A 288,358-nucleotide genomic window follows, 5' to 3' on the forward strand; every position below is an offset into this window, starting at 1 on the left:
GTTACTCTCTTTGTTGATAAATCAGGATGAAAAATCCATAAGTTCAGAAAATTTATCTCTCAACAAAGTACTATTTTCAAATTATCCTGTTATAATACTTTTAATATATTTTATGTAAGGATTTACAAAAAGCATCATCCAATACGTATTTGCAATTTGGAGTTTTCTTTTGAAATTGAACTCCTGGCTATTAAATTTGCATGTAAAATGTTAGGTACTGGGAAATTTAAAGCTGGGCTAAAGTTGTCTTAGAAACTCAGAATTTCTTGAGGAATCTTTTCAACTATCTTTCCTTCCATTCTTCTTTGACATTTACTTCAATCACCACTTTCTAAAAATTACTTGCTGAGATCTGCTTGACATCATGCTTTTTTTTATAATAGTTTTTCTGTACTCAAATGTTTCGGATAAAAACACATTTAGTTTGACCCTGTTCTTTTACATGCCCATATCCCAAACTATTTCAAGCATCTAAAGGGCTGGAAATCTTAATTAAATCATGTGAACATGGCAGTTTTTCTTCTGTAACAGTTCCATTATATTTAACTTCCTTTTCCTTGTCTTCAGAATATTAAATCATTATTTTACTTGCCATTGGGAAGGCCTTCAGAGTGTGGAGGCACTTGGGCTCTAGTTTCAGTGCCAAGAGGCCCAGGGAAATTTTATCACCAGGCTGAGGCTACAAGAACACAAGGGTCTGACTCTCAACATGTTAAGAATTAATTCAGCAATAATTTAACTCACATTTATAAGGCACTTATTATTAACTCTTTATTCTCATAAAAATATATTGGACCCCCTACTATGTGGCAGGTACTGTGTTAGGTGCTAAAATTTGCAAGACAATATACTAAAGGCATTACAGCTGGGCTAGGTGGCTCACACCTACAATCCCAGTATTTTGGGAGGCCAAGGCAGGAGGATTGGTTGAGGCCAGGAGTTCAAAATCAGCCAAACAAATGAGATCCCGTCTTTACCAAAAACCAAAATCAAAGGCACTGTACTAAAGAAGACATATATCTGGCCCTCAAGGCATCTAAAATCTAGACACATAGATCAATGGAACAGAACAGAGAAACCAGAAATAGAAGCATACAAATATGTCCCACTATTATTTTTGACAAAGTTATAAAACGAATCCAATAGAGGAAGGATAGCTTCTTCAACAAAGGTTACTAGAGCAATTGGGTATCTCCAGGCAAGCAAGCTCAACCTCAACTTCACACCTCCAACAATAATCAGCTCAAAGTGGACCCACAGTTAAATGTAAAACATACACACATAAAATGTTTAGGAAAAAAAAAAAAACAGGAGAAAAATTATTGGAACTGGGGCCTGGTGAAGTGTTCTCACACTTGACAGCAAAAACATGATGCATAAAGAAAAAACTTTCCACTCTGCAAAAGACCATATTGAGAGGATTAAGAGAGGAGAAGCCTAGAAACTGCACAGCAGAAATACGAACAAGAGCCCCGCCCAGAGCACCCTGCCAAGGGAACACACAGGAGAGGAGCGGATTTCAGCCCAAGAGCTCTACTAGTCCGCCTAGGTGAGAACAGAGCTAGGAATTGAAGAACAAGTGGGACTGCAGTGGGTGGGCCGAAGAGTAAGAAGAGCCTCCAGGAGAAAATTACAAAAGCCACCAAGAAGGTTTACACAGCGCCAGCCCAGTGCAGCTCAAGGTGCATGGGAAGGAAGAGGGGACAGGAAATGAGCCTGGACAGGTGGCTAGGGACACAGCCCTGCTTCCACATAGCTTAGAGGTAGAAAATGATAGATTTAATAAGAAGGGCAGATAACTCTGGCAGGTGTGAACTCTGGGCTTTCAGGACAGTGGGATTACTTGGCTGGGGGGCTGTCCACAAAGATGCCCATTTGCTCCCTGGGGCAGGGCTCGGCAGCAGGAAGGAGGAGGCTGGGCTGCCTCCTGTCCTCACTCCTACCTCTGCCACTGTCGCAGACACAGGCTGGCATAGCTGAGACACACTTTCTCAGGAGTCTGTCTTTTTCCCGTGGGAGCCCCTTCCTTACTTCTTCCCATAGACTTTCCGAAGCTGAGGGCAGAGCTGGGAAGAGCTCACCTGTAGCCCAATCACAAAGGGATTACATCCTGCTCTGTGCACAGGGAGAGCCACCCTCCCCTCCCAGGGCTGAGCTACAGTCTGGCTTTTTAGCTACAGGGAAGAAAAACAAAAAGTAGGTCACTTAGCAAGTGGTTTATGAAGCCCTTACTCAAGAAACACACCTCAGTAAATTCTTGACTCTATTTTCTTTCTTTTTTTTTTTTTTTTTTTTTCAGTTTTGGCCGGGGCTGGGTTTGAATGCACCACCTCCGGTATATGGGGCCAGTGCCCTACTCCTTTGAGCCACAGGCGCCGCCCTCTATTTTATTTTATTTTTTTTTGAGACAAAGTCTCACTATGTTGCCCTGGGTAGAGTGCCGTAGCATCACAGCTCACAGCAACCTCAAACTCTTGGACTTAAGTGATTCTTTTGCCTTTGCCTCCCAAGTAGCTGGCACTATAGGAGTCTACCACAATGCCGACTATTTTTTGTTTTTCTTGTTGCAGTTGTCTTTGCTGTTTAGCTGGCCTGGGCTGAATTCAAACCCGCCAGCCTCAGTGCATATGGCTGGTGCCATAACCACTATGCTACAGGTGCTGAGCCACTTGACTCTATTTTCAAACCTGTGTGTACCCTGGGATTAAAAAAATCACTTTATTTTGACCATTAGAGTTTTATTTTATTTTTATTTTTTATTTTTTAAGACAGAGCCTCAAGCTGTCGCCCTGGGTAGAGTGCCATGGTGTCGTAGCTCACCGCAACCTCTAACTCTGGGCTTAAGTGATTCTCTTGCCTCTGCCTCCCAAGTAGCTGGCACTGCACGCACCCAATACAATGCTCAGCTAGTTTTTGGTTGTAATTGTCATTGTTGTTTGGCAGGCCCAGTTTGGGATTGAACCCCCCAGCTCTGGAGTATGTGGCTGGCGCCTTAGTCACTTAAGCTACAGGCACCAAGCCACCGTTAATGTTTTAACTCCACTCTTTACCTTTCCTCACCTTACTCTATCAGGAAAACGTAAGTGTCCTAAGTGTCTGTGGCTCAAAATGAATTTTATTCCATTGCTGATTTCTTCCAGGTGTCTTGCTGGTACCTTCGGAATGTAAGTCCTCTTGCACTGTCCAAGAAGCATTTCCTAACTTAAAGGCAATTAAGTCAGCAGTCTTTTAACAACTAGGCACTAGATAGCTGTATATTTATGTGGTTCTGATCTTTTAGTAAAAGGTTAGAGCCGTTGGAAGGAAAGAGGTAGAGAAAAACAAAAGAAAATATCCTTGGCAAAAGAATGAAAAAGCTGTACTCCGGGGGCTGAGGCAAGAGAATCACTTAAGCTCAAGAGTTTGAGGTTGCTGTGAGCTGTGACGTCACAATACTCTACCAAGGGAGAAATAGTGAGACTCTGTCTCCAAAAAAAAATGGGAAAGCTAGACCGGCTTCCCACCTGAGGGAGTATCTGAGTGTTTCTCACGGATATTTAGTTGCCAGTTTCCCACCTGTCTTCTATCTCTTGCTACCCCACCAAGTTGTGCACGGAGAATATTTGTAATTCTTGTTCTCATCACGGTATTTCTCTCTTCATTAACTGCTTAAGCTCATAGCAAGAGACTTGAATCCTGATGGCATCCTAATTGAAGCCAAAGCTTGTCAAGGACCTTGCTGCTTGTTACTGAGATAGAGCAGACATTGATAGCACTGCAAAGTTCCTGGGACATTATCAGCAAAAATAATATTTAGCGCTTATTGTACAACGAGAGTCTGGTTTCTGAATTTACTCTGTCAGCAGAACTAGCCAGGAGATTATTAATCCAGATTCCAACTCTGAATTAAACACATATTCTTTTTTTTTATTTTTTTTTTTGTAGAGACAAGAGTTTCACTTTATGGCCCTCGGTAGAGTGCCGTGGCGTCACACAGCTCACAGCAACCTCCAGCTCTTGGGCTTAGGCGATTCTCCTGCCTCAGCCTCCAGAATAGCTGGGACTACAGGTGCCCGCCACAACGCCTGGCTATTTTTTTCTTGCAGTTTGGCCGGGGCTGGGTTTGAACCCGCCACCCTCAGCATATGGGGCCGGCGCCCTGCTCACTGAGCCACAGGCGCTGCCTAAACACATATTCTTAAAAAATGATGACACATTATATAAATTCTAAAGGGGGTTTCTTCACTTGCCATTGCCTAGAAAAATTAATTGGGGTAAAAGTAACTTTTTCTATAAAATGGTAGTGAAATATCTTTTTTGGCAATTGAGGACTCCAGCCTGCAGGTTCTTTTAGCTTTACTTTTCTGTCCCCTAGGTGAATATTCAATCAAAAGCAACTGACCTTACAGAACAAGAAAACCAAGATCTAAGGTCATTGAAATTTCCTAAATTCTCCCTCCACATTCTCTAAATACAATAGATGTTCTTTAAGAAATGTAAATAAATGGTGTTGATGGGCTATAAAGATTTTCCTGGCATGAATATAACATGACCTGGAAAACATACTTCATCATTCATGACTAGAATGTTCTCTCCAATTCATGCCAATAAAAACTAGTAATAATTGGGCGGCGCCTGTGGCTCAGTGAGTAGGGCGCCGGCCCCATATGCCGAGGGTGGCAGGTTCGGACCCAGCCCCGGCCAAACTGCAACAAAAAAATAGCCGGGCGTTGTGGCGGGCGCCTGTAGTCCCAGCTGCTCGGGAGGCTGAGGCAAGAGAATCGCGTAAGCCCAAGAGTTAGAGGTTGCTGTGAGCCGTGTGACGCCACGGCACTCTACCTGAGGGCAGTACAGTGAGACTCTGTCTCTACAAAAAAAAAAAAAAAACTAGTAATAATCCAGGGCGGCGCCTGTGGCTCAGTCGGTAAGGCGCCGGCCCCATATACCGAGGGTGGCGGGTTCAAACCCGGCCCCGGCCAAACTGCAACCAAAAAATAGCCGGGCGTTGTGGCAGGCGCCTGTAGTCCCAGCTGCTCTGGAGGCTGAGGCAAGAGAATCGCTTAAGCCCAGGAGTTGGAGGTTGCTGTGAGCCGTGTGAGGCCATGGCACTCTACAGAGGGCCATAAAGTGAGACTCTGTCTCTACAAAAAAAAAAACAAAAAACAAAACTAGTAATAATCCAAGATATACTTTACAAGAATTACATGAGTGCATGCACACAAGAATAGTGAGTCAGGCTCAGCACCTGTAGCTCAGCAGCTAGGGTGCCAGCCACATACACCGGAGCAGGCGGGTTCAAATCCAGCCCAGGCCTGCCAAACAACAATGACAACTACAACCAAAAAATAGCTGGGGGTTGTGGCAGGTGCTTGGGGTCCCAGCTGCTTGGGAGGCTGAGGCAGGAGAATTGCTTGAGCCCAGGAGTTTGAGCTGTGACGCCACAGCACTCTACCAAGGGTGACATAGTGAGACACTGTCTCAAAATAAATAAATAAATAAATAAATAAATAATAGTGGGTCAAAAGCTTATGCCCCATTTTTGGCAATTGAGAAAGAAAGTTTAGGATGAATGGGAATTTGTCAGAGGTCTTTTGCCTAATGTAGGACACAGTGAAGGTAAAAAGAAGCTAAGGAAACTTCAGAAAGATGATGACATTGGATCAGGGGACTGGGAGATGATTAATATTTCCTCAGGAAGAAAAAGGAAGAGGGATATTCCCAATCAAGGAGACCAGCTGGAGAACCCAAAATGCCTGCAGAGCTTTTGCCAGATGTCATGGAAGAGACACAGCCAGAATGACACTGGGCAGAGAGACTGATGTCTCACTGCTAAGATTACTATTGTTTTGGTTTGTGAAATCATTGAAAGTTTTTGGTAGGAAAACTAGATGGTAGTGGCTTGGTGCCTGTAGCTCAAGCGGCTAAGGTGTCAGCCACGTACACCAGAGCTGGCAGGTTGGAATCCAGCCCAGGCCCGCCAAACAACGACAACTGCAAACAAAAAATAGCCGGGCGCTGTGGTGGAGGGCTGTAGGCCCAGCTACTTGGGAGGCTGAGGCAAGAGAATCACTTAAGCCCAGGAGTTGGAGGTTGCTGTGAGCTGTGATGCCACAGCACTCTACCCGGGGTGACAGCTTGAGGCTCTGTCTCAAAAACAAACAAACAAAAAACTGTATGGTAGTGATAACAGTTTACTAATGCTTACTATGTGTCAAATATCCACCACCAGGAAATGCTATAATTTATTTCTTAAAATAATCTGGTGAAGTGTATATTACTCCCATTTTATAGGTCAGGAAACTGAGGCACAGACAGGTGAAATAACTTGCCCAAAGAGTTAGTAAGCAGTGGAGCCAAGGTGTAAAGCTGGGCTATTTAGCTCCACAGCCCATGCTGTCTTGCTTTTTGAGGAAGTTATCGATTTATTTTAGAAACATAATTCCATGGGGGTGTGGAGGATGAATTAGAGGAGAGACCAGAGGCAAGGAGACCAGCCAGGAGGCCACTGCACAGCCCAGAAGCAAGCTAATACAGGTCCGAACTTGACAGGATTTCATAAACAAATGATGTAGAGAGGAAAAGGGCAGAACAAAGAATAACTTGAGGCTTCTAACTTGAATGACTGGATAGATGTTGATGCAAATATCAGAGACGGAAAACAAGGAGAAGGTGTAGGACGGGTCAGGGGAGAGAAGGAATGGTGGTCTTTGTTTGAGGCCATGTGGTTTGAAATACGAAGGACATTCAAGGAGAAGGGTCCAGCAAGCAGAATCAGCCCCGAAGTGTGGAAGAAAAAGACAGAATGAAGGTAGACACTCGGGAAGGTAGCGAAACTTCAGCAGCACCTCTGCCCACCTGCACGAGGACCTCCAACATTGCAGGGGCCTCACAATATGTTTGTTTATTTTTTTCTTTTTAAAAAGTAGGTTATGGGCGGCACCTGTGGCTCAAAGGGATAGGGCGCCAGTCCCATATGCTGGAGGTGGTGGGTTCAAACCCAGCCCCGGCCACAAAAAAAAAAAAAAAAACACGAAAAAAAAATAAACTTAAAAAGTAGGTTATTTGGGGGTGGTGGTGCCTGTGGCTCAAAGGAGTAGGGCGCTGGCCCCATATACCAGAGGTGGCAGGTTCAAACCCAGCCCTGGCCAAAAACTGCAAAAAAAAAAAAAAAAAAGGGTGGTGCCTGTGGCTCAGTGAGTAGGGCACCGGCCCCATATGCCGAGGGTGGCAGGTTCAAACCCAGCCCCCGCCAAACTGCAACAAAAAAATAGCCGGGCGTTGTGGCAGGCGCCTGTAGTCCCAGCTGCTTGGGAGGCTGAGGCAAGAGAATCGCATAAGCCCAAGAGTTAGAGGTTGCTATGAGCCGTGTGACGCCACGGCACTCTATGGGAGGGGTGGTACAGTGAGACTTTATCTCTACAAAAAAAAAAAGAAAGTAGGTTATTTTAGCTGTGATTAAGACTTACCTCAGACTGGGCGCTGTGGCTTACACCTGTAATCGCACTACTCTGGAAGGCCAAGGTGGGCAGATTGCTTTAACTCACAAGTTCGAGACCAGCCTGAGCAAGAGCAAGATCCCATCTCTCAAAGTAGCCAGGCATTGTGGCAGGTGCTGTAGTCCCAGCTACTCAGAGGATCACTTGAGCCCAAGAGTTGAGGGTGCTGTGAGCTATGATGCAACAGCACTCTACTGAGGGTGACAAAGTGAGACTCTGTCTCAAAAAAAAAAAAAAAAAGACTGTTACCTCTTTCTAACCCAGCTTCCTCTTCCTCACTCTTTCTCTTAGATCAGGTGGCTCTGGAGTGCTCCAGACATTTGGGGGAAATCTGCTTAGGGGGAGGATGAGTCAGAAATACAACATAATTTGGGCCAACTGTACTGGAGCACCCCTGTAATCCTAGCACTCTGGGAGTCAGGAGTTCAAGACCTGCTTGAGCAAGAGTGAGACCCTGTCTCTGTAACGTCTACAAAACATAGAAAATATTAGGGCATGGTGGTGCACCCCTGTAGTTCCAGCTACCTGGGAGGCTGAGGCAAGATGATCAGTTGAGCCTAAGAGTTTGAGATTGCAGCGAGTTATGATGCCACCACTGCACACCAGCCTGAACAACAAAGTGAGACTTTGTCTCACAAAAAAGGAAGAAAAAAGGCCTTTGTGTATTTGTTTGGATGAGCAATTTATTAAGAGTTGAGAAGATGGGGTCTACCAATACTGTGTTCCCCATTAGGACAGTTTGTGACTTTGGTCAGAAAATTTCTGTGTCATATTTTATATCTAATTACCTGTAAATATCATCAAAATCTTATTTGGTATTTAATGGTTCAAAATGACCTATGAAGTTTTTTCTAATGAATTAATATGAGATTTTAAAATGTGCTCTTCAAGAAGAATTTATAGCTCTTTAAAGTGGAAGAAATCAAATTATTTTATCTCTTTCCTACTTTCTTTAAATACTAACCTGGTTGAATTACTCTTTATAGTTGTAGCATATATGTGGCTATGTTTATAAAGGAATTAATTTTTCACAATATCACGAATGTGTATTTCGTGATTTGGATTAAATTTAACTGAAAAATCTAATTTACTTGGCTCCTCTTTCTTAAATTACACTATTTCACAACAAGTAAGATTTATTAGAATATATCATAATGCTTTTTTTTTTTTGAGTCAGACTGTCACTCTCTTGCCCAGGCTAGAGTGCTGTGGAGTTAGCCTAGGTCACAACCACCTTGGACTCCTGTGTCATGATCCTCCTGACTCAACTTCCCAAGTAGCTGGGACTATAGGCACCCACCACCATACCCAGCTAATTTTTCCTATTTTTAGTAGAGATTGGTCTCATGCTTGCTCAGGCTGGTCTCAAACTCCTGAGCTCAAGCAATCCTCCTGTTTCAGCCTCCCAGAGTACTAAGATTATAGGGGTGTGCCACCATGCCCAGTCATAATGCTTAATACTGGAAGTCACAGGGTCATGGCAGTTGAAACTTTAACAGGGGAAGGAATGGGAGTGGTTCTTTAATTCAGTGATTCCCAAACTCAGGTCACCAGACTGGCCCTGGGTAATTATGAATCATTATCCTCATTATCATCATCACAGGTAATACTTATTAAGTATTTCCTGTATAACAAACAACATATGAGATACTATTATTATCATCTCTATTTCACAGATGAAGAAACTGAGCACAGTGAGGTTAAGTACGTTGCTCAAAGTTACCCAAGATAATAAATAGTAAAGCTAGGATTCCAAACTGCGCTAGTTCCAAATTCCCTCCTGCTCCTGCCTGTCCAATTTCAATTCAGTACATCTGGAAGAGGGGAGCAGGTGATTCTGAAGGAAAGTCAAGTTTGGGAACCATCCTGTTAAGTTAATTTCCTGCACTCAACACAGTTCACATGGGCAGTCAAGTGACACAGTGCCCTTTCATTGCAGTGGTAAGCAAAAATGCTTTGAATCTGCTACAGTGTTCTTCAGACACAATGCTGAGTGCAGCTGGCGAACTTTAGGAAATAGTCCTAGATGTCAAGGCACAGTACGCCGTGTTGAAAGGTTAATAGTGAGAAGTAGGCATCAGGGAGAGATCGTAAAAGCCTGGGTAGATGGTGCAAGGTGAACCTCCGGGGAGGGTGTGAGTTGGATCTCAATTGAAAAGTGAGCCATCTGGAGATGCAGGGAAGGAGGAGGGAACCGTCTATCAAGAAATGGATGCAACCACTCAAATGGTGATTCAGAACTGCTATTTGTGGGCCAACGAGGAGAACCAACAGGACTGGATGGAGCTGAGTGTTCTTTTGGGGAAGTAGTTGGGAATGAATTTGGAAAAGTGTGTTAGGACAAAGTATGGTAAAACTTAAGTGCCGGGTCAGAGTTTGGACTAATCCCCTATAAATAACATGGAGCCACCATATAATGATGAAGGGATCAGTTTAGAAAGAACAACTTGCTGTCACTCACTATACAGGTAAAAGGACAGAAAAAGGACCAGACCCAGGAAAACCATTTAGAAGGTTAAAGGACCAATCTAGGTGTGGAAAAATGCCTTAGTAAAGTAATGGACATACACTGACATGAGTCACTGAAGCAGGTTTTGACCAAGCTGAGTGATTTGTAGCAAATCATCCACTATCTCTGAGCCTTATGGGTTTTTTCCCCATTGGAAAACAGGAATGATAATGATAATACGGTACCCACAGACCCCAAATGAGCAAAGGATTTCCATAGCATGGTGACATTTCTGGGATACCAAGTATATGGGTCAGGATTTTGAGTTTGTTTCCTGGCCTGTATGGCTTGGAAAGTGTCAAGAGTTATGAATAGTAACAAGTTAGTAGGCCTCTACTTTGTGGAAGATAGGAAAGGGGAGGAACTAACACTTGTTGAGTGTTCCAGGAATTACTCTTCACCTTTATTATTATTTTTTGCTGCAGAGCTGATTTATTTCAGAGAGAGAGAGAGTAGTCTTGGAATGGGACCCACGGGAGGGGTTGCCCTTCATCACACCTTTATGAAGTAGGTATTTTTATCCTCAATTAATAGTTGACTTAACTAGAGCAAAAGATAATTTGAGTCTAGATATAAACCAAGGTCTGCCTAAATCTATTGCAGTTTGGCCGGGGCTGGGTCCGAACCTGCCACCCTCAGCATATGGGGCCAGCGCCCTACTCACTGAGCCACAGGCGCCGCCCGATCTGCCTAAATCTAAAACTTGGGCTTTTCCAACTAGTGCAGCGATTCTCAACCTGTGGGTCGTGAACCCCTTTTTAACAATGAAAATACACTGCAGCATTAGGAAGGTTGAGAACCACTGAACTAGGGTATCATACTGCTTTAGATTTGTAAAGTTTTATTTCATTAGTTTTTGCCTAATTGTCTAGTATTTTGAGACGATTTTGAGGTTTGGTTCTGTCATCTATCAAATTAATTATCCCTCCAAAATTTGGGTCATCTGAGAGGACATCAATTTTGCCAAGATAGGAGAGAAAGATGGAAGGAGGATGTTTTGAAGTGGACTGCAGATGCCTTGACCTGTTTGGTAGGAGCAAGGTTATCTGCCCAGAGTAGATGCCATCTGGTTGTGAAGTGAACCTAAAAGTGGATGGAATAGTCTGGCTGCTAAGAATGATTGTGCAGACAGGTGAAGAGTAAAGAACAGAAGGGAGTTAAGAACCAGGAATGGAGGCCATGAGAAGTGGGAGGGTGGTAAAGGTGAAGTAAATACTTCCATTGAGGAAAAACAGAAAGTCGACTCAGTCAGTTCTCTCTGTTTAGCTATGGCAAAACAGAAAAGGTGACCATGTTGAAGCCGGGCGCGGTAGTTCATGCCTTTAATCCCAGCACTTGGGAGGCTGAGGCGGGTGGATTGTGTGACCTCACACGTTGGAGACCAGCCTGAGCAAGAGTGAGACCTCCGTCTCTAAAAAATAGCCAGGCATTGTGGCCAGCACCTGTAGTCCCAGCTACAGGCTGAGGCAAGAGAATAGCTTGAGCCCAAGGGACTGAGGTTGCTGTGAGGTATGATGCTACAACACACTACCGGGGCGACAAAGTGAGACTCGGTCTAAAAAAGAAAGAAAGAAAAGAAAACATGACCGTGTTGAATATGAGATTGAAGTAAACACAGTAGGGAATATGGAGATACTACGAGGAACCCCTGAATTGCGATCTAGTTGTGAAGTGAACCTAAAAGTAGACTTAGGAAGTAGTTATTTTAAAAAATATTGCAGTGGGGCAGTACCTGTGGCTCAAAGGAGTTGGGCGCCGGCCCCATATGCCAGAGGTGGTAGGTTCTAGCCCAGCCCCAGCCAAAAACTGCAAAAAAAAAAAAAAGAAAAAAAATACAAATACGCACAGTGGAAGGCTTGGCCTATAGGGACAAACCTTCCATTTTTACCTCCAACCTTCCCATGTTCCTACAACAAAGTTGTTAAATAAATCTCAGTTTTCCTTTCAATAGGTCATTTAGAACTGTAGGACATAAACCAAGAATTTTTCATCTTCCTCCCCCACCTTCACATAAATTGAATAATAATACACGAATGTAATGCTTCTGGAGCTATTTAACAGATGTTGACAAAAAGCCACATTTCTTTTTTTTTTTTTGAGACAGAGTCTCACTTAATGGTGTCACAGCTCACAGCAACCTCCAAATCCTGAGGCTTAGGCGATTCCCTTGCCTCAGTCTCCCGAATAGCTGGGACTACAGGCGCCCGCCACAACACCCGGCTATTTTTTTGTTGCAGTTTGGCCGGGGCTGGTTTGAACCTGCCACCCTCTGTATATGGGGCTGGCGCCCTAGCCACTGAGCCACAGGCGCCGCCCAAAGGCCACATTTCAATAGAGGGACCACATATACCACCAGGATGCTTCCTCTGAGAGGACTCCAGGGTGGCCCTTTACTCTGGCAGAACATTCCTGCTCAAGTGCCAGTAGAATCCTGTAGTGTTTTAACTTGGACAAAACAGAAAGTCACATTCATTACATCTTTTGCCCAGACGACAGGGTAATTCAAAATCTTGCCTTGCTTGTTGATGTGTTTAGCCACTCTCAGTTATGTTGTAAGCCACGGTGGTAAACAGAAACCTCTCACTGGAAGTGGGGGCACGTCCCCCCCTTTCTCCAGCCTGTCACCTCAGAAGCAGGTGCCAAAATTCGTATTTAATTTGAATATTCCAAATATTCTATTATGACAATTTCAAATGAATGAGATGACTTTGGACTAAACATGAAAACAGTACTTTTTCATAGACGCACCTCGTGCCATCTTAGAAGTAATCAATGCCTTGAATTCTATTCTTGAGTCGTGCAAAACATGAGTTGGTTAAAGGGTTTGGAGAGAGAAGCCTAGTCCTGTTTTATTTTAGAAAAATTTAAAATCAGAAGAGACATGCAGAGAAGCTCAGGCTTCCAGGAGCTGATTCTTAAGACCTGCAGGTTAAAGAGAGCAGACACTTGACCACACGTTTCTCTGAAGTCTGCGCGGATTTTCCCGGCCACTCGCCGGTCTGACTCTGGGCTCCGCTCCCAGTCCCGGGGGCCGGAGTTGGGTGCAGCTGCGTTCGTTCCATGCGGCTCCGGGGGGTGTGTGCGCGCAGGGGAGGGGCGGGAGAGGTGTGAGCCCCTCTCCACGGGGTGCTTCGGGCAGTTTCTCCAGAAGCTGCGTTCCCAACCTCGGAAGGTCAGCCTTGCCCGCGAGGTCCGAAGTGGCGGGAACGGGTCTTCAGAGGCGGCCCCGAAGCAAGGGAGGCTGTAAAACCCGGCGGAGGATACGGTGCGCCGGGCCGGGGATGGCTCGGGGGCTCAGGGGTCCGGAGCCGCGGGCTTGCAGGTAGAAAGGTCCCACGCGAGCGGAGGCTTCGGCCACTGAGGGGGCGACCCCCGGGGCCGCGGGCCGCGGCGGGAGGGAGGTTTCCGGGCCCCTCCCGCACCTCGGGCTTGTGGGGCGATGGCGGCGACGGTTTCCCGGCTCCCCCGCCCCGGACGCCGATGGCGGTGCGTTCCGGCCCTCCCCCAACAGCTTTTGCCCAGCGGTCGCCGGAGCCGGTGAGGCCGGGAGGGCGGGGAGCCGCGGAGGGAAGGCGAGAGGGCGGAGGTTGCGTGGTGCAGGCGGCGGCGGCGGCGGGAGGAGGGCCGGGCGGGCAGGGGAGGAGGAGGAGGCGGGCGCCGTGTCGCACGCAGCTCCAGGCGGGGCAGCCCCGGTGGCTGAGGGACGCAGCCATACCTTGGCGGGACGGGGGTTTCGCCGGGGGCCAGGCCCAGCGACCGGGCGGAGTCGTCGCCGGAGCCTTTGAGACACCAGGGAAATGCGGGTGAGTGGCGGCGGCCTCCGGGACCGACGGGAGGCGGCGGCGGAGCAGGCCCGGCCCCGAGCCGCGGTGTCGCAGTGACTGGGGCCGCGGCGGCCAAGCACGGGAGCCGGGCGAGGCCTGAGCCGCCGAGACGCTGCCGGGCGGAATGGCTGCCGGGCCGGGGGACTCGTGGGCGGAGGACGCTGGGGGCCGCAGGGGAGCGAGGGGCGCCCGGCCCTGAGTCACCCCGGCGGGCTCGGGCCTGGTCCGGCCCCAGCCCCGGGCGCGGGCTCGGGGCGGCCAGGCCTGGACTGCGCACTGGGAAAAAGCCCGATTCATCGGGCCCGGAGGCGGCGGCCTGGCGGCGCCGGCCTCTTTCCCGGCCGTGACCAGGCTCGGCCCTCGGAGGCCGGGCCGGCGGTCACCCCGCGCCTCGTGCGGCGACCCTCGCGGGACGCCGGGAATCTTGTCCTTTCTCCCTCGCCCCCTTCTGATCACGCTTCTCCCCTGGGCGCCGCCTGACTCGTGCTCTCCGGTGAGTCCTGGGCTCGCGCGCAGGAGGAGCCGCCGCGCGGGGCTCTCGCTTTCCGGTTGCCTGCCCGCGGCTCTCGGGTCCCCCGCTTGCATTGTTGCGACTGTGCAGGGCGCTATTATTGGGTAATAGTCGTCCTTTTGCCCCGTGCTCTTGGGGGAGCGGGCCGGGGCAGGCGTGCAGGATGCGAGTGCGGCGGCCGAACGGGACGGAGCCCCCCGGCGCCCGCCGAGCGCCCGCCAGTCGGGCAGGGCCCTGCGCCGCGGCCTCGGCGCGCCTCCGTCCGAGCCCCGACGGGAGCGCGCGCCCCGACCCCGGAGGTAAGCGGGCGCCCGCCCAGACTGTGGGGAGTGGGGTCCCCAAGCTCGGAGGTCATGTCGTGCGCCTTTATTCCCAGGGCCCGGGTTGCCCGAAAAGCCCCTCTTTTCTGCCACCTGTGTAATTTCGGGTAGTGTAGGCATAAGATAATTTAAGAAAAGAGAAGAATGCTTTAAACACTCCTGGAAATTCCTGAAGTTAAAGGTTTTTCTCTCTAGTTAGCTTTGCCAAAAAGAGAATTCTCTTTTCCGATTGGGTCAGTGTAGTTGGGGTTAGCCATGAAGTGCGCAAATACTGAATTGCAGTTAACTTACTCAAGTGTTTATTTGTTCTGTGTAATTGCTCTTTCCGGTAGTAGCATTAAAATAGTCAAAAGTTATAAGTAAGTGGAGTAAATGGTCACATGCGCTTAATGGGGTGGCAGAAGAGGAACTAGATTCATTTTAAGCCGTGAGCTTTTAGGCATATCTTAATGCCCCACAGAGGGTGCGCAGTTTTAAACACTTCATTTAGTGCTGCACCCGAAAATGTACCCAATTTTATGAAATCCTGGCTGGTTTATATATTAGGTAACAAAACGTGATAATGTTTAAAATATAAACCATCTAAAAAAATAAAGACTTCTTTGTTTTAAAAAGCTTCCTGAATATTAGAAATTTTTTTTACTTGAAAGTTCTATTTGTTGCTTTCCAAATTAAGTCGAAGTAGCTGCAGAAATAGTTGCATTGCCTTTCAAATTCTGAAGCATGCAAACACAAGACTGGCTTGCCTTAACTCTATTATGCCCATTTTTGGAGGTTTCAGGAATGTGCTCATTAAGCTTTAGAGGAATGGCTGAATTGCTTTCCAAATAACATTAAACTTTATTTTTTCTCAGTGGGCTCATCTTTTAAAAACTATTTTGCTAAAAAACAAACCCAACTTTAGATAAGACGAGTTTTCCACTAATGTACAAAAGCCACTGTCCTCTGAGAGTTACATGCTGAGAGCTTTGTAGGCATGACCCCATTCCTAATGTTACATACAACATCAGAGGACTGAAACAAATGCATGCCTGAGCCGATTCTGCACCCTTTCCTTAGATAAGATACTGTAAGTAGACTTTTTACCCAATATTACTTTCTAGCAGTAACTAACTTCTCTTGATTGTCAATGCAGCCTTATTCCCTATACATTTTAGACTGTGAATTTCTTACTTATATTTGCCTCCCCAAAGTAAGATAAACTTGGTCATGGTGGAACCTCAGTTTTTTTTTTTTTTTGTAAGACAGAGTCTTACTTACTAACCCTCGGTAGAGTGCTGTGGTGTCACATCTCACAGCAGCTTCCAAATCCTTGGGCTTAGGCAATTCTCTTGCCTCAGCCTCCCGAGTAGCTGGGATTACAGGTGTCCGCCAGGACACCTGGCTGTTTTTTTGTTGCACTTTGGCTGGAGCTGGGTTTGAACCCACCACCTTCGTTATATGGGGCTGGCGCCTTATCCACTGAGCCACAGGCGCCGCCCCCTTTTTTTTATTTTTTTTATTTTTTTGGAATGAGTGTTCTGGGCTAATCATAACTGAAACCCAATGTTTGCCTACCCGCTCTGATTTTGGATACAGGAAACATAGTTCCTGTACTGACTATGGTTAAGAATACAAGTTGGATTATTATTATTATATGCTTCTTGAGAGTAAAATTTGTCATCTTTCTCTTTGTTCCTTTTCCATTTCCTTTTCCTGCTTCTATCCCTGCCCCTCCACCCCTAGCACCGCACTATCTAATACAGTGCCCTAACAGAAGAATGCTCAGGTTTTCTTCTACTATGGAAAACAAGTGTCAAGAAAACAAGTTGTAAACCTTCAGTTAGCGTTTTTTCCTTCAAAAGTAGTTTTAAGGTGTGGATTTTTAAAAATTATTATTTTTTTATTTTAGAGACCGAGTCTCACTCTGTCGCCCTCGGTAGGTGTGGATTTTTTTTCTTTGAGACAGAATCTTGCTATGTTGCCCTGGGTAGAGTGCCCTGGCTTCAGCTCACAGCAACCTCAAACTCTTGGGCTTAAGCGATTCTCTTGCCTCAGCCTCCCAGGTAGCTGGGACTACAAGTGCCCACCACAACACCAAGCTATTTTTTTTGTTGTTGTTGCAGTTGTCATTGTTTAGCTGTCCTGGGCTGAATTCGAACCCACCACCCTCAGTATATGTGGTGGTCGCCCTACCCATTGACCTAGGGGCACTGCCTAAGGTGTGGATTTTTACACATTTTGTGTTTTGCTTTCTTTCAAACAAAATTGGGTTTTCCCCCCAGCTTAACTATGACAGCTTTGCCTTTGACATAAAATTGTTTGGTAGTTGAGGTTCTTCCCTGTTGGAAAGGTGAAACAAGACAGTTGGTGCTAGAGGAGTCTGATAGAGAAGTCCTATGGGAGAGGTACCATTTGGGGGTCATTGAAGACCTTTTATCAGAATGTCACTCTTATATGCTCAGAGGCATAAATAGTGTGCCCTTTTTTTTTTTTTTTGTATCTTGCACATTCTTATTATTTTTTTTTCTTTTGGCCGGGGCTGGGTTTGAACCCGCCACCTCCAGCATATGGGACCGGCGCCCTACTCCTTGAGCCACAGGCGCCGCCATAGTGTGCCCTTTTTTTTTTTTAGAGACAGAGTCTCACTTTATGGCCCTCGGTAGAGTGCCGTGGCATCACACAGCTCACAGCAACCTCCAACTCCTGGGCTTAAGCGATTCTCTTGCCTCAGCCTCCCAAGTAGCTGGGACTACAGGCGCCCGCTACAACGCCCGGCTATTTTTTGGTTGCAGTTCAGCCGGGGCCGGGTTTGAACCCGCCACCCTCTGTATATGGGGCTGGCGCCTTACCGACTGAGCCACAGGCGCCGCCCAGTGTGCCCTTTTTTTAGTGTGGGAAGTTAAAATGTGTGTACTTTAAATGGAGGCGTTGTTACTTGCCATTCTTCATATTTGAAAAATTAGGGCACCAGATCTTACCTTTATGAACATGTTTGTGTGTGTGTGTGTGTGTGTGTTTTTTTCTTTCTGAGACAAGAGTCTTGCTCTGTTTCCTGAGCTGGAGTCATAGCTCACTGCAACCTCAAATTCCTGGGCTCAAGCCGATCCTCCTGCCTGAGCCTTTGAAGTATCTGGGACTGACTATTGGCAAGTAGCTGAGACTATAGGCACACACACTATGCCTGGCTAGTTTTTGTATTTTTTGTGCAGACGAGTTCTCACTATGTTGCCAGGCCAGTCTCGAACTTTTGGCCTCAAGTGATACTCCTGCCTTGGTCTTCCAAAGAGCTAGGATTACCTGTGTGAGCCACTGCACCCAGCTGTTTCTGTTTTTATCCCAAAGACATGGCCTTTCTGCTGTCAGCAATTGAGTCAGTCTAGAATAGCAGTTCTTAACCTGCCATGACCCACAGGAACTGTATTAGAGGGTCGCGGCATTAAGGAAGGGACCACTGGCTTCACTTTGAACTTACCTTTTAGGTATATCTGGATAAAAAGGACAATTTTAAGGGCCATTTCTCATTTACCTTGCTTTAAAAAAATATTTGGTAGTGTATCAGTAATGTGTTTATTTTGCTTCAAAACCAAGAAATGAGTAAGTGAAAAGTCAAATTTAGATAAAATCCTTACATATATGTTTTATTACTGAGGACTTTAAGCTTCATGTTTGTAGTATGTGCATTTAATAATGTACACTATAAACAGAACTGTTCTAACACTTAATGACTTTTGAAATCATTATTCACCCACAGAGATATTTTCTAGCTTAGAAAAAGAAATCAGAGAGAGATTTACTCATTTATTTTGTTTGGGTGTATACTGTTTTGCATGGGGGAGAAGACATAGAGTCTGGTTAAAGCTTAGCTTTCTAGGCAGATATTTCTCAATTATAAAAGGAGGAGGTTTTCTTTCCTTTACTTTCCTTTCCTCTTTCCTTTTCTTTCTCCTTTCCTTTCCTTATTTTTTTGAGACAGAATCTTAAGCTGTTGCCCTGGGTAGAGTGCTGTGGCATCATAGCTCACAGCAACTTCCAACTCTTGGGCTCAAGTGATCCTCTTGCTTCAGTTTTTCTATTTTTAGCAGAGATGGGGTCTTGCGTGAGCTGCTGCGCCTAGCCAAGAAGGAGGTTTTTAATTGACACTTTCAAATTTCTTTTCCTGAAAGTCTGTAGATTCCATGGGAATGCCCCAGCTTTTAACATTAACAACATTTTGGAAAAACTATCTTACAGATCATAAAGTATAGTATTTATGTTTGAAAAATAGGGCCATGAGGCCTAAGTTTGATAGTCGTTTAAATTTTTTCCCTTGGGAAGTTTGGACCTAGTAAGCACAGTTCTGCTCTCCCTGGCTCCTACTCCATGTTTTGACATGATGGCGGTTCTGTTCCTGGAATTTCATGTCTCTTTTCCTTTTCCCCTTTTCACTACCCGACATCTCAGGCATTGACATCTCTGGAAAGCTGGGTCTCACATCCAGGTCTGGATTAGGAGCCTTCCCTAAGTTTCCATGAAGTCCTGCCATGTATCTTTTAATTGTACTTAGTTGGTGGTTTTTCCAGCTAAACTGACCTTTTTGCCTTTAGGACTGGCGATGTGATATGCATCGGCTCCCTGTGCCTGGTCTTCTGTGCTCATCAATGCTCATGTCCACCCTTCCACAAAGCCCATGGTTAACCCGCCTTACAGAATACAGGAATGCAGGAGTGAGAGAGGTCTAGTAAAGTGGTGAAGCCCGCAGTTAAAACAGTAGAGAGCAATTCCAAGGTTTGAGCTATTAGTCAAATTCTCCCTAAGTGTTTTACTGATTTATTTGAAGGTGGAAGACTAGAAAAGATTAAAATGAAAATGGTTTAAGGATTGATACCTGATAATTGATGGTTATGACAGAATTAATTGTGCAGAACTGTGATTGACTACCAAGAATGAGCCTATTCTTCCTGGTCTTTTAGTAACATGTTAGGAGAATAATTGGGCACTGATAGCATAGGCATGAACAGTTCTGGAACTTTGGAGTTGTTGTTAAATTGGGTGTGATGTTATGACTCATTGGACTTGCACAAATTTGTAAAACTGTTTAAGACTGCTCAAATCTAACAAACAGCAGTTTTTTAAAGATCTGTGTCAAAAAATTCTGTAGAAAACAGATTGTATGAAATGAGTACAGCCATTTAAAATATGTATAAAGTGTACTCACTGGTGAAAAAATAACTAGTAAAAATGGTTGTAATTTTACAGGGGTGAACCTGTGTGCTTTTAAAATACATATATATATTATTTATTTATTTTTTTTTATTGTTGGGGATTCATTGAGGGTACAATAAGCCAGGTTACACTGATTGCAATTGTTAGGTAAAGTCCCTCTTGCAATCATGTCTTGCCCCCATAAAGTGTGACACACACCAAGGTCCCACCCGCTTTTAAAATATTTTTTCAATAAAAAGTTTAAGTACCAAAAGATTAACTAGTATGGTTATCTCAGGATGGAGAAAACTTAAGAATAATAACACCAAAAGTAAGGGTTATAAAGGAAAAGGTGTGTTTGACTACTTCAGAATAGTAAAACTTCTGTGTTAAAATTCCACAAACAAAATTAACAGGCAAGTGGAAAACTGAGAAAAATGGTGTAACTTACAAGCAATAAGTATTATATGGAACTTACAAGCAGCAAGTTTTCCTTACCACATATAAAAAGAGGGCATGTAAACCAATAAGAAGAAACAGGAGCAGTGTGGAGAAGTGGAGGTGAGAAGGACCCCCGGACTGGCCAAAGCTGGCGTGTCCCTGCATCCCCACCGCGTACAGCGCCTATGTCCCGCTGCCGTTGCCACCATGCCCCAGAGAAAGGTTGAAGGGGAAGCTAAAGCAGATCCACAAGGTCGTCTGCTAAACCTGCTCCTCCAAAGCCAGAGCCCAAGCCTAAAAAGGCCCCTGCAAAGAAGGGAGAGAAGGCACCCAAGGGGAAAAAGGGAAAAGCTGACGCTGGCAAGGACGGGATAACCCTGCAGAAAATGGAGATGCCAACACAGACCAGGCCCAGAAAGCTGCAGGTGCTGGAGACGCCAAGTGAAGTGTGTGCATTTTTGATAACTGTGTACTTCTGGTGACTGTACAGTTTGAAATACTATTTTTTATCAAGTTTTATAAAAATGCAGAATTTTGATTTACTTTTTTTTTTTTTTTAAAGCTATGTTGTTAGCACACAGAACACTTACTGTTTTTTGGGGAAGGAGCATATGTCACTAATAGAATGTCTCCAAAGCTAGACTGATCCCTCTAGTTTTGACAGACTTCCTCTTGGGTCCCAAGAGGAAGGATTCCCTGATGTTGACACACAGCCACAGCCACCTTGGTACAAACGCCTTGTGTTATGGAAAAACTAATTTGTTTTTATGTCCTATTCTCCCTCTGTCTTCAGCATAGTCTTAACTCCCTTAAACCCAGTCGCCTCTTGGGACCTGACCCCCAATAATTGGTTACCAGTACATCAAGGAATCTGGACGTTTTCAATAATACCACTGAGATAGCATCCCTCAAAAGAGCAGTGGTTCCATTTGTAGATTGTTGGATCTTCAGATAAATTCTGCCATTTTCATTTCATTTCCTGAAAGTCAGGGTCGGCTTGTGAAAAGTTGTTAAACAACATGTTAAATGTGAAATGTCAACCCTCACTCTAAACTTCCCTATTCAGAGCATCAAATGAAGACTTCATTTATTTTATAGTGGCTTTCTGATTTTTGGTAGAACATTGAAGAAGGGAGTTTGAAAGTTGTTGTATACTGTTAATGATCATCTGCCCATGTCCTGCCTGAAGTACCGTGATTGTTTATGAAAAGTATCTTTAATAAAGCTGGATACAGTTTGGCTTGGGGAAAAAAAAAGAAACAGAAAACCCTCCCTCCATGGAAAAGGTGGGCACACTGGTTAAGGAGTACTCCTAGAAGTGCAGATCAGTGAGATACTGTTTTTTAAAAAAGTTTTGGCATAGAATAAATTAAAAAATAAGCCATTTCGGGCGGTGCCTGTGGCTCAGTCGGTAGGGCGCCGGCCCCATATACCGAGGGTGGCAGGTTCAAACCCAGCCCCGGCCAAACTGCAACCAAAAAATAGCCGGGTGTTGTGGCGGGCGCCTGTAGTCCCAGCTACTCGGGAGGCTGAGGCAGGAGGATCACTTAAGCCCAGGAGTTGGAGGTTGCTGTGAGCTGTGTGAGGCCACGGCACTCTACCGAGGGCCATAAAGTGAGACTCTGTCTCTACAAAAAAAAAAAAAAAAGCCATTTCTGGTGAGGTATGGAGAAAATGAGCCCACTCATACATTAACAGGGTGTAATATTTTATAGCATAATATTGAGAGCAAAATATATAAAATAAAAGCTTACAAAATACGCATGTATTTTGAAATAGCTATTCCACTTCTAAGGATTTTATCTAATAATATAAGAATGATTAATAGATTAATATTCTTTCCTGGGTATGGTTTTATTTAATGAATGCTCTTATTTAGCATTTGTTTTCATTTCTTGCCATTATTAAGGGTGATTATTTCAGCATTGTTCAGCTAAATCCTTGCATTTCCATAATAATACTGTATTTAATGAGTATTTACTAAGTATTTAATGACAAAAACATACTATAATACAATGTACGTAATACTTAAAATTTTTTTGTTATGTTACTGTATTCATTTTTTGAAAAGTTAATAAACCAAAATGTTGATAGTAGTTAGCTCTAAGCAGTTGGATTATGGGTGTTAGTTTATTCTGTTTTTTATTTCTTCCTCCAGCTTTTGGTAGTAAACATGTATTTATAATACAGTGAATTCATTTTTAACACTGGCAAAGAAGCTGTTTCACTTAGTTTTTTGTTAAAATCACTTAATATTTGCTTTACTTGCAGTCCCTTTCCGAGTGTGTTGGTGCATAGGGTTAAATATCTGACTTTTGGTGGCTGTATTTGCAGGGGTCAGGGTTTCCTTTGCCAGTGTAATCTTCATTTCCTTAGATCTCAATCATTCAAATAGTGGAGGTCCCCTCTTTTCATTATCTCCTGTCTTAATCTCATGAAACTCATTTTTACGTTTTGGTATTTTGTATTTACTGATAACAGCAGATTAGGTACTCAGGAATTGTCTTCAATGTAGACGTTTCCTTTTCTTAGTAATATTGTGAACTTCATATCCTTTTTGCTTAGTTGATGACTTTTAGTGATAGTAGATGCATGTTAAAGTGAATGCTTAATCTTGACGTCATTATGTTTAAGAATATAAATTTGCTAAAAATTAAAAAAAAATTTGGCACAATTTGTGCTGTAGCTTGGGAAATTGAAAAGTTGTTATTGATTATTTAAGGAATATATTCTAAAGGCACAAATTAGGAATAACATTGGAATTAAGAGAAAATAGGTTCACAGAAATGGGTTACCAAGTGCCGGGAGAAAAATGCCTTTCTTTTGTATAAATCGATTAATGATATACTAACTGAAATAGTTGTATGTGCCTGATAGGCATCCAACAGTCAGAATGGGGAAATGGCAAGAAAGCTCAGACTTCCCTTCCTTCAGATTGCTTGGGTCAGACTGAAAGGAAGGGTTTGGAATCCTGGACAAGAGTGAGAAACCATGAACCAGACCCTCTTTCATCCCAGTGAAATCTCAGTAAAGTAGAGACTAGGCCATTTCTCCTCTTCAAACCCCAAGCTTGTCTCTGGGAACTGGGGGGGGACCAGTTTAGGGGAGGGTAGAGAAAAAGGTCTAGAGTGACTTATTCCAACTTCTCACATCTTTAAAGATTTAAAAGATTTACTTGTGGCTTTGCCATACATGCAGAAATTACACTTCATACAGGCAGAACATACCTAATTTCAAGATCCAAACATGTTTCCAAATCTGAAACTTTTGAGCAGAAAATTCCACACCTCACCTCATCTGACAGTTCACAGTTAAAACAGAGGCAGACAACACCATTTATTTAGTATCGTCAAGGGAAAAATGAAATTACCTTCAGGCTATGTGTATAAGGTATGTTTGAAACATAAATGAATTTTGTGTTTACACTTGGATCCCATCTCCAAGATACCTCAAATATTCCAAAATCTGAAAAAAATGTAAAACATTTCTGGACTTTAGTATTTTGGATGAGGGATACTCAACTTTTCAGCAGTTAAGACATGCTGAAGACTCCGGGACACATTTTATGACTTGGTAGCTGCTTGCCCTCAGCTTCCTGCAGATACCTCAGATTGGATGGAAGTCTTAAACTGTTCTGGTTGAAGGTGGACTTTGACACGCAGCTCAGGAATGAATGCATTACAACCATCACCAAATACAGACTACAGAAATTAGAGTGTCTTCATTTTGATGTGTTCATGAAAGGCTACTGGGGCACCTGATGTACAGAATGGTCCCACCAACCAGGGACCCAAAGGACACAGAAGGGAAAGAGGCTTAGGGATGCTGGAGACACACTTTGCTAATTGAGCGGTTTTGCCTGGAGCTAACTCTGCAGCACACCTTTGTTCCTGTCCTGTGTGATAGGAGACTTTGCCCTGCAGCAGAATCGCTGTTTTGTTTGTTTATATCTGTAGTTTAGCTGGGGCTTTCCTGGTGAAGCATCTCATACATGATCACTTTTTATTTTATTTTTTTGAGGCGGAGTCTCACTATGTTGCCCTTGGTAGTGTGCTGTGGCGTTACAGCTCACAGCAACCTCAAATTCTTGGGCTTAAGCAATTCTCTTGCCTCAGCCTTCCAAGTAGCTGGGACTATAGGCGCCCACCACAACGCCTGGCTATTTTTGCTGTTGTTGCAGTTGTCATTGTTGCTTTAGCTGGCCTGGACCAGGTTCAAACCCGCCAGCCTTGATGTATGTGGCAGGCGCCGTAAGAACTGCTACAATGATCTCTTTTTGCTACTACAAAGCTTTTGTTTGTTTTGTTTATTCTGGTTTTTATAATAAAGGAGCTCTGCTTTCACCACTCCACCTATTTCTGTGTTTTTTCAGGATTTCTTTTTTTTTTTGAGACAGAGTCTTAAGCTGTTCCCCTGGGTAGAGTGCTGTGTCATCACAGCTCAAAGCAACCTCCAACTCCTGGGCTCAAGCGATTCTCCTGCCTCCACCTCCCAAGTAGCTGGGACTACAGGCGCCTGCCACAACGACCGGCTATTTTTTGGTTGCAGCTGTTAATGTTGTTTGGTGGGCTCAGGCTGGATTCGAACCCGCCAGCTCTGGTGTATGTGGCTGGCGCCTTAGCCACTAGAGCCACAGGCGCCGAGCCTTTTTCAGGATTTTTAAATACCTTTTTAGGCCAGTACTTTTGTTCCGTAACATGTAAAGTATGGGAATGGGGAAGGTCTGGCGAATGAATAAATTTAGGAAATGCTGGGTTGCATATTGAGGAGATACATGTTATATACATATACATGTTATGTACATATATACCCTGTGTACCCATACTTTAATATTAGCCTTTGAAAGAAGAAAACACCCCAGCATACTGAAGGACATGTTTTGTGGAATGTACATTACAGTTGAAAAGCATGGAGGTCAGGATCCCAATGCATACAGTTATAGTTGCCCAGAAGTAATCATTTTTATTTTACTTTGATTCTTTCCTAAATTCTGAATACAGAAAAATCTGATTTTTTTTCTGAATACAGAAAAATCTAATTTTTTTCTGAAAGCATAAGGATCAGCATTTAATAATTCATGATTACTACTTAGAAACAACAAAATCAAGGCTTGTGCCGTTCACATTTGAGTAGTGGTGTCCTATGTTGACAGTACTTCTCACACTTGGAAAACTGGTTTGTAACATTAACTACAAAGATTTGTTTTTTCTTTAAATGGTCTAACTTCCTGAGTTTTAAAATCATCTCTGTACTTCTTTACTTCTCTTTAAGGTTCTCACAGATTCTTTCCTTTAGGCCAGTACTTTTCTGTTTAGACTGGTTCTCCTACATTTTTAGTTGAGTGACTTCCAGAGTGTGATCACAATTTTCATGGTGTCTTAGGTTACGTTAGTTTGGGAAATTAAACAGATCTATTCTCTATCTAGGAAAGTTTGCCCCTTCTAAGGATGGGTGTAATAAGACCCATTTTCCAGACTTTTGGACCAGGTTACCTTTCTTTTTTCTTGGATGGTCTCTCGGCACTGTATTCAGTGGCGTGCATTTGCTGTTCTAGTTATTCACGTATCCTATCTTTTCTTACTCTTCTTGAGCATTAGGAGGTAGCTCTTTGACTCGATCCTCTGTTCTACTTTGTTTTACTTTTGGGTTTTCGGTTTTATTTAGGCTGATCAGTCTCCAGCAGCTTCCAGCTGCGCACCTACCTCTGGGCTAATTGGCTGACCCACTCTTACTTCCAGTCGTGCCCTGATCTCTTGTCTTGCTCCCTAAATCATATCCAACTTCATCTATTTCTTCTGAGATGCAGGCATAAAACTTGATTTTCTCTTATCCATACTTAGTGATCTATCAAATCAACTAGTTCTCCCTTATTCATTCCTTCCCTTTGGTCCTGCTATTTCCAGCTTCGTGTTGCACTTTTATCCTGGGCTTTCCCTGGGCTCCTTGGCTACAGTCCATCAGGGCAGGTATTTGAGCCACTGTGATTTGGCAGTGTGGGCTCTGTCTGCTATCTTTGTAAACCTTTTACCTTAATGATCGTATCTCATCCACGTGCACTTTAAACCCCACTGAAAGTTTAGCTATGTGTACAATACTTTAAAAAAAGAAAAAACTGGCTCTAATGCTTCTCACTTGAAAGTTGCTGAATGATGGTTCTGAATATTTGTGTCTGTCCCAACTCAGCAAATTGGGAATATGATTTCTAGTAATAAAACTTTACAAAATTTCAGTAAAGCATCCAATTTGTGAAAGTTTTGTTTATTTGAGATTTTACCAAATAGTAAATAATAAATGTTGAAATTTAATGTCGATTAGGCTGATTTATGGAAAACTGTGATTAAAGAATTTACAGATTATAACCAACCATGTTACACTGTAGTTTCATTCTGAAAGTATGGATAGTGAGTAAGACAGATGGTGTACATTGCTTTCAGGTGAGTGCGTATGTATTAAGTAGGTTAAGTGTTTCCTTTAACAGCTATAGGAAAATGATTTCAAATACATTCTGATTAACTGTCATGCAACAGTCAATGAAAATACAGTTTTACATTAAAAAGATGTTTCTCCTCCCCCCCACCTCCTGCCCCAAAATGCAGAGGAGGACTTGTTTGTCTTCTTGACAATTTGGTGCAAACTAAAGTGAATACAAGCAATACTCTGCGTTGTGCACATGTGATCTGAAAATAATTAGTCCTCAGCTGTGCTCCTCTTTATTGCATTTATATTTTTCGAAAGTTGACTTATTTACAGAGCTTTGTGTAAATTTTATTTTAGAAAATTGAATCATGTTTGCGAAGCCTAATTCCTCTAAAGTATCTTTGTTAAGTATGAGTTCTTGATACAAAACTATGGGGAAAATCTGGATTTTTTTATTTTAGTGTTCTTTACATTAACAAGAATTTAATTGTCAGTTGGGAACATAGATTAATAGTTTTCAAAATAAGCTGCTTGAAGCATAAGTTTGAAAACCTCATTTGAGAAAACACAAAAGTTAATGAAGTAAATTATGTAAAATCAAGAATAGTGATAGAATTTTTTTGAGGCATCCCACACTATACTGGAGCTCACCATTGAAGACGGGGCTACCGTCCCAGTCATGATAGTGTAGTGACAGAGAGTACTAGCAGTCTTAACAGATGTTCTTTATGATTACTTAAAATGTGGGTTTAATTACTGTAGAGATGGCACATGCTATTGGAGAGACTTCCATGTCTAAACAGTAACCTAGGCTCAGTGCCTGTGGCTCAAATGGCTAAGGCGCCAGCCACATACACCTGAGCTGGCGGGTTTGAATCCAGCCAGGCCCGCCAAACAACAACGGCTGCAACCAAAAAATAGCCGGGTGTTGTGGTGGGTGCCTGTAGTCCCAGCTACTTGGGAGGTGGAGGCAGGAGAATCGCTTGAGCCCAGGAGTTGGAGGTTGCTGTGAGCTGTGATGCTATAGCACTCTACCCAGGGCAACAGCTTGAGGCACTGTCTCGAAAAACAAACAAAAAAACAATAACCTAAAAAAAACCACCACTCTTAAAGTGACAAAAAATAGTGGTACAGACCATGAGGGAAATTCAGTAGAATTTTTTGCAACAATTAATAAAAAGAAAGCCATATCTTGACAAGGGGCGTTTCAATGAAAAACAAAAGGATGGCCTCGGTGGTAGCTAGTGCCTATAAACCTTGCACTTTAGAGTTTGGATATTGGAGGATCGCTTGAGGCCAGGAGTTCAAGACTAGCCTGAGTAAGAGCAAGACCCTGTCTTTATAAAAGAATAGAAAATTATGTGGGTACAGTGGCCTGTGTCTATAATCCCAGCTGCTTGGGAAGCTGAGGCAGAAGGATTGTTTGAGGCCAGGAATTTGAGGTTGCAGTGAGCTCTGATGACACCATTGCACTCTGGCCTGGGTGACAGAGTGAGACTCTGCCTTGAAAAGTAAACAAAAACAAGTACAAAAAAACGGGAGAGGCTTACCTCTGTTTCAAAATCATCATCTAAGGTGAAGCTGATGTTACCAAGATTTCTCCTTTGTTACAGATACAACCAGACTGTTTTGAGACAAAGTGCGGAGCAAGGATTTAAAAAGATGTACTCTCAGGTGGTGCCTGTGGCTCAAAGGGGTAGGGCGCCAGCCCCATATGCCGGACGTGGCGGGTTCAAACCCAGCCCCGCCCAAAAACTGAAGATGTACTCTCCTAAAAGAATACCCCCTCTTATTGAAGGTTATCATTCACCAAATGGCAGATTTTTATGAATTTGGAAGACATACTCAAATAATTGAGGGACTCTTTTCCTAATTACTCATCCTTAACTTTTAAATGCAAACTTTGGTGCAAGTATCTATCTCCTCACACCCTTTCCCTAATATTTATGATATCTGAAAATACTACATTTCTAAGTACTTTATGGTGTAGGAAATTGTCAGCAAAATCCTTTTTAGCAAATGTAGCACCATGCATACAGAATGGAAGATGCAGATCTGACCAGTGGAACCCCTGGTGGAGCAGGTGATAGCCAGCTCACTGTGCACGGTGGGAAATTGCCTTCAAAGCAAGCAAACAAACATAAAAGCTCCAGATTAAATAAAGAGAGCTAAGACTGTTTATCCTTTAGAACCAGTTTGTAGAGAAATGGGAAGTGCATTTGAAAGTTTTGCTCAGCTAGGGAAAGTTGCCAATTAGAATTTTTGGAATCAGGGTTAAATTATTCAGCTTAGTGGAAAGAAAAGTAATGAAAGTTTTTCCTTTTAAAAACCTGATACTAGGGTGGCGCCTGTGGCTCAAAGGAGTAGGGCACTGGCCCCATATGTCGGAGGTGGCGGGTTCAAACCCAGCCCTGGCCAAAAAGACTGCAAAGAAAAAAAAGAAGCCCCCCCCCCCCAAAACAAACAAACAACCCTGATAATAGCTTTGTGTTCACTCAGTGGTTTCAGAATCTGCTAGTGAGCAGGCAGTTTATGAAGGCCCCATACTCACCAACTATAGGGCTGTTCACTGCACACGAGGGAAATTTGGAAATTGGTTGAATAGGGTTGTGGAAACTGAGTCGAAATAGTTAATTTCTTTTTTTTTTTTTTTTTTTTGTAGAGACAGAGTCTCACTTTGTGGCCCTCGGTAGAGTGCCGTGGCCTCACACAGCTCACAGCAACCTCCAACTCCTGGGCTTAAGCGATTCTCTTGCCTCAGCCTCCCGAGTAGCTGGGACTACAGGTGCCCACCACAACGCCCGGCTATTTTTCGGTTGCAGTTTGGCCGGGGCCGGGTTTGAACCCGCCACCCTCGGTATATGGGGCCGGCGCCTTACCGACTGAGCCACAGGCGCCGCCCGGAAATAGTTAATTTTAAATGAAAGGTCCAGCATTTATGCAGTCAGTCCTGAGTCTGCATCTCACTGGAGAGGGACTTGCCACCTGCATGTGCCCACTGGTATGCCTTTGTGCCTCTTCTGCCAGGAGCCTGTCTGGATCTCCACCCTCAATGGCCTGAAGATGTTTCCCCAGGCATCTCAAAGGAGGGCAGAGTGGCTGTGGTTTGTATCTGCCTATTTGTGTTGATCTGGGTTCTGAAAACACCGTGTGGGACTGAAGCTAAAGGGAAATTTCTGAGATGCTGATGGGCAGTGAAAGCTCTTCTAGCAGCTTTTCCAGAGTTTGTGAACTCACATAACAGCAGCTCATTCATTCACTAGTGAGAGAAAGGACACACTTTCCAAGCCGGTGTTTTAAAATGTTCTGTTAAATATGTATTTCATGGTGGAATGAAAGATTGAGTGAATTTTAAGGTGGAATGACATTTCAGACCTTGAACTGGGGGCTGCTTAGGCTATACCCCTAGGGGTCAGAAGACAAAGACTCTGTCCTTTCTGCTGCTGACAGTTACATTTTGGTGGGAATTTTGGAGAAGTTCTGCCTTTGGTGTCATCAGTTATCAAAAGTATTGTGGAATTTTTAGGCAATGTTAATTTACTTTATTTTGACTTAAATAAGCAAGCTTGGTTTAATGTTTAAGTACTATGTTAGGAATTTCAAGGATATTGGAAACCTTTATAGTAATGTTAACTAGAGTAGTAGCAATTGCCTACTGTGTGACAGGGACTTTCATAACTCATTTATTCCTCACAACCACCCCGTGCAACAGGAACTACAGTGTTGTTTTCCCCAATACAGATAATAAAATATAGGTGCAGAAGTTAAAGAATCTGCCCCAGTGGTGGAGCCAGAATTTTGAAGTTCCACATAGATTTACATATTACCTATTTGGAATAGTCTTGTCACTGCTCAGTACCTCTTGAATCATTTCTGTAGAGAAATGCTGCTTGTCGGATAACCCAGCACCAACACAGACATAACTGCAAAAAAAAGATGTGCTGAGTAATATTTAGTTTTGTCCTGTGAACTCTTTTTCTCTGTTTCATTTTTTAAAGGGTCCAGTTGCCATTTGCTAAGTTGATTTCATAACATACAATAATGAATTGCAAGCCTCAATTTGAAAAACCTACATGGTGTAGATGATCATGATCAAATGTAATACCGTTTTTCCTCATCTTAATCTAAAGTGAATGGAAAATGCTTGGAAATAAAATAACATGCAAGTACCAATCTAGACCACTGAATAAATGTGATTCAGTCAAGATAATTGAATAAAAGCATTGTGCTGAAACTGAGTACTGAAATTCAGTTCTTAGCAGTTAAAACTAGTTTACTTGGGCAAACCAGTCAGTCTACATATAGCATCTATTATGTAAAATGTGATTTTTGTTTTCTGCAAGTTTTCAAGTTCTCCAAAGCAGTTTATTGCAAGTGATGCTTGTGCACCATACTTGGATGTCACATAGTAATTAAAGTAGGAAGAATATAGATGTTGACTAAATTAAGATTCATTTATGAATGGAACAAAAGGCTTTTTAGTGCTTATGTATGGATTTTTAGGATTTAAAAGGACTTCTATGAATTGTTCAGGTCCTAAGTTTAAGGGAACAATTCTCGTTCTTAGCTGTTCATAGGAGAAAATTCTACACTTCATGATGTCTTAGATTTCTCGTAATCATAAGTTTATATGTGTTTTGGGGGGAATTAATCAAATTAGTACATTATTATTAGATGATTAGAAGGGCAAAAATTGATCACAGAAAGTCTGCTACATCAATTTATTTAGTAAAAGTTTGAGGGTCTGCTAATTTCAAAGCTCTGCTAGTTTTTAGGAGTGGGAAATGACATGGAGATAACTAAGCTGTAAAGCTTAAAATGGGTTTGCTCTTGTCCTGTCTCAGAATGATAGGTCTTGGCCTGTTTCTTAAATTTTTTTTTTACTTTTTTCTTTTTGTTGTTGTTGTTGTTGTCGTTGAAACAGAGTCCCACCCTATGCCCCTGAGCAGAGTGCAATGGCTTGCATGGGTGCAACTGTGAGAAAACTACTGTTACAAATAATTGTCATTGGCTGTATGCTTTTTAATTAAGGTATATGGTTTGTTTTAGAAGTTTTGGAAGATGTAAGTATCGTGTCTGTTCATTTATTAAGATTATGATAGCCTGTGTACTGGCTTTAGAATTTAAAGGGAACATTCATTCTCACTCCTGCTGTCATTGTACAATGGTGAATGGGGATAAGAAGTCGTCACATTCTCTGAGCTGGTCCTCATGGGACAGTAGATGTCAGGAGAGGCCGGTGTCTGGTGGTTTCTGCTAGCGACAGAGAGTCTCCACCATCGTTCTGAGCGGGTCATTTCCATTTCCCCTTGGCTGCAGCGTGGTTTCGTCACGACGAAAGCCGCGGCTGCTGGCACTTACTGCTGTTTGGAGCTTTTTCATAAGAGACATTTTCCTTGATTGATGTCTCTTTGGCTTTGGTGTTGTGAGACTGGAAGTTTCATGAACTGACCTCCTTTGGCTTGTGTTTTCTGGCCTCCAGATTCTTCTTTTTTATATCCTATCTCTTGTAAGAATTCTCCTTTTTGGGGCGGTGCCTGTGGCTCAAGGAGTAGGGCGCCGGTCCCATATGCCGGAGGTGGCGGGTTCAAACCCAGCCCTGGCCAAAAAAAAAAAAAAAAAAAAAAAAAGAATTCTCCTTTTTGGAGGTGTTAGTGAGAGGCAGGGGACTTCCCTGTCCTTTTGAGTATGAGCTTCAGTCCTCATCTCTCTTCATGGTTTGAATATTTTATCTGTGCTGATAACAACATTTTCACCCTTTTGCCAGTTACTAATTTCTTTTTCTTTTTCTTTCTTTTTTTTTTTTTTTTTGAGACAGAGCTTCACTATGTCGTCCTCGGTAGAGTGCTGTGGTGTCACAGCTCACAGCAACCTTCAATTCTCGGGCTTAAGCGATTCTCTTGCCTCAGCCTCCCAAGTAGCTGGGACTATAGGTGCCCGTCACAACACCTGGCTATTTTTTTGTTGCAGTTGTCATTGTTTAGCCGGCCCAGGCTGGGCGTGAACCTGCTAGCCTCGGTGCATGTGACCGGTGTCATAACCACTGTGCACAGGCGCCAAGCCCTAAATTTATTTCTTTAGGCGTGATTTCCTTTGGGCTATAATTCTGTATTTTTAAACTACCTACTTGGGCATTTCATTTTTGATGGTTTTTTAAAAACAAAATCACTTCACATTAAACACATCTAAAATTAAGTTCATCTTTCCTCCAAGTTTTGGCTTCTTCACATAGCTTATCTATTTGTTTAATAATCCCGGCTTTCTTAAATAGGGTTGTTTCTCTAACTGCCTTTAACCCCTGGGGTTTGGCCAGCATGAAAATTTTTAAATTGAGTGTTCAACCTAGTGATGGAAATAATTTCATATAAACACATTTATATTTCGTGATTATCATTTAACCTAGAACTGCTGTGAGATTTTATACTTGTGAATTCATATTTACTTACAATTATATGTCAGATAATTACCTGAAGCAGAGGCTACAATTGGTTGAGATCCTGCAGGCCAAATATGGCTCCAGTATGTTTTTCATAACTTTTCAGGACAACAGTATGCTTTCTTCTATCTTGAAAGGGGTCAGAGTGCAGCAAGCACGCCCACCTCTGAGAATTATACATGCTAGTGCATTTACTTCCTGTTCAAGATCTAGTGAGTAGGTTTTGTAACTACTGTAATTCCAAGGTGTGGATGAGCATAAATGGTAGTAACTGTCATGGGACAGTGATGAAGATCAAGGCTCTCTCAAGTCTCACAACAGTCTCACTCTGTTGCCTAGACTAGATTGACAAAGTCAGAGACACTCCTAACTTTTGTCTGTTGCTTTCACTGATAATTGAAGAAAACGTCAAACTTCGGTCAGAGGTTGGTGAAAATAAAAGATGCAGTTTTTTCCCCCATCTTATATTCACAGTCCCCCTGAGTTCTGTTCATGAGCCCCACTGAACTCTCACTCCCACCCATTTCAACATCCCCCCCTTTTTTTCCTCTCCCATGGGTAACCATTTTTATTGATTTTTCAGTTAGCTTTACCAATTTTTCTTTTTGAAAAGAACAAATCTATACTTACATGGTAGCATTTCTTCTCCTCTCCCACCTTTTTTTTTTTTTTTTTTGTAAAAAGTACCTTCCTTTTTTTCAGTTAAGGAAGAAGAAACCACTAATTTATCAGTATGTGGAGGTCCTTCTCATTCATTTTATGTTTGCACAATGCTCCATTGTGTGGATAACCATAATTTAGTCCTCCTGTCCCCTATGGATGGATTTTTAGGTTGATTTGCAACCTTCTACAGTGACTAAACTTAACTTCGTGACTTCTTGTGGCTTTGGCTAGTTTATTTTGGGGATAGATTCCTAGAAGTGGATTGCTAGAATAAAGATGCAGCAAACTCCTGTCTGTAGCACTGAGCATTTCCACTAGCAATAGCTAAGTTGTTTTGAATGTTTAATGTAGTATTTATCTAAATAAATAAAATCTAAAGTATAGATTTGGGAGACAGCCTTTGTCATCCTGAATTCTTTACTCAGCTCTGCCACTCATATCCAAGTCAGTTGCCTTGGTCTTCATGTCTTACTCATCCAAACTTTCTTTTCCCATAGTTGGTGATCTAAGTTGGGCCATTATCTCGGTTTGGATAGGGTCTCTGTTGACTTCACTGCCTGGTGTCCTCTCTCAGGCTACTCCCCAGAGCTATCAGTTGTGTAGCTTCACCTCTCTAAACTCCCATAGCCCTGCTACCTACGTAGAAGAAAGGCCTTGCATCCTTTTGTACAAACCCACTCATCTGCCTCTCAAAATTTCTTGTAAGATCCTCTGTTAAGCTTCCTATTTGTTTTTCCAGCTCTTGCTAACTTCCCTTTTACAACACCCTCTCTGTTCCTCTACTACTGTTCAAATCCTATCTATCCTTTGAGAAATGGTTCAAAGCACGCATTTTGTAAAGCCTTCTGGATCGTGTAGCCTGGAATGACATCTTTCCCCTGTGAACTTGTATTGCCATTTTTGTCTGCATCTTCAATATGGTAGCAAATAATACGTGCTTTCTGACATCTCTTAAAACCTTCAGGTAATTTTATGTCCATATCTTCACCTGTTTATGTATTGTTACAGGAGAATATAAACCCCTCTTGGGGTAATGTTTTATGTAAATAAGTACTTTGTAAAACTTCTTTCTGGCTATGTGTAGTGGCTCATACCTGTAATCCCAGCACTTTGGGAGGCTGAGTATCACTAGAGGCCAGGAGTTCAAGGCTGCAGTGAGCTATGATCATGCTGCAGCACTCCAACCTCAGGTGACAAAGCAAGACCCTATCTCTTTAGGAAAAAAAAAACAACTTTCTTTCTGGCAGAATACTCAGTAATAACTGCTTTTAGTGCTGATGCTAGACCCATGTGTATGTAGAACTTGGTCATCTTGCAGAGATGCATTCCTTTCTGTGAATGAACTGCACTTCTGAGATTTATAGCTAGCATGCTTTAAGTCTAGTCTGTTTTTCTTAACAGTTTTATTGAGGTATAATTCGCATACTGTAAAATTCATTCATTTTAAATGTATAATTCAGTGATTTTTTTGGTAGAGTTAGAGGTATACAGCCATCATCGTAATCCAATTTTAGAACATTTCCATCACCCCAGAAACGATTCCTTTTGCCTGTTTGCAGTTATTCCCCATTCTCACCGCTGCCCAGACAACCACTTATCTACTTTCTGTAGATTTGCCTATTCTGAATGTTTTGTATAATAAATGGAAACATATAATAGATGCTCTTTGCATCAGGCATTCACATAGTGTAACATTTTTGAAGTTCATCCATGCTACATTAGTACTGCATTTTTTTTTTTTTGTAGCAAATAATACATGCTTTCTGACATCTTTTGCATTTTTTTTTTTTTTTTTTTTTTTTTTTTTCACTTTATCGCCCCTGGTAGAGTGCTATGGCTTCACAGCTCATAGCAACCTCCAACTCCTGGGTCCAGGCAATTCTCTTGCCTCAGCCTCCCAAGTGGCTGAGACTATAGGCGCCCACCACAACGCACAGCTATTTTTTGTTGCATTTTGGCCGGGGCCGGGTTTGAACCCGCTACCTCCCGTATATAGGGCCAGCACCCTACTCCTTTGAGCCACAGGCACCGCCCAAGTACTGCATTTTTTATTGCAAATAGTGTTCTGTTGTATAACTGCATTACATTTTGTTTATCCATTGACCTGGGGATGGACATTTTGATTGTAACTTTTTGGCTATTATAAATAATGTGCTGTGTACATTCATGTACAAGTTTTTGAGCAGGTGTATATTTTCTTGGTTTTTAGGTATATTCCTAGTAGTGGAATTGATGGGTCATGTGGTAAATTTATGTTACTGAACCTAGTCTTTGAATACCCCAAATGTTTAATTATAAACTTTTTAGACATAAACAAGGAAATGCAAACATTTTTTTTTTTTTTTTTTTGTAGAGACAGAGTCTCACTTTATGGCCCTCGGTAGAGTGCCGTGGCCTCACACAGCTCACAGCAACCTCCAACTCCTGGGCTTAAGCGATTTTCTTGCCTCAGCCTCCCGAGTAGCTGGGACTACGGGCGCCCGCCACAACGCCCGGCTAGGAAATGCAAACATTTATGATACGTTCAGGTCTTGAGAATTTGACTTTGTATAGTTTGAGAAGTGGAGCCCATTTTCCCTTGGGGTACATGTTTATTACTTAGGATTTTATAGCCATGGACTTAAAAGTATTAAATGGTTTTCTTTCTTTTTTTTTTTTTAGAAAGGGTCTCACTCTGTCACCCTTGATAGAGTGCCGTAGCATCACAGCTAAGAACAACTTCAAACTCTTGGGCTTAAGTGATTCTCTTGCCTCAGCCTCCCAAGTAGCACCCGCCACAATGCCTGGCTATTTTTTTATTGTAGTTGTCATTGTTGTTTAGCAGGTGCGGGCCGGGTTCAGACCTGCCTGCCTTGGTGTATGTGGCTGGCACCCTAACCACTGGGCTATGGGTACTGAGCCTTAAATGGCTTTCTTTAAATAAGTAGAGCTAGTATCCCTAGAAAGCCATTTTTTAGGGTAGTTATTGAAATATTTAATGCTCCTTGTCAGCTGTAATTGTTTGTATGGAAATTCCCTTTATTTTATATAGACAAGGGATAATAAACTTAAATCTTAATATAAGTACAAGTTTTGCAAGCCTTGAATTTTGGTAATGAAGTCATAAAGTTGTATCTAAAGTAGTAGGTTTAGATCTACTTGGTAGATTTAGAAATAGAACCCTAATTACAGAACACAAAAATTGTTGATATATTTATAAGACATTAGCCCCTGTCCTGGCATCTTTCAGTTAAAAAATTTCTTAATAAAAAAATGGCAAAACTTAAAAATGATTAAAATTTAAATGCTACTCAACAAAAATAGAAAGTTTTTGTCTATTTCTTTTTTAAGACAGGGTCTCACTATTTCACTCTTCGTAGAGTGCCATGGCAGCATAGCTTACAGCAACCTCAGACTCTTGGGCTCAAGTGATTCTCTTACCTCAGCTTCTCAAGTAGCTGGGGCTACAGGTGCCCGTCACAACGCCCAGCTATTTTTTTTTTAGAGACAGGTCCCATTCTTCTTGCTTAGGCTGGTTTTGAAACTGCGAGCTCAGGCAATCCACCTGCCTCGGCCACCCAGAGAGCTAGGATTACGGGTGTGAGTCACCACATCTAGCCTCAAAATAGAAAGCTTTAATAGTTCAGGAAATGTAGGAGTATACTTAAAATATGTGTGTACTGTAGGAGTATATTATTAAAATCCCGAACAGAGCTTTTTGGAAAGTTTATAGCTGTAAACTTTAGTTTTCTTGCTAGGTACTTTTACCTAACCTTTGCTGTATGCTTCAAATCCAAATTGTCTGTATCAGCCTCTTTCTTTCTTTCTTTTTTTTTTTTGGAGACAGAGTTTTACTTTGTCACTCTCAGTAGAGTGATATAGCGTCACAGCTCACAGCAATCTCCAACTCTGGGACTTAAGCAATTCTCTTGCCTCAGCCTCCCGAGTAGCTGAGACTACATGCACCCGCCACAACGCCGGCTATTTTCTGTTGCAGTTCTCATTGCTGTTTTAGCTGGCCGGGGTTGGGTTTGAACCCGCCACCCTTGGTGTATAGGGCCGGTGCTGAGCCACAGACGCCGCCCAGCCTCTTTCTTTTTTAGGCATTTCATTCATTTAAATCTTTAATGGAATTTAAGAATTTCTTATGGGCTCAGCGCCCATAGCCCAGTGGTTATGGCATCCTCCAATACACTAAAGGCTGGCGGGTTCAAACCCAGCCCAGGCCAGCTAGACAACAATAACAACTGCAACAAAAAAATAGCTGGGCATTGTGGTGCGCACCTGTAGTCCCAGCTACTTGGGAGGCTGAGGCAAGAGAATCGCTTAAGCCCAAGAGTTTGAGGTTGCTGTGAACTGTGACAGCATGACACTCTGAGGGTGACTTAGTGAGACTCTCTCAAAAAAAAAAAAAGGTAAAAATAATTTCTTATGGAATTTAAGAATGTTTTTTCTCGTAACAAACTTATGAATTTGCTAGCTCTTTGACTTGTTTATTTGTGGCAGTTTGAAATTACCATCTTACATTCTTTTATTGCAGTTGTCGTTGTTTAGCAGACCTGGGCAGGGTTCAAACCTGCCAGCCTCGGTGTATGTGGTTGGCGCCCTACTCACTGAGCTATGAGTGCTGAGCCTTTTAATAAGATTTTAAAAGTTACTAAATCAGGCTCGGCGCCCATAGCATAGTAGTTATGGCGCCGGCCACATACACTGAGGCCGGTGAGTTCAAACCCAGCTGGGGCCAGCTAAGCAACAATGACAGTTGCAACCAAAAAATAGCCCAGTGTTGTGGCAGGTGCCTGTAGTCCCAGCTACTCGGGAGGCTGAGGCGAGAGAATCACTTAAGCCCAAGAGTTTGAGGATGCTGTGAGCTGTAACACCGTGGTACTCTACTGAGGGCAACATAGTGACACTCTGTCTCAAAAAGAAAAAAAAAGTTACTGAATCAGGAAAGTAAAATTTAGGTTTTTTTAACAGTGAAATTTTTTCTTTTTGTGTGTGTGTGTGTGTAAAGACAAAGTCTCACTTTATTGCCCTCAGTACAGTGCCGTGGTGTCACACAGCTCACAGCAACCTCCAACTTCTGGGCTTAGGCGATTCTCTTGCCTCAGCTTCCCAAGTAATTGGGACTATAGGCACCCACCACAACGCCCAGCTATTTTTGTTGTTGTTGTTGCAGTTTGGCCTGCGCCGGTTTTGAACCTGCCACCCTTGGTATATGGGGCCAGTGCCCTACGCACTGAGCCACAGGCGCCGCCCTTAACAGTGAATTTTAACTGTATTTTTATTAACTCTAATATAGACTTTAGTTTTAGGAGATAGTATAACATTTTGCGAGATATTATAACAGCTTTGTTTTTTTTTTTTTTTTTTTTGGTTTTTGGCCGGGGCTGGGTTTGAACCCGCCACCTCCGGCATAGGGACCAGCGCCCTACCCCTTGAGCCACAGGCGCCGCCCGACAGCTTTGTTTTTATCTCTTCACATTTTTCTTTTCTTTCTTTTTTTTTTTTTTTTTTAGAGACAGAGTCTCACTTTGTCCCCCTTGGTAGAGTGCGATGTCATCACAGCTCACAGCAACCTCCAGCTCTTGGGCTTAGGCGATTCTTTTGCCTCAGCCTCCTGAGTAGCTGGTACTACAGATGCCCGCCACAACGCCTAGTTATTTTTTGTTGTTGTTGTTGCAGATTGGCCAGGGCTGGGTTTGAACCCGCCACCCTCGATATATGGGGTCGGCGCCCTACTCACTGAGCCACAGGCGCCTCCCTCTTCACATTTTTCAAAAGCATTCAACGGTACCGAAACAGCTACATAGCCTTTTCTTGATACCTGTGTCTCTTGCGTTCCTGTTACAGCTCAGGCTTGAAATTATCTTGCTCTAACACTTCCCGACATGGGCTTCCACACTAGCATCAGCTAAGTGTGTTTGTTCTTAATTTATAGAAATGGATGGAAATATCAGGATTGCATTTATAGGCAAAAATTCAGAAGTCTGGATTTTGGGAGTATTTGAGGTAAAATTGAGGAAGGGACACAATTCTTTTGTTGCCTTAAAGTTTATGGGTTCTTCTCTGGAGTAGAGATTTAGTTACATTCATTAAAGTCTTAGGAGTCTATATTCTTATCTGGTCTGTATTTAGAAATTATCAGGAGAGCAATACATTAGGAAAATACACAAAGATTAATTGATTAGAGATGGCGAAGAAATGCTTGGCCCTGTAGTTCAATCTCAAGGCCAGGGCTAAGTCATGTAAAGCAGAGGCTGGCCACCTCCTGGAAACTAGAGGTTTAAATCCTCTGTCTTTACCTGTGGTCCCTGACAGCCACAGGCCCTTGTGCATCTGTGTACCTTCTGAACCAACATGCCCTGTTACCACTTGCTGTGTCCTCTGATGGAGATTCACCCTCCACTCCCCTACTTCATTTCTTCTGGAGTCCTCCGGAGTCCCCATACCTGAGTGGGAAACTCCCCTGTGGCCTCTGTTCATACTCCTTTAACCCTCTCACTTTTCCTTAAAGACCAGGACTCCTTAAAGCCTTCTCAGGGTATGGCTGTTGCTGCTCTCCATGCCTAGAACCTCTGGCCTGGAGGTGGGCAACTATTGGCCCAAAGGTAGGTTTTGGGGGGTTCTCTGCTGTGTGCCTATTTCCCTTCCCCACAGTGGTTATCTACCAACCACCAGATTTCAGAAAGCAGTTGGACAGGCTGGGACTGCTCAAAGCCTTCCCGTCCACCCCGGCATCCACCTGCTGACTTCTGTGCAGCTGGCCACCCAGAGCCTTGGCCTCTTGTTTGCCCGAGCTCTGTTTTGTGCCAGTCAGTCACGGGGCCCTGCTAAGCCCTCCCACCCTGTATGCTGTGAAGCAGCTGATGCAGACCCCCTTTCCCAGCCACAGCTTCTGTCCTGTCCTGTGTGCACTTTCTTTCTTTCTTTCTTTTTTTTTTTGTGTGTAGAGCCAGAGTCTCACTTTTTCACCCTCAGTAGAGTGTGTGGCATCACACTGCTCTCAGCAACCTCCAACTCTTGGGCTTAGGCGATTCTCCTTCCTCAGCCTCCCGAGTAGCTGGGACCATAGGCACCGCCTGTGTACTTTTTAGAGGTGAAAACAGGAGGGCGTGAGCCTTGTTGGGCATCACCCACAGCTTTCTTCTTCACATCCAAAATTCATAAAGACAGCATGTGCTAAGGTCACCAGTGACTTCTGTGAAACTAAATCCAGAAGATTAATTTCAGATATTGAGCTGATGATGAAAATGATGGTATTTATCAGACATTGTAACGCCTCACTTAATCCTCACCACAAACCCAAAGAGGATTCACCCAAGATTTTATGGTTTGATACAACGTCAATAGGCCCAGATAGCCACTCCCTTTTCTCCCTTTGGCCTCTAGGCTTGGGTTCCTTCTCATTGGTTTCAGTTCGAACTTCGCAGTTACGAACTGTGGGTTCCACATGATGTGATCAGTTTTTAAATGTTACTTAGAACACAGTTTGGGCCTGCCTCTGTGCTGCAGTCTGCTGATGAACCATGCTTCCGAGCATCGAGTGGCAGATGTCAGAGGTCAGCACTTAGAGCTGCCCCTCTTCTGTGGTGTGGCCTGTGCGCCCAGCTGCCTGGGCGATGCACAAGGACCTCAGGTACATCGTGTCCTAAAGGAAATTGCTCTCTTGCTCATCTCTTCCTTCCCTGATGTTTCCTGTCTGGTAGATGGTATTGTAGTCCAAGCAAAAAATACTTAGAAGATGCTTGTTGCTGTATTATTTATAATTGGTAAAAACTAAATACCTGAAATCTTTTTTTTTTTTTTTTTTTTTTGTAGAGACAGAGTCTCACTGTACCACCCTCGGGTAGAGTGCTGTGGCGTCACACGGCTCACAGCAACCTCTAACTCTTGGGCTTACGTGATTCTCTTGCCTCAGCCTCCCGAGCAGCTGGGACTACAAGCACCCGCCACAACGCCCGGCTATTTTTTTGTTGCAGTTTGGCCGGGGCTGGGTTTGAACCCTCCACCCTCGGCATATGGGGCCGGTGCCCTACTCACTGAGCCACAGGCGCCGCCCAATACCTGAAATCTTTTTGTAGGGGATTAGTTTGATGGATAATATAGGATGTTAGATAGCTCACAGAAATGATGAGGTGTATCTTTCTTAGGTGGAAAGTTGCAGAACAGTGTGTGGTTGACCCCAGAAGAGCTAGGGGTCAGGAAATGGCAGCGGCAGGGGCAGCGTGGATGAATTTTTTCAGAGCCATGTTCCTTAAAATAAATACTAGTATTTTCTTGGCAAACCGGCCCAGTATTTTCAGGAAAAAATATTCTATAGCAAAGTAAGTTTGACCGGGAGATGCTTTATACTGTGTTTTTTTCTGATGAAAATTCATAAGACATGTGCACTTACTAAGGCCTCTGAAGTCTTACAGCAAACAAAGTAAAGTATTCAACTTCACTAAAGCTAGTAATTCCCAAATTCCCTTGATTTTCAGTTCAGTAGATTTTCAATTAGTGGAAGACTGTTTGAAGTGTTCTTTTTCAAGAGCCCTTTCAGTGTGCATGGATGAAACTAATATCAGAGAAGATACATTTTTCAGAATTCTTAGAGGTGATTTAGTTAGTTCACACTTCTGCTCAGTGAAGGAGTCTTATGCATCATTTATCTCGAGAGGTAGGGTGTTTGATTAGTTCACAGTTTGAATTGTTAGAAAGCTTGTTTAGTATTGATTCTATTGGCTTTCATCTCCTTTCACAATAATGATCTTTTCTGAGACAAGTTCTTAAATGTACAACCTCCCTTCTTCATTTAGACCTGTTTATCTTGACTGTTGTGTTCCATTCCATTATCTTCCCAGAGTGAGATGAAAGTGAAGTGCAGGCATGTGTCCTAATAACTTGGACAGGCTGTGTGAGCAGTGGCTCTGTGTGAAGGTCCAGTTGGTCCTGCCATTGGCTTTTGTCCTTGGTTAGTTGCCTTTTGTGCTTTGGTTTTCTTTTTTTTTTAGAGACAGAGTCTCACGTTATGGCCCTGGGTAGAGTGCCGTGGTATCACACAGCTCACAACAACCTCCAACTCCTGGGCTTAAGTGATTCTCTTGCCTCAGTCTCCCGAGTAGCTGGGACTACAGGCGCCCGCCACAACGCCCGGATATTTTTTTGGTTGCAATTCAGCCAGGGCCGGGTTTGAACCCGCCACCCTTGGTATATGGGGCCGGTGCCTTACCGACTGAGCCACAGGCGCCGCCCATGGTTTTCTTTTAAGATAGTGATATGTCCATCTCTTGGGGACTAGAGAGGTTCGTGAGCATGGTTTGAGCCACCTAGAGAACACTGAAGTTGGGAGGGGATGTGTGGCTGCTCTAGCTATCAGCCGCTCACTCCCTGGCCACCTGCTCGCCTGCCAGCTGCTTGGAACTGCGCCTACAAGTTGTGCACTTGCAAACCTGCAGATTATGGTCCTGTGACTCGTGAGTGTTCATCACCACATTTGGAAAACCCTGTAATGACAAAGGTCAGGTAAACCAGGGTACTTTTCAAAATTACCTAATTTCTGAAGAAAGGGAGAGAGAGAAGGGAGTGTGTTTGTGTACACACACACACACACACACACACACACACACGCACGGACTTCTTGAGCTTTGTAGCTATGTGCTAGGACTTACAAGGAAAATAATTTTGCCCCTTACCTAAGAAACCATTTGAACCTATGACTTTTATGAAATCTGCTTAAAATTAATTGTTATTTCCTGATTATGAGATGGAAGGTATGTGCTTTGTAAAGTGGTATATATCTGAAAATCGACAGATAAGCCAGTTTTTTATGGGTGCCTATATGCTATTTATCCCTCCGAGCACTTTTACAGTCACTTGAGTGACACATTCACACACTCAACACTGTCATCCTCTCCCACACTCAAGTAAACTGGAAACTGCATTACTTGAGCCTCTTGTGTCCACTGGAGCAGTCTGGTGGATACAGAGGGGCCCCACTCACGCAGGCGTTAGCTCCTTCAGGCCGCAGCACAGAGCTGCCTGTCCCAGGCAGTGCCTTTCCAAATCCAGTGGGATTATAGAGGCCTGGCCTGCAGGCCCCTGTCAGACCCTTTGGCAATACTTGTTGCATTTCCCTGACAGGCTGGTGCTGGCCTTACAGAATCTACTTCACAGTTCCTGTCTCTTGCCCATTCCTGCCTCCTCCTTTTCTTACAGACCCACAAGTGTCTTCTGCCCGTGCTGGGTCTCGGTGTCATCATCCTCTTTAACCTTGGCCAGTTAAGTAGACAAGGACATGTAAATTTTTGAGAACCTCAGATCAGCTATTTATGAATTTTGGATACTCAGTAGAGACAACTAGAAAAAGGGACTGGGTAGTCAGAGAAGAATAAAGCACATAAGAGCAGGAATAGAGACTTTGCTCATTTTTTTCAGCATCTTCTGAATATAAGCTGAGGTCTGCTGTGGCACAGAGTTACCAGGCATAGATGTGGGCACCAAAAGTATATAATCAAATAAACTTGCCATTTTAACATGAAAAGGTTATATTTGATCTCATAGTTTATCAGTGAATCTTGATCGATTAAGAGTCAGAATCAGAGGTATAATAACAAAGAAAAGAGAATATGTAAAGAACATAATTGGTGTACTTATCCTTGAGATAGGGGAATGGAGGTATAGTAGAGAAAAACGTGTATGTTGTATATTTTAACTTGGCTATAGGGTAGTATTTATGCTGTCCTGGCATTTGCAGTGTTTTAGTTTTTTAAAACTAATTGGGCTTAAAGAATTTTTAAAATACAGTAGAACCTCCATAGCCGACCACCTCCCTACATTGACCTCCTCAAGTCGACCTAATTTTCAGACTGGACATGCACCTCATGTGGATTTCAGTATCTTAGGCAGAGTTCCTTGGGTTGACCACATTGTATGTTGACCAGTTTGCTGTATATAATCCCTTGGATGGTCAACTTACAGAGGTACTACTGTACTTGAATAAATTTAATACTGATACAGTTAAGACTGACTAGTTCTTTTAAAAAGTCTTTTTTTTTTTATTGTTGGGGATTCATTGAGGGTACAATAAGCCAGGTTACACTGATTGCAATTGTTAGATAAAGTCCTAAAAGTTTTTATAATTTAAAAATTTTATAATATAGGGGTACACAGAGTTTGATTACATAATTTGCTTTTGTACATTTTAAGTCAAAGTTAAAAGTGTGCCCTTCACCCAGATTGAGTGCATTGTACTAATTAGGTGTGAATTTACCCAGCCCCTCTTCTACCCTCCTACTTAATTTATTTCCATTGAGTTGTATTTCCAGATGTGCACATAAAGTGTCAGTCAACTGAGTCCAGTTTAGGTGTTTATCGAGTACATGTGGTGTTTGGTTTCCATTCTTGTGAAACTTAGAAGAATGGTCTCTAGTGAGACTGTTAGCTCTTTTTATGGAGCTGTTTGGGTTTCTTAGCTTAATAAGTAGGCAATTGATAAATCTTTTTTGTTATGTGACTGTTCAGGGTTTCACTGTTCACTGACCCCTTAAAAATAACCTAAAATTCAGACTAGAGTATGTATATTGGCTTGAGAACCCAGAAACCTGGCTTGTGGTCCTGCTCCTTTGTAGCATTATAATCTCGCCAAGTTTAATTGCTTCTTTGAATCAGTTTCTACATCTGAAAAAGAAAGGGCCAGAACTATCTTTAAGGTTAACCTCTAATCCTCTGTGACTGTATTTGACTCTTAGTGAACAAATGCTTTGGGTCCACAAATGCATGGTACATCAAAGTTTCCAGTTTACAAGTAGATCATGTACTAAAAGTTTTTATGTCTTAGCTTCTAAGAAAGGACACTTCATTCCATAATTGTAGTATAATGAAAGCAGACTATGTCTGTTTTCCTTTACTATAAATTTTGTATAGCCAGGGGCCTAGGACAGTGCTTGGCGTTCAGTAGTCTCTTAGTAAATATTTGTTAAATAACTATAAATGGTCACTAAAGTGCTGTAATTCTCCTGTTGAAACACTACATTAAGATATGTATACATTTGTAATGACCAGAATAATAAACTATTACTAAATGAAATGGCAAGAAATAAATTTTAGCCTAAAATCTAGCGTTTGAAGGAAAAAGTTTAAAAGAAACAAGACAGAATTTTGTGGAGATTCTAAAGGAGGATTTTGAGCAAGTTCAGATAGATGCTTGATGATACTGGCACTCTATTATTATTTCTAGTATTTATTTATTTATTTTAGAGATAGAGTCTCGCTTTGTTGCCCTCAGTAGAGTGCCATGGTATCACAGCTCACAGCAACCTCCAGCTCTTAGGCTTAGAAGTGATTCTCTTGCCTCAGCCTCCCGAGTAGCTGGGACTACAGGCGCCCGCCATAATACCTGGCTATTTTTTTGTTTGTCTGGCAGTTTGGCCAGAGCCGCCACCCTCGGTATATGGGCCGGTGCCCTGCTCACTGAGCCACAGGCGCTGCCCAGCACTTTTTTATTTCTAAATCCTTAAAAAAATAATTACTTTTCAGTTCCTTAATTTATTCTTTTATTCATGTATGACATTTTTTGAGCCGTGTGCTGGTCTCTTTTCTAGATTATCAAGATAATATGGTCTGTGCTAGTTGAGGCACAGTGGCTCACACCTGTAATCTTAGCACTCTGAGAGGTCGAGGTGGTTGGATTGCCTAAGCTCAGGAGTTGGAGACTGCGAGACCCCATCTCTAAAACTAGCAGGGCATTTTGTCAGGTGCCTGTAGTCCCACCTATTTGGGAGGTTGAGGCAAGAGGATCGCTTGAACCAAAGAGTTTGAGGTTGCTGTGAGCTATGACACCATGGTACTCTACCGAGGGCAACAAAGTAAAACTCTCCCTAAAAAAAATATGGTCTGTATCTGTGGGTCTTTCACACCAGTGAAGTTGAGAGAGTTACAGTAAATTAACAAGTACAGAATAATGACCTAGGATAAGTGTTCAGAAGGGACTATCCCATGTAATGGGTAAACCTGAACCTCTCTGGGACTTCCTGGTAAGTCTCTTGTGAAGTAAAGTATGACTGGATGGCAGCTTAGTAAAGAAGCAGGATGTTCCAGGCAGAGGCAGTGGCAGATGTAAAGATCCTCAGGAGCGGAAAGGAGAAGGGGATTGGGGGTGAGTCTGTATGGAGGTGAAGGAGGGGGAGAGTTTTATAAGAAGCAAATGGAGAGAGAGAAAAAGGTCTGATATGATTGTGCTTTATTAAGGATATCCCTGCTTCAGACTTGACCTTGGCTGCTTCTTGCTCTCAGGATGACAACATGTTAGGATTAAGTTCAGACTTAATTATCAAGAATGAATGTAGGGATGGTACACACACACACACACACATAGGCATGGGAGGTATGAGGGGTGTCTAGTTCAGACCTCTAAAGTAGTGGTTCAGGTAAGACAATGGTGATTACTAGGGGAGGAAATAGATTTGAAAGACTCGAAAGTTAAAATCAATAGCACTTGAATGTGAAAAATGAGGCATCAGAATAATTGCCGTGTTTCTGACGTGGAGTTGCCACTTAATAAGATGGGTAGCACTGATAGAGAATGGCATTTGGGGGACAGAGCAGAACATGTTTTCCTGTTAATGCATTAGAAATATTTGTTGGCGGGTGGCGCCTGTGGCTCAAGGAGTAGGGCTCCAGTCCCATACATTGGAGGTGGCGGGTTCAAACCCAGCCCCGGCCAAAAAAAAAAAAGAAATATTTGTTGGCTTGGCACCTATAGCTCAGCAGCTAGGGCACCAGCCACACACACCAGGGCTGGCAGGTTTGAATCTGGCCTCGGCCTGCCAAACAACAATGACAACTACAACAACAAAATAGCTGGGCCTTGTGGCAGTCGCCTGTAGTCCCAGCTACTTGGAGGCTGAGGCAAGAGAATCGCTTAAGCTCAAAAATTTGAGGTTGCTGTGAGCTGTGATGCCACAGCACTCTACCCAGGGCTACATAGTGCGACTCTGTCTCAAAAAAAAAAGAAAGAAGGAAATACTTGTTTAAAAGCTTTACATTGGGTGTGATGTTCATAAACAGTCCTTAAAGTTTGTCTGTATAATGCCCATTTAATACAGCATGGAATGCCTAAGATTCTTTATTTATGGATCTAAGATCCTAAAGCATTATAAATTGTATTTTACAGTAGCATCATATACTTAGGAATAATAGCCACTGTCATTTGTTAAGCATTTACTTACTATGTGTTAAATATTTTATCTTTAACTCTAAAACCACCTTTTTTTGCATTTTTTTAAAATCATAACTATGTACATTGATGCATTTATGGGTTTCAGTGTACTGATTTGATATACAATGTGAAATACTTACATTGAACTAAATAACACATCCATCACAATTATACTCTTTTCTTAATAGCTTTGAAATGTACCATTGCGTCATGCACATTAGGTGATGTCCCCCAAATCCCTACCCTCCTCCCCCCTCCCCTTTCCTCTCCTCTTACCTTCCACTTTCTGGACTGCAGTTACGTTTTACCATTCATACGAATGTGTGGGTTATTATATATTGATTTCATAGTAGTATTGAGTACATTGGATACTTTTTTTCCATTCTTAAGATACTTTACTAAGAAGATTATTTTCCAGCTCCATCCATGTGAACATAAAAGATGTGACGTCTCCATCTTTTTTTATGGCTGCATAGTATTCCATGGTGTACATATACCACTACTGTTAATCCATTCATGGGTTGATGGGCACTTGGGCTGTTTCCATGTCTTGGCAATTATGAATTGGGCTGCAATAGACATTCTGGTGCAAATGTCTTTGTTATAAAATACTTTTTGGATCATCTGGGTATATACCTAGTAGAGGAATTACAGGATCGAACGGTAGGTCTACTTTTAGTTCCTTGAGTATTCTCTAAACTTCTTTCCAAAAAGGTCGTATTAGTTTGCATTTCCACCAGCAGTGTAGAAGCGTTCCCTTCTCTCCACATCCACGCCAACATCTGTACTTTTGGCATTTTGTGATGTGGGCTAATCTTAATGGAGTTAGATGATATCTCAAAGTGTTTTTTTTTTTTCCTTAAAGTGGTTTTGATTTGCATTTCTCAGATGATTAAGGATGATGAGCATTTTTTTTTTCAGGTTTTTGTTTTTTTTTATTGTTGGGGATTCATTGAGGGTACAATAAGCCAGGTTACACTCATTGCATTTGTTAGGTAAAGTCCCTCTTGCAATCATGTCTTGTGATGATGAGCATTTTTTTCATGTGTTTGTAGGCCATGCGCCTGTCTTCATCAGAGAAGTTTCTGTTTAAGTCTCTTGCTCACATAGAAAAGGGGTTATTTGTTCTGTTCTTATTGATTAGTTTGAGTTCTCTGTGGATTCTAGTTATCAGACCTTTGTTGGAAGCATAACCTGCAAAAATCCTCTCCCATTCTGAAGGCTGTCTGTTTGCTTTACTTACTGTGCTCTATTTTATTTTATTTTTTTGTAGAGACAGGGTCTCACTTTATGGCCCTCGGTAGAGTGCCGTGGCCTCACACGGCTCACAGCAACCTCCAACTCCTGGGCTTAAGCGATTCTCTTGCCTCAGCCTCCCGAGCAGCTGGGACTACAGGCGCCCGCCACAACGCCCGGCTATTTTTTGGTTGCAGTTTGGCCGGGGCCGGGTTTGAACCCGTCACCCTCGGTATATGGGGCCGGCGCCTTACCGACTGAGCCACAGGCGCCGCCCACTTACTGTGCTCTAAAACCACCATTTGAGGAGAATAATTTGCCTCAATTTTGCAGACTAGGAAATGGAGGCTTAGAGAAAGTGAGTTATTAATCCAAGACCACGTTATCTTTAGTTTGTGTGGACCTGAGAATGAAACCCAAGGTACATTTTAAATTTCGGTAATTCTTGTGAAATTACCCTTTTAAAAAGGGAGTGCCCATTTCCCTTCATCTTCAGCCTTACCAACATTTATATTCTTGCCAAGTATTATGTGAAAAATTACCAAAATTCACAGATTACTAGTGAGATTGAATGGGATTTCTTATTTATTAGCAGTTGTGTTTCTGAGTATTGTGCCCTTTTTTCTTTTGAGTTAGTCTTTCTAATTGTCATATAGATAAAGCGATAACGTTTTGTTAACTTCGCAGGCAAAGAAAGGCAACAGAGTTAGTTGTGCTTGTGCTAAGTTTCACCCCGCTTTCCTCGTGAGTGCTAAGGGTCTTAATAATTTTGAACAAAAGGTCTAAATAAGCACATTTTTATATACAGACCATTAATTAATGAGTGTGTTTCTGCAAAGAGAGGGGATCTCTGGATTAGAGGGTCCCTGCCAAAGACTGTAGACTGAATTTCCTACCAGTGTGCGTCACTGTTGCCTACCCCCGGGTGTTAGCATTTATTAACTCCTTTTATTTCTTCTTCAGGTTTGCCTGCAATGAGATTTCATTCTTTACACTTAAAGGACATCCTTTCTGAGCTGCTGTGAATACATTTGGAATGGTACTGTGTATTTTCATCTAATGGAGAACTAGCTGTATTTTGAATAAGGATTGCTGCACTGGACGACTTTAGAGCATCCATGACAATGTCGTCAACCAGGAGCCAGAACCCACATGGCCTGAAACAGATTGGCCTGGACCAGATCTGGGATGATCTCAGAGCTGGCATACAGCAGGTGTACACCCGACAGAGCATGGCGAAGTCCAGATACATGGAACTCTACACGTATCCTCCTGCCTGAGTGCCGGTTGATTTGCTTAGAATTTTGATTATTTACTATTAATGATGTATGAATTATTAGGAATTTTTCCATCATGTTTTTTCTTCCCGGTTCATTCTGTAAAGTAATCAGAATTCATTTTTAGTTTTAAGTTTTTTTGAACAGAGTATAATTGGCTTGTGCGTAGTCTTATGCAGTGCTGGTCAGTAGGACCAGTACTCACATGTGGGTAAAATTGGCTTGTGCGTAGTCTAATGCAGTGCTGGTCAGTAGGACCAGTAGTCACATGTGGGTAAAATTGGCTTGTGCGTAGACTAATGCAGTGCTGGTCAGTAGGACCAGTAGTCACATGTGGGTAAAATTGGCTTGTGCGTAGACTAATGCAGTGCTGGTCAGTAGGACCAGTAGTCACATGTGGGTAAAATTGGCTTGTGCGTAGTCTAATGCAGTGCTGGTCAGTAGGACCAGTAGTCACGTGGCTGTTTCCTTTTACAATCACTTAAACGTCTAGTTCCTTAGCTGCAGTAGTCATTGCAAATGCTCAGTAGTCAGATAATAGAATATTTATGTTATTGTAGAAAGTTCTTTCAGACAAAAATTTGTTTCCTTAATTGCAGTAGCCATATTGCAGGTATTCATATTCAGATAATAGGATATTTGTGTCAATGGTAAAAAGTTCTGTTGGACAGTGCTGGTCTAAAGGAGGGGGGGAAGTCATTAGTTTATCTTTTCATTTATATATTGTCTGTGACTGCCTTTGTGTTGTGAGAACAGAGTTGAATAGTTGTATCAGAAACCGTCTGGCCCACAAAGCCTAAAATATCTTATTTAATTAATTAATTTATGTATTTGAGACAGAGTCTCATTGTGTTACCCTTGGTAGAGTGCCGTGGTGTCACACCTCACAGCAACCTCAAACTCTTGGACTGAAGCGATTCTCTTGCCTCAGCCTCCCAAGGAGCTGGGACTACAGGCGCCCACCACAACGCCCAGCTATTTTTTTTGTTGCAGTTGTCGTTGTTTAGCTGGCCTAGGCCGGGTTCAGACTTGCCACCCTGGGTGTATGTGGCTGGCGCCTTACCCGCTGAGGCACAGGTGACACCACCTATAATATTTATTATCTAGCCCTTTACAGGAAAAGTTTGTTGATCTGGTTGATCTCTAAAGGGATAGCACATAGAGCAGCAGCTCTTAACCTGTGTGTCGCGACCCACAGGAACTGTATTAAAGGGCCGTGGCATTAGGAAGGTTGAGAACCACTGTCCTGTTTTACAAATATGGTATTAAAAGTATTTCATTCATCTATTATAAAGTCCATGATGTGTATAAGGGACTATGCCGTGTGTTGCAAAAGTTATGAGTGTGTAAAAAAAGTTGCTCCTGCTATTCATACACTGTTTAATTTGAAGAGTTTCTGTATTCCATACAAATGTAAAACCGAAATTAGAGTAAGCTAACTCAGAAGAGAGCACATTGCTACTGAATCTAGAGTACTGGGATTACAGGTGTGAGCTACTTCGCCTAGCCTATAGAACATTTGAAAAAATTAAGAGCTTTATACTCGGGAGGTCAAGGCAGGAGGAATGATTGAGGCCAGGAGTTTGAGACCATCCTAAGCAAGAGCCAGACCTTGTCTCTACAAAAAAATAGAAAAAATTAGCCAGGAGTATGGGCGCACATGGCCAGAGGCTGAGGCAGGAGGATTGTTTGAACCCAGGAATTTGAGGTTGCTGTGAACTATACCAGTGTACTCTAGCTAGGGTGACAGAGTGAGACTCTGTCCTAAAGCAAAGCAAAGCCCCTAATTTAATTGAGATATAATTCATCCTTTGGTAAAGTTTACAATGGAGTGATTCTCAGTATATTTACAGAATTGTGCAACTGTGCCATTAATTCTAGAACATTTTCATCATGCCCCCAAAGATAACTCGTGCCCTTTAGCAGTCCCTTCCTCTTCCCTCCAGTCCCTTTCAACTACTGATCTGCTTTGTGGGTCTATGAATTCGCCTATTCCAGACATTTTGGACGGTGTTCTGGCTTCTTTCGCTGAGCATACTGTTTTTCAGCTTCATCCTTGTAGCGTGTGTCCTTGCTTTTTGTGACTGAATTGTATGGTTATTCTGCATTTAGTTTATCCATTCATCAGTGGTGCTACTTTTGGGTAATTATGAATATGGTTATGAACATTAGAAGTTTTTATGTGGCTGTATGTTTTCATTTCTCTAAGGTATATATGTAGAATGCTTTAAATGAAAATAGTGTTTGCTAAGTGAGGGGATAGATAGTATTGATGTTATTCCACCCAACAGATTATGTTTTACTAGGTATGACTTTTTTTTTTTTTTAACCTCTTCTAAGTAATAGAGCTGAAGATGGTGGTGATTCCAGTGGTGAGACAAGACATTTAGTTGGGTTTCTGGTATCCCGAAAACCAGGAGAGCACTACTGTCAAGACCAAGGAAATTTCATGGCTGATGTATTTCTAGGAAATTTCTTTTTTTTTTTTTATTGTTGGGGATTCATTGAGGGTACAATAAGCCAGGTTACACTGATTGCAATTATTAGGTAAAGTCCCTCTTGCAATCATGTCTTGCCCCCATAAAGTGTGACACACACCAAGGCCCCACCCCCCTCCCTCCGTCCCTCTTTCTGTTTCCCCCCCCCCTAACCTTAATTGTCATTGTCCTCATATCAAAATTGAGTACATAGGATTCATGCTTCTCCATTCTTGTGAGGAAATTTCTTAATATGTGGTTTTTGACAAAATCAGATTAGTCCTTCGTCTAGAATATTTTTGCTTGTAGGACTCAGAAAGTAGAGACTCTGTATGCTTGAGGAATGACTGAAGTCTTTTATTCTACAAATGATTAAATTCTTACAATTTATAGTTATTCTAGTAGCTGCACCTTTTACAAGGACTGCCACTCTTATATTGGGTATTATTTTTTCCTTCCACTTTTTACTGAGAAGATAACAGCTTCAATATTATTAAAGATAACAGCTTTAATATTTATTAAAATTGAAGACTATACTGAGTCTGAAATATCTTACTTTAATATGTTAGATATTATTATTATTATTATTATTATGATTTTTTTTTTTTTTTGTAGAGACAGAGTCTCACTGTACCGCCCTTGGGTAGAGTGCCGTGGCGTCACACGCGGCTCACAGCAACCTCCAACTCTTGGGCTTACGCGATTCTCCTGCCTCAGCCTCCCGAGCAGCTGGGACTACAGGCACCCGCCACAACGCTCGGCTATTTTGTTGTTGCAGTTTGGCCAGGGCTGGGTTTGAACCCGCCACCCTCGGCATATGGGGCCGGTGCCCTACTCACTGAGCCACAGGCGCCGCCCTATGTTAGATATTATTTATGAAGTGATGGCTACAGCTTGAGTGCTGTGTGTCAGGCATTATTCTGGGAACCATGCGCTTCTCTTGAGGCTTATACCACCCCTGACAGTTGGTGATGGTATCTCTCTTCTATCGATCTCAGAAACCAGGTGTCTAAAAGTTTGAGGAACTCACCTCATTGTTATAGCAGCCAGTGGTAAGAAATGATGTTGATGCTAAAATTCTTTTTTTTGGTTATTGGCCGGGGCTGGGTTTGACCTGCCACCTCTGGCATATGGGACGGGCACCCTACTCCTTGAGCCACAGGCGCTGCCCTGATGCTAAAATTCTTAACAGTCTGATTATAGAAGCTGCCTTTGTCTCTATATAGACTTTAGCTTTTTAAATTTTTTTTGAGACTGAGTCTGACTCAGTTGCCCTGGGTAGAGTGCTGTCGCCTCATAGCTCACAGCAACCTCAAAGTCTTGGACTTGAGCAATCCTTTTGCCTCAGCTTCCCAAGTAGCTGGGACTACAGGCTGCCGTCAACAATGACCGCCTAGGTTTTCTATTTTTAGTAGAGATGGGGTCTTGCTCTTGCTTAGGCTGGTCTGGAACTCCAGAGCTCAAGCAGTCCACCTGCCTCAGCACGTTGGCTAAGGTTGCTGGCGTGAGCCATGAGCTTGGCAGACTTACAGCTGTTATATTTGAATGGATCATATTCCTCTAAGTTTTAGATTTCCATATTTTCTTTATGAAGTTCCAAAGAAACACATATGCTCAATTCTTCAATATGTTGGGAGACAAAATGGTTGATAGAATATATACTTTTGTGTTTATTAATTTAGTTATTGAAAATCATAAAACTATACCTTCATCTGCATTTACAATTATCAGTGTAATTATGAGCTCTGGAAGAACTTTAAGTCATCTGTCATATTTTTCTGGAGCCATCTTCACGTTGTTTATACTATTTAAAGTACAGGCCATGTTGAACATACCTGTATGTTGCTATTACTTCGGTTTCACCCTCACCCCAGCTTGCGTAACAGGGCAGTTTTTCAAGAAGCGTTCCCTGGGTGGCGCCTGTGGCTCAGTGAGTAGGGCGCTGGCCCCATATGCCGAGGGTGGCGTGTTCAAACCCAGCCCCGGCCAAACTGCAACCAAAAAATAGCCGGGCGTTGTGGCGGGCGCCTGTAGTCCCAGCTGCTCGGGAGGCTGAGGCAAGAGAATCGCGTAAGCCCAAGAGTTAGAGGTTGCTGTGAGCCGTGTGATGCCACGGCGCTCTACCTGAGGGCGGTACAGTGACACTCTGTCTCTACAAAAAAAAAGACACGTTCCCTTACTGGTGTATGTTGGATCTCCTCATAGCTGCTTACCGCATTGTGTTTTAAAACAGTTCCCTAATAGCTTGTTCACCCTGACATCCAAAATTTGCAGTTGTGAGGTTATGTTTCAGGTGCTTTTGTTTTAGGGAAGAAAAAGCTGGCAGTGTGTCTCACTGTTCTAGTATCATTCTTCAAAATTAGACACATCTCATCAGCAGTTGGTAAAGGAAATGGGTTGGAAAGGAAAACTGGGTAAGAGAAAAAGGAAGAATCCTTTTCCTTCATGTGACTCCGGCTAATAGCTGACAGCTAGTTTTTTACCCCTTGTTTATCCTAGAGAAGCATATGTGTTTTCTAGAGAAAGCAACCTAATTCTGGACGTAAAATAAATAACCAACCTCTGGTATTTGTGTTGCTATAATAGGAAGGTGGATTTTATTATACAGCATAAACATTTTTCTTGATTTTTTTCAGTTCAAAATGGCAAAAGAGAGAAAGTAATATAGGGAAAGAAAAAAAATCCCAGAACATCTACAAACAGAAGGATCTAGTTCAATAAGTTTTTAGCCACTTCTTAAGGGTTTCATTTTATTCTTCTGAAGTTTTAGCCCTTCAGCTCCCCACTGTGTCTGTCAGTTCAGCACTTCCAACTAACTATTCAATTATAGTTTTTTTTTTTTTGTAGAGACAGAGTCTCACTTTATGACCCTCGGTAGAGTGCCGTGGCATCACACAGCTCACAGCAACCTCCAACTCCTGGGCTTCAGCGATTCTCTTGCCTCAGCCTCCCAAGTAGCTGGGACTACAGGCACCTGCCACAATGCCTGGCTATTTTTTGGTTGCAGTTCAGCCGGGGCCGGGTTTGAACCCACCACCCTCGGTACATGGGGCCGGCACCCCACCGACTGAGCCACAGGCGCCACCCTCAATTATAGTTTTCTGTGGCTTACATGCATATAGTTACAATGTAAGAACTCTGCTCCCCCCCTGACCCCAATATAGGAGGGCATTCCATGTAGGTGGGTAAAATAATAGTAGGTTTCCTTTTGAACTTGAAACAGGTAATGAAATTTCTTATTCAGTTTATTGACAGCATTCTATTTTAGGTGCTGTGCCTGCTCAGACAGCACAAGTGGGCTCTGCCTAGAGGAGAGGTACACAGGGGTGCAGGGAAGTGTGGGGGGTCCAGTCTGTCGAGAAAAGGTGTCAGATCATCTCTTGGAGGTTTCCGTTTGTCTTGCTGGGCCCAGGCTTACCTGTCCCTTGGTTCTAGGTCAAATTTTTTTTTCTGTAGCTGTCATATACCTCTATAATTTTAGCTTCTCCTGGCAATCAGTAAAAGCTTTCATGGTGATAATCTTTCTCTCCTTTTTTTTTTTAAGAGACAGAGTCTCACTTTGTCACCCTCAGTCCACAGCTTATAGCAACCTCCAGCTCTTAGGCTTAGGCGATTCTCTTGCCTCTGCCTCCTGAGTAGCTGGGACTACAGGTACCCGCCACAACGCCTGGCTATTTTTTGTTGCAGTTTGGCTGGGGCTGGGTTCGAACCTGCTACCCTCGGAATGTGGGACTGGTGCCCTACTTACTCATTGAGCCACAGGCACCGCCCAGCTCTCCTTTTTCTTTCTTCCTGAATTCTCATAAACTTTAACGTTTCTGTTTTTCTCCCTGTATTGCCAAAAACTATTTTCCTTCCCCTGTGTTCTCCAAGGTTGTCTTTTCCCCCACCAGTACCCTACCATAAGGATCTCATTCATGTTTCCTAGTCTTGGCTGCTTACGTCTTACTACGTCATAACTTAAGCACACTTATAGTCACACTTATCCCTCCATTCTGTGATACGATTGATGATTGCTGGGGTTAGAGGCACTTGTTTTGCCCAGAGTCAGTCTGCTGCGCTCTTGGCGGCCTGCAGCACATGCTTTTGTAGGCACAACATGCCAGGACGCACTGGTCCCTGCTGCTGCTGGGCGCCGCTGCCACCACCACTCTGCTCAGGTCAGCACGCTATTGTTTCCTTTCTGATGCAGGATCTGGGGGTGCAGGGCGAGTGTTCAGGGCCAGTACCCTACTTTGCCCGCCTGCTGCAAAATTCTCTCCTTCATAGAAAATCAAAATCTGATAGGGAAGCAGATCAAATAGGGAAGGCATAACAAATTATTTTCAAAATAAATCAATGATGATACATGTCCACTTTGGAATAACTAACTGTCCTAACAAATGTGTTTGTACATTTTTCATGCACTCTTTATCTTGGAGTCTTAACATGAGTCTGACTTTTCGCACCTAGTAAGAGTGGCTTACGTCAAATGACCTAAACATACAAGAGTTTTTCAACATGTATTTCAAATGTAAACTACCATTTATACACATGTACCCTTGTCCAGTGTTTAGGGTTCAGAAGGACATAACTGGTTCACAGAAAGAAGAAATGGAAATAGTAAGCATATGGGAAAATGTTAAACCTTAAAACAAGGAAGAATTAAAATGAGATTTTTATAACTGATCAGGTTGAAAACAATTTTAAATAAATGGTGATAGCCAGTGTTGATGAGAGAGGGCGACTGACCTCCCACAGTGCAAGGCAGAAGTGTTAGTTGACTATGATCTTTCTGGAGAGAAGTTTAGAATTGTACTGATAGGGCGGTGCCCATAGCTCAGTGGGTAGGGCGCTGGCGAGTTCAAACCTGGGCCCGGGCCAGCTAAAACAACAATGACAACTGTAACAACAAAAAAAATAGCCAGGTGTTGTGGCGGATGCCTGTAGTCCCAGCTACTTGGGAGGCTGAGGCAAGAGAATCACTTAAGCCTAAGAATTGGAGGTTGCTATGAGCTCTGATGCTACGGCACTCTACCCAGGGTGACAGCTTGAGACTCTGTCTCGAAAAAATAACGATGTACTGGTAAAGACATAAAAATATACTTTGGCCTAGCAATTTACTTATTTTTTAACCTAACTATCGTAAGGAAAAAATTGTATGTGCAAGGCTCTTCCGTGTCTTTCAGTAATAGGAAACAATGGGAAACAACCTCGCTCTTCAACACTAAGGATTCAATATAACTATAAACAGACAGTAAAAATGCAGTGAAGGTTATTCATTCACATGGAACCGTACTCGTAATATGTTGCTGAGGGAAAGTAGGATGTACAGGTCTGTGAACTGTGAACGCTAACATACGTCGGGTTCTGAAAACGTTTATACACACCATAGTGAAAACAGCTGTGCCTAGGTGCTGGCTTACAGATTATTTTTTAAGAATTCTTGGGCGGCGCCTGTGGCTCAGTGAGTAGGGCGCCAGCCCCATATGCCGAGGGTGGCGGGTTCAAACCCAGCCCCGGCCAAACTGCAACCAAAAAATAGCCGGGCGTTGTGGCGGGCGCCTGTAGTCCCAGCTGCTCGGGAGGCTGAGGCAAGAGAATCGCGTAAGCCCAAGAGTTAGAGGTTGCTGTGAGCCGTGTGACGCCACGGCACTCTACCCGAGGGCGGTACAGTGAGACTCTGTCTCTACAAAAAAAAAAAAAGAATTCTCTCCTGTGCTTTCTAAATTTTGCGTATAGAGCAGGCATTTAACAATATAATTTATTAGTTTTTCTTAAGCAAATGTAAGTCCTAGTTTGAAAAATTCTTTCTACCTTTCACTACTGACCTGGTACTATGAAAATAGTTTTAGGGATTGAAAAACTGTGTATCTGTCAAGAACTCACAGAAATTATTATATTACATAATTGTCTCAGTAAGTGATTTTTTAAAAATTAATAAAAACATACTTTTTTTTTTATAAATTTGATTCAGACTTTTAAAACAAATTTTAGTTCATTACAATCAATGGTAAGTAGTGTTTTTAAGTACGGTGTTAGAGTAAATTTACTTGCGTTGTGTGGGATATTCCTTTTCAGAAATGTGCCTGACCATGGACTGGAGAGGACTTTATTCTTTTTAACTATGGACTGATTATACTGCATGGTGTGTGGGCCTGCTGCTTTTGCCATCTTGTACAGGTGGTACATTCGTTGTCATGTAAAGACAGAGGAGATACTGTACTTTTAATACATCTTTTAGTATTCAGTATCTTTCCAAATGGTTTTTTTTTTTTTTTTTTTTTTGCAGTTTTTGGCTGGAGCTGGGTTTGAACCCTCCACCTCCAGAGTATGGGTCTGGCACCCTACTCCTTGAGCCACAGGTGCCGCCCTTTCCAAATGGTTTTAATAGAATTTTGTCCTTTAAATTTTCACTTTTTAAGTTGCAGTTCAGAAAGAAATGGTAGCAGAAGATGGATCTGTTCTGTTTGGTTTTGCTTTTTTAAAGCACTTGCAGGATGTTGGGAAAGCTGGCTTTGTCATTCCATCACTCCCTCTGTCTCAGGTAGTTGTGTGCAGCCTTCCGGAGCAGTAGGTAGTGAGTGCCATGGAGTTGTTTGAGGCCTGACTGATGGGGACCTGGTGCAGGGCAGGTGCCCCACGAGTGTCTACTGAAAGACAGGAGTCTACAGCCTTGCCTTAGACAGCTTCACATCTGGCAGGACCTTTTCACAGCCACTCATGCATACCAACCAGGAAAAGACATGCCTTGGCAAATGATTCAGTGTTTCTAGGATGACAGAAGAGTTGTAAGGCCTATTTTGGAGGCTGAACTAGGCTTGGCTCTTTAAAATAAACAACCGTACACCTTAAGACACCAGCGGTTCTCAACCTGTGGGTCGTGACCCACAGGAACTGTATTAAAGGACCCAGGCAGTAGGAAGGTTGAGAACCACTGCCTTACACCATTTCCCCAGCCCAGATAGACAGCCAAACGAGAGAGCCCAGATGTCTGCTTAGATTCTTAACCTGCTTTCTTACCAAAAGAAGCTCTACCAAGGGGTCTTTAGACAAGAACCCAAAGTTTTAAAAGTCAAATGTGTGGGTTTATTAGACTCTGTAGCTGCCTTAGTGTAATATAAAACAACTAACTCATTGTCTGGCTGAATGAAGCTTTCATTTCATTGCCTTTTTTGATTTTTAGTTTACTTTTATCTCTGGTGTTTTAAATTTTCCTTTTTCATCTGAATTCTTGTATTTAATCTTTTCTTACGTTCTACTTTAATTTTTTTGCTTTAGAATAACTTTAAAAGTGATCATTTTTTCCTAAATATTAGTCTAGTTTTTTTTTGAGACAGAGTCTCACTTTGTCGCCTTCAGTAGAGTGCCGTGGTGTCACAGTTCAACCTCAAATTCTTGGGATTAAGCTGTTTTCTCTCCTCAGTCTCCCCAGTAGGTAGGACTACAGGCACCCACCACAACGCCCGGCTATTTTTTTTGTTGTTGTTGTTGCAGTTGTCATTGTCGTTTTTTAGCTGGCCCCGGCTGGTTTCTAACCCACCAGCCTCTGCGTATGTAGCTGGTGCCCTACCCACTGAGCTTCGGGCACCGCCTTGTTTAGTTTTTATACTGACTAAGTGATTTAATAACAATGTATGCACATATCGGGACAGCAGGTAGTACCTGTGGTCTCCATGAGGGGGCAGCAGAGTGAGCCTGAATCATGAGAGCTGGTGGAAGACTTACTTGCTTTGTAGCTTCCTTTTAGGGCTCATTCTTCAAGAAAAAGCAACCACGTGTATTTCAGGAATACTTCCATTTAAAAGTTCCTCCTTGAATGTGAGATTTCTTCCCTCTAGATGACACCTTGTATTGTTCCAGTGAGGCCTGAGGAGGAGCTGGGTTCCCTGGATATCTTTCTCTTAGGCAGCTTCTGTTACCAAGATCTGCTTTTTCTAATAACATTTTCCCCACGTAGTTTAATTGATTTAAAGCTAAGATAAAAATCGGATGAAGGTGTGCCATCATCAGTGCTATGCAAGATGCACTTTGAGTCTCACCTGTCTGCTGACTTGGCCTGTGTTCAAATCACAGCTGACCCCATTTTTCAAAGGTGCTTCATTGCTCCTTGAAGAGTATACACCTGTTGGGACTGCCATGTAAACTTTGTCTCCACTAAGCTCCTTTTCACATGCTCATTGACCATTTCTATGTTGTCTTTTGTAAAGTGTCCAAATCTTCTGCCTTTTTTCTATTTTTAGGATATTTTACTTTTTACTATTTAGTTGTAGCTCTGTATATATCTGGAATACCACAGTGTTTTGTCAGAAATATTTTGCTAATGTTTTCTCAAAAAGTCTGAGGCTCTGCTAGTCATTTACTTAATGTTATCTTTGGGTAAGCAGATGTTTTGTATCTTGAGGAAGCCTAATTTATTAGTTTATTTTTATTTTACAGTTACTGCTTCTGTGACTTAAGAAACCTTGACCTTGATTACAGAGTTACTCTGTGTTTTCCTGCTTTGTGGTTTGGGCTTTTACATTTAGACATATGATCTATCTGAAGTTAACATTTATGTATAGTGGGAGGGAGACTTTGAGGTTACTTTTTCCCCCCTGTGGGTACCAAGTTCTAGTGTCTTTTTTTGTTGAAAAGAGTTCCTTGATGGGTTGCTTTGGTGTGCAAATATGGTTCTATGTCCAGGGTTCTTTTTCATTGATAGCTTCATCCTTAAGAAATGGTGTATTTCTGGGCGGCACCTATGGCTCAGAGGAGTAAGGCGCTGGCCCCATATACCAGAGGTGGCAGGTTCAAACCTGGTCCCGACCAAATACTGCAAAAGAGATTCTCAAGCTGTCGCCCTGGGTAGAGTGCTGTAGTGTCACAGCTCGCAGCAACCCCAAACTCCTGCCTCAGCCTCCCAAGTAGCCAGGACCACAGGCACCCACCACAACGCCCGGCTATTTTTTGGTTGTAGTTGTCATTGTTGTTTGGTGGGCCCAGGCTAAATTCTAACCCGCCAGCTCTGGTGTATGTGGCTGGCACTCTAGCTGCTTGAGCCACAGGCGCTGAGCTGGCGTATTTCTTGATGTGTTTGTTTGGTTAAGTATTTTTAGCATTTTTTTTTGCTTTGGTGTGGAAATATGGTTCTATGTCTAGGGTTATTGGTTAGTGTCTTTATTTTTTGTAGTGAGTTGATTACTGTAGCATTATGAAAATCTTAAGTAGTCTAAGTCTTCCAATTTTTTTGTAGTCTAAGTCTTCCAATTTTTTTTTTCTCAATATCACAGTTGACTAATCTAGGTCCTTTCCGTTTCTTTATATATTTTATGTTCAGCTTGTCAATTTCTACCCTAAAAATTCATTGATTGGAAAATTAAACATTGAATTTTTTTTAAAAAGTCTTCCTTGCGATATAATTCATATGGCATACAATGCATTCAAAGTGTACATTTCAGTAGCTCTAGTGCATGCATAGATAGATGTGTTCCATGATCATGACTTTCTGTTTTAGAACATTTTCATCATCTCGGAAAGAAACCTGTACCTTATAGCTGTTACTCTCTTTTCCCTACTCCTACTAATCTTTCTATCCCTAGAAATTTGCTTATTCTGCACATTTTGTTTAAATGTGATGTTAAGGACTGAATTAGGACACCTCCACCCCATCTTGAAGCCCCAGCTCCCAGTGTATTTGGATGATATTTGCAGGTGGGGTTCTTGGAAGAATAAGATTAAATGAGTTTATGAGGGTGGGTCCTTATAAGAGGAGGGAGAGACACTAGAGAGCTTTCTCTCCTCATGCATGCAGAGAAGAGGCCCTGTGAGGACACAGCGGAAGGCAGCGTCTGCAAGCCAGGAAGGGAATCCTCACTAGAAACCAACCCTCTGGCATCTTGGTCTTGGACTTCTAGCCTTCAGAACTGTAAGAAAATAAAGTGCTGTTGTTCAAGCCATCTAGTCTGTGGTATTTTGTTTTGGCAGCCTAACAGACCAGTACATGTGATCTTTTGTGATTAGTTTTCTTCCACTTCATCCATGTTGTAGTATATATCAATATTTTAGTTATTTTTGTGGTAAAATAATATTCCATTTTATCGATATACCACATTTTGTTTGTGCATTCATCAGTTGATGAACATTTGAGTTATTTCTTCCTTTTGGTTATTTAGTGATGCTGTGAACATTTGTGTATCAGTTTCTGTGTGGACATATGTTTTCATTTCTCTGGGATGCCTAGGACTGTAATTTCTGGTCAGGTGGGAACCCTATGTTTAATCACTTATAGAACTGCCAGACTATTTTCCAAAGTGGCTGCCTCATTTTCTTTCCCATCAGCAATGTATGAGGGTTCCGTTTTCTTCACATTCTGGCCAACACTTATTTTCTGACTTTTTGATTCTCGCCATCCTAGTGGGTATGAAGTATTATCTCATCGTGATTCTGATTGGCATTTCCCTGATGTTAAGCATCATTTTTTCATGTGCTTATTGGCCATTAGTATATCTTCATTGGAAAAATGTCTATTTAGATCCTTTTGCTCAAAAGGATCAAAATTTTGATCCTTTTGACATTTTGATCAAAATGTCTATTTTGATCCTTTTTTAGTTGGGTATTTGTGTTTTTATTGAAGAGTTCTAAGAATTTTTATATTTTCGATATAAATTCCTTATCAGATGATTACAGATTTTTCCCCCATTCTGTGGGTTTTCATTCTCTTAATGGTGTTCTGTGACAAACAAAAGTTTTAAATTTTCATCAAATCCAATTTATTTTATTTTGTTTTTTGGTTACTTAACAGTTTTGCTATCATCTAAGAATCCCTTACCAATTCTGAGATCACAAAGATAAATTCTGTGTTTTCTTCTAAGCATTTTATAGTTTCAGCTCTTAGACTTTAAGTCTTTGATCCATTCGAGTTTATTTTTGTAAATGATAGGAGATAAGGGTCCAACTTACTTGTTTTACATGTGGCTATCCAGTGTTCTCAGCACCATTTGTTGAAAAGACCATTTTTCCTCCACTGCATGGTTTTGGCACCCTTGCCAAACGTAAATAAACATGAGTTTATTTCTGGATTCTCAATTTTACAACATTGTTTTATCCTATGCTAGTATCTCAAACTAATTTCTGTAGTTTTAGAGCAATTTTTGAAATTGTAAAGTATGTGTCCTCCAACTTTGTTCTTTTTGAAGATAGCCTTGTCTATATTGGGTCCCTTGAAATTCCGTATGAATTTTGGAGTCAGCTAGACACTTTTTACAAAAAAGCCAACTGGGATTCTGATAGGGATTGTATTGAATCTGTAGATCAATTTGGAAAGTATTGCCATTTAACAATTCTAAGTCTTGCTTCTTTTCTAAGTATTTGCAAGTGTAATTTTCCTTTTAAGGATTTTTAGTATTATTTCACAAAGTTTGATACGTTGTGTCTTCATTATCACTTAATTCAAAACATTTTATAGCTTTCCTTATTTCTTCTTTGACCCTTGGATTATATAGAAATTGTTCAAGTTAGAAATATTAGGTTTTCCAGGGTAGCCCATTGTTACTAATTCCTAATTATAATTCCTTTTTTTTTTTTTTTTGAGTGCCAGAGTGCTATGGCTTCACAGCTCACAGCAACTTCAAACTCTTGGGCTTAAGCTATTCTCTTGCCTCAGCCTCCCAAGTAGCTGGGACTATAGGCATCTACCAAAAACAAAAACTCCGGCTGTTTTTAGAGATGAGGTCTCACATTTGCTCAGACTGGTCTCAAGCTCATGAGCTCAGGCAATCCACTCACCTCGGCCTTCCAGAGTGCTAGGATTATAGGCGTGAGCCACCACACCCAGCCTGTAATTCCATTTTTATCAGTGAATAAGACATATGATTTTAATTCTTTTTTAAATGTATTAAGACTTGTTTAATGGCCCATAAAATAAATGTAGCCTATCTTGGCAACTGTACCAAGTACTCTCGAAAAAGATGTGTTCTGTAGTTGTTGGGTGTGGATGCTGGAATATGGGCGCTGATCCCGTCAAGTGCGAGGGGTGACCGTGCACTTCTTTCCCCAGCTCCCTGTTTAGTGACGTCCTGTTGGTAGGTTGTAATCTGCCATAGTGGGAATATTATACCACAGATAAATCTGCAAAGGCTATATATTGGGGCTTTTTCTTTCTTTCCCTTTTTTTTTTACACCGCCTTTCCCCAGCCAGTTGATCATTATAGAATACTCATCTGTCCTGTCTCTTGATTGTTTTCCCGTGGTCTAGTTGCTGAGGGATATTAAAATCTCATCCTTTGATAGTGAAAATATCTCCCTCTCCCTTTTATTCTGTCAAATTTTGTTTCAAGTCTTTTGAAATGCTTTTATTGAAAAAAATCAAATTTTGATTGTGTTTTTAGTGAGTTAACATTAATGTTATGAAACGTACCTCATTATGTCTTCAGCGTTTTGTCTGATCGTCGTGGCCTCTTTAGCCTTCGTGCTTAGTGTTTGCATGCTAATCTTTTCCTGTGCATTTGCTTTCTGCCTATATGTGTTTTTTAAATTTAAGTTGTCTCTTTTGTCAACATAGCAAGTGGTTTTGATATTTTGTCCCCCAGACCATCTCTACCTTTTGATTGCAGTTTTAGCCCATTAACATCTACTGTAATTATTAATAGACTGATTTTAAGCCTACCATTTTAATGTTTTTTTTCCTCCTCTTTAAAACAATTTCTTTGTTTCTGCTCTCCTCCCTTCTTTTGAATTATTTGAAATTTTTTAGAATTTTAAAAAGTTTTTAATTCATCTGTTAGCTTTTTTTAATTATACCTCTGCAGTGTGTGTGTAAGCATGTGAGTACATGTATGGATGAGATTGCTGTGGGGATATAATATGCATTTCCCTTTTTAACATCTTTCCACTTAGCTCTGTGAATATGCCACAGTTTGTTGATTCAAATGTACCTCAAAGTCCGTAGTGCATGGTACAGTAGTTGGTGGGGTGGCAGCGATGACACAGTTTTCATTAAATTCACCTGTGCACACTTGATTATTGCAAACTGTTCTTTCTGTCAGCAAGCTGTTTAAGGACCATTCGAGGAATCTGCCTAAAGAAAAAATCTTTTGCTATCAAGAAAGCGCAGGATCAAACTTACAAAATGAATGAGAGCATTTTACAAGAAAATCTTGGAATCACTTTTGGACTGCTACTTAGAAGTGCGGAAACAGTGGCTCAGAGGATGATAATATATGGAAGAACAAAGTGATTAGCATCGTAGACTGTGTAACATTTTAGCAGTTTCTTAGCCAGTTTATTTACTTGTTCTTACAAGACTGTTATGCTAAATTTGTTTAAGTCTGAAACAGGTAATCTGTTAGTAAACGTAAAAGCTCTATCTGCTAAGAATGCATTATATCATTTTAGTTGGCAGAATTTTCTTTTCTTAGTGATACTTAAAAGTAATAACAAGTATTATGATAGCTGAAATTTTGCAAATATATTTTAGTCGTTTTAACCACTGTATATATATCCAGTGACATTGTTAAAAGCTGTATACTGTTTCCTCAGATAGATACAACAATGTATTTAATTAATTCCATTTGACAACTAGCTTATTACAGGTTTTTTGCTGTTAAGAGCAATGCTGTGTTAGTTTGCCAGCTAAGTATTTGTGTACTTCCACGATGTTTTCCCTGTGATAAATGCTTATGAACGTAATTGCTGTATCAAAAGGAATACAGTTGAAGACTTCTGAATATTTTCAAGTTTTACTCCAGAAACAGTGGTGTGTGCTCTGAGTGCCATTGTGTGGAAGTTCCCATTTTCTGCACCTTAGCTATCATTGAGTTTGTTTCTTAAACACCTTTGTTAATTTAATACTTGGCAAATAGTAATTACCGAGGAACAGAAGTCAGGCTAAACTAGATAAATAACATAAAAAATTCCAGAACCAAGCACCTAGCACTGGGTTCCGGGTGAAATACAGCAAAGTGGAATGCAGGGCTGGCTTTGCACAACAGTAAGAGGACTCCTCAGGCATCTGAAAAGATGGAGAGAGCCTTGAGAGCCTCTGTGGGACAGCACGAGGGGGCTAGTTGTGTGTGTGTGTGTGGGGGGGAGGCGGGGGCGCGCACACTGAAAAGGAAAAAAAGCCTGGTGGTGGGCGGAACGTGGTTGGAGGCAGATGTCTCCATGAAAGTCTGGAACACTAAAAAGCCTGAATACCCTCTATTGAAAAGGTGAGACGAAAAAAATAATTGATCTACTCTCTCACAGAGACAACTACTAAAGTATTTAAACTGCGCTCTGGATGTTTGAAGGGTGGAGAAATTTGTCTTGAGAATTTGTAACCCCAGGTGTGTTTGGGGTTACAAATCTTGGAATCACTTCTAAGAAGGATGAAGTAAAGCTTCGAAGCACAGGAGAGAGTCCACTGTGGGAAAAAGGTTCATGACATGCAACAGAATTAGACCCAAGAACTTCCAATAAAAGGGATCCTTGGAGAAAGCTTATAAGTATGTTAAAAATAATTAGTGACACAAAAGAATCAAAATTATAAAGGAACAAATCACTAGAAGACAAGACACTTTTTTAAAAGAAAGAAATTCTGTAAATGTAAGATGAAATCATTAAACAGTAATTTTAACACGGTTGAAAGAGAATCACTTAACCAGATGGTAGATATGGAAAATTAGAAAGTTTGAACAAAGATAAAGTGATGGGAAATAATTGAAGATGTTAGCTATGGTGTGGAAGATAACATGGAAATGTCCAACATACATGTAAAAGAAGAACTAGGAGAAAATAGAAAGGGGAGTAGAAATATTTGAAGAGGTCATAGCTAAGAATTTACCAGATTGGCAAAAGCCAAACGTGTGTGTCAGCTGTTAAGGTAACTAATACAAGGACTGTAATGGAACAAGTAAACTGCTATTTCAATAGAAAGGACAAAGGGAGAAAGTGAGAAGCACAGAAGAAGTAAAATAGAAAACACAAAAACAGGATGGTAGAAATGAATGGAAATATTACTGTGAAGCAGTTTAACTGTATTTTTTTTTTTTTCTTTTTTTGTAGACACAGTCTCACTGTACCGCCCTTGGGTAGAGTGCTGTGGTGTCACACGGCTCACAGCAACCTCTAACTCTTGGGCTTACACGATTCTCTTGCCTCAGCCTCCCTAGCAGCTGGGACTACAGGCGCCTGCCACAACGCCCGGCTATTTTTTTTTTTTTTTTTTTTTGTTTGTTGCAGTTTGGGGCTGGGTTTGAACCCGCCACCCTCTGCATATGGGGCCCGCGCCCTACCGAGCAGGCGCCGCCCCAGCAGTTTAACTGTAAAACCAACCTTTCCCATTGGAGAACGTCAGACTTTTAAAGACCTTTAAGGAAAATTCTAACCAAAAGATAAGGATAACCATATCAATATCAGGTACAATAAGTACCTCGGCAGTATGGTGCACAGTTGCTTCCTAATGATAAAAGGATCACATTGCCAGGAATATAATTCCAAGTTTGCATACTTACTGACAGAGCCTCAAAACATGTAACATATTCTAGAGAATTGTAAGAGAAATTGACAAAGCCATTATTAGATTGGGAGATTTCAATAAAAATATCTTAGTAATAAACAGACAAAGCAGAAACAGTATGGAAGATCTAAAGAACAGAATTGCCTGCACTGGACGACGGGCGTGCTTTGGAAGCACATGTAGGATGGTCCAGCACACTCCTACCCTGAAAAATCATGTATTCAGCTGCAAATCTCATCACATTTTAGAGAAACTATCAAAAATACTACACTCTGATTTAATGAAATTGAATTTTTTTGAAGGATTAACAAAATCTAAACAGTTTAACTCTTAAAAAGACCTAAGACTGGAACAGAGAAAATATAACTGAACAAACAATAAGGAAACCACATCAGACTCAGGTGATACAGCCAAAGCTATGTGTAGAGGAGACTGTAATGTCAGTGTTTTATATTTTATATTAACAGTAGTCTAAGTATTTTGAGTGTTCTAATAGCTTATGTTAAAAATGAAACAAAGGGAAGTTACAAAATTAATCACCCAAAACAAGCTATACACAGAGCAAATGTAAAGAAAAAAGTAAATTAGAGCAGAAGTGAAGATACAATAATGAAAAAGAATACAACCCAAACTGCGTCTTTAAAAAGACAAACCTTTGGCAAAATGAGTCAGAACCCCAGCGCAAGCACACCTCGTTTTACTGTGTCCTGCTTTGCTGTGGTTGACAGATAATTGCACTTTATTCTACAAAATGAAGGTTTGCAGAAACCTTGCATCAAGCCATGTGTATTGGTGCCATTTTTCCAACAGCAAGTGCTCACTTTGTGTCTCTGTGTCGCATTGTGGTAATTCTTGTAATAGTTCAGGTGCTTTTGTTATTCTCTCTGGTAAGGTAGTCTGTGATCACTGATCTTTGATGTTATTATTGCAGTTGTTTTGAGGTACCATGCACTGCGCCCCTATTAAGACATCAGATTTAAGGAGTAAATATATGTGTTACGACTGGACCAACTAGGTGTTCTCCTGTCTTTTTCCCCTGTCTTTGGGTCTTCCTATTCCCTGAGTTATAACAGTATCGAAGTTCAGCTAATTAAGCCTACAGTGGCCTTAAAGCTTTCAAGTGAAGAGTTGTACATCTCTTACTTAAAATCAAAAGCTAGAAATGATTTCAGCTTAGTGAAGAAAACATGTAGAGTGCCAAGACAGGCCAAAAGCTATGCCTCTTGCATTACACAGTTAGCCAAGTTGTGAATGTGAATAAAAGTTCTTGAAGGAAATTAAAACTGAACCATGAATGATAAGAAAGTGAAACAGCTTGGGCGGCGCCTGTGGCTCAGTGAGTAAGGTGCCGGCCCCATATGCTGAGGGTGGCAGGTTCAAACCCAGCCCCGGCCAAACTGCAACAAAAAAAATAGCCGGGCGTTGTGGCGGGTGCTTGTAGTCCCAGCTGCTCGGGAGGCTGAGGCAAGAGAATCACGGAAGCCCAAGAGTTAGAGGTTGCTGTGAGCCGTGTGACGCCATGGCACTCTACCCGAGGGCGGTACAGTGAGACTCTGTCTCTACAAAAAAAAAAAAAAGAAAGTGAAACAGCCTTATTGCTTATTTGGAGAAAGTTTTAGTGGTCTGTATAGAATGTTAAACCAGACACAATATTCCCTTAGCCTAATCCAGATCAAGACCCTAATTCTTTTCAATGCTGTGAAGGCTGAAGAGGATTAAGGAAGCCTCAGAGGAAAGTGTTAAATGGCACAGGCTGGTTTATGAGGTTTAAGGAAATAAACCATCTCCAATTTAAAGTGTAATGTAAGGTAAAACAGCAAGTTACCTAGAAGATTTAGCTAATAAGATCATTGGTGAAAGTGGCTACACCAAACAGATTTTCAACATAGATGAAAGAGCTCTCTATTAGAAAAATGCCATCTCGGACTTTGATAGCTAGAGAGGAATAGTGAATGCACGTGGCTTTAGAGCTTCAAAGGACAGTCTTGTCAGGGGACAGTGTAGCTGGTGACTTTAAATTGAAGCCAGTCTCATTTACCATTCTGAAGATCCGAAGGCCCTTAAGGCTTACGCTAAGTCTACTGTGCCTGTGCTCTATAAATGGAACAACTAGTAACATGTCTGTTAAAGCATGGTTTACTGGGTATTCTAAGTGTACTGTTGAGACCTGCTCAGATAAGACTCCTTTCAAAATATCACTGCTCATCGACAGGGCACCTAAGGGCTTTGAAGGAGATGTGCGAGGAATAACGTTTTCATGCCTGCTGAGACAACATTCATTCTGCAACCCATGGATTGAGGGATAATTTTAAATTTTCAAGTCTTATAATTTAAGAACGATATTTTATAAAGCTGTACCTCCCACAAATAGTGATTCTTCTGATGGATCTGGGCAAAGTAATGTGAAAACCTTCTGAAAGTGATACAACATTATAGATGTGATTAATAACATTCATGATACATGGGAAGAGGTCAAAATATCAACATAAACAGGGTTTTGGAAGAAGTTGATACCAATTCCCCTGAATGACTTTGAGTGGTTCAAAACTTCTATGGAGGACGGAACTGCAGATGTGGCGGAAAGGGCAAGCGAACTAGAATTAGAAGTGGAGCCTGAAGATGAGCCGGAGCTGCTGCAGTGCCATGGTAAGACGTGAGCAGACGAGGGGTCCTTCTTCCAGATAAGCACAGAGTGGAGGTGGCATACACTCCTGGTGAAGATGCTGCGAACACTGTTGAAATGACAACAAAGAATTAGAACATTCTATCAACTTGGTTAATCAAGCTGTGGCAGGGATTGAGAGGATCAGATGTGGGTAAAATGCTATCCAACAGCATCGCTTGCCACAGGGAAATCTTTTGTGAAAGGAAGAGTCAATTGATGCCACAGATTTCATTGTTTTTTTTTTTTTTTTTCCGTTGGTTTTTACTTTAAGAAATCTCCATAGCCCTCCAAGCTTTAGAAGTCACCACCCCAGTCAGCCAGCAGCCATCGACATTGAGGTTCAGACCCTCCACTAGCAAGAAGATAAGGACTCACTGATGGCTGAGATGATAGACAGCGTTTTTAGTAGTAAATTATTTTTTTTTAAATTAAGGAATGTATTAATAGTTTTTAGTGTAATGTTACATACTTACTAAGCTATAGTATAAACATTCTATATGCATTGGGAAAGAAAAAACTTGGGATTTTCTTGTGACAGTTTATTGCTAGAGCTGAACTTGAAGTGTGCTCATGTTGGAAATAACATGAATGTTATGGAAAGAAGAGAAACTTTTTTTTTTTTGTTTTGAGAGATCGGGTCTCATTATGTCACCCTTGGTAGAGTTCCGTGGCATCACAGCTCCCAGCTCCCAGCAACCTCAAACTCTTGGGCTTAAGCGATTCTTTTGCCTCAGCCTCCCAAGTAGCTGGGACTACAGGTGCCCACCACAATGCCTGGCTATTTTTTTTTGTTGTTATTGTTGTAGTTGTCATTGTTTTAGCAGGCCTGGGTTGGGTTTAAACCTGGCAGCCCCAGTGTATGTTGCCGGCACCCTAACCACTGAGCTATGGGCACCGAGCCAAGAGAAAGTTTTTAAAATAAAAGATTAAATGACTAGGCGATGTGTTGGAAAGTGTAGTTGAAATGGACAATTTTTGGCCAGGTGTGGTGGCTCACACCTAGATTCTTAGCACTCTGGGAGGCTGAGGAAGGTAAATCACCTGAGCTCAGAGTTCGAGACCAACCTGAGCAAGAGCAAGAACCCATCTTTACTAAAAAAATAGAAAAACTAGCTGGGTGTCAGGGCAGGTGCCTATATAGTCCCAGGTACTTGAGAGGCTGAGGCAAGAGAATCGCTTAAGCCCAAGAATTTGAAATTGCTGTGAGCTATGACACTGGCACTCTACTGAGGGCGAAAGGATGAGACTCAGTCTCAAGAAAGAAATGGACAGTTTTCTTGAAGTAGCAGTACCTGCAGTGCAAAAGTGTGGACGATTCATTAGATATTCTTTGAACCACGCAGGGAAAAATAAAATTACTTTTCTTTCTCTTGCTGTATTTAAGTCTGGGAAGATTAGAACCCTTAATGAGAAAATCAACTTTAAAAGAAAATACAATAGAATTATTGTAGGGGAGAGGAGAAGATTTTGTAAACAAAGTAGAAGCCATAAGAGAAAATTTGGATTAACTTAATGATAAATTAAGACTTTTCTCTTTATCCAGTAATATCCATAAAGAAAAATTATGCTGCAAACAAGAAGATAGTTACAGCATATATCATTGATAAAGGAAACCCAGTATTTTTCCATTTGTAGCAGAAATACTTATTATATGCTTACCTTTTTTTTAATTTGGTGTCTCCTACCCCAGAAATTACTGTAAAATGTACATATGTTAAATGTGTAGTTTGAGGTTTTTTTTGACAGATGTATACATTTGTGTACACACTACCCTGATGAAGATGCAGGAAGCGCCCTCAAGGCCCCTTTGATCAATCTTTGCCCTGCAAAGAAACAGAAGAAATTATTCTGGTTCCTATCATCACAGATTAGTTTTGTCTGTTCAAAACTTCATCTGAGTGGAATTGTAAGGGCTGTCCAGAAAGTATCCAGCCGCACATGTTTCCTTTCTCATTGTGCGTGTCCAGATAGCACTCAGATGTCTTGCTTTTTTTCATTCAACGTGCTTCCAAAATTCATAATGTTTTATCTATTAGTAGTTTATATTTTAAACTTCTGGGCGATAATCTATTTTATGACACTACCACAATTTGCGTAAGAAACTGCCAAACTATTTTCCAATGTGGTTCTACCATTTTGTATTCCTATCACTAATGTCTGGACAAACCTGTTTCTTAAAAAATTGAAGGATATAAGTAGAAATAATGGAACAATAAACTTCTCATGTGCTTAGTCTCACTGTACTCAGAAAATTGCACATTAAGACTGAGGTAAGGGCGGTGCCTGTGGCTCAAGGAGTAGGGCGCCGGTCCCATATGCCGGAGGTGGTGGGTTCAAACCCAGCCCCGGCCAAAAAAAAAAAAAAAAAAAAAGACTGAGGTAAACCACAATACTCAGACATCAGTGAGGTGGTGGGTGGTGAAAGACTAATGGGACCCCGGGAGCCATGCAGCCTTTGTAGAGCAAATCTGGTAACAAGTAATAAAATAAAAATGTGCCTCTCCAGTCACTTAATAATTCAGTGCTGCAAGAATACCATACATGGAACGTGTATGCAAGGGGATGTGTTAGTTGTATTTGCAGCTTTGTAAATACCGAAAATGTTACCTGCTAAAATGATCATTAGCGAGGTCCATCAACAAGAGAATCGGTAAGTTACTATAAATACATGCCAGTTTATGATACGTTGCACACACCTGTAACTGTCAAATGACAGAAGTAAGTGTACATATTACAGTTCCTGTAATCTAAACATGTAAAACACGTAAAATATATTTCATACAGTCATCCAAAGAAACATAAAAACATTCATAGGAATGATAGATACCAAAACATGGAGGTGTTTGTTTCTAGGGTAGAAGGAAAGAAGAATGAGATTAGAGAAGAGAAGATAGTGTTTCAGTTAACAGTCTGTAATTGTTCATTTCCTGCAAAGCTGGGGGTGGTAGGTGGAATATGAGACAAGCGTGGAGGATACAGTAAGATTTGTCAAAACTGAGTCATGAGCCATGAGCATACAATAGTTTATTGTAATCTTTGATTCCCTGCAATGAAAACATTTAATAACATTCATTGTTTTAAGATACAGTTCTCTGATTATTACTGAGGTTGAGTATTTTGCTATTTTTGGCTATTAATATATATTTCCCTTCCTTTTTGAATTTTTTATTGATATACTTTGCCCACGTTTCTATAGAGATTGATTTTTCATATTGTCTTAAACTACCTCAATTTATTAAAGATAGTAACTCTTTAAGGGTTTTTTTTTCTTTTTACTTAATTAAATTCAGATTTTCAGATTAAGTATGTGTAGGACTGCTTAGAAAGGGCCTTTCCAACCTGAGAACAAGTAAGCATTCATTATATCTTGGTTTTATGGTTTTAGTTTATACATACATATTTTAATTCCTAATCCATTAATAATATATTTAGAATATGGTGTGTTTAGAAACATCTTACCCAAATGCCGTTTATCAGTTAGCCTTTACACACTGAAGTATCTTTACATAGTAAATTCTTAAATACACCAGAATATTGTTTGTTCTGTTTTATTGATCTTTCTCTGTGTTATTACAAGTGTCTGTTAATCTAATTCACACAATAATATGTGCTGATAAGCTCATTGGATCTGTAAAGGTTAGAACAGAGTACAGGGGTTCTTTGCCTTCCCGTTCTCGTCTCCCCATTCCCTTCCCACTTTCCTCCTGCTGATGGGGGTGTTGGACAGTTGCCATTTCTGTCGTCTCATACATGTCTCTTACTGTTTCTTCTGCTTCTCATCCTTCATCTTGAAAGTGTAGTTTTATTTAAATTCATTTCTAGGCTCGGCACCTGTAGCTTAAGTGGCTAAGGCGCCAGCTACATACACCAGAGCTGGTGGGTTTGAATCCAGCCCGGGCCTGCCAAACAATGACAACTACAACCAAAAATAGTGGGCGTTGTGGCCGGCACTGTGGTCCCAGCTGCTTGGGATGCCATGGCACTCTTGAGGCTCTGTCTCTAAATAAATAAATCCATTTCTAAATAACTTTAAAATAAAGCTTTGATTATTTCAATATTTAGAGTGTGTGCTTCTGGAAATATTATTTATAATTAAGCATCATAATTGATAGTGATTATTATTAGCTTTTTGTTTGTCCTGGAGTAAAGAATTACTTAATTCCTTTTTTCTTTTTCATTTGCAATCTTTCCCTTGTACCAATGACCAATTGTTTTCATACCTTTTGAAAATACACTTTCAGGACAATTTTCCCCAAGGTCAATCACATAGGTAATCTAAAAAGTCTGAATTTTTTCTTGGCAACCTTCCTCTGGAACATTCCATTTGCCTTCTCAGCTCTCTTGCTGTCTGAGCATAGGGAACACCTTTTCAGTAGGCTTGTTGACGTTTAGTTTTATTGGTAGTAGGAAAAGTATCTTTTCTCCTCTCTAGTTAGTTTTTAGCAGGTTTGGGTTGGTATTTTGGGAGTATACTGATAATGAAATATAGTATGTTCATGTTAATGTCTATGATGCATACTGGTTTCCTTAACATTTCTCCAAGCCATGTTTATAACTACTGTACTAGTGTACACCAGTCAAACCAAGCGCGAGGAGCTGGGGTCCCTCCCTCTAAATCCAAAAAGGGGCAGACGCCTGGAGGAGCTCAGTTTGTTGGCCTGGAATTGTACAAACGGCTTAAGGAATTTTTGAAAAATTACTTGACCAATCTTCTCAAGGTAAGATGTTTTACATATGTACTAAGCCTTTATAATAGAATGTAAAATAAATAGTGAAGTAAAGGGTCTAAATACTGGGCGGTGCCTGTGGCTCAAGGAGTAGGGCACTGGCCCCATATACTGGAGGTGGTGGGTTCAAACCCAGCCCCGGCCAAAAAACTGCGGAAAAAAAAAAAGGGTCTAAATACTTAGATGTGCATGAAGATGTTTTGGTATTGCTTAGTCTTTCACCTATTATGGAGACAAAACCTTCATAAAACATTTATTTTTAATAAAATTAGAAATTATCGATAACCTTACACCACAATATAGTATTAACCATGCAAAATATTAACCATTTTGTATTTGGCTGTTAGAAATCGATAAACCTTTTCATTTAAGGCAAATAGTTTTGCTTTCAAGTTACCTGTATTACCTAGTGTGGCATTTTCTAGCAAAATGTATAAATAGTTTTAAGGTTACGTAGCCTTTGGTCATCACATTTTTCAACTGGGATGCTGCTTTTTACACATGGTAATGAGTAGATTTCAGAGCTGCTGTGAAGTTGTGCTGTTGCCTGCATGGTTTTCGCTGGGAACATGCATTTCCTTTGACCATGGATTCTTTATGCTCTGTGCCTTCTCTTGGGTGGGCAGTGATGGAATCTTTTCCTCTTCATTTCTTCCTTTTTCTTCCGTTGTCTTCATCCTCTGTGGCAAAGGCCTTATATCCAGGCAGGTGGCTCTTTGATCTGGTGGTACATACAATATATAGAGTGAGTGAAGATATCTATACTCTGCCCTGGGAAACTCATGGGGACTCTTCTGCGTATATATCCTGAAGACTTGATTTATACAGATAGTACACAAAAATTTCAGCATGCTACAGAACTTTTTCTTAATTTATTTTGCAAGCTAACTGGAAACTTAAACATTATTCTAGCAGACTGTTGTTGGTTGACCACAAATTGTGACTAACGTAGTATCATTTTCACATTTCCTGCACAGTGTCAGCCTCTGTACCCTTTGTATTTTTATTCACAACACTTTGTGAAATGAATGTTGTGATTAATTGTTATTATTAAAGTGAGAAACAGTATATTTGTGTTGTGTAAAAATATTCATAGCTATGCCATCAATCATTTTTGCATTTGAAAAGGTCATATATTCATAATCCTTCATCCCGAAAAGCTTAGCTTTGATTTTTTAAGTTCATTTGTATGAATGAAAATCTGGTTGTGTCGGGCGGTGCCTGTGGCTCAAGGAGTAGGGCGCTGGTCCCATATGCCGGAGGTGGCGGGTTCAAACCCAGCCCTGGCCAAAACAAAAAGAAAATCTGGTTGTGTCAAGATAAGATGAGGTTTTTACAGGGGTTGCTGGATCACTTGTGTACCATGTATTTTTGGAGTTTCAGATCTATTAAGACCTTTTAGTTTGCAGTGAAGACACCACGCTCACCCTGGCGTCAGTGCCAGGGCAGCCTCTGTCCCTTCCCCTCCAGGGATTCTCACTGCCCGGTTTTTAAGGGTAAAAACCTTAAAACCTTAAAATCTACTGGCTTTGTAGATCGTGTGAATGTCTACAAAAAAAATGTCAAGTTTGTGGTTGAATAACCAAATAAAATATAAAATTACCAAATAAACCAAAATAAAAATTTGTGGTTTAAGTTGTGGAAATTCTGTAAAAATAATTTTGGTAAATGAACGTTTTCTTCATACCGTCTTGTTAAAGCAGAAATATTGTTGTCCATTGTATTTGTTTATATAAATGCAACATTACCTCAAAAAGCTGAATTTTTTTTGTAATTTTAAAGTAAATTTTTGAAAGTAAGAAGATGCATTTAAAAATTGAACAGTATTGGCCCTATGATCTAAGTTATTATTAGAACAGGTTCATTTTTTTTTTTTTTTTTTTTATGTAGAGACAGAGTCTCACTGTATCGCCCTCGGGTAGAGTGCTGTGGCGTCACACGGCTCACAGCAACCTCTAACTCTTGGGCTTACGCGATTCTCTTGCCTCAGCCTCCCGAGCAGCTGGGACTACAGGCGCCCGCCACAACACCCGGCTATTTTTTTGTTGCAGTTTGGCCGGGGCTGGGTTTGAACCCGCCACCCTCGGCATATGGGGCCGGCGCCCTACTCACTGAGCCACAGGCGCCGCCCCAGGTTCATTCTTTTTTTTTTTTTTGAGACAGTCTTACTATGTCACCCTTGGTAGAGTGCACAGCAACCTTTAACTCTTGGCCTTAAACGATTCTCTGGCCTCAGCCTCCCAAGTAGCTGGGACTATAGGCGCCCACCACAACGCCCAGCTATTTTTTTGTTGCAGTTGTTGTTTAGCTGGCCTGGGCCAGATTTGAACCCCTAGGCTCAGTATATGTGGCTGGGGCCGTAACCACTGTGCCATGGGCTCCGAGCCAGAACAGGTTCATTTTTTAAAATACCCAAAATAGAGATGATTTTGAGGTGACTTTCTTAGTAAAAAGGAATTATCTTCATATTCTAAAAATTCAGGGTATTTTTTTGAGTATGTATATGCATATTTAATAGTATGAGAAAGTTCCAGCTTAATTGGAGGTAATTTTTTTTTACTGTGTTCTTGTGAGAATTTATATTAATTATCATGTTATTGTATACAGAGTAAAGAACTATCCTAACATCATATGCATCATACATTTTGAATCAATAGATTTGTTTTGTTTATCTTTAATTTTTTATGTGACAAATTAGTCATCTTAAAGCTTTAGTTGCCTTGTTTTTAGGATGGAGAAGATTTGATGGATGAGAGTGTTCTAAAGTTCTACACTCAACAGTGGGAAGATTATCGATTTTCAAGCAAAGTGCTGAATGGAATCTGTGCCTACCTCAATAGACATTGGGTTCGCCGAGAATGTGATGAAGGACGAAAAGGAATATATGAAATTTATTCCGTAAGATATTTTTTAAAAAACCTTTTAAGTGTATATTTTTTAACAATACTATATACTGTCTTTCATTAAGGGAATCTAGGCAAATATTAAGCTGCTTTTGGAATAGGTTAATTTTCTTTGTTTTATCACTAAATGACTCTTAAGTATTTTGTGGCGAGAAAGTAGAAGGGTCAGTAAATTGGAGTTTTAAGATAGAACTTGCACACTTCTGCATATACTTTTTTGAAGTTTCTTCTTTAGGCTCGGCACCTGTAGCTCAGTGGTTAGGGCATCGGCCACGTGCACCAGGGCTGGTGGGTTGGAACCTGGCCCAGGCCAGCTAAACAACAATGACAACTTCAACAAAAAAAATACCCGGGCTTTGTGGCAGTCTCCTGTAGGCCCAGCTACTTGGGAGGCTGAGGCAAGAGAATCATTTAATCCCAGGAGTTCGAGGTTGCTGTGAGCTGTCATGTCACGGCACAGTACTGAGGGTGACATAGTGAGACTGCCTCGAAGAAAAAAAGTTTTTTCTTTAATTATTCAACCCAGCCGTCCATGGTTTGCCTGGAACTGCCTGAGTTTTAGAACTGCAAATCAGGTCCCTTACCTGAGACTCAAGCCCTAAACCCGATGGGCCCTCCTGCATTTCTGTGGTGGGAAACTGCTTCCGGAAATCACCCTCATTATTATGTTTCCTCAGTCAGCTTACTTTTTTTAGGCCTATTGGTTTCCAAAGTGTTGTCCCCTAACCTGCAGGGTCACTGTCACCTGGGAATTTGTTAGAAATGCAAATTGTCAGGCCTCATCCTAAAGTTATATAATTAGGAACTCTGGAGATGGGGCCCAACAGTCTGTTTTAACAAGTTCTCTAGGACACTGATATAGGCTCAAGTTTGAGACCCAGAGTTCTGTCCAGACAGAACAGTTGAGGGAGGACTCATTGAGAACAGGGAGGTCTGTCTGTGCACAGGCTGTCAGATAAACATGATACCCTTTTTTTGAGTCAGTGTTGTTAAAATGTCAGATTCTATGTAATGAGGTTATTTCCAAATCCAAGAGTGTTGCTGTAATAGCAGTGTTTTTGCATTGCTTTTAACAAATTTAATTAAAAGAAACGCATAATGTATCACAGATGCAAGACTAGTTTTTATCATTTATATAGCAATTTCTATACCAAAGCAGTTGTTGCTTCATAATGGTACTTTAAGTAGTTACAGTTCTGACAAAACTTTCTTTCTTTTTTTTTTTTTTTTTTTTTGTAGAGACAGAGTCTTACTTTACTGCCCTCGGTAGAGTGCCGTGGCGTCACACGGCTCACAGCAACCTCCAGCTCTTGGGCTTAAGCGATTCTCTTGCCTCAGCCTCCCGAGCAGCTGGGACTACAGGCGCCCGCCACAACGCCCGGCTATTTTTTTGTTGTTGCAGTTTGGCCGGGGCTGGGTTTGAACCCACCACCCTCGGCATATGGGGCCAGCGCCCCTGACAAAACTTTCCAAGTTTAGTCTTTTTATTTGAGTTTTTTATATGTCCCCTTTTCTTTAACATTTTATTTATTTTTAGTTGACAAAAATTGTATATGTATCATGTACAGCATGTTTTCTGTAATACGTGTGTGTGTTAGAATGGTTACTATACTTCTCTTTTTGTTTTTCACGTACAAATGTTTTCTTGAGATGTAAAGTCAGTGTAGGAATCAGCATGATTTTGATTGATCTCTTCTTAGAAACCTCCTTGATCTGAAGTACCATATATACCCCACAATAACATCACACACTCCTCAAAATCGTTGCCGTTTTATGACTTTTTCTGTACTTTTCAACAACAGTTAAAGAAAACTTAAAGAAGAATAAGGGTACTTTATAAAGTATGTTGATCAAGATTCAACTACTTTTTACAAATCTGCTTTCAAAACCCATCCTTTATATGTCCTTAAGTGTTGTAGTTACCATTTTGAAATGGAACATACAGTCATAAATTTTAGGGCCCCCAGCACCCGTGCATGGACACGGTGGGTTAGCACACGTCCCCTGTGTGTGCTGTTTCAGGGAGTAGGACAGATGCACTGTAACCCTGCGTGTGAGTGGGCACGGGGAATGCTTCCTACAGAGCCACGGTTCTCAACCTCTGGGTCGCCACCCACAGGAACTATCAAAGGTTCGCGGTATTAGGAAGGTTGAGAACCACTGAATTAAGAGTATGTAGTGTTTATGCTTGATTAAAAGTATGCTTCACATATATTGCTTTCATTCTATGTAGTATTTATTTTTATTAAGTAAAAATAATACTTTGAAAGTTCTTTCTGTAGATTAAGTTTACATATAATCTTTCCAGAAATACATATTATGTAAACTCACTTGAGTTTATTGTTAAATTTGGGAAGAAGAAGATTGGCATTTATGTTTAAATGAATTTCTCCACATTTTGTATTTGTGTGTTAAATTGTTATAAATTTGAATTTTATTTTAACTGGTAACACTTCTTCCCAACAAAAACAATGTATGAATTCTAACATTTCTCTTTCTGGGAGCATTTTATAGTAATTAATTTTCTGATACAACTCCTGTGGAAGTTTAGAAAAATGGAAAACTAAGCCATATGATTTCTGTACATTCATTTTAAAAATGCATTCCTCTTTTATACACATACACAAGTAAAATAGGAAATCTGAATAATTTATGTATATTACACTGCATCCATTTAAAGTATATATAGTCAAAATAATAGAACTTGGTAGATTTTCATAGTGTATACTTTGTTTTACTGAGTATTAGGACACTGGGATGATAGGTGGAATTATCTTTAGTAAGCGTTTTAGGTCAAAAATTAAATTTGTTTGATCAAAGGAACAAATTTATAGATTGAATGCTCTTTAAAATGATATGAGTGTTCTTCTCAAATCCAAAGTTTCTGTCTTAACTGTTAAAATGGGAGCTGATAAATATCTGTACTTTGCCTCTTGAAGTTGTTAACTCAGTAGACTGGCTCTTTGAATTCATCATAATAGATTTTGTCTAAGTTATAATCCAGAAATTTTAATCAATTAATTTGGGATTTAGGTTATTTCTTATGACTTTAATACTTTGGAAGAGTACAGACATTTTATACTTTTTTCTCTTTTATCCAGTTGGCGTTGGTGACTTGGAGAGATTGTCTGTTCAGGCCATTGAATAAACAGGTACCTACTTGCGTGAGTGAGAGGGAGAGGGGTATGTGTGTGTGTTCCTTTTAAAATCCCTTATCAGTTTCATTTCTTAGTCTTTTTTTCCTCTGAAATATGTCAAGGTACCTCTCATCTTGCACTGTTCAAGGTCTTTGAATGTTTGACGGATATATAGTAATAGCTATTGTATTCTGCAATTTATGTATCGTAACGTTTTTTCTATGTCCTTTCTAAAGGTAACAAATGCTGTTTTAAAACTGATTGAAAAAGAAAGAAATGGTGAAACCATCAATACAAGGCTTATTAGTGGAGTTGTACAGTCATACGGTAAATAATTTCCCTTTATTCACAGTTTTCATATCAAATGGCAGTTATAACAGTGCTCTAACAGATTCATTTTAAAATATTTTAATAGTATCAAGAATATTGTTAGCATTTACAAAGATACTTAGAAGTCAATGTGATTTTATTTAACCATCATAAAAATAGTTTGACCCTGTGCCTTAAGGAAGTTAGGATGAAATAGATATTTGAATTATTTTTTTTCTGATCTCATGATGAATTACTACATATGTAATATAATATGGTAGTCTCATTAATTGAGTTGAATGATAACCAGAAATCTGTATCAGCTTGAAAAATTAAGATAGATAAATTGATAATACAGTATCTTAAAAGCTTGGATAGCATCGTATTGCTTTGAAAATTTAAAATTACTCATTGCTTTTAGAAATATAAAAGTTGTGGGGGCCGGGCAAGGTGGTTCACACCTGTAATCCCAGCATTCTGGGAGGCTGAGGCAGGTGGATTGCTTGAGCTCAGGAGTTTGAGACCAGCCTGAGCCAGAGCGAGACCTTGTCTCTAAAAATAACCGGATGTTATCATGGGCACCTACAGTCTCAGCTACTCAGGAGGCTGAAACTAGAGAATCACTTGAGCCCAAGAGTTTGAAGTTGCTGTGAGCTATGATGCCATAGCACATTCTACCCAAGGTGAGAAAATAAGACTCTTGTCTCCAAAATAAAAACATAAAAAATAAATAAAAGTTCTCTAAAGTAAATGTCACAATAATTCTGAGGTATATGTACCTGGCCATGGGTCAGAATTATTTGCTTTTTATATATCTTAAGAGTGATCACTTATAAAGCTTTATATAAAAAGCAAATAATTCTGACCCATGATATATATATCTTGAGAGTCTCTTCCCTTCTATTGAAAGAGTGCACTTCAGTACTTTCTGTCCTGCCATTTCACAGTTACCTTTTAAGCATAGGTTAAACTGAATACTACATCTAAGTATATTCTTTGAAATATGTCAAAAAATGGGGTAATTGAAATGTAGTTCATATTTATTTCTAGTGGAATTGGGGCTGAATGAAGATGATGCATTTGCAAAGGGCCCTACATTAACGGTGTATAAAGAATCCTTTGAATCTCAGTTTTTGGCTGACACGGAGAGATTTTATACCAGAGAGAGTACTGAATTCTTGCAGCAAAACCCAGTTACTGAATATATGAAAAAGGTAAGCTTAAATATAGTACTTAAAGTACAGACTTCAGTTAAACAGTCATTGCTATTCAGCTTACTCTTTTTAGCATGTGCAGCTTTCTTCACAAGTCATTTTTGAGCATTATCCCATAGTGTCTTTAGTGAGTGCAGGAGCTTCTAATTCTCCAGGAACTTACACAAACAAATGAGTGTGCTTGAGTTCCAGTAAAACTTCTTTTACAAAAAAGTCAGCAGATAAGGTCCTTGAACTAGATGTATGTTATGAGGTTTCCAGGGATTCTGGGTCTTAATGAGTCTGGTACCTGCTTTGTCCTTTATTTCCTATTCACTCGAAGGGCAGATGAACAGCAGAATCACCTTTTCCATGTGCTGAGATAGAAAGTAGCCAGCTTAGAAAGTTCGTAAGAGCAACAGCTCTGCTGTAACCACATGGGGGAAGTCCTATCCGGTTTGTGGTATTCTGAATGCATTTTCCTGCAGTAGATAGTGGTTATAAGTGGGCCTTAGAAGTTTGAAGTTGGAATTCCTCAACAAATTTCTGACATCTCAAAATCTAACAAAAATGCAACTGTTCGGAAGTTTTGTACTTGGAATATTTTTTTTTTTTTTTTTTTTTGTAGAGACAGAGTCTCACTTTATGGCCGTAGGTAGAGTGCCATGGCCTCACACAGCTCACAGCAACCTCCAACTCCTGGGCTTAAGTGATTCTCTTGCCTCAGCCTCCCGAGTAGCTGGGACTACAGGCACCCGCCACAACGCCCGGCTATTTTTTGGTTGCAGTTTGGCCGGGGCCGGGCTTGAACCCGCCACCCTCGGTAAATGGGGCCGGCGCCCTACCGACTGAGCCATAGGCGCCGCCCTGTACTTGGAATATTAATAGTTCTTTGTGTATATATTTATGGGTTATATTAACTTTTGTTTGCTGATCTGGAACCTAATTAGCTCCCTCGGGGTTTCAAATAACTGCCTAACAAATGAACTTTTGAAACACGATCTGTTTTGAGTCTTAGCGTTGCGTGTTATTTCATTTTTAAATTTCACGGTGTAGTTTATGTAAACACATTTTATATGAACCTTGCTATTATGTATGGTGATTCTTTTAAAACAGTGGTTCTCAACCTTCCTAATGCCACAACCCTTTAATACAGTTCCTGTGGGTCTCAACCCACAGGTTGAGAACCACTGTTTTGAAACCATGTGTCATTAAAGCAGATCCTCTTCTCAGGGTTCACATCCACGAGTGATGGGAGCCTGTTCTTGTGGAGTTTTTTTGTTTTTGTTTTTGTTTTTTGAGACAGCGCCTCAAGCTGTTGCCCTGGGTAGAGTGCTGTGGCATCACAGCTCACAGCAACCTCCCAACTCCTGGCTCAAGCGATTTTCCTGCCTCTGCTTCCCAAGTAGCTGGGATTAGAGGTGCTCACCACAACGCCCGGATTTTTCTTTTATTTCTTTCTTTTTTTTTTTTTTTGGTTGCAGCCATCATTGTTTGGTGGGCCTGGGCTAGATTCAAACCCGCCAGCTCAGGTGTATGTGGCTGGTGCCTTACCTGCTTGAGCCACAGGCACTGAACCTTGTTGTGGAGTTCTTAGTGAATTGTGGTCATTTGATACCCACACTGATGAAAGTAGTAGCACGCTGGTACAAGGAAACCAGCTTTCTAAGACAGGGAATTCTGTTTTTAAGATCAGGCCTTTGACTAAGGGCATCTTAAGGAGCACAGGTTTCCAGTGGCCTGGATGTTTTCATTCCATCATGATCCCTGCTTTCAAGGAAGCAAGATGTTTCCTACATCCTGGGGGTTCTTTTCCAGAGGACTTAAAGGTTTGACCTATATCTCATTGGATCGTGCCAAACGTGAGTTCCATGCATTCCGAGAGTCCCTAATGCAGAGTCTATAAGCGTAAAATTGAAATTTAACCATGTGAATATTCTGAGTTTATCCTATTGCCTGTGTCTCAACTGGGCTGTTAATCTAGTTTTAAATTCCCACTCTACCATCGACTAGGTGGATGACCTTAACCTTTCTGTTCCTCAATTCTCTCATCTTTAAAATGGGAATAATAATAAGTAATAATGAGGATTAAATGAGCTTTCATTACAAAAAATTAAAATGTGATTAAAGTGTATTTTTTTATTTATAAAAAGGTGCTTATAATAGTGTGAGAGCAAGCCCTGATGTGTTTGGTCGTACAGACACCCACCACTCAGAACCTCCAGTGCATGTGGTATGCACGAGAGAGTGTAAACCAGAGGATCAGAGGTAGCAAAAGGCTATTCCTAACTATGGGGAAATTATGTTTATAATAAAACAAACGTTCTGTTATGAAACAAAATGCAAAACTCATGAACAGTATTGAGATAAAGTATGAACCTTCAAGAAATATTTTGCTTTTCTCAGCTAATTGAGGATAGACATGTAGATTCCCTGAGGGTCTGTGTTTACTTTTTCTCTGTTGTCAGGGGTATTCTAGTGGAACCGTTTGAGGATTTTTGGCTTATGTTTCTCAGGACAGCTGTGACGACTGAACAACTCTAGGCCATGTCTTACTGTCTGATGTGATTAAGACTAATCTGAATTACAAAAACTTTGTGTAACTGTTTATGTTCTAATGTCATTTAAAAAAATTTTTAAAAATAAAACATAACTTAATTTCCTTTTTGGGGGGTGGTGGAGACAGAGTCTCACTATGTCGCCCTCAGTAGAGCGCTGTGGCATCACAGCTCACAGCAACATCTAACTCTTGGACTTAAGTGATTCTCTTGCCTCAGCCTCCCAAGTAGCTGGGACTACAGGCACCCGCCACAACGCCCAGCTGGTTTTTTTGTGGCAGTTGTCTTTGTTGTTTAGCCGGCTGGGTTCAAACCCGCCCGCCTCAGTGTATGTGGCTGGCACACTAACCACTGAGCTGTGGGTGCCGAGCCCCTTTTATTGTTTTTGTAATAACAGAATTAATGGGGGTAGTGTTCAATTGCTTGATTTTATTTAGTCATCTGAATTTGATCTTAGTGTTTCAAAATAATTATCTGCCAAATAGGATGATGATCAAGAGGTTGACTTAGAATCAGTGAAGAATGTAAATGGCTCTTTTCTAAAACCAAATGACGCTCAACACTGGGTCCCTTGTTTCTTTACCGGTATTAAAATAAGCTGGTATTGAGGCCCCTGTGGCTGTGGATGTTTCTGTAATGACCCAGGTGCCCATTGACTCTTTCTGCCCACTCAGCCTTGCAGGAAAGATGTGTAGATGCTAAGATGTGGGGAGCCCGGCCCTTCAAGGATGAATTAGCAGGGGTATCAAAGCTTGATCTTCCACCTGGGAAGGAGTAAAAGTTTGTTTTGCTGCCTAAGACAATTCTTTTTTCAAGAAACAGGTTAAACAAAACAATAAATGGTGCTGTTTGGTTTGCACATTCTGCACTTCACCAGCTAAGGTGTCAGGATTAACAGAACACTAGATATGAAGTAGCAGGATCTTAACTCAGAACTTGCGAGTTAAAGTGCATTAAAGTCTCTTCCTGTTCTAAAATAGCCTTGTAATCAGGAAACAGAACTATATATTGTGACCTTTTGAAAAATAGAAATGATATAAACCTACAAGTGTGGGGCACTGTTATTGATTATGTATATAAACCAAATTAGAATAATGCTATAGGTCTTTTTGGTAACTTGTTTACTAATGATTATTGTGTTTGTGTATTTCATATGTATTTTAGTAGATAATGATATTTCATTAAGTGAATATGCTGTAGAATTTAACTGTTGGAAATTTGATAACTTCAAATGTTTTCTGTTTCTTCATGAGTTGTTCCTTTTCCTTTCTCTCTCTCTCTCTCTCTCTCTTTTTTTTTTTTTTGAGACAGAGTCTCACTTTGTTGCCCTTGGTAGAGTGCTGTAGTGTCACAGCTCACAGCAACCTCAAACTCTTGGGCTTAAGTGATTCTCTTGGCTCAGCCTCCCAAGTTGTTGAGACTACAGGCATCTGCCACAACACCCGGCTGTTTTTTTTGTTGTTGTTGCAGTTGTCATTGTTGTTTTTAGCTGGCCCAGGCAGGATTTGAACCCATCACCCGCTGGGTATGTGCCCAGTGTCCTACCCACTGAGCTATGGGTGCCGCCCTTTTCTCATGTTTTCATTTGGATATATGTACTGATTATTGGAGATCATTGTGTATGAAGGATATTGATCTTTTGATACATACAGATATTTCCAAGTTTATTTTTCACATTTAACTATTTTAAAACATGTAGTAAGGTTTTTTTTTTATTGTTAACTCATAGCTGTGTACATTAGTGCAATCAAGGGGTACAATGTGCTGGTTTCATATACAATCTGAAGTATTCTCATCAAACTGTTCAACGTAGCCTTCATGGCATTTTCTTAGTTATTGTATATAGACATTTGTATTCTGCATTTAGTAAGTTTCGCCTGTACCCATTCTAAGATGCACCGCAGGTGTGGCCCCACCTATTACCCTCCATCCACCAAAACCTCCCCCCTCCCTTCCCCTTCCTTGGCCCTTTCCTCATAGTCTTGTGCTATAGTTGGGTTATAGCCTTTATGTGAAAGCTATAATTTAGCTTCATAGTAGGGCTGAGTACATTGAATACTTTTTCTTCCATTCCTGAGATACTTTGCTAAGAAGAATATTAAAACATGTAGTAAGGTTTTAACTTCTGTACTGTGGTTTAAATAGTTTTCTTGTTAATTCTTGATTGTACAAATCCTGCTTGGTCATTTTTTTCATTTTATGTTTTCTTGGTCTTGAGTGTTTATTCATTTCTAGTTGAATTTTTCCAAATTTCTTTAAAATTATACCAAATTTGAAAATCATTTTGGAAAATGTGGGCATTTTTACAATATTTTGAAAAATATAGTTTTGTCTGTCTTTATTCATATTACTCTACTAATTTGAGATTACTGGTGAAATTCTTTCCTCACTTTGCACCACACGTATTTCTGCTGGTGGGATATAAATACTGGCTTTTAGTAACTTTGCTGCTCTGCTCTATTACATCTTTGTTTTCCTCTCTTCCATAGAAGGAAATGCAAGAAATTGAGATGCATAAATAACCCCGTAGATTTCCCAGATACATGTTCAAGGCTGTAATGTTTGTGTTTTTAAGTTTTTTACAGTCTCATGCTTATTCTTGGGGGTCAGATATTGTATGTGTGCACTGTGTGTGTGTCAGTCACAAGCAGAGCTTCTGAACTTGGTGTCTATGTGCAGGCAAGGATCTAGTGTTTTCTCAGAATGTCAGATGGGAGCATTATCTTAAAAAGGTGACGTACCACTTATCCGAAAAAAAATACTGTTGCAAAGATATTTGAACTGTTACTGAAAACCATTGTTAGGGCACTAGAGAGGGATTTGCATTGGGGATATATGGTATATATTTCAGAGAAAATGGAATGTATTAATGACTGTTTAAATATGATTGTCACTTACCCTAAAATCAAAACACTTTTTCCTTTTTTTCCTTATATTTTATTAGAGCAGGTTTGTGAGTGTAATTTGCAATTATTCACATAATTATTCTTTACTAATAAATCAAAACCATATACTTGGATGAATTTTTTCTAGGCAGAGGCTCGTCTGCTTGAGGAACAACGAAGAGTTCAGGTTTATCTTCATGAAAGCACACAGGATGAATTAGCAAGGAAGTGTGAACAGGTCCTCATTGAAAAACACCTGGAAATCTTCCACACAGAATTTCAGAATTTATTAGATGCTGATAAAAATGAAGGTGAGCCAATAAGACTCATAAAATGTAGATATTCATTATCTGCACTTTTGAAATTGGTTGAAATTCTGGACTCTGAGACGGCAGCATTACTTACCCACGTCAGTTGTTTTTTTAAAAGATGCCCATGTGCCCGTGTGTGTGTATTATTGTGTATGGATTTCAGATCTCTGCAGATCATTCCCTTGGGACTTGGAGAGAGGAGCATCTTTCCAGTTTACTTTGGAATATGACTTACTCTGGATACGTCAGCATTAAATGATAGTATCCCTAATGTTTTGGCTAGTCTTCCTTTGGGAATTTTCTGAGGGGACAATATTATTTTGTGTTTCCTTTAACAACTTTTATGTTTTACTGGGGCATGTTAGGGGCTTAATAAAAGGTTGATGTTGAGTTTAACAATTTTCTTCTTTGACCCTCATAAATTAACTATGTGCCAAACATAGATTAAATGAAGATTTGGAGGATCCTTTTGTGACTTCGTTTGTTTGTATAGTTAAGGTAGATATAGTAATCTCTTTTAAATACTATCTTTTTAAAATTTTTAAAAAACAGGGTGGTGCCTGTGGCTCAGTGAGTAGGGCGCTGGCCACATACACCAAAGCCAGAGGGTTCGAACCTGGCCTCGGCCAAACTGCAACAAAAAATAGCTGGGCGTTGTGGCACACACCTGTGGTCCCAGCTGCTCCAGAGGCTGAGGCAGGAGAATGGCCTGAGCCCAGAAGCTGGAGGTTGCTATGAGCTGTGACACCAGGACACTCTACTGAGGGCGATAAAGTGAAACTCTGTCTCTACAAAAAACAAACAAGTATTTGATTGCCTATTATGTGTCAGGTATAAATATTACCTCAGTTTTGAAAATTTTAGAAAACATCCGTAGTTTCCGATAAAAATTTTTTTCTCCATTATGTTGGGTTCTTATACAAATGAGAAAAATAAACTTTACAATAGCATAACTTCATTTTGTTAAATAAAATATTCATATACCAAATAGAAAATATTTGGTGTTCATTAAGTGCTTTTAATTATTAAGGTCTAAAAATATGGTTATTTTATTTCAGAATATCTGTCATCTCAATATAAATACATAAATAATGGACTGGATATGCAAAGTTTCTTTGCTGCATAAAGGTGGCTCCTTCTTCTTTCAGACTTGGGGCGCATGTATAATCTTGTATCTAGAATCCAGGATGGCCTAGGAGAATTGAAAAAGCTGCTGGAGACGCACATTCATAATCAGGGTCTTGCAGCCATTGAGAAGTGTGGAGAAGCTGCTTTAAATGTAAGTAACGCATAACTGCCAACCGTTCAGGCCTGATTGTCACACATGGACAAATCCAAATGGTAAAACTTTTACTAAGAACACTCGGTGAAACTTCTTTTCTTTCTTTTTTTTTTTCTCTTTTCTTTTTTCTCTCTTTTTTTAAGCGATGGTATCTTATTTTGCCACCCAGGTTAATCTTGAACTTCTGGACTCCCACAATCCTCTTGTCTCAGCCTTCCGAGTATTTAATAGCCACAGCTTCACACAGGTGCTCCTGTACCAGGTGTTGGCTTTGTGTAGAAAACCATCTTTGTTTAGTATAGTAAATAACTCCACAGATTATGTTCTGGTAGTTTTTAGGCAATAGGATGTCTGTCATATGTTTTTTTCCTTTTGTATCTTCTCACTGTTACATTCCTTGCACTGAAAGAGAGAATATGCTTCTATACAAGCAAAGAGGCTCCTGGAAGCTTTTGCTGTGCCACCTGCAGTCCTCTGGGTGAGCCTTTCAGGAATTTTGATGTGTACAGTACCCTCTGGCTGAATCACAGGCTGCTCACACTGGGGGGGCCTTGCAGGTCACATTTTCTCTAATTTCCCTTCCCTAGGAACTAGATAGAATATTCTTGCTACCTTATCTGTACTTCAGAGGAGTATCATATGTCTCTGAGACACAGGTCAGTTGTCTTCAGTTTTGTTCCTGTTATGAACTTTATTTTACTACGGAGAAGTAACGAAGAAGAAAATCTTTTTTTTTTTTTTTTTTTTTTTTTGCCATTCTTTGCCGGGGCCAGGTTTGAACCCACCACCTCCATTACATAGGGCCACCCAGAAGAAAATTTTTTAAAATGCATTTAGTTCTTACGTCTGAATTCAGAAAACTTATTTCTGATTTCATTCTGCTTCATGTTAATTAGTTTTGACAATACTATCTTTTCTTATTTCTCTGTGTCTTGAAGGGTTTCTTTTCCATGTTTAATTAAGGAGGTTGCTGCCTCCCTCTCTGCCACGTCTGAATTACCAGATGGGTGAATGTAAAGCCTTTCCTTTACATGTATACAATAAATGATTTATGCTCACAAGATGGGAGGGAAAAGACTTGGTAGTGGAAAAGATCTCCAGGTGGTAGTACAATAAGTTTACATCTGACGTCCCCAGTGTTGGGAGGTACAGTGTCATTACACTGTATTGTAGTGACTGATTGCAGACCTTGGACCCATCTGTTCAGGTTCAGATCCTAGCTCCATCATTTACGACTGTCTGACCTTTCGTGACCTGTTCCTCCTGTCTATGTCATTTATTTTGGGGAGAAAAGTAGAATAATGATTGTACCTACCTGATAGGGTTTTCTGTGAATAATGATGCATGTAAAGTGCTTTAAATCAGGGCACGTAAGTGCGCATGCTGTTCTTACGGATATAAATAATTTTTTTAATTAAACTCATTTAAAAACTATCCCTACCTCTTGATGATTTTTCTTATTTCCAAACTAAATGTTCCTTTTTATTTTTATTTTATTTATTTGTTTATTTTTGAGACAGAGTCTCACTATGTCACCCTTGGTAGAGTGCCATAGCAACACAGCTCACAGCAACCTCAAACTCCTGGGCTTAAGCGATTCTCTTGCCTTAGCCTCCCGAGTAGCTGAGATTACAGGTGCCTGCCAGAACGCCTGGCTATTTTGTGTTGCAACTGACAAAAAAGATGGGTGGCCAGCGCCCTAACCACTAAGTTACGGGCGCCAAGCCAAATGTTCCTTTTCAAAAAGGCCCAATAAATGCACACACAAATTCACACATGCGTGTAATTCAGAAGAGACCAACTTGATAAAGGCGTCTTTTCTTTGCTTTTTCTTTTCTTTTTTTTTTTGTTGGGGATTCATTGAGGGTACAAGAAACGAGGTTACACTGATTGCAAAGTCCTTCTTAACAATCGTATCTTCCCCCCAAAAGGTGTGGCACACACCAAGACCCCACCCCTACCCTCCTCTCGATGAAGGCATCTTTTCAATAACATAAGGTGTTTTCTTAGTTCTTGATTCAAAACTCAGTTTTATGGACAGCAGAGCCAAGTAAATGACTTGACTGTCCTCGGAATGAGTTAAGTCTCTTAGGGATATAAATTAGAGTAGTAGATCAACGAAGCAGGTTTTGCTTTTTCATGAAAATGTTGTGTATTAGATATAAATTGGCCTTGGGGAACTTGTGTTCTATGTGAACATAGTTAGATTAAAAATAAACATCTTAGCTGGGTGGTGGTTGCTAGCCTGTAGTTGCAGCTACTTGGGAGGCTGAGGTGAGAAGATGACTTGAGTCTGTCCCGCCTGGGCAGCACAGTGGAGACCCCACAAATAAACATTGTAAGGTGCTTTTTCATTTTTATAGGAATGAGGGGAATAATACTTCTAATGTCCATCTTTTCTAAACCAAACTAAGGTTCTAAATTGGAGAAATAATTACCTATAATTCTTAAGTCCTGTTATTTCTTTTGTATATCGTCAGCTGCCTAAAATTTTGGATACTGAATGTATGCTACCCAGTTGACTTTGTCAGTGAGTCTTTTTTTTTTTTTTTTTGAGACAAAGCCTCAAGCTGTCTCCCTGGGTAGAGTGCTGTGGCTCACAGGAACCCAACCTCCAACTCCTGGGCTCAAGTGACTCTCCTGCCTCTGCCTCCCAAGTAGCTGGGACTACAAGTACCCGCCACAACACCAGGCTAGTTTTTGGTTGCAGCCATCATTGTTGTTTGGTGGGCCCGGGCTGGATTTGAACCCGCCAGCTCAGGTGTATGTGGCTGGCGCCTTAGCTGCTTGAGCCACAGGTGCCGAGCCTGTCAGTGAGTCTTTTTTTTTTTTTTTTTTTGGCCAGGGCTGGGTTTGAACCCACCACCTCCAGCATATGGGACCGGCGCCCTACTCCTTGAGCCACAGGCGCCACCCCTGTCAGTGAGTCTTGAATCTGACATTAACTTATTCCAGGGCAGGTAAAGCAAAAATATGGTTTCTATGTAAAATCATTTCATATCTAGCAGTTATATTTTACCAGAAATTAAGCTTTTAAATACTTGTATTACTTAGTAAGGCACTTAGTCATGTCCCAAAGGGGGACCGTCAGGGACTGACCCCACCGGTTTTGTTTTTATATGTTCTGTTATTTCACATAAACAAATATACAAAATAATACATCCGTGGGGTCAGTACAGACCCTCCCTTTTGGCATGTGCCTGTTAACCTGAATTAAAAAAACAAAGCACAATTGTTCTCCATGAAAAATTCATAGGTGGGCGGCACCTGTGGCTCAGTGAGTAGGGCACCAGCCCCATATACAGAAGGTGGCAGGTTTGAACCCAGCTCCGGCCAAACTGCAACAAAATATAGCCCAGCATTGTGGCAGGCGCCTGTAGTTCCAGCTACTTGGGAGGCTGAGGCAAGAGAATCACCTGAGCCCAAGAACTGGAGGTTGCTGTGATCTGTGACACCATGGGACTCTACCGCGGTGACAGAATGAGACTCTGTCTCTTAAAACAAAAAAAGAAAGAAAAGAAAAATTGATAGCTTGATAAATCTATGTTATATCTCCTTCAGTTTCAAAAGTCAGATGTTAGTTTTTTTATGTTACTGATTTTCATAGGAACGATTTTTATATTAAGGTAACTAAACTGTGGTTTTTAAAAATTGTTCTTGTGAAGAAGAATGTTTAGGAAAGCAAATAGACCTTTCCTATTTTCTGCAAAAGGAGTTTTTCCGAATTTCATTTCTGTTCTTTTTGTAAAGTCCCAGTTGATCCTAAGTTTGTGATGCCTTCTAACTGGCATGTGAGTTTCTCACACGACTTTCTTTGGTCGGGCTTCAGACTCCTCACCTCTATTTGCTGCTGGTGGGGAGTCCACAGAACTTGAAGAACGCAAGGAAGAGCACATGTACCCACTGTGTAGCCTGGCACACAGTAGGTGCTTAAATACGCGTAAGAAGAAATAAATACAGGTTCTAAGAAAAGTGAGTAATTTTAAATGGGTATTAGTTTTTATCATATATGTGGTAAATTTAAAAGATAGTTTAAGCCACTGAGTTGGAAAATTGTTTTCTAAAACCCACTGATTATGAAAAAAGCAGGGGAAAAAGGTTGTTAGAATTAGTAAAAATGACAATTATTAAACATGATTTTGAGTGGTACTTAACTACCTTGAAAACACAATTTAAGTTTGAAAATGTTTGCCTAGCTGGGTGTTGTGGTAGGTGCCTGTGGTCCCACTACTTGGGAGGCTGAGGCAAGAGGATCGCTTAGGCCCAAGAGTTTAAGGTTGCTGTGAGCTGTGACGCCATAGCACTCTACCCAGGTCGACAGCTTGAGACTCTGTCTCAAAAAAAAAAAAAAAAAGTTTGCCTAATTGTGTTAATGATAGTATATGAGAATCATTTATAATTACTGTATTAAGTGCCATACAGGCAGAATGTACATGGTTTTTTTTTTGTTTTTTTGTTTTTCTAGAGACAGAGTCTCACTTTATGGCCCTCAGTAGAGTGCCGTGGCCTCACACAGCTCACAGCAACCTCCAACTCCTGGGCTTAAGCGATTCTCTTGCCTCAGCCTCCCGAGTAGCTGGGACTACAGGCGCCCGCCACAACGCCCGGCTATCTGGTTTTTTTTTTTTTTTTTTTTGGAGGCAGAGTCTTACTTTGTCACCCTCGGTAGTGCGCCATGGCGTGTCAGCTCATAGTAACCTCAAATTCTTGGGCTCAAGTGATTCTCTTGACTTAGCCTCCCGAGTAGCTGGGATCACGGGCCTGCCACAACACCTGGCTGTTTGTTAGAGACAGGGTTTTGCTCTTGCTTAGGTGGTCTCAAACTCCTGACCTCAAGCAATCCGCCTGCCTCAGCCTCTCAGAGTATTAGGATTACAGGCATGAGCCACTGTGCTTGGCTCATATTTTTATGGGCAAGAAAGTTGCTTGGATTATGTCAATTTTGTGTGTTCTAGACTATATGATGCTTTTATGTTACATCCATGCTTTATGTTCTTTCTTTTAAACGAACTCCTATGATAGGCCGTATAAAAACAGTTTCTATCTATCTAGTTCTTCTGTTAGTCCATTTATACCATTAATTTGGTTAGAAACTAGCTTCCCTGTATGTCTGGCCTGGATTGAAATCGTTTTCAGTTTCAGCCTTATAATGTAAATTAAATATTTTTCATGCTCAATACTTGTGAGTTTTTCTTAAGGTGTTTTTTCATAGCTAAAACCAATTAAAAAATTAAAGGCTATTTCTAAAAAACTGGCTCCAGGGGCATTTCCTTCTTGGTATCCTCCCTCTCGGTAGCTCTCCGAGAGCCCTCGGGCCTGTGCCCTTTTTAGGTGCGTTGCGTCTTGTACCTTGCCAGGCACTTGTGGCTCCTGGTGTACATGTGGGGCAGGGTCCAGACTGCATACTGTGAAGTACGTCAGCGTGGGCCATCCCACCCAGCACCCCGACAGATGCTGATGTGCGGGAAGCATTCTCTGCAGCTTTTAGAGCCTCGTGATTGAGGGCATGCAAGCTTAGCTGATACACTGGAGGATCGATTCACCTATTGCATTAGGGCACCAGGAGGGTTTTGGCAACCCGTACACAAAGAAACATGTTTGTGACTCTTTCCTAGTGGTGTAGAGAAAAAGAAAAAAGAAATACTGGCTCGGCACCCGTAGCACAGTGGTTATGGCACTAGCCACAGGCACTGAGGCTGGCAGGTTCGAACTCGGCCTGGGCCAGCTAAACAACAGTGACAACCGCAGTAACAACAACAACAAAAAAATACAGTGGGGCGTTGTGGTGGGCAACTGTAATCCTAGCTACTTCGGAGGCTGAAGCAAGAGAATCACTTAAGCCCAAGAGATTGAGGTTGCTGTGAGCTGTGACGCCACAGCACTCTATTGAGGGCGACATACTGAGATTCTGTCTAAAAAAAAAATTCAAGGATGAGACTTAAAACTGGTTTAGAGCCAAACAAAAGATGGGAGCAATAACTTTTGAATAGGCAAGTTACCCTGTGTGTGGCTGCTGGACTGGGAAGAGGTTGGAATAGTTTGGGGATACCTTTTTATATGGCATTAAAATGCTTATGGAAGTCAGATAATCAAAAGACCTTGTGTGGGCCAAATAGATGGGCCAAAGCAAAATGTATGTGTTCAGTAGTTGGCAATGTTATAGACATTTATAGAAAAATAATCTGTATTAAAATATAGGAGGATGGGTCCCATTCACTTAGTAAGGTTTTAAGGGGAGTGTCTTGAAAGCAGAGACCATACATTGTCCTTTTAAATGTTGTCATTTAAAAAAGAATTAATGCCCACTGTATGTGTGGCTGTGTGATAGGCTTTTCATTTTTTTAATCTACCAAAGCAGTTACTTTCCATGGTTTAACTTAAGACGATTTCAACTTTAAAACGGTCTAAAAGCAACGTACTTTCATTGTACTCTCCTACTTAACAATGGGGTAGTAAATTGAAAATGTTGTAAGGTGAAAAATGCACTTTTAACTACAGTATTTTCAATTTATGTTGAGTTTATCAAGGTGCAACCCCAAGTAAGCTGGGGGCACCTGTAGTTATGTGATGTTACAACTGAAAAGGCAAACAAATGTTGCAGATAAAGATAAACTTGAAATGAGCGTTTCGTTCATTCAGTAAGCACTAAGGCATGCTTATAGTAGACTTGACATCAAGAATTCAGAAGTGGTTTGCCTTTCTCCTTTCTCAGATCAGAACTGCATGACTTCATCTGCCTAGTTCAGTGACCTTACCACCGTCCACTTTAACTCACCCTTTCCTTCCATTCCTTAGCACGGACATGGCGGCCGTGCGCCCTGCTGTCCTCTGTGCGTGTCAGACGTGAATAGTCTCTCCCAGGGTATAATTTCCTGCTGAATCTGAACATGGCATGAGAATCTTTGTCTCCCTGTCTTGGCAGTGAGTTGTCTCTCCCTCTGTCCTCTCAGAGGAGTTGACAAAGTGTGGTAATTCCTGTCTCCTTGGTTGTTTCTCTCTGGGCATTTCGCTTTGGTCCCAAGGCTGCCATCTTAATCTGAGTCCCGTTACTTCACCTCCCGCATGGACTTACATCTTCCCCTTCTCATTCATCCTTCCTGATAATCAGCAGTTTCATCTTACAAAAATACTACTCAATACATCTGCACTTTTACCCTGCATTTTTCATTCTTTTGTTTTAAACAAAGTAAAACTCTTGCTTATGATTTGTTATTTTGTTTTGTTTTTTGAGACAGGGTGCTGTGCTATCATAGCTCACAGCACCCTTCAACCTCCAGCTCATCTCAGTCGATCCTCTTGCCTCAGTTTTTCTGTTTTTAGTAGCAGTGGGGTCTTGATTTTGCTCAGGCTGGTCTTGAACTCTTGTACTCAAGCAATCTATCCGCCTCGGCCTCCAAGAGTGCTAGGATTATAGGCGTGAGTCATTGCGCCCAGCCCTTTTTTTTTTTCTTTGAGACAGTGTCTCACTCTGTTACACAGGCTAGAGTGCAGTGGCATCATCATAATTCACTGCAACCTCAAACTTCTAGACTCAAGCGATCCTCTTGCCTCAGCCTACTGAGCAGCTGGTATTATAGACATGTCCACCATCCCCAGCTTATTTTTCTGGTTTTTGTAGAGATGGAGTCTTGCTCAGGCTGAATGATGATGCTTATAATTACAATATTATACTAAATTAAAATGTTCGTCTGATTTGCCATCTAAGAGACAGAGTCTTGGTCTTTCACCCAGTCTAGAGTGCAGTAGCATGACCATAGCTTACTGCAACCTTCAACTTTCAGGCTCAGCAATCTTCCTACCTCAGCCTCCTAAGTAGCTGGGGCTTCAGGCTCTTGCAACCACACCCAGCTAATTTAAAAAACAAATTTTTCTTTTTTTTCTGAGATGGGATCTCACTCTGTTGCCCACACTGGAGTGCTGTGGTGCAATTATAGCTTACTGTAACCTCCAACTCCTGGGCTGAAGCAATCCTCCCACCTCAACCTCCTGAGAAGCTGGAGTATAGCTGCATATCACCATGCCTGGCTGGTTTGTTTGTTTGTTTGTTTTTAGAGGTAGGGTGTCTCTGTCTTGCCAAGGCTGGTCTCAAACTCTTGGGCTCAAGCCATCCTTTCATCCCAGCTTCCCAAAGTGCCTGGCTCAATTGGCCTAATTTTCAAGAACTTCATCTTCCAGTGAAAGAAACTATTATATATATCATCATACCCCATTCCCCGGCTGCCTTCTATGTGTACTCATGCTGATAGCTCTACTTGCAACATGCTCGTATTTGCTTTCTGCTTGGTTCAGGTCTGCTTTTTCAGGCCAATTCAAATCCCCCCTTCTAGAAAAAAGTCCCCTTAACTATTCCATCCTACGTCCTTACGACATTTATAAAACTGCAGGGGTGATGAACCTGTGGCCTTCTGATATCAAGACCTTTCTTTTTTAAGCACCAAAGGAGGCAAAGGATTGTGTAAGCAGCCCCAAATCCTCTGGGAAACATAGCACATAAAATAGAACAGGATAAATTAAATAAACTGAAGAGTAGAATGTTAGTAGATGAAATGCAAAGCAAGGCTTGGTGTGAGGCAGTGTGTGCAGTGCAGGCCGGGCTCTTGGGGGAGGTAGGTCATAGAGTTGCTGCCAAATTTCTCTAATCACTTCTGAGACTGTCCAGTAAAGACAGTCAGTACTGTGCAGTGCAGTCAGCTAGTTTTTCAAAAGAATAAGTTTTCTTGGTAGTCAGAACTGAGAATACTTTCTCAGTGGCTCCCCCTAAAGAGAACTGTGGACAGAGTGACCAACACACTTAAAGGAAACAGGATGTCAAGTCATTGGGTAGCTTGGTAATTTTTCTTGATACCAGCTTATAGCAAAATGCCAAAATCAAGTTCAGAAGAGTCGAATAATGAAGGCTTATGTAGTACTTGTTAATTAATATTCGATGATACAGTTGGTTCCTCAGCAATCTGGGAGCTACTGTATCCCCTACAAAGACAGTTTCGTGAATGAACATAAATTAGGATATAAGAGAATGTTGCATTACTCTCTGTCTTTAGGCAGGATGGGGTAACAAAAACACAAAGTCCTCTTTAAAACCATACCTTGTTTTTGTAACCTCAGTCTACCTGGTATTAAAACATGATCCCACAGAGGTGGGTCTCTGCTGGGGGTACTCAGCCACAGATACTGAGTGGGGAGCAAAGTTGTGAAAGTTATTTGCAGTTTTGAGAGAAACTATATTGAAACAGGAGGAGGAATTTCAGGAACTACCCAGAATGTCTGGCTTCAGCCCTGGGACGGTTGTACTTATAGAAGGAACACTGAAGACGAAGACTTTCATAGGCAGATATATAATCAGACTAAAGGGTGGATCCTACAACTTTATCAGAATCATGAAAACGTTCTATGGTCTAGATTGAGATGTTGAGTTAGAAATAATTATAAAAAACCAATCATGTATGAATTTTCCTCAGAGTGACTAGGGTAACACAGTACTGGGTACTTCTGGTAGATTTGGATTTAGTTTCTACATCCAAAATTCCCTTTCTCTTCTGCAACCAAATGCATGTTTAAACAACTGAGACCTAATCCACACACTCTGGAGATGGTAAGAGAAGAACATTTTCCAGTCAGTGATAAACTAAGCTAGGGGACCTCACATTTGGAGTCTGACCTGGCTTGGATTGGTCAAAGAAGGTGTGATGTGCATCCCTCCAATCTTAAAGTGTAGAAAGAGGATAGGATGAGAAAGTCCTGGACTGATAGGGCCAGAAGCTGTCCCATAAAGCTGACTGATGAGCTTGTGGGGTTGATGTTATTATTCTTTCTCGTTTTGACCGTGTTTGAAAAATTTCCAACCAGGAGTGCTGACTCGCACCTGTAATCCCCAGTACTCTGGGAGGCCAAAGCGGGTGGATTGCTTGAGCTCAGGAGTTCAAAACCAGCCTGAGCAAGAGTGAGGCCCTGTCTCTACTAAGAATAGAAGAATGAGCCGGGCGTTGTGTTGGGCGCCTGTACTCCCAGCTGCTCGGGAGGCTGCGGCAAGGGGATCGCTCAAGCCCAAGAGTTAGAGGTTGTTGTGAACCATGAGGTCATGGCACTCTGGTCCAGGGCAACAGTGAGACTCTTTTTTTTTTTTTTTTTTTTAAGAAATCTACAGGGTTTTATTAAGTGGATGTTAGAGGGAAGGAAGTTGTTTTGGGATAAAAGGAGGTACTTTTAAAGTAAGTCAAATTGATAGATTTAATTACACAAAGAACTGATAAATGCTTAATAATATAAACTGGTTCAGATAACGTATAGCTAAATCTGTACATTATAGGTAACTTCAGGGAGGCAAAGATGGTTTGGATTTATTTTGTTTTGCCATGGATAACGAGAATAATTATTTTCTCTGGCTCAGTGCCCATAGCACAGTGGTTACGGCACCAGGCATATAACTGAACTTGACGAGTTCGAACCTGGCCCAGGCCAGCTAACCAACAAGGATAATTGCAACAAAAAGTAGCCAGGCCTTGTGGCGAACACCTGTAGTTCCACCTACTTGGGAGGCCGAGGCAAGAGAATTGCTTAAGCCCAAGAGTTAGAGGTTGCTGTGAGCTGTGACGCCACAGCACTCTACTGAGAGTGACATAATGAGACTCTGTCTCAAAAAATATATATATATATGTGTCTCAAAATACATATATAATATATATTATATACATAATATATATGTATAATATTATATATATATATTTTTTTTTTCTCTCTCTCTAAAAGAAAAAATACCCAGTTGTCTATTTGTGTCTAGGATAACCAGGCTGTCATTTTTATATCCAGGACACACCTTTCATCTTTCAACTGTGGGGAAGACTTTAATGATTTCCCAAGTAAACCTTTTATGGAAACATGTCCCTACCACAATCTGAGTTTATACTCACATCAAATGAAATTCTAGGGTAAACCTTGCAATGTATTTATAAGTTCTGAAGTGACCGCTAATTGTTTCAAGGTCAGAGACCCTCCCTGTGAATTTCACTACACAGTATTCTTGTTTCTGAACTAGTCTTATTCCTTTCTGAAACATCCTTCTCTCTGGTAAATTGTATTCATTTTCTTCAGAGAGGTCAGTTTTTCCTGACAAGTTTTAACTTAGTTCTGCTTTCAAAACACATAGGATAGTATTTTCATCTCTCATCCTTCTGCCCCTAAATCTAGTCAACTGAGAGCCTTAGTAGCATTTACATAGTAATTCCAGAAGCCAAAGACAGGGACTTTAGCCTTACCCAGGACTAAAGGAAGACGTGGGCATGAGCCAGGAACTAGGAGACTAGCCAGGGCATGAAAAGGACCAGGGTCACAGCATAAGCCTGCACAGCTATGTAGCTGGGATAGGAATGTGTGATAGGGATCAGAGCCCCAAAGTCATGATCAGATTAAAGATTTATTAAATACTGATGATGGTGTAAGACTAAGAGCCATGATCACAAGATGGATATACATATAAATGGTTGGAACAAAAAGTAGTGGGAAGACATTAAAATAATAGGAACAGCGAAAAATTTGTTAAATTGCTAGTGATTTTGTCTCATAAATTTTAATTCACAGTCATCTGAAGAACTGTCGATTTCTGCTATTGAAAGAGCTTAGACGATGGAATAGGAAAAGCCTATTAAGAGAATGAAAAACTATTTTATTACTAAATGATTTTTAAGTTCTCACATTTCCTAATTTTTTTTTGTTTGTATACTAGTTAATATGAAAATTAATTTCATTCCCTGAGCACACACAAACTGCCAGTGGAAGGGACCCTGAGAAACATGCTGGGTGTTGGAGAAAGCCATTATAGGGTTAAACATTTTCACAGGAATTGTCAAAGTGGATAGATTGCACAGAGACAGATTATCTGTTTTTCTCTTTATTTGGTGGTTTACAATCCCCCCCAAATTTTGCTTCTGTCTGTTTTATGTGGAGATGTTACTTCAAAGACCAAGTCCTAATGCTTAGGGAAGGAAGTGCCCTGACTCCAAATAACAGGCTGTGTTATGGTTTAGTGAGGCTTCCATGCTTTCCCCTTCCTTCTTCTCGAACAGAAATTATGAGGTTAGTACTGTGAAGTTGCTGACTGTCCGCAGAGAATTTGTTTAAAGCTCTTATTTATACAAGTTTGTTCAAAGAGAGATCTGCTTGCTCTCTGTATCCTCTGCTGGATGCAAGATGTGATGCCAGACGGACCTCAGGGGAGCTGGAGATAAGAGCAGGTTTCAGGGACTGTTCCCTCCGTCACTGCCCGGAGCACGAATTTATACCTGTGAACAGTACAGGTGCCTGACTCACCTCTTCCGGATATTCTTGCAGCTCGTTCCGGGTGGTTCGGAAGTGTTCAGGGTGGCAGTCTCGCTCAGGATCGCTCCTCATCCTACCTAAACGTATACTCACTCCGCTCTGTGAGATGAGCCCTCCATCCCCTTCGTATGCTGCTTTGTATACTTAGTAAGACTTCGTCTCAACAACAGCAACAACAACAAGTAAAAGAGAACTTCTATGAGACTCTTAAAGTATGTTTTCTCTTTGTGAAGTTGGCCTTAAGAATTATCCTTTTAGTGGAAATGTATCCCTCTGATCACACATTCCTATCCCAGCTACATAGCTGTGCAGGCTTATGCTGTGACCCTTTCCTTTTAGTGGAAATCCTTTTAAGATAGTCATTCCACTTGATTATCACCTGGGGACTGCCACTTTACTAAGTGCTTTGAAGTACAGCAGTGGTGAGTAGGTGGATGTGCTCCCAGCAGGCGTCACTGACCTGTGCCCACAGGGAAGGCAGCCCATCAGCACGGTTGGGGAGTTGGGTGTATGGTTGGCATTACCATGAGTTTTGGGCAGTTTCTAACAGGGAATCATTAGCCTGACTTGGAAGTTCAGAGAAAGTATCCCTGAAAAAAAGTGTTTGAGATTGACAGAAGAGTTGGAACCAGCTAGGCAAGAGGGTGGGGGTGGGGGGTCCCAGACAGAATGCAACCTCTTGAAGAGTGTAAAGACAGCCCTCTGATAACTGAGAAGTTGGTTTGACTTAAGAAAGTGGAAGGACACCCCTTCAAAGCCACATTGGAAGGTCTGCTTAATCCTAAGGACAAGAAGAAATTGGTCCAAAGGTATTTTAATATAATAAGCATGGAATTGACAAGATTAGAATTTTTATTTGAAAAGTGCTTGCTACCAATTGGAAAATGGATTAAAAGGAAAAAGAGTGGTTGTGAGTATACCAGTTAGGCTTGTTGTAGTGGTTCAGATGAAGCGATAATAATAGTGGCCCAATGGACAGTGGATTGATTGTTTTTGGTGGGGACAGAAAGAAAAATGAATTGGAGAGACTTTACAATGGACAGGTTTTGTACTTTGATCATTATCGAGACTGGATGGTGAATGTATGGGGCAGATATTAATGTTCTTTCTAATTTTGAGCATATTCAAAGTTTTCAAGCAATACCGTGTTGGAAGAACAATGGGCAGTTCGTGCTGCTGGTATGGATGTTGGACAGGAGGAGTTGTGCTTCCCGAGTGCTGGCCCGAGCTTTGTGGTGGCACTTACTGGAGGGAGAGCTACAGAAGATGAAGGCTTCCCATGAGATCTCCAAGGGCAGGTTGTGTGAGCTCAATGGGGAAGTTGGGTCCACAGGTAGAAGTGTGTTGGTCATCGGCAAAAGAACAATGATGTAAATCATGGAGGAGTTGTGTGAGATCCCTGTGGGACAGGACCTGAAAGGTATTGCCTATAGTTGAATAAATGGTTGATCAGGTACCACGTCTGTCCCTTTCTTTTTTTCTTTTTTCTGAGATGGAGCCTCGAGTTGTCGCCCTGGGTAGAGTGCCATGGCATCAGAGCTCACAGCAACCTCCAACTCCTGGGCTTAAGCGATTCTCCTGCCTCTGTCTCTCAAGTAGCTGGGACTACAGGTGCTCACCATGATGCCCGGCTGTTTTTTGCTTGCAGCTGTCTGTCGTTGTTTGGCGGGCCTGGGCTGGATTCGAACCCGCCAGCTCAGGTGTATGTGGCTGGTGCCTTAGCAGCTTGAGCCACAGGCGCCGAGCCCTCCGTTTCTTTCTTAAACCTCAAAAATCCATTCTTCATTTTCTTGAATAAATAGGCAGTTGGTCCAGCTGATCTTAGCTCTCTCCTTCTGTCTGTTGCTTTTATAATCTGTCTCTGAAAGATCATTTACCTCCTGTATGCTGAGTTCACCCACCTTTTGAACAACTTTTTCTATTTGACATTGCTGACTCCTCTTCCTTAAAATTCTTTCTGTATTATTCTAGTGTGTTCTTCTCTGTCTGTCCCTTGCCAGGTTTCTAAATGGCTTTTCTCTGAACTTCAAATGCTAAATTCAGATTTCCAAGGCCCAGTGTGTTGGTACACTCTTACTTTAGTGGGTTCTGTTCAGACCCACCCTTTGCACTAGCCAGACTTCTGGCCGGTGTTCCGTAGTAGAAGGGATCTTGGAATTAGAGTCTGAAGACTTCTTTGCTCTTGAGATGATTTGTCTTTCCACAAATATTGGTATTCTTTGATAATTAACATTTTTTTGTAAATTCTGTATCTGAGAAAAAAACTGGTCAAGAAAACGGGGGGAAAGTATTATGATTCTGAAACATTATAGTCAACATAGAGGCATTGCAGGTTCAAAGGAATCCATCAGTGACAAGTCACAGGCAGGCACAGGGCACCCTGATGTGGAGTTGAAGGTCAAGGTTGGCATTCTCAAGAATGGGCTGCTAGGGGGGTGAGGCCCCTCTGCTGTTGAGATGGATCATTCCTGCAAATAAAATAAGTATTAATATGTTTATGTATGTCACATACGGTGTATAAATCCTCTGGTATTCCAAAAAATAGTAAGTTTTCGATGTGAAACAAGGCACTTCTGATGAGCAGTCCAGTGTAACACTGTTATTTTTACTAAGATATCTGAATGTTGCTTTATTTGAACATGATCCTATAAAGTTTGCTAGCATTTCCCAGTGTTTGGATTCTCAGTGTAGGCCAGAGTTCTTTGTGAAATGAGAAAAGAATATGAATACTAGAGGGTATCTGACATAAAATCAAAAGGCAATCTAAACTCTAAATTGGCAAAAGCGATGTTGATTTCAATGGCAAACCAAAATCATGTCAAGCAGAAAACACAGGATTTCCATTGTTCCTATGAATTGAGAAGCGTGCCAGTGGATGGGTTTGGGATGCAGGCTTTGTGTAGGAGCATCAGAGCAAGTGGGAGGAAGTGGAAGAGGCTTCTCCGCACCTGGGGTGTCGTCATGAAATAGCAGGACTGTGATGGGGCGGTTCATGTTTTGTGTGCCTTGACGTGTGAAGATGGTAGTTTTAAAATATTAAGTATCTCTGGTATTTTTCAATATTTTAAGTAATTTTTATTTGGCAGTTATTTTGCATTAAGTTCCCATTTAATGTTTTATCAAGTGTTCATATCAGGTAGAGACTATATTTATCTTATTGAAATTATAATCTTATCACAATATTTTTATAATAAAAAACTTTGCAGTTTTAATAGAAAACCTCTGGAATTTTTATATAATTCTGTTTCAGAAAAATTTTTCATTTTTACTGGTTACTCATCTTTATTTAAAAACAAGTAAATCAAACATTATAAAAATGCAGACAAATTAAAATTTGGGGACTTCTGGCTTACGGTGTCCGAATCCTGCAGATGAACATGTCAGGGATTTGGAAACACTGGCAAACATTCTAAGCTCCCTGCCGTTTGGTCCGCCTGGTCTGGGAATAGTCAGGAGCTCTCCTGGCTTGCTCTGTGGACTGCCTGCTCCCTGGTCCACCTTCCTCTCCCCACTCCTCCCTGACCGTGAGCCAGAACATCGTGCTCAGGCTTGGCCTCAGCTGCTTCTGTGTTTTTCTGACCTGGTACCTTGGCCTTTCCCTTTTCAAAGCTATGAGGAGGTACCAAGCTTGGGGTCCGGCTACCTGGGCCCTGCCTGACTCTGCCACCACTTACCCTCAGCCACATGCTTACTTGGGGCTCAGTGTTGTCATCTATAAAGTGGGGATAAAGGTAGTACCCAACTGGATGTGTGATTGTGGCAGTCCAGGTGAAGGGCTTGGCGTTCAGAGTGCTCAGAGTAGCTGTGATCGATCTTTTATTACTAGGTGCTGTGTCTGTTGCCACCTGTCACTGCTGTCTTTCTTTGCTACCCGAGCCTTCCAAGTCTGCTCTTCCCATCTCATTTCCGTCCTGTCCTTGTCTGGAAGCTCCCTGTTGCCTTCCCACCCTAGCAGTGCCCCAGTGATTCGCCCTGGCCTTGCACCTTGCTCCACAGCGGTGTCCACTGTGGACATCTAGTTTGCCAGGTGGCCCTTCTCCAGTCCCCTGTGTCACTCTTGCGTCGTTGCCTGCCCCGAGTTCTAGGCTGTTGGACGGTCATTGTTCTCACTGGCTGATCTGTTTCTCCAGCTGAAACACAGAAGTCTAGAATTTGAACTTCCAACAACAAAAAATGGGTTAAGCAAAGCTGTCACTTTGAAAAATGTTTTTCATGATCTCTTTTGAGTTTTCATTGGTTTTGAAATCAGCAGTTTTGATAAGACCTGTTGGCTCATGCCTATAATCCCAGCACTTTTGGAAGGCCAAGGCAGGAGGATCATTTGAGGTCAGGAGATAAAGGACCAACCTGAACAACATAGCAAGACCTTGTCTCTACAGAACATGGAGAAATTAGCTGGGTGTTGTGGCACTCCTGTAAGCAGGAGGATCACTTGAGCCCACAGTGAACTATGATGATGCTACTGCACTCTAGCCCAAGCAACAGAGAGAGCCCCTGTCTCAAAAAAAAATAAAATATATATATATGTCAGTAATTTTGAGTGTAGTGAGTAGATTGTCTTTTATTATAATACATGAACAAAATGTCAAACCAAAAGTATCTCATTTGTTAACTTTTTTGAAGAAGTTATCTGTATCTTCTAGGATATTTTATAAAGTAATGTATAGGTGGTACAGTAACATATAATTTAATCCCCAATAACCACCTTTTGTTTCTGTTTTTCTTCTTCTTAAGGACCCCAAAATGTATGTACAGACAGTGCTGGATGTTCACAAAAAGTACAATGCACTGGTAATGTCTGCATTCAATAATGATGCCGGCTTTGTGGCTGCTCTTGATAAGGTAGGTGCTCTACTGTTGTGACGTCCCTGCGGCATGTGGATCGGGCGTTCTGCTCTAACTGGGTTCTGTGTAACACAGGCTTGTGGGCGCTTCATAAACAACAATGCAGTTACCAAGATGGCCCAGTCATCCAGCAAGTCCCCTGAGCTGCTGGCTCGCTACTGTGACTCCTTGTTGAAGAAAAGGTACTAAATAACCATGTTTTTTCTTAGTAAATCACAGCTTTTACATGAAGAATTAAAATTTACATTACATTTCACACAGATTACATTGTACATTTTGTGCCTTTTGGACAAAAACTTAAAACAGAATATCTCCTCCTTTCCAGTTGAAAATCTGTACCGGCTCCCATTGGCTACTTCTGAAATAGAAGACTCTCCATGCTTTTGTTACTCTGTACTTTCAAAATATATTTTTGTTTGATGAGTTTATTGTTATTTCGTATTCTTTACTTTTTAATTGTCTTATTTCTCAGCTGGTGTTTTTTGTAATCTGTTTTCTTGTGTTAAGAGTTGGAGGCAATATAAAGTGTTTTGTTCTCTGCACTGTGTTTTTTTTTTTGTTTTGTTTTGTTTTTGTAGAGACAGAGTCTCACTTTCTGGCCCTTGGTAGAGCCGTGGCCTCACACAGCTCACAGCAACCTCCAACTCCTGGGCTTAAGCGATTCTCTTGCCTCAGCCTCCCGAGTAGCTGGGATTACAGGCGCCCGCCACAATGCCCGGCTATTTTTTGGTTGCAGTTTGGCCGGGGCCGGGTTTGAACCCGCCACCCTCAGTATATGGGGCCGGCGCCCTACTCACTGAGCCACAGGCGCCACCCTGCACTGTGTTTTTTAAGTGCTCGCTGATTTTGTGTGTGTGTGTGTGTGTGTGTTTGTTTTGGTTCTTCTCAGCTTCTTTTTAACAGTTGCTTTCACTTTAGGAAATACTCAAGTTTTATTTTATTATTCCAAACATCACTGAGCAAATGTTAAAGATTGTAATGAAGGAAGGTAATTGCCATCTGAATTTCTGTTGCAATAGTTTTCCATGCTCCCAGATTATACTGCTTTTAAGTGAATAAGTTATATTTTAGCTCTCTGAGGCTAACATAACCTCAGTATACTGGAGTCCCTCTTATGACTTGATTTTCTTTTTTTTTTCTTCTTCTATGTAATATGACCAATTTAAGTAATTTAAATATAGAAATACTCTATTAGGTCTTCAGGTTGGTTTGACAAAACAGAATTCTTTTTCTCCCTGTCTTTTCATAAATGTCCCTTGTCAAGCCCATTAATGTTATTAGTTGAGGCTACTGCAGCAAACAGATTGCTGGAGACATTTCCAAAACTTCTCTTTAACAAGCTTGTTGAAACCTCTGAGAGAGGGCACGAGGAGAACCAGCCGTAACCTGTTGGTGGAAAAGGGTTGGATTTTCTGGACCAACTAGCTGTTCTTAAGTTAGAAACACAACACTTCTTCAGCGTTTGCTTGGTAGCTGGTTCATACTATATATGAATTAGAGGTCTTATTTACTGCATCTGTTTTGTAGACATAACCACAAATGGAAGCATCACTTCAGTAGTAATTTAAACCGTTTCATTATCTTTAATTATTAGGCCATTAAAAGGAAACTGTGCCTTTTCGTTTTTTCCAAAGTTAAATTATAGCAGATTATAGAAAGAAATTGGAAAATAAAGCTTATTTACTTACATTGAAGTGGATTATCTGAAAGGAAAACTTTATTCGTGACATTTTGGGAAACTGTCAGTAAATATCTCCTATTGATTTTCATCTTGGTTATTATAAATGATAGTTTCCTGTTCCTCTGTGATGGGACACACAGAGAGATTACCAAGTTGCTGCAGGGAAGGAGAGTTAACTATCTTCCCACATACTAATCTGAAGAGAACTAATCATTAGAATGCCTGGAACCACATACTGATCAGGTGATTTAGCTAAGAGGTGCTTGTTTAAATGGTTTCTGATTTGTTCTAAACACAATGCCTTTTTTCAAATTCCAGTTCCAAAAACCCAGAAGAGGCAGAGCTGGAAGACACACTCAATCAAGTGGTAAGTAAGGTGCTTCATAAGCACATCCGCTTTCAGTAGCTGTTCGCAAGTTGTCTGTAAGGTTATTTGTATAGAGCATCTGGAATGTGAGAAGTAATAATTTTATTTTGAACCTCTGGTTTTATTCCCTAAATTGAGTCATTACTATTCATATTTGTGCTAAATCTAGTTTACGTTTAATGTGAATGACAGGGATTGATGAAAATATTTACATTAAAGGCTCCAGGGGGGTTTATTTGCCATCATAAATGTTGGCACACAGGCTCAGCCAAAGCCAAGCAGCAGTGTGGCAATTGGCTGGTGACGTCGGCTCTGCATAGTCGGCTTGGGAGTGTGCTTGATTCAGTGTGTTCTCTTGATGGCTTTGCTAGATGGTTGTCTTCAAGTACATAGAGGACAAGGACGTGTTTCAGAAGTTCTATGCAAAGATGCTGGCCAAGAGGCTGGTCCATCAGAACAGTGCGAGCGATGATGCCGAAGCAAGCATGATCTCCAAGCTGAAGGTGGGTTCAGCTGCTCCTGAAAAATCCTAGCTTTGGGGTCATTATTAACATAGTTCTTGGTTTCTCCCAGTTGTCAGGTGGGAAAGGAGTCTGTGCAGCACTTTGTATAGTGTGAGCGGTGCTGTTCTGCTGCTGAAGACCTACCACAGCTAGTGCACTCCTGACCCTTCTGTCCCACCCAGGCTCAGCTGCTCTCTGCCCACCAGCCATGCCTCCCAAACCTTTGGCCTTGGACCATAGTCACATTTGGCAGGCTTTGGGTTGACTGGATATTTTATTTCGCTCTGGGCTTGGTTAACTGTCTGCAACCCCATAGCGGCAGGAAGACAGGAGGTGTCTGTTGCTGTCACGTGGTTCTTCCTTAGTCCACCTCCTTTGAATCACTCCTGTGTGTGTTTCAGTGCTCGCCAGGCTATTGCTGTATGTCGTAGAACATATTTTACTTAGACATAAAATGATAGTTATATGAGTGTCTTTGTTCAGGCTGCCATAATAAAATACCATAGACCATGCAGCTTAAATAAAGGAAGTTGAATTTCACTGTTGTGAAGGCTGAGAAGTCCAAGATCAAGGTGCCAGCTGATTTGGTCCCTGGTGAGGGTTCTCTCCCTGGTCTGTAGACAGGTGCCCTCCTTGCTATGACCTCACATGGCCAGGAGGGAGTAGGGGCTCTCTTCTGCCTTCTTATGGGGACACAAATCCCATCGTAAGGGTGCCACCCTCAAGACCTCATCCATACCTAATTATCTCCCCAAGGCACCATCTCCAAAAACTATCACGTTGGAGGGTGGTGCTTCAACACATGTCTTCTAGAGGGAGGGGCTACAGCTTATTCGTAGCAGGAGGATGAGAGCCAGTGATTTCATCTTTGTCTTCTACCATGATGTAAGCTTATCTTCCTCTTAGATGTTCAAATAATGGCTGTCGTGTATGTGGAGATTTAAATGTTCAACTGATAGCTGTTATTTTTAACAGCGTATGTATTAATTTTAATCTGTACATAGTTTTACCATAAAATATAACTACTAGCTTTCCTAGTTTTGTTACATGTGTCATATACTATAATTTCTCTAAAATTCCCTGATAATGTATTTATATTTTTATACAAATTAATAAGACAGTTATCTGGGTTCATTTCAGCAAGCTTGTGGTTTTGAGTATACCTCTAAACTTCAGCGGATGTTTCAAGACATTGGTGTAAGCAAAGATTTGAATGAGCAATTCAAAAAGCACCTGACGAATTCAGAGCCGTTAGACTGTGAGTATGTTTACGAGCTTCCCTGACAGGCAGTGTTCTTATAGTAAATGAGAGAAATGGCAGAATGTTAAGTAAGGATGGTAGATGCTTTGTTAGAAATTCCAGGACGTAGAAGGAAGAAATTTCGAAGGTTCTCCCAGATGTCCTGCCCACTTCCTTCTGGCTCCCCCGTGGCATTAGGAGGTGGCAGCTATGGAATTCCTACCAACCCAGCTGCCGGCTGGGAGCTGGGGGCCGAGCTAACTGTCATCCAGGTCCAGTCCCCTCTTCTGCCTGATGACTTGTTCATCGAACACCCAGGCCCGGGTCTCATGGACTTGTTTTGTCTTTTTTAAGCCTTAATTGGAATCCATTCTAGCTTTTTTTTTTTTTTTGAGACAGAGTCTCACTTTGTTGCCCTCAGTAGAGTCCCATGGCGTCACAGCTCACAACAACCTCAAACTCTTTGGCTTAAGTGATTCTCTTGCCTCAGCCTCTCCAGTAGCTGGGACCACAGGTGCCCACCACAACGCCTGGCTATTTTTAGAGGAGAAATCTTGCTTTGGCTCAGGCTGGTCTCGAACCTGTGAACTCAGGCAGTCACCTACCTCGGCCTTGCAGAGTGCTGGAATTACAGGCGTGAGCCACCGCACCAGGCCTCCTAGCATTTTTTTTTTTAAATTATAAGAAACTCATTTGGCCTATGGAGATAACAGTCAACTAAAGATTGCGGCTTTGGGTTTGAATTCGTTTCCCCAGAGAGGCAGCTGGGCCTGTTGTAGGTCTTGCTGCAGGAGTAGGATGGCAGACCTATGTGACATCATCATCAGAGAATTTCTGGTCTGTTTGTTTATTTATTGAGACAGAGCCTCAAGCTGTCACCCTTGGTAGAGTGCTGTGGCGTCACAGCTCACAGCAACCTCCAACTCCTGCGCTTAAGCGATTTTCTTGCCTCAGCCTCCCAAGTAGCTGGGACTATAGGCACCCACCATAACACCGGGCTATTTTTTTGGTTGTAGTTGTCGTTGTTTGGCAGGCCCGGGCTGGATTCTACCCGCCAGCTCTGGTGTATGTGGTTGGCACCTTAGGCGCTTGAGCTAAGGTGCCAAGCCAATTTCTGTCTTTTTAAATGAAAAATGGCTAATTTCATTTTTCCTAAATCTAAAGTAGTATTCCATTGTTAAACTTGATGGATAATTAATAGATTTGTATGTGTCTTTTCACAGTAATAAGTGACAGACAAATTATAATGAAGACAGTGGTTTACTTCTGGGTTTTCAGTTTCCCTGGGATGGGCTGTGGTGCTGTGCAGGAGCTGTGCGGGTAGGCGCAGTGCAGCTACTGAAGTTAAATTTGAGACAGAAACATAAAGCAGATGGAAAAGGGAAGGCACGTGCCACCACCATGCTGAGCTGGAAGTTAAAGGGAAAACTGTCATCCTTGTGGAGGAAAAGAATTTCTGGCTCTTCCACCTCTTACTAATTTTAATTGAATAAAATGGATTAAAATTATATGTATTCAATTCTTAATTTTATGTTTAAGCAATATTTTTTATCTAGTGTATTTTAATGAAGAGCAATCCACGTTGATTTGAAATGATTGAACTTTTTAATTTACGAGTCTTCCTGAATTTTCCCTCTCCCAGTGGACTTCAGTATTCAGGTTCTCAGCTCCGGATCCTGGCCCTTCCAGCAGTCCTGCACGTTTGCCTTGCCGTCGGAGGTGAGCCACGCTGCCTTCCGTTCCGTTAGTGCTCAGTAGGGGCGGCCTTCCCCCCTCAGGGAACAGCTCTGCAGAGTCCCTCTTGCCAGTTCCCGTGTCACAGTGAGCCCGTCAGCTCTGCAGAGATGTGCATTTACTCCGGCCCGTAGGGCTGGTTAGTTTTGTGATACACATCTTGGTGGTACCTATGTTCTTGAAGTAGAACTTCTGTTCATTGTACCTCCCAGGGCTGAGAGTACTTTACAAGAGGGGCAGACACCTGGCATTTGTCTTTTACTTTTGCATAAGCATTGACTTTGTACTGTGAACTTGGAGCAGCATACTCTCCATACAAGCGTGGGCTGTAGGGCGTGGTTGGGTACAAGTGCCCCATAACGCTGTTCTTTCCTCCAGCTGGAACGTAGTTACCAGCGGTTCACAGCCTTCTACGCCAGCCGTCATAGCGGCAGGAAGCTGACGTGGTTGTATCAGTTGTCTAAAGGAGAGTTGGTAACTAACTGCTTCAAAAACAGGTATACTTTGCAGGTAAGATCACCTATTTCTCTTAAACTTTTTTTTTTTTTTTTTTTTGAGACAAGGGTCTCAAGCCGTCACCCTGTATAGAGTGCTATGATGTGATAGCTCACAGCAACCTCCAACTTTAGGGCTCAAGTGATGCTCTTGCCCTTGGTGACTCAACATACTTCCATTCTGATAAAACTGAGGCTCAGGTTCATAAAAGTGACTGTCTGGATCCTGCCTTCTATGTGACCGAACCAAAATTTCAGTAATGGTCTTTTCTCTTTAAAATGTTCAGGAGGCTGTCTGAACCTGTTTCAGAGCTTTAAGAGCTGTCCAATTAAAAAAAAAAAAGTCTCTTTTCACTGTAACTTTGAGGATGGGCTTCACAAATAGTTGCTTATTTTATTTTATTTTATTTAGTTATTTATTTATTTTTTTTTTTGTGGTTTTTGACCGGGGCTGGGTTTGAACCCGCCACCTACGGCATATGGGACTGGAGCCCTACTCCTTGAGCCACAGGCACCGCCCAATAGTTGCTTATTTTAGCCCTGAGAAGATTTCACTGTGAACTTAAAAGAACAATTGCTAGTCTGTGTTTCAGAGGTTAAGAAACTTCAGAAGTGGGGGGCGCCTGTAGCTCAAGTGGCTAAGGTGCCAGCCACATACATGAGAGCTGGCAGGTTCAAATCCAGCCCGGGCCTGCCAAACAGTGACAACTACAACAAAAAAAAATAGCCGGGTGTTATGGCGAGTACCTGTAGTCCCAGCTACTTGGGAGGCTGAGGCAAGAGAATCGCTTAAGCCCAGGAGTTTGAGGTTGCTGTGAGCTGTGACGTGACAGCACTCTACCCAGGGCGATAGCTTGAGGCTCTGTCTCAAAAAAAAGAAAGAAAGAAACTTCAGAATTGGTCTACACACACAAGCTGCACATTGATTTAAATTTTCAGCTATTCTGCTCTGATAAACTAGTTACAATGACAAAGACTATTACGTATTCTGATATTCTGTTATGCTGCATCCAGATATCTTTATCAACTTGAACATATATTACTATACAGTTGCAATTTTGTTCTATTTATCCCCAGATACACACAGAGGAATCCACATGTTCATACTATGCTGTGGAATTTCAGTGCCCCGCCCATATTTGACCAGGCAAAGGCCTCATGTCGTGTGTCTGCCGTGCAGAGGCCCAGTAAAAGGCACTAGCACTATTCTCTCTTCCTGCCCTTGTGTTTTGCTTAAGGCCCTGGAAGCACCGTTGTCTGGTCTGCCCTGAAACAGACACATGGTGTCATTGTTCTCTCTTCCTTGACCAAGATCTTGCCTAGGGAAGCGGTGATGGTCTGGTTCATCTCCTGTTGCTATGGATTATGGAAGAGAGAAGTGAGGTGTTCAGTTGCTGCACATACTCAGGAATTTGAACCAGGCCAGGCGTGGTGGCTCACACCTGTAATCCCAGCACTTCGGGTGGCTGGAAATTAAGAACCAGCAGGTGCTTGAGGCCAGGAGTTGAAGACCAGCCTGAGTCAGAAAAATTTAAAAAATTAGCCCGGCGTGGTGGTAGAAATCTGTAGTCTAAGCTACTAAGGAGACTAAGGCCAGAGGATCACTTGAGCTCAGGTGTTTGAAACTGCATTGAGCGAGGATCACGCCACTGCACTCTAGCCTGGGTGACAAAGCAAGATCTTGTCCTAAAAAAAAAAAAAAAAAAAATTAGGAGCCAGTGTGTGCTACTTAACACACACTATAGCAAAACATACCTAGAGCAGTTGTGGTTTGCTATAAACCATTTCATATTTACTTACTTGTTCATAATAAAGTACTTATGTTAAAAATACCAAATATAATTCAATATTTAGGTTGTTTACTATCAATAAGGTATCAACAGATCATTTCCCTTAATGTGTCGAGTGTGCAAAAACAAATGTGAAGTTTGATATTTACTGTGTCTGTATATGCCAGATGTGTGTGTGTTTAGCTCTATCAGTGAGTGTGGCTGCGTGTGTGGTGTGTATTGAGAGACCATACGTTTTAGAAGAAAATTCCAATCATTTTAATGTCTGAAAAGGTAGAACATGACTCGTCTTTTGATTATGATACCATTGCAAGACTTTGTATTCTCTTAAATAATGTGCTTTATTTCTTGCGATATTTTCTGTGCATTTAAATTTTTCTTCTCTTTCTTCTATATGGGGCACCTGAAAGGCATCGACATTCCAGATGGCAATCCTGCTTCAGTACAACACGGAAGATGCCTACACCGTGCAGCAGTTGACTGACAGCACGCAAATTAAAATGGTATTTGTGTCACTTCACACCTTCTTTATTCTATCAAGTTGCCATTTTCTTATTCTTGTGGATATTGTAAGAAAAGTATAGGGAGAAGATATGGGTGTCTCTGATTTAAAGTAGATATTTGCCTCATAAATATGAGCATGTTCTTATTCCAGGATCTTAATACATGTCACAAAAAAATGAATTTTAAAAGTCAGTACACGTGCACACATGTACACCAGGGTGTGCTTTTCTCTCATTCACTTAATCAGTTCTTTTTTTTTTTTGAGACAGAGCCTCAAGCTGTCACCCTGGGTAGAATGCAGTGGCATCACACTCACAGCAACCTCAAATTCTTGGGCTTAAGCCATTCTCTTGCCTCAGCCTCCCAAGTAGTTGGGACTACAGGCGCCCGCCACAACGCCTGGCTACTTTTTGGCTGTAGTTGTCATTGTGGGCAGGCCCGGGCTAGATTCAAACCCACCAGCTCCAGTGTATGTACCTGGCACCTTAGCTGCTGAGCTATAGGTGCCAAGCCACACCCAGCTATTTTTTTGTTGTTGCAGTTGTCATTGTTGCTTTAGTAGGCCAGGCCGGGTTTGAACCCACCAGCCTTTGTGCATGTGGCCAGCGCCCTACCGACTGAGCTATGGACGCTGCCATTTTATCAGTTCTTAATTCTTTTTCCAGCTAGGCTTTTCTTAACCTTAAATTTTCACTTAATTTTGATATTATTTTTCCTATTAGTCATTTTCTTTTATTGAGATGTACAGTAGAAACTCTGTAAATTGACGACTCAAGGGACTGTAACAGACTGGTAACTGGCCAACATGCAGAGGTGGTCTATGTGAGGAATTGGCCTTTAAAGTATGAAATGGTTTATAGCAGTATGTGTGGTGCATGTCTGGTCTATGGAAATAAAGTCAACTTAGGGAGGTAGTCAGTATAGGGACATGCTCAACTACAGAAGTTCTCCTGTATTTCAGATAACATAAAAATTCATGTAACATTAAATTCATCGAAAGTCCTCTGATGCGCCTGTGAATAGCCGCTGCCTTCCAGCCTAGGCAACATAGCAATACCCTGTCTTCTTAAAAAAAAGAGAAACAACTATAGTCATCCCAGTAGGAATAAAGTTATATCTTACTGTGGTTTAGATTTGCATTTCTCTAATTCTAAATATTATGATAATGTTTAGAATGTTGCAGTGGGACATTTGTATATCTTCGTTAGAGAAATTTCTACTCAACTTCATTGCCCATTTTTTTATTGGGCTATTTATCTTTTCATTGTTGAGTTGTAAGAATTCTTTACATATTCAGTGTACTAGACCCTTATCAGATACATCTTTTTCTCCTATCCATGGATTGTCTTTTCGCTTTCTTTTTTATACACACAAATTTTTAATTTTAATGAAGCCCACTATACTTTTCCTTTTCTTGCTCATGATCTCAGTCTTTTATTAAGGAATCATTGTCTAGTCCAAAGGCAAAAGATTGTTCTCTTCCTATTGATTGGTGCTGGCAACCTTGCCAAACGTCAGTTGGCTGTAGATGTATTTTAATTTCTGGATTCTCAGTCTTTTTACCAGTAATTTTTATGTCTGTTCTTATGCCAGTACCACACAGTCTTGAGTACTGATGTTCCGTAGTAGGATTTGATAATTGAAACCTCCAACTCGGTTCCTTTTTTTCAAGATTGTATTGGCTATGCCAGGTACCTTTCATTGTCCTGTACCTTTCAGGATCAACTTGTCCATTTCTACAAAAAGCACAGTAGAAATTTTGATGAGGATTGCATTGACTCTGTGGACTGATTTGGGGAGTATAGCAATACTCAACAATATTAAGTCTTCCAATCCATGAACATGGGATGTCTTCCCATTTATTTAAGTTGTCTTTAATTTCTTTCAACTTTGTTTTATAGTTTTTACTGTATGAGTCTTACAGTATTTATTTTAGTTAAATTTAAGTTTATTCCTTAGTATTTTATTACTTCTGATGCTACTATAAATGGAATTATTTCTTAATTTCACTTTCTGATTCCTGATTACTGTTCCATAGAAATACAGTTGATTATTATACTTTGATTTTGTATCCACTTACCTTGCCTAATTCATTTATTAGCTCTAATGGTTGGAGGGTGGTTCTTTAGCATTCTTTTAACATACAATTATATCATTTACAAATACAGGTAATTTTACTTTTCTTTCTTTTTTTAGTGATTCCCTTGGCCATAATGTGTGGTACAACATTGAATAACAGTGGTGGGAAGAGGCATTCTTGGCTTGTTCTTGCTCTTGGAGGGAAAGCTTTTAGTCTTTGCTAAGTCTGATGTTAGCTGTGAAGTTTACCTTTATCAGATTTGAGGAAGTTCCCTTGTATTCCTAATTCGTTGAATTTTTTTTTTTTTTTTTTTTTATCATGGAAGAGCGTTTTATTTTACCAAAATGCTTTTTCTGCTCTGGGCTTTTTGTCTTCTAATATGGTATACCATGTTAATCTTCCTATATTGAACTACCTTTGGTCATGGTATATAATAATCCTTTTTATATACTTGTTGGGGTTGGTATTTTATTGAGGTATCTTGCATTTATATTAACATTTGCCTCTGAGATGCGTTTTCTTGTGATGCTTGCTTAGTTTTGGTGTTGGTTACTACCAGCCCCATAGAATGTGAATTAGGAAAGTCATTTATTTTGTAACGTATTCTTCAAATTCTAATAACAAAATGAGTTTGCTCCTTTTTATATAAGTGTCTTTTCTCATTTGTCCTTACCCACCCACATCAGAATAAGGAGACCAAAATTTGACTGAAAGCTTAGTTGCCTCTAAGACTATGGGGAGGGCTTTGCACACTTATCCCTGCAGGACACAGCTGACAGCTATCTGTGTAGTCTTGGCTTGGTTTCTTCTGATCAGACACTACCTGACTCTGTGCTGGCTCTGTGAGAACTCTCTTCGTTGTGGGGCTCCAGCTGCTCTCTCCTCCCTGCCATGATATATGCTGCCCAGTCAGATCTGGCTCATGAACGAGGCTCTGCTCCCCTAGATGCAGCTGGAGCACTTGAATCGCTGCTACAGAGTTCTGAGCCAGTTACTAAAGTAGAGGCTTCTTACTCTGCCAGTTTTAACCACACAGAATTGGGACCCATAATGACAAAGGCAGGACCCTCTGGCCTGTTGTCACTGGGAGCCCACGAGACTGTGAGTACCAAGGGCTGTGACCGATGGTGCCCTGAGAGGTCATGGGAGAGGTGTGAAGCTGAAGAAAGGTTGAGAAGTGCTGAGGCCACCCACTATTGACAGATACGAGCCCACACGACATGCTTGAGTTCCCCAGAGCCCAGTGACAGAGGGCCTGCCACAGCTCCACTGTGCTCGAGAGCAGAGCATCCTTTCCAGTCCTACTGAAGCTTGTTCCTACGTGATCAGTGTCCAGCATGAGCTGTCGGGCATTTGAGAAGTGAATAGCTCCTTGTAGGTTTAATTGAAGAAATCAGTCATGCATCATTTCTGATGCAGGGTCAGCATCCCTGATCTGGAAATTTGAAATCTGATATGATCCAAAATCTGAAACTTTTTAAAGCACCAATGTGATGCCAGAAAGATAGAGCATTCAGATTTCATAGTTTCAGATTGGAGATGCTGAACTGGTCAGTATGATGCAAATATTCCAAATCCAAAAATACTACTGGCCCCAGACATTTCAGATAACAGTTCAACCTGTATTTAAGTGTAAAGGAATTGTCCATTACTGCTTACTAGGTGATCAAGGCCAGAAAGAAGTTGATTTTACTTTTGGAAGTCAGGATGGGAGAAAGTAGTGAATTCAGAGGACCTCTAGAAAATACGTCTTTCCTTGTCCTCTGAGCGTATTCTTTTTTTAGATGATCCTTGTTTTTCTATGGAAAAATGGACTAGGGGTTGCCTGTGGTTCTTACTGCAAAGAAAAATATATTTTCCTGTTAATTTATTCTATTTTCTGTTTAATTGCAGGACATTTTAGCACAAGTCCTACAGATTTTATTGAAGTCCAAGTTGTTGGTAGGTTTGTGTGCTTTCTACGTAACACCAGAAGGCCTTTTCCCGAGGTTGTGTGGTAACGGTTGTTTTCTTACAGGTCTTGGAGGATGAAAACGCAAATGTCGATGAGGTGGAATTGAAGCCAGATACCTTAATAAAATTATATCTTGGTTATAAAAAGTAAGAAATATTTAATAATAAATAGTTGTAGATCATAGACATACGCCCTAAACCCAATAAGTTTGTTGGTATCATGACAAACCAAGAGCAATTGGGACCTCGGATTATCCCAACTATCTTGGTAGGTGGGAGGGCACTAGCATGGGAGCTAGAGGTCAGACTTAGGTTCCACTTGGTGGTCCTAGATGTTTCTAGAGGTTACAGGTTTTTCTTTATTTGACAAACGAATTTCCTTACATCATTCACCTACAAAGTGTGGGCCTTTATGTCCAGGTGTCTTTTATTTCACTTTGCAAAATTTAGGGGGAGCAGATTAAAGACCTGGACTTCCTATAATATAGATGTTGCTATTAATGGCAAAATGGGAAATTCCACTCTGTGATAAAACTAGCTAGGGTTTGGTAGAGGACATTCTCACAGACCGTCGATAGAAATTACACAGCAGAGGTGAGAGAAGTGTTATGCTCTTCTACCATCTGTCTGGGGTGCAACAGCACTTCTTAAAGGTTGTAAAGTAGAAGTAGCCTTTATTACCAACCTTTTAAAACAAGAAACAGTGATTGGTTTCTTCAATTTTCTTGACAGTAAGAAATTGAGGGTTAACATCAATGTGCCAATGAAAACGGAACAGAAGCAGGAACAAGAAACCACACACAAAAATATTGAGGAGGACCGCAAACTACTGATTCAGGTGACTTTAACACGCACCTAGGCTGTGTGGAGGACAGCAGTGCCGGGTTGAGCTGCGGAGAGGACAGCTGGGTGGCTGGCCTGTGGCAGCAGAAGAGGCAGGGCCTGGAGCAGACCTGTTGTCTAAAGGGGTTAGTCCTTTCTGTTGCCAGGAGAGACAGCAGCAGTCTTCCTGCTCTAAATGTTGGAAGCAAATAGGTGGCAAGTTAATCTAAAATGAGAGGAGAGGGCGGGTGGGCCCTTGAAGATTTTTCTTTTTTAATGTTTATTAGTAAAATTGCTCATAAAATCAAAATATTTTAGTATTTGTCATGATGGAGTTGAGACGCAGGTAGGGAGAATTGGCTCCCCGCCTGCTCTCCCCTGCAGTGTGAGCTCATCACCCTCTGCATAGAGGAAGAACAACAGGGGCCTTTGTGCAGCTCATCCTTAACTCTTAACGACAGTTGCTACATACAGCTCTGAGCACACCTGCTTTTTCTTGCCTGGTTATGTAGGCAGCCATCGTGAGGATCATGAAAATGCGGAAGGTTCTGAAACACCAGCAGTTGCTTGGAGAAGTCCTCACTCAGCTGTCCTCCAGGTTCAAACCACGGGTCCCAGTGATCAAGGTACCAGGCTCATGGAGCAGTTGCATTCCATTCTTATTGTAGAGGAGAAAAGAAAAGAAAAGGTGGGGCTGCTATATCATGAAGAAGGGGAACTAGCTTATACACATGTAATAGATTTCTACAAAAGGAATAGGCTTAATTTTAACTTTTTATTGAACTATATATATATACAGGGAGGTGCACAGGCCATAAGTATACAGCTTGGTGATTCTCACAAACTAAATGCACTTGTATAATCAACACCCAGACAAGAATAAAGATGTTACCAGCCTCCCCAAAGCACGCCCCACAGCCTGAGCACCTGTGCTCCCGTAGAAAATCACTCTCATGACCTCTGACACCGTAAAGCAGTTCTGACTGCCTCTGAACAAAGTGTAAATGGATGACAGAGGGCATGCTCTCCCGTGTCAGCTAAGGATTTTCCCCACATTACGTTTGGGAGAGTCATCTGTGTTGTAGAATCCTTTGTTCTTTTTTTTTTTTTTTTTTTTTTTTTTTCCGGTTTTTTTTTGGCCGGGGCTGGGTTTGAACCCGCCACCTCCGGCATATGGGACCGGCGCCCTACTCCTTGAGCCACAGGCGCCACCCCCTTTGTTCTTTTTTTAAAATTTGAGACAGAGTCTCACCATGTCGCCCTCAGTAGAGTACTGTGGCGTCACAGCTCACAGCAACCTCAAACTCTTGGGCTCAAGAGATTCTCTTGTCTCAGCCTCCCAAGTAGCTGGGACTACTGGCACCTGCCACATTGCCCAGCTATTTTTAGAGACGGGGTCTTGCTCTGGCTTAGGCTGATCTCAAATCTGTGCGCTCAAGCAATGCACCCACCTTGGCCTCCCAGAGCTGGCATTATAGGCGTGAGCCACTGCTCCTGGCCCTTTGTTCATTTTTATTGCTGTATAGGTATTCTATCATAGGAACATGCAACAACGGTTCACAGACCCAGCCTACGCCTTGACTTGACATGTGTTTAAAATACTAAGTTGGTCTTTTTTGAAACCACTTAGGTTAATGATAGCCATTAGGGAGCCTCAAAGGGTGGTGGCTGATAGGTGACTTCCCCCAGAGGAGTTGGGGTGGCCCTATTTAGCTTCTGGGGGTCAGTGTGGGTGCCAGTTTGCTAGTGGCTGTTTGGGGTTTCTCCACTACCTTATTCCTGCTAGTGGCGTCCTCCAGTAAGAGGAGGCAGTCAGCCTGTGGTAGGAGGCGAGATTCTGGCCCAAATGGCTTCTTCAGCAGACCCCAGTTCACAGGGTACTTATGGGAGGATTCCAGCAAGTGTCAAGAAAAAAGGAAGTTGAAGGAAGGCTTAGGTGCCTTAGGCGGCACACACCCAGATCTCACAAAGGTGGGGGAAGTCTGTTACCCTGAAACTCAAGAGTGGGGGCACATCCATGAGGAGGGTGGCTTGACTCTTCTCTGATGATAATCTTGTTTTTCTTCCCCTTTTACTGCCTCTTCCTTTTTTAAAAATAACACCCAGAAATGCATTGACATTCTCATTGAGAAAGAATATTTGGAACGAGTGGATGGTGAAAAGGACACCTACAGCTACTTGGCTTAACCCTTCTAGAAGGGTCTGTGTGACCCGCAGCAAATAGTTCATGATGGAAAGAATGAAAACAACTCAAGTTCATAGCAGCCAGCCTGCCGCCGTTTGGACCTCCCTTTTTAAAACTGAGACCGAGGTTCCCATCACGTGGTCTCAGATTTACATCAGAACTGCTCAGGATCGATACATTTCAAGTCTGTAAATATGGACACCAACGCCATTTAACCTAACTTAAGAACTATGGGGAACTGAACCTTCCACGCTGAGGGCTGCATGCTACTGCATTTAAATCAATACATGGCTACCTGATTAACAGCTGTCATCCCAGGCAGCACTTGTAATGTTGGCAGCACTTTGAGAGCAAGTCTGAATGGACCCACATGTAATCTGCTATGAAAAACCATTTGTATAGTGTGTTTCATTTTTTAATGTGTGAGAATAAAGAAAATTAAAGGATTTCTGTACAAGTCGCATTTGGTTTTGTTTTAAGTTTTACTAATTTCTATATGTAAATAAAAGATATAATGATTGTGCAATTTATATTCCTAGTGTCTTCCTGTAGTTTAAAAGGGCTGCATCCTTGGATCGAAAAACGTCTAAGATCTTAGAATTTTAAGCCCCTTGCAATCTTTCTTTTTGAAGACATTTATACTTACTTCTGAGACTTCCTCCAGTGACTCGAATGCAGGGTGAGATTCCGCGAGCACGTTTTGATTCTGTTTAACACTAGTAAGTACTGAGTTAATCCTCTCAATAACCTATGTGGGAACTAGCAGCCCCAAGACAGGGAAAGGTGTCAGTAGTGGCTGGAACTGACCCCTGGTCTCCACAGTGCTCTGCTGCCACGCCCAGCACACTATGCATGGTGGGAGCTTTGTCATCACACCTCTGGTTCTAGCCTGTTGTTAAAAGGAGCCAACAGTTAAAGATTAAAACTGTTACTCAAGCTTTTACTGTTAAAAGTTCCCTGGACTAGGGGATGGTGACAGGCCCTCCCTGAAGCAGCGGAGGGTCTGTGGCTTTTCAGGCTCCTGCTGGTAGACTGGCCTGCATTCTTGGCTGTAGGAAGGTTATTTATTCCCTCTGGGAGAATGGAGTGTTTGCCCCAGTTTGTCCACAGGAGAGGAGGTTGCAGGCCATGGTTGTCACATACCACCTTTTCCTTCTGTCCCGGGAGGCCCTGGGAGAAGTCCCTTGGGGACCATTCCTGTGCCAGCTGTGCCTCAGCCTCGTGGCACTTGCTACCAGGCTGGCTCCCTTTTGTAGTCATTTCCTGGCCACAGGGCAGGAGGCACAGAGGTAGAGGCAGAGAATTGTCCCTGCCAGGGTCGGCAGCGCCACAGCGCTTTTGTTAGCCTCTGTTTTCTTCACAGAAGCTTAAAGTACCTCACAGGTTTCTTAAATAACAGACACTTGCACGTCCTGAGCAAACTACACCTATTCTCAAGTCCAAGCCAGCAAACGGAAGGAGGCGCAGTGGAAATCTATAGAAGCTCAGGGTTTCTCAGGACGATCTGGTGAACCCAACAAATTAGGTCACAGATTAAAAGTGAGTTATACACGCCACACTTAACGGTTTCCACTTTAGTATATCCCTCTTTTCAAATGACCTAGGGAAGATTCCCAGTGTGAAAAGCAGGCATAGTTCCACCCCTGACCCTCAGGGCCCTGGAGCGCCTCAAGACACTGGAAGACTGCCTTTAAGTGAAGCACCTAGCTTGTGTTTTTCTGCCTCTGGCAAAAATCCACTGCAGAGAAATAGTTCATGCCCTTCACAGACTCCTGTGTCTGCCTCCCACCAGGGGTAGGGACTGTTTCAACGAGGTCTGCTGGGATCAAGCGTACCCTTGCACGAAGGAATCCGGCAGTCACCCACACCTGCAAACATTACCCGGTGCTCACCCCCTTCATGGTGGGCAAGTGGAGTATGTTGCAAGGTGTGAAAAGGAGGCAACTCTACATCTTTTTCCTTCATTGCTCCAACTGAATTATGTCTTGACAAAGATCGTTCCAAGCTTCCAAATGCAGACCAGAGAATTAGGTTTCAGTGAGTCGTGTGTAGGCCCAAAGTTCCCTTATGAGCAATGTCCTTTCTCTTGTAAGAAATGGGAAGAGAGCTTGTTTTTGGAACAGCTTAGTAAACCCCCTGCTGTGCAGTCCTCAAGCCTTGTTAGAACCTTAAGTTTGTCAGTTCCAGGAAAAGGGTGCTTTCCCTGACCTCAACCTCTTACTCCTCCTTGGACGAAATACTTTTATAAATTGTCAGGATGTTGCAGATCCACCTTGGCTTTTTGCTGTTACCACCTGTACTTTTAATTAGCCAAGCCCAAGTATCACTGAACTAATCAAGTGGCAGAAGTGCCCAGATTATCACTTTAGAGGGGCCTCACCATAAAGCTGCCGAACATCCTGGGCAGGGAGGGGTTCCTGCCCTGAATTCTACAGCGGGAGTTTGCAGTCTGGTTGTCACTTATTCTGGCCAGTGCTTACCTTGGAGTCATGGCCAAGGAGGATGGAAACAGTATCATCATAGCAATAAAAGTTTACTTCATAACCTGTCCATGACTTTACCTCTTTTATAAAATCAGTATTTCCTCTTCTGGGTTGTAGAAAAACTCAGTGTATACCACTGGGTACTGTGGCCCAGGAACCATTTCTTACCTAGGAAGGAGACAAGGCCAGACAGGACCTTGATCTCAACAGCCAACAAGGGTAGAAGATACTCCTGCGTCAGACTCGGCAACCTTCATGCTAAGCTGGTCTGGGTCACTGCCTTTTTGAGAAAGCCAGGAGCACTAAAATACAGGAGTGGAAGGTTTCTACATAATGGCTAAGGGAACCATCGTTCCAGGCACTTGCAATTTAAGATAGCTTTACTGAGCATTTTAAGATGCTTACCACTTTGCTAATTGGTACCTAATTTTTCTTTGAAAGAAACTTAGATTTCTCACACCCTGATGAAAAACATTGATGTTTGAGTTAAATCCCCTTTTGATGAAAACAAACTTCCTATTTGCCAGCAATCACAGCAACTTGGCCATTTGGGTCTATTTTTTTTTTCCTCCTTTAATCTCATCTCTTCAGTTCCAAACCTATCCAGTGGCAGACCAAACAGTGACTCCATCGTAACAGGTCAGCAGGGACTTCTAGGACTATTTCTAATGGAGGGCTAAGGGACTGAGCAAGCATTTATTCTAACACAATACTTAGATCCTTTCAAAATGTTCCTACTTAGATCCTGGTCCTGATCTACCTACAAGCTTAAATTACATCATTTATTTACATATTGACTTTTGGGGGCAGTTGCTGAACACCTTCGGCAGAGGTGGGAAATCAGGACACTGAGTGGCTAAAGACCGGAAGAACCAAACAGCACTGAGAAGTCAGAACAGCCTCTGGTGATTACAGATCCTTTATAAATTACAAAACATACTTGATTGAAAAGAATTTTGACCAGCAGAACAGTGCTATTCCATGGTGCTTTTAACTGCTTGCTGAAGTTAGTGGATGAGTGGGGTGCTGCCTATATGTTGACGTCCAGCTCTTTCTTTTCCTGATGTGAATAAAGAAAAATCACAGGCCAGGCTTGGTGGCTCAGACCTGTAATCTCATCACTTTGGGAGGACTGCTAGAACCTGGCAGTTTGAGACCAGCATGGGCAACAAAGCAAGACCCCTGTCTCTACAAAAACATTAAAAATTATCTGGGCAAAGTGGCACATGCCTATAGTCCTAGCTGCTCAGGAGGATCGCTTGGGCCCAGGAGCTTGAGGCTGCAGTGAGCTATGAGAACCTCCTAAAAAAAGTAAAAACTATAAAGCTGACCAAATCCAACTTAAAGATGACCTTTATCATACCAATTTAGTATGTCCAGTATTTCTGGTCAGTAAAATCTCAGTGTTCATGAAGTTATTGAAGAGAACATTAAGAAAAGTACATTTAAAATCATGGAACAAAAAGCTTGTTGTGCATTTTAGAATACACCAACAGTACTCAGAACTGCTTTCCATCAGTGTCACCGTGCAGTGCACCTGGGACTCAGGCATGTTAAGCAGCTCACTGGACTCAAGGCCTCACCCTCTAGCTGTTTGTGTGTCTCTGGGTAAGGCTTAGGAGCTGTGGCTTGAATGAGCCGTGTTGGCAAATACTATTGGCCCAATGTGACTCTTGGGGCTTCCTGAACAGGCCTCCAGTCGATAATGAACAGATGGCTCCACACGTGCCTGTGTGTAAACAACCCAAGTAACAAAACCACCTCTTCAATGGCTGCCCACTCTGCCCACGCTGTGCTGAAAGCCAGGTGGACCTGAGTTAACCCAGAGCGAGCCTTGGTGTTCTTATGCTACTTGAACCAGCCTCCAACAACCTGCTAAGTGCATGGTACCATTTCCTGGGTGAGATGGGGGATTGTTAGAGACATAAGTAAATGTCATTTAAAAATGGTGGATGAGACTACCAGAGCAATATATGAGTCTCGAGTCTAGGGCAGGGTCATCTCATTGCCAAAATTAAGCAGCAATTAACTTTAGAGCTCAACTTGCTATACCTTATGTGATAAAAACCTGAGAAAGTCTTGTAAATGTTAATGGAATTGGAAAACAAGGTGAGTTATTTATTCAATGTGAATTTTAACTATCATAAATTATCTAACTGTAAGAAAAGGCAACTACCAACTAACTACACGCTGTGGACTGATTTACAACTGTTGCAAGGGCACCCATACCATGTGGTGAATGTGTCCTGGGGAGGCTGCTGGAAAGCCACCGCTGCCGCTGAGACAAACGCGATGCTGTCATGAAGAGAACAATGTGCAAGCACCCCCTTTCCTGAATATTTTGACAGGGATTCTTCTATAAGGTATGAAACTATAGTATGGTTATTATCTGTTAGCTTTTGTAATACGTAAGTAAGGAATCTCAATTTACAATATTGTACTGCTGAATAACTACGGACTAAGGCAGCTGAGAGCCAGAGAGGTTCTCACAAATAACCTAGTTCCCTGTCATTTTATACACAAAGAACAGAGAAGTGGAGCACAAACTTCCTCCAGGTCACACAGCTACATGGAACACAACCTGTCCCCTGGGTGCAAGATCAAAGCCTTGACGTGGTGAACCCAAGATGTGTGGTGGTATTAACATGTGGGTGATCTTCCACTTAGGTAATATTAGGTAAATTCATAATCACTGTTACATATTTATATACTTAATATGCAAATATTTATAACTAGGCAAATAATGCTATTAATACTAATAGGCAATGTTGGTTAAATCAAGATTCTTACAGACACCTGAAAAATAAAAGGTGTTAAATTTTTTAGTTTTCCTGCCTTTTCTAAAATCAGCTGAAGTTTGTGAGAGATGACTCAATAACTAGAAGTTCAAGTATTCTTTATTCAAAGTTGAAAAATGTACCATACTGCATTATTGCAAAAATTCACTGGTACAAAACACTTTGCAGCTGGTGAGAAGGCAATAAAAAGTTGATTTTTAAACTCATTACTATAAATTATTCTTACAGTACTTTGCAAATTCAGAATTTCAAACTGCATTTTCTTTTTCTAAATTGCCCACAGTACTCGAGGTTCCTGAATCTAAGGCAGCTGTTTCAGAGAGGAGGGGAGGAGGTAGCAGATGTCAAGGGATTTCCATTTCTCTTTCGATGCCGACATACTTCAGGGCATCAGCCTGGCTGTATCTGAAACAACATGAAAAGGAATGACCACTTACCCAACATGCAGGGACAGTCAACACAACCAAGCCTGCTGATTGAGGTGGGCACATTAAAATGTCCACAACAGGAAAACACACACAAAGGCACAAAGGCAGTGCACACATCTGTGTGAAGGTTAATCTTCTATTTGAGAACTTGCCAACTTCGGAACCAGACAAACCTGTTCCTACAAACATTCTCATAGCTTCTTGCCCAGACTGACCTATGTGCATACTTGGAAGCAAACTGCCCCCAGGAAGGCTGGTCCGTGTCATGATATTTAGGCCTGGGTCTGGGAAAGCAAAATAAAGTGAACCATGATCTAGAAAGAAAATGACTTTGGCGCCCACCCTAGAAAATGGGGCCAAAGAGGAACCCCAGCTAGGCATCCCCAGAAGTGGGGGACTGTGTCTGAGCTCCACATTGCTCTCTGCAGCAAGCCTAGACCAGAGCTGCTGGACTCTCCACAGTAGGCTCTGGAGAGCTCCTTTCAGCTGTACAGTAGTCTTGCCATAAAAACCAGCCCCAAGTGGGCCCTGCCTTGCATCAACTCAGTACTCAAAATCAGCTTCTAGAACAGACATATATTAGCCACAGGATTTCTTTAAAGACAGTCATTTGATGCCATTTATTTATTGCTTTGAGACAGGGCCATGCTCTGTTACCCCAGCTAGAGTGCTGCGGTGTCACTGCTCACCGCAACCTCAAGCACCTAGATTCAAGGGGTCCTCCTGCCTCAGCCTCCTGAGGAGCTAGGACTATAAGTACCCACCACCACACCTGGCTAATTTTTCTATTTTTTGTAGAAACAGGGTCTTACTCTTGCTCAGGCTGCTTTAAACTTCTGGCCTTAAGTGATCCTCCTGCCTTGACATCTCAAAGTGCTAGGGATGACACTGGCTAGTGGTCTAGTGGTCAGGAGTCGATGCTCTCTCCACAGTGCTAGGCATTACAGGCACAAGCCACCATTTATGGTACAGAACTTGACAGTGTAAACTGCCAGCCTAATTCAGTGGCTCGTGTGCCTCCAGCATCCTAATAGTTTTTCCTCCAGAAAGAAACATACAGGGTTGACCAGGCAGTCATCTGCCAACAGTGCCTGACTTTTAAAGTATTAAATAATGTGTGTACTAAGTCCTCTAGCACTAAAGAAATAAAGTAGATTTAAGTGTACTAACAGTAAAGAGATACACAGTATACTGTCCAGTAGAAGTGTGTGGCAGAATCATCTAGATCAGTGCGATCACATTTACTTTATTTTATTTATTTATTTATTTATTTATTTATTTTGAGACAGAGTCTCAAGCTGTTGCCCTGGGCAGGGTGCTGTGGCGTCACAGCTCACAGCAGCCTCAAACTCCTGAGCTTAAGCAATTCTCTTGCCTCAGCCTCCCAAGTAGCTGGGACTACAGGCGCCTGACACGACATCTGGCTATTTTTTGGTTGTAGTTGTCATTGTTGTTTGGTGGGCCTAGGCTGGATTTGAACCTGCCAGCTCTAGTGTATGTGGCTGGCGCCTTAGCCGCTTGAGCTACAGGCACTGAGCTGATCACATTTACTTTAAAAAGTACAGAATGTCGTAAAAAGGTCCAGGAGCCTCACATCTGTCAACATAACAGCAGGGCAAGAAACAGCCTTCCCATGTGGGTTTTATTACATTTTTTAAATGAGCATTTCTTGCATAATTAATAAGTAGAAAACAGTTTAGCAAGAAAGTATAAACCAACACCCTGCCCTCAGCAAAGTGACCAAAAGAATCCAGCCCAGTCCCCCTGACTGCAGATCTAGCAAAGAACTAAAAAGAGCTTTTGTCCACAGCTCACAGTCCTTAGATCATGTTAGAAATGTACTTTACCAACCTGTAATCAAAAAACAGCTCTTCACCAGTCTGGATGGCTCTCTTAGCAAAAATACCTATCCTGTGATCGCCATTAACCATCATAACTGGAAAGAGAGAGACACAGTGGTGTGTTAGACCACACAGTAGTGAACAGACTCATTCACGTAACAAACAGCTCTTCTACAAGTACGCCACTCTGTCACCACAGGACTGAAAAGGGAGTCCCTGTGTCAAACTGTGAGAACTGTGACTTCAGAGGTACCTACCTTTTGCATAGCAGTTTGGATTTACTGAATGATTTGCAAAACGAATTTTGTTACCCTTGCGGGTTGCATCCACCACAAAATCTGAAGAAAAAAACAAGCACAATCTAGTAATTTCAGTTATAGATCAACAAACAGAAAGGTGTTATGATTCTGAAAATACAGCTGGTTATAGTACTTCAGGGTATGCCTTTAAAAGCAAATAAATCATTCAACCAACTCCACTCAGTAAGAAATGACAAGATTTGGATATGAGGACAATTAATGACAATTAAGGTTATGGGGGGGGAGCAGAAAGAGGGACAGAGGGAGGGGGTGGGGCCTTGGTGTGTGTCACACTTTATGGGGGCAAGACATGATTGCAAGAGGGACTTTACCTAACAATTGCAATCAGTGTAACCTGGCTTATTGTACCCTCAATGAATCCCCAACAATAAAAAAAAAAAAAAAAAAGAAATGACAAGATTTGGAAGAAAAATGTTGTTCTAGGTTAAAATTAATTATTGGTAATTCAAGATAGTTGTCTGCCTCAAATGCTATTACTCACCAACTATAAATATATAAGTCACTGAGCTGAGCAAAACACAGCCCCCAAAATAGAATCTAAATTCTTCCCAATAGCCATGTTTATATTTATTATACTTTTTCACTTGTTCCAACTGAGAGTTCAGCTGGTTATCTTACATCAAGCACACATGCATTTTCAAATAATCTCAGAGATACTCACCTTATATTCTACCTAAGAACATCAACTGTGCAAAATACAGTCTTTTTTTTCTGAGACAGTCTCACTTTGTTGCCCTCAGTAGAGTACCATGGCGTCACAGCTCACAGCAACCTCCAACTCTTGGGCTTAAGCAATTCTTTTGCCTCAGCTTCCTGAGTAGGTGGGACTACAGGTGGCCACCACAATGCCTGGCTATTTTTTGTTACAATTCTCACTGCTGTTTTAGCTGGCTAGGGCCGGGTTTGAACCTGCCAACCTCGGTATATGGGGCCGGCACCCTACCCACTGACCCACAGGCACTGCTGCCCCAAAATGGAGTCTTATTCTCAGTACTCTGGTAACGTCCAGGGGAAGTCTGGAAGATGCTCCCTGTCCTTTCCCATCGGAAGCAAGGACTAGCATATTTGACACCCCAAAGGTGAGCAACAGCAGCAGAGAACAGGAAGCCCTCTCCACGGAGGGCTAGGACTCCAGAGAGACAACTTCCTGTACAGCTGGTCCACCTGCCCCCTGAGGAATTCCTGTGCTCCAGCCTCTTTCAAGCAAGCAGCCCACCCCTCGTGCTTTATGCCAGGCCATGAGAAATACCAGGAAAAGTTCCTCCTGTGGAGGTCACCTCACCAACCTTCAACCTCGTTTCCAAACACTCAGCCAGCAGAGAAGGCTGCCAAATGTAACTAGAAGAACTAAATGCTCGTAGCTCAGAAACGTACCATTGTTCAAGTTGAACAGAAAGCTGCACATGTATTTATCATACACTTTCCCTCTTCTGTCGGCTTCATCTTGAGAAATAATCTAGAGAGACACAGGAGGAGACTGGGATTAGGTGGTTAAGTCTGGCAAAACACACAAAAACTCAAGAGAATTTTGGACCTTCCTAAGAATACTCATCAAAGGTCACTATGGACAGTTTTTCTTTTCCATTCAGTCTACACACAAAGAACGGTAGTATTTTAAGGACTCTAACTCAGAAGTATTTCCACATCCCCAGTAATGATGCTTGGAGGAAATAATTATAAAAGTCTTTTTGCTAGGTAAAAAGACACAAACTTGGTAGACTGGTTCCAAATTAAAGCTCTAAGCCTACAACCAAAAAGGCAGACAATTAGTGACACTGTGCCTTCTAAGACCTTCTCAGCCAGGCTGTGGACTACCCAGTATAGATCTTCTGTGGTTCGTGAACCTCTTTCTCCCCACTATCCCCAGCAGAGAAGAGCTAAATGTGGCAAGAACCAAACCAAATCTACAAGCATGCAGAAGTCCAGCCTGAACAGGCATTTTAAAGTAATTCATTTCTAATCAATCCCACAGACTTGGACAATGAAACCAATCACAAACTAATTATACAAAATACCCCCTGAGTACACGTAATGAGTGTGCCTTACCTCTCCACAGTATTCTGAGATGAATTCATTTTTCTGTACAGGATCTTTGATAAAAATCCCCCAGCCTGCCACATCAGATGGTGCCAGCAGTAAATGCTAGAGAATAAAGCATAATCAAATTACCACAACAGGACAGCAAAGCCACACTGGTAACAAACCCAACTAGGAGATGTAACCACAAGTTATAGCTGTAAACCCTCAGACCTGTTCTGAAGCAGTGACCCAGCATGTGGGCAGATGCAGTCCGGGTGGGAGCTGCTGACGATGGCTGGCTAACTACAAAATGTTTTTCAATAAAACCGAGAGGAGAAGACCCCTGCACTTTGGTAGTGTGATCCCGTCCAGTTCAGACTCTATGATTCCCATTTCTTCAGCCCTTGACTTCCTCAAACAATTCAATTCACTTTCAATCTCATGTTAATATGAGGACACCAAGTAGCTGTTCCTCCGCATACCTGTTCTCCGACTTCCATAAGATGTGCTCTACTACCAGCTATTCCACTTTACATTCAAGCCCCCCCCCGCCCCGGTTCACCACAGGCTTCCCTTCCTTCCACAGCCCTGTCCTTTCTCCTGTGACGGCTACTTCAGCATTTGGTCTTCTCATCATAAAATGAAAAACCACCACGAGGTGGTGTCATGGTCTCAGCAGTCCAGCATTCTATTTTCAGCAGAGATGCCAAGATAATCATCATAGTCGATTACATGGAGATTCGTTCCCAAACATACTCTAACTTATCATGGCTCATTATTATGCTTTTATTCTGAAATTTCCTGTGACCTTTAAAAGACTCCTTGATCACCAAGCTTCCAACTGAGTCTGGTCCATCCTGCATTCACTTGTCAGGTGAATTTCCCAAACACCCTCCTGATCAGAAACTAAATTGGGTAAACTCAGTTGGTACGAAGTATCTACGTGGTTTTCTGTTTTAAGAGTTAAGTCTAACAAAGAGAACATGTCACCGTAACTGATACACTGCCCACTTTCTGAGCAGACTGAGGGAGTGCATTACACAATGCCAGGAATAGGGGAGGGACATTCTAGGATTTTAAGGTCTGAATGGGTGTACTGTAAGAAACTAAACTAGCACCATTGTGATCTGATGACCTGAATGGATATATGACCACCCAGAGTAAAATGATATAAAGCCTAAAAGGAAAAACAAACAAACAAACAAAAACCAAAATAAACAAAAAAACACTGCATGGCTGATATGCCATAAACAAGCATGTTGGTTCAAAGATACAAGGAAACAAAATCATAAGAAACTCAGTGTTTTGCCTAGAGCAGCAATTCTGGTAGAAGAGATAACTGCCACAAGTGCAGGCTCAATCACCCAAAGTGGGAGGGGCGTTTTCTCTCCTCAGCTACACACGCAAAAGTCATATTTTTTTTCTTTTTTTGCCCTGGCTCAATGATCTAAGACTATCCTGACATTTACATCGCTGAATATGCAACCGCAAATGATATTCCAGAAGCAGCTGTCACTCACCTTTTTGGAGCCCCGCTGAATACTGCAGTTCTTACAGGACACGTTTTTACTATCCCAATGGTCAGCGGCTCCACAAGTTAGACAGAGGTCAGGGTCACATTCTCGGACAGCTAGATAGCATGGGCACTGCTTGGTGTTGCACTGTGCTTTGCATCGGCATCCAGGAAAGCGGTTTTGACCTTGAGAGAGATGTTCTTCATCACTACCACCACCATCAACATTGTAATCAGTAGCATATGCAAAAACGTACAGAAAGGTTCACAGCCAGCCTAATATGCCGTTGTACAGACAAGGAATGGAAGTAACAGCAAAGTTAAAGCTGCTAGTACTGAAAAACATCACTGAGTGATACACCCCACGTATCACTGCACACAGATCTCTACGAGTTTGTTAAATGGCATATGTACTTAAAGTTCTGTGATTTCTAAAATGGGTGTGAATACTATCCCCAGGCCCTGGGAACTCTACAAGCCCACAGTTATAAACACTTCCTTAGCATCCAAGCTTTATGTGTGGCTTTATCAAACAATTATAAAAATCCTACCCTTGTGTTACGTTCCTTTATTCTGAAGACTGAAACCGTCCTATTTCTGGTTACCCAAAATTATTTGGGTAACTATTTACAGCTCCCCCTAAAAATCTGTGCCAACTTTACTGTGATTTAAATGATAAAAGAAGAATCACGTTCCTTTAATATTAATACAATCTTGCCTATCTTATACACATATTATCCAGGAAAATGACAGGACACTAGCACAGTGCCACATATGGGCTCAATAAATATGTGTAGAATAAATGGATTTCCTAAAGGAAACAGGGGAGCACTCCCATGTGCAGTCTTGGTTTAAGCCACTTTTTAAACTGCTGAAAAAAGACCTACTTAGTTCTCATGCAGTTGCATCAAAGCAACAAATACTTACACTCTGAACTACACTGACAAAACTTTTCACAAAAATTTTGTGCTATCACACAAGGGCACGAACTGTCACAAGGCTGCCGTGGATGATCACAGGGTTGGTAGTTGTAGACATGATTGGAGGAGCCATCTGAGGAAAGATAACAGCACACAGACCAGTGAGTCTATAGAGATGGGAAAGGGCCACACACCATTAACAAGAGGACAATTCTTTCTATGACCTCCTTTGCTGAATTTATAATGCTACAAAGATTCGTAGTCACAAAATGATGGCAAAATAACTGGCACCCAAGGTGCTCCTGAGCACTAGTGCACTCTCCCCTTAAAAGACTCAGTGCTATCCCATCAGCTTCCACAAGAATTACTGAAGCTTCATCAGACATCCCCATGAATAGTAGTTTAATATACAGAAGTCAGTTATACAGAATAGCCCGAACTCTGATCCAGTTACTATTCTAATACAAACAACAGGTAGATGTTTTAAAGCCAATAATGAATAAAATTGAACTAACCCTTTTTCAGTTGTATCTTTCTGCAGTGTGCAGCCCACAACCTGCAAAAACACAAAATAAAACACAAACTTCTGGGGAAAGTAGAGAAAAGTCATGGCTACAACCCCAACAGAGAGCTGCTTAACTAGATCCACCAGTGCAATGACTGCAGCCAGGCTTTAAAGCCGAGAACTATACACCGCCTGGCTTGCATTTGCCATCGGTCTGGCAACTTAAAAACAGCTCACTCAGGCTGCCCTAGGTGTGCCCAAAAGCCCAAAGGCCCAAAGGTGATGCCGTGTCCTGCTCATCTATAGCTCCTGGTCAGGACTCAAGAGCACCCACACCTCAAGGAGCAGCAGGTGTCTCCCTGTTGATTTATTCCAATGTGAATTATACTGATACCTTCCCTCATTTCAGGCATCATTAACCATCCAAATGAGATACACAGTTAGAAATAATTCAACCAAAAATTCAGAGGCATCTACTAAAGTCTAAATTCCTATGGGAAAACTTCTAATTTCTTTACTTTTTTTTTTTTTGAGACAGAGTCTCACTATGTCATCTTTGGTAGAGTGCTGTGGCATCACAGCTCACAGCAACCTCAAACTCTTGAGCTTCAGCCTCCCAAGTACTGGGACTACAGGCGCCCACCACAATGCCTGGCTATCTTCCGTTGCCACTGTCACTATTGTTTAGCTTGCCTGGGCCGGGTATGAACCCACCACCCTCAGTGTATGTGGCTGGCGCCATGCTATAGCGCCGAGGCAAAAACTTCTCATTTCTTAAAGTTCTAAATTACATTAACCCTATTTTTAAAATGTAACAAAATGTAACATGAGCCTGTACACAACTTCTGAAGCATAATCTAAATGATCCCTACTGACCTAACTATGCTGCTTGTTCTTTAAAAAGCAGGGTGGACGGCGGTTAGGGCAGATAGTCCACCCATTTGTAATATTCTGGCTCTACCTTTGTAATTCAAATCAGCCTAAAAACATTCCTTTCACTTCATCACTTATTCGTAAGCCTTTGTGAAGGTACACTCACACAGCAAATTGAAGAGGGGTGCCTAGTAAGAACATCAGAATGCAGTATGGCACACCTGGAAAATCTAGGTTCCCAGAATAAAACACACACCTCTAAGAGGTGACCCTGAGCTTACATCAGGAACACATTAGAACTTTTCTTAACAAATACTAAAGTAATTGTTCATACAGCCTTTACTGTAAAAGCTAGTACATATGTTTTTCTTAACTAAAATGCAATATGGTAACCATAATTTTTATGACCCTTAACATGACAAAATTTACTTAAGTCTCCTGTATTCTTATTTAAAACACTAGCAACTGCCAGTGGAAACAAGTCTCCAGCAGTCTATTTTTTGGTGATAGTGTTTTTTTTCTTTAATAGACCAAGTGGTAACCAACCACTGCCCTTAGGGAGGGCCTTGCCTGCAGCATCTGGCAAGGTGACTTCTGCAGACACCCTCACAGCAGACGTACCGGTGTTTCCTTTTCTTCTTCCGTGGAGGAGTATCAACATCCTCAGCAGGAGCTGGGGCGATGATGCTAGACTCTTTCACTCTAAACTCATACACCTGGCAAGAGGCACAGTCACAGAGCCATGAGGAAGTCTTATTCAAGCAAACCATTCTTATGCTCATTCATACTAGAAAGATTTTTCTGTCTTTTCTGTGACAGTGCTAGGTGCTGGGAACATCAGGAAAGATTGTACCTACCCTCCCGTTGGGGAGAGGAGCTGTAATTTTATTTTGGTCAAGAGTTGTCAGACTAAGTTTAAAACTAACTTTTTAAATCTATTGCTTCCTGACATTAAATACCTAAAGTGGAGAAATCCTATAACCCACCATTCAGTTCCCTCTTAGGAAAAAAAAAATTAATTCTTTTTAGGTGATAAATAATAACTGAGAATTTTCTTATGTTTAGACAATGAATTCTTATATTTGAAGCCCTTTTAACAATTTTTTATCAGATACGCTTACCTGTCTACATGTTTTGGTCCCAATCAGCCTAGCAATGGCACAGAAATTATCATAGTAAGTGCCGATGAGGACTCTAAACATTGACGCTTCAGCACCACTCCACTCCACATTTTCAGGAGGTTCAATATTTGGCTTCATCTTTATTGGTGTTTGACACCGAGAATTTGCTTCTACAAAACCAAACGTAAGCACAGGTTGAGAAATGATGCTTAGCAACAGTATTAAGAAAAATTCAAAATAGCTACAAGGAAATAATTCAAACGTTCCTAACATAAAAATTATCACATGTACTAAGAAAATACATACAGCTATTATATCAACTTTTAAAATTAATGAAAATCTCAAAACGAAAATCTAGGGTATGCTCAAGAAAAAAATCAATACGTTACTCATACTTTAGAATAAACTAAGTCTAGAAACAACACCGATAAGATTTTGCCCCATAGAAACCATGAGATTGGACTCCCTTTAATACACTTTTTAAAATGAAGACAGATGTGCTTACTGGACAACTAAAATCTAACTGGTAAATACCAACTCATTTTACTCCTCATAGAACATCAAGAATAGTAAACCAAATGATCTGAATTTCACTAAGCCCTGAGAAAAATGAAAAAAGGAAAATGGAACAAAGAGTGAGGATAAACTGGGTCATCAACTTTCCAACAGCCCAGCAGGGCAAACACAAGCCAGGGAGGGTGGGCAGAAGACAGCAGTTAACAAACAATTCAGCTACACATTCTGAGTGAACTCTCTGGTCTTAAAATTCCTCGTTATACTGAAAACTGACCAACTAAATTATTCAACATATTACACATCCTTAATCTTCACAATATAAAACATTCAAAGCAACAGTAAAACTCAGTTAGTAGAGGTATCTTACCAGAGGAGCTCGAGGTTTCATCTTTTTTCTCTTCCTCTTCCTTATCATTGTTCTCTCCGCCTGTTTCCGTCCCTGCTTCCCTGTCACTGTCTGTGTCCTTAGACTCTAGCACGTTAATGGTGGGAGTGCTGGGCCTGCTGCTGTTATTGGGAAGCCGGCCTCTCCTGCGGCCTCCGGGACGTTTTGGCGGCGTCTTTATCCGCTCGGCAGTGAGGGCAGCAGCAAATTCCTTTGCTCCCTCCTACAAAATGAAAAATGTAGACCATCAGGACAAAGCTCTAAGACTTAATTTGGTGGCAGAAAAAAAGAAAAAAGACTGCATAAGGCAAGTTAGTCAAGAAATATATCACAATATCCATTCATCACAAATAATCATTTGCATACCTAAACACACTTGTTTTTCATCTGCTTCTGACAGTTTGAAATTTCAGAAAGATAAACATTGAGTTTTATAATATATATTTCTAGAGTGGTACAAAATCGGGCAAGAAATTTCTATGTGGTGAATTTGTGAAATATATTAACTGATCATAATTAAGTTAAAATACATAGTATAGTAAAATATAAAATACTTTATACAATAAAGGTAGCTCTCTCTATATATACATATAATCTATTTAAAAGTGAATCTTAACAAGAAGATCATAACTAAAATACATCAAGTTAGTCTTCTTATTCAAGTTTTAAAATAGTGCATACCTCCTTATGGTAATATTTAGAGTATATTAAGAATATAAAACATATAAATTTGCTGGACTTTGTCACTTCCTGTATTACTATTAAAACATCTAGTATTTTTTTCCTGTGAGGAATACATAATCACAGGACTTCCAGAACAAGACTGTTAAGGGTTACATTTTGCATTATGATGTACAATAATGCAGTCTCAGAAAGCAGAAAACAATGGTAAGAGCATGGTTTATAGAAAAGACCACAGAAACATTTTAGATGAGCCAAGTAAAATTCTGCCTTGTAAAGAATATTATAAAACAGTGCTTAAGAATTCCAATTTTTAGTGGAAACAGAAGGGAGAAGTTTGAGAGCAGCTAACAGTTTTATACTTCATTCTACAAAAACCAAATTGCTTAAAAATAGGATACCTTCTGCAGGTGCCATTCAATGAATCTTCTGTCCAAAATCCAACAGGCAATATATACCCATTTAGTTCCTAGGTAGGAGTGGCTTGGTTCAAAGAGGGGAAATGGTAAAAATAAGATAGTACCCGTAAAAAACAACTTTTCTACCTCATATTCTCTTAACCCCTTACCTTTTCTCCATCATTAAAAAAAAAAAAAAAATCTGTGGGACCTATAATCTAGCTCAAATGACAGTGAGCCTAAGACTCTGAGCAGGGACACGGCTATGAGAAAGGCTCAGGAACTACTGCATGTGACTCCAAAGTTCCTGGTTTCTAAGTGGGCTACCTGTTCTCACACTCTCACAAACTCAGTGGAAGGTACGGAAGTTCTTGACCCTAAAGACCTCGAAATGCTGAAGAGATAACACAGATGAAAAAAGAAAAATAATAATATGAGATTAATGAAAGCTAGAATGTATAGTATATGAGCTACGGAAGGAACATCATGGATGAGAAAAATCTACCTATTACATGGCCCTTAAAGGCATGGGTGCAGCCAAGTCTAATGCTGACTGCATCAGCCCTACCAAAGAGTAAAAAAAAATTTCCTTTTTGGTCATAACAGCCTACCATTGAAAAGCCTACAGCACCTGGTATTCCCAGGCAGTTTCCCATCCAAGTACTAACCAGACAAAGTACAAAAATAAAGACTTCTCAAATGCCCTCTGTAACAATAAAGCTCTAAGTCTTACCAAATGCTGGTAACACTGTGGTCCACAAGGTTTGTTGTCTAGAGCTGTTTCTGTGTTCTTCCGCTTGTAAGTGTTAGGTGTTGCATGAAAAGCTGCAAAATAAATTAACATAAAGAATCCAAATATAACTATAAAATATTTACTTTTTCACTTTCCCAGTTCCACTGGAAAAGTCAATTAATAGATTACAAACTTGCTAATAAGTAGTTTACACATCACTGGTACAACTTTCTTTCAAGCTCTTATTGCACTATCACACTGTATTCTCCAGTCCTCCTCCTCTAACCGCTAAGCAGGAAGGAAAATCAGTAAATTCTGGAATTATCAGTAATTTTTTATTTTTCTCCTTCCAAGTATAATTGACACATATAAACTATGATTATAAACATTTACTTAAATTAAGTCTTTAACATCTTCATATAAGCAGTTGATGTGCTTACATCAGCAATCAACTTGTCAAGTAGGGAACAGAATGAATGGAACATCATGTTACTTGTTAGACCTCATTTTTAAAGATAAAAAGAAGAGCCCCAAATTACCAATATTCATATCCCCTGAATATACCTAATTCCTGAACCTAATGAGAGCTTACGCACCAATGCCCCTCTACAAAAAAGACAACGGTCAGATATAACAGGTTTTAGAAAGATATACTACGTGCAAATTAAAATTCCCAAATAACATGATAGCAAAGATTCAGATGATGGTGTACTGGCACACGAGAGCAGGGTGAACACTCACCACTGCAAACGTCTAACAATTACTTGTGGAAGCTTATTTCCTCATGTATAAAAGGAAATTCTAAAAGTAGCTTATTCAGAATTACATAAGATGAAAATCAATTTAATTTGGATAAAAGTGATAATAAACATTTTTTAAAAATTTGTGAAAAGCCATACTCAGTCCAATAGAGCAAAAATAAAGACAGATAGATAAGGGAAGGAATTTTTATTTTAAAAAAGGACAAAATTATGTTTTTGAAGTAGAAATTCAAGGTTCAAATTTTTTCTCAAGTATGTGAGCTAGTTTCTTCCAGGACAAGAGCCTAGTACTATATGATTTATTTGGCACTGAATTACACTGTCACCAGCTGGGGACATCTAATACCAAAACTGAGCAGCTATAGAAAGATACGGTCACAGCAGCAAAGAATTACATCAATCTGAGAAACAAAACTTCATCAGCTAGTGAGCACATATTTAGCTATGCATTTTTGGTAAAATTTGTTTTTGTGTGGATGGCTCTCTAGCATGTTCTATATTTATAGACTGATCGTGCTCCCTCTGAGAGAAATACACAGGCAGAGACCCACGTACCCATGCACACACACACTCTCCTAAGAAAACATATGCACCTGCCTGTGTACAAATGGGGAGAGCGGCCTCTGCAGGCCCTTAACTAAAAGATCTCCCTCAATCAAAGCTAGATGCTCATTTTAGGCCACAATTACACTTATAAAATTAACAAAGTTAAAAGGTACTTTAAAAAATATCAAGTGACAGGGCAGCGCCTGTGGCTCAAAGGAGTAGAGCACCAGCCCCATATGCTGGAGGTGGCAGGTTCAAACCCAGCCCCGGCCAAAAAAAAAACTACAAAAAAAAAAAAAAAATCAACTGACTGTCTTAATTTCACATTGTATTTACCTAAAACTTGAAAGAGAACTATTCCTATGACTAGATTTCCTTTAGAAGAATTTGAAACTTTAATTCTTAGGGGAAAATATTCATATGAAGAATTCTCTCTTACAGAAATGTCTTGCCTATTTTAGATTCTAGAATATTGAACATAATCCTTTCAAATGGGATCTTAGTAGTCAAAAAAAGTTATTAAAATACTTGAACTAAATATAATAATAGGGAAAATACACAATTACCTAATGAAAAAATTATTAGAAGAAAAATTAAGGCAAGATGGACTTCAAATTTTATAAAAAGGAGAAAACACGGACATGGATATGGAGGGCACTTGTTTCTAAAATATCAAAAGCAACCTACAAAATCTTGATGAGAACTCTTACCTAAATGTCTTTAAGAAAAAAAAAAAAACTCATAAACCCTAATATACAATTTCAGTTTTTCTCCAAACTTATACATAAGATTAAACTGGCAGCTCTAAAAAAAATGGCTAAAATACACTGAGTAGCCCCCTTAGAATCTTGTAGTCTTTCACAAAATTAGTGACACTTCAAATACAGAACTATGGAATCAGAGAATTATAGAGATTGGGTATACTGGTTCATGCCTCTAATTACAGCACTTTGGGAAGCCACCGTGGGAGGATCATTTGAGCCCAGGAGTTTAAGACAAGCCCAGGCAACATAGTGAGACACTGTCCCTACAAAAAATACTTAAACATTATTAACAGCTGCAGGAGGTGGTACATGTCTGTACTCCCAGCCATGCCAGAGGCTGAGGCAGGAAGATCATGCCAGGAGTTCGAGGCACAAGTGAACTATGATCGAATCATTATACTCCAGCCTGGGCAACAGAGTGAGATCCTGTTTCCAAATAAAAGAACTATTCTGTTGAGAAATTATTATAAACATGAAGACAATTCAGGAAAGAAGCAGGCACAAAACATTCAAGATATAATAGGAAAAAGCCCAACAATACCAACAACAAATTTAATACCTAGCTATAATCTTACAAAAATGTATAAGAGTTTACATGAAGAAAACTTGAGAGGTTATTAGGTTACTGAAGCACACAAAAACAGACTTGAAAGTATGGTTAGACATAACCCTCAGATCTAAGAAAGTCAATTTTCCCTTAGGTAATTTATAAATTTAATGGGATTCCAATAAACACATGGCTAATTGTTTTTAACTAGACAAACTGGTTGCAAAACAAACAAGAATAGGCTAGTTGTAGTAGCTCACGCCTGTAATCACAGCATGATGGGAGGACTCTTTGAGGCCAGGAATTCAAAACCAGCCTGAGTAAGAGCAATACCGCATGCACTAAAAATAGAAAAAATAGTTGGACACCGGGGCACACTCCTGTAAGCAGAGGTAGAAAGATCACTTGAGCCCAGAAATTTGAGGTTGCTGTGAGTTACGATGCCACTGCACTCTAGCCTGGGTCAAAGAGTGAGACCCTGTCTCAAAAAGGGAGGAAAAAAAAAAAAAAAAAGAATAAGTTCGAATAAGAATAGCCAGGAGATCTCTGCATAAAGCCTCACAAATAGACTAAAGAAACAGAAAACTGAGAAACAGACCCAAATACATATGGTAATAAGCAATGGAAGAAGTATCTCAAAGCACTGAAAGATAAACTTCTCAATAAATGGTATTGAAACCACTAGGTAATTTTGCAGATGAGGGAGAAGAATCAAAATAAAGACTAAAACATGCTGTGGGGAAAAAAGGGAAACACCCTTTTATAATCTTGGAATGGAGAAAGCCATCAATAAATTCAACTACTTAAAAAGATTTTTTAAACTTTACTTATGAAACTTTTACCAAATAATACACTGGGGGAAAAAAACCACAACTCATACTGCAAAAACCTAATTTCCTGATTATAAGTGTATTAACAAGCTTCTACATATCAAAGGACCACTGAGCCTAAGAAGGAAAATAGTTCACAGAAAATAAATATGAATCCCTTGAATATAATATAGAAAGATACCATCATTTGGAAGAAAAACACAAATTAAAACTACACTGAAAATAATTTTTCATTTATAAAATCAATTTCAGAAATCAAAATTAATTTGGTAACACACTATTAATGGGACTCTTAAGAAAAACAGGCATTTTTACTTTTCTGGTAGATCTTTAAATTACTATATCCTCATATGGCAGGTCATTTGACAATATTACAAATATGTTTTATCAGATAAACTTGAACTTGTGGAAAACAGGCACAGGGATGTGCAAAGTTATTCACTGTGGCACTGTTAGAGCAAAAGGCTCAAAACCAATCCAGTGTTCATCTTTAATGGAGTATGTTACAGAGTCACCTAAAGTGACTGTGCGGCTATACAGAGAGGACTAATACAAGTATTAAGTCAAAAAAAGGGAAAAGGTTGAACACCAGGGCACTATTTGAATAAGATAGTGGCAAAGAGAAGTATTTATATTTGCCAAAGACACTACAAAAGATATAAAGGGGAGTGAGGTGAAAACTTAATGGATGGGGGACAGAAGCTGTAAAGGAGACATTGCTGGACACATCTTAAGTTTTTAAAATGTAAAACATGAATGATGTTTTTATCCACCATGAATGATGATCTAGTGAAAAAATAACAATATCAGGCGGTGCCTGTGGCTCAGTGGGTAGGGCGCCAGCCCCATGTACCGAGGGTGGTGGGTTCAAACCCGGCCCCATCCAAACTGCAACAAAAAAAATAGCCAGGCGTTGTAGCGGGCACCTGTGTAGTCCCAGCTACTCGGGAGGCTGAGGCAAGAGAATCATCTAAGCCCAAGAGCTGGAGGTTGCTGTGAGCTGTGATGCCACAGCACTCTACCGAGGGCTGTCTCTAAAAAAAATAAAAAATAAATTAACAATATCATGCCTGTAATCGTAGCACTCTGAGAGGCTGAGGCAAGAGGACCAATTGAGCGCAGGAGTTTGAGACCAACCTGGGCAAGAACGAGACCTCATTTCTACAAAAAGAAAAATTAGCTGGGTGTTGTGATGCACACCTGCAATCCCAGCTACTGGGGAAGCCGAGGCAGGAGGATCACGTGAGCCCAGGAATTAGAGGTTGCAGTGAGCTGTGATGATGCCAGACAACAGAGCGAAGTGAGACTCTGTCTCAAAAAATACAACAAAGTAACAATAGCTAGGAGGAAGCAGGTACAGTTTTAAGTATCTCACGTTAATCTATTTAATCCTCACAAAAAACTCTATGAGAAAGCACTATATAGTATTCTCAATGTAGAGATCAAAAAAACCCCCCTACAACACAAAATGCTATACCTATAACATAAAGTCATGTGCTGCCTAATGACATGTCAGGGGCCCCAGAAGATGGTATCATCATGTTTGTACTGTACTTTTCCACCATGCAGTACAGGTATCCAGCTTTGGAGCAATAAGCTATACCAGACAGCCTGGGTTTGCAGCAGGCTACGCAACTAGGTGTGTGCAGGTATACTCTTATGATATTCACATATGACAAAACTGCCTAACAATGGATTTCATATTACCATGCCATAGATAGATGTATTCAAATATAATATGGGAAAGGTAAACGTATTTTAAGCAAACTATTCTATTTAGGAATATTAGGAGTTATGAAATACACATTCAAAATATGTGGCTCAAAAGTACCTGATGCTTTTTAAACTGCACTTAAACAAGTTCCAATTATCAGGAAAATTTACTAAGAAACCTCATTGCCTAGAAATGTCAGAGGAAAAAAGTATTATTGTATATACCATACTTAATTTCATTTAAAACATTTTATGCTTTACTTGTACTCAAATGCAGGTGTTTTAAAATGCAACTTACCCAAAGGACACACATGCACAAAAAATAATTTGACTCTAAAAACATCCAAGAATTTACCATAAGACTTTTTTTAGCCAATTTCTTATTCAACAAAATTTGTTCATCAATATCAGCAGTGTTACTCTGAGCTATCAGCTAGTTCATAGTAATAGTTTTATATAAAGCAACTGCTTAGTTAGCATTTATGGAAAAATCACTGACCTGTATTCCAAATTAGCAGGGTACAGTAGTCCAAATGAAATGCATGCAAAAGATTTCAGAGTAATCCTCAAGCAACAAAGTAAAATCAGTACTGAAATCTTAAGATATTTTTCAATATTCACTACAAGATTGAATGATACAGTCTGGCTGTAATAAATGATAGCACTTTCTAAGCTGCTTTAAGACATAATTCACAACAAATATAGAAAACAAAAACGTACAATAATTGCACTTACGATGTAGGAAGCAGTCATATTTAAAACATCGCCTACAGAAAAGCGTATGAAATGAATGTAAACTTTGCTCCCTCTGAACAGATTTAGCATTTGGTCCATCTATGTTGGGTGTACATTCAGGAGGAAGTGCACCAGGGAGCTGCTGTTCAGTGAGTTCTTTATATCTGACATTAATGAAGAAAAATGTAAGTAAACATTAAACAAAAATCACTTTTTAAAAAAAATAAAGTTTCTAAATGGTCCTCATATATTATTGTTGATTTTTACCTTGCTTAAAACATAAAAGAATGACTCTAACCTACAAAAATCTTATTTATATAAAGAACTAATTAAATACTATGCCTGGTGTTATCAAGAATCATATTTATTGACATGATCCAGGTATATCATTAAAAAGGACATATATTAGTTTTAATTAAACATCAATTGTACTAACAATTTTACCAGTATCTGGGGAAATTTTCCTCCAAATGTGCTACTGTAAATTATATGCATGTGCTCATGTTCATGTGTGTATCTATAGAATTTTTATATGCATTTGTTCTATCAACAGTCAATGTTTCATAGCTCAAATATATACAAATATTGCTTCAAGTATCCTGCAAATACTGTGAACCAAGGAAGTGGGGCAGCTCACCAGCTACTATATCATTTGTAATAAACCAAAGTGGTAAGGTACACACCATACAGGATAATTTGCCTCAAAAGAACAAATCTTACTTTTCCTTTAGTTCTTCTGCTGTGCCTTTGTCTGGAAACATGGAGGAAATGGCTTCAAAAATTTTATCAGAAGGAAATTTCCGTGGCGGTCGGCTTTCCTTATCTAAAAGGAAAATTATGAACCTTTTTCATAATAAAGTAAACAAAGTTTTCAATCTTTTGTTTTCTCCACCCAACTATATGTCTATAACGAAGCTAATTTTCTAAGAAATCATCAACTTTATGTTTCACTTACTGCTAAGATATTTTACATGTATCTGTAGTATGCCTGTAGGTCAAACACAAAATTCAAATTGAAATATAAAAAGTTTTAAGAGCACTGGAAGGCCAGGTGTGGTAGCTCTTGCCTGTAATCGTAGCCATTTAGGAGGAACCTGGAGGTGGAGGCTGTAGCGAGCTATGATCAAACCACTGCTCTTCAGCCTGAGCAATACAGCCAGACCCTGTATCTAAAAATTGGGGTGAGCGCTAAGAGGCAGAAACCTAGCTCCTAACCCCAGCTCTACTGCTAACTGGACCTGGGCCGATCACTTAACCAGCTGGGTCCGTTTCTTCATCTATAACATGAAGGAGCTCAACTAGATAATTGTTAATGTGCCTTTTTTTTTTTAATTAATTTTAAATCATAGCTGTGTACATTAATGTGATCATGGGGCACCATACATTGGTTTTATAAACAGTTTTGACACATTTTCATCACAGTGGTTAATATGGCCTTCCTGGCATTTTCTTAGTTATTGTGTTAAGACAGTTATATTCTACATTTACTAAGTTTCACATGTACCCTTGTAAGATGCACCGCAGGTGTAATCCCACCTATCACCCTCCCTCCGCCCATCCTCCCCCCCGTGCCTTTTTGTTTTTAGAAGTTGAAGTATACTTCTTTGTAATTGCAATTTCCCCCCAAAAAATCTTCTACACTGCTCTAATATAACCTTTGCCAAATAGAGAACACCAACCGTCAGCTCTTAGGGTTGACTACCTGCTGGTAAGTTATAACTAGCACAGGGAGTACAAGCATGGGCTCTGGAGTCTACTGGGCCTGGGTTATCATCACAGGATTTGGGATCCTGTTTCTTTCCAATTGCGTAATCTTACATTTGGTGCTTAACCTCTCTAAATCTGTCTCTTCAAATATAAACATGTCTGGTAATAAGATCTACCTCATCAAGCTGTTTTGAGGAGTGAGCTGGTACATATGAAGTGATAAGCACACAACCTGTGCACAGTGAGAGATCAATGTGTTATACATTTAAATGATTACGACTACCCAAGTGAAACCCACCCCCAAAAAAGATTATGGGCCTTTGCTAGCCAAAAGCAACAAAGACATTCAAGTGGACAATAAAATGTTGCAAATAATATTCTAATGTTGATTATACTACTACCAAGGGGATATTAACAATGAAAGAAAAAGGGAACTGAGTTCTACTTTTGATCTAATGTTTTAGTAAGAACAATCAGACATACCATCTCGGTGATCCTCCATATCTTTCTGTTTTTCTTCTCTTTCATCAGGATCATCTCCATCATCATCATCATCATCATCATTATATTGACCAAGAGCATTCACCAGCTCCACAAATATTTCATCATTTATAAACCCACATTCTGAAATTCATCAAGTCAAATGTCACAAATACACAGGGAAAAGCAGAAATAACAAAAGTTTATGTATGCTTTTTCTAATTTGGAAGAAATAGCCATAGATTATCAATTAGTGCTGTAAGATTATTATTAAAATGAGGGGGAGGAAAAGATAAAACCATTCTCAGGACTGACCTAAAGCAAAGTTAGGATGACAACTGTATTTTGAATACCTGCCACTTTCTCTTAAATCATCCCTTCCCAAACTACTCCAGTGCCTAGTACTAACCAGTCCTATGGAATGAACTGTGGAGTTAGTCTCCTCTTCAAACAATGCATGCAACCTTTAACTGGCCAGTCCAGTCTCTGCTTTCCACTAATGAAGTCAATGGATATCGATGACATTACAAATATCATCCTCCTTGCAGACACTTTAACAAGGTCCTCTAAACACAAAAAATGGAAACCATGACTCCAATAATTGAACTTCAGGAATCGTGGTATTTTTGAGCAGTAGAGCCTTTCAGAGCCCACATGCCACAAAAGCAGAGCTCCAATCTTTTTTTTTTTTCTTTTCATGAAATGGGATGCCTTTCCATTTATTTAGCTCTTGATTTTTTTCAATAATATTTTGTAGTGTTCAGAGTATAAGTTTTACATTTTTTTCCCTTTCTTTTATTTTTATTATTAAATTATAGCTGTGTACATTAATGCAATCGTGGGGTACAATGTGCTGGTTTTATACACAATTTTAAATATTCTCATCTAACCACAGCTCCAATCTTAATTGACTTTACCACTAAACAATTTTAAAATTTATACATACTTAAGCAATTTCTATTTAATTTACATGTTATTGCCTTTGTAATTTATGTTACAAACAACTACAGTGTCAAATATGATCCTCCAACTTTAAAAGCCTTAAGGAAAACACTGAACTTAGGCTTGTGAGCCCAGTCTAAGCCCTTTTGGTCCAGTGCAAAAACTTAATTTTAGCATTAAAAACTATCTTCACACTTTTGCTTAATAAACCAAAGTACGTCTCCATTCTTTACTACTTTTCCAAGAGAACAAACACACGGCTCACCTCTATCCCCATGGACTTTCCCGTCATAGTTTTTTATTAGCTCTTCAATGAAAGTGCCATCCTGGTCTAAAACTTCATCCCCCATATAAGGAATGTTATGTAAAACAGTTTCATCTTCCACCTAAAAAGTAAAGCAAATATTTAAAAAGCTAACTATCAAAATGTTTTTAAAAAGTTGCTGAGATAACGAAAACATTTTTTTTTCCAAAAGTAGATGTCTTTACCAGTTCTTCAAATTTAAGATACTAGTCGGCAAATTCTAACATCTATCAAAGAAGAAAAGACTTCTCTATCACCAATAAGCGTATCTCAGAAAAACTATTTATAGGGAAAGAATATATTCAGGAAAAAACATAGTACCTTTCTTAATCTAACATGTCATCAACAATTAAAAACTTAACTTTTTCTTGGGACAAGTTCTCCCTCTGTGGCCCTGGTGAGAGTGCAAAGGTGTCATCATAGCTCACTGCAACCTCATACTCCTGGGCTCAAGTGATCCTCCTGTCTCACCCTCCCACGTAACTGAGATTACAGGTACATACGACCAAACCTGGCTAATTTTTCTTTTTTTTTTTTTTAGAGACAGGGACTTTTGCTCAGGCTAAAACTTACCATTATTTTTTTGTCCTCTAAGAAAGAAAAAAAAATGTTCCAGATTATGATGAGACATCACCAATTTTAAGACACATTCCTATTTCAATTTTTTTTTTTTTTGAGACAGAGCCTCAAGCTGTTGCCCTGGGTAGAGTGCTGTGACATCACAACTCACAGCAACCTCCAACTCCTGGACTCAAGTGATTCTCCTGCCTCAGTCTCCCAAGTAGCTGGGACTATAGGCGCCTGCCACAACACCTGGCTATTTTTTGGTTGCAGCAGTCATTGTTGTTTGGCGGGCCTGGGCTGGATTCGAACCCGCCAGCTCAGGTGTATGTGGCTGGCACCTTAGCCACTTGAGCCACAGGCGCCAAGCTTTCTATTTCAAATGTTAAAATGGGGAGAAAAGTGTCTTAGAATTAATGAAATATAGTTTATCAAGATCAACTATAAATATACATACCAAAAAAAACTACATGATTAGTAAGACTTTCTAAACTTCACTTAATGATCTAGTTATTAAATCATGTCAATTCAAGATACACAGGCTTGGCGCCCATAGCTCAGTGGTTAGGGCGCCAGCCACATACCCTAAGGCAGGTGGGTTCAAACCCAGCCAGGGCCTGCTAGATAACAATGACAACTGCAACCAAAAAATAGCCAGGTACTGTGGCGGATGCCTATAGTCCTACCTACTTGGGAGGCAAGGCAAGAGAATCGCTTAAGCCCAAGAGTCTCAGGTTACTGTGAGCTGTGACACTACGGCACTCCATCGAAGGTGACATAATGAAACTCTCTTTTAAAAAAAAAATAATTTCAAGATACACAATACAATAAGTTCATATAAAACAGAGTTATCGATAATCCATTCAAGTTTATGTCAAAAGAATTTATGCTTACATGTTAAAATAGGAATATTCTACAAAAATGCAAAACATTAAATACTTAGATCAGGCGTCCTCAAACTTTTTAAACAGGGGGCCAATTCACTGTCCCTCAGACCGTTGAGGGCCAGACTATAGTTTAAAAAAAAAAACTATAAACAAATTGCTATGCACACTGCACATATCTTATTTTGAAGTAAAAAACAAAATGGGAACAAATACAATTCACACCACTTCATGTGGCCCGCGGGATGCAGTTTGAGGACGCCTGACTTAGATGAACAGGATGTAAATCAAAGTTGACAGGCAAAGATAACAAATGAGTTCATATCCAGATCTGGAAGACAACAAGGAAAAGAAGGGCACTAGTTTTGCAGGAAAAGAGCCAATCAGAAAAGTTCAGAGAGGATGTGATTGAGTACTTAAGAATGCAAAGGAAAGAAAGCTGATAATCACAGAGGTAAGAGAATTTTCATTAAAGAATAAAAATGACACTATCTGTTGATGAAAACCAAACAGTTCTGAAGTATATGTTTAAAGAGACTAACTCAAAGTGAGGATAAGTCTAAGTCTTAATAGGTGTTTGTTTGAACAGGGTATTAGTTAAAAACTATTTTAGAAAGAAAATTCTAATAAATAGAACGGACTAAGACTAATTGGAGGACATGATGGTATAAGGTGGGACCAGAATCGTGACCAGGATCAACAAGGAAGATGACACTGGAAACAGTCGTGAAACCCTGAGACTATTCGGCAGTAGCAGGCATGCAATGCAAAGAAAAGGTGATAATCTCAAATGATCCCAGATAACAAAACTCAGGATGGCTGAAAAGCTTATAAAGATGACAGAAACTTAGACAAACAGGAAAGGGGATAGAGTATAAAATAAAAATGCAGACTTTACAGGACTGACCTATTCAGGTTCAAGCTTACGTATATAGTAGAGTTCTATTTTCATCTCATCTTACTTGCACTAATCCCAGGATTAAACTAGGAGTTAATTTTGGCTATGTCCAAAGAAATTAAATGCTATTTGGCTATTTTCTCTTCCCAATTGTATCCATATAATCTTTGCTACCCAAAATATATCCTAGCCATAATTAAAAGATAGTCTGAATAATTTGCTTTGGTCAATGACCAGGCAAAACCCAAATGAGTCATAAATAATATTTATTGACAAATTAAAATAGCATATTCTTTCAGAATTTCAGTCTGTGAAAAGATAAAGCCTCCCTTCAAATCTTACAATATAATACTCAAACTAAATATTTTAAAATAGTCTTAAACACAAAACTTTATGCAACTAGAGAATAGTAGCTAAAGTTTACTTTTAACTGTTCACTGTAAAAAGCATTAAGAGAAAAGTTACTAAAGACATTAGAAACATCTTTTTTTAACCTAGTAATTCTCTAAAGCATGTTTACCAAGGACTTCCATCAACATTTTATTAGCCTTCCCACTTCATATATCAAGTTAATAAAAATCTCTTTTTAAAAAAAAATATGGTCTCGCTCTGTTACCCAGGGTGGAGCACAGTGGCATGATCATAACTCTCTTGTAGCCATGATCATGGCTCCCTGCAGCCTCAGTCATAGTTCACTGTCACCTCCAACTCTTGGGCTCAAGCAATCCTCTTACCTCAGCCTCTGATAGCTAGAACTACAGGTCACATCATCACGCTTTGCTAATTTATTTTTTTGTAGAGACAGGGTCTCACTGTGTTGCCCAGGTTGGTCTCAAACTCCTGGGCTCAAGGTATCCTCCTGCCTTGGCCTCCCAAAGTGCTAGGATTATAGGCATGAGCCATCATGTCTCATCACATATTTTTTATTTTTAACAAGAATGCATACTTGAATTTCTCTTTTGTCCTACCCTCCTTAATTCTCCTTCTCTTAATTCTAAGTAGTTCATTACAAAAGTTATCAGGCCGGTGTTACCTGTGGAAGTATGTTTAACCTTTTGTTTTATATACCTTCTGAGGACATATATATTCTCAATATATCACAGTATGGTATGGTTTAATAATATGCTGCCTAAAAGTGTTTTAAATAAGTTCTCAACTGACAATTAATGACCTAGTACATGGTGGGGGGGGGGTGGAGGAAGGGGAGAGCAGAGAGAGAAGGAGGGAGGGTGGGGAAAGGAAGAGCAGAGAGAGGGAAGGAGAGAGGGAGGTGGGGTCTTGGTGTGTGACACACCTTTTGGGGGCAAGACACAATTGTAAGAGGGACTTTACCTAACAAATGCTATCAGTGTAACCTGGTTTCTTGTATCCTCAATGAATTCCCAACAATTAAAAAAAAAAGTCTGGCGACGCCTGTGGCTCAAGGAGTAGGGCGCCGGTCCCATATGCCGGAGGTGGTGGGTTCAAACCCAGCACCGGCCAAAAAAAAAAAAAAAAAAACATGAAATGAGAACATTTCAAAAAAAAAAAAAAGTCCTCAATTAACAAAAGCTCAAAGTGACACTGAGATTATAGCATACGGATTAACTTCCTCAAGGATAAGAACTCTAAGCTTCACCTTTTTAGTGTTTTTAATTCTAGGTATGGCTTTTGTTTTAACACATTTCCTTTGGAGAGTATAGGGAAAGAGCAACACTGCAAAATCTTAAAAAAAACAAACAAACTACATTAATCAATTTAAGTTGTTCTAAGTGCTATCATTTTCATAGCTTTTTGACATATACTACCTTGATTCATCCTGACTAGAAATTTATCTATGCTTTTTTATTGAAAATAAGTTATCAAGTAAGCAGAAAATACCTGATTTACATACCATAAAATTCTGCTGTAGGGGAGACCAAGAATACATTATGGGTACGGAAGCAACTGCATTCAGAGTCTTTAATGGGATGACTTGTGTTGGAAAATCCAAGTCACTGGTCACCGAACACTAAAATAGAAAAAGCAAAATTGACTCTTTAAGAATAAAAGAACAAGCTTAAGCTGTAGTCATCACATGTAAAGAGATGCTGTCTACTAGAATAATGGGGGGAGCATTTCTTCACCTAGGACAATAAAGGTCATAAAAACCAAAAAGGATTCTGTCTTTTCTCTTATGGTAGAAACCTCATACTTACCAGTATTAACAAGAATCAAAACTTGTGTTTATGTCAGCCTCAGCAAACTGATATACTGTTTCATGTTTTCACTACAAAACTTTCTAGCTCACTGGAAGGAATTTCTCTTACATAAGTTAATTTCTCTTACATCCTAACTACACAGAATAGTAACATATATAACAAATACACCATTTAAATCTTACTTAATAAGAAAACCTGTTGAGTTAGCCTTTCTTATCTTTATCTTCCCCTTTAAAAAACCAGGTATCATTTAATATTATCAGATGATACACAAATATTAAGGGTAACAGACCTGAGTCTTGATCACAACAAAATCGATTCAAATCAATTCTGCAAAGCTGTAACCTCTGAATAATAACTAATATTATTAAGTATCTTGTATGTGCTAGGCACTATTTTAAGCACCTAACACGTCTTCACATATTTAGTCCTCATTATGACATTATAAGCTGGATACAATTCTTAGCCCCCATTTTATAGGTAAGAAAATTAAGATAAAGAAAGAATAAGTAACTTCCCCATAGTCATACAACATACAGGACTAGAATTTAAACCCCAAAAATCTAACTCTGGAGCACCTAATCTTACCCACTACACACACTGCCACGATACCATATTCTACAATATGTAAATACACACAATCCCTTGAAATACTCTATTTCATGCAATCTGTGAAGATACCAATTTCAAGGTATACCAATACTTCTATGTAACTAAGGAAAAAATGTTGCCAAACAATGATATAATACTTTCTTATTACAGTGATTCTAGGATACACATTAGTTTCAGATGCTAAATTATTAAAAATTTTGCATCTTTGATTCTGTGAAACATGATTAAAAAAAACAACCCACAGCCCTTTCCATGCTGTCTAGGAACCCAGCTTTTCTTAAAGCATACTATTACAAAAGTATCAGGCCTCCAGAGCCTTCTAAAAAATACCTAGACATGTATTCATAATCCACAAGCAATGAAAACACACCAAAAAGAATTAAAGTGAAATGAAACTAAAAACTCATATACATAATATGTGTATATATGTGTGCACATATATATGTGATATATATATACACATATATCTCACACACATGTTACATGTTCAATTTGTATTTAAAATGTCTTAAAAATAGCAGAACTAGGTCTGGTGAAATCAGAGTAGAAATCTTTGGCACACAGACCACACCTGACCCTTAGCATCACGTCAGGCCGGTGGGATAATCTCACAATCATCATAGTCACTACAGCACAAAATAATTCCTTCCTTAGTGGAAGTAAAGGTTTAAGAATAGTTAGGAAGAACTGTGACAGTGATTAATCCATTAATTTGCTTTCCAAAAAGGCAAAGATAAAGATAATAACACTAGAACACTTGTAACTCAAGTAAATAAGAAGGTAGTGAATGGCTTACCAAACCCAGGAACCCACAATCATTCCCTTCCCACTCTTTGGCCTCCAACACAATTCATCTGTCCATCCACTAATCCAATAATAGCAGCAGTTAACATTTATTGAGCACGTACTATGTTGTAGGCACTGTGCTAAGTACTTACATGCATTATCTTAATTATTCCTTATGAATGATCTTATGACATAGTTTTAGCATTACAGCTGCACAAATGAGGACACTGAGGTTCAGAGAAGTTAAATAATTTGCCTATTCAGAAAGGTTGAAAGTGACAAAACCAGGATCATAATGTAACACACAGGAGTTTAATTACTCCCTGTAGTTCTTGTCCTTGAGATGCTCAAAGGGTAAAAGAACAACTATAGCCATGCAATGTCTGGTATATCGAGACAAATGATAATTTTACAGGAGCATCTCCTCTGACAACTTTCTCCTCTTACTCCTGTTACTTCCAAGTTTTCTTTCTTTTTTTCTACTTTACTAGGTAAACTTGGGAGTGGGGGTGGTTATAATAACAAATAAAAGTATTATATACTGACCAATGATTTTAAAGACAAAATAAATTTCATTTCTTAAAAAAAATGTTTTGGCTTTTGTCTTTGCATTTGGTGGGAACGAATTAATTCTGTGAGTTTAATTCTGAAGCTGAGCCACAGCTTCAAAGTGGGGGAGTGGGCTACCCAGGCAAATCTGACTTACCTGCTTTAACATCTAAATCCAAGGTGACACATAGGATTAGACAGCTGAATTTTCTTTTCGACTACTAGATACAAGGGAGGTTGGCTTTTCTTCATTTTGTTTGCTCTGGTGATGTAGAAAATACTTTGAGTATACTGAATGAGTCAGCTGGTTTTCCCATAAACAGAAGGAACTTAGGAAGGACAGAAAATACGAAGCGCAGGCCACAGCACCAAGTGCCGCGTCCAGTCCCACTCCTCAGTCATCCTCCAATACCCCATCATCTCAGTTCTGAGTCACACAAGAGTCACCAAGGGACAGGAAATAAGCTCTCTGAGGGCAAAGCAGCTGAGTTAAAATATAGTTTTACCTCTCTGTCTTGAAACAATACTCAGCACAGTGTCTTAAAAAAAGTAGGCACTCAAAAAATGTTTCTGGAATGAACCGACTGCATTTGCTGATTTCCCCTAATGGAGACTTCAACTTCAATTTTTGTTCAAAGCTGAGAGAGCGCCTATTTAAAACACTGACAGTCTCCCCCCACACCTCAGTATATTTGTAGTATCTCTAGAAACCTATCCCATTCTTTAACTATTAATCTTAACTAACAATCATATTCCTTTCATTTATCAAATAATATTCAAATGCCAAAGCATTTGTTGCTAAAACAAGTTTGGGAAAAATATTCAAAAATCCCAGTTACTTACCAGCAACTTTTTTTTCTTTGAAAATGTATCATCCTTGACAGTTTATATAATTCTCATATCACTCAGAGTAGTGAAAAGAATTTTGACCTCATGGGTCTCCACAGCATTTTACCTGATTAGTCATGTGTTCTGGTCTCAGGAACACACTAGGAGACCTGTATCAACAAATGAAACTCTCTAATTCTAGCTCCAACTGAAGGATCACACAGCAAAGTTAGAGATCATTCATCATCAATGGTAAAGAAAGAAAAAAAACTAGATTAGTTATCAAGAATGCTACATTTTCAGAGAAATGCAGCTTACTGGTAAGTAACCAGGTTCCTCTAAGGATGGATAGACTTACATCAACCAGCTGGTACAATAGGCGACTGTGTGGCTGGACCACTGGGAGCTGGAGAGGGAAGTCAAGCCAAAAATAGTAGTTGTAGAAGTACACAACCAAACTGAGACTCTTGGCAGAAGGCTGGTTCCAAGTAAAAACTGTTATGGAAAATCGTAGAGGGAAGAGCAGGTGAATGGCCTGCAGGGAAGGGAAAGAAATTAACACACCCTACTATGTGCCAAGCACTGTGCTAGAGACTTTAGCAAAGTTAACTTCTTTAAAATTCACAACTGCCCTGTGAGGTAGACATGACTCCCCATTAACAGCACGACATCCCAGAGGACGGTAGCCACAGCCATCCTGCCTCTGAATCTTTAACTTGAGATGGGTTAAGTCCAATTTCCACATAGCAGGGGGAAATACACAGTCAGTCAAGTAAAAAATATTCTTGGATTCTGGTTGGTCCATTTAACTCATGACAGGAACAGTGAACTGCTGACAATTAACTAACATTCTTTAGCCTTTCCATGTGAGAACGGCGAGGAAGATACAGGAAGATCATCACCCAGGGGAGGAAGGGTCAGGAGAAGGCATCGGCCGTCGCAAACCCTAGAGAAAAGCTCAGGATGATATCTGAAATCTCCTTAGACTCCTCAAGATAAGACAGCACACCCAGATTTAAATTTGCTAGTGTTCTGGGGAAAACAACAGCATACGCAATTTATTTATTTAATTTTTTTGAGATAGAATCTCACTATGTCATCCTAGGTAGAGTGCTGTCGCATCACAGCTCACAGCAACTGCAAACTCTTGGGCTTAAGTGATTCTCTTGCCTCAGCCTCCCAAGTAGCTGGGACTACAGGGGCCCACCACAATACCCGGCTATTTTTTTGTTGTAGTTGTCACTGTTGTCTAGCAGGCCCCAGGCCAAGTTCAAACCTGCCAGCCCTGGTGTATGTGGTGGGTGCCCTAACCACTGAGCTACAGACACAGAACCAGCATACATAATTTAAATTTAGGCTACTTTTATGTGAAGGAAGTACTGAAGAATTACTGGAATGAGATAAATATTGTTTGGATAGAGTTAAGAAAAGCTCAATTAACAGAAGTGAGTTCATAACCAGGTTTAGAAGACAAAAGAAGAGAAGGGTGACTGAAGGACGTATTTGTGGGAAAAAAGGAGTATCTCAAACAAGAGAGGGGCAGAAATAAAAATGGGAAGAAAACATTCTGTTAACATCTTGACACATGGGCGGCGCCTGTGGCTCAGTCAGTAAGGCGCCGGCCCCATATACCGAGGGTGACCGGTTCAAACCCAGCCCTGGCCAAACTGCAACCAAAAAATAGCCGGGCGCCTGTAGTCCCAGCTACTCGGGAGGCTGAGGCAAGAGAATCGCTTAAGCCCAAGACTTTGGTGTTTCTGTGAGCTGTGACACCATGGCACTCTATCAAGGGTGACACTGTGAGACTCTGTCTCAAAAAAGAGAAAAAAGAAAGAAAAAGAAATGAGACAGTGTATTAAATAAGTCCATGATTTCCGTAAGTTGTGGCAAAAAATTGTTCTGAAGGCTTGTTTAAATGACAGTGGATTTAGAACCACAGAGTAGCCAGGGTACCAGTTACAGACAGGCAAGACTGTCACAAGGCTGCAGTCTCCATGGGGATAAGCTCCAGCCCAGTCTCACTGAGGAAATCACCAATCAAGGAAGCTGGTGCTGTCCAGCTCACAAACAGGCCTGTAACTGCTCTACCACTGTTCATTGATTATTCAATAAACAGTGTTGAAACAACTAGAAAGCTACACAGAAAACATTTAAAAACTGAATGTCCCATTCCCTCTTTACACCAAAGTCAATTCCCAATGGTTTCAATGATACTGGCATATAAAAACAAAAACAAGAAAACTAAAGATCAAGAGGTAGATAATTTATCATCTTGAGGTGAAGGATTTTTGAAGGCTTTAAGAAACACAAAAGTCAAAAGAAAAAACTGCATAATGGAAATATATGAAAAATAGCATCAAAATAAAGAAACCCCCCCTGCAAAACAGATTAAAAACTGATATTTATAATATACAAAAAGTCCTTTAAAATCATAAAAGCCCAATCTAATTTAAAAGACTCAACACCATCCCAGCCAATTCAGAAAAGAAATATAAAGGAACAACTGATATTCCACTAAATAAGTGAAGGCAAACTACAACAAATAGCAACAATTTTTATCAATGAGACTGCAAAGATTAAAAAGTCTGATAACATACTGTGTGTTGGGAATATAGGTAAACAGACATGACCACAAACAGCTAGTGGCAGTATAATATAAAACTTGGTGTGTGTGTGGGGGGTGTTTGGTACTATCCATTATCATTTTAAATATATATGTATCGTTTTGATCTAACAAGTACATTCCTAGGAACTTCTACAGAATTACCCAAAACGCACAAAGACATACGTGAAAGATGTTCACTTCAGGGCGGCACCCGTAACTCAGTGGTTACAGTGCCGGCCACATACACCAAGGCAGGCAGGTTCGAACCCAGTCTGGGCCTGCCAAGCAACAACAACAACTGCAACAGTAAAAATAGCCAGGCATTGTAGCAGGCACCTATAGTCCCAGCTACTTTGGAGGCTGAGGCAAGAGAATTGCTTAAGCCCAAGAGTTAGAGGTTGCTGTGAGCTGTGATGCCACAGCACTCTACCCAGGGTGACAAAGTGAAACTCTGTTTCAAAAAAACGAGGGTGACAAAGTGGAGAAAAAAAAAAGAGGGCAGCACCTGTGGCTCAAAGGAGTAGGGCGAGGGCCCCATACACCAGAGGTGGCGGGTTCAAACCCAGCCCTGGCCAAAAAACAAAAAAGAAAGAAAGATGTTCACTTCAGCACTAACTGCAAAATCTAGATGTCCATCAGTTAAGAATAAATTATGGTATTATGCAATTAGTATCCATTTGTAAAAAGAATGAGGAAGATCTGGACAGACATTGTAAAGTGATGGTCTAAAATGGCAGACATATTTTATATGGCCAGTAATTTTTAAAATAAAATACGTACTATTAACATACTAGTCTATATAAAGAAAGCTGAATGGATAAAAGCCAGAGGGGTTGGACTATAGGGATCTGTTTCATAGAGAGTAGAACCTCTGCAAGGAGATTACCCACAAGCTGGTCAACATGCAGAGGTGGTCAATATAAGGAACTTCCACTGAACACAGGTGGTGTTTGTCCGGTCTATGATAATTAGGTCAACTTAAGGAGGTGGTCAACTAAGGAGGTTCTACTGTATTTGAATTTTTTTTATAATCATCATTTTATAATGACTTCTTAATTAGAGAGAAAAAGATAAAACTTTTAAACAAGTTTTATTAACCCAATAGATAGTCATATTAACTAGTATAAAACTGTCTTATCTGTTTCCAGGATAGCTTGTGAAACCTGTCCAACTTTCCCAAAATGTTACTCTAGTAATTTATTTTATAAAATCTATTAGGGAAGATAAAACAGAATCCCAAGGAGTGAATTTAAGTCAATCCACATTATCAAGCTAAATTATGACAAAAGTCTTAGGAAAGTCTGAGATCTAATAAAATTTTCTTATTTCTTCAGAGAATGAAATAATTTTCAAGATAAGACTAGGCAAGCATTTCTTTCCATTTGTGTTTGTTTTGTTTTCTAAATATTGTTGAAATTTGACTTTGCATTTGGGAAAGAGATGATTTTTTTTTTCTTTTTTTGGCTAGGGCTGGGTTTATGGGGCCAGCGCCCCACTCCTTTGAGCCATAGGCGCTGCCCGAGATATCAATAATTCTAGGAGAATTCTAGGAGAAAAACAAATTAAAAGCAACTTCTGCTAGTTTACTGGTTGTCCAAAATAAAAACAATTGACATTTTTGAAAAAATTACTTTTCAAACTTAAGATATATGATCTTAAATTTAAAATACAAACTCAATTATAAATGATATACATTTTAATATATGATAATCACATATAAACTCAAACATCATAAATGACCTTTTTTTTTAGTCTGATCTTTTGGAAAAGCATAAAATGCTTATATCAGTTTCCTTTCAAAAGAAAAGGAAAAGCCCTTTATGTGATCATTTAAAAAACGTTGCAACTATTTCAGCCTAAAGAAAACAACTGCAGCTATTTTAAAGTTGTAAGGTGGGAAGGACTGACTCAACTCTAAGTAAATACCAAAAAATGGTTAAAAGGGGCAAGAAGCCACAGCAAATGACTTAGAGACCAATTCCTTGATGCACCAAGAATACATGGACAGAAAGACACCCTGAGAGCACGCCATCCATTTATTTCAAAGACAATAGAAAAATGACCTACATCCCTGCCATATTTTCTCAAAAGGCTCATGACAATCTAAACCTATAGGTCCTGTAATCCTGAAGTATACAAAGTAAAGAAAGCACATGAGTATATGAAAGTTAAGAATGTTAACTGAGTAGAGTACACAAAATTATACATTGGCTACACTACATATTATTTTTTCTTTGTTAACAGTAATTAGGTTTCTATTTACAATTAACTGAGGAAACTATATTACCAAGTCAATAAACAATGTAAACAAATGTTTTCATGTAAACCAATGTTTTTCTTCAACAAAAAGAATAAGTACAAATTGCCAACTTACACATTTTATCATTTTGATAGAACCCTCTCCAAAGAATCATTTCCAAATACCAAATGAACTTAAAATTATTTCAAATATGGCTAGGAAGAGCAAACCTGTATATATTAACCTTATGGCTACAAACAATGCCTATAGGCATTCAAACAAGATGTTCCTTTGGTGCAAACATGCCTACAGGCATTCATTTTGCAAACAAAAACTTGATGACACATATTACATTACCTGACTTGAGTCATCAACATCATATACTTCATTCTCAATATTTTTCACAGCTGTGTCTGAAGTAACTAAAACCAACTTTGGTGAATTATTTCGAATAGTAAGAAACCAAAGAAGTCCAGTATCATGCCGTGTATCATAAGGGCTGATGGGACGGCTGCATGTCTCAATTGGCAGCACTTTTCATTTCTGAGCCCTCCGCAATTGAAGGGTTAAAAAGATCAAAAGTTTTCAAATTCTTTACGAACATGAGGTCCATAACTGCCCTGATGTTACTTCCATATTAGATATTCAGAAGCCCCACAAATAAACATACTAACCTAATCATACCACTTGCCCAGAAACCTGGCATTATCTGAGCAAGCCTCTCTTTCATAGTCAGAATGAAAGCAGAAAAAATTCTGACATGAAGAATCAATGAAGAAGAAACTGTCTGTCTTGCGGTTTTTATTTTTAGCAACAAATGGACAAATGCACAAAAGAAATGCACTAATGAGAACTTCGAGAGTAACTCCTAGAACAGTTTCTTCATTAAAACTAGAAAACAGACAGACTATGACTTAATAGAAGACAGTTTTTACTGCTTGATAGGACAAAGTAATGAATGTCACCTAGAAATAATTTATTGATTAACAGCAATACATTATGGGAATAATGTATAATCCACTGGCCTGTATGTATTCCTTAAGGACATCTTGAAGCTAGATGATGCTCCTTAAAAAGACTAACTGAAGAACAAAAGAAATATATGTAAAACAGTCACTGCCTTCAACAAGGCAGAAGTATTTAAAAAATACAGGAAGATATTCAATCAAAATTCTATGGACAACACTGCATAGGTTCTGTAATTACAGTAACAAAAAACAGATATGCCAAACTATCTTAAAAAGACATAAGAAAACAACATACTAAAGATGTGATCTAAAGGTTCAACTGCAGAGCTCCTTGATCTGAAGTCAGTACCTACAGCAGTCACTTCACGAGATCAGAAAGTAAACTTCTGTCCAACATTCTTTGCCAAAATAGCCTGGAGAAAATCAAGCATTTAAAAACTGAATATATCTACTTGTACAACGACAGAAGGGAGTCAAGTACTTTAAAACTGAAAATTGTCATTGATTCATCATGCCAAAGAAGATTTAAACTGAAGACATCAACACTTACATATGAATAGCTCATAAAAATAAGCAGTTAGCTAAAACAATGCTATAATGACACTTCAAATGTTGAATGATACAGACTTTCAGTGTTTGGATGGACATTACAGTCTGAAATTCTACAGAGCCTACTAGGAAAGTCTTTGCAAAACACACTTTGATTTTCTCCTCCTGCTTGACCTACTTCAGACTACAATTTTTTAAGCATACAAAAGAAATTAATATATAGATGTAAATAATCAAACAAAAGAAAAAATAAACAGGGATACTCTCTTCTGAAAAGTCACGAGGTTCAACTGTGAGATCACTACGGTTCTTTTCAGCCCTAAAACTTTCAGATCTATTATATTAGTTTCAAGAAGCTTATCACAAACTTCTAAGTCACACGCTTCTAAAGTGAGGGATGACAGTTTTAAAGGGGGTAAAGGGCAATAAAAGACCATCATTTGAAGCACAATCAGCGATCAAGAGTGGCTAAGAAAACCAGTGACTTTGATCAGTTCAGAGTTCCATGCAACAGAAAGTAAATTCTTAAGGCTAGGGGTTATTTTGTGAATATTTTGTGAAAGTGTTTTTTCTCAATGTGTGTGGGGTATGTGGAAGTACTAAGTTGAGAAAACTCCATTTTATTAAAATTCTAGTTTCTTCTCACAAGTTCTCACATAAACGTTGAAAAAAATGAAGCATCTTTACATTTAATGACATCTCCATTTGACAAAATTAAAAGAAAAATTCATTTAGTAAATATCCACTTGAATAAACCATACTAATTCAAGTTGCACTTAAATAACGTACTTTATTATTCCTTAAAGTGTCTGAACAAAGTGTACTCTTCTGGGCCCACATCAGATCATTAGAGCAAGCAGACTGAATTAACTCTTCTGAAGCTCAGTTTCCTCGCCTATATAAACGTCCAGTTTCTAACTAAGTCAGTGATGAAACACAACTATCACAAAGATTACAGGAGGTAATGTGTACAAAGTACCTAGCACAGTGCCAGAAATCACATTTTATTATAATAAGTTGGACTTTGGTAGCATTTTTAGATTTGTAATGGGTAGCAAAAATAAGTACTCTTTGTATTTCTACCTCATTTCTCCAAATTTCTAAGAATTAATCCTCTGGGGAGAAAAAAAAAAAATGAGGATTTTTTTTCCCTTTACCTCAACATTTCCAAAAGATCACCAGACAAAATTTTCCAAGGAATTACTTAAACCCCCATCCCCCCTTTTTTTCCTTATCCCTTTTAAAAAAGATTCTGATGGGTAGAGAAAAGAATCCCTTTCACGCTTAGTACATTAACAAAAAGCCATTTACCTCTAATATCTAGGCTCTAACCTGCAGATGATGGTGTCAGAATATAATACATAGTCATATAATTTTAAGTCACAGCTATAAAGAGTTGTAGGCTAACAAAATGCATAAATGACTAAGAATCACTCTAACCCATGTGTCACCATCAAGACCAGTTCATCACTGAAATCATTGCTGGGATCTTGTCTGTAGGCACCAGGGTTATCACCGACAAGCCTTTGGAGCCCATGCATCACACAATCTCACCAGGCCTTACACAACTGAATATTGTTGCTTGGTTATTCTAATGTTACATAAAAAAATGGCTACTCACTGAAAAAAATTATGAGAACAAATTCCATTGTTTAGAATAATGCTTTCCATGTTTAGAAACTCAGATAAACAATCTACTACACAGTGTAATCTTAATTCCAAATCACTGTCTCCCCCTCTTTTTGCTTCAACTCCCATTTAAATATCCTATGCCATGTCTTTCTATACAACTCAAGGCACTTAGAAATGCCTAAACTGTTCAGGCTTCTGCCATTTTCTTCTCATCTTGCTGCAAGCAAGTTTTAATCAGATATTTAATTATAGATTCTACCATAGATTTGTTGCCTTTCTTTGAAAATAGGAAACTCTCGGAGTAATTAAGAGCTACCTCATTCAGACAATGGCATAGAAAAGGAAATTCCAATCTCTCAACAATGACTTTAAAAATTCTTAAAGAGAGGCTTAGCCTTTGAACAAAATATAAAGCTTTTTAGTCCATGAATATGAAAAGGAAACATTTCTTACCACATGGCCAATTCATATATTGAAGGCGACAAAGGTGAGTCAGAAAGCCTTGTTCTAAATAGTGATCTGATGAGGACATTAAAGAGTATTTGATTTAAAAGGGTTTTTTAAATAATTTATAAAATCTTGGAATCTAGTTAATAATAGTCAAAGCGTATTCTAAACACTTAGAACTCTGTTATAGCAATAGCTAGTACTGTGATCTATGGCAGCCATTAACAGTTGCACATTAAAAAGAAATAGCAATAAAAAGATGGACATCCTGAGATCAATAAGTTCATCCAAATAAGCAACCAAATTTTCTAATAGCAAAAAACCAAAATGTGTTGATAATTACTACAACACGTTATGTTAACCAACCTCCCTAGTCCCGCGCAATGAGCTCACAGAAGTCATGATGTGCACAGGTTGTATCCTTCGCTGCCTCCATTCTTGGTTTAAGATTTCCGTTCTTTCCAAAATTTTCTGACGATTGGAACTAAACATACTCTTTTAAAAAATGAAGGAGAGGAGAGGAAAAATTGTTCATTGTTAGAAAACGTGTAACATCTCTGAAACAGGTTAAAATCTAGTGACTTCCTAAAAATAACAGGAACATTCTTAAATGCATATAGATTTTAAACAAGATTGCAGTTTCCTACATTGAAATCATACAAAGATATCACAATTATTTTGTTGGCAATAGGAAAGGAAGAGAAAATTATTTCTATCCTTTTTTACTTTGTACATAAAAAGAAAAATCAAGATAACTTTAGAAACATAAAATGATGTGATAGGCCCTGAGTTTAGTAAATGTAAAGGTATACAAAAAAGAGATTGATTTCCAGGTAAGTTAAACAATCGTTAGATTAAAATCTTTCAGTTATCATTAATGTGCAGGGTATAATGCTAATTAAGATGGATAAAGGACAACCTAAGTTTCCAAGTATTCATTTATCTTAATGTAAATGTGACTTGGCTGAAAAATGTACTATTTCAAATTAAAACTTATTTAATTTTAGGGAGAAAAAAACTATCCTCTATTGGATATGTGTTTTCACAAAAGATAAAATTGTACCTTTACTTCATCGGCTCGTCTGAACCTCTTGAGCTGTCTCAGCCGCATGTACTCTGATTTTACACGCTTCCGCCAACAAACTGGTCCCTTCTCAGATTTCTTCCCAGTCTGGCCCATGATTATTCTAAAAGTAATGGTTTCATATTAAAATCACTATTCTAACCAGCCTGTATTTTAATTCCCAGCAAACCAATTATCAACAAAGAAACAATACACATACACTGTTGGTATTTGTAGAAGAGTATTCATTTGTTCTGTATCATTAAATCCTTAAAACATTTCATTGAAAGTATAAGTTTTTACTTAACACAACTCCTACTTAAGAGATATCTTTATTTACAAAAAATTATTTTCCTCTAAATAGCAGCCATCAGCTTGCCGCCTATAGCTCAAATGGCTAAGGTGCCAGCCACATTACACCAGAGCTGGCAGGTTCGAATCCAGCCCGGGGCCTGCCAAACAACAATGACAACTACAACCCAAAAAATAGCCGGGCATTGTGGCGGGCACCTTGGGAGGCTGAGGCAAGAGAATCACTTAAGCCCAGGAGTTGGAGGTTGCTGTGAGCTGTGATGCCACAGCACTCTACCCCAGGCGACAGCTTAAGGCTCTGTCTCAAAAAAAAGAATGAATAAACAAATAAATAAATGGCAGCCATCTTCCAGAAAAGTGATTCCCATTATAGGACTTAAGTATACTACACACCATGAGCTAGTTTTTACTCACATTTGTGGAGGAAAGGAATTATAAAATACACTCTAAGTTTTTCATCATTAAATTAGCTGTTAAAAAGCAAGGCACAACTGAGTAATGTAGTTGAAAAAGATAAATCCAAAACAAAGGAAAATTTACAAATATCATTAAAAATAAAAACAGCATGACATACAAAAATGTACAATTTAAAAGCACTCTCTCCCCTTACACTTTGAACCATGCTTCTCGTTTTAAACACTGTGATAAAGTCTGTATTTTAGTCTCTTGTACCACCTTTATTCACCTGACGGGTTTCTGCTACCAAGAGAAAAGAGGAATGCAGGAAATGCAAAATAAATTCTTATGCCTTATCTTTACTTAGTTTCTTTTCTTTCTTTCTTTTTTGAGACAGAGTCTCACTTTGTCGCCCTGGTGTAAAGTGCCGTAGTGTCACAGCTCTGTTTGGGCTTAAGCGATTCTCTTGCCTCAGCCTCCCAAGTAGCTGGGACTACAGGCACCCTCCACAACACCTGGCTATTTTTTTTTTTTGACTGTCATTGTTGTTGGACAGGCCCAGGCTGGGTTTGAACCTATCAGCTTCAGTGTATGTGGCTGGCACGCTAGCCGCTGAGCTACAGGTGCCAAGCCTTACTTACAGTTTCTAAGAACCAATTATGTTTAAATGTGGGGATGTCTACAGTTTACCAGATCTTCATTACTACGGTGTCCTCACCTTAAGTCTAAACAAGTGTCCTTTTCTAGAATATTTTCTTCTACAAGTATTAAAATCATACAGTGCCTTGAGATGATTAGAAGGACATTTGTCTGTCAGGCCACACTAAGAATCTGTGCTTTATCTTAAGAGCAATGGGAAACCACTGAGTGTTTTTAAGTAAAAGGGGAAAGGAGTAGTTTATATTTTGAAAAGACCAAGCTGACCAACAGTACAGAAGTAAGGAACTGTGTGACTAAGTCAGGTGCATGGCAATAAAGTCTCTAAACTACAGCTGCTAAGACCACACTGGGGAGGAAAGAAAAATAAACGAATTCTAGAGTTACTTAGGAGATAACTTCCACCAAATGATAATTTAAATAAGGAAAGAAAGGGAGAATATGACTTTCTGGCTTGAATAAAAAAAATAAAGCCTGAGTAGGGCTTTATCTATCTGTTTACATAAAACCTCAGGCACAAGAGAAAACTGCCTAAGAAGATTGAGAGGAACAGAAGAGTTCTGAGGTCAGTGGATAACTTTCTCCAGGAATACTCAACCACCACCAAATGGCAGAGAAAGCAGATGGTGGTTTATTCAGAGCTGAAAGACAGACGCAAAGAAATTCACTTTCTTAAGCATGTAATAAATATTATAAAGCAGGCAGTATATACAAAGTTGAATAAAATGAATCGACAGTAAATATATAAACATGAATAAATACTTGCCCTTACAGAACTGATGTTCTACCCAAGAAGCAAGAAAAAAAAAACATCTTAGTTATCATCCCTCAGTATCCACAGGGGGGTGTTTCCAGGACCTCCCCTTCAGATACAAAAACCCAAGGATGTTCAAGTTTCTAATATAAAATGTAGTATTTGTAAATAATCTATGCACATCCTTCCATATACTTTAAGTCATCTCTAGATTACTTAGGATACCTAATACAACATAAATGCTGTATAAATAGTTCTTACACTCTATTGTTTTAGAATCCACAGATATATGGGGCTGATTGTATATGGAAAAATGCTTCAGAGGGAAGAAAAAGATATTAGGAATTGGATAAGAATGGCAGGAAAAGTGACAACTGAATTCAGTCTAAAAAGGTGAGCTGGATCTCAAAAGGCAAAGAATGAACCAAAGGGAATTCAAGCCTGAGCAAGAGACAGCTAGATAGAGATAACAAAAGTCAGGCTTGGAACTGGAGGTGAAAGTCACAAACTTCATTCTTCTGAGGACACAAGAAGAATGAAGAGATATGAATGGGCAGGAATTTCAGAATTGCAAATAAAGAAAGTAAAACAAAATCACCAAGACAACTATTCCGAGTGAAAGGGTCAAGTGTAACTCTGTGGGAGCAATGCTTCCACAAGTCATCAGAACTGAGAATAAACAAACCCAAGATGACCCCAGCTCTGTGAAGTAAAGCAGAAATGATGTTAGAGAGGCAATGAGGTAGGGCCAAAGGTCAAGAAAGTTAGGAAGAAACTAGAGGGGTTTTTTTGTTTTTTGGTTACAAAGATCAGATACACATGCAACACACCCAGGTCTATGTACGCCTGTCCCACAGTGAGCCTTGAGATGTTAACTCCCCTGGCCTCCTTCCCAAAACAAGACAGACTTCAAAGCAGGACCTCAAATCAGGTCTTCAGATTTCCTTTTCAATGATCTTCCACACTACTGGAGCCAAGTACAGTATTAAAATACAATTCCAAACATTCGTATATTGGCAGAAGGGAATCTTTTTTAAAATGACTTGCTACTTAAATGGAGACCTCTTGAGTACATCTGCTTTTCAAATTTTTCTTTCAAAGCATATATTTAGTTTCATAGCTGAAATCACACTAGTATGAATTTTATTCAGGATATGAAAATAAGCTTTTCTTTTTAAAAAAAGACTATAACTCTATCATTAAAACAAGATTCCACCTGTATACACAAAAACCAAGGCAGAGTATGGCAGGGTACCATCAAAGCCTTAATAGAATATAGTAACACCTTACTGAATTATACTTACATAAGTTAAGGGAAATTACATTGTCCAGGCTCTATTTATCAATCAAATCAAACTCACAAATACCCTGAACGCTGTGCCCTTTTATAATCTTACTTTGTCCTATTAAACACCGTGTTGTTTTTACCACCCAGCATCAATTCACCCTTTCCTGGGAACTTCACACCAACTCTTCTCTGAGAACTCAAGTACCTCAGAGGAAGGTGACTCAAGCTGCTTGTCACCCTGGCCTGACCAAGGTACCATGGCTCCCTGAGACAGTGACCGTGCAGGGCTGGATACATGACCAGAATGAGTTTAGCTACAGTGAAAGTCTCAGAAGATTTCCTAAAATGTTAGCACAAGAATGCTCACTCTTCTCTCCTTAGTTTTAAACCTGGAAAAATCTTCTCCAAGGACTTGCTGGAAGCCATCTTACAAACATGAAAAAACCTGCAGGAAAACTGTCAACAACACGATCAATAATCAAAGCCAAGAATGGACCCTACTCACATCACTTGAGCCCCAAATCAGGCAGACCCTGTCAAACCAATTTCAGAACTCCTCAGTTATAGAGACAAGAAATCTCCACTTTTTCTTCTTAAACTCATCTTGATTAGGTTTCCTACCACATGAAATACAGAAGCATCTGAAATACATACTTACTACTGAGACCATAAATGCCCCTCAGTATTCACAGGGGCAGGGTGGGCTCCAAGATCCCTTCAGCTACCAAAATCCATGGATGCCCAAGTCCCTCATATAAAAGAGCATAGTAGGGCGGCACCTGTGGCTCAAAGGAGTAGGGCGCCGGCCCCATATGCCGGACGTGGCGGGTTCAAACCCAGCCCCGGCCAAAAACTACAAAAAAAAAAAAAAAAAAAAAGAGCATAGTATTTGCATATAACCCACACACACCATGCCATATAATATCTAATATAATGTAAATGCCATGTAAGTAGCTGTTATAATGTATTGTTTAGGAATAATGACCAGGAAAAAAGTATGTACATGTCCAATACAGATACTTACAGGTTTTTTTCCAAATATTTTTGATTCACAGTTGGTTGAACCCACAAATGTGGAATACCACAGATACAGAAGACCAACTGTACAATAATGTCTGAATTAATAGAAGATGGGTTCACATAGCCTATTTCATTACCATCCACAGAATCACCAGGAAGAGCAGGGCTTCCTCCAACCTCTCAGGTTTATAGAGGCCCCCAAGGAAGTGGCCAAAATACATCTTTCTACCTCTCAGGAGACCAGGCCCACACAGGCCCAAAGGAGTCAACATTCTTTTTCTGATGCAACCCTACTCTACTTGTGAAGGCCATTACAAAAGGCATTCCTGCCCTTGCTTACTCAGCTTTCAATGACTGAATAATCAAAAAAATAAGCAAATAAAAAAAAAAAAACCCAGGCACCACCAGTATTCTTGATGCCTTTCTTTAAAGGTTCTTCTTCCTAAAAGATTTGGTAAATCAAGGGAATAGTCATCTATAGTATTTGGTTTGGTTAAATAGATATTTCTGTTTCTACTTGTCTAACGAAAACAAAAGAAATAAAATGTACTACTTATCCTTCCTGACTAAATTAATAGCATTAACTTTAACTCTTAACTGAATATCAGACTAATTAAGTTCAAACCCAAACCCAACAAAAGTAAGTAATATGATTATAATTGTCTTGATGTCCTTCCCTTTAAAAAAATGTTTACTTCACAGCCACAAAATTGCCTATTTCGAAAAAATCCCTAGTTTCAATGTGCTTTTATGTTTAAGTGCTTTGAAGGCTGCTGACAGTCTCCTTTAATAATTTCATTTGTTCTTGGGCAGCGCCTGTGGCTCAAAGGTAGGGCGCTGGCCCCATATGCCGGAGGTGGTGGGTTCAAACCCAGCCCTGGCCAAAAACTGCAAAAAAAAAAAATAATAATAATAATTTCATTTGTTCTTAAAGTTAAGACCCACTGTTTTAACACGCTTCAAAATAAATTAATGCTAAGTAAGATTTTGCAGGTAAGAATAAGGAAAACAATACAAAGAGAACTTAGAAATGTTGATGTTAAATCATTGGTAAGTAATAAAAATTCATTACCTAAGAAAAACAGATCTTATGGGGAGAAACACAAAAATCATTCACCCTGTGAAAGGGAGACCAAGAGAGAGGAGTCCAAGAGAACAGGCGCCCGATGCTGTGCCCGGGGTGCTGGGATCAGGACTCGAGGAAGACCAGGTCAGATAGCAAGCAGACTGCATCTCACATACCACCCTGAGGTTGGGTCTAGGGCTCTCAGGCCAGGCCGTGTCCTAGCACAGCAGGAAAGAGTGCTACTGTGACTAATAGGCCTGCTATGGACACGGGGCAAAAGGGGGTAGGAGCACGCTCCATGCCAAACCAAGCTCAAACAATAAGCTCAATTAATAAGGCAGTACTTAATCCTATTAATTCTAAGTCCTATAATCAGTCTTCAACAAAAGGCAAGAGCTCTGATTCCAGAGCCAGCCTGCCTGGGTTCCTTCCTATCTCAGTTCTCCTACCTAACAGCTGCATGTGAACTCGATCAATTAACATCTTTGTGTCTCACTTCCCTCATGAAAAAGAGGTTAATTCAAGAGTATCTACCTCACAGAGTCATTATGAGAAATAAGTTATGAAAGGAGCACAGACAGTGCCTGGCAGGCAGCAAGCATTACGTGCACTGGCTAGCACCCAGGGCGTCAACCCGTGCCCTATAGGCCGCTTGTGGATTATGTGAGGGCATTTCTGTTTATCTGGTAGTAGATATCACAAAAATTATGCATGGAACTTTTGTTCACCAGCTTCCCTTAGTGTCTGTACGTTTATTGTGCACAACAATTCCTATTTATTCTTCCAGTGTGGCACAGAGAAGCCAAAAGGTTGGACACCCCTGACTGGAAGATGAGTGAGGTCAGGAATTAACAATATTCGTATGAAAAAGTTAAGTAGACAACAACCCAATGTAAACATGTATGCTAGTTGGTAAATTTGTGTCTCATGAGGGTACTAGTTTGTAATTCTGAAAGCACTCTCACATGTACACTGAGGGTTGAACAAGCAAATAAATCATATGTAAGGTGAGCCAAATTTCTCAATGTCAGAGAAAGAAGTTATAAATAAGCAAGCAGTGGTGATAGATTAGACTGAGAGATATCAATGCAAGTTCATATTTATTCTAAAATACATGAATTTAGACACAGAAACATAAATTTGAAAACACATGTATTTCCGAGCTCTGTCCAACAGAGAGTCTAGAACAGGTGTCCTCAAACTGCGGCCTACGGGCCACATGAAGCCATGTGAATTGTATTTGTTCCCGTTTTGTTTTTTACTTCAAAATAAGATATATGCAGTGTGCACAGGAATTTATTCATAGTTTTTTTTTTAAACTATAGTCCGGCCCTCCAACAGTCTGAGGGACAGTGAATTGTCCCCCTGTTTAAAAAGTTTGAGGACGCCTGGTCTAGAAGCAGGAACACCTCAGGAACAAGAAGCATCCCCAGCACCCATGACCTCCAATTCAAAATACCATCCTCCAATACAAGGAAGCAGGGCTCTAGAGAAATGGCTAATTCTAGGACTGACACAGGGAGAATACTAGTGACAAGCCTGTGGCAGAAAGAAAACGCTCAAAAGATGAAAGGTCAGGGACATGTCAGAGACAGGAACCAAACTGAAGGAATTTCCAATGGCCAAAGCTGGAATAATGTGAGCAGCAAAATAAACCATGACAGTATGACTGAAGTAATAAGTATCCATGAATCCATGATATAAATAAGTGATTAAATAAATAAATAAGTAAATGGGGGAGAAGGGACAAATCTTCCTTAGAGGGAATTCCAACTAATACATGTCTCTACTTCCCACTGCAGGAGGCAGAATTTGATTCCTTTCTCCTTGAGTGTGAGCCAGACTAAGTGACTCACTTCCAAAGAAGAAAGTCTGGACTCGGTGCCTATAGCTCAGTGGATAGCACTGGCAACATACACTGAAGCTGGTGGGTTCCAGCCCAGCCCAGGCCTGCTAAACAGCAATGACAACTGCAACCAAAAAATAGCCAGGTGTTGCGGTGGGCGCCTATAGTCCCAGCTACTTGAGAGGCTATGGCAAGAGAATTGCTTAAGCCCAAGAGTTTGAGGTTGCTGTGAGCTGTGACGCCATGGCACTCTACCGAGGGTGACATAGTGAGACTCTGTCTCAAAAAAAAAAGAAAGTCTGCAAAAATAATAGTGTTTCAGAGGAGAAACCTGGAAGACACCACCCTAACCAAGTGACCACAGGTAACATAACCAGTGATAACTCATGTGGCTATCATGTACCCCCTTGCATGATGTAGTAAAACCTGTGTGATCTTCTTCCCACAAAGCTCATAACCTATGACCTCAGTCTAAGCACAAGAAAACATCTGATAAACCCAGAACAAAGGACATGCCTACAAAATACATGACCAATACTCTTTTAAACTCTTTTTTTTTTTTTGTAGAGACAGAGTCTCACTGTACCGCCCTCGGGTAGAGTGGCATGGCATCACACGGCTCACAGCAACCTCTAACTCCTGGGCTTAAGCGATTCTCTTGCCTCAGCCTCCCGAGCAGCTGGGACTACAGGCGCCCGCCACAACGCCCGGCTGTTTTTTTGTTGCAGTTTGGCCGGGCTGGGTTTGAAGCCGCCACCTTCGGTATATGGGGCCGGTGCCCTACTCACTGAGCCACATGAAAAAGAGAAAAAAGCTGAGAAACAACCACACATCAGAAGAGACTGAGGAAACATGAAAACTAAGTGAATGTGAAATTCTAGATTGGAACCTGGAACCAAAAAAAAAAATGGCATTAGTGGGAAAAAATGGTAAAATCCAAATAAAGTCTCAAGTTTAGTTAACAATGACAAATTAATATTGATTTATTCGTTTTGACAAAGGTACTATGGTTATATAAATCTAAAACTATTCCAAAATAAGGTTGTTTTTTTTTTAAAGAGAACTGGATGATAACGCAATGTAAAGACATTCATTTTTTAAAATGCCATTCACTTTTAAAAATGATAGAAATACACAGAAAACATGCACATAAAATAGAAAAGAGCACGTGAGTTTGGAGTTGAATAAAAAGAAGTGTTAATATACATTCATTTAACAAACATTTGCTGGGCATCTAATACATGTCAGGCCCTAAAATAGAAAATGAAGACTTAGCTGTTAACAAAACAGACAAAAATCTGTAACCTCATAAAACTTAAAATCTAATTGGATGGAAACAGTCAAAAACAAAGTAAAATGTTTAGCATGTGCGCTGGGCATTGAGAAAAAGGCTGAGAAATGTATGCTGGGCATTGAATGTGCTAGGAAACAAAACAGGTGAGTGAGGGTAAGGCAAGGCTGGCAAACACAGAAAGCTGCGCTGGAGCACCTAGCTGTGTGGCAAAGCCAATGGGATATGGCAATCCCCCTAACCAACAATTCACTAACAGCAAACCCAGTAGTGAAACAGGCAATACATTTTTTTCTGATATAAATTCCAAGAATAATTAGATCAAATATCCATTGAAAGCAGATTTTAGTAACTCCACAATACCTCAGTGATGAGTTTACAGAATTTTAAACAGACATTAAAAAACTGGCATTCAAGGGGTCAGGCATGGTGGTTGATGCCTATAATGGTAGCACTCTGAGAGTCTGAGGTAGGAGGATCCCTTGAGCTCAGGAGTTCAAGACCAGCCTGATTAAGAGCAAGACCCCATCTCTACCAAGTAGAAAAATTAACCAGGCATCCAGGCACAAGCCTGCAGTTCCAGCTACTTGGGAGGCTGAAGTAGGAGGACCGCTTGAGCCCAGGAGTTTGAGGTTGCAGTGAGCTATGATCTATAAACAACAACAAAAACCACCTGGCATTCAAGGGTTACTAACTGGCCCTTTCTGGGAGACCAGTAGGTCTAATTGTCCAGGAAAATAAAGACTAAAAGTAATACCATTTTATAAACTATGTTTATGCAAATAGCCATTCTCTGTGTTAGTATTAAACCAAATTAAAGAAACTGATTTATTATTATAAAACTGGTCCTGAGGCTATATCATTCTATCATAAGCTCTAACACTGGGTATTTAATTTAATGATGCTATTTTGCTGAAACTAAACGTAATTTGATGGTCTATATTTAATTTGTAAATTTTAGTTTTACCACAAGGAGTTTATTTCAGTACATTTTTAGAAATCACATTAATGTGAAGATTAAAATCAAGTCAACCCTGAGATTCCATTCAATACTCAAATTTGAAAACTACCATGAGAAAAAACTGGAGTACTGAAGTAATTTGGAATTAAGGGCTCTGACTGGGTTGACAGCATTGGGAATAAAGAAAAAAAGATGGCAAAAGACATTCTAAAATTAAAAATCAAGATGCAGTCATATGAGAAGAAAAACAGATCAAAAGATAATAGGGCCTTAAATGAACCACTGCTTTGACGGAGAATTTGGAAATTATGATACAGACTAAGACATTAATTATTCACATAGTAGTTAGCTAGCATAAAAAAAAACAGAAAAGGTAGAAAGTTCAAAGGAAGAATGCCATAACATCATTGTTGAGCATCTTGGTCTCATCACCTGTTTAGTTTTTATATGCTACTAACTATAAATATTTAAGATAATAGAAATGAAAAACTAAAAATTTTTTACTTTTTTTTTTTTTTTGCTTTATTGTAGTCATCTCTAGGGATGAACAGGGGATTGGTTCCAGGACCTCCAGTAATACCACAATAAAATGAAATATTTGGGCTCCACGACCATAGCTCAGTGGTTAGGGCAATGGCCACATATACTGGGGCTGGTGGGTTAGAACCCAGCCTGGGCCTGCTTAATAACAATGACAACTACAACAAAAAATAGCCGGGCACTGTGACAGGCACCTGTAGTCCCAGCTACTTGGGAAGCTGAGGCATTGAGGTTGCTGTGAACTGTGATGCCACAGCACTCTACCCAGAGTGACATAGTGAGATTCTGTCTCAAAAAAAAAAAACAAAAAAAAAAAAAACTATTTTCCTTTAAAAAAGTAGCAATAGGCATTGTCCTACAGTTTTGCCAATTTCTTTAACATCTAACAGAAGACATTAGAATTCTCATATCTGCTTCTGAATTCAATTTATGCCAATATGTTGTTTTGGCTAAAGTATATGGAGAAATTTTATCTAGAAAAGGGAGGAAAATGTGAATAGCCTTTTAAAGTTGTTGTAGATCTCATGCTTTGATATTACACCAAAGCTGTTCCATAAAAAAAGTGACGCTAGGCAAGGTGGCTCAGGCCTGTAATCCTGGCACTCTGGGAGGCTAAGGAGGGTGGCTCCCTTGAGCTCAGCAGAGTTCAAGACCAGCCTGAGCAAGATCGAGATCCCGTCTCTACTAAAAATAGACAAACTAGCCAGGCATCATGGCAGGCACCTGTAGTCCCAGCTACTTGGGAGGCTGAGGCAAGAGGATCACTTGAGCCCAAGAGTTTGAGGTTGCTGTGAGGTATGATGCCACAGCACTCTACTGGGGGTGTCAGAGTGAGACTGTCTGAACAAAAAAAAGTGGCTACACACAGTGCCTGTGGCTCAGTGGGTAGGGCGCCGGCCCCATATACCAATGGTGGCGGGTTCAAAGCCGGCCTCAGCCAAACTGCAACAAAAAATAGCCAGGCGTGTGGCAGGAGCTGGTAGTCTCACAACTAGTTGGGAGGCTGCGCAAGAGAATCACCTTAGCCTGGGAGTTGGAGGTTGTTGTGAGCTGCAACACCATGGCACTCTACCAAGGGCGATAAAGTGAGATTCTGTCTCTTAAAAAAAAAAAATAAAAGTGGCTAGTTCAGCTTACTATTTAACCTCTTCCAGACAACTTCATTAAGCATCTTACAAGATTAGATGCAACATGGAATCTAAAATTGTATCAATGAACATTTCCTATTTCTGCTACTTTGTCACCGTTCTATTCACTTTTATGAATCTTTAACCCATGCATCATTCCTCACCTGAAAAATGCTGATCCATTGAGTTATGCAGATTTTCCAGAAACTGACATATTTCAAAAAATCATACGTTAAACCCACTCATTTATCATGAAAACCTTTAAGTACTGGAAAGCTGTCAAGCTCATAGTAACAGATACAAGTTTTCCCAAAAATTCTGATTTTTGCTTAAAAGCTCAAATGTTCTCATTGCCAACAAGTATGCTCAGTTTTTTCCCTGGAAAATGACAGGTTCACGTCTTTGATTTCCTACCAAATACCCCAAGTGTGAATAACAATGGTTTGTCAGCCTCTCTTTTTAAGTAAAAATGGAGTTTTCCATGATAATAGTGGCCAGTGTAACATGCAACTTAAATGCTTAAGTGCTTTTCCTCAAAACTCAACTTACCTCAATGCGCAGCAGCACTTTATGCCATTCCCATCTTGGTGCACAAAATGTTAAAAATGTGTGCATTCAAGGATCAAGATTTAATAAAATTAATCGTTTTTACTATTTCATCAAGGACATTCTCAAACAAAACTGGCTTTTTTTTTAAATAATAAGTTGGTCCCAACATTCTTTATCTACTATTGCTTGTGCACCATGGGTTCAAATGTCAACACAGTTTCTAAAAGAGAGAGAGAGGCAAATAACATCTTAGTATAATTATGAATAGTTTTGACCACACGGATCCCCTAGGATCTAGGGTCTAGGGTCTAGGACCACATTTGGAGAAACACTCCTGTAAGTACATCCAGATACCATACCAGTAAGAAACCATAATGCCTGCCTCTTCATTTGTCTAGCAGAGAACTTAGAATAAGTACTATACTTAAATTACGTATTTCTTTTTTTTTTTTTTTCTGTAGAGACAGAGTCTCACTTTACTGCCTTCAGTAGAGTGCCGTGATGTCACAGGACTCTCACAGCAACCTCTAGCGCTTGGGCTTCAGCAATTCTCCTGCCTCAGCCTCCGGAGCAGCTGGGACTACAGGCGCCCGCCACAACGCCCGGCTATTTTTTGGTTACAGTTCAGCCGGGGCAGGGTTTGAACCCGCCACCCTCGGTATATGGGGCCGGCGCCCTACTCACTGAGCCACAGGCACCACCCTAAATTACGTATTTCTAAAAGATAGATTTATAAGAATGAAACCTAGAAATCACCACTCTTCCAACTAAAAAGCAAACAAAAATGTATGTGAGGAATATTTAATGAAGGGAACTTTGTCAATCTATACAATTCAAATGATAGACTGTCATACATTTGTGTCAAATTAAGAGACTAATACCTAACATAATTTGTTTTAAATAAATCGCTTCTGTTTTCATTCATCTCCTACACATCACCACTGTAAGAAGATATCATCAATGGTCTTGGGCATCCTGCTGGCCCTCTGGAAACACCCTAAGATAACCCCATGCTACCAACCAACTCCCTATATACTCACACCTCCCTCTACCCCTAAAAGGAAGACAGAATAAAAATCTCGTTCTCGGAACCTTTCTGCTTCTATGAATGCTTCTATTGTTTAAAAAGAAAAAAGTGATAAAACACACAAGCTCATTACTAGAGGACTCAAACATTCTACCCAATGACTTGTAAAATGCTGAGGAAAAACTTCTGTTGAAAGACTTGAGAACATGGGGGGAAAGCAGGAATAGAGGTATTATCAACCACTCAGTAAAATCTTACTGAACATTCTGAAAGTGCTAAATCCTGCGAAAGATCCATCCAGATGTGGAAGGTACAACAGGTTTTAGTGCCTGATACTTTAGTGGCTTATTGTACATGCAACTATACAGGAGAAACAGCATTTGTGTTGAAGAAATCTTTAGGAAAAAGATATGCCAGTGACTAACGATAGAGGAAAATAAGAGAAAGAAATAAAGACCATATTTGTAGGCCTAGTTTCTGTAGTGCTAAAAAGTTAAAAGGCACAGAAAAATTACAGTAATTTAGCAGTCGTAGCTGAATGATAGAAAACATTAACTTGATTGTTGCAGCAAAAGTGAGATTAACAGTAACGTATTTTCCACAAAAATAAGATCATTCTTTTCAGCAAGAGTAAACTCACTGAGTTCAACAAGAAGACCACAGACCAATACTCCTGTGTTTATCTGAAAGTACTATCAGCTTACAAAGACATGTCTCAGAAAAGAAATGATGATATAAATTTCAATCAGTTGGAGAGTTCAACTATCACAAATTTTTCTTTTTTTTTTCTTTTTTTCAGATAAGGTCTCTCTGGCACCCAGCTAGAATAGTGGTGTCACAATAGCTCACTGTAACCTCAAACTCCTGAGCTCAAGCGAATCTCATGCCTCAGTTCCCAAGTATCTGGGCTTGAATCACCACACCCAGCTAATTTTTCTATTTTTTGTAAAGATGGGGCTTACTCTTGCTCAGACGTCTTAAACTGGCCTTAGGCTATCCTTCCACCTTGACCTCCCAGAGTGCTAGGATCATAAGTATGAGCTACTGAGCCCAGACTCATTGTAAATGTTTTAAAGAATTTGTTTGAACAGATAAAACAGGTTCACTAAACAGACATCTAAAGATTAAAGTTTTCCTTGATCACACATGAAATCCTAGCACTCTGGGAGGCCAAGGCAGGTGGACTGCTTGAGCTCACAAGTTCGACAGCAGACTGAGCAAGAGCAAGACTCTGTCTCTAAAAATATGGCTAGGTACCTATAGTCCCATCTACTTGGGAGGCTGAGGCAAGAGGATCACCTGAGTCCAAGAGTTTGAGGTTGCTGTGAGCTATGAGCCCACAGCACTCTACTGAGGGCAACAAAATGAGACACTGTCTCAAAGTAAATAAATAATATAATTAATTAAAGTATTCCTTTAAAACTATACTAAACCTATTTTTAAAAATAAGTAAAATCCTCTCATTTGGTTAGGTATATACTTGGTTTCCTGGGACACTACTGGAGAGAAATATAAAAACAATTATGTGCCAGAGACTAAAACTATGATATAAAATTCATTATAATTCAAAGAGGAGACCTGAGATACCTGTCCTTCCAATACTCCACTTAATAAAAGCAAACAGAATGAGGCTGGCACCCGTGGCACAGTGGTTATGGCACCAGCCACAAACACTGAAGGCGGGTCAAACCTGGACCGGGCCAGCTAACCAACGACGACAACTGCAACAAAACAAAAAAATAGCTGGGCACTGTGGCAGGCACCTGTAGTCCCAGCTACTTGGGAGGCTAAGGCAAGAGAACTGGTTAAACCCAAGAGTTTGGGGTTGCTGTGCGCTGTGATGCTACAGCACTCCACTGAGGAACAACATAGTGAGACTCCGTCTCAAAAAAAAAAAAAAAGCAAACAATGAAAGGTATATAAGTCCAATACCAGATATTCTGATAGAAAGTCTACTTTAAATCTTATACCTCGCATAAGCAGCCATCTAATTTAATTTACACAATCTAACATACATTGAGCAATATTTCAAAGAAAGCTCAATTTAGATAAATACAAAGGATCTACCCATCATTCCAGATAGTAAGTGTAAGCCTAAGTGAGCACAAGAGAAGTGCCATAAATCTGCTATTTCTACAACCTGTTCTGCACATCCGTCAAATTGAGGGTATGTAGCCACTCAGAGAGATTCCAGTGTTCAAAGATTAAGTATGTTTCACCTAGCATTGAACCTAAGTGCAAATCAACAACTCTGTGCTCCACAGAACAATGATCTGTTCTCACACTAGAGGAAAAATGGGCTGGTCTTGGACCTAAAGAGAAAGTATTTGTGATCAGACATCTCCCTTCTAGGCGCCTTTATAAAGGGGTGTGCCAGAGGGAGCTGTTTCCCCACTTGCCCTTCCACCACCTTCTGCCACAATGAGGACAACAAAGTCCTCACCAGATTCTAGAGCCTTGATCTTGGACCTCCCAGCCTCCAGAATTGTGAGAAATAAATTTCTATTCTTTATAAATCAGTAAGGGTGGTGGGTTCAAACGTGACCCCAGCCAAACTGCAAAAAGAAAAACAAAAACTTCTCTTTATAAATTAATCTCAAGTATTCTGTTATAGCAACACAAAAACAGATGAAAGTAACTTGTTTTATCATATATATTATCTGTTGAATTATTTTATTACTGTAACATTACTTATCAAAAATAATTAAGGGGTGGTGCCTATAGCTCAAGCAGCTAAGGCGCTAGCCACATACACCAGAGCTGGCGGGTTCGAATCCGGCCCATGCCTTCCAAACGGTGACAACTACAACCAAAAAATAGCCAGGCATTGAGGCGGGCGCCTGTAGTCCCAGTTACTCAGGAGGCTGAGGCAAGAGACTCACTTAAGCCCAGGATTTGGAGGTTGCTGTGAGCTGTGACGCCATAGCACTCTACCCAGGGCGATAGCTTGAGGCTCTGTCTCTAAATAAATAAATAATAAAAATAATTAAGCCCAGAAAAACTGTTTTTAAGTCTCCAAAAATCTACAATAACTTACAGAAATGCTATAAAGAAATGACCAACTACAGGGAAATCAATTATACAATTAATTTTCCTGCAATTTCAAAACTAACAGGTTTTCAGGAGAGGAAAAAGACTTCTATCCCAGCACTTCCATACGGAAAAAGAACAGTGAGAGGGCTAGGATGAGTGGCTAACTTTAAAGCCCTATACACTCTAAGGTAGAAAAACATGACTTTTTGTATGGTAGCCTAGTTATAAAAGTTGGTATTTTCACTAGTACAGAATGTCTCTTTCTAGAGGGGAAGGAAGAAAGTATCCAGCCCTTTATTTGAATAGCCCTACCGGGCAAAGACTGAAGCACCTAATAAATAGTTTGAAGAAATTTTCTTTTCTAGAAAATGTGTCTAGTATTGCTGGCTAGTTATATGCTATTAGTGAATAACAAGTGACACCAGACAAATGGTAAAGAAAAATTATTTCTTTAACTACAATGGTAAATTCTGTTAAGAATGGGAAATAATAAGTTTGAACTTCCCAATTTAGACTTGATGATTTACAAAGCTAGTCAGATACATCATTATGGGAAATGCTTTTAGGTGCTATTACATCCATAATGCACAGACACAAAAGAGAAGAGAGGTGTATACTTGGCATTAGCTGTTTTGTGAACCGATTAATAAAGATTTTGGGAGAAATATACATAACTATTCAATTAAATAATATTCACCTGCGATGTTAATGTGAACTTAAGCCCAATATTTCCCAAACTCTCCAAATAGTTCTAAGTGAATAACAGAGACCAAGTGCTTAGAATACTAGTATTGAGCTAAAATGGACCCCAGAGGCAATAAATGCTTATATCTTTTTTTTAAAGAGATGGGGGTCTTACTTTATTACCCAGGTTGGTCTCAAATTCCTGGCATTAAGCCACTGTCCCACCTCAAAGCCTTTTCTTTAAGGAACCTTGGTCCTATTGGCTGTGGGAACTTAGGCAAGCTATTTACTTTTGCTAAGCCTCAATTTCTTCATCTGCAAGATAAAGATATCCTCTCTGTAGGAACACAACTTGCTCCACTCTCTGTTCATCTCATTCATTTTATAATAAAGGTAAGATCCACAAAAGCATCTTACCAAGGAAATACAACTAGTGTAACAGCAAAGCCCACCACCCTTTGCACATCAAAGCTACTGGTGGGAAGCCCTTCAAAAGTATTTTTTTTTTCTTTTTGCAGTTTTTGGCCAGGGCCAAGTTTGAACCCGCCATCTCCCGCTGGCGCCCTACACCTTTGAGCCACAGGCGCTGCCCAAAAGTTTTTTCTTTATAGCATAACTTGAGCTGCCTATTGCAGGTAGGCAAATATTGTCCAAAATTATTAAGGGTGTAATTGGGACGATTAACTCAACACTGTCTTCTTCTTCACCTGTTCAAGCAACACTTCTGCCGTGTACTGGTTATTTAGAAGAGTATTTCCCAGCCTTTTCCAACACATACATAATTCTCATAGTAGCATACTCAGTACCCAGTAGGGGGGTTTGATAATAAATTTGCCAATTTCACTTACACTATTAAATAATTTGAACACATCACACTTCAATTCAGCGATTCAGCCCTATGAAAATCTCATATAGGAAATGTCAGCTTTCCAACACACAGGTTTCACACCCATGAATACTGTATTTTGGACCTCCAAATTCAGAATTTTATGAATAAGGATACCATATTTTTTCCTAATAAGAGATCAGCATACTGTTAAGAAATTATAAAGTTCACGTTAATAGAATCATCTGTAATATTTGTAACGGCAGATCCTATTTTTCCCATTTTACAATTTTTTTTTTTTTTGAGACAGAATCTCACTCAGTCGCCCTGGGTAGAATGCTGTGGCACATCACAGTTCACAGCAACCTCAGACCCTTAGGCTCAAATCCTCTTATCTCAGAAAAAGCATTTTTCAACAAATTCAAAAGTAGAATGTTTAGGGCCAATAGACATATGAAAAGATGCTCAATATCACTAATACAAATCAAAACCACAATGAGATAGCACCTCCTACCTATTACTACAGTTACTACCAAAAGGACAGAAAATAACAAGTGTTGCCAACGATGTGGAGAAATTAGAACCCCTGTGCATTGTTTGTGGGATTGTAAAATAGTGCAGCCAGTATGGAAAATAGTATAGAGGTTCCTCAAAAATTTAAAAATAGAGGCTCGGCGCCTATAGCTCAGCGACTAGGGCGTCAGCCACATACACCAGAGCTGGCAGGTTTGAACCCAGCCCAGGACTGCCAAACAATGACAACTACAACCAAAAAATAGCCGGGTGTTGTGGCAAGCCCCTGTAGTCCCCCGTAGTCCCAGCTGGACTGGGCACACTCTTGCTGAGGCAAGAGAATCACTTAAGCCCAAGAGTTTGAGGTTTCTGTGAGCTGTGACACCATGGCACTCTACCCAGGGCGACATAGAGAGACTCTGTCTCAAAAAAAAACCTTAAAAATAGAACTATCATATGATCCAGCAATCTCACACATAGATATCCAGTCATCCTTTGGTATACTTAGATCTGTTTCAGGACCGCCCCTGTATACCCAATTCCACTCACATTCAAGTCCCAATGTCAGCCCTATGAAAATCTCATATAGGAAATGTCAGCTTTCCAACACACAGGTTCCACACCCATGAATACTGTATTTTGGACCTCCATTTGGCTGGGAAAAAAAAAAATGTGTATATAAGTGGACCCTCACAGTTCAAACCTGTGTTCTTTGTTGGTCAACTGTATTATCAAAAATATTCAAAGCCAGATCTAGAAAAGTTATTTGTACACCAAAATTTACTGCAGCATTACTGACAACCGCCAAGATTCAGAAGTAACCCTTAGGTCCATCCACAGATGAATAGATGTAAAAACATGGTATATATATACAATAGAATAGTATACAGTCAAAAAATCCTATTACATGCTACATACAACATGCAGAAACCCTAAGGGCATTAAGCTAAGTGAAGTAAGCCAGTCACAAAAGAGCAAATCTGTATGATTTCTTAGATTTTTTTTTTCTCGTGGATAAATTCACTCCATGAGGTATCAAAAGGAGTCAAAAATCACAGAAACAGAAAGTAGAAAGGTTGTTGCCAAGAACTGGGGAAAGGGCAAAGTGAGAATTAGTGTTTAATGGGTACAGAATTTCAGTTTTACAAGATAAAAAAGCTCCAGAAATCTGATGCACAACAATGTGGATATACTTAACATTACTCAAATGCATGTTTTAAAATGGTGAAGATGGGAAATTTAATGTTATGTGGTTTTTACCACAAAATAAAAAAAAATTTTAATGTTTAAAAGTTTAAAAAAATGTTTGATTTAGGGACTGCATGTATAGGCACAGAGCAGGTTCTCAATAAAAATTACTTCTATTATTTATAGCATAATAAAAGTAACATACATGGAAGGTACTCACACACCTATGGAGAGAATATACTATGACATCCAAAAATACAAAAGCTGCTTTAATGACTGAAATTATCCCACTGTTTGGCTGGCCGCAGTGGCTCACACCTGTAATCCCAGCAGGTGGATTCCTTGGGCTCAGGAGTTTGAGATTAGCCTAAGCCATGCAAGACCCTATCTCTACTAAAAAGAGAAAAACTAGCTAGGTTTTGTAGTGGGTGGGTGCCTATAGCCACAGCTACTTGGGAGGCTAAAACAAGAGTATCACTGGAACCCAGGAGTTCCAGGTTGCTGTGAGCTATGACACCACAGCACTCAACCCCAGGGCAACTGAGACTCTATTGCCAAAAACAAAAGGTAAGAAAGAAAGAGAAATAAATTCTCCCATTATTTAAAGAAAATGTCTAATTTTCTTAGATTTTTTTTTCTCATGGATAGTTTTCAGAATAATTTTCTTAGATTTTTCTGTTTTGCTTACAAGCAGTTCTCAAGTGGTCTTTAGTATTAAAAATTAAGGCACTAAAATAGATGAAGCAGTCAAGATGAGATGTTTTATCTTTTTGACACTTTTTTTTTAACTTACTGGAGACATCTTGGTATGATACATATGAATTTAGTTCATTCAAGTGCAATAGAGGGATAAAGATCATTGTTAAATTTCCAGAATCATCATTCCATGCTCCACATTCACTTTTTTACATCATCAGACTTTACTTAACAGTCCATTAAGGATATAAATTTAGGGCAGCGCCTGTGGCTCAGTGAGTAGGGCGCCCACACCATATACCAAGGGTGGCAGGTTTGAACCCAGCCCTGGCCAAAACTGGTGAAAAAAATAGCTGGGCATTGTGGTCCCAGTACTCAGGAGGCTGAGGCAGGAGAATCGCCTAAGCCCAAAGAGCTGGAGGTTGCTGTGACCTGTGACACCACAGCAAGCACTCCACTGAGGGTGATAAAGTGAGACTCTTGTCTCAAAAAAAAAAAAAAAAAAAAAAAAAAAAGATATAAATTTAAATTTTTAAATAATGTCATGACAGCAGTCAACAAAACTCACTCCTGTAATCCCAGCACTTGGGAGGCTGAGGTGGATGTATTGCCTGAGCTCACAGGTTTGAGACCAGCCTGAGCCAGAGTAAGACTTCATCTTTAAAAATAGATGGGCGTTGTGGCGGGTGCCTGTTAATCCCAACTACTTGGGAGGCTGAGGCCGAGAATCACTTAAGCTCAGAAGTTTCAGACAGCTGTGAGCTATGACATCACAGCACTCTGTCAAGGGTGACAAAGTAAGACTCTGTCTCAAATAAACAAACAAACAAATATTTACTGAGTTATTACTAGAAAAGAGGTTTCCCAAATTTTCCAGGCTTTGATCAAATCAATTTCATAAACCTTTTATTAGTACCTACAATGTTCAAAATGCTTTTCTAAGTTCTACCATATAAATGAATAAAAAAGAGCTTAAAATGAAGATGAGAAGAGAGAAAAATATGAAATGAGTGACACACATGTTAGGATACTTCTTTCTAAGTGTGAGAAAAGCTGCCTAGTTTGGTTAGGATGGGGAGGAGCTGTTTTGACCCACAGGCTAAGTAGCATCTTGAGATGCTAAAACAATAAGGAAGATATTCCAAAAAGAAGACAGTGCAGAATCTCTACATGAAGCTTTCTGTAGACTAGTAAAAAACCAACTGAGATCAACAGGAGAAAGGCATGAAAACCCAGAGATAAGGATAGTTAAGAGGCGATCATGCCTTTAATTTTAGCACTCTAGAAGGCCAAGGCAGGTGGATTGCTTGAGCTCTGGAGCTCGAGACCCGCCGAAGCAAAAGCGAGACCCTGTCTCTGCCAAAAAAATAGAAAAACTGAGGCTAGAGGATCGCTTCAGCACGAGTTGGAGGATGCTGTGAGTTATGATGCCACCGCACTCTACCAAGGGCAAGAGCTTGAGACTCTGTCTCAAAAAAAAAAAAAAAGAAAGAAAGAAAAGACAAATTAAGAGAGTGTGGGCTATTCTGAAGACTATCTGGAATGCTAGCTTCAGGATTTTCTTACTTGAATCCACAGTCATGGGAAGAATGAACTGGGTAATAGCATCATCACCTAGATGACATGGTATATGATGACACCCAATTGAAGCCCAAAGTCCTGCTATTTTCTTCCCTTTATTATAAACAGGGAAAAGCAAAGGTTATGTATTACTTGAATAATAAAGAAAAACCAAAAAGTATTGTAGAAACAAAGTAAGTGCTGAGCAAAAGTAAAAACTGGTTCTTTACAGAAATAAAATAACATAGAAATCAAGAAAATATACTCTGAAAAGCCATCAATTTCTATAATAGGCTCAGTGCCCATAGCTCAAGCAGCTAAGGCACCAACACATACGCCAGAGCTGGTGGGTTCGAATCCAGCACGGGCCTCCTAAACAACAATGACAACTACAATTAAAAAATAGCTGGGCATTGTGGCGGGTGCCTGTAGTCCCAGCTACTTGGGAGGCAGAGGCAAGAGAATCACTCAAGCCCAGGAGCTGGAGGTTGCTGTGAGCTGTGATGCCACAGCACTCTACCCAGGGCGACATCTTGAGGCTCTGTCTCAAAAAAAAAAAAAAAAAAAAAATTTTTTTTTCTATAATAAAATATTTACTTAACTGTCAGAATAGGTAGATTTTTAGAAGCTCACATTCTAAGGTAAAGGTTACCTTTTAATTTACTTTTAATATTCTCATTTATCCTTTGAAAAAAAAATGTTAAGTTTAACTCACTGATTGCCATACTAGAAAAATATATATGTTTTCCTTGGGGCTATGGTGTTTTATTACAAAAGCAAAATTAAAAACCTCAAAAACAAAGCAATTCTTTCTAGCTTAATGAGAAATTTGTTATTTTTGTTTTCTGTGAGTTATATCCAATTCATGTGATGCTAGAATCAATTTTTACACTGCATGCCACTGAGTTCTAGTTGGCTCACAACATACTTATTGAATTTGTTTCTGAGAATTGGGTCTTTTGTCATTCCATGAGTATTTAGCTGCGTCTGGATGACAACCTCTGGAATCATATCCCCTAAGTATGTGAACAACGCCATGTCACCATACACTATCATACCAACTTCATTCAAAGAGCTGCTACACAAACAATCAAGGCAAAACTCGCCATCAGAAGTTTTGGTAACACAGTCCAGCACACGTGGCACATTTGGGGGAGGCAGGTGGAGCAGGGCAACAAGAGGTGGGGGAGATTCACAGACTGACAGAGAAAACAATGAACAAAAGGTTTTTCAGCTTCATGAGGCCCTAGGCTCAGAGTTAAATACAACTCACACGATAGTTAATATGTTAATGGAAGTCTGAATTATGCAAAATGAAAACTTTAAAAACTACTAAATGTAATCACTGTCAAAACTAGTTAGCTTAAACATTCTTCCTGCAACACAAATGACACTATATAAATAATGTCCTCTTAGTTCACATGTTTCTGCAAACATACTTTTTCATACTAAGAATTAAATGACTTGTGAATTAAGAATCTTTCACATAAACTGAAGTGGAACTGAACAACTATGCTTCCAGTATTAACATTATTTAGCTTGTGGCTTGTTGCCTGTAGTTCAGTGAGTAGGGGGCCAGCCACATACACCAAGGCTGGTGGGTTCGAGCCCGGCCCAAGCCTGCTAAACAACAATGACAACTGCAATCAAAAAATAGCCGGGTGTTGTGGTGGGCTACTTGGGAAGCTGAGGCAAGAGACTTGCTTAAGCCCAAGAGTTTGAGGTTGCTGTGAGCTGTGATGCCACCGCACTCTACCCAGGGCAACAGCTTGAGACGCTGTCTCAAAAAAAAAAAAAGCTTAGCTTGTTCTGTGTATTATCAAAAATATACAAAATCAACTAAAAATTAAGGATAAAATATTTGCAATACAATCTGAGAATGTGAATGTGCACCCAGAATATAAAAAGACCTCTTAAAAGTCAAAGACAACCCAATTTTTTAAATAGGAGAAAAAAAGGCTTGAACAAAAAAGTACACAGAAGCAGTTCAATATCATTGATCATCTTGGAAATACAAATAAAAACCACAATGGGATACTTACTATTCATGTGATGGCCAAAATTTAAAAGGTAGGCAATACCAAGAGTCAGTAAAGATATGGAGAAACTGGGCGGTGCCTGTGGCTCAGTGAGTAGGGCGCCAGCCCCATATACCGAGGGTGGTGGGTTCAAACCCATCCCCGGTCAAATTGCAACAAAAAAATAGCCAGGCCTTGTGGCGGGCGCCTGTAGTTCCAGCTACTCAGGAGGCTGAGGCAAGAGAATCACCTAAGCCCAAGAGCTGGAGGTTGCTGTGAGCTGTGATGCCACAGCACTCTACTGAGGGTGACAAAATGAGACTGTCTCTAAAAAAAAAACAAAAAACTCTTAATAAGATGTGGAGAAACTGTTAACTCCTATACAGTTACAATGTAAAATGGCACAACCACTTTGGAAAACAGTTTAGCAATTTCTTACAAAATCAAATCAATATTTATCACATGACCCAGCAATCCAACTCCAAGAAAACTGAAAACATATGCCCAGAAAAGACTTATATAAACGGCCATAGCAGCTTTATTAATAGCCAAAAACTGAAGGAAACCCCCATGTGTCCATCTATCAATAGGTGAATAAATTTAAAAACTGCAGTATATTCATACAATGGAATTCATACAATGTGATACTACTCAAAGAAAAGAACTACTGATACCTGCAACAATACAGATAAATCCCCAAAAACATGGTACGTGAAAGAGCCTGTCACAAAAGAATATTACACTGTTCAATTATATTTATATGGAATTCTTGAATAGGAGAAATCTTAAGTAGTTCAGAAGAAATAGTTTCTGAAGGAGCATGAAAGAATTTTTTTTTTTTTTTTTTTTGAGACACAGTCTCACTTTATCACCCTCGGTAGAGTGCCGTAGCCTCACAGCTCACAGCAACCTCAAATTCTTAGGCTTAAGTGATTCTCTGGCCTCAGCCTCCCAAGTAGCTGGGACTACAGGCGCCTGCCACAGTGTCTGGCTATTTTTTGTTGCATTTGTCATTGTTTAGCTGGCCTGGGCTGGGTTTGAACCTGCCATCCTCAGTGTATGTGGCTGACGCTGTAACCATTGTGCTACAGGCACCAAGCCAAGTATGAAAGAATTCTGAAATGATGGCGCAAGCTTGACTGAGATAGTGATGCAAGTCCATGTATTTGTCAAAACACTTCAAATTATGCCCTTCAGATGTGTGCATTATGTGTGTAAATTATATTTCAATAAAGTTTTTAACTAAAAAATTAACACTTTTCTAAAAAGCAATTTCACAACACCTATTAAAACTAGAAATGTACATAATCTTAAAACAGCAACTGTTCTTATAGAACGCCGTCACACAAATGTTCAAAGACACATAAGGATGCTGACTTCTTTTGAAGAGATAAACATCCACTATACTGGTTTGGTTTACCGTATAATGACACAATCATAAACTGGAATACTGTGCATTCAAAGGAGGGATAGCCTAATAGCACAGAGAAGGGAACAGCAAGCTTTTTCTTTAAAGGGCCACCTGCTAAGTATGTGAAGCTTGGCAGGCCACATCTAGTCTCCCATACAGAGTCTCTTCTACAACTCTTAAAAATATTGGGTGGTGCCTGTGGCTCAGTGAGTGGGGTGCTGGCCCCATATACTGAGGGTGGTGGGTTCAAACCCAACTCCAGACAAACTGCAACAATAAAAAAATAAATATTAACATTCTTAGCTTATGGGTCACATGAAAATGAACCCTGGTTTCAAAGCCCTGATCTCTCAGCCAAGGTGCCCAAATTTAAATCCTTCCTCTACCACTAACTAGTTGTTACCAAATCTCTCCATCTCCTGTTGTCATGATGTCTATATAAAATAATGAAAATGAGGCACTTAGCTCCAAGCATGTAAGTATTAAGCCCTAAAGAAGCATCAGCTATTTTTTAATAAATCTTTCTGTAATGACCTAAAAAAAAAAAGTGTTAGAACTAAATAACTTGGTCCCATTTTTATAAATTATATGTAAAAATACCTGTTCATTTATTAATTCATTGGGTAAAGTTGAGAAGAATATACACTAACTATTAAAGGTAAGGAATGGGGCTGGGCAAGGTGGTTCACATCTGTAATCCCAGCACTTTGAAAGCCCAAGGCAGGAGGACTGCTTGAGGCCAGGCATTGGAGATCAGCCTGGGCAAGAACAAGACTCCGTTTCTACAAAAAATAAAAAAATAGCTGGGCACAGTGGTGGACACTTGTAGTCCCAGCTTCCTGGGAGGCTGAGGCAAGAGGATTGCTTGAGCCTAGGCATTTGAGGCAGCGAACTATGAGCACACCACTGCACTCTAGCCCAGGCAACAAAGAAAGGCCCTGTCAAAAAAATAATAAATAAAAAGGTAAGGAATTAAACTCCAGGGAACAAGAAAACCCCTCATTTCATAAATGTCTAAATTGTTTCAATATTTTAAGTTGAACACTTATTACTTGTATTTAATCGACAGACATTTCTAAATAGAAACAGATAAAACATGTCGCTCTATCTTTTTTACTAAGCAGTCCTAAGCATATACTTAAACTCAGTAAATGTGTGGTTCCATTAATGAGAAAGTATATCAACTCTTAAAAAAAAATACTGATGTAATAATAACTAAAAATCATTTGTCAAACACACTGTCCCAGGTATAGTTCTTAGGGTTCCACATGTATTAATTCCTTTAATTGTCTTCACCAATTTACAGACAAGAAAGCTCAGACATCAAGAGGCCCATGCACAAACTTACAACTCAGGGAATGCAACCCAGGAATTGTGCCTCCAAGAACCATACCCTTAAAACTTTACTGTACTATAACTGGCTTATTGTGCCCTCAATGAATCCCCAACAATAAAAAAAAAAAAAAACTTTACTGTACTCCCCCCTTCAAATACATACTATTAAATCTCTGGCTGAGCAAGAAATCCGCAAACACATCTTTTAGTCTTGCAGGGGTCCTCAAACTACGGTCAGCGGGCCACATGCGGCAGTGTGATTGTATTTGTTCCCGTTTTGCTTTTTACTTCAAAATAAGATTATGTGCAGTGTGCATAGGAATTTGTTCATAGTTTTTTTTTTTAAACTATAGTCCGGCCCTCCAACGGTCTGAAGGACAGTGTACTGGCCCCCCCTGTTTAAAAAGTTTGAGGACCCCTGGTTAAGGCATCAGATTGTACTTCCCATCAAACTATAATTATCTACCTTTTTTTTGAGACAGAGTCTCACTCAGTCACCCTGGGGTTGAGTGCCATGGCATTATAGCTCACAGCAACCTCAAACTTATGGGTTCAAGTGATCCTCTTGCCTCAGCCTGTTGAGTAGCTGGAAATACAGGAGCCTGCCACACCCAACTATGTTTTTAGAGACAGGGTCTCATGCTTGCTCAGGCTGGTCTCAAACTCCTAAACTCAAGCAATCAGGGACTCCTAGAGTGCTAGGACTACAGGCATGAGCCACTATGAATATCCTCTTTTAAATGTAACTTTCTGGGTTTGCTTTTTTTTTCCTTTAAGAGTACTGTGGCATCATAGCTTACAGCAACCTCAAACTCCTGGGCTCAAGCAATCCTCTTACCTCAGCCTCAAGAGTGGCTGGGACTATAGGTACCCACCACAATGCCCAGCCAGTTTTTCTATTTTTAGTAGAGACAGGGTCTCGCTCTTGCTCAGTTAGGTCTATGAACTCATAAACTCAAGCAATCCACCTGCCTTGGCCTCCCATAGTGCTAGGATTATCAACATGAGCCACTATGCCTGTCTTTTCTTCTTTAACCACTGGCTACTGAGTGATAAATGTAACTTCTGAGTGATTCAAATAAACTCACTCTTCTTGGAACTGATATATCTTTAATCATCCAGTAAGCCAACAGATAACATGGAGTAGATAACATAGAGCTGATAATGAGGAGTCAAATAGAACTGAATTTGGATCCTGCCTGCAAATTTCTAATCCTTCTAGAAGACCAGTTTCCTTTAGTTTCCTTATCTGTAAACCTTTGCGGGGTTTATTAAGTGACACATCACATAAAATTCACCACTTTAAACATTTTTAACTATATAATTCAGTGGCATTACATACATGCAAAATATTGTTCAACCATCACCAGCATCCATCTACAGAATTGTTCATCATTCCAAAAATAAACTCGGTGCACATTAAATAGTAACTCCCCATTCATTTCTCCCCTCAGCCCCTGGCAGTATCTATTCTATTTTCTGTCTCTATCAAGTTGACTATTCTAGCTATGTCACATAATGGGATCACATGATTTTGTATGTTTTTTGTACAAAAGGTTGTGTCTGGCTTATTTCACTTAGCATCTTAGCATATTGTCAAGGTCTATCCATGTTGTATTAGCACATATCAGAATTCCATTCCTTTTATGTCTGAGTAATATTTCATTGTATATATGTGCCAAATGTTGTTCATTCATCTGTTCATAGATACAGGGTAGCTTTTATAAGAAATAAAAGCAAAATATGTAATGTAAATGTTATCCCAATAAAATAGGTGTACAAACAAAAACATAAGGCACAAGGCACTTTAATAGTAATTCCTTTTTCCATGTCTTTTTTGTTTTTTTTTTTTTGCATCAAGTAGTGGTACCCACAGTGGCGAGAACAGTGCAACTATCTTAGAAATTTATCAGCTATAACTTTTGAGATGTCACCAAATTTGCTAACCTATACTTAAATCATTTTGAAAGAATGGTCAAGAGAGCATCCTACCAAGTGATTCATAATTATACTGTCCCTACTTCCTTCAGTTTTAGCTTCAAAACCTACTTCAAATTCTTCCAATACAGAACTCATTAATTGTAACAAGACACCTTACAATGAAGTTTTGCTACCCTCTCTTGTCCTTTCCCTTCCTTACATTTGTGTAAAGGGATCATCAATATCAACGCCAAACCAAATTAAGCAGATACTCTATGTTAGATATACACAGGAGTCATCAAGCTTCTCTCTGTTGCCTGAAGTACCAAACCTGAATACTAACAGTTGCACCCGAAGGATATACAATTTTCAATATCATAGAATACTGTAACTAGCAAAAAAATTTTAGAACTTATTCATCTTGACAACTATTTTTCTTTGTAATCACTGCCTCTCAAAGAGGGAGAAAAACATCTTTCAAAATTTCTTATGGCATGAATATTAATATATACTGTCTCTTTAAAAGTTCCTTTGTCAAGTTATTCCCCTACATTTTTCATATTTCCTTAATTCATTCAACTACTAAAATCTCTATTCTCTAGCAACTTCTTTTTATGTACCTGACTACATAGGTATACAAGGAAAAATAAGACAGAGCCTCTGCCTCAAGGCACTTAGAAGGAGACAAAGGCATAAACTAGTGATTACAATACAATTTGATACATGCTATAATAAAATAGGAACAAAACCCTGTGGGAACACAAGAGTGCCTGAGAATTCAGGGAAGGCCTCTAGAACAGTAGTGGTTCTCAACCTTCCTAATGCCGTGGCCCTTTAATACAGTTCCTGTGCTAGAAGGTAAAGCATATCATCTGACTAGGAACCTTTCCCTGAATTTAACAAATTGTTTCTCTCTACTTATGCTCTCCCCCCCAAACTAAAGGTTTCACCTAACCATATAGAATCCTTCAAAATTTAGAGAAACTTCATCACTACACTGACAGACTTCAAGGTTAATACATAAATCATTCCTAATTGACCCAAGAATACATTATATCAGGGAAGGATTTTTCCTTGTTGGTTTTTAAAAAGCACATCAGCTTTCTTAATCACTGTTTATTTAAAAACTAATATTGATATAGATTGACATTCCTTAAGCAAGCCACCTCAAAGAATGGAATATATCTTGGAAAAATTCCAATGTGAGCTGTAGAAATCTGCCTAAAACTTTTAAATGGCCAACATAATAACTTATACATTCAAGACAAAGCCAGTATCAAAGTATTACAACTTTTTCTGAGTACACTAAATCAACAAGTGTTTTTTTAACCATTGCTATTTCAGCTAACCACATTCTCAATTCTACAAGAAAATAATTTAAAACAATATTTTAAACCAATTTCCTAAAAAGACTTTCTTTAAAAATATCTTTTGGCCAGTACAAAGATAGTAATTATCAAACATAGAACACACAAGAAGGGCAAAGTTATAGAAGCTTTTATCCTAAAATATCCAAAATTCTGCCAAAAAATCTGCATAACTACTTTATCAAATAACAATGGCCAAGATTATCAATAGGATTCTTAAATACATAATTATCAATAACTAATATAAACATTATTTTATAATCTCAACACTCAAGCAGCACCTGGAATGCTTGTTCAGTGGTGTCCAACAATGCATATGTAATAAAGATTTTTACACCGCATTTCTTTGTCTCCGTTTTTTACGAAATCAGTAGTAGATGCATGTTACATCTTCATCAGAACGATGCAATCAAAAGAGTTCCTACATTTTTCTAACTTCTTTTCTTGGAATATAGTCACTTTCCTCAAAAATAAGAATTTAAGATGCAATTTTCTTAAGTGCTCCCAGGAAACATTACATTCCCCAAAACATGTCCAAAAAGAATGAACAGAATTCTTTACATCAATGACTAGAATCCTACCTATTCCTAATTTTAGAGATCATGAACAGAAAATTAAAATATATCTTAAATGCTTTCATTTTCTTGCAAATAAAATTATGAATAAATAGTTAGGATTACACACTTGTCCCGCATTTTAATTCTAACAATGAACTGGTTGCTAACACTTATGAATGAACAATAATAGAAAACTCTAAAACCCCTAGAAGTATAAACTACATTCAACTGTGACAGCATTGTTGTTTTTTAAAGGTTTTTCAAATGTCTTATGTGACATTAAAATGCCGTAATATTAAACTGATAAAGACCTGCTTGAAACTTAGAACGCCTTGTACTAAAATATCTTTAAATACCAAAGACATTTGAATTTCCAAATGAATTTAAAATTTTATAGATCCTGTAGGATAAACAAGAAAAGTTTAACTGTGGGCAGCACAGATTCAATTTTTCAACCAACAAACATTTCTGTATCCAGTCTTTCCTGACTCACCAGAGCTATTGTTCACAGAAAACAAGACCAATTAATAACAAATCGTTAACCATATAATCTAAACACACAAAATTGTCACAGACATTTTATTTTGATCACTTACTTCTACCACCTCATCCTCATTCAACCCTCGGGACTTGAGAAATAATCGCTGACTAAATGACAGTTGATTTCGTTAGCACCTGTCGCCATTCTCAGATGGATCACACAAGTTGGCCGAAACAGCTTGTAATTTTTTCTTTAAAGATTACCATTCTTAAGAAAGTGGGAACTCACTAAACATTCATCCAGTTTTCCAAAATATAGTGCTTTCTCTCGATTCTTCCCATTTTCAAAAAGTAACCCCGTGGCACAGATTTTTTTGGCGGGTGGAAGATACACAATGAAGTCGGAACTCGACACAAAACCCTCCAAAAGAATAAAATCAAGAAAGAGGCGAAAAGCTCGACTCTTCCCTCAAACTTAACATAAAGCCAGACGAGGAGACCGCTGGAGACAAGGGGGCTCTCAGGTTGCTTCGGGGTAAATGTCAGCGGCGAGGCGACTCCGAGGTCCCCCGCGCACCGTCCCGCAGCAGCCGCGGCCCCTGCCCGGAATCCGCGCGCCCAGAGGGCCCACGGCGTGTGCCGAGCGGGGGCCGAGCCTGCCCACCCCCGGCCGCGGCCCGCGCCTCCCACGCCCCTCTCCAGCCCGCGGTCGGCCAGAGTGTCATGCCCTTCCTTCACGCCGAGCCCTCCCGAGACACAGTCCGTCCTTTGTCTGAGTACGGACTCGGCGGCTCGTTCTCTACAACTTGTGTCTGTCCCGTCCCACCCGGGCTCTCCCGCCACGGCCGTGCCACACAAAGGAGACTTGAGGCTCGGGGCAGCCAACCCGATCCGGCACCGGAACGCCCCCCGGCCCCAGCCTCAACCGGGGCGGGCTCCGGGAGAAGAACCTCCCGCACGCCCCCCACCTCGCGCCCACCCCGCATCTCTGGGGGATCCCCGCTGCTCCACCCGCGAGGTCGCGCGGGCCAGTGCGAACCTCACGGCCCGTTCCAAGGAGGTCTGCCCTTACCCCTCACCGAGCGCCTACAAAAGCGGCCCCCCGTAAGCCCCACTTGGGCGACACCGGGGACCGGCACAGCAGCGGCGGGGAGGTCCTGGCGCCGCCACCGGCGGGGTCGCACTCCCGGAGCCCCGCCGGCCCTGCCGCCAACAGCGGCGCGTTACCTCCGCCTCGCGCGCCAGCCCGCGCCGCTGTCGCGCGCCGCCCCCACGCGCCGCCGCCGCCGCCGCCGGGGTTCCACTGCCTTCTGTGTCCCACTGTGTGTCGGACCCGACCGGACCGAGCGCCAAACGCTGCAACCCAATCGCCATCGCTTTTATTTGGCCCCCCCAGTCCAATCAAGCGCCGCCCCGATTGGCGGGACGCGAGGCGGGCGCCCATCCAATCACAGAGCCCGCCGGGCTCGGAGGCGCCGAGCGAGCCCCACGCAGAGTGCGCTCAGGGCTCGCGGGCGGGCGGCGCGTGCGCGTGCGCGGGCGCGCGGGCGACGGGGCTCGCTCTGAGGAAGCGGCCCGCTGAGTGAAAGAGCCGTCGCCACCGTGTCTTTGTTCTTTCGCTGAACACACGGCTCCTCTCAGGAAGGCGGTGGGCCGGCGGGCGCGGACAGAGGGACTTTGGGAGGGACCCAAAGCCCAGTACGGGCAGGAGGCGGGGAGGGTGGGGTGGCGGGAACCGGGCGAAGGGCGGGACGGCGCGATCGCGGCTCTTGGCGGGAACCGGCACCGCGGAGTTCCCAGGCGGGGAGGGGCGGAGCGGGGGCTGGAAGCCAAGTTTGAATCAGTTCAAAACTCCAGGGGGTAGTAACGGTTTTAACCGCTGCACTCTTTTCCCCGCGCGCGGAGCAGAGGCCCGAGCCGGCCGGCGCTCGGGATGGCGCCCGGGGAGAGCAGGGGGCACGGGGCCCGGCACGGCTGGCTCTGCCAGCGACACGCGTCCGGGGCCCCGCGCCGGGGATGGCCGGCGCGACTCCACACTCGGAGCAAGCCGTCGCCACTACTTCATAAGAGGCTGCCACTTCGGCCGATGGACTTTGGCTGGCAGGTCTGGTGGTGCCCATCGCCCTAGAAACCCGGAAAGGCCGGCATTCCAGCCCTGCCAGCCCGTTTGTAGCTCCAAGTATGTGTCGGTGTTAACGATCGTCTGTCAAGGATCAGTGCAGGGCACTTGCCCCATCTACTGAGTCTGCAAAGTTGGGATAATTGCAACATTTTTCAGTTATTAAAGAAATGATCTTGCTATCTTCCTCAACCCATAGGAATTAAGAATATTTTGCTTGAGATACAATCTACCCTGTGTTTTATCTGGCAGTAAAGTTCAGGATGGTTCGAATTTGTTTTTAATAGGATTCATCTACCGCCGGGTAAAATGAGTTTCCACATGGAGAGGTCAGACTGGAAAGTGAAAAATGGTCAACTTTTGGTGTCCCTCAAGTCACCATATATAGGGAAAAAGGGAAATTTAGGAGGCTAACACGTAAAGAACATTTAGTAAATATTTTGTACAATTTTGTAACGAATATTTTGCAAATAAAGGTTACAATTTCCCATTTTTCCCTATGTATGGCAACTTCAGGCATGACTTTTGGGATACTCTATATGAACTGTTGGGTTAGAAGTCTAAAGAAATGTTTTTATATTTTTAATGAGTTTTTTTTTTTTTAATGACTACGATTTTTAGTAACTGTCCAGAATTCTCCCTCAGGTGAATTAGCTTGTAATTTTGCCACCTTCCTTAAATCACTATGCCATTCCTCGAATATATTCTGAACCAATTCAGTATGTGTATGTAAAGGGAAGCTGAAAGATGGATAGAAAAAAGCAAATCTTGTGCCCCAATACAAACAAAATTGTCCTATGAATAAATGATAGAAGTATGCAGGTTATGCAAGTGAGATGAGACTGTAAAATACTTTTAACAAATTCCAGCTGTCATACCCAACAGTCACCAATACATTTCTTTTCTTCGGTAAGATGTTTTCATCTAGACTAGCAATTTACAATTGCTTTTTTAACCAGCAATTTAAACCTTAAATATTAACTATGCCTAAGTTGCATATCAAACTACTGATTTTATCCTTCCTTTAATAATAAGTATTAAAACAATGGGGGCATTCTTTTAGAGGAAAATCAAGGAAATTATGTTAGATTATTATATATATTGTCAAAGCAATATTTATAAATCAATGCAACATAGTGTGAGATGTTATATAAATTAACTGTTAAAGCGTTTGTTCCCCCCAAAAAATCTTAGTAAAGGAAATTTCAGCTGACTCCTGAAAACAGAAAGATCTCCATTGATGGGTCATTCATGGCCCTTGAGATGGACATGAACATCTACTTAGTGATTGTATGGAATATAACTAGAGCTGAGGGTTCTAGAATATAACTAGAGGATAGAGAGCTAAATCAGACTATATAAAATATATTTATAACATTTAAGTATAAATATGAAAGCCAGGTTGGAACAGGAAAGGGGGCTCACAATATTGACTTACTTCAGTGATGACATCCAATTAAGCAAGATAGTTTATTTAGGTCACAGTGATGGCAGGAAAAAGGGATAAAGTGGAAACATTGCAGAAGGACTTCATTGTGTATGGAGAGCATGTGGTGTCTTGCAGCAATTTTTGTATATTATCAAAAACAGTAAAGTTAGAAGGAATATTTCATTTCTACTACAAAAAAGCCTGAAGATTTCCAACCCAAGAAAGCAAGAAAATGTTAGACAGACCTTTGTGATCATTTCAGTGGAGGGGAAAAATTAATATGCATATGTATGGTGTGTGTGTGAGAATGCACACTCAGGGGGCCTAGATAGAAGCAGCAGAAAGCCAGGCTAAACACAAAAACGGATATGGACGATGAGAGTCACAAAGCTTTTTATTTCTGTCTGAAAAATGTTAATGTTCAGATTATAGTTATTGGCATTACTGGTAGGTCACCTGTCCTCTGTTAAAGACAAAGATTCACTATGTGTATTACAGTCAGAGGATGAAGCCAAAAATGCATTTAAATCTCCCAAAGTCTAGGCCTTAGCTCTACCTTGCTCATCTTTGCACCTTCCCTAAGGCCTGGTTACTGGCTCCCAGTATATCCTCAGTGTTGTCCTGGGGGAACTAGAGAAGGTTAAATACAAAAGAAAGGCTGTTGGCATCATAGGACTTACCTTTCTGTTTCTCCACTTCACAGAACCTCCCTTTCAACCCCATAAATGGGATTCATACAGCATTCAACAAGTATTTATGGAGTGTTTACTCTGCCAATGACGCTGTTCTAGGTGCTAGGAATACAATATGAGCAAAACAGAAACCCCCACCATAAGGTGAAGAGAAGTGAAAGACAAAATGATTATACAGTGCATGAGGTAAGTGGTGATAAATGGAGAAAAATAAAGCGTGCAAGGAGGGAAGCATTGGTGCAAATAACTGCAATTTTAAAATAGCTCTGTTAGGGAAGTCCTCATTTGAATGAGACATTTGAAGAAAAACTTGGAAAGTGAGGGAGCACTCAGTGAAAGAAGAGCATTCTAGGCCAGGCATGGTGGCTCACGCCTGTCTTTTTGTTTTTTGTTTTTTTGAGTCTCAGTATGTCGCCCTCAGTAGAGTGCTGTGGCATCACAGCTCACAGCAACCTCAAACTCTTGGGCTCAAGAGATTCTCTTGCCTCAGCCTTCCAAGTAGCTGGGACTACAGGCACCAGCCACAGCACCGGGCTATTTTGTTGTTGTTGTTACTGTTATTTAGCAGGCCCGGGCTGGGTTCAAACCCACCAGCCTGGGTGTATGTGGTTGGTGCCCTAACCACTGAGCTATGGCTGCCAAGCCAGAAGTAAATGTCTTTTGAATGAGTAAATGAAGGGTCATGTATGGCTCATCAGTGGAGTTTTTACCTGCTCTGTTTCTGACCTGGGCAGGTTCATCTTTCCTTACGCAATCTGGTGGTCCCTCTGATCCTGGGAGGTCACCATAGTGATGCCAAATTCAGTGCAGACATCCTACCAGCATAGCTTACTATAGCCCAGAACTCCTGGGCTCAAGCAATCTTCCATGCTCTCTTTTATACAATATTGATCCTCTCCTTCGTTATAGCCCCAGAATTATGGTAAGATTCATCAGTTCTCAGCTTCCTCAAAAATTCTTTGTAAAACACCTGCTGCATTTGGAAAACAGTATTTCTTTAAAAAAAAAAAAAAGTGAGAGAACATAGTTTTAGCAAAGGTTAAGAGTTGGAAACAAAACTGATTACATGATTATGTATATATACAGATAATCCAAAATAATCTTCAAGTACTGGAATTAATGAGTGAAGTTAATAAGGTCACCTGATACTAAGCTAGTTTACAAAATCTATTTCTGTACTCCATCAATAAACAAAGAGTTGGAGGTTGCTGTGAGCTGTGATGCCACAGCAGTCTACCCAGGGTGACAGCTTGAGACTCTGTCTCAAAAAAAATAAAAAACCAGACAGACGTTTGCTTAGTACTTGTTTTGGTCCATGGCCTGCTCGTACCAGATCAGGAATATAGTTGGGGGATGGGTTTAGGAACACAGAAAACGATTTCTCAAGAAAGAAAGCAAGAGAAAGGCAAGAAGCAAGAAAAGGATAAAGGAAAGGATTTGGGGGTTGGAGGAAGGAATAGCTATGCCAATGTCAGAAGGTAACCAGCTCAGCGCTAGGGCGACTTAGACTGGCTCTCAAGACCAGAGCGAACTAGGTCTCTTCAGCAGCCCATTCCCACTACAGGTGGGAGTGGTTGATTTCCTTACCTCTCAGAGGCCACCTTTGTCTAGGATATCAAAAGCACCTTGTGTGACCATGACCCTGAAACCAAGACCAGCCTTAGTTGGATTTCTAACAGGAATTCCTGCATTACAGTTTGGGGTGGGTGAGCTTGGAGATCTAACTCTGGATAATCTATCAACAAGGTCCTGAATTTGATCTTGTCCATTGTTCCAAGTCCAGGGTGGTGCCTTCATCAAACTCTTGCAGGTCCTTGATGGGTTTGAGCTGCAAGTTTCTGTGTCACCTTGTGTCCTCCCAGGCCTATGGGCCAATGGGCAGAGCACACACACTCAGTGATCTATGGTGTGTTGGCATAGAACACAGGCTGGAAAGACAAGGCAATTCTGGCCTTGTATAAGTCTATGACCATCTCTTGACCTGTTGCTTTGAAATTATCAGTGTTCTTTAGTTTTGTTTTGAGACACAGTCTCACCCTATTGTCCAGGCTAGAGTGCCATGACATCTGTCTAACTTACAGCAACCTCAAACTCCTGGGCTCAAACAATCCTGCCTCAACCTCCCCAGTAGCCAGGCGTTGTGGCGGGTACCTGTAGTCCCAGCTACTCGGAAGGGTGAGGCAAGAGAATCGCGTAAGCCCAAGAGCTGGAGGTTGCTGTGAGCTGTGACTCTACCGAGGGCGACAAAGTGAAGCTCTAAAAAAGGGAATAATAAAATAATATAATATTACTCAATCTTTAATAAAAAGACTACCATTTTCAACATGGATGAACCTAGAGGACGTTATGCTAATAAGCCAGACACAGAAAGAAAAATAACTGGGTGATCTCACCTTTATGTACAATCTAACAAATCCACAAAAACCTCAAATAATTGAAAGGTGGTTACTAGGGTAGGGATGTGGGAAAGAATAGGAGATGGAGATTAAGGGTTGTAAGTTTTAGTTATAGAAAAGAGCTATAATTAATAATGTATTTTAGACAAGAGAATAGATTTTAGATACTTTACCACTAAAAAGATAACAGATAATACATATTGATTTGCTTGAATTATTTCACTATGTATATATATATTAAAACACAATCTTTTGTACTTTAAATATATCTAATAAAAATGGCAATTGCATAAAAGCAATAACTATAACCCTATGTTGAGATACATAATGTATAAAGTAATTTATAATAATAAGAGCATAATAACAAACAGAGCTATAATGGAACAAAGTGAGCTACCACACCCAGCTCCAAAAACATATTATTAAAATTAAGTTTTTGAGGGCAGCGCCTGTGGCTCAGTGGGTGGGACGCTGGCCCCATATACCGAGGGTGGCGCGTTCAAACCCGGCCCCGGCCAAACTGCAACCAAAAAATAGCCGGGCGTTGTGGCGGGCGCCTGTAGTCCCAGCTACTCGGGAGGCTGAGGCAAGAGAATCGCTTGGGCCCAGGAGTTGGAGGTTGCTGTGAGCTGTGTGATGCTACGGCACTCTACTGAGGGCCATAAAGTAAGACTCTGTCTCTACAAAAAAAAAAAAAAAATTAAGTTTTTGAACAAAAAGGTTATTATAGGTTATTATATAATGTGTTTTGGACAAAAAGGGACTCTCTCTCTCTGTAGCTCTGATACTTGCTTTATATATCTGAGTGCTCCTGTGTTGGGTGCATATATTTTTAGAATTGTTATGTCATCTTGCTGAATTGACCCTTTTATCATTATATGGTAACCAAAACAAAAAGGTTATTTGTTTTGTATTAATCCAAACTATATTGTAGTAAATTAAGATGTTAATTATAACATCTATAGTAACCAGTAAGAAAATAACTTTTAAAAAAGTAAAAAATAAGATGGGTAAGAGACATGAATAGAACCTGTAAAGAAGACAGACGAATGGCTAATAATCGTATGAAAAAATGCTCATCATCCCTAATTATTAGAGAAATGTAAATCAAAACCACCCTGAGATACCATCTAACCCTAGTGAGAATGACCCACATCACAAAATCTCAAAACTGCAGATGCTGGCGTGGATGTGGAGAGAAGGGAACACTTTTACACTGCTGGTGGGACTGCAAACTAGTACAACCTTTTTGGAAGGAAGTATGGAGAAACCTCAAAGAACTCAAGCTAGACCTCCCATTTGATCCTGCAATCCCATTACTGGACATCTACCCAGAAGGAAAAAAATCCTTTTATCATAAGGACACTTGTACTAGACTGTTTATTGCAGCTCAATTTACAATCGCCAAACTGTGGAAACAGCCTAAATGCCCACCAACCCAGGAATGGATTAACAAGCTGTGGTATATGTACACCATGGAATACTATTCAGCCATGGAGACTTTACATTTTTGGTATTAACCTGGATGGAAGTGGAACACATTATTCTTAGTAAAGCATCACAAGAATGAAGAAGCATGAATCCTATGTACTCAATTTTGATATAAGGACAATTAAGAACACAGTGGGGGTGGGGGAAGGGGAGAGCAGAGAGGGAAGGAGGGAGGGGGTGGGGCCTTAGTGTGTACCACACCTTTTGGGGGCAAGACACGATTGTAAGAGGGGCTTTACCTAACAAATGCAATCAGTGTAACCTGGTTTCTTATACCCTCAATGAATCCTCAACAATAAAAAAAAGAAGAAAAACCCCACAAATGAGCCATTGCTGGAATCTCAGGATGGGCAATGGACTCCTGAGTTCCCACTTTAATTAAAAAAAAAACTAGGAGGTACAAGGTCAAAAGAGAAAGAACATCAGAGTAATTTTAACTTATTTTTGCAGAGCATGAGAATTGTTTTGAAAGGAACTTTGATAGTTTTCAAAGTAAAACACCAGTGTCTGAAAGCATCAGAAAAAAAATAGTTAACCATTTTAATATGTGAAACATGGTGCCTGTGACTTAGTTTGTAGTTTGTTTTTTTTTTTTTTTTGTAGAGACAGAGTCTCACTGTACCACCCTCGGGTAGAGTGCCGTGGCGTCACACGGCTCACAGCAACCTCTAACTCTTGGGCTTACGTGATTCTCTTGCCTCAGCCTCCCAAGCAGCTGAGACTACAGGCGCCCGCCACAACGCCCGGCTATTTTTTTGTTGCATTTTGGCCGGGGCTGGGCCTGAACCTGCCACCCTCGGCATATGGGACCGGTGCCCTACTCACTGAGCCACAGGCGCTGCCCAGTTTGTAGTTTTTTGATTCGTACGGGGGATGGATGGATATTTTTCCACTGACTGGCTCATGTTTTAATTTTTTTTCTGGTGATAAGTGACAGATTTTGCAAATCATATTTTCCTCAACATTTTTCTTTGTCTAGTTGACTTTTGTTTACTTGGTTGTTTTACTGTGTATTTGAATTTTTATATTATCAACTTTATTATCTCTTTATTGTAATTCTTCATACAGTTTTTAAATGTAGAGTTACTCCCTTTTGAGGTTTAATGATTATTTAGTTCTATTTTGTTATGAGTTTGAGATTGATATTCTTTAATCTGCCTGGAATGTATTTTAGTCTGTGATGTAAAATGAAGGTTAGAAGTAATTTCTTTTCCTGCCAAAGAGCAAAATCTTTCTCAGAATGATTCCTTTGTCTTTTATTTATCATTTAATGCATCTCGTAGCCAACGTTTAAATTTTGTGTTCTATATAATAAAGATGCTCTGTAACTCTCAGATGCAAAATGCTAAGCAAACAGCTGAAGGACTATCCTAATTGAAACATATATCAACCATATTGACCAGCAGCAAGTACATAGAAATGTTCCCAATAAACATAGTTTCTCAAGAAACTAAATAAAAATGGGAAGAGATGGTAGAGACCGAGTATGCTAACTTTCTCCACATGTCTGGCTTTGATTTATTTTAAGGCACATGGGTCACTGCATGGCTGTTAAGCCTCAGTAGTTTGTGTCTGGCCAGGCTCACATCAGTTAAATCCTTTCTTTGAAGACTATCCCAGAAACAGAATACATACATACCTTTTCAGCTAATTCCTCTACATCAGACAGAAGGCTTTTCATCGTGTTCTCAGCATTGTGATTTGTATCTTTCTTAGGACATACTGGTTTTCTCTTTCTGACAATTTTGTGGGAAAAAAATGTGTTTTGAAAATAATTGATAAATACACAGGTTATTAAAAGTGTATATTTAAAACTCAGTGTAGCTCCCTCGCCCTCTCTCCCCTCCTCTCTCCCCTCCTCTCTCCTCTCTCTCTCTTCCCTCCTCCCCACCTCACTTTCCTCTCTCTCTTTTCTCCCCCTCTCTCTCCTTTTCTCTTCCTTGGTGCTGCTCTGCAGCATCCCTCCCTTGCCAATAAAAACCTTTCATACAAAAAAAAATAATAATAAAACTCAGTGTAAGATGACTCAAGAAAAAAAGTAAAAAATAAGAGAATAAATAATACACTAGACATTTAATACAAAGGAAGGCTATAGTGGAAAACTGAGGAACAAAACAAAACTTATAGGGAAACTTTTCATTATCAATAATTATATACAAATTGATTCAGTTCTACAATTAGAGCCAGACATTGACAGAATGGATAAAAAACTGTCTACATGAGACTCACTTTAGAGTAAAAAATACAAATAGTTTGAAAGTAAAAGAATGGAAAATGATATTCCATAAAAACTATCACCAAAAGAGAGCAAACGTAGCTATACTCTTGATAATATCAGCTAAAATAGACTATTTTAAATGCAAGAAATTTTTCCAATTGCAGAAATTCATTCCTAACTTGAGAAAATATTTTCCCACTGATAAAATTTATTAAAGTGGTATATGATATTTTGGGAGGAAAAACAGTAGTAGTGATAAAACTTCAGCTGGGAGCTATATATTTTTAAAAGTACCCTGTTTTCCCGAAAATAAGACCTAGCGCATCTTTGGGAGCGCTTCAGGGAAACAAGGTAGCTATTTTAAGTTAAGGGCAATACATCAAGTAATAGAGCTTATTATTCACTATGTAATGTTATCACACATAACTCCCCTGTGAAATATTTTTATTAAATCACTGAACTTAGACTACTGTGTAAGATATTCAACTCATAGCTCACTTTTGAATAATCTCATACAAAAATTATCCTAGGACAATCTTAAAAGAATTATTAGTTGCCCAATATTTTACAACTGAAAGAGTAAAAAATGTGTAATAGTTAATAAACACTGGCAAAACCTCAGTACAAAGACATTCATTCTTCTTTGTTTTTTGAGAGACAGAGTCTCAAGCTGTCACCCTGGATAGAGTGCCGTGACGTCACAGTGCATAGCAACCTCAAACTCTAAGTGATTCTCTTGCCTCGGCCTCCCAGGTAGCTGGGACTACAGGCACCTGCCACAATGCCCAGCTTTTTTTTTTTTTTTTTTGGTTGCATTTGTCGTTGTTTTATTGGCCTGGGCTGGATTCGAACCCACCAGCCTCAGGGTATGTGGCAGGCACCCTACCCACTGAGCTATGGGCACCACCAAAGACATTCATTTTTGTCCCTAATTTTATTATATGGCACACCTTACACTGTTTTATAAGCCACGGTTATTTTAAAGTAGTCTGGATCTGCCCATAAAATAATGAGATTATTCAATTTTTTCCAAGGTGTTAACTCATTTCTACTTTCAAATTGTAATAATTACATGTGTTTTAATAATATTTTAAAGAAGCTACTCTAATATCTATCTGAATAAGTGTATGTGTGTCCTGAAGGTCCAAGCTAGCGTTGCTGTGCAGTATAAACACACTAGCCCTCCAATTCTGTTCCATCCCATGGCAGAATGACATGAACCTATTATTGGTGTCTTTCTCATTCTACCTTTCTCTCTTTTATACAACCACCATTTTTTTCCTATAACATTTATATTTTAATGTTAACATTGTCGTTTTTAATTGTCTTTTTTTTTTTTTAGATTCCAAAAGAAATGAAAGTTGCCCACAGCTCATTTCCCAAGAGGAACCACTTTTACCATTTTGATGTCTTTGCTTTCAGTCTTGAAAAGCGACATTGCAATGTAATTTGAAAACACATTTTCTTACTATAAAAGGAAGAAACCTGCCAAACATTCTTGATACATTTTGCTGTGTTTTTCAACATACGTCAGCAAAATGCTAGGACCTGAGGAAACAGGACTCATCCGGGTGGGGAGTATAAAGTGACAGTGTCATTTGTAAAGGTGGGTCAGCAGTATTTGTCATTATGAGCACGTTCATGTATTTACTGTCTGACCCACTGATTCCATTTCAGGGAATGTTGCCTGCAAAAATTTTCATACATGCACCTAAGGATGAGGATAGTCACTGCAACAGCTTCATGTCCGTCTTTCAAGTTCTACTTAAATGACCTAGGGTGCAACTATGTTGTAAATATGTATGTATATATTGTATATATTTAGTAAATAATATGCAGCTCTTGAAATGGATAAAATTAAATGAATAAAGTTACATTTGTTTTTTAAATTTTGGAATAAAAAGTATAATTAAAAGATCTCCGGCAGTGGCTCACATCTGTAATCCTATCACTCTGGGAAGCCAAGGCAGGAGGATTGGCTGAGCTCAAGAATTTGAGACCAGCCTGAACAAAAGCAATACCCTGACCTTTAAAAATAGCTGGCCATTGTGGCAGGCGCTTGTAGTCCTGGCTACTGGGGAGGCTGAGGCAAGAGGATCACTTGTGCCCAAGAGTTTGAGGTTGCTGTGAGCCCTGATGCCACAGCACTCTTTTCTTTTTCTTTTCTCAAAAAATGAAAAAAGTAAATTATAGGCTCAGCACCTGTGGCTTAAGCAGCTAAGGCGCCAGCCACATACACCAAAGCTGACGGGTTCAAATCCAGCCCAGGCCCGCCAAACAACAATGAAGGCTGCAACCAAAAAACAGCCGGGTGTTGTGGCAGGCGCCTGTAGTCCCAGCTACTTGGGAGGCGGAGGCAGGAGAATCGCTTGAGCCCAGGAGTTGGAGGTTGTTATGAACTGCGATGCCATGGCATTCTACCCAAGGCAACAGCTTGAGTCTCTGTCTCATAAAAAAAAAAAAGGTAAATTGTAAACCAGTATGTATAGTATGATTGCATTTATGTAAATGTAAGCGATACATGCACATGTAGACAAAGGAAAATGCTTGGGAAGGGCCTAGAAGGGTGCACACAAAACCGTGTCCCTGTGGGGATGGAAGGACAGGAGGACAGCAAGCCTGAGCAGGTAGCTTCCTGTTCAGCTGTGTCAGTATGGCTTTCCCTGGTGCTTTTACAATAAGAACTTATTCATGTATTTCTTCTGTAATTTTATTTATTCATTGAGACACAGTCTCACCTTGTCACCTGGGCTAGAGCACTGTGGCCTCAGTGTAGCTCACAGCAACCTCAAACTCTGGGTTTAAGAGATCCTCCTGCCTCAGCCTCTCGAGTAGCTAGGACCGCAGGCACATGCCATGACACCGGCTAATTTTTCTATTTCTAGTAGAGATGGGGGTCTTGCTTTTGCTCAGGCTGGTCTCTAACTGCTGAGCTCAAGCAATCCTCCTGCCTCGGCCTCCCAGACTACTAGGATTACAAGTGTGAGCCACTGCACCTGGCCTACTTCTATAATTTTAAAAAGTTAAACTGCGGGTGGCACCTGTGGCTCAGTGAGTAGGGCTCTGGCCCCATATACTGAGTGTGGCGGGTTCAAATCCAGCCCTGGCCGAACTGGTAACAAAAAAATAGCCGGGCATTGTGGCGGGCGCCTCTAGTCCCAGCTGCTTGGGAGGCTGAGGCAGGAGAATCGCAGAAGCCCAAGAGCTGAGGTTGCTGTGAGTCCTGTGACATCCTGGCACTCTACCGAGGGTGGTAAAGTGAGACTCTGTCTCTACAAAAAAAAAAGTTAAACTGCACTGTGTGCTTCTTCATTAATTGTTCAAACCATAACATTTTTAAATACCACTTCTTAGATTATAAAAAAAAATGTAAAACATTTAAATAATACAAGTATGGTTAAGAAAAGAAAAATCACCAGAGCTAGCCTCCCTCTCTTTGGTGGAATTACTCTGTTATATGTGAAGCCCCAGAGCCAATTCCATAGTCCTATGTTCTTTTCACTCAGCTGTCTTTCCAGAGAACTTCTAACTTGCAAACCCATTATAAAAAAAAAAAAAGAAAAAAACCATTGCAAGTATAGAGAGCATCAACACAGAGCTAAGCTCATCACAAGTTCTGTTTGGGGCACTTGTTTCTGTTCCCACAGACTCCATTTATCCTGCAACCTACATGCTGAAAGCAGCACAAGCTGTGCCCTCACTGCTGGTTGTCAAACTGGGATATCTGGTTGTTCTTTCCAAATCCAGCTCCCTCTCCTTTGCAACATGATACTTCTTCACCTATCGCTCTAATCTAACAATAACCTCCTTTTCTTCATAGCCTTAAGTTTCTCCAACTAAGTCAGACATCTGCCACCCGACTTGACATTTCATTAAAATGATAGTCCTTTATGGAAGCCACCACTAAGGATGCCAATTCCCAGAACGTGTGACCATGTAACAATGCTCATTCTTAAATAAAGACACCAGCGAGACGGCACCTGTGGCTCAACAGAGTAGGGCGCTGGCCCCATATGCCGGAGGTGGAGGGTTCAAGCCCAGCCCCAGCCAAAAACTGCAAAAAAATAAAAATAAAGACGGCAGCACAGTTTAAGAGGTGACTCACTACTAAGTGCTCAAGATCTTTGAAATTGCCTCCTAAATCAAATCTCCCAAATAGTGACAAATTCTCTACTTTCCACATAGATTTTTTTTTTTTACAAAAGCACTTAGCAGAAGCCTAGAGTCAAAGCTGGGGTAATTGAGATGGGAACCAGTGCTGGTGCCAAAGTGGGGTTGGTCCAGTCCAATGTAGACATGACAACCATACAGCCACATAGGCCAGTTATCACCAGCATTCACTCTTAGTGGTGGGTGTCTGTGCCATATCAGTTATAAAAATAATTTGTATTTCATCCCCACAGGGGGCTTGACTGCCTTTCTATTTCTATTACCCATTTCCAAAGCACCCCCTTAAATTATGCCACTCCTGTTAGAGAAGTAATAGCCACTGGCTAGTTGAATGAATAACTATTGACTTGTGGTTCCCATGAAAGCTCTCTTAGGTTAAAGGAGTATGGTCTATTCTAATTCATACCAAAAGTATTTTTCTTAACAATGCCCTTTTTAAAAAAAAATTTTTTTTTAAATAATAAAGGAGCACAAACATTCCTGGTTACATGGATCACTTTTGTATTGCTTGAGTCATGGCTATAGGAGTGCCCATCATCCAGACAGTGTTCATTGCACCCACCAGGTAGGTTTTTGCTCCCCCCCCTCACCATGTGATTTCCACTGAGTTTTACCTCCCTCTGTGCACATGTGTATTCATTGGTTAGTTCCACCTTAATAGAGAGAACATTTGGTATTTGTTTTTCCATTCTTGAGATGCTTCACTAAGGAAAATGGTCTGCAGTTCCATCCAAATTATTGCAAAAGGCATTAATTCATCCTTTTATGGCTGAGTAGTACTCCATAGTATATAAATGACACATTTAATTTACTCATAGAATACTCTTTTTAAAGGAATTAATTTTTATCATTAAAACAAATGAAAAAGACAATCATTCATATGGCTTGAAAACATTTAAAATCCCAGAGATTGCTTTTGTTCAGATCCATGTGCAATAAAGGGTGAGAATGGAGGCTGAGGGTAAAATTCAGGCCCAGAAAGAAGCTCCTGCTGGTTTAAGTTCTGAGAAATTTCTTCAAATGTTCCTCTGTGTGCTCAGTTAACACCGGGTTTTATTTTGTTATTGTTGTTCTTGCAGTTTGGCCAGGGCCAGGTTCGAACCCGCCACCCTCGGTATATGGGGCTGGCGTCCTGCTCACTGAGCCACAGGCACTGCCCAACACCAGGTTTTAGAAAAGGATACAGACCATGTTGGAGAATCATGAGGGAAAAAAATGTTTTTAAGCAGCAATGGGGACTGAGCTGTGGCTAGGGATGTTAGGAGCTGCCTACACACTCCCTGTGGTCCTGAGCAATGGGAAAGCCCTGGGGCTGGGATCTGCCAAAACAGGGTGGCAGGTCACTGGGAGCAAAACTTCAGGCTGCTAGTCCTCTATGGGTGTGTATAACACAAGCCAGACTGCTTTGAGAGGCCAATGAGGCCCATGGTATTGCCCCAATAAATGAGAAAGTTCATAAGATTAGAAAATTGACATGTTTTATAAAATGCATTCATCTAACAGTCAACCTAGATCCTCAGAATATTGTGCTCAAAAGCAATCTAGATAGGCTATTTTTTCTATTACAATACTCGAAAAAAACTAACACCGATACATAATTTATTTTTATTTTATGGCATGTATATTTTGTGGTACCAGTTTGGCTGTGGTGGTTTCACGTGTCAAATCAGGTTGAAACAACAATAGCACAAGCACTGTTTTCACATAGAGGGTACAAGAAGCAGTGTTTGTGCTGTTGTGCATGTGGACCTTAGATGAGATTAACCGGGTTCAAATCCTGACTGTGAACTGTGACCCTTACTTAACCTAGGACTCGATTTCCTCATCTGGAAAATGGGAATAATAATTTTTACTTCATAGAGTTGCTGTGTAGATTAATGTGAAATAATGCATGTGAAGAACATGGCTATAGTTATCATGATTTAGAAACATTGGTCATTAATGCGTTATGGATCTTATAAAGATGATCTCTGTACAATTCCCACTTACAGAAAGGCAGAAATGAGGACAAAACCAATCGTCTTTATTCTATAGAAACAACAGGCTCACTCCAGAAGGGGACATGATTACAATCGTGGTGGAGGATGATGTTTTTAAAAGCATTGTCAAAATAATTCTTTTAAGTATTGCCTAAACCTGTTCAATGTGAAGAATTTTATCTTTGCTGATAGGAATATCAGCCATCTGTCTTTCCTAAGAGTTTTTTTTTAATTCTTAGCTCTGTCAGGTTCTAAGGGCTGAGTTGGAACAATGTCAGAAAAGCTGGGCCTATGTTACCAGTGTCTCCTTTTCTTCCAGCTACATCATTCTTTTCACCGCCTGTGAACGCGACCACGTGACTTTGCAGTCCCACTGGCAGTGTCTGTTTCTTCATGCGTGAATGTAGGTTAGGTCCTGTGACTCAGTTTTGCCAATGACACAAGCAAAAGTTTGCAATGTGCCTTTGCCTTGCCCTCTTGCCCCTCCTGCACCTCTGCCATTGCCATGAGAAAACACATCCAGGCCAGTCCGCCGACCAAGAAGAGCTCAGGGAACCTGGAGCCAAAACGTAGTGGAGAGCCACACCCGGACAAGCTCAGCTGCAGACACCTAAGGGCTGATAGCACCTTTGCTGTTTAAGCCCCTAAGTTTTAGAGGGGTTTGTTACACAGCAAAAATTAACAGATGAACATCCAATCCTTTGGAGTGCTATAGATAAAGCTGTTTTTAAACAAAAAAAAACAAACATGTACATAAATATATGTGAGGTAATCTACACATTTATCTAAATAGCATAAAAGTACATGTGACTAAATTTATTAGAGCCTACACTAACTTAATTCAGCAGCTTTTTCCTTCTTCAAAATTTCCAAGTGGTTTATCTTTGAATATAATAAAAGTTGATTGGGCAGCGCCTGTGGCTCAGCGGGTAGGGTGCCGGCCCCATATACCTAGGGTAGTGGGTTCAAACCCAGCCCTGGTCAAACTGCAACAACAACAAAAAATATATATCCGGGCATTGTGGTGGGCGCCTGTAGTCCCAGCTACTTGGAAAGCTGAAGCAAAAGGATCACCTAAGCCCAGGAGTTGGAGGTTGCTGTGAGCTGTGTGATGCCACAGCACTCTACTGAGGATGATTAAATGAGACTCTGTCTCTACAAAAATAAAATAATAATTTTAAAAAAGTTTATTAAAAAAATTCAAAATGTTGGCTCCGTGCCTGTAGCACAGTGGTTATGGTGCCAGCCACATACACTGACGTTGCTGGCCCAGGCCAGCTGAACAACAATGACAACCACAATAAAAAAATAGCTGGGTGTAGTGGCGGGTGCCTGTAGTCCCAGCTACTTGGGAGACTGAGGCAAGAGAATTGCTTGAGCCCAAGAGTTTGAGGCTGCTGTGAGCTGTGATGCCATGGCACTCTACTGAGGGCAACATAGTGAGACTCTCAAAAAAAAAAATTCAAAATGTCGGGCAGCACCTGTGGCTCAAAGGAGTAGGGCGCCAGCCCCATATGCCGGGGTGGCCAAAAATTGCAAAAAAAAAATTCAAAATGTCAAAATGGACTTTTTTTTTTTTTTACAGTGTACAAAACATATAATGCAAAGAAGAAATAGCTTGACCTTAATGGATTGCTCTTTTATGTCCCTATGTAGGTAGTAATGATGAAATGACATGAAACTTTGTGAAGATAGAAACGTTTGGAGCAGAGAAGCATGCATACTTACTATTCACTTCAGTAGAAAGTAGAGCTGTGATCTCTGCCTGCATAATTATTTCTTTTCATTGCATTGAGTTTTATTAACCAAAAATTAGGTAAAATCCAACTATGTTTTCTGTGAGAATATTATATAAATGCAGATAATTACTCTTTTCGCTGATTTTTTCCATGTATTTCCTGCAGGCACATACAGAAGACAACAAAATAACAGAGTTAAGCATCACCCATTGAAAACATCATCTAACTGCTAGTGATACATTTTGAACTGACAGAATCAATTTATGATACACTATTTTAAGTTGTAAAAGATTATTCACTGTATCCATTAAGGTACATTTGGCTGCAAGTAGCTGAAACCTTCCTCTACCTTTAGTTTAAGTCATAAGAACATTTACTGTTAACAAGAAACTTGGGGAAGTCCATATGAGGACTGGTCTGCCAGCTATGATGTCTTTAGAACTCACACTCTGTCTTTTCATTTTGCACAGTGGCTTGTCATCCTCTTCCTTGTCACCTCAGGTTTGCAAGATAGCTGCTATAGTTCCAAGTGTCACATGCAAATTCAAGGCAGAAAGAAGGGGAAGAGCTGAATCAGCCACTACTTTACAATGTAGCAAGAAAACACTCTGTAGAAGCCTCATTGCAGACTTCATCTTGCATCTCACTGGCAAGAAATGCAACAGATACCCATGGATGCTCCTAGCTGCAAGGGCAGCTGGGAAAAAGACTACACAATGAAAGAGGATGAGACTGTCCGGACTGGTTTTGAAATATCGTGAATCATCTCTTCAGGCTGGGCACATTGTCACCCTGAGCAAAATCAGGATTCTTTTAGCAGAAAAAAAAAAAAAGAGAGAAAATGACTGTTGGGTAGGCAAACATCATCTACTCATTGCCTCAGCTGCCCTTAAATACCTTGTTTTCTCAACCTAATGGAGGCAGGAAAACAGAAACATGGGATTGTGATTTTATCTTTTTTTGTAGCAGGGGGAGGTGGGGGACAACCTGAGCTTTTTGGAGCATCCAAGTAAGAAGATAGCACCCCACCGCACCCAAAATATCCAACCAGGAAATTTGGAAGAGTGTGCAGAGCCCGCAAAACCCGTCTGTGGGTGAAAGAGAAGAAGACCTACCTAAAGTCAGCTCAGTCTCTCAGCCTGGTCCCTACTGCGCATGGCTTCTGCGTTCCATCCTCCTTTTTCAAATCGTTTGTGTTGTGGTGGTATCTTTCCTTCTCTCGGTAACTGAGTTTGCAACTGAGGAAACTTGGAGATGTCTAAAGTAACATTACAGAACAAAATGGAATCTGCACTATTTTCATGGTTCATTGTGTTGAAAACAAAAAGGCCAAAATTTAAAAACTGAGTTCCTATTTCAAAACATTATCAATGTCAAGCATCTAATTGCAAAATGTTATATACAGGAAACTACATAGATCTAACTCGTGCTATGAATTCCTGCTATAAAGAATGTATAACATGATACAATCTAGTGGTAATCTCAAGAAAGTTATCAAACAGTGCATAAGGAAGAAGATAATACGTTATTAAGTCATTAGATAATATATGATTAATTTCAGAAGTACAAAATATACTTTAGGAGTATCCCAAAGGTCACCCCTAAAATCACCATACGTAGGGAAAATGGGAAACTGTAGCTAAATGTTCCTTTACTAACAAAATATTCATTACAGGGCTGGGCGGGGTAATCCTACCACTGTAATACAGCTCACGCTTGTTATCCTAGCACTCTAGAAGGCTGAGGCAGGTAGATTGCCTGAGCTCACAGGTTCGAGACCATCCTGAGCCAGAGTGAGACCCCCGGCTCTAAAAATAGCCAGGTGTTATGGCAGGCACCTGTAGTACCAGCTATGGGCTGAGACAAGAGAATCACTTGAGCCCAAGTGGTTTTTTTGGGTTTTTTTTTTGAGCCCAAGTGTTTGAGGTTGCTGTGAGCTATGACGCCACCGCACTCTACCGAGAGTGACAAAGTGAGACTCTGTCTGAAAAAAAAATTTTTTTCATTACAAAATTTTTACACAATATTTGCCATCTCTTTTTAAAATGTCATGATGAATATTTTGTAAATAAAGGTACATTTAGCTACAATTAGCTACAATTTCCCATTTTCCCTATGTATGGAGACTTCATAGGCAACCTTTGGGACACCCTGCATTTTGAAAATGCAGAGATCTTGAATTAGTTGTGAAGTCCAAGCTCTATTTACTAGCAAGTAAAGTCAGAGATTGCCAGCGTCTCAAATCATATTTGCATATGCTTTAGATTATGAAATAATGGCATTGATTCTCATGCATGACTTGCAGAAATCAGTATCCTTACTTTGTAGTCACTATTGGAATAATGTGAGGCAAATGTCTGGCAGCAGAATGATGATTCAAAATTTATTCTTAGGCAGAGAAAAAAGCTTACAAAGGGAATAGAACAAAAATTTATTCCCTTGGCGGTGCCTGTGGCTCAGTGGGTAGGGCACTGGCCCCATACATTGAGGGTGGCGGGTTCAAACCCAGGCCCGGCCAAACTGCAACAATAACAACAACAAAATAGTCGGGCATTGTGGCGGGCACCTGTAGTCCCAGCTGCTCAGGAGGCTGAGGCAAGAGAATCACCTAAGCCCAGGAGTTGGAGGTAGCTGTGAGCTGTGATGCCACAGCACTCTACCAAGGGCAATAAAGTGAGACTCTGTCTCTACAAAAAAAAAAAAAAAAAAAGATTTATTCCCTTCTTGGTTAAGTCCAGTAAAGCAGTATCATGTGTAACTGTGCTTTTTTAAAAAAAGCTTCTACTTCAACTCATTCCATTTTCTCCTCTGACAACAGACATTCCCCATAGCTTCTTCGCTTGGCCTCTGCAGGATTCTATACTTTCTACTAGTTTTGTGAAGACCTGAACCATTCTGCAAGTGGTTATGAAATACCTCCCATAGCCTTTTGGCCTGGGGCAGTTGAGAGAACTAACTCAAAGGAGAAGCATGCCCTAAACAGCCTTTTCTCAGGCAGACAGCTAGCCTTGTGATTTCGATGAAAACCATCAAGCCGAAACCCATATTCCTCCACCCTTGGTCCACAGATCAGCTGGATCAGCTGGGCTCTTCAGCAATGGAAGCCTCTGTTCCATGGTGGGAGGGTCTGGGCTAAGGTTTCAGCCAGTGGCCTCATTATCCTGTTTCCTCCTCATCTGAGCCCAGCGATCTAACACATGTGCTGGTTGCAGGCCGTCTGCAACGGCAGCCCTCGCTTTGGCCCCTCTGATTTCCTCCTGGCTCAGCCTTCAGCCAGACTCCAGCTGTCTTAAGTTACTCCTGCCCACTAGTGGAGTTGAAATAACCCCAAAATCTCCAAGGCTTCGTAGGATAGATAAAAATCTGGGTCCCAGGGAAAACAAGATGAAAACTGCTCCCTGAACATAATCAAAGGTACAGTGACTTCACATCTATTTTCTTTCTTTGTTCCATCTAAGCTTTCTCTTTTCCCTTTTTCTACACAAATTTATAGCAGAAACTTGACATTCTAGTAATCTAAAAGCTATTTTACTCTAGTATTAAAGATGTCCTGTATAACAGAACTCGTAGTTCATTTCAGGAAAATTTATTTCCATACATATGAACTAACAATTTCAAAGACTCCTCATACATATAAAGTTAATAAACCTGAACACTGCTTGATAGCACAACCATGGTGAAATCTATAAACTGAAATCACCATTGCAGGCCAAATATATTCACATTTTTAAGCCAGACGGCTTTCCTAACCCAATAATTGTTTGCCCTATAGTGAATGGTCCTTGTGCAGGGTACAAGGTGTGGGGTGGGGTGCGCTGTAAAGGCAAGTTCAGACATTCTTAGGGCATCTGGGTTGAGATAATAGCAGAAGGTCATTAGTTGGGTCCATGGAACTCTCCTGGCAAGACAGACAGAGTGGGCAAGATTCAGAGGAACCAAAAACAGCTCAGGCAGGAGGGGCATCTGCAGAAGCAGGGGCAGGGGGTGGGAACCAGCACTTACTGAGCACTTAATGTATGCCAAATGTTTACTACATGCTTTACATATATCAATTCATGTTTCAGTTAAGGGGGAGGGATGTTTCCCCTCTTACAGATGGAGAAACTGAGTTTATGGGAACTCCTTGGTCTGTGGCCTCCCAGTCACCTGATGGCCTAGACCCTGCATCTTATTGTCATCATTCTGCACTGCACCTCAGACATAGAAGGCACTTACCTCCTCCCCTCTCCCCACCAGCACCATCTGTTCCAACTACCAGTTCCCCTAGTCGGAACAGATGGCGCTGGACTTCAGTAAGACCTTAACTAATCAAGGGTGCTGTGTTTCCTTTGAGGCAAGGGTTATGTGTAAGCCTCCAGTTCCTGATACAAATCACGACCACATGCTGCAGCCACGTCTGAGCCTCAGTCCGTGTATCCACATCAGGAAGAGGCTTCTGGGGTCAGGTTTCTGGTTCTGCGGTCCAAGCCCTGCAGTTGGTATCTTGATCTTTCTTCATAGGTTTTCTCCAAGCAAGGCAACCACATGACATCTAGTATCTTTCCACCATCAGACTGCTGCCCTCTCCCCTCCAGGTATCTTAACAATAATATTGTGTCCTGTGTCCCAGGAACATTTGATAAAAGCATTCAGAACAAATGTAGCTCACTGAAGGGATTATAATCCTATTCATTTTAATTTTACATCTATGTTGGTCACATTCCTTCTGGGCTATATTTATATTTATTTCACAATTGCTATCACAGAAAACAGAATCTTTTCATTTTATTTAATCACACCTCTTTGCATCTAGAAAAAGCAAAAAAGATTGTTTCTCAAAACGTGAGAAGTTTAGGCAACTATAGAGAATTAAGTTGTGTGATCACCAGTTTCTTTGGATCGAAAGCTATTGAGTTTTAATTGCTTGCTCCCCACCTCCAATTCTAATGCCTGTGCACACATACACACAGGGCACTACCACATTCTTAAAGTATTGGATAGCATATAGTAAACAAAATGTTTGCTTTCCTTTTCAATTTTGAAAAAAATTAGACTGAGAAAAAAGTTGACAAAATAGTACAAACAATCCCATATACCCTTCATCTGATCCCTCCATGTTAACACTTAACCACACTGGCTTTACGCACATCATTCTTTTTCTCTCTGATTCTGTGTGTGTGTGTGTGTGTGTGCGTGTGTGTCTTCCTCTCTGTCTCTCTCTGTATCTATGCATATATATTTTTCCCCTGCCACAAACGTTGAAAGTAAACATTTCCTAGTAAATGTTTGCAGACCTCATGCTCCTTAAATAATTCAGTATGCTTTTCCTTTAAAAAAGGACTTTCCTTTATATAACCATGATACAATTAAGCACACCAAACATCAGGAAATTATCGATACATTGCCCACTTTACAAAATTCATATTGGATCACATTAACTCACTTTTTAAAATAGAGGCAGCTATGAGCAAGATGCTTAATGAAATATTGTCCTAAATTTGGTCTTCCTGTGTTTTTTGTTTCCATAATTTGAGGCAGATACCACGTAGTAGAGCTTTCAGCAGTTTTTGGACTCAGGAATTTTTGAACAGTCGAAACAAAGAAGTTTCTTGTATCAGTGGCTCTTCCTATTTTTCCTGAAAGTTTCTCTCACTAAAGACGTAGACCTGGACCCTGCCACATCACAGATGCCTGGTGCAGAGTCAGCAAGTACTCAGGGGACTCCACGGTCTATATTTTTTAATGAACTTGCATCATCTATCCATATAATCAAAACAAAAATGTGTTTAAAGTGAGAACTAAATAAAGCGGTCTAAATAAATGTGTCTGGGGGAAAAAAAAGAATATGGTCATTCTTTTACATTTGAATCCATGGATTAAAACTGATGCCTTCCACGTACATTTAGATGTAGTCTGATTTGAAGATTTCTTACCAACCGCTGTGAGGATGGTAATATCTGGAAAGTAATTCGATATGTCCTAGTTAGGAATCACTGCTGCTTTCTCTCCTCATAGGTCAGGCAGAATTCTAAACTGAATTCTCTACCTCCATTTCCTCCCTTCCACTATTTGCTCTCCAGGCTACCTCCAGGGCATCTTTTAAACAGCTCAAATTTGATACCTTTTGTCTTTTCCAGGGCTCTAGCAAAAAACTCTTCCCACCCACAGCCTTTGCCCTGGCCACTTCACAAGGGAAGACATGACAATGACCAGTGAGGTGGCTTTCTCCCGCCTCCCCCCATTAGAACAAGAACTCCTTAAAAGGAAGGAGTCATGGGATAAACACACACAGAGGGCATTCAAGTAATGCACAACAAATTACTTTGTATTTTGAGGGTACTGCATATAATGATCCCTATTTCCTTCTCTAAAACATTTGTCTCTGAAATATTTGTAAAATGTATTCATACATAGTATTAAAACACAAGTAATTAATCAATTCAGCCAAACAAGAAGCCAACCTTTGGTATGTCTTCAGTGATGTATCACACTAGATTATAGGCCGTGCAAGAATTATTTTGTAGACAGGACATGGGATGAGAATGATTTACTCTCTCCCCAGAACTTGGAAATAGGAGCAAACAGATTCTTTCAAAGACACAGTCTAGGAAAGTCAGATGGGAATGGAGCAAGACGACCCTCCCACCTACGACTCACTCAATGCCCGACATCCAGGCTTGCGAGTCCCCTGGTGCTGTCCAGCGATCTGCCACCCCTTGGAAGTCCACCATCAGAGGGAGAGAAAGCGTCTCCTGTGCATCCATCTGCATAGACTAGGACGCACCAGAGAAGCTGGTCATTCTCAAGGCACCACAGAGCTGGGGGCTGTGCTTTATAAATATGCCTGGACCACATGTAAAAAAAAATTTTTTTTAATGTTAAAAGGTTGTATAGGCCAGGCACAGTGGTTCACACCTGGAATCCTAGCACTCTGGGAGGCCAAGGCAGATGGATTGCTTGAGTTCACGAGTTCTAGACCAGCCTGAGCAAAAGTCTCTACTAAAAATAGAAAAACTGAGGCAAGAGGATTGCTGGAGCCTGAGTTGGAGGTTGCTGTGAGCTAGGTGCTACGGCCCTCTACCCAGGGTGACAGCTTCAGACTCTGTCTCAAAAAAAAAAGAGAGAAAAGGAAGGAAGGAAGGAAGGAAGGAAGGAAGGAAGGAAGGAAGGAAGGAAGGAAGGAAGGAAGGAAGGAAGGAAGGAAGGAAGGAAGGAATGATGGATAGCTGGGCATTGTGGCAGGCGCCTGTAGTCCCAGCTACTTGGGAGGCTGAGGCAAGACAATCACTTAAGCCCAAGAGCTAGAGGTTACTGTAAGCTGTGACACTACAGCCCTCTACCCAGGGTGATAGCTTTAGGCTCTGTCTCAAAAAAAAAAAAAAAAAGAAAGAAAAACTGTGGACATGGGGCTCTAAGTGGATACTCAGCCACTGCCATGAAAGCCCTCAGACTCAGGGGGACCACCCACGTCCTCTGGCAGTTTGTCAGAATGAAGGAAAGAACCCCAGAGGGCCCAGCTAGGAAACAGCCAGCAGAAGCGGCCTGCTGACTCCCAGGAGTCCGCCTGGGCTCCCCTCCCTGCTGCTCAGTAACTGCTGCACATTTTCCTGCATTAAAGGAGAGCATCTGGCATCCAGCACTCTTGCTGTCTGGGATAATCATTGGTTTTAAACACTCTGAACCAGATCAAGCCTGAACTAGAAAGGAGTTGTGGTAGGGATGGCAAGAAGAGAGAAATTCTAGAACTCTACGAACAGAATAAGCTGAACTCTGGTGACAGGGTGGGGAGAGAGTAGACCACACAGAGGGGGAAATCACCCTGGTTGAGCCTCTGCTGTTTGCCAGGTGCTTTACCAGACACATGAATGTGAGACAGCCATCATCACTCCCATCTCATGGATGATGAGTTGAGTTCCAGAGAGATGAATTGACTTGCCCAGGATCACATAGCCAACCAGTAATGGGCCAAGAGACTCCCATTAACTCATATTCCTCTCTTTGTTTTCTCCTTAAGCAGCATACCCTAGTCTTCAAATGAAATTTAAACAAAAGATTGATAGGTTAAACAGATCAGCTCTGGTTAAAAAGGAGTGAGGGAAAAGATCAGTGGTGACCAGGGGTTAGGGAAAAGGAGAGATGAGAAGGTGGAACCCAGAGGATTTTTAGGGCAGTGAAACTACCATAATGGTACAGATGTGTCCTTAAACATTTGTCACATAGAACTCCAGAGCGAGCCCTCCCGGAAGGGGCTCTGGGAGATTACAATGTGCTGATGCAGGTTCATCTTCTGTAACAAATGTTCCCCTCCAGTGCAGAGTGTTGATGGGGAGGCTGTGTGTGCATGGGGCTGAGGGCATATGGGACCTCTCATACTTTTTGCTAAATTCCACTATGAAACTAAAACTGCTGTAAAAATAAAATCTATTTTTTAAAAAAGGGGGTGAGGGGCCTAGTGTCTCCTTTCCCTTCCACCTCACTCCTCCCTTGGGGGTCTCTGATGTCACCAAAGGTCGTTCAAGGGCCCCCAGCCCCTCCTCTCCCCCTCTCCCCCCACAGTATGAAAGCCACTGGCTGTTCCCATAGGAGAACAATAACCCAAGGCAGCTGTCTCCTCCTGGGTGGGACACCTTTCTCTCCCCCTTCTAGGCGTCCTGCTTCTGGGTCTGCTCCCCCAAACAGATAGGGAGTCTCTCTTACAGAGGGTAGCCCCTGCAGGTGCTATCCCCACCTGAAACCTCCCAGATCATAAAGAGCTCACCTTCCCTTGGAAAGGGAACCAGAGAGCAAGAATGCGGTGGCCCCACAGTCTCAGCCTCCAGGGGGCTCCCCTCCCTCCCCGGGAAGAGGAAAAGCATGTAAAGATTAGATATGGCTGATGGCTCTAAGACCAGAGTCCTCACCTGCTCCGCCAGCAGAGCACAGAGAAAGAAAAAGGTAGGGTAAATAAGGGAGCCACTCGCCCCCATCTCTAGACAGCAGGCACTTTTTTCTTTGAACTCCTAAAATCCCTACTTCCGTGTCCCAGCAACAACACAATGCTGACCCCCACATGGCATTTCACAAAGGCATGCAGCCGCCTCTAGTGCCACAGGGGGGACCTTCAGGGGAACGAGGGAACACAGCATGACAGATGGGTGACTGATCTCCAAAGGAGAGAGGGACCAAGCTCAGTCTCCTCAGCTGTGACCCAGGGGTGAGGAGGGTTCTGGGGGGAAAACTGTTTTGATAAAGCCCTCTTTGTGATTTAGAAGCCTTTGGGGCTACACTAGCTCTTCTGGGTCCCCTCATACCATTATCTATCCTGAGGAATAATGTTTTCTACAACCTAATCTTGTTAAATAGCATTAACAGAGAGAAGCAAGCAATGGCCAAGAACAGTTCGAAGAACTGTCCCTAAATCACCAATATTTGGCTTTGCAGTGAAATACATTCCTTCTAGTAGGCAACCATTATAAATTGTCTTCCTGTCGTAGGTTCCAACCCCGATCCCAGCCCCACCCCCTGCCTTACCTGCTTTTCTGTAGAACAGCCTTGCCACACCCCCGATGGGTACAGGGAGAGGATGCTGTGCCCATCTCACCAGGGCCTTCCTGGCACAGCGGCCTCTACCTCCTGCTTCTCTAGAAGGGCACGGCCCTGCTTGAGAAACCCAAGCTTTATGGAGAGGCCATATGCCTGTCCACACTACTACCTGAGCCCACAGAAAGTGACAGCATCACACGCAGCTGTGTGCGCATCCTGGGGTCCAGCCAGAGGAGCCTACAGGTGACTCCAGCCCCTGCCACCCTCTTCAAGATCCTGAGTCAGAAGGACTCAAGTGAGCCCAATTAACTCACAAAAACAGGAGCAGTGTGTTCGTTTCCTACAGCTCCGGTAACTGAGTACCCAGAAACTGTGTGGCTTAAAACAATAGAATTTCATTCTCTCACGGTCCTAGAGGCCAAACATCTGAAACCAATCATTGGCTAGCCATGCTCCCTCTGAAGCCTTTAGGGAAGGATCCCTCCTTGACTCCTCCAGTCTGTGGCCCCAGGAGCTCCTTCGCTCCAACCTCTCCCTCAGTCCTCGTGTGGTATTCTCCCTGTGTCCAAATTTACTCTTCTTACGTGACACTAGCCGTACTGGATTAGAGCCCATTCTAATGACCTTGTCTGAACTTAATTACATCTGCAAAGACCCTATTTCCTGATCATATTCACAGATACATTATTTGAGGTTAGGGTCTCAATACATTGTTTCGGGGATGCAGTTCAACCCATAAAGAGAGATAATAATAAATTGTTGTCTCCCCATTTCGGAGAACTTTGTAACAGAGCAGTGGAAACCAGGACACTGACTACATTCCTGTTTATGCCAGAGACCTAAGCTGGGTATCTAAGGGAAGCCAGTCTGTAATTTGTTTATTTATTTTTTATTTATTTATTTATTTTTGCAGTTTTTGGCTGAGGCTGGGCTTGAACCCGCCACCTCTGGCATATGGGGCTGGCGCCCTACTCCTTTGAGCCACAGGCGCCGCCCCAGTCTGTAATTTAAAAGTGCACTCCTGGGCAGTGCCTGTGGCTCAGTGGGTAGGGCGCTGGCCCCATATAACGAGGGTGGCAGGTTCGAACCCGGCCCCAGCCAGACTGCAACAGAAAAATAGCCGGGTGTTGTGGCAGGCGCCTATAGTCCCAGCTATGGAGGCTGGAAATTGCCTAAGCCCAAGAGCTGGAGGTTGCTGTGAGTTGTGATGCCACAGCACTCTACCAAGGGTGACAAAATGGGACTCTGTCTCTAAAAAAAAAAAAAAATTAATAAAAGTGCACTCCTAGCACTCTAGGAGGCCGAGGCGGGTGGATTGCCTGAGCTAACAGGTTCAAGACCAGCCCAAGCTAGAGCAAGACCTTGTCTCAAAAACTAGCCAGATGTCGTGGCGGTCACCTATCTTCCCAGCTACTTGAGAGGCTGAGGCAAGAGAATCACTTGAGCCCAAGTTTGAGGTTACTTGTGTGAGCTTTGAAGCCATAGAGTGTGAGCTTTGAAGCCATGGAGGGTGACAAAGTGAGACTCTGTCTCAAAAAAAAAAAAAAAAAGAAAACAGAAAGTGCAGGTCATTGAAATATACTGCTTAGAAGTTTGCTTGACTCGGGTTTTAGTATAGAAGTCGGTGGTTTTGGTTTTGGTTTTCTCTTAAGGTATTTTGTTTATTAATTTCTATATATTTCTTTAAAAAATTTTTTTTTTTTTTGAGAGAGAGCCTCAAGCTGTCGCCCTGGGTAGAATGCTGTGGCATCACAGCTCACAGCAACCTCCAACTCCTGGGCTCAAGTGATTGTCTTGCCTCAGCCTCCCCAGTAGCTGGGCCTACAGGCGTCTACCAAAATGCCTGGCTATTTTTTGGTTGCAGCCATCGTTGTTGTTTGGCGTGCCGGGCTGGATTTGAACCCGCCAGCTCAGGTGTATGTGGCTGGCACCTTAGCTGCTTGAGCCACAGGCACGGAGCCTATTTCTTTTCAGTTTAAGCTTTGTTTTAAGCCTATTGTATACAAACAGTTTGTATAGAATGCTACCACCTCCAACTGGGAGTCAGAGGACTTGTGTCTGTCCTGCACTATATGATCTCGGGCAAATCCAACAGTCTTTCTGGACATTAGCTTCATCTATTCAACAGCCCTTTATTAGAATCCTGCCATGTGTTTGAGGTGGGAGGGAATTCAAAGGTCCCTACAGCCCTGCCATTCATTTGACAGATCAGAAAACTGAGCCCTAAAGAGGTTAAGGGATCTGGCCAGTCATAAATTGATTCTATTCTGATAGTATTTGTCTGCAAAATGATGTGTTTGGAACAAATTTTCTGAAAGGGTCTTTCCAGTTGTTAAATGGATTCTGATTCTAAAGCTATGCATCTGTATTTTACTCATTTCAAATTAAAAAAGAAATACTACATTCGACTCAGATGAATGCACTCGTGAGACTCAGAAATTATGACTGCAAAATCATGTCCCCACAACTTCCTTTACTTTGATGCTTATGAATTACGAAGCCAGTGAATAGAAAGTTTCATCAAACCATCGAAAGCTAACACGATTTTTTTGGTATCATCAGTTTGCATGACTTTGAAGAGCTTGTTTTTACTAATCTTAATAATGTCTCCATATTTTTAAAAGCCCCCAAAATACCTGATTATGGCAAAGTTGAGTCACGGGGCTGATTTGCAAAGAGCTTAGCCCTGGAAAGTATGTTCTTACCCTGATTTAACAGAAAAAAAAAAAAAAAACATATATATATATATGTAGATGTATATATAGGAGATTAACATGCCAAAAAAAAGCCAGATGAGTGTTATTCATACATCATTTTTTTTGGAAAGAGGAAGAAATCTCAAATGTTGTATGAATAAGTGCTGGGACTGTTTGAAACACGTGTGTATCTAATTCACCCTCCAATTATGCCTGGTACCAGCGTATAAGGCTTTAACAATCTGCAGAAACGTTTATGTGAAAGATATTTTTATGGTGTATCATGAGGCGACTTGGGTAACTGGGCTTAACGCACGCAGTTTAAGACGGTGTGCTCTGCCACAGTAGTGAAACCTGCGGATTTGAATTCAGATGAAAACGTGTTCCCCACATACTCAGGCACAGCATCCGTCACTGCTGCTCTGAGTGTTGAGTGTCTGTGTGGGCGGCCCACAGGGAAATGCAGAGCAGGAGTTCTTTGTTCCTGGGCAGAGGCACCGCTTCTTCCTGTCCGCTCCCAAACCCTGGTCGACCGCCTTGTTGGCGCTTTATCTCCCGTGCGGTGATTATTTGTTCCTAGTCTACCTCCCCGTCTAGGCTGTGTCTGTGGGAAAGAATTTGTCTGAATTCTCTTCATTTACTCGGGGTCTGCGGGTCCGCGTGTACGAGGGAAGAGGAAGGTTTCCCCGGACTCCGGCTGGACTCTGGCTGGACTCCGGCTGGCCGCAGGACAGATGCGCGGGCGGTGCAGCCGCGACGGTCGCTGGAATCGAGTGTCCCTCCCCGCAGGTACTGGTAGTTAACAAATGTGTTGCTTATCCACACCTTTCCCGCCCATCCTTGTCTGGGGCACAGCAACTCTCCCACCTCCGTGCGGTTCCGCGAGGCTCCTGCGTCCCTGCAGCGCGGGCAGCTGACTCAGACGCAGAGTGAGCGCAGCCCCCACCCCGCCCTGGGCAGGGCATGACTCACACTGGCTGGTTATGAGAGAGGGAAGGAGTCGTGGGAAGCAGAGGCCTCGCCGGCACACGATCCACCTGCCCCCACAGGGGGCCTTCTACCTGCGGCTTCTCTCTACACCTCCTCCGCCCACCCGGGACAGCGTCGCAGCTGGGCCCACAGCCACCCCGTGCCCCCTGCCCTTCCTGGCACAGGAACACTAGAGTATCTGTTCTCTGGTGACAGGTGTGTGGTCCCTGCCGCTCCAGGCTCGCGAGCGAGGGCAAGAGCCAGCTGGACAGTTACTTGCAAGGTGGAGCCAGATTCATCAGGTGCACTTGCCCTCGAGGTGTTTGCTGCCAAAGCCTCACTGGGTTGCACTGTGGCTACCGGATAAGCAAATTATATTAGAAGGGTCTTTACAAATTGTCTTCTTCTCTTTCTTCCCATCAATGTTACCAGTGAACAAATAGGAACCTGTTTCTATGTTCCTAACAGCTTTGGATCTCACAAACAAGCAGAGTTTGTGAGACTCTACAAAGAGTGAGTTACCACTCTTTACCAGGTGGTAACTCCTACAATGTCAAGTTTTGTGGGGGCCTTTTTATTTTTTAATTCTACTTTCCTTTCCTAACTGCTTTATACGAAGGGCATCTGGGGACGGGGGAGATAAGTATTGGGCTGAGCCAATGACAGATTTCTAATATTTGCATAGAACTTTCCAGTTTACAAAGTAGTTCCCTTGAGTCTTCTCCGGAGAGTTATGACCCGCTCTTCACTCTTTCATGCATCTGACAGTTGAAAGTTTCTGGTTAGCCCCATTCTTCTGAGAAGAAGTAAAAAATGTGAGTGTCGCCTCAAGCCCCACCTTAGAAATAAAAAGACAAGAAGAACGCTTTGACAGAGAAGGTCAGTGAGCTCCAGCTAACCTAAGCACAAGCGCCACTGTAGGTTACAGGCATTCTCCATACCAGTTAGGCACACTTAATCCTCACAGCAGTTTTATGAAGAAGGCATCATCCCTATTTCACAGATGGGAAAATGGAGGCCAGGAGATATGAAATAGTTTTCCCAAGCCTACACATCTAGGATGTAGCAAAGCCAGGCTTCGGGCCCTGGTCTTGCTAGCTGCAGAGAATAATTTATGTTTCATTTGATTACATCACTAAACTTCATTCCCTTGTGCTCATTCTAGTATATCGTTTATGCAGAAGCCTCACAAATGTGAAGGATTAGAGTCTGGATATGTTTTGCCTGGGAACCCTACTGATCCAAGTTCAAGTAAGTATGTTAGGGCAATCTTCTTGAAGTGTGGGCTGTGGACCAGAGTCCTAAAACGGTACCATTTTGCCAATAGATAAATACAACAACTGAGATTAGCCCTTTAGAAACTGTTTCTTTTTGAAACAGGGTCTCACCGGGTTGCCCAAGCTAGAGTGCAGGGGCGTTGTCATTGCTCAGGGCAGCCTCCAATTCTTGGGTTCAAGCATCACTCCTGCCTCAGCCTACAGAGTAGCTGGGACTACACCCAGTTACTTTTTCTATTTTTTTGTAGAGACAAGATCTGTTTCTTGCTCTTGCTCAGGCTGGTTTCAAACTCCTGACCTCAAGTGATTCTCCCAAAGTGCTAGGATTATAGATGTGAGCCACTGCACCCAGCCCCTTTTAGAAACTAAGGCAGGATTTTTCAACCTTAGCACTACTCACATTTTAAAGCTAATTCTTTGCTGAGGGGGCTGCCAATGCCTCATAGGATGTTTCATGACACCTCTAGCCTCTACCCACTAGATGCTAGTGGCATCCCCTTCCCAGCTGAGACAACCAAAAATGTCTCCAGACATTGTCACATGTCCCTGGGGGCAGGGGACAATCAAGAGTCCTCCCTGGACTCCCAGTTGAGAACCACTGTTTAAAAGTAACTTGACAGAGAAATGTTATGTCTGTTCCATCTAATAATAAAAAAATTAGACCTTGAATTTTGTATGTCTTTCTTTTTTAATTTCATTTTCCCAGTAATTCATTTTTATTGATTTTATTAAAGTATCAGTCTGCAAGGTATTGGAGAAATAAAAAGCAAAACAAAACTGGTCTTTCACCATAGTGGTTTTAGAATCCCTGATGGGAGAAGAATACAACGAATACCCACCTGTGAGAAGGCCACTGACAGGAAGTAGATATTATTCCAGCAGGTTCTTTTCCTGACTTGACCGGTAGTTATAGTTTGAGAACCTAGATACAGTGAAACGCCTGTAAGTTGACTACCCGAGGGAATTTAACAAACTGGTCAACACACAAAGGTGGTCAACATAAGGAACTAGCATGTTGGGTCTATGAAAATTAGGTTCAGGGCAGCGTCTGTGCTCAGTGGGTAGGGCACTGGGCCCATATACCAAGAGTGGTGGGTTCGAACCCGGCCCCAGTCAAACTGCAACAAAAAAATAGCCGGGCGTTGTGGTGGGCACCTGTAGTCCCAGCTGCTTGGGAGGCTGAGGCAAGAGAATCGCGTAGGCCCAGGAGCTGGAGGTTGCTGTGAGCCGTGTGACGTCATGGCACTCTACCCGAGGATGGTACAGTGAGACTCTGTCTATACAAAAAAAAAAAAAGAAGAAGAAGAAGAAAAGAAAAAGAAAATTAGGTCCACTTAAGAAGGTGGTCAACTATGGAGGTTCTACTTTATGACCTTTTTTTTTTTTTTTTGAGACAGAGTCTCACTTTGTGGCCCTGGGTAGAGTGCCATGGTGTCATGGTGTCATCATAGCTCACAGCAACCTCAAACTCTTGGGCTTGAGCAATTCTCTTGCCTCAGCTTCCGGAGTAGCTGGGACTACAGATGCCTGCCACAACACCCAGCTAGTTTTTCTATTTTTAGTAGAGACAGGGTCTTGCTTTTTTTCAGGCTGGTCTGGAACTCCTGAGCTCAAGCAATCTACCCTCCTCAGCCTTCCAGAGTGCTAGGATTCCAGGCATGAGCCACTGCTCCTGGCCTATACAACCTTTTAACATTAAAAAATTTTTTTTTCTACATGTGATCCAGGCATGTTTACAAAGCACAGCCCCCAGCTGCATGCTCCTCAGGAGTGACCAGCTTCTCTTATGTGTCCTAGACTATGCAAAGGGACAAACAGAGAAGCTTTCTCTCCCTCTGATGGTGGACTTCCAAGGGGTGGCAGATGGTTGGAGATTTCAAGCAGCACTGCACAGTACACACCCTGTACACACAAACAGGAACGTTTTGGTAGATGGCCGCAGCTAGATTACCTTCAAGCTCTTTATGGGACTATTTTTATTGTTGATGTCAACAACTTCAGCCTATATATTAACCTATCTTTTTCTGATTATAAAGCAGTATGTTTATTACAGAAATTGAAATATCACAGAAACTTGTAACTTTAAAAGTAAAAACAATTTCACTCTTCCCCACCTTACCATATCCACCATGAATGAAATCTGGGGTTTAGTCTTCCAGAATATCCCCTACGAGTATGTCTCTGTGTGTGTGTGTGTGTATATATATATATATATATCTTAAACAAATTGGATCATATTGTATATTCTGTCCTACAAGTATTATCCTTAGATCTTAAAGGTCGCATACAAAATGCCAAAGGTTTCTGATCTTAAAGCAAGAATAATTCAGAAGAATTTATTTATAAAGAAAAGTATTATTGAGAATACACATCTTTCTAGATTTTAGAAATGTGCCAATCCACTGTTGTGTAGCTGTATGGTAGTATGTTTATTTCCTTGAAGTTCACCCAAAAGAATTTTTATCATACGGTATTTATTGAAATGTATGTTTTCTGTCTAACATTATTGAAGAAAACAAATATTTCCGTGGAGCGGCCTAACCATCTTATTAACTGTAAATTGCATTATCTGAAATGCAATCAATATTCTTCTAGTATACAATGCTCCTAACATATTATTCTAAACCCCATTACTAGACAGAGAAGCCTGCAGAAGATTTAACAGGCTTTGTCTTGTCTAGCTATTGTTCAGATTTCTTCATTCAATCCCTGCAGTCTGAGCTGAACATTAATTATCATGAAGGCCGGGGGGAAAAAAATGTCTCTTATAAAAAAGCAAGCATTGATGACTACCGCTAAAAATGTGGTACTTTCACATTTGGGCACCCAAATCAAACATTCCTTCTAAGAATCTTTTTTGAGCATGTTTTATATTTCATTCTCTGAGCGGGTGCTATGGGTGACACAAAGACAATGAAGACAGAGTCTCTTCCTTGCAAAGATTTCTTAAGAGGTAGTTTCTTTAAGAAAGAATGCACTTTAAAACATTTTACTATTTGATGATTTAAGCTCGTGTTTTGGGTATCAAGAAAATCATTTGCTTTCAAGTAAGCATTTTTGTTGCTTAGATGCATATTAATATCGCCTGCATGTGGACATAGCTTGCCTAACAGAACAGTATTTTCTAAAGTTTCCTTAGTGTGAATGAATATTCTATTATAAAATCAGATACACACTCTGAAAAAAAAAAGATTTTTGTCCTTATATGTAAAGAAATTATAATTTAAAAAGCAAGCATCTAAAAATGACATGTACCAAAAATGAATTCATGCTTAGCAGTACAGAGCATTTAGCAAGTTTTCAATAAATTTTCATTATTGCATTACTGTATTAGTGATAATAATATTGACCATATTTTTTAAAATTCCCCTTCATTCATGAAGGCCCTATCCATTTACTAAATCTGACTCAGAAAGGCCACCATAACCATCACCACAAAATAAAGCATTTCTGGAGATGGCAGGTTCAAACCCAGCCCCTGCCAAAAACTGCAAAAAAAAAAAATAATAATAATGAAATAAATAAATAAAGCATTTCTAAATTTATTCTGAAGGCCTGACGATGTAACTATGTGTCCCACTATTTTGCTTCCTAGGCTCAGTGTACATAGCGTAGTTCCTGGAGCTTTGAGATTTGATTAATTTTTACTTGGGCTTTAAACCTGCATGCATGTCCTGGGACTATAGCATCTATTATGAGCAGAGTAGTCTGATTTCTAAAAATATAATTTTCTTTTTCTTCACCATTTATTTATTTTATTTATTTATTCATTCATTTATTTTTTTTTTTTTGCAGTTTTTTGGCCAGGGCCGGGTTTGAACCCACCACCTCCAGTATATGGACCCAGCACCCTACTCCTTTGAGCCACAGGCACCACCCTTCTTTCACCATTTAAAAACAAAGTCAGAATGAGCTTTGAAAAAATTAAAAATTAAGAAAAATATTCTTTTTTCCTTGAGTAATGTGAATCTGACCTGATAGACGCCACCATTGCTCTGATAATGATGTCACCAGATAACCAGAAACATTAGAAGGGCCTGAGGGCTGATGGAAAACACATTTTCACGCGCAAAGACGAATTTAGAGCCACTGTGGAAGGTGGCATACTTTTTGAGCAAATAATCAATATTAACTCTATTGAACTTTTCCTATTAGTTCTTAACTCATCCCTAAACAAACAGGTTTTTTTTGAGACAGTCTCACTATGTCACCCTTGATAGAGTGCCGTGGTGTCACAACTCACAGCAACCTCAAACTCTTGGGCTTAAGCTTTTCTCTTGCCTCAGCCTCCCAAGTAGCTAGGACTATAGGTGTCCACCACAATGCCCAGCTACTTTTTTGTTGTAGTTGTCCTTGTCGTTTAGCAGGCCCGGGCTGGCTGGGTTCAAACCCACCAGCCCCGGTGTATGTGGCTGGCACCCTAACCACCCTAACCAGGCGCTGAGCTACCCCTAAACAGCTTTTATATTATCTCTATCTCTAGTCTTTTTAAAAAAGAAAATCTTTGTAATTTACCCAAATTTGATTTTTGCTGTCAGACTCCTGGGGAGCACCAGATCCAGGCTGGCATGTGTCTCTCTCCCATCTCTTCTTCCTTTCTGCTTAAAAAGTCCCTTCCACCTGCTCCCAAGCTTCCAGTGGCAGTGATAGCTCAGCATTTCTCTAGTTTTCTCCGTTTTTATTCCTGTACTCAAATTATATAGCCAAAAGCTTCTATCCATAGATACATTAGCGGTCTGTGAGGAAAGAAAACAAATCCTGAGTTCTATATTTACTAAAAGAAGAAACTTGATCCAAGCACAGTGGGAAGCCAAGGTAGAAGCACACTTGAGGCCAGAGATCAGCCTGGGCAACATAGCAAGACCCTTTCTCTACACAAAATAAAAATATTAACCAGGCGTAGAAGCGCCTTTAGTCCCAGCTACTCAGGAGGCTGAGGCAGGAGGATTGCTTGTGCCCAGGAGATTGAGGTTACAGTAAGCTATGATGCTGCCTCTGCACTTCAGCCTGGCGGACAGAATGAGACCCTGTTTCTTTTTTTTTTTTTTTGTAGAGACCGAGTCTCACTGTACCGCCCTCGGTAGAGTGCCGTGGCGTCACACGGCTCACAGCAACCTCTAACTCTTGGGCTTACGCGATTCTCTTGCCTCAGCCTCCCGAGCAGCTGGGACTACAGGCGCCCGCCACAACGCCTGGCTATTTTTTTGTTGCAGTTTGGCCGGGGCTGGGTTTGAACCCGCCACCCTCGGCATATGGGGCTGGCGCCCCACTCACTGAGCCACAGGCGCCGCCTGAGACCCTGTTTCTAAAAAAGAAAAAAAGAAAAGAAACTCACTTAAACCACTGCCGTATAACTCCTAGCTAGAATTACCCATCATCTTCAAATGTACAGGCTTCAGGTTATGAGGTTTCCCTTTGCAAGAGACATCTATAGAAACCTTAGTTCAATTTCAGTCCTGAAAGAGATAGTCAACTGAGGTCATCGTCATACCTAAATCTTGACTTGAGGCCAGGAATTTGAGATCAGCCTGGGCAACATATTCAGACCCTAGATCTAGAAAAAATTAAAACATTAGCCAGGCACAATGGCTCATGCTTGTAATACTACCGCTCTGGAAGGCAGAGGAAGGTGGATTGCTTGAGCTCAGCCTGAGCAAGAGCAAGACCCTGTCTCTAATAAAAATAGAAAAAAACAAAAACAAAAACTACTAGCCGGGCATTGCAGCGCATTCCTATAATCCCAGCTACTTGGAAGGTTGAGGCAGTAGGATTGCTTGAGCCCAAAACTTTGAGGTTGCTGTGAGCTACAATGACACCAGGACACTCTACCCAGGGCAACAGGGTGAGACTCTGTCCCCCCAAAATAAATAAATAAAGCCTAAGAACAAGTGACTTTTTTTTTTTTTTGAGACCATTTCACTCTGTTGTACAAGCTAGAGTATAGTATAGCTCACTGCAACCTCAAACTCCTGGGCTCAAGTGATCCTTCTGCCTCAGCCTCCTGAGTAGCTGGGACTACAGGCACAGACCACAACACCCAGCTGAGGTTTTCTATTTTTAGTAGAGATGGAATCTTGCTTTTGCTCAGGCTGGTCTTGAACTTCTTTTTTTTTTTTTTTTTGAGACAGAGTCTCACTTTGTCGCCCTTGGTAGAGTGCCTTGGCGTCATAACTCACAGCAACTTCCAACTCTTGGACTCAAGTGATTCTCTTGCTTCAGCCACCTGAGTAGCTGGGACCATAGGTGCCCACCACAATACCCAGCTATTTTTAGAGACTAGGTCTTGCTCTGACTCAGGCTGAACTTGGACTTGTGAGCTCAAGCAATCCACCTGCCTTGGCCTTCCAGACTGCTAGGAGTGCGGGCATGAGCCACCATTCCTGGCCTTGGTCTTGAACTTCTGAGCTCAAGCAATCCTCCTGCCTCTGTCTCTAAGAGTGCTAGGATTACAGGTGTGATATTGGAATCTCTTGAATTTCAACACTGAACAGAAGTCAGATTTCAATTGGCTATTCATTCTTTCATTCGTTTAAAAAAAGGCTACCTTAGAGAGACCAGGACAGAGCCATGAACTAACCTACAGGATCAATCATTAATGAGGGTAGATCACAATATATGAGCACACCTGAGGGATGTGGCTCCTTTTTTTTTTTTTTTTTGAGAAGGAGTCTCACTATGTTGCCTTTAGTAGAGTGCCAGGGTGTCACAGCTCACAGCAACCTCAAACTTCTGGGTTTAAGTAATTCTCTTGCCTCAGCCTCCCAGTAGCTGGGATTACAGGTGTCTGCCACAATGCCCAGCTATTTTTTTTTTTATTTTTGTTTATTTCGAAAACATGCTCATCTTCTTTGTTCAGTCACATCAATTTTGCTTTTGGCCTTCTCTGGAATGTAGGTTGAACTGGAAAATATTTGTGGTTTAGACAAATATAGTCTTATTGGAATAATAAACAGTTCGTCAGGAGTACTTGGTGAACTTTAAGTAGTTTTTCACTGAGATTTTTATCTACTTGAAGTTTTCCCTTCTCACCTGCTTAGTATTCAAGGTCCCTCGTGCGGGCTCCCCTTGCTCCCCGGGTCTGCACTCTTGGGTGAGGTGTAGGCTCTGCAAGTCCTGCCGGGAGAACCCCCAGCTATTTTTTTGTTATTGTTGTCGTTGTTTAGCAGGCCCTGGCTGGGTTCGAACCCACTGCCCTGGTGCATGTGACCGGCACCCTAACCACTGTAGCAATGGGCACGGAGGCAGACGTGGCTCCTTGAGCCAATGTCATGGTTAAACTATGTTTCAAGGTTATGACCTTGGTTTTTTATTGTCAGGTTGCTTTCAGGACAGCATTGCTGAGAGAAAGAAAGTTGACTTGGGCGGCGCCTGTGGCTCAGTCGGTAAGGCGCCGGCCCCATATACCGAGGGTGGCAGGTTCAAACCCGGCCCCTGCCAAACTGCAACCAAAAAATAGCCGGGCGTTGTGGTGGGCGCCTGTAGTCCCAGCTACTTGGGAGGCTGAGGCAAGAGAATTGCTTAAGCCCAGGAGTTGGAGGTTGCTGTGAGCTGTGTGAGGCCATAAAGTGAGACTCTGTCTCTACAAAAAAAAAAAAAGAAGAAAGTTGACTTATAGATTTTTTTTAAGGCAAGCATGAAACAAAATTATTGAGGAAAAGAAAGATAGGCTCACAGAGTAAGAAAACTTACAAAGCAAGATACATTCGTTATATACAGCAAATGGGCCTCCACTGCCAGGGTGAGTAGGCAAAGAGGCCTGACTCATAGATTTTTTATGAAAAGAGCCAGCATCTGCCTGTGAAACTGTGGAAAATCACCCACATATCTCCTTTCTCCAAAAACAAGCCCCTCTTCTCAACCTCTGGTAATGGGTTTGAATGGTGACCCCTCCAAAAAGATATGTCCATTTGGAAGTTGTGGGTGTACCTTTATTTGAAAAAAATGGTCTTTATAAATATGATATAATTATGGATCTTTTTTTTTTTTCAGGTGAGGGTACAAACAACCAAATCACAGTATTTGAGTTTGTGAAGTAGAGTTCCTCTTGTAGCTATGTCCTGCACCCATAGGTGGGCCACATACCCCTACATTGTACCCACTCAGTGGGAGTACCCCAAAGCCCCCTTCCCCTCACCACCCTCCCTTCCCTCTCTGCCCTCCTTCGTGCCCCCTCCCTCCAACTTGAATTGAGTTTTTCTCCTATGTGGGCGTGAATTAGATCATCTACTGGCTTCATATTAATGTTGAGTTCTTTGGATATTTGCTTTTCCATTCTTGTGATACTTTACTAAGAAGAACGTGTTTTGGCTCAGCGCCTGTAGCTCAAGCAGCTAAGGTGCCAGCCACATACATTAGAGCTGTCAGGTTTGAATCCAGCCTAGGCCTGCCAAACAACAATGACAACTACAACTGAAAAATAGCCGGGCATTGTGGCAGACGCCTGTAGTCCAAGCTACTTGGGAGGCTGAGGCAAGAGAATCGCTGTAGCCCCAGAGTTGAAGGTTGCTGTGAGCTATGATGCCAAGCACTCTACCCAGGGTGACAGCTTGGGACTCTGTCTCCAAAAAAAAAAAAAGAAGAAGAAGAAAAAGAAGAAGCATGTGTCTCAACTCCATCCAGGCTTAATACAAAACATATGAAGTCACCATCTTTTTTCTGGCTGAATAGTATTCCATGGTGTGCATGTACCACAGTTTGTTAATCCATTCCTGAATTGATGGGCATTAGGTTGTTTCCATGTCTTGGCAATTGTAAATTGGGCTACAATAAACAATCTAGTGCAAATGTCTTTATGATAGAATGATTTTTTTTTTTTTTTGGGTAGATGCCTAGTAGTGGGATGGTGGGCTCAAATGGGAGGTCTAATTTGAGTTCTTTGATGATTCCCCATTCTCCATGATTCAGCCTCTCTTCCAAAGAGGCTGTATTAGTTTGCAGTCCCCTCTCTCCACATCCACGCCAGTATCTGCAACTTTGTGATTTTGTGATGTGGGCTAATCTTACTGGGGTTAGGTGATATCTGAGGGTGGTTTTGATTTGCATTTCTCCGATGATTAGAGATGATGAGCATTTTTTCATATGTTTGTTAGACATTCGTCTATCTTCCTCAGAGAAGGTTCTGTCCATGTCTCTTGCCCAGTGATATATGGGCTTGCTAGCTCTTTTTTTTTGTTGATTAACTTGAGTTCTCTATAGATCCTAGTTACCAAGCCTTTGTCAGATTAATATGCAAATACTTTTTCCATTCTGAAGGCTATTTGCTTTGATTATTGTGTCTAATTATAGATCTTGAGATGAGACCTCCCTGAATTGGGATAAGCCCTAAATCCAATGACAAGTATATTCTTATACTTTTTTCCTTTCTGAGACAGAGTCTCTCTCTATCACCCTGGGTGGATGCTGCGGTGTTATTATAGCTCACAGCAATCTCAAACTCTTGGGTTCAAGCGATCCTTTTGCCTCAGGCTCCAGAGTAGCTGGGACTACCGGTAGCCACCACAATGCCCAGCTATTTCTTTTAAAGATGGGTCTCACTCATGCTCAGGCTGGTCTCAAACTCGTGAGCTCAAGCAGTCTACCCACCTCAGACTCCCAGAGTGCTGGAATTACAGGTGTGAGCCACTGTGCCTGTCAAAAAGTATTCTTCTAAGAGAGGAGACATGAGGACAAAGTCAGAGCTAAGGGACAGCCAGGGTTGCTGGCACCACCGGGAGAGAAACCTCAGAGCCTCCAGAAGGAAGCGAGCCTGCCAACACCCTGATTCAGACCACCAGCCTCCCCGGGAGAGAGTAAATTTCTGCTGGTGCTCACTTGTGCTAGGGAATAAGCACCCTGCCTATTTCTGTGGATGTACCTTTACTCTGCTCACTCACACTTTTCTCCCGGTAATAGCTGAGCCAGACATTGTCTGTACTTGGGCTGAAAGTGGCCAGGGCCTCCTCCTCTCCTGGGACCTCCCCTCATCCTCTCCTCCTCTGTGGGACACTCCCACATCCAGGTGACCAGGCTCCTGTCCTCCCTGCCTTCAGTTCTCCATTAAAACCCTCCCAAGGGCGAGGCACCTGTGGCTCAATGAGTAGCGCACCAGCCCCATATACCGGGGGTGGTGGGTTCGAACTCAGCCCCGGCCAAACTGCAACCACAAAAATAAATAAAAAAACCCTCCTGAGGTCGGGCCTGTAATCCTAGCATTCTGGGAGGCTGAGGTGGGTGGATTGCTAGCATTCACAAATTTGAGGATAGCCTGAGCAAAAGTGAGACCCCGTCTCTACTAAAAATAGAAAAACTGAAGCAAGAGGATCGCTTGAGCCTGAGTTAGAGGTTGCTGTGAGCTATGACGCCATGGCACACTACCCAGGGTGAAAGCTTGAGACTCTGTCTCAAAAAATAAAAAAAAACAAAAAATAAATAAAACCCTCCTCCCTGTGTGCTCATCCCTAGTCACTGTTTACACTGAGCTCTGCCAGCTCCCTCTCTGCCTCCTTGTGAGTGAGTTTCCTTTTTAATGTGTGACTACTTGTAAGAATCGCCCTTTTATATCTCCCCTAACCAAAAATAAAAAAGAGAAAAACCCAGAATGACTCTGAAAGGTGAGAGCATGAGTGATGTGTATCTTCCTCTTCATACCTTTCTGGTGTGTTCTAATTTTCCTACATTACAGTTTTGCTCTTTGTATCATAAAAATGTATGAGAAAGTTATGATTCCCTCTTGCCTATCACATATCCTCATGGGTTCACCCCCAAAGGCCCTGGGCAGCTGGGCCCCCACCATGGGCGTGTCCTGAAGGGTCTCCACACCTCTGTGTGCAGAAGAAACTGAACTCTGACCGCACCTCGCTGAGAAGGTCTTCCTCAGATCCCATGAAAGGAAGCCATATGGGATCATTGGAAACCAGAGCTATTCCAAGGCCCGAGGGGCGACAGAGAGAGTCAGATGGAAGACACAGGTTAAAGTCACAATTGGACCAAGTAAGAATCCCGAAGGCAAACACTGAAGGTCTCGATTTCATTACTCAAGCATTTTGAAATTCTTCCTTTTTTTTTTTTTTTTTGCAGCTTTTGGTAGGGGCTGGGTTTGAACCCACCACCTCTGGCATATGGGACCCGTGCCCTACTCCTTTGAGCCACAGGCACCTCCCTCATTTTGAAATTCTTTCTCCTCACTCTATTACATTTAATTTGAGCTTGGAATGTTGCACTTATTTTTCTCAGTGCTTACTTTTTTAATGCTAGCGTGGTCATTGTGCTTTGCTATTCAACAAACCATAAGAAATCAAAAACCCCAGCCCTCCTCTGATGAGAAATGAAATTGATTTTTTAAAGCCATTTGGATTCACCAGAAACAACCACCTTTTAACACTTGTCTGAACTCCTACCTAATTATTTTTAGGGCTTTGGGCTAGAAAGCAAATTGTATTATGTTCTTCTAAAAGTATATACTTACAGAACCATCCATAATCCCTTCAAAGCAATCTTTGCAAGTCACTTCTGGAATATATAATGCTATAAATTCTATTAGATCATAGAGTGACAGGGCTAGAAGCCATCTAGACAGTAGACAGATCATAGGCCTCCCACTGTCTTCAAAATCACGTCTTAACTAGGCCGGAAAATAAATGACCAATTGTATCAGGTCTGAAATCGCTTTATGCTTCCACCTCCTAAGCCTTAAAAATATTTTCATGTCCAATGAGACCAAATCTGTAAACATTTCAATTTAAAAAGAAAATGGAGGAAGAACTTTCTAGGACTGTGGCCCATGATTACCTCCCTTACTGCAAACATCTGCAGGTGTCCCAGGTAACACTGTGACAAGACCCACCCTCTCTCCTCCCCTTAGCACTAGGTTGTCAGAGTAGCTGTCAGGAGTCAAGTCTGGTCCAGTCTCACTGATCCCTGGACCTAGTTCCCCTGGCAGGAGCTAGCAGCAGGAAGAAGCAGACTTTTTAACTTTTATATTGAAACAATTTCTTCTTATAACCAAGGCTAGACTCATTCTAACTTGGGCAAATGCTAAGAAGCATTTTTGTGTAGGATGAAAGCAAATCAGGCTGTATCCTCAAACAAAAGCATGAATTAGAAGTCCCAGTCTCCCTCTCATTACCACTCCGCTCCCCCTCCCTCCCGTCATTCAGCTCTGGGAGGGACCATGCGCCTCCTCCTAGTCTAACAGCCAGAGAGAGAGAGGTGCTCTGCATGCATTCGCTGGGCATGGCCGGGCCCCGTAGATAGTCTCCATATCTACATCTCTCTCCTCCTCTGTCCAGACACCGTGCTGTGCACTTTCCATAGATGTTCTCCTCCTTAATATCCACAACACTGCATGGCTCTGGGGTTCTCCTCATTCAGCTGATAAGGGAACTGAGGCACAGAGAAGTTGTCTTATCCAAAGTTGCAAATCGGGCAAGCAGCAGAGAGAGTAGATTTCGCCAGGAAGACCAACCTCAGTGGCTACCTTACCCAGCCAGCCTCCTAACAGGCAGAGGCCCCCTCTAGGAGCCCCCTAGATGTGGCTGGCAGCGGTGGTGCTGAGTGTTAGGAAGAAGCATAAGGTGACAGTGTGTGAGAGAGGGCCTGACCTCATCTGGGGGTGCAAATAGCTTCTCTGAGTGGGAGACATTTAAATCAAGACTAGGAGCTGGGTGCAGTGGCTCCCACAAATAATCCTAGCACTCTGAGAGGCCAAGGTGGGTGGCTTGCTTCAGCTCTGGTTCAAGACCAGCCTGAGCAAAAAAGCAAGACCCCCCCCACCCTCTACTAAAAAATAGAAAAACTGAGGCAAGAGGATCGCTTAAGCCCAAGAGTTGGAGATTGCTGTGAGCTATGATGCCATAGTACTCTATCCAGGGTGACAGCTTGAGACTCTGTCTCAATAAAAATAAAAATAATAATAACAATAAATCAAGACCAGACAGGCAGGAGAGTCAGCAGGGAAAGAGGTGGGGGGTGGACATTTCAGTCCAGGAAATAGACTTGTTTGTTCATTCATTTATCCTTTCAGGGGTGTTTGATACTGAACTGCCAGTACTTTCTCAGAGGCCTTGGCATCTGCACACTAGATTCTCCTGATCATGCACTTGTTAGCCCTAAAAAAATTTATTGGCCGTAGGCTATGCCATTGCTAGCCCCAGGCATCAACAGTAGCTGGGGGTTGTTTGGCAGTTGAATGAGGAGCCTTCCTTTCCTTTCTGAAATCTTCACATGAAGGCCACTTCAGGTGAGGCCAATGCAGGGCAAAGTCCTTCATTTGATTCATTAAGAAAAAGAGGCTTGGCTCAGTGCCTGTAGCTCAGCAGTACCACCCATGTACACAGGAGCTGGCGGGTTCAAATCCAGCCTGGGCCTGTCAAACAACAGTGACAAGTATAAACAAAAAATAGCTGGGCATTGTGGCAGGAGCCTATAGTCCCAGCTACTTGGGAGGCTGAGGCAAGAGAATGGCTTAAGCCCAAGAGTTTGAGGGTGCTGTGAACTATGATGCCACAGCACTCTACCCAGGGCGACAGCTTAAGACTCTGTCTCAAAAAAAAATTAATTAGGCCAGGCACAGTGGCTCCCACCTGTAATCCTATCAGTCTGGGTGGCTGAAGCAGGTGGATTGCTTGAGCTTGGAGTTCAAGACCAGCCTGAGTAAGAGTGAGATCCATAGCTACTAAAAATAGAAAAATTAGCTGGGCACAGTGGCTTGAGACAGACTCTGTAGCCCTGGGTAGAGTACCTTGGAGACATCATAACTTACAGCAACCAGAAACTCCTGGGCTTGCACAATCCTCCTGCTTCAGCCTCCCAAGTAGCTAGGACTAGAGGCATGAGCCACTCCTGAGCTCAATCAATCCACCTGCCTTGGCTACCTCAAGTGCTAGGATTACAGATGGGAGCTACATGTATGGTCTAATTAATTGAAATTTTTAAATAAAAGAAGAAAAAGAGGCAGAAGCTCCTTACTCCAGTCACATTCGAGGTGCTGTGTGGTGAGTGAGCAGGTATCGGAGCCACCTTCTGCTTATTCCCAAGCTCTTCCTGGAGAACAGAATGGAAGTGATGGTTCAGACAAGACGCTCACCCCTCCAGCCTCCCTGTTACCACCTAGCATTTAATGTACAGGCTTAGTAATCCAGCACGTAGGAGGCATCTGTGATAACAGATTCTGAGTTGGTCCACGTATTGGTCACACAGGTGTACACACAAGATACATTTTCATCATATTTTGCATTTAGGACCAGTGCCTCTTCTGTCTCTTCTCACCATTCAATTTCAAGTTTATTTAAAACATCAGTCAATGAAGTTTACTTCCTGGTTATCATTAGTATTATGGGAAAAGATAATATTTGCACTGGAAAGGATCTCTGAGAGCAGCTAGACCAGCATTTTCCCAAGTGTGTTCCATGAAAGCCAGGCCCCAAGAAATGTTCTTCAAAAAGAAATGGATATGTCCATTAAAAAAAAAAAAAAAAAAGAAATGGATATGGGCCAAACAAACACGGCAAATGCTGCATACCGTTTATTTTAGAGATTCACAATATCAGCTCCAAAGAAGCTCCCCAGCCTCCACACACCCCCACCTCATAACTATTCTCCCTATCAATATCACTTTTTCCATATTCCAGGAAATGCCATCCACCCAATAGTACAAGCCAGAAATCTGGGATTTGTTTCTGATTTCTCTTTCCCTTACTATTTATGATTGCATCTCCAAAATTGTTATCAGTTCCATCCTCTTGTCTCAAATCTGTCCACGTTTCCATGTCTCGCATCAGTCCCATTTTCAGTCATTACCCAGCATAGCACCTCCAGCACCATCCATGCCACCAGCACCTCTCCCCCAAAACACCACAGGCCTCCTCCCACCGGTTCTGCCACTATCAGCCTCCTCCTCACAAGCTAAAAAGGATGGAAACATCACTCCCCTGATTAAAATCTTCAATGGCTTTTTGTCTCCCTTAGAATAAAATCCAAAACCCCCCTTCTGAGTGCTGCATTGGTCTGGCTTCAGTCTGCACTTTACTGGCTTTCTCAACATCCCATGCTCTCTCACTAGTGACATTTGTTCTTTTCTCTGCCTCTCTCAAATGTAGTCTAGCAAACTCCTCCTCAACCTAGGGGTCTCAGTCAGTACGTCTTTGAGGGTGCCCTACCATGTGCTCCTAATTTACTCTTTCATAACACCCCTGGGAGAGGCCTCAGCTTGCTCTGTGGGCAGGAGCGGTGTCCTGGCTCCCAGCTTGACCTGTAGTGATGCCTGGCGTAGTGGCACTCACTATACATTTTTGAATTAATGACAATACTAAATGTAATGCTGGGAGTGGTAGCTCGCCAGTAATCTTAGCACACTGGGAAGCTGAGGCAGGTGAATAACCTGAACTCAGGAATTCGAGACCAGCCTGAGTAAGGCCAAGACTCTATCTTTAAAACTAGTGGGCACCTGTAGTCCTATCTATTCCGGAGGCTGAAAATAAGAGGATCTCTTGGCTTGGTACCTGTGGCTCAATCGGCTAAGGCACCAGCCACATACACCTGAGCTGGTGGGTTCAAATCCAGTGCAGGCCTGACCAACAACAATGACAGCTGCAACCAAAAAATAGCTGGTGTTGTGGTGGGCACCTGTAGTCCCAGCTGCTTGGGAGGCAGAGGCAGGAGAATCGCTTGAGCCCAGGAGTTGGAGGGTGCTGTGAGCTGTGATGCCATGGCACTCTACCCAGGGTGACAACTTGAGGCTCTGTCTCAAAAACAAAAGAAAAGAAAAGAAAAAGAGGGTCTCAGGAGGTGGAGCAAGATGGCAGCCGAGTAACAGCTTCCTTGCATCTGGGCACCGTGAGTCTGGGGATATAGGACTCCAGGCATCTCTGGCTGGTGGGATCTGCCTATCATCACCCCTGAGAGGATACAGGGAGTCAGCGAGAGACTTCTGGACCCCAAGAGGAGGACTAAAACAGCGGAAAACCGGCAAGTGGTCGCGTGTGTTCAATCCGTCTAAACCCGCCCGCAACTTCCACAGGCATGAGAACTTAAAGAGCAAGAGGAAGTGAAAGGAAAATTAGGGCAAGGAAACAGATAAAAGAAATCACTCATGAGGAAGAATCAGCAGAAAACTCCAGGCAACATGAAGAACCAGTCCAGAACAACCCCGCCAAGGGACCATGAGGTAGCTACTGCAGAGGATTCCACCTATACAGAAATGTTAGGAATGACAGAAAGGGAATTTTTCATGTTGAAAACAATGAAAGAAATGATGGAAACAATGAAGGAAACTGCTAATAAAGTGGAAAATAACCAAAAGGAAATTCAAAAACAGAATCAAATAAGAGATGAATGATATGAAGAATATAAAAAGGATATAGCAGAGCTGAAGGAAATGAAACAGTCAATCAGGGAACTTAAAGATGCAATGGAAAGTATCAGCAACAGGTTAGACCATGCAGAAGAAAGAATTTCAGAGGTAGAAGACAAAGTTTTTGAGATAACTCAGATAGTAAAAGAGGCAGAAAAGAAGAGAGAGAAAGCAGAACGTTCACTGTCAGAATTATGGGACTTTATGAAGCGTTCCAACATACGAGTTATAGGAATTCCAGAAGGGGAAGAAGAATGCCCCAGAGGAATGGAAGCCATACTAGAGAATATTATAAAAGAAAATTTCCCAAACATCACCAAAGATTCTGACACACTGCTTTCAGAGGGCTATCAAACCCCAGGTCGCCTCAACTCTCCAAGACACATTGTGATGAACCTGTCCAAAGTCAAGACAAAAGAAAAGATTCTGCAAGCTGCTAGGAGTAAGCGCCAGTTGACCTACAGGGGCAAATCCATCAGAGTGACCGCAGACTTCTCTAATGAAACTTTCCAAGCAAGAAGACAATGGTCATCTACCTTTAATCTACTTAAACAGAACAATTTCCAGCCCCGAATTCTGTACCCTGCTAAGCTAAGCTTCAAAATTGACGGAGAAATCAAATCATTTACGGATATACAAACATTGAGGAAATTCGCCACAACAAGACCAGCTCTACAGGAAATACTTCAACCTGTTCTGCGCACTGACCACCACAATGGATCAGCAGCAAAGTAAGAACTCAGAAATTAAAGGACAGAACCTAACCTCCACACTGATGCAAAAGATAAAACTAAGCAATGGACTCTCACAAAATAAGATGAATAGAATACTACCACACTTATCAATTATCTCAATAAATGTTAATGGCTTGAATTCCCCACTGAAGAGACATAGATTGGTTGACTGGATTAAAAAACACAAGCCATCCATTTGCTGTCTGCAAGAAACACACCTGGCTTCAAAAGACAAATTAAAGCTCCGAGTCAAGGGTTGGAAGACAATTTTTCAGGCGAATGGAATTCAGAAGAAAAGAGGAGTTGCAATCTTATTTTCAGATACATGTGGATTTAAAGCAACTAAAGTCAAAAAAGACAAAGATGGTCACTTTATATTGGTCAAGGGAAAAATACAACAAGAAGACATTTCAATTCTAAATATCTATGCACCCAATTTAAATGCTCCCAGATTCTTGAAACAGACCTTACTCAGTCTGAGCAATATGATATCTGATAATACCATAATAACAGGGGACCTTAACACTCCTCTTACAGAGCTGGACAGATCCTCTAAACAGAAATTAAACAAGGATATAAGAGATTTAAATGAGACCCTAGAACAACTGTGCTTGATAGACGCATATAGAACACTCCATCCCAAAGATAAAGAATATACATTCTTCTCATCACCCCAAGGAACATTCTCCAAAATTGATCATATCCTGGGACACAAAACAAATATCAACAGAATCAAAAGAATTGAAATTTTACCTTGTATCTTCTCAGACCATAAGGCAGTAAAGGTGGAACTCAACTCTAACAAAAATGCTCGACCCCACCCAAAGGCATGGAAATTAAACAATCTTCTGTTGAATAACAGATGGGTGAAGGAAGAAATAACAGGAAATCATTAACTTCCTTGAGCATAACAACAATGAAGACACAAGCTACCAAAACCTGTGGGATACTGCAAAAGCAGTTTTGAGAGGAAAATTCATCGCTTTAGATGCCTACATTCGAAAAACAGAAAGAGAGCACATCAACAATCTCACAAGAGATCTTATGGAATTGGAAAAAGAAGAACAATCTAAGCCTAAACTCAGTAGAAGAAAAGAAATATCCAAAATCAAATCAGAGATCAATGAAATTGAAAACAAAAGAATCATTCAGAAAATTAATGAAACAAGGAGTTGGTTTTTTGAAAAAATAAATAAAATAGATAAACCATTGGCCAGACTAACGAGGAATAGAAAAGTAAAATCTCTAGTAACCTCAATCAGAAATGATAAAGGGGAAATAACAACTGATCCCACAGAGATACAAGAGATCATCTCTGAATACTACCAGAAACTCTATGCCCAGAAATTTGACAATGTGAAAGAAGTGGATCAATATTTGGAATCACACCCTCTCCCTAGACTCAGCCAGGAAGAAATAGAGCTCCTGAACAGACCAATTTCAAGCACTGAGATCAAAGAAACAATAAAAAATCTTCCAACCAAAAAATGCCCTGGTCCAGATGGCTTCACTCCAGAATTCTATCAAACCTTCAAGGAAGAGCTTATTCCTGTACTGCAGAAATTATTCCAAAAAATTGAGGAAGAAGGAATCTTCCCCAACACATTCTATGAAGCAAACATCACCCTGATACCAAAACCAGGAAAAGACCCAAACAAAAAGGAGAATTTCAGACCAATCTCACTCATGAATATAGACGCAAAAATTCTCAACAAAATCCTAGCCAATAGATTACAGCTTATCATCAAAAAAGTCATTCATCATGATCAAGTAGGCTTCATCCCAGGGATGCAAGGCTGGTTTAACATACGCAAGTCTATAAACGTTATCCACCATATTAACAGAGGCAAAAATAAAGATCACATGATCCTCTCAATAGATGCAGAAAAAGCATTTGATAAAATCCAGCATCCTTTTCTAATTAGAATACTGAAGAGTACAGGCATAGGTGGCACATTTCTAAAACTGATTGAAGCTATCTATGACAAACCCACAGCCAATATTTTACTGAATGGAGTAAAACTGAAAGCTTTTCCTCTTAGAACTGGAACCAGACAAGGTTGTCCTCTGTCACCTTTACTATTCAACGTAGTGCTGGAAGTTCTAGCCAATACAATTAGGCAAGACAAGGAAATAAAGGGAATCCAAATGGGAGCAGAGGAGGTCAAACTCTCCCTCTTTGCTGACGACATGATCTTATACTTAGAGAACCCCAAAGACTCAACCACAAGACTCCTAGAAGTCATCAAAAAATACAGTAATGTTTCAGGATATAAAATCAATGTCCACAAGTCAGTAGCCTTTGTGTACACCAATAACAGTCAAGATGAGAAGCTAATTAAGGACACAACTCCCTTCACCATAGTCTCAAAGAAAATGAAATACCTAGGAGTATACCTAACGAAGGAGGTGAAGGACCTCTATAAAGAAAACTATGAAATCCTCAGAAAGGAAACAGCAGAGGATATTAACAAATGGAAGAACATACCATGCTCATGGATGGGAAGAATCAACATTGTTAAAATGTCTATACTTCCCAAAGCAATCTACCTATTCAATGCCATTCCTATCAAAATACCAACATCGTACTTTCAAGATTTGGAAAAAATGATTCTGCGTTTTGTATGGAACTGGAAAAAACCCCATATAGCTAAGGCAGTTCTCTGTAACAAAAATAAAGCTGGGGGCATCAGCATACCAGATTTTAGTCTGTACTACAAAGCCATAGTGCTCAAGACAGCATGGTACTGGCACAAAAACAGAGACATAGACACTTGGAATCAAATTGAAAACGAAGAAATGAAACTAACATTTTACAACCACCTAATGTTTGATAAACCAAACAAGAACATACCTTGGGGGAAAGACTCCCTATTCAATAAATGGTGTTGGGAGAACTGGATGTCTACATGTAAAAGACTGAAACTGGACCCACACCTTTCCCCACTCACAAAAATTGATTCAAGATGGATAAAGGACTTAAACTTAAGGCATGAAACAATAAAAATCCTCCAAGAAAGCATAGGAAAAACACTGGAAGATATTGGCCTGGGGAAAGACTTCATGAAGAAGACTGCCATGGCAATTGCAACAACAACAAAAATAAACAAATGGGACTTCATTAAACTGAAAAGCTTCTGTACAGCTAAGGAGACAATAACCAAAGCAAAGAGACAACCTACACAATGGGAAAGGATATTTGCATATTTTCAATCAGACAAAAGCTTGATAATTAGGATCTATAGAGAACTCAAATTAATCCACATGAAAAAAGCCAACAATCCCATATATCAATGGGCAAGCGACATGAATAGAACTTTCTCTAAAGACGACAGACAAATGGCTAACAAACACATGAAGAAATGTTCATCATCTCTATATATTAGAGAAATGCAAATCAAAACAACCCTGAGATATCATGTAACCCCAGTGAGAATGGCCCACATCACAAAATCTCAAAACTGCAGATGCTGGCGTGGATGTGGAGAGAAGGGAACACTTTTACACTGCTGGTGGGACTGCAAACTAGTACAACCTTTCTGGAAGGAAGTATGGAGAAACCTCAAAGCACTCAAGCTAGACCTCCCATTTGATCCTGCAATCCCATTACTGGGCATCTACCCAGAAGGAAAGAAATCCTTTTATAAGGACACTTGTACTAGACTGTTTATTGCAGCTCAATTTACAATCGCCAAATTGTGCAAACAGCCTAAATGCCCACCAACCCAGGAATGGATTAACAAGCTGTGGTATATGTACACCATGGAATACTATTCAGCCATTAAAAAAAAATGGAGACTTTACATCCTTCGTATTAACCTGGATGGACGTGGAAGACATTATTCTTAGTAAAGCATCACAAGAATGGAGAAGCATGAATCCTATGTACTCAATTTTGATATGAGGACAATTAATGACAGTTATGGTTATGGGGGGGAACAGAAAGAGGGAAGGAGGGAGGGGGATGGGGCCTTGATGTGTGTCACACTTTATGGGGGCAAGACATGATTGATTGCAAGAGAGACTTTACCTAACAATTGCAATCAGTGTAACCTGGCTTATTGTACCCTCAATGAATCCCCAACAATAAAAAAAAGAAAAAAGAAAAAGAGGATCTCTTGAGCCCAAAAGTTTGAGGTTGCTGTGAGCTATGACATCAGAGCATTCTACCAAGGGAATCAAAGTGAGACTGTGTCTCAAAAAAAAACAAAATGTAAAACTTCTTAAAAATTCTTCTCATACTGGTCGCACCCTTCCCAACCTCTGGAAGAGCTGTACCGAGACCTGTGATCAGCACCCTTCTGGACTGCTGGAAGAGCTGTGCCCTCCTGGACCCCCGGTAAGAGCTGCACAGGGACCTGCTACCTTGCCCACCTGGTCTCCCCATGCCCTAACCAGGAACTCTGGGAGCCACGCAACCCCGCCTCCTCCCTCCTTTACCCTCCCTGCCTCACACCACCGGGTGGTCTGGCTAGGGACTCTGGTAGCCGAGAGCCCTCTGGAGCCCTCCCTGCCTCTGCCCAGAGCCCTTCTCCTGGCCAAAGACTGCTAGAGCCTTGGGCCCTCTGCACCAAAGTCACTGGGCACCAGGCACTCCCAGAACTGTGTGCACCACCCCCCGCCCTGTTGCTGGATCCGGGTGTGTCACACTCTGCAGCTGCTCCCACAACCAGAACTCCCTGGCTGGAGCAGCCCCAGAAGAGCTACACAGGGTCACTCCCTACAAAGATCCAGCAACAATAGAGTGATCCCCACACACACACACCCGGTCTCACCTCGGAGAGACACCACCCCAACTCTGAAGATGGCCAGAGGCAATGGTGAAAAACAATCATGAGATGAAATCAAAGGAAAAACTCTGGCAATATGAATAATCAGAGTAGATCAACTCCCCCAAAGAACAATGGGGTAGACACAGCACAAGATCCCATGCACAAACAAATAGCTGAGGTATCAGAAATCAAATTCAGAATCTGGATAGCAAATAAGATTGAATTAGAATTCCAAGCAATAACCCAAAAGATGTCTCAAGAATTCAATGAATTCAAAGACCAAATGACCAAAGATTTTGAAACATTGAGACAAGAAGTTGTAGCCCTCAAAGATCTGAGAAACACAGTAGAATCCCTCAGTAACAGAATGGAGCAAGCAGAAGAAAGGATTTCTGACATTGAAGACAAAGCTTTCGAAGACTCCCAAACTCTCAGAGAGGAAGAGAAATGGAGGGCAAAAACAGATCACTCTCTCAGAGAGCTCTGGTATAATTCTACGAAAACCAATATTTGTCTTATAGGGATCCACAAAAGCAATGAAGTGGCTTCACAAGGCACAGAGTCTCTTCTCCATGAAATTATGAAAGACAACTTTCCAGATATGCCAAGAGATTCTGAAATTCAGATAGCAGACAGTTTCAGAACTCCAGCATGACTCAACCAGAATAAGACATCCCCCAGACACATCATAATCAATTTCACTAAAGTTAATATGAAGGAGAAAATTATGAAAGCAGCCAGACAAAAGAAAACCATAACCTACAAGGGCAAGAATATTAGAATAACTGCAGATCTTTCTGCTGAAACCTTTCAAACTAGAAGAGGATGGTCATTGACTTTTAATCTCCTAAAACCAAATAACTTTCAACCCAGGATCCTGTACCCAGTTAAACTGAGTTTCATTTATGATGGAGAAATTAAATACTTTAATTACATTCACATGTTGAAGAAATTTGCCACAACTAAACCAGCTCTCTCTCCAGAACATTCTCAGACCTATCCTCCATAAAGACCAGCATAATCCTCCACCACAAAAGTAAACCCACCTGGAAAAATTTGATCAAATTCCAACTTCCACAGTCGCAAAAGAATTAAAAATGTCCACCAGACTCTCGAAAGGCTTATCAATATTCTCAATTAATGTGAATGGTTTAAATTGTCCTCTAAAGAGACATAGGTTGGACCACCCGATGAGCTGCAGCGGCTCCAGCGGGGACCCCGAGGCGGCCCCGGCATCCACCACCTCGGCCCCAGACCCAGTGCCCCCAGTCTCTGCTCCCACCATGCACCCAATATTTATGCACCCAATCAGAATGCACCTCAATTTATAAGAGAAACTCTAACAGACATGAGCAATTTGATTTCCTCCAGTTCCATAGTAGTTGGAGATTTTAACACCCATTTAGCAGTGCTGGATAGATCCTCCAAAAAGAAGCTAAGCAAAGAAATCTTAGATTTAAACTTAACCATTCAACATCTGGACTTAACAGACATCTACAGAACATTTCATCTCAACAAAACTGAATACACATTCTTCTCATCAGCCCATGGAACATACTCCAAAACTGACCACATCCTGGGCCACAGATCTAACCTCAGCAAATTTAAAAAATAGAAATTATTCCTTGCATCTTCTCAGACCATCATGGAATAAAAGTTGAACTCAATAACAACAGGAATCTGCAAACCCATACAAGAATATGGAAGCTAAATAACCTTATGCTGAAGGATAGGTGGGTTATAGACGAGATTAAGAAGGAAATCACCAAATTTTTGGAACAAAACAATAATGAAGATACGAATTATCAGAATTATCAGAACCTCTGGGATACTGCAAAGGCAGTCCTAAGAGGGAAATTTATAGCACTGCAAGCCTTCCTCAAGAAAATGGAAAGAGAAGAAGTAAATAACTTAATGGGACATCTCAAGCAACTGGAGAAGGAAGAACATTCCAACCCCAAACCCAGCAGAAGAAAAGAAATAACCAAAATCGGAGCAGAATTAAATGAAATTGAAAACAAAAGAATTATACAACAGATCAATAAATCCAAAAGTTGGTTTTTTGAAAAGGTCAATAAAATAGATAAACCTTTGGCCAACCTAACCAGGAAAAAAAGAGTAAAATCTCTAATTTCATCAATCAGAAATTGTAAAGGTGAAATAATAACAGACCCCTCAGAAATTCAAAAAATCCTTAACGAATATTACAAGAAACTTTACTCTCAGAAATATGAAAATCTGAAAGAAATCGACCAATACTCGGAAGTACACCACCTACCAAGACTTAGCCAGAATGAAGTGGAAATGTTGAACAGGCCTATATCAAGTTCTGAAATAGCATCAACTATACAAAATCTCCCTAAAATGAAAAGCCCAGGACCAGATGGCTTTATATCAGAATTCTGCCAAACCTTTAATGAAGAACTAGTACCTATATTACTAAACCTCTTCCAAAATATAGAAAAAGAAGAGATACTACCCAACACATTCTACGAAGCAAACATCACCTTGATCCCTAAACCAGGGCATGACCCTACAAGAAAAGAAAATTATAGACCAATATCACTAATGAATATTGATGCTAAAATACTCAATAAGATCCTAACAAACAGAATCCAACAACACATCAAAAAAATTATATACCATGACCAAGTGGGATTTATCCCGGGCTCTCAAGGCTGGTTCAATATACATAAATCTCTAAATGTAATTCAGCACATAAACAAACTAAAAAATAAAGACCATATGATTCTCTCAACTGATGCAGAAAAAGCTTTTGATAATATCCAGCATCCCTTCACAATTAGAACACTTAAGAAAATTGTTATAGAAGGGACATTTCTTAAACTAATAGAGACCATCTACAGCAAACCCACAGCCAATATTGTATTGAATGGAGTCAAATTGAAATCATTTCCACTTAGATCAGGAACCAGGCAAGGTTGCCCATTGTCTCCATTGCTCTTTAACATTGTAATGGAAGTTTTAGCCATTGCAATTAGGGAAGAAAAGGCAATCAAGGGTATCCACATAGGGTCAGAAGAAATCAAACTTTCACTCTTCGCAGATGATATGATCGTATATCTGGAAAACACTAGGAATTCTACTACAAAACTTTTAGAATTGATCAAGAAATACAGCAATGTCTCAGGCTACAAAATCAGCACCCAGAAATCTGTAGCCTTTATATATACCAACAATAGCCAAGCCAAAAAAACAGTCAAGGCCTCTATTCCTTTCACAGTAGTGCCAAAGAAGATGAAACATTTGGGAGTTTATCTAACAAAGGATGTGGAAGATCTCTATAAAGAGAACTACGAAACTTTAAGAAAAGAAATAGCTTAAAATGTTAACAAATGGAAAAACATACCATGCTCATGACTGGGAAGAATCAACATCATTAAAATGTCTATACTACCCAAAACAATATATAATTTTAATGCAATTCCTATCTAAGCTCCGTTGTCATATTTCAAAGATCTTGAAAAAATAATACTTTGTTTTATACGGAATCAGAAAAAAACTCAAATAGCCAAAACATTACTCAGCAATAAAAACACAGCAGGAGGAATCACGCTACCAGACCTGAGACTGTACAATAAATCCATAGTGATCAAAACAGGATGGTACTGGCACAAAAGCAGAGAAGTAGAAGTCTGGAACAGAATAGAGAACCAAGAGATGAACCCAGCTACTTACCGTTATTTGATCTTTGACAAGCCAATTAAAAACATTCAGTGGGGAAATGATTCCCTATTTAACAAATGGTGCTGGGTGAACTGGCTGGCGATCTGTAAAAGACTGAAACTGGACCCACACCTTTCACCATTAACTAAGACAGACTCTCACTGGATAAAAGATTTAAACTTAAGACATGAAACTATAAAAATACTTGAAGAAAGTGCGGGAAAACTCTTGAAGGAATAGGCCTGGGTGAATATTTTATGAGGAGGACTCCCCAGGCAATTGAAGCAGTATCAAAAATACACTACTGGGACCTGATAAAACTAAAAAGCTTCTGCACAGCCAAGAACATAGTAAATAAAGCAAGCAGACATCCCCCAGAATGGGAGAAAATATTTGCAGGTTATACCTCCAATAAAGGTTTCCAGAATCCACAGAGAACTCAAACGTATCAGCAAGAAAAGAACAAGTGATCCCATCTCAGGGTGGGCAAAGGACTTGAAGAGAAACTTCTCTAAAGAAGACAGATGCACGATCTACAGACACATGAAAAAAAGCTCATCATCCCTAATCATCAGAGAAATGCAAATCAAAACTACTTTGAGATATCACCTAACCCCAGTAAGAGTAGCCCACATAACAAAATCCCCAAACCAGAGATGTTGGCATGGATGTGGAGAAAAGGGCACACTTCTACACTGCTGGTGGGAATGCACACTAATATGTTCCTTTTGGAAGGATGTTTGGAGAATAGTTAGAGATCTAAAAATAGACCTGCCATTCGATTCTATAATTCTTTTACTAGGTATGTACCCAGAAGACCAAAAATCACAATATAACAAAAACGTCTGTACCAGAATGTTTATTGCAGCCCAATTCATAATTGCCAAGTCATGGAAGAAGCCCAAGTGCCCATTGACCCACGAATGGACTAGCAAATTGTGGTACATGTATACCATGGAATATTATGCAGCCTTAAAGAAAGATGGAGACTTTACCTCTTTCATGTTTACATGGATAGAGCTGGAACATATTCTTCTTAGCAAAGTATCTCAAGAATGGAAGAAAAAGTATCCAATGTACTCAGCTCTACTATGAAGCTAATTTATAGCTTTCATATGAAGGGTATAACCCAACTATAGCACAAGACTATGGGGAAACGGCCAAGAGAGGGGAAGGGAGGGGGAAAGTCAGGGTGGAGGGAGGGTAATGGGTGGGGCCACACCTACGGTACATCTTAGAATGGGTACAGGTGAAACCTACTAAATGCAGAATACAAATGTGTACATACAATAAATAAGAAAATGCCATGAAGGCTACGTTGAACAGTTTGATTAGAATATTTCAGATTGTATATGAAACCAGCACATTGTACCCCTCGATTGCACAAATGTACACAGCTATGACTTAACAATAAATAAATAAATAAATAAATAAAAATTCTTCTCACACTGAATATCCACATTTCTCAAACAAATTTGACCACAGAACTCTTGTCAATTAACTCCACCAAACTGGTGCTCCTCAGAATACTTGATAGGAAAGAGACTCTATCCCAAGGCTCTCATTTTACGGAACATTCTGAGGTCCAGAGAGATGAAAAGAACTGACTGAAGTCAAGTAGCCTGTTAGGTCTCAAAAAAGTATAACTTGTTCTCAGAGAATGATCTAGAGTATACTAAAATTAATGATTTTTAACACTACCTGTAGGTATTTTAAAGCTAAGAAATACCTTAGACATTAGAAGTTCTAATTAAAAGGAAAGGGCTAGATAAGGAAGATGAGAAGCTGGTTCCTCATCACACTGAAATAAAATTAATCTTTTAAACAGTTAAACAAAAAAATTAGGGCAAAATCTAGAAGAAAATTTAAGGGAATATGTAACTGAATTATCAATGGGAAGATTTTTTTTTTGAGACAGAGTCTCAAGCTGTCACCTGGGTAGAGTGACGTAGCATCATGGCTCACAGCAACCTCCAACTCATGGGCTTAAGCAATTCTCTTGCCTCAGCCTCCCAAGTAGTTGGGACTACAGGTGTGGGCCACAACACCCGGCTATATTTTGGCTATAGTTGCCATTGTTGTTTGGCGGGCCCAGGCTGGGTTTGAACCTGCCAGGTCTGGTATATGTGGCTTATGCCCTAGCCGCTGAGCTACAGGCGCAGAGCCAGGAAGATTTTAAATCTAAAAACTCTCTTAACTCATAGAGAAAAAAAATGTGATTACTAAAAATTATAATGTTTACATATCAAACCATCATACAATTAAAGGCAAACCACAAACCAAGTAAATGTTTTCAGCCTATGCTATAGATCAGTGGTTCTCACCCTTCCTAATCCCACCATGTATTTCCATTGTTACAAAGGGGTCGCGACCCACAGGTTGAGAACCACTACTACAGATTCAGTTTCATCTTTCAAACATTTATATCAGAGCACATACAAATCAACAATGAAAGCCCAGAAGCAGAAATGTCTAATAAAGATGAAAAAGTTCACACTAATTGCAAATCAAACAAATGCAAATTAACGCTAGAAGAAACTACTTGTCACCTTTCAAATGAACGAAAATTGAAGGAATAAATAACTGCCTACGGTGAGGCTTCGGACAAGTACACCCTGTTTGTGCTGCTCTCAGCCTTTCTGAGAAGTCCTTGGCGTGATGTTACAAAAACCTGGAGAATATTCTGAGATATGGTGATTTAACTCCCCAAATACCAAGGAAATAACCAAAGGGGAAAGAGTCATGAACCCAGATGTGCCCGCTGGTAAAAACAAAACAGTGAAAACTGGAAACAACTGTTGTGTTCACCAGTGGGAGCATGGCAGTGTTAGTGATGGGCTGGCCCCAGGGAGGAAAATTATGCTCATGCAGAGATTTTAAAGGTGTGTGGGAAGTGCTTTACCTCCATATATATAAAGTTAAGCAGAAGTAACAAGTAACACTGCTCCCCTTTTTATAACTGTTGCTCCCCTTTTTATAACTGTTGCAATGAAAGAAAAATGCAAAGAAAATTAATTGGAAGAAAATTAAATACTCTAGGTAATGGGGATATTGGGTGATTTTAATTTTTATTTCTATTTTTGTGCATTTTTAAATTTTACGAATAAAAATTTCCCAAAGATTTTCTGGGCGGCGCCTGTGGCTCAAGGAGTAGGGCGTTGGTCCCATATGCCAGAGGTGGCGGGTTCAAACCCAGCCCCAGCCAAAAAAAAAAAGAAAACTAAAGATTTTCCATCCACAGTTGGTTGAATCCACAGATGCAGAACCTATGGATAAAGAGAGCTGATTGTACATCTTTCTCTAGCTATGTGAACACAGCCAGCTTAAAAAGAAAGAAGTCCTCATTAGCATAAATCAAAGAAAATATAAATGCTTAACAGGAAAGGAAAAGAAGACATACGTGCAATATTGATCAGTCTTAAAATTAAAACTGAAGAATTAAAGAATTTGAATTTTAATTAATTCAAAATTAAATTTGAAGAATCAAATTCAATAATAAATTAAATTCAAATGAACCTTAAGGAGCATGGATAACATGTGCCAGGTATTAGATTAGGTGCCTTTGATCCCCGCAGATGTATCTTTGAGGGAGAGAAAGTTGCATAGGCTAAGAACTAACATTTTGGTACATTAGCCTTTAGCTTTTTTTTGAAACAGAGTCTCACTTTGTTGTCTTTGGTAGAGTACCAGGGCGTCACAGCTCACAGCAACCTCAAACTCTTGGGCTCAAGCAATCCTCCTGTCTCAGCCTCCCAGGTAGCTGGGACTACAGGTGCCCATCACAACATTTGGCTAATTTTTCTATTTTTAGTAGAGACCGGGTATCACTCTTGCTCAGGCTGATCTTGAACTCCTGAAGTCAGGTAATTCACCTGCCTGGGCCAGCCTCCCAGAGTACTAGGATTATAGGCATGAGCCATCTTGCTCCCCCTAGCCTTTAGCTTTTTAAACTCAAAGAGAAAAATTGCTCCCCTTTTTATAACTGTTGCCCCAGGAATAGAGACAGGACGTTATTTACTTTCCCTGATTTAACTATCTGATGGAGCATTTTTGAGGGTGAAGTGAGAGATTAGGGAAGTTCATAGCACGGTGCTTTGTGTGGAGGTATACCTCAATAAAACATGAAAAAGAGCTGATTTACACCTGTAGTCCCAGCTACTTGGGAGGCTGAGGCAAAAGAATCACTTAAGCCCAAGAGTTTGAGGTTGCTGTGAGCTGTGATGCCACAACACTCTACTGAGGGCAACATAGTATAACTCTGTCTCAAAAAAAAAAAGCTGATTTAATTTGGGTACCTCAGATCTAGGACTGAAACCATTTTCATAAAGATCTAGGGCTAAAGTCCCCTCCCCACAAATACTCCATTAAATTTGTTCCAATATTTTATGTTATTTCCTTCAGTTCAGGAGGGGAGGGAAAAGGTTTCCTCTTCTTGTGTTCAGTGGCTGGGAGTTTGTAAATTAAGCTGACAAAAGACAGATTCACAAAAGAAAAAGTTTATTTATGCTTGGAACGCGCAAACACGCAGGAGTGCTCAGTAATGAGTAACTCAAAGGGATGATTAGAATTGGGAGCTTATGTTACCTAATTCAGTAGGGAAAAGGGAGGGAGGAGAAGGGCTGCTACAGAAAAAGCAAACGTTTTTCCTTAGAAATGACAAGCCGATTCTAAGGAGAATATGCCAGAGATAACAGTTTGTGAGAACGCCTTTCGCTTCTTCAGAACCATAAAACTCTCCTAGAGGTAGCATTGGTGACTAGACCTAATCCACAGAGGAATTCATGGCAGCCTCATTCCCCAGAAGTTACTACTTTTAGTCAGATAAGGGAAGCCCTGAGATTGCTTCTTTCTGCACGTATCCGTTGCCTTCAGCTCAAAATAATCCTGACACCCAAAGTGTCTGTTTTGGTGTGGCACGTCCTGGTCCTCTTTAGGTTAAATGAGTATTACAAATGGCAAGAGAGGGGAAGCTGATATGTTATACCAGTTTCTGAAGAAATAGATAATAGATAAATGAGAAATATAAAAGTATAAGTTTATAAACTATAATGATTACTGTTCTGTAAATTCTCACTTTAGTCAAATGGCAAAATCTCAAATTTAATAAGGATGTCACCAGAGCAATTACCCATCTTTAAAATACAGCCATCTGACAGCATTCCGAATATCTTTCTTAATCCACTGCCTTTCCCGCATTAAAGGTATTTTTAAAAAATCATTGTCAGCTAGCTTAATCTTTAGACATCTAAGCTTTTAGTATGGCCATCTTCTCTGGGGACAATCTTTTAATATTTTAGTATCTTAAATTCGAGATCTTCTTCATTTTTCTGAAATTCTCAACCCAACTCTGGAATCCCCAGTGTCCAAAGGTTTTCTCATTAATCACAATAGATAATTAGGAAGTCACCTTTTTTTTCTGAACAATATCCTGGCGTTTTTCTGAACAATATCCTGGTTTTGTCTTTACAGGAAGAAGGAACAATAAGTTACTGAGAAATAATTTTAATGAAGCGCTTTATTTTGAATAAGTGCAGAAAAATCTATCACCGTTTCCCCAAGAGGAATTCTTAATAAACAAAAAGCCAAAAACATCCTTAAAAAGAATTCAGATGATGCGGATTTTTCAAAGGGGTTATTTATTAAATTTATTCCATATTTTAATTTCAGGGCATAATTCATATCTGACATATAAAATGAATGAGTTCACCCTACGTCCTCAGGAGAAACCATCTCCCTTAAGGAATATAACTTCATGTTTTTATCGGCACCTTTTTTTATGCGCAAAATACTTAAGTGTGGGTAATGTCTCAGTTTGTCCTTAGACTTCCCATCATAAATATTTAAAACTTCGAAAGGTCACCAATGGTTTGTGAGTTCTTTTGAAGAACTTCCCAGTTCTTGAAAAGAAACCCCCCAGGCCCGTGACGAGTTGAGAAAAGATGAGTCATTTATGGGAGATTTAAGCTTCTGGAAAACTCCCTGAACTGGGTTTCCAGGGCACGCGGGTTTTCCTGGGTGGTACCTTCCACTGGGAGTAGGAGAGAGTCTTGCTGGGGTCCCCTACTTGACTCCTATTCATTCTTAATACCTAACAAGTAGAGACCTGGGTGTAGACGATTCGGCTTCCTGGGGGAAAGAGGTTCCTAATGTGGAAGCAAAGCCCACAGGTAGTACCTGTAAGTGTCCAGGGAGGGACAGGCAGGCGGGCGCCCACTCCCTCTCCGAGCCCAGATTCCGCGCGCACAACACAGCGCAAAGTCCCGAAGTCCAGAAGTGGCCGCTCAGCCTGAAACTGACTCGAAACTGACCGCACAAGCTCCAGCGTTTCTGCAGCCGACTGGCCCAGGACTCAATTTTCCCATTCGTTCACCTGCTGCCCCACGCCCAGAGGGCAGGCGATGGGCTCCCAGCCCAGGCACGGCCTCCCTCCCCCTCCTCGTTCCCCAGCCTAAAGCGCAACTCTCCCGAGCCCGGCCCGGCCTGCGTGGCCGCGAACGCGCCCGGTTTTTGCTTTCATATTTAGCTAGGCGCTACCCACAATGCATTTGTAAAAATGAAATGCAAAAAAGCCTTGGTGATTAACATAAAGCTTACAAACACTACTTAAGAGAGAGTATTTTTATTTTGTTTTTATGCTGTGTAATCAGAAAGTTGTTTGTATTTTATTTTTCGTGGTTACGACATACAGTATGAAAAGTCCCCTTACCTAGAAAAGATTCTAAGTAGGCAGTATAAATAACTAGAGACAGAAAGGCTTTCTTAGTTGGTCCGAAGGTTGTGGGTTATCGTTATTGATTTAACATTGTCTCCCCCCACAACCCCCCTTGACTAGCTTTGTTTTTTTGAGTAGCAAAGTAATTTTTAGTTGGTGATTTGAATATAAGACTTTCAAAATAGCCTACTTGGTTACAATCCTTTTTTTATTGACGTTAACTTTCCAGCAGCATTTATGTGTTAAACTTCAAAATGCCCAAGGAAAAAAAATCATGTGAAAGGAATAATTTGCTTTAATTTACTTTGAAATTATTAAAAGAATGATCGGGCTTTCAGAAATCTTATAATCAGGATTGTTAATTTTCAATTAAACAGCAATTTACAATGAGAAATGCTTTCTCATTGTAAATCAAGAAATGAGGAAAATGAATTGAAGAAGCCTCCTTACAAAGATACATATAGCTGTGTGTATATATAAGCACATGCACATACTTGTGCATGGATAGAGTAAATCCGGAAGATAATACACTAAATTATTAACTGTATTTACATAACTCTGGGAAATGGCATTTAAAAGGCATTTAAGAGGCGGAATTTTCAAGAAATGTTCAGAATAAAAAAAGACAATGTTGTTGCTATAAAGTCAGTAATTGTGTAGGTATCTGTGAATGAGTATATTGTTTGCATAAACTTGTTCATTTGTTTCCTATACAGAGTACAGAAGTTCACAGACCAGGATCAATATTCAAATTATAACCAGTTAAAAAAAAAGGTATTGGCCTGGTGGGATGGCTCACATCTATGATCCCAGAATTTTGGGAGTCTGAAGCAGAAGGAATACCTGAGGCCAGGACTTGGAGACCAGCCTGGGCAAGATAGCAAGATCCAATCTCTAAAAAATATATATATATACATACATACATACATACATACATATGGGACATGATAGTACACGCCTGTAATGCCAGCTATTCTGGAGGCTGGGGCAGCAGGATTGCTGAAGCCCAGGAGTTCTAGGCCACAGGGAGCTATAATTGGGCCACCATGGGTGACAGAGCAGAACTTATCTCAAAAAAAAAAAAAAAATGGTGAAAGGCGTTCACCATTTTCTCTTCCTTCCCAAGGCTTCCTGACTAGCATTTGTATTCAGCCTTTCTGTCTGCCATTGTCAGCCAGCCACTGGTTAGTTGACACTCAGATTCTCTCAACAGGGTCCAACACACCGGTTTTCTTCATTAGCAAACTCAGCTACATTGTTGAGAAATATCCACTTGTTTACAACAAGTGAATTTGCTCCAAACTACTACTCTTGAAAAAGTTGGGAAAAGGGCCATACTTTACTAAATCTTAGTAGATGAAAAGGATAACATTTGTTAATAAGGACTATTCTTAGCTGGGAGCATTCACAGGCTCCTGAGAGCTCCTTGAAAACAGAGGCTTTGTAATGTCAGTCATTCTTCTCAAACTATTAATACTCAGTTTAAATCCTGAACTTGAAAGCATTGAAATACAAAGTTCCCAAATTCTATAATGACTAGTATTCTAGAATGCTACAATGCCAGAATCTTGTTCAATGTTATAAACAAGATGGGCACCTCAGTACTTGTTTCAGATGACAAAATAATCTATCAGAAATAGGTCCATTGTGATGAAAATAGATAAGAATTTAGCTCTTACATGTGTAATTTTAACCTATGACTCAAAGCCCTAGAGTGACAATGATTAAGATCACACTTTAGAGTCAAATAATTTTTTCACAAAATACCTATGTCCTAGAAAAAATATAGCACCCTTACAAAATGATGAAAATTGTAAAAGCAATCATTCATACGTATACAGGATGTCCATAAAGTCCGTGTGCAACTTAAAATAAAATTGTCTATTTCAACAAGAGAAATCTTGTTGAAACATATGTTATCATCCACCTTGACATTTCAGGGAATTATGCAATGATCCTGCCCTCTGGCATTCATTATTCACACCTTTGTGTAACCCCTCTCCTTGAGTGTGATCTGAAGTTATTAACTCATTTATAAGGAATAGAATAAAGCAAAAATAAAGTCTCTCTTTTGCTCTAGGGGAAGCCAGCTGAATAGCTCTCCAGAGAGGCAAGGAACTGTGCATGCAGCCAACAGCTGGAAAGAACCACAGCCTCCTGAGTAAGCCTGACAGGGCTGTGTCCCCAGCTGAGCCTTGAGATGACCATAGCCCTGAATATCACCTTCATTTCAACCTGTGGGAGGCGCTGAGCCTGAGTACCCAGCTAATCCCGTCCAGATTCCTGGCCTACAACTCTTGTGAGAAAAGAAATGTTTGTTGTCTTAAGTTGCTAAGTGATGGTTAATTTGTTATGCAGCCATTGATAACTGCTACCACCACCTTACCAAGAGGGGCTACCATTGCTTGAGCATATTTGGAACCTTCTGTTTTGCAAGTCTCCTTCAGAGTTGAAATGTGACCCACACAAGAAAATGGGCCTAGTTACTTTAATCATCTATTTTTTGCCAAGAATGTGCTTCCCATTGTGTTCCCATCACGTTTAACAACCTTGACTTTGATGGACAATCTACTTACAAAAGAGAAAGATTCACAGCTACAAGAGATACTACAAAGAACCTTCCATAGCTTCTGAAGACATTCTCACATGTCTTCAAACATGTTGACAAACAGCTACATCATTAAAATAATTCTTCCAAAGTGATTATGTTTAAAAGTACAATATCAGCTCAGTGCCCATAGCACAGTGGTTATGGTACCAGCCGCATACACCAAGGCTGGCAGGTTCAAACCCCACCTGGGCCAGCTAAACAACAATGACAACTGCAATTAAAAAAAAAAAAAAAAATATATATATATATGTATATATATATAGCCAGGCATTGTGGCAGGTGCCTGTAGTCCCAGCTACTCGGGAGGCTGAGGCAAGAGAATCGCCTATGCCCAGGAGTTTGAGGTTGCTGTGAGCTGTGATGTCACAGCACTCTACTGAGGGCAATAAAGTGAGACTCTGTCTCTAAAAAAAAAAAAAAAAATATATATATATATATCAAATTGATGTTGTTTGTTCATATATTCTCCTGTAAGGAAGGGGAAAATTAATCAGAGCAACTGTCTTTGGTCAAATCTAAGAAAAAGCACAACTTCTAAGGTGCAAATTAAGATTTTGGTCTCTACGTAAAGCCTGACAACTGTTTTTCTTTCTTTTTTTTTTAATTAGTAATACATCAGACTTAGACTAGAACATTTCAGTCCTTCAACTAACCTGCTGTGGATGGGCCAAACCACAATGCTATCAAAGCTTATGCTAGATTTGAAGTCTGGCTTTTCTGGGAAGAGGCCTTTATGGTAGCCATGGACTTTGATATCCTGTCAGAAACCTCAAAAGAACTATTGAATTACTTCAGAGGGCTCCTTAACTGCTAAAGCTGCCCTTTGGATTTACTTTTGTCTGTGAGGATATCCGGCTGAGTGCCTCCCCTCTGGCTCCAACCACAGACAGGTCCTCCTTGATCCACAGTTCCTGGGACTGGATACTCTCCCTTGGGGTCTGCTCCTCTGTCCCAGAAACTCCAAATAACCCTTGTTTTTACCTCTTTTGTATATAGCCCCTTAGCATATGTTTGTCATTTCCTAATAATTTACAAATGTGTCTCATGTCCCCAGGTAGATTATAACCTCTTTAATAGTGCAATTGTACTAATTTCATTAGCCTCACAATGCCCTGTACCTAGGAGTAATTTTAAAAAATGGTTAACAAGACTTGGAGGTGGCTCACACCTGTAATCCCAGCATGCTGGGAGGCTTAGGCCAAAGGACTGTTTGAGCTCAGGAGTTGGAGACCAGTAAGAGGAAGATCCTGGCTCTAAAAATAATGAGGCATTGTGGCAGAGGCCCGTAGTCCCAGCTACTTGGGAGACTAAGGCAAGAGGATCATTTGAGCCCAGGAGTTTGAGGTAGCTGTGAGCTGTGAGCTGTGATGCTACAGCACTCAAATGAGGGTGACAAAGTGAGACTGTCTCAAAAAATTAAAATAAATAAATAGGCTCAGTGCCTGTAGCCAGTGGTTAGGGAGCTGGCACATACATCAGGGCTGGTGGGTTCGAACCCAGCCCAGGCCTGCTAAACTACAATGACAACTGCAACAAAAAAATAGACAGTCATTGTGGCATGCTCCTGTAGTCTCAGCTACTTGGGAGGCTGAGGCAAGAGAATCGCTTAAGCCCAAGAGTTTGAGGTTCCTGTCAGCTGTGACACCAAGGCACTCTACTGTGAGTGACATAGACTCTGTCTCCAAAAATAAATACATAAATAAATAAATAAATAAATAGTTAAGAATGAATGAATAGTTTCCATTTCTGGGAACCCCTGTCACCAGGACCAAGATCTAGTTCTCTTCGAAAAAACACATGAGCACCAGAAGATGCTCAATCTTTTATCTTTGGGGAACTATACCCAATCTTTTAAGATTTCAAACTGCTGGCTTGGTGCCCGTACCACAGTGGTTACCCCGCCAGCCACATACACTGAGGGTGGCAGGTTCGAACCTGGCCCACTTAAGCCCAAGAGTTTGAGGTTGCTGTGAGCTGTGATGTTAAGGGCGACATAGTGAGACTCTGTCTCAAAAAAAAGACTTCAAACTGCTAGGAATATTGATGAAACTCAGCAGGACTGAGTAGTGGCTGTGAACTTGACCACTTTGATGAGTTCTCAAACTTCTAGTTATTGGATGGACATAATTATTTTTAAATAGTTACTTGACTGGCATACCTTTGTGCGTTTTTTTTTTTTGAGACAGTCTCACTATGTCACCCTCAGTAGGGTGCTATTACATCATAGCTCACAGCAACCTCAAACTCTTGGGCTTAAGCAATTCTCTTCCCTCAGCCTCCCAAGTAGCTGGGATTATAGGTGCTCACCACAATGCCCGGCTATTTTTTTTGTTGCAGTTGTCTTTGTTGTTTAGCTGGTCTGGGCTGGGTTTGAACCCATCAGCCTGGGTGTATGTGGCCAGTGCCCTCCCACTGAGCTATGGGCACCACCCATTTGTGCATTATTTAACAAATAATTACACTCAGGCATTTGTTTGATTCAAGTGTACATATTTTAATCCCTAATAAACTGAATTAGAAAGGGTTCCAAGTATTCATGTCCTGACCCCTCAGGTTCTTCTCCCTTCTTTGCTCTTTGCATGGAGGGAAGACACCAGTCAGTTTAACAAGGAGGTTGTCAACAAATGCTTACTGGCTGCTGCTATTGGCAAGCACTCTGGTAAGGAATAAACAAGGGAAACCTCTGTCCTCAAGAAGCCAAGTAAATTATGTGATTTTCTTGCCACCAGGTAACACCAAGGTACAATGTAAAATCATGTTTAAAAAACTTGTTTTTCTTCAGAGCAATTACATAAAGTGGTATACAATTGATTATAAGATGACAAATGAATTTAAAGACTTAAAAATATCCTTTCCAGGCTGGTGGCAGTGGCTCCTGCCTGTAATCTTAGTGCTCTGGGAGACTGAGGTAGGTGGATTGCTTGAGCTTAGGAGTTTGAGATCAGCCTGAGCAAGAGCAGAACACTATCTCTACCAAAAATAGAAAAACTAGCCAGGCATCATGGCAGGCACCTATAGTCCCAGCTACTTGGGAGGCTGAGGCAGGAGGATCACTTGAGCACAGAAGTTTGAGTTGCAGTGAGTTTTAACAACACCACTGCACTTTGGCCTAGTGATAGAGCAAAAACTTGTTTCAAAAAATATATATAATAGTATGTATTTGGTAATGAATATTAATGGTGAAAAAAATGTATTTCTAAGAAAAGGACATATATAATTTTCTGCTGACAATTTTTTTTTTTGAGACAGAGCCTCAAGCTGTCACTTGTTGTAAACATGTGCCACCTGTAAGAAAGACTCAGACCCCTCTTCAGGTATAAATCAGATGGTGATTTATTACACCTGCGCAGGAGGGCCGCCACCCAAAGGTGAACGGCCCCGAAGAGAAAAGCGGCTGTCTTTTATACCTTTTTGTTGCTATGCAAGCAAGCAGAAACAAAGGCAGAACGTGACAGTTAGCTGGGGCAGGGAGTCAGGGGGCTACAGTGTGGCGACTGCGTGGTGTACTACGTGGTGGTTGGCATGGGGACAACTTGGGGGATGCAGTACCTTGGCAAGTTCGTGTAGGTAATTTATTTCACTATTGTTTAGGTTCTACCATTGTTACCTGTTGCTAGGAGTTCTTGGGAACTCAGGGAACTTGTTCTATTCTGAAACCTGTTCTCAGGATTAAGCCAAGGGGGAGGGGGTTTGAGACATGCAGGGACTCAGGCTGAGACAGTTAGGGGTCTTTAGGGGTCCCCTTGCCGGCCCAGTTACTACATTCCCCACTGGTCTTCTGGGGAATCAAATCCTTGATTCATCTGTGTCGCTGGGAAGGAGCTGATAATTGGTACATATCAGGCTCCTATCTTCAGGCATAAACTCTCTGAGCTTCAGTAAGGTCATGAATAAAGCAGTTTTAAACATTTTGGATGGCTCTACTCTGACTAAGGAGCGCATACCCTAATCCCTTCCTTAGACAAAAACTGCAGCAAAGACCTAATACCCAGGGGACAAAGTTGGAGCAGGGAAGAAGGGCACACTCATACATTTGTTTCACCCCATGAATGGGGGAGGGAAGCTTCACTTACTGTTAGTTGTCTTAGTTATTCTTTAAGTACCCATATGTATACAATTCTAACTCATTTTTAACCAGGGCAGTCTTGATTTCCCACTCGAGTTGTCACTTAGTCATAGGAGGTAAACTAACATTCCCCTAGATCCTGTGAAGGGAGGTCTAATTTCATCCTCAGAGTTCTTTTAGTTATATTATACTTATACACTTTTACATATTTTTTAACAGACCTCCTGGTGATTTAATGTCTAAGGAGCTGATTTAGGTTTTGAATATCAGCTTGTCTCTGCAGGTGCTGATATTTTAGCACTGAGGTCTTAGGGACTGTGACTCTTCTTTGGTTCTCTACTCAGGCCTTAATAGTACCGTGGTGGTGGGATAATATACCTTTCCCTGTGATATTTTCCCCTTTTTCTCAAAGTTCAAAAGTCCAATTAAGATAAGTCCCTCGAGGAGTTTCCTCAGGCTTCAGCCGTGCGTTGACCAGCCAGTTCTCTGTATGTGGCCAGAGCAGGGCATGTTGACTGTCTCTAGATGTTATCTTTTAAGTTCAGGCAAGTGGGCCACTTGGCTTCTGCCAGCAGTAAACTCAGCAGAGTATACAGATTAGGCACAGTAGGATGCAGTGTTATAGTTAAACATAACTACTGTATATAATTTTACACTTTCTGACTAGTCTCTTAGCCCCATTTAATAGATTAGTTTAGTAAAACAGTTATGTCTTGTTTTATGAGTTGATATTACAGACAAGGCTGGGATTTAAGACAGGTGGGTTATAACCTTTTCTCTTTGAACCATTTTTCTCTTCGTTAAAAACAAAATATAGCAAAACTAACTTAGTTGCTAAAATAAACTGTACTTTCAGTGTACTGGGTCTGAATATTTGCATAAAGTATAGTAAGAATAATTATTAGCCATCTAGGCTTTTTAAAAGTTGGCTTTGCTGGAATTCTTTATAAGGAATCTCAATTGGACTTGAAGCCTTTCACAAGCTCAAGTTTCATCTGTGCCATTTGATACCTGTATGCATTGGGTAAATTTCCCTTCTCTTGTGGTCTCCAAGCATATTTTGATTCCCGGACCCATCAGCAAGTGACCTTCGTTACTTACCGCAGATCAGGATGTATTACTGATGGGTATCTGGCCAGTTTTCCAAAGGGCTTTTTCTTGGCTTTATAAAGTCAACTTCGATTCCCTTAATGCAGTCTGGATACTTCTGGAAATGCTATTCCAGCCAAAGCCTTGGTAAAATAACCAGTGCCTTTATCATGTCCTATAGAACAAAATAGATTCTTACTGAACTTACGCAAATAACTGTATTGTCAGGAATTAAGAATACTTACAAATGTCTTTTAAACTTCAGAGAAATTAAGGAGAGAGAAAAAAATACATGTTTTAGATTATGTTCATAAGTACATACTTGAAAAGCTATAAATAGCTTAAAAGACAGAAATTATTTTCTTGACTTCTGGAAAACAGAACATAAAAAGAATTAACAATATTTCAAACAAAAAGCCATAAAACTAGCTCAGTTCCACATGACTGATTTCTGTTCTGTTTGAAGTTAGGTTAGCAATACTCATAGATATGTTATCTTTCCAATGAAAGTTAAAGAAAATACATAGTTAACTGAATTATATGCAAACTTCTTTATAAGTTGTATTTAACCTGCACAGACATTTTACAAATATTTTAACCTTTTTAACCTCTGTCTTGTTTTTCGCTTTTTTATATAACTATTTTGTTTCAGGACAAATTTATGTACAGGGGTGTATTTTTTTTTTTTATTTACTTTAGAGATGGAGTTAATAAAAGTAAGTTGGTTGTTAGAGCCTGCTCTTCCCTGCCTGTTCATTCCTCTGTTGGTGGGCTGCTGTCACAGAGGACCACTGTGGGACTTTCCTGTCACCCTGCTGGGCCCTCCTCTCTGTGTAATTAGTACGGGAGGGCTCTTAGGGAATGGCGTCAGTCAGGGTGCTGGGGAGCACTTTCATCAGGGAACCAGAATGTTGTAGGAAAAGAGTGAATCAAAACAGACAAACATTTATGCAAACAATATAGTGGAAGAAACCTCCAATTGCTGATAAAAACTAGAACTCAGGTGTTTCAAGTCATAAAATGCTGAGTTCTAGGGAACCTTTTTAAACTCTTTTATATTTGATCTCTTTTTCTCTTCAGTTTACATTTACTTTTACATTTTCATATTCTCAAAACCAGAAACAGAACACTTTCTCATATAGTTTTTAACAGGCCTGTGGGTGATCTAATAACCTGGGGGTTGATTGGATGCCCACTTTCATTTTAATGGTGTTTTTGGTGATGGGTGTAAATACACATTTCTGGGAGCCTCTGACTGACCAGTAGGGTTGAGGCTTCTCATGCTTCTAAAAACTTCTGACAGGCCAATTGCCTGGCAACCTGAGGTCCCAGTCTCTGGCCTTCTCTCAGAGGCTCTACACAAATTACAACAATTGAATTTAATAAACAGTTACATATTTTTCTGACAATTCACAACAAATAAGCACAGCAAAAATACCATGAATAATTATATTAATGTCTGCTGACATTAGCCAAAATTAGATGTTAAAGTGGCTTACTTCCAGAGGAGGACTTACAGGTGAATTTAGGAGTGATTGTCAGCCAGTCTCCTGAGGAGCTCCAGGTTCTCTGGGGACCCTGGAATGTTTCCAGGGGTGCCTCACCTCAGAGGGACACAGCTTGCCCCTCTCCTGGAGGTCACCTGAGGATCAGCAGAATAAGAACCAAACAAAGCAATCCCAAGTGGCTGCTATTTCTGGTTTTTTTATTTGTTTGTTTGTTTAAAGTAAAGAGGATCATTTTTTTTTCTTTAGTTCCAAATGAGTAATTAATCTTGGGTTTTCAGCTGAATGCCAGCACCTTATTTCAAGACCATTTGTAACATAGCAACCACAGTTTTAATGCCAATAAGAACAATAGTTTTAACTAACTTTGTAGTAACTCTTTAATTGCTAGAAAGAGAGGGTCTTAACCGCAAGTGGGTTATTTTCAACTCCCACCTGGAAAGTGATGTTAAGGGCAGTGGAAGACATGGGGGATATAAGAGAGAAGGTAAGCAGGCTAGTTGGCAGGGTCAGGCAGGGGGACAGAGTTGGTCTTTTACCAGGGGCTGAGAAATTCTCAGCGGCCGCCCCCTGGGTGATAATCGGCTCTTGTGCCCCAGCCACAACCAGTGGCCATAGCCTGGGTTTGACAGACAACAAGACAACAGAAATGTTGACACTCAAACTTGGAATTGACTAATCTGACAAACCACTGGAAACAGCAAACACAAATTTGACAAACAACTCATACATACTAGGCTAAACAAACCGAAGACCCACCCTCTGTGAGTCCTAAGAAGAGAAGAGACAGACAGACAGACCAGAGACTCCTGTGAGTCCAAAACCCGGACAAGCTTGAGACAGACAGACCAGAGACTTCTGTGAGTCCTAAAAGGAAAGACCTAAGGCAGACTAAAGACTCACCCTCTGTGAGTCTAAAGAGAAACCAGACAGACTAAAGAAACCAAGGACTCACTCTTGAGTCCAACCTGACACCCAGGACTTCCCTTGAGCCCGACCTGACACCCAGGACTCCCCTTGAGCCCGACCTGTCACCCAGGACTCCCCTTGAGTCTAACCTGATACCTAGGACTCACCCCTTGAGTCCAACCTGACACCCAGGACTCCCCTTGAGCCCAACCTGACACCCAGGACTCCCCTTGAGTCCGACCTGACACCCAGGACTCCCCTTGAGCCCAACCTGACACCCAGGACTCCCCTTGAGCCCGACCTGTCACCCAGGACTCCCCTTGAGCCCGACCTGTCACCCGGACTCCCCTTGAGTCCAACCTGACACCTAGGACTCACCCCTTGAGTCCAACCTGACACCCAGGACTCCCCTTGAGCCCAACCTGACACCCAGGACTCCCCTTGAGTCCAACCTGACACCCAGGACTCCCCTTGAGTCCGACCTGACACCCAGGACTCCCCTTAAGTCCGACCTGACACCCAAGACTCCCCTTGAGCCCGACCTGTCACCCAAGACTCCCCTTGAGTCCAACCTGACACCTAGGACTTATCCCTTAAGTCCAAACTGACACCCAGGACTCCCCTTGAGTCCAACCTGACACCTAGGACTCACCCCTGAGTCCAAGCTGACAAACCAAAGACAGACCAGAGACCCACCACAGAGATGTGTAGTAGTTGATCTGACTACTTCTGCTTTAGTAATTTTTTCCTTGGAATAATGTACTATTTCTATTTCCCTCTTCTAGGAGAGTAATGAACAGGACAACCCAGAAGGGATGAAGTCAGGAATCTATAGCTTATTATGCACAGCAGATATTCAATGGCTAGCCTTTTTTTTTTTTTAAATAGGGTCTTGCTCTGTTGCCCCAGGCTAGAGTGCTGTGGCATCATCATAATTCACTGCAATCTCAAACTCTTGGGCTCAAGCCTCTGTCTCCCAGAGTGCTAGGATTACAGGCATGCGCCACCTTACCCAGCCCCTGGCTATTCTTGACTAAAAACATATATATATATATATTCCATAGCACAGGTGCAGTCAGGAATTTATTTTTAACTGCAGGGGTCTTGGTTCAAAGTCACATATGTAGATAAAGGACAAAAATCCTCAGTGCCTAGGGAGATTGACGTATTAAAACTAAAAGCCTGTTGCCACCTAGATAGGGACTGAATGTTTGTGTTCTCCACAAATTTATGGTGAAACCCTAACCCTCAACAGGATGCTATTTGGAGGTGGGGTCTTTGGGAGGTGATTAGGAGCCCTCATGATGAGATTGGTCTCCTTATAAGAAGAGACACAAGAGAGACGAGTCTCTCTGCCCTGTGAGAGAAAGAGTCAGTCTCTGAAGGAATTTTTGACTGGCTTTGAAGCATAAATGGAGAAATAAAAATAAGTATTGTGGCCAACCCCGGGCAGGATGGTGGCGCAGCTGTGGGCACCGCTGTGGGAGTCAGAGCTGCCCTCACATGCTTAGGCTTCCATGGGGCCACAAGGGACTCTTATTCCAGTTTTACAGAAGAGGAAAGTGGGACCCAGGCAGGCCAGCTGGCTTGTTCACAGTGACTGGTGGCAGAGTAGGCACCAAGACCAGATCCCAGATGCCAGACCTGAGGCCCCTCATGCCACCCACCCCTCCCCATGGCTGCATGGAAGCAGGAACAAACTAGAAGAGCTGGTGTGGCTGAGGAATGAAGCAACAGGTTTGGTCAGAAAGAAAGAAACAAGTATAGAGGAGAAAGAAATAAGATTTAAAAAAGGAAAGAAGTCCCTGCCGGGTTAACCTGCCAAAACCTAACCACACAAAGTGCTCATTGTCTCAGCCTGCAGGCGTCTACACCCTATGTAAGGCCACAGGGCTAATCACCTCCTCCAGGGCAGGATGAGCTGACAGCCCACACATAAAGGCCCACTGTTCCCCGTGGCTTGTGGCTCCCTGCTCCTCACCTGGGCCCCTGCCTGGGCCTCAGGCTGCTTCAGCAGCTGCAAGGCAAGTTCCCCAGCAGAGACCTCTGGAAACCCCCCTAGGTGACCATCCTCCTAGGGAAAGGGATGCTTTAAGCCCTAGACTCTCTACAAGGCCCTTCCCCAGCATTGCTGAGCCTGACACCACTGGACACTCCAGTCACATTGCTCACCTTAGGCACAGGCCACCCTTCTGGTGCAAGTGCCCAGGCCAATGTCTCAACCTTTAGGCCCCTTGCCTGCATCCGACAAGTGCCGTCTTCAAAGACCAAGCTTCTCTAAGAGGAGGGTTCATTAACTTGGGGGAAAGCACTGAGAAAATGTTTAAATCTGATTCTCTTCTTTTTCAAGTTGGAAAGCCACAGTTCAGTTTTGCAGAGTGATGTGTATAGTCAATGACACTGGTTGCCTAGACAAAGTCTCTTTTCAGGCTCATTTATGGTTTGGGAAGTCCATTCAAATCAGGTGTTACGTGTTAATACGGTGTTATTTGCCCTTTGTGGAAATTGGTTTACTCTGCTTCTTTTAATCTAACTAGTGAGTTGGCTGCAATGAAGGAATGTGATTTCTCATTACACAAATAGCACTAAACACATTTTTCTTGTATTGGAAAAATATATATATGCACATATACATACATACAAGGAAAAAACACGGAAAAATAGACATTAATCCGAACAGCAAACTCTTGATTTTCAGTTTTCTTTTCTTCCCCCCCCCCCCCCCCGCCCGGTGCTTTATACATTCAGAGAAACTTCTCTAGTAATGAACTATAGAAATGATCTCTGAAGGTACAGTCTTCTAATTTTCAGTTTTCTTTGCTGTTATTCCCATATAATTCTCCCACAGTACGATGTTTGTTTTTCTTTTTTTTTTTTGAGACAGAGTCTCAATTATGTTGCATTCACTAGAGCTCTGTGGCATCACTGCTCACAGCAACCTCAAAGTCTTGAGCTTACGCAATTCTCTTGCCTCAGCCTCCCAAGTAGCTGGGGCTGGGACTACTGGCACTCACCACAACAGCTATGTTGTTTTGTTAATCTAATCCCTTTAACTTTACATGTGAGAATTTTCCTTTGTGCTATCCACTCTTAATTCTAAATATTAAATCTGCATAACTTTCTATCTCTCGACTAGCTATATAAAAATGTACCTTATATGTTTCTTACTGTTGGATGTTTAATCTAGGGGACTATGGATTTAACTGACTGGGGTGGGGGTAATTCTAGAGGCAGGGATACCGCTTCCCCAGGGGAGCTCTGAATAAGACAAACGAACCCAGAAGGTAGAGGTAGAGAAGACAAACTTGCCCTATTTTTGCAATTAGCCACCTGCATGTCTCATATTTAAACCACGTTTTCTCAGCCTGGGGTTCCTGGTCAGACTTAGGGGAGGGTATATGAACAACGCCCTAAAATTATACATAAAATGCCTATATGTATATAAATGTGTGCAATTTTGTGGACATAGATGTATAGCTTTCATCAGAATCCTAAAGATTTTTGTGATTTAAAAAATATTTTAAAGGGGTGGCACCTGTGGTTCAAGGAGTAGGGCGCCAGTCCCATATGCCGGAGGTGGTGGGTTCAAACCTAGCCCTGGCCAAAAACCAAAATATATATATATATATATTTTAAAGACTACTGGTTTTAAGAGAAAAGTCTCAAAGAGCCAATCCCCTCTAGTCACTAAGCTCCAGATGTCCAGGAAGGTGCACCTGGCAGAGGGTCTGGGAATCACAGACTGATGTGTGCCCTGGGAGCTGCCTCCAGGGACAGACAAGGCTCACACACCTTTAGGGAATAAGGAGATCTGATTGTGTGTCTGGAGCCTAGACTGCAGAAAGATGTGATGTGAGTAGAAGGGAAAAGCAGGAGGGGGCTAAGTGTAAATGTATCATTTAAAATCTAGCCCGGCATTGTGGCGGGCACCTGTAGTCCCAGCTACTTGGGAGGTTGAGGCAAGAGAATCACTTAAGCCCAAGAATTTGAGGTTGCTGTGAGCTGCAACGCCATGGCAGTCTACCAAGGGTGACATAGTGAGACTCTGTGTCAAAAATAATAATAATAATAATAAAATAAAATAAAATCAAAACCCCAAGGAACAAAACAGCTGCCTTCTGCCTGAGCACACCTGTGATCCCAGCACTTGTGAGGCGAAGGTGGGTAGATTGCCTGAGCTCACAGGTTCGAGACCAGCCCAAGCCAGAGTGAGACCTCATCTCTAAAAAACAGCCAGGCGGGGGGCAGCGCCTGTGGCTTAGTGAGTAGGGCTCCAGCCCCATATAACGATGGTGGTGGGACAACCCAAGCCAAACTGCAACCAAAAAAATAGCCAGGTGTTGTGGCGAGCACCTGTAGTCCCAGCTACTCAGGAGGCTGAGGCAAGAGAATTGCCTAAGCCCAAGAGCTGGAGGTTGCTGTGAGTTGTGACACCACAGCACCCTACTGAGGGCAACAAAGTGAGACTCTGTCTCTAACAACAACAACAACAAAAATAGCCAGGCAGGGGCATCCATTGCTCAGTAGTTAGGGCACAGGCCACATGCACCGGGACTGGTGGGTTCGAATCTGGCCCGGGCCTACTAAACAAACAAACAAACAAACAAACAAAAAATAGCCGGGTGTTGTGGCGGATGCCTGTAGGCCCAGCTACTCTGGAGGCTGAAGCAAGGGAATTGCTTAAATCCAAGAGTTTGAGGTTGCTGTGAGTACTGTTACAGTACTCCACAGTACTCTACCCAGGGTGATAAAGTGAGACCCTGTCTCAAAAAAAAAAAGGCAGTGCCTGTGGCTCAGAGGATAGGGCACTGGCCCCATATACCGAGGGTGTCAAGTTCAAACCCAGCCCCGGCCAAACTGCAACAACAACAAAAAAGTAGTCAGGTGTTGTGGCCAGTGCCTGTACTCCCAGCTACTTGGGGGGCTGAGATAAGAAAATCACTTAAGCCCAAGACTTTGAGGTTGCTGTGAGCTATGATGCAACAGCATTCTACCCAGGGTGACAAAGTGAGACTCAATTAAAAAAAAAAGCTAATTGCTGCCTTCCTTGGTTCATCTGTGGTTGGTCACCTGGGTGACCCACATGGCTGAACGCAGATGACTTTCTCCTTTTCTCCTGGTTTCTACCAGAGCTGAGGGCCTTGGATGGGTCTGCCCATGTTCCCCAACCCCAGGTCAGCTTTGTTCCCCTTTCAGGGCAGGATGTGTGGCTGCCTCCCTTCCCTCCCAAGGCTGACCTGGAACTGGATTTCTGCCTTTCTTGCTGACCCAAACCTTAGCAATTACTCACTTAAAAGAACACAGTACCAAAAATGTGGGATTAAAGTGATGAAACTTGAACCAATCTGGGCCTGAGCATGGTCACACACCCCAGAGTTCATGAATTAGGCAACAAAACTCCTCCAAGGTTAGGCTGTCTTAATTATTTTGACATCTCCCAAGCACATGCCATAGAGAGGATCCAACAACCAACAGGACCTCAACAAATGTTTGCTCAGCTATTCAAACAATAAAGCACCTGAATCCTATTAGTTATTTTTAATTTCAAAAATTTCACTGATTTCTGGGATTATTATAAGAGTTTAAGAATTTTTTTTTGGCCAGGCGTGGTGGCTCATGCCTGTAGTCCCAGCGCTATGGGAGGCTGAGGCGGGTGGATTGTCTGAGCACAGAGGTTGGAGACCAGTATGAGCAGCAGTGAGCCAGAGTAAGACCCCGTCTCTACTAACATCAAAGAGCTGGACGGTATGGTGGGCGTCTGTAATCCCAGCCACTGGGGAGGCACCGGGAAAGAGCATGGCCAGAGGAAGAAGAAAATGAACAACAAAAAAAGAGTACTTCAAACGAAGAAGAATGAACAAGCAAGCTGAAATTAAAATTAAAAAAAAAAAAGAATTTTTTTTTTTTGGAGACAGTCTTACCCTGTTGCCTCAGCTTGTGTCAGCATAGCTCGCTGCATCTCAAACTGCTGGCTTCAAGCAATCCTCATGCCTCAGCCTCCCAAAGTTCTGGGATCATACCTGTGAGCCAGGGATACAGCCTTTAAGCAACTTTAATGAGATACAATTAACATGCCATAAAATCGGAGGATTTTTCACAAAGGTACAGAGTTGTACAACCATCATCACGATCCAGTTTTAGACCATGTCTATCCCCTCCACCTCCTGAAATACAACAGATAAGTTAAGTTTTAAAAGAAAGAGAACTACCTGGTGTTTATCATCTTAGTACAGCTGTTGTCATTTTTAAAATCTTTTTTTTGTGATCTTAGCCCACTGGGCAACATTTTTGTCCTCGTTGTTATTATTTACAGTTATATTTTCCTCTCACATTTTAGAAGAGACATCTGTTTATATCCCAAGCACAGAGCTTTGTAAAGGGAGCATCACATCAGACAACTTCTCACCACAGTTGGCTGAAAACGCTTTTGTCCACAGAGAGCTTCCCCTAAAAAAATCCCTCCCCTCCCCTCCACTTCTCTCCCCTCCTCCTCCCCTCCCCTTCTCTCCCCTCCCCCCTCCACTTCTCTCCCCTCCCCCTTCCCCCCTTCCCTTCTCTCCCCCTTCCCTTCTCTCCCCCCTTCCCTTCTCTCCCCTCCCCCTTCCCCCTTCCCTTCTCTCCCCTCCCCCTTCCCCTCCTTCCCTTCTCTCCCCTCCCTCCCCTCCCCTCCCCTCCCCTTAGGTGGTGTTATTATATTATTATGGACGGGTGGAAAGAGATCTGCTTGTATGGAGACCCTGGGGCTAGAGACAAACTCTTTGGCTGAGGGTGGAGCAGAGACTGCCTTTGGGAGACTGGACCCAAGACACTGGAGAATTTAAATGTCACCGAAGGCAGCAGGGGCCATGGACAGGTTCCAGCATGTTAGAGAGAAAAGCACAAATTAACAAATACCTATGGAAAGTATTCGCCTCTATTACTCCTATGACCAAAAAGGCCATTTTCCTAAAGAACTACTCTTTTTCCAGGTGGCCAAAGCAAGGCTGGGAGGCTGGTTAATTGTGCCGCTTCCTCTGCCAGCCCCCTTTCTGTCCACCCCCTGGGTTCCCAGCAGCGGCATCCTCCAGCCCTGCTGCCTCTTCTGGATGCACCTCTAGAACCTTGAACTCACCATTTTTTGTTGTTGTCGTTATTGTTGTTGTTGTTTTGAGACAGAGTCTCACTTTGCTGCCCTTGGTACCAAGTGCCATGGCATCAAATCTCACAGCAATCTCAAACTCTTGGGCTCAAGTGATCCTCTTGCCTCAGCCTCCCAAGCAGCTGGGACTACAGGTGCCCACCACAATGCCCAGCTAGTTTTTCAGAGACAGGGGTTGGGGGTGTTGGGTGGCGGGGAGATTAGGTGGGGTGTGGTGGGGTCTCGCTCTTGCTCAGACTGGTCTCCAACTCCTGAGCTCAAGCAATCCATGCACCTCAGCCTCCCAAGAGTGCTAGGATTACAAGTGTGAGCTACTGCGCCTGGCTTGAACTCAGATTATTTAAACTCCTTCTCCTGAAGTTCAAGTCTCAACCTCAGCCATTAGAGACTTATTTTCATGGGCTTTGGGAAATCCAGGTATCATTTTAATGGTTATTTACACAACATTTTCTTTAAGTAAACTTGTTTACTTAGATACTGCTTTTAAATTTCTTATCTTTACATTGAAGTATAATTTGTATACAATAAAATATGCCTATTTTAATTATGCAGCTTGACGAATTTTGACAAACCTATGTCCATGAAACCACAAAAAAGATCTTTTTTTTTTTTGAGACAGAGGCTCAGGCTGTTGCCCTGGCATCATAGCTCACAGCAACCTCCAACTCTTGGGCTCATCCTGTTGCGTCAATTTTTCTATTTTAGTAGAGGCAGAGTCGTGCTTTTGCTCAGACCTGGTCTTGACTTCGTGGGCTCCAGCAATCCACTGCCTCAGCCTCCCAGAGTGCTAGGATTACAGGCTTGAGGCACCAGGCCTGGCCCACAAAAAAAGATCTTTCACAGCTCTTTGAAATCAGCTCCCATCCTCTTTCCCATCTCAGGCAACTCTGCTTTCTATTATCATAGATTAGTTTTCCCTTTTCCAGAATTTCATATAAATGTAATCATTTACTATTTATGTCATATCTGGTCCCTTTTGTTTGTTGTTGTTCTTGAGATTCATTCATCTTGTTTATTGATCAGTAGTTGGCTCTTTTTATTCCTGAGTAATATTCCATACCTTCATTTTTGAAGAAAACTTTACATCTCTACTAAAATTAGAAAATCAGTATCAATTGTCATAAATAAAAGGCAACCACAGATATGGATTCTATGAAAACAAAGTAATGCTGTTAATTTCTACTGAGATACTGTTGTGGCACAAGGGGGTCTCCCTTTGCTTAAAAAAAAAAAGCATATCGGGCGGCGCCTGTGGTTCAGTCGGTGGGGCACTGGCCCCATATACCGAGGGTGGAGGGTTCAGACCCGGCCCGGGCCAAACTGCAACCAAAAAATAGCCGGGCGTTGTGGCGGGCGCCTGTAGTCCCAGCTGCTCGGGAGGCTGAGGCAAGAGAATCGCTTAAGCCCAGGAGTTGGAGGTTGCTGTGAGCTGTGTGATGCCATGGCACTCTACCGAGGGCCATAAAGTGAGACTCTGTCTCTACAAAAAAAAAAAAAAGCATATCAAATGGGAGGTGGTAAAGATATTATCATCAAACTAAGACTTTTTTTTCTTGTTCTAAACAGAGGGATTGAAGGAAAGATGGAAAGGAATTATCTTTCTCATTAGATGAGTCCATGTGTTTTAATTAGACTAGAATTAGGTAGCATGAGATGTAGTCTTAGCATTAAAAAACACCAGTGATCCAACTCTCTCTATCCCATGCCTTCCACACTCTCTCTGATGACTAGGAATGTATTAAGCTGTCCGGAACAGGAAGCCCAATAGCAGTGGCTTAAACACATGTAGATTTAGTGTTCTCGCATCACAAGAAGTGTGGAGATGGGCAGTGTCCAGGACTGGAGCAACACTCCACCTTGCTATATATACCAAGGTCTCTTGGGCCAGCCTGAGGGAAGGTTTCTGTTCTCATGTTACCTTTTCCAGTTCCAGGCTCCAGACTCCAAACTCCATACTGGGCTGGAGAAAGGGAAGCAAGTATGTCTTTTTTTTTCCTCTTTGCCCCCTTTTTAAAATCATTTCACTCTAATTTTAGTGAAGTTCAAGAAGGAATTCAAACAATTGCATGTTTTCAGCGTACCATATGAAACAGAAGTTGACTACTGACATTTTAATAAGAGATGTCTGTGACCAGAATGGCCTTCCTCCAAATGAACAAAAGAACCTGACAAATATGGAAGACTGGTCAGCCCTTGAGGATATCCCAGCTGGTCTGCTCTGGCCACTGGTCCTAATAGCTGCCTGAGAGAACATAAAATTGAGTGTGGGGGCTGTGTCATCTCTCTATACCCTTTCTATTTCTATTTTTTTTTTTTTTTTGGCTGGGGCTGGGTTTGAACCCGCCACCTCTGGCATATGGGACCAGCGCCCTACTCCTTGAGCCACAGGTGCCACCCCCCCTTTCTATTTTTTATCTCTCCATGTCTGTAAGCCCAGGTCCCAGAAGTATTAATTCTCATTCAAATTACAGTAGTACCTGTATAAATTGACCACTTAAGGGACTGTAACAAACCGATCAAAATACGGGGAGGACTAACATAAGGAACTAGTATGCTGAGTACATGAGGTGCATGTCCAGTCTACGACAATTAGGTCAACTTAAGGCGGCGGACAGTGCAGGGAGGTGATCAGCTACAGAGGTTTCTACTGTACTTAAAGAACTTCCTGAGACTAATCAAGTGCAATGCATATGAAGGTAAGCAATATTATGCCTTCAAAAGTGGCATCTCCATAGCTGGGCATTGTGGGGGGCGCCGGTAGTCCCAGCTACTCAGGAGGCTGAGCCCAAGAGTTTGAGGCTGCTGTGAGCTGTGGCACCACAGCACTCTACTGAGGACAACAAAGTGAGACTCTGTCTCAAAAAAAAAAAAAAAAAGAAAGAAAAAAAGTAGCATTTCCTAAGCATTCAGATAAATCATAATCTTGAAGACCTATTTTGTTCTGTCAGTTAACCTTCAACTTACTTTAACATTTTGTGTTTTAAAAATAAACGACTTAAAAGAGGAAAAGTAAGATTTGACAGGCAAAGATAATAATAATTAAGGCTTATCGATCACTTTCTAATTCCTTTCATTCCTTTTGTTTCCGGTTAGTGTGAGATTTCTTACTTGGAATTTGGTGAGGGTACTTATACCTAATCATTGGGTGAGATTTGGCCTCCAACAATAAAACCATTGGTAAAAAGACTATTTTCAGCATTTAATGGCAACTTCCATATCTCAGATGCAATCTTTCTGGAAGGTGAAGGATATGGCCATATGAAACTTGGCATAACTAGGTGAGCTATAGTAGCTGTTAGGGTTTGTTAGGAAAAAGGGGAGAAGTCCAGCAAACCAGCAGGAACACCAAATGGATTGTTGAGTGAAAGGTTCTCTCGCGAGAGCGCGGTGTAGACGGCAGATGGAAAGCGCATTACTGCCCCCTGCTGACACTTGCACCAGGAAGGCCGTCACAGATCCTACACAGGGAGACGACAAAAAATACCAAAGCTTGTTTTGTTGACATTAAATGTTTTATTCTTCTATTGCTGAACATTTGGCACAAGCATTTTCACTGATTGCTCTGTGATGTGGGCATGTCTTCAGGTGTTTGTGAAGGACAAGAGGCTTCCATTTGTTAATTTGTTTCTATTTCCCATCATGCAACTACATTTCATTTCCAATATCAGTTTGTGTTAAGCTATTTAAAAATCCAGGGACAATAATCATAAAATATATTGCTCTTTGCAGCATTATGTTGTAGGGTTCACATCACATCAAAACTTTTTGAAAATTATTAAAGTAAGTCATCCTAACTTATTTAGAGTAACTGCTTCACAGATTTATATAATGAAAGTGAAACCACTTTTGCTGGCTGGTCCGATGGTAGTGGATTATCAGAGCTTATTAACATTAGAGTCAATAAAGTCGGTATTCAACCCCCCCACTGCTAACTTTGACTGGCTTTTTAGCACTTGATTTTGTATTCAATTGAAAAGCTAACTTTACAAAATATTCACTTTTGGGGAAAGGTATTCTTACATCAATGCACTTTTGACAACTAAAAATACCTATTTTTTCTAATTTTAATAATTGCATAGTTTTATAGAAATTGCATAGTTTCATTCATTTAATCAATCATAGTAGAGACAAGATCTCGCTCTGTTAACCAGGCATGATCAGAGCTCATTATAACCTTGAACTCCTAGGCTCAAGTGATCCTTCTGATTGCACTTCCCAAAGTGGTGGGATTACAGGTGTGAGCTATGGCTCCTGCCGATATACATCATTTTTTTAAACACTAGAAATGGTATTCTGCAGATTTGATCCTGGCATTTGTACTTAGCCTACATGCTGACAATTTCCTAGGGCTTGGGGATTGGAGCACATCTCCCTTTGTTAGCCATCTATACTGTCTCCACGATGGGGCCAGTGAGTGCTAAGTCTCATGGTGGGAGAAAGAAAGCAGAGTGTTCAGAGTGCTTGCAAGGGTGGCATTGACGTATCTTCTCAGAAGGCAGGCACAGTTTTCAGAGGACCAGGTACAGTCTTCCAGGTGCGTCTCTTCTGAGGATGGACTGTCCTTGAGGTCCTGGTTATTTCTTGTTCTCGGCACAAATACAATGTACTTGTGAATAATCTACACCCAGAAGCATCTTTCAGCATCTCAGCATCTTTGTTTAAAGAAGATTAGGGATGAGAGTTATGGTGCAGGGTAAAAAGACTACTCAGACCCTATTCTAATACAGTTGCTTTCATTTAAAATAGTACTGATAATTTAAAAAATAATAATAAAACCAACACAATTCTTTTTTCCTAGAGAATGAGACTCGCCTTTAGAGCAAAGCAAAGAAAATAACAAGGTGATACCACTCCCCAAAGCTCCTGATTAGGTAGGAAAATATTTTTTCTTTCTCTTTCTTTTTCTTTTTCTCCCCTCCCTCCCTCTCTCCCTCTCTTTCTATAGTGGGGAAGAAGGGAAATAAATGGTTGGTGCCTGAGCCATTGAAATAAAAATAGTTTGAGTCCACGGAAATGCCACATTAGAGGATGCCTAAAATCACATGATTCCAAATGATAGACCAAGTTATGGGAAATGGAGAATTAAAGCAAGTCTCCGGATCATCTAGGCAGGCTTCCCTCCACTCTTCAGACACCTTTGCCTCTTGTATCTGTAGAATGTTTTCTCAGTTGCCTGGACTGTGGCCACTGCTGCCACGTGTGAGTGTAGAATGTTTCAAAACAACACGAGCAGGTGTTTGTGCTGAGAGCGTCTTCTCTGCATGGTCCCTTAGTGACTAATGATTGTGTTGATCTGGATATCAAATGTCTCCCTCTCCAGGGGTCAGAATGGAAATCAAGCCTTTGGAGAGACTCAGAATTCCAGGGCTGCCTCTCTGATTTCCCTCCACTCCACTTCTAAGCATCCCTGTCACTGCCTTCAGCAAAAATCGCCATACCTTCCCTGAAGACGGAGTCCCTTGTGGCCATTACCTCGTGTTCTCATTATCCGTCTACTTTTCCACCTCTCCAAGTGAACAGCTAGTGTTTCCCAAATTCTTTTCACCCATGCATTCTCCATGCCCAGCACCCAAACTCCCACTTCACGGGTGCTCAGTAAGTGTTTCTGGAATGGATGAACAGTTGAGTGAACATTGAATGAAGTTCATTGACTGTAATGTACAAAGTTTTCAAGGGCATGGCCTAGAAGTCAGTTAATTCCTAACCGATGGGCTAAGCCAACAGGTCCTTCTGGGAGCTGGGGTAGGTGGCCGAAGGTATCAGTGAATGATGAAGTTAATGGGCAGAGGAGGAAAGACAGCAGGGAGCACAACATTGATGAAGACGGCTCTCCGAGACACATTAGCACTTGCACTCTGTCCTGGCTTGTGGCTGTGCTGACCAGATGTATGTTGGTAAGGCCCCTCTCCTGATCCGGGTCCAGCCTAAACAGCTCAGAAGCACCTTCACGAGCCCTTCTGGCCTTTGGGGTTGAAAGCAGGCCCTGGCACTGATTGCTCTTAACCCAGATTCTTGGACAGGAAACAAGGATGCCCATGTCCTCATTGCAAGCTGTGCCTTTCCAGGGAAGGGTTAACTTCCCTCAGCTTTCAAATTTATCATTTGCTGCGCTTTATCTTCAGAATAAAAACCACTCAAAAATAGACAATGCTGTGTGTGTGTGTTTTAATTTTCTGTTCTGCCATCCCATGTAGGCTCTTCAATCAACTTCTCAACTAAGCTTCCCTCAACGTTGCTTCCAGAATCAGGGTTTTTTTCTTTTTCCTCCTTTGCTTCCATATCAACTTCCTGATGCACCAAAGGGTTAACAATGCTGGAAAAGGGTTAAAAGTGCTGCAGAAAGCTGCATTGCTGGGCACCTGAGCACTGTCTCCAGGAGGGTCAGGGTAAGGTGCCAAAGGGCTGGTGCATTCCTGAAGAAGTCGGGACATATTTATAGGGATCAGTAAATATCCCTAATGAAGGAAAATGGGCTGGGGGAGACCAGGTTGGGCAGGGGGCGTAGTTGAACCATGGCAGGACACAGAGCCAACAGCAAACCATGTCAGGCTCAAATAAGTTTTGAATTTTTTCATAGTAAAAAAATAACTGAGCAGGTATCTGATACCCCCATGTTCATCACAACATTATTTACGACAGCCAAAGGTGGAACCCCCCACGTATTCCTTGCAAGGTGAATGGGTAAACACAACACCTACAACGAAATGCCAGAGTGGTCCAATTCACAAGCTCAGCAGGTGGGATGGTGGTGCAGGCACAGGGTTTGTGGGGAAAGAGGCTTGCACTGGGAGCTGTTGTGTATGGGCACGGATTTTCAGTTTTGAGAGAGGGAAATATTCTGGAGATTGGTTGCAAGGCGGTGTGAATATAGATAACACTACTGAACTGTACACTTAAAATGATGGAGGTGGTCAATTTTGTTACATATATATTATTACCTTATAATTTTTTTTAAAAATAGAGATGAGTTCTTGCTGTTGCTCAAACTGGTTTGGAACTCTTGACCTCAACTAATCCTCCCGCCTCAGCCTCCCAGAGTGCTAGGATAAGAGGCGTGAGCCACCACACGACCTGTTACATATTTTTTTTAACCAACATTTTAGAAAAGAGCAAAATAAAAAAGAGAGAGAGAGGGTAAATTAACACATGCTGTGCGTGACGATTAAGCTCAGGTCTGGTCTGGTCAGGACCCGGGCTCAGGCTCTGGGATTCTCTTAGTCCTGCTCCACGTCAAGCCTGGTCCTCAGGCACCAGTTTCCTCTGCCACGACTGGGATGACACACTTACTTGTGCACAACCAACAGGAAAGAGATGTCTCCCCTGGGCATGGGACAAAAGTCTTTCCCATCAGTAGGATGTGATCCTGCTCACCGTAGCTCACCATCAACACCCAAGTCCAGGTCAAGGCCATGCATTGGTGGGCTGAGATCCTGAAGCAGGTTCTGGCAAAGGCGTTTGAATTACTGTATCTGCAGGGTCTGTGTAGTACCATCCACCCCTATAGCTGAGAACGGGTCTTTTCCCCCAAGTGGGTGGATTAAAAGGGAGCCTGGGGAGCTCAACATGCCTGTTGAGTAGAGGGAGGGGACTTGAAAGAACCAGCCACACAGTGGATTAACTAGCTGTGGTAGATGTATACCATGGAATACTGTTCAGTCATTAAAAAGATAGAGAGTGGGGCAGCGCCTGTGGCTCAAAGGAGTAGGGCACCGGCCACATATGCCGGAGGTGGTGGGTTCAAACCCAGCCCCAGCCAAAAACTGCAAAAAAAAAAAAAAAAAAAAAAGATAGAGACTGTATATTTTTTTGTATCAACCCAAATGGAGGTGAAACACATTCTTGTTAGTAAAGCATCACAAGAATGGAGAAGCAAGAATCCAATGTACTCAATTCTATTTTTTTTTTTTTGAGACAGAGTCTCACTTAGTCACCCTCAGCAGAGTGCCATGTCATAGCTCACAGCAACCTCAACCTCTTGGGCTCAAGTGATTCTCTTGCCTCAGCCTCCCAAGTAGCTGGGACTACAGGCACCTGCCACAATGCCCAGCTATTTTTAGAGATGGGGTCTTGCTCTTGCTCAGGCTGGTCTCAAACCCGTGAGCTCAGGCAATCTACCCACCTCAGCCTCCCAGAGGGTGTGAGTCACTGCACCTGGCCTTCTTATTTCTAACATGAAGGTAGCAGATGAGTTAATACAAGGGACGGGATAGGGGAATGAGGGAGCAAGGGAAGGAGAGGAGTGAGGGCGATGGAAGGTGTATGGCACATCTTTTGGGGACAGGACACAATTATAAGAGATTTTATCTAACAAATGAAATCAGTGTAACCTAATTCTTTCTACCCTCAATGAATCTCAACAATAATAAATAAATTAATAAATAAATAGTACCAGCCATGCCCATAGGGCTTCATGTTTCCTAGCAACATCATCTCTGTGCCCTGCCCTTATGCCAGCCTTTCATTTATTCATATATTTTGAAATCAGTGTAAATAATCAAGCTCCTACTTGACCCACACAGGTACCCAAATTAGACTCCTTCATTATTTGAATTCAAATTTCATGGCCTTGAGGAGATAAAATTTAGAAGAAATATCCAGTTTAGTTTTTCACATGAACTTAATAGATTAACTGGAAAATCTCCACCTCAGAAGATTTCAGTTTTAGTCTTCTAAAAACCTTGCCTAATAAACCAGCACAGCCGGTAGTGACAAAGAGGAGACCTGATCTACAGACTTCCAGCCAGGAGACTTTAACGTTTGCTGATCATTCCTTGTTAAGTCAGGTTGCTCCAAAGGCGAATCAAGAAGAAAGACTACAGGTGATAAGTTTAATCAATTGCAAGGAGTTTATGTAGGGCAGAGCTTTATTAAAGTCCAATCTTTCAGAAGGCCTCAGAATAGTTGCCTAACAGCTCTGTCATAGTGAATTGCATTTGTTTTTTTTGTTTTTTGTTTTGGCTGGGGCTGGGTTTGAACCCACCACCTCCGGGATATGGGACCAGCACCCTACTCCTTGAGCCACAGGTGCCACCGGTGAATTGCATTTGTGAACAGACTGTGGTCATGCGTTCCTGCACAGCACAGTATTGTAGCGTCTGAATAAACATCTTGTCTGCACATCTGCTCATCCCTCCCCTCGTGTGTCCCCACAGTCCTTGGGAAGCCTTGTCATTTTATCTGA

The 288,358-nt window shown here is 41.1% G+C and overlaps 2 protein-coding genes, 1 long non-coding RNA gene and 1 pseudogene across 11 annotated transcripts; 2 read left to right on the forward strand and 2 right to left on the reverse strand.

Moving 5' to 3' along the window:
* The first annotated feature begins 13,118 nt into the window (after nucleotides 1-13,118).
* Nucleotides 13,119-123,322, forward strand: CUL1 (cullin 1). 3 transcript variants are annotated; one of them, XM_053608355.1, is made up of 22 exons: nucleotides 13,119-13,249; nucleotides 50,138-50,438; nucleotides 75,594-75,768; nucleotides 78,508-78,675; nucleotides 81,782-81,832; nucleotides 82,054-82,144; nucleotides 83,177-83,340; nucleotides 88,911-89,073; nucleotides 90,222-90,352; nucleotides 107,402-107,509; nucleotides 107,588-107,694; nucleotides 109,512-109,560; nucleotides 109,932-110,063; nucleotides 111,204-111,321; nucleotides 112,946-113,022; nucleotides 113,416-113,547; nucleotides 115,732-115,824; nucleotides 119,799-119,846; nucleotides 119,923-120,005; nucleotides 120,591-120,696; nucleotides 121,193-121,306; nucleotides 122,787-123,322. In XM_053608355.1, the coding sequence occupies exons 2-22, from the start codon at nucleotides 50,293-50,295 to the stop codon at nucleotides 122,865-122,867; spliced, it is 2,337 nt and encodes a 778-aa protein (XP_053464330.1). In that variant the 5' UTR covers nucleotides 13,119-13,249; nucleotides 50,138-50,292; the 3' UTR covers nucleotides 122,868-123,322. The 3 variants fall into 3 exon arrangements, with proteins under 3 accessions (XP_053464330.1, XP_053464331.1, XP_053464329.1); XM_053608356.1 differs by lacking the exon at nucleotides 13,119-13,249 and adding an exon at nucleotides 13,302-13,521; XM_053608354.1 differs by lacking the exon at nucleotides 13,119-13,249 and adding an exon at nucleotides 13,537-13,787.
* Nucleotides 123,323-128,230: 4,908 nt separating this feature from the next.
* On the reverse strand, nucleotides 128,231-198,330 carry EZH2 (enhancer of zeste 2 polycomb repressive complex 2 subunit). Of its 7 annotated transcripts, XM_053608347.1 has the most exons (22): nucleotides 198,179-198,302; nucleotides 178,337-178,556; nucleotides 166,530-166,653; nucleotides 165,833-165,961; nucleotides 157,385-157,561; nucleotides 153,945-154,061; nucleotides 149,690-149,810; nucleotides 148,486-148,626; nucleotides 147,016-147,118; nucleotides 146,296-146,459; nucleotides 140,400-140,491; nucleotides 138,570-138,810; nucleotides 137,687-137,856; nucleotides 137,187-137,281; nucleotides 135,703-135,743; nucleotides 135,195-135,320; nucleotides 134,275-134,453; nucleotides 132,782-132,877; nucleotides 132,110-132,191; nucleotides 130,673-130,753; nucleotides 130,426-130,510; nucleotides 128,231-128,551 (listed from the first exon to the last, which is right to left on the reverse strand). In XM_053608347.1, the coding sequence occupies exons 3-22, from the start codon at nucleotides 166,644-166,646 to the stop codon at nucleotides 128,491-128,493; spliced, it is 2,418 nt and encodes an 805-aa protein (XP_053464322.1). In that variant the 5' UTR covers nucleotides 166,647-166,653; nucleotides 178,337-178,556; nucleotides 198,179-198,302; the 3' UTR covers nucleotides 128,231-128,490. The 7 variants fall into 7 exon arrangements, with proteins under 7 accessions (XP_053464322.1, XP_053464325.1, XP_053464321.1 ...); XM_053608350.1 differs by lacking the exon at nucleotides 178,337-178,556 and having other exon boundaries at nucleotides 165,860-165,961; nucleotides 198,179-198,330; XM_053608346.1 differs by lacking the exon at nucleotides 178,337-178,556 and having other exon boundaries at nucleotides 198,179-198,330.
* A 147-nt stretch (nucleotides 198,331-198,477) lies between these two features.
* Nucleotides 198,478-209,120, forward strand: LOC128560399 (uncharacterized). The gene is made up of 3 exons (XR_008372946.1): nucleotides 198,478-198,599; nucleotides 201,203-201,377; nucleotides 208,639-209,120. It is a non-coding gene; the product is annotated as an uncharacterized LOC128560399 (long non-coding RNA).
* A 65,646-nt stretch (nucleotides 209,121-274,766) lies between these two features.
* Nucleotides 274,767-274,839, reverse strand: LOC128560697 (uncharacterized; annotated as a pseudogene).
* Between the last annotated feature and the right edge of the window lie 13,519 nt (nucleotides 274,840-288,358).

Source organism: Nycticebus coucang, chromosome 11 (genome assembly GCF_027406575.1).
Source record: "Nycticebus coucang isolate mNycCou1 chromosome 11, mNycCou1.pri, whole genome shotgun sequence".
NCBI classification, from domain to species: domain Eukaryota; kingdom Metazoa; phylum Chordata; class Mammalia; order Primates; family Lorisidae; genus Nycticebus; species Nycticebus coucang.

What these genes read in the sequence shown, in the direction of transcription:
- EZH2 (XM_053608346.1), bottom strand. Translation starts at nt 166,646, where the DNA reads ATGGGCCAGACTGGGAAGAAATCTGAGAAGGGACCAGTTTGTTGGCGG. An exon ending in GAAAGTCCATGGGGATAGAG is followed by an intron (nt 148,627 to 149,689) that starts GTGAGCCGTGTG and finishes GATGAATTTCAG; the next exon opens with AATGTGGGTTTATAAATGAT. An exon ending in TCCAAACTGCTATGCAAAAG is followed by an intron (nt 130,511 to 130,672) that starts GTAGGTACCTCT and finishes CTCTCTTTCCAG; the next exon opens with TTATGATGGTTAATGGCGAT.
- CUL1 (XM_053608355.1), top strand. Translation starts at nt 50,293, where the DNA reads ATGACAATGTCGTCAACCAGGAGCCAGAACCCACATGGCCTGAAACAG. An exon ending in GACTCCTTGTTGAAGAAAAG is followed by an intron (nt 107,695 to 109,511) that starts GTACTAAATAAC and finishes TTCAAATTCCAG; the next exon opens with TTCCAAAAACCCAGAAGAGG. An exon ending in TATTGAAGTCCAAGTTGTTG is followed by an intron (nt 119,847 to 119,922) that starts GTAGGTTTGTGT and finishes GTTTTCTTACAG; the next exon opens with GTCTTGGAGGATGAAAACGC.